Here is a 272,702-nt window from a genome sequence, read left to right as displayed (position 1 = left end):
AAGTACGTAAACAACGTGTACCCAGTAAGTATCAACCCTAATCTCGAAGTGGTAGAGACGAGATGAACGATTTTGACACTCACTATGGGTCAATAATAATAATTGAAATACAATTAGGATATTTAAATCAACATGATTTACAGAATTTAAAATAATTTATTTAATCAGCGAAAATAATCAAATTCCTTCAAATGCAACAATTCTCAATATATTAATTAAATTTCTTCAATTCAAATAATTTCTAATTTATCAATTAAATATCATTTACAGGAATAACAATTAATTCTTTAACAAGCAAGAATAATAATTCATCAAATTCCAAGGATTTTCTAATTTATCAATTAGCTTCGCAAGCTCAAATAAATTATTAAAGTATCGTGTAATTATTATTATTAAGCACGATTTCTGCCGAGGACGTACGACCCGATCCAGAGTGTCGTGTACACTGCCGAAGGACGTGCGGTGCGATCCATAGATGCATCTATCCTGCCGAGGCGTTCGGCCCGCTCCACAAGAGAGGAGATCATTTTTTTATGTACCTCCGGAAGCAGAGTATATTTATTATAATATAAATTCGGGAGAAAGAACAATTTATTTTAACAATTAATTAATTTAAACAAAAAATCAAACATATGAATTTTTCATCCTTTAATATTTTTATCTAACAATTCAAAACATATATATATATATATATCAAATAATATTAATTAAACAAGAAATATAATTTACACAAGTAATTCATGCTTTGAGTCCTAAACTACCCGGACTTTAGCATTTATAGTAGCTATGCACGGACTCTCGTCACCTCGTGCGTACGTAGCCCCCGTAATTATCAACAATTATTCAATTTAATACCTATGGGGTAATTTCCCCCTCACAATATTAGACAAGAGACTTACCTCGTCTCAAAGTCCACTTTCCGATTATCGCGTCGCGTACAATTCTAGATTCGATGCCGAAAAATTCGAAACTATCCAAAAGTTATATAAAATAATTAATATATGTTCAATAATTCGAAATTCATCTATTAAATAAATGCCCTATTCAAAATGGTAAAATTCCCACGTGCTCGGATTCTAGAAATTTTTAGATGAAAACATTACCCATAATTTCAAGAACTTGAATATATAATTTCTACCCAATTCCATAACTATTTTCGTGGTTAAAATCTCACTTTTATAAAAAAAAATCTAGGTTTTTCAGCTAAATCTATGATTTCTAAGATTTACTAGTTATAATCTACTTATAATCTATGTATTTAACTCAAGGGGTGTAGAATTAACTTACCTCCAAGTTGTTAGTTGAAATCTCCTCTCAAAAAGCTCCAAAATCACCCAAGAATGGAAGAAAATGGCCAAAAATGGTGAATACCCGTTCTTTTACGCTTTCTACCAAACAGGTCTTTCGCACATGCGAAGGTTGGAACCCACCTACGGCTCCTCACCTGCGGAAAAATCCTCGCAGGTGCGAGTTCCACTTGCCTGGACATTTCTCACATTTGCGCACACAGCTTCACACCTGCGCGTTCGCAGGTGCGCAAATCATCCGCATCTGCGGTTGATTTCCCCCTTCCCTTTTCCACTTATGCACTCAAAAACTCGCATCTGCGAGGTTCGCTTTTGCGAGCTACTACCGCACTTGCAAGTGTCGAATATGCAGCTTGCCAAGCGCAGGTGCGATTCTGACAGTAGCTGGAAGCTTTAGTTTTGGTTCCCAACTTCCAACTTGGTCCGAGATTTGTCCGGTTGACACTCGGGCCTCCTGAGACCCCGCCCGAACATACCAACAAGTTTGAAATCATAAAACGGACTCGCTCGAAACGTGTACAACAACATCAAATCTATGAATCACACCTCAAACTAAATTGATTCAAACTTAAGAATTTCAAGTTCTTCAATTTACTTCTAATGCGTCGAAATATACTTAAACTACTCGGAATGACATGAAATTTTGCATGCAAGTCTTAAATCACTATTCGGAACTATTCCCAAACTCGGAATTCCAAATGGACTTCAATTACTCAAAATCCTACTCCAAACCAAATTTAAACAATTTTAAACCTTCAAATAGTTGATTTTTACTATTAAGCGTCAAACGCTCCCGGGCTATCCAAAACCCGATTTGGACATACACCCAAGTCCAAAATCATCATACGAACCTATTGGAACCATCAAATCCCGATTCCGGGATCATTTTCTCAAAATATTGACCGAAGTCAAACTTGGCCTTTTAAGGCTAACTTAAGGAACCAAGTGTTCCGATTTCAACCAAACTCCTTCCAAATCCCGAACCAACCATCCCCGCAAGTCATAAATCAATAAAATCATGTTCGGGGAGTTTTATTTTAGGGAACGGGTTTCTAAAAGTTAAAACGACCGGTTGGGTCATTACATTCTCCACCTCTTAAACAAACGTTCGTCCTCAAACAGGTTTAGAATAATACCTGGAGTGCTAAATAAGTGTGGATATTTGCTCTGCATGTTCTTCTCGGCCTCCCAAGTCGCTTCCTTGACTGGTTGGCCCCTCCGCTGGAACTTAACTACAGAAATCCTCTTGGACCTCAACTGGCGAACTTGTTTATCAACAATGGCAAATGGCTCTTCTCCATAAATCAAACTCTTATCTAGCTGAACTGTGCTGAAGTCCAACATATGTGATAGGTCAGCATGATACTTTCAGAGCATAGATATATGGAAAACTGGATGAACCCCCGAGAGACTGGGAGGCAATTCAAGCTCATAGGGAACCTTCCCAACTCGTCTCAAAACCTCAAATTTGCCTATAAACCTTGGGCTCAACTTGCCCTTATTCCCGAATCTCATAATTCCCTTCATTGGCGAAACCTTCAAGAGAACTTTTTCACCAACCATAAATGATAAATCACGTGCTTTCTGATTCGTGTAACTCTTCTGTCTGGACTGTGCTGTACAAAGTCACTCCTGAATCAAATTTACCTTTTCCAAGGCACCCCTTACCAAATTAGTACCATATAACTTAGCCTCACCGGGATCAAACTATCTGATAGGTGAACGGCATCGACGGCCATATAAAGCCTCACATGGAGCCATCTCGATGCTGGATTGATAATGGTTATTATAAGAAAACTCGGCTAAAGGCAAGAAACAATCCCACTAACCTCCAAAGTCAATCACACATGCCTTGAGCATATCCTCCAAAATCTGAACTGTCCACTCTGACTGCCCATCGATCTGCAGATGAAAGGTTGTGCTGAGCTCTACACATGTCCCTAATTCACTCTGTACTGCTCTCTAGAAATGTGAAGTAAACTGAGGGACTCTATCTGATATGATGGAAATTGGCACACCGTGCAACCGAACTATCTCCTGAATATAAACCTGGGCCAACCTCTCTGAAGTATACGTAGTCACAACAGGAATAAAATGTGCCAACTTGGTCAACCTGTCATCAATCACCCAAACTGCATCAAACTTTCTCAAGGTCCACAGCAACCCAACTACAAAGTCCATAGTGATGCATTCCCATTTCCATTCCGGTATAGTCATCTGCTGAATTAGTCCACCTAGCCTCTGGTGCTCATATTTAACTTGCTGGCAATATAGACACCTACCTACATACTCAACTATGTTCTTTTTCATTCGTCGCCACCAATAATGCTGCCTCAAGTCACGATACCTCTTCGTAGCACCTGGATGAATAGAGTACCGTGAAATGTGTGCCTCGTCCATGATCTTTTTCCTCAGTTCATCCATATTAGGAACACACAGACGATCCTGGAGTCGCAAAACACCATCCACACCAATAGTAACTTCCTTGGCACCACCTCGTAGTACCGTTTCCTGAAGAACCATTAAGTGTGGGTCATGATACTGGCGAGCCTTGATCTGCTCAAATAGTGAAGACTGAGCTACGACACATGCAAGAACTCGGCTGGGATCTTAAATATCTACCCGCACAAGTCTGTTGGCCAAGGACTGGATATCCAAAGCTAATGGCCTCTCTTTTGCTGAAATGAAAGCCAAACTACCCATACTTTCCGCCTTTCTACTCAAGCCATCTGCAACTACATTTGCTTTACCTGGATGATATAGGATAGTAATATCATAATCTTTTAGTAATTCCAGCCATCTGCGCTGCCTCAAATTTAGGTCCCTCTACTTGAACAAATGCTGTAAACTGTGATGATCAATATAAACTTCACAAGACACCATAAAGATAATGCCTCCAAATCTTAAGGGCGTGAACAATCGCAGCTAACTCCAAATCATGTACCGAATAATTCTGCTCGTGGGGCTTCAACTGACGTGAAGCATATGCAATAACTCGCCCTTCCTGCATTAATAAACAACCCAAACCAACGTGTGAAGCGTCACAATACACTGTATACATCCCAGAACCGGAAGGTAACACTAACACTGGTGTTGTAGTCAATGCTGTCTTGAGGTTCTGAAAGCTTGACTCACAATCATCGGACCATCGGAACTGAACACCTTTCTGGTTTAATTTGGTCAAAGGTGCTGAAATAGATGAAAACCCTTCCACAAACCGACGATAATAACCTGCTAAACTTAGAAAACTCATGATCTCATCCAGGAAGATACGGGAGAACATGTCTCAAGTCATGGGAGTAGAATTTGTTGGTCTGCCAAGAACATATGACTGCCACCATCTACGGGCTCTGCCCTCTAGTTAAAAAGTAGTGAAGTCAATCCCATGAGATTCCAATATCCTCATGTTGTGTAGTCTATCCCTGCAACGATCAATGAAGTCCTGTGGATCCTCATGTCGCTCACCCCCAAAGACAGGGGGATGTAGTCTAGTCCATCAGTCCAATAATTTCTGAGGATCGGCGACTACAGCTGGCCTGGGCTCAGGTGCAACTGTTGCCACTAGCTGGGCTCCACCCACGGGTAGTGCACCCTGGGTCTGATATACAGTAGCTGCCTGTTCATGAGCCTGCACGGTAGGAGTCTGTGCTCCCCCGCCCGCCTGAGATGTGGCTGGGTCTGCGGGAAATAAACCAGCCTGAATCATATTGTCCATGAACCGCAGCATACAACCCATGACATCCTGAAATCCCAGTGCAGATGTGAAATCCACCGGAGCTGTCTCTGGCACAGGCACCTCATCTTGTTCCTCAACAATAGGGTTCTCTGCTGGACCCACTGGCAGCATAACTGGAACAGTCCTGGGACGTCATCTCCCTCTACCACGGGCTGGATCCCTCTCTCGGCCTCTAGCAACTAGGGGAGTAGCTCTTCCCTGGCCTGGAACATCATTCGAGCGTGTTCTCACCATCTGAGAGAGAATAAGAGAAGGATATTTAGAACTACATCAATTACACGATGGAATATGAAGAAAGGTAATTTCCTAATTGCCTCTCGAAGAGAAGTACAAATGTCTCTGTATCGATCCGCAAGACTTTATTAGACATGCTCAGAACTTGTGAGACCTACGTGAACCTGGCTCTGATACCATGTTGTCATGACCCAATTTCACCTATAGGTCGTGATGGCACCCAACACTACAGCTAGGCAAGCCAAGTTAATAAATTAAGCATATATTGACAAAACTTAAAACCAAGAAAAATAATGAAACCCAAATTCTACCAATATGTGTGCCAAGACCTACTGTCACAAGTGTATGAGCATCTAGCAGATTATACAAACCCTCAAATACTGTCTGAAATAACATAGACAGAATGAAAAATACAAGGAGAGATATTAGTAGCTGCAGAACGGCTCCAAAAAGGCAGCTCACCACTATGCCCCTAGATAACGTGGGTGTAAGACGATAGGTCCCCCACTAGTACTTGTCTCATGTCCTGCACATTTTGTGCAGGAAATGTAGTATGAGTACGTAAACAACGTGTATCCAGTAAGTATCAAGCCTAATCTCGAAGTGGTAGAGACGAGATGACCAACTTTGACACTCACTATGGGTCAATAATAATAATTGAAATACAATTAGGATATTTAAATTATCATGATTTACAGAATTTAAAATAATTTATTTAATCAGCGAAAATAATCAAATTCCTTCAAATGCAATTTAAAGGAGGGACATAGAAGTGTGACGTGGCACATTCCATAGATGAGTATTCCTATTTATCATTTTTCCTGTTTTTTTGCCTTTTTCCAATCGTTTTTCTACAATTTTGTTCTTTATTGTTATTTAATGTCACGACTCGAAATTTTCTCCTTCGGACCGTGATGGCGCCTAACATTTCACTTGCTAGGCAAGCCAACATTAGAATAATATTAACCAATTTTTAAATTATTAATAATCAAGGAAACAAATGCGTAAGCAAAGTTTGAAATATAGTAAAATAATCCATAAAAATAACGGTGTCTAAATACCATCCCAGAATTGGTATCACAAGTGCACGAGCTTCTAGAATAAATACAAATAAAGGTCTGAATAAAATAAAGATGTCTGAAAATAAACACACAGCTAAAGTAAAATAGATGGGGACTTCAGAACTGTGGACGCCATGCAGTTATACCTCAAGTCTCCTGTGGTAGTTGAAATCCGAGCAAGTCTATGCTACGCCGTTGGGACCAACTCCAAAATATTGCTTTGTAAATTCCAATCAATTACTCGACCACAACTTTTCCTTTTAAATTTGTCTCCAAATGCTTCAAATCCAATTCAAAGTCGTGAAAATCCCCCTTGAAATCGCCCAAATTTGAGACTTGAAACTCAAAAAGAGTAAAAATGGCGACTTCCGAATTTATGGGCTCTGCCCTGTCATTTTTGCATCTGCGGATAAAAGTCCCACATTTGCGGACTCACATTTACGAGACAAAGCTCGCATTTGTGATGTCAGGCTGCCAGGTGAAGTTCCGCATCTGCGAACACTCCTGCCGCACCTGCGACATCCGCTTCTGCGCAAAATGGCCGCACATGCGAAGATCCCAAGCCAGCCCAGTCCCTGCATCTGCGTGATTTGGTGCACATCTGCGGACACGCTTCTGCGAGAAGCTGTCCGCTTCTGCGATCGAAGCCTGGACACACCTGGGCACATCTGCGATGGAAGGCCCGCTTATGCGAGCTTGCAGCAGTGGGCAAAAATCCGCAGGTGCGATTACAACAGAAGGAAAAATTTAAATTTTGCTTAAGTCCAATTCTTGATCCGATTTCGATCCGTATCACTCTCAGGGTACTCGGGACCCCGTACGAATATACCAACAAGCCCAATAATATAATACGGACTTACTCGGGGTCTCGTATCACGTCAAACAACGCTAAAATTATAATTCACACCCCAATTCAAACTTTGATTTTTAAACTTTTCAATTTGTACATCTCGTGCCAAAACATATTAAATGAATCCGGAATGACTTCAAATTTGGCACACAAGTCATAAATGACATAACAGAGCTGTTCAAATTTCAAAAATCGGATTCCGGCTCCGATATCAAAAAGTCAACCCGTGGTCAAACTTGAAAATCTTTAGCCTTTAAATTGCTAGTTCCTTTAAATGGTCATAACTTGAGTTAGAACCTCCAAATAAAATTTCGGGCATATACCCAAGTCCCAAATCATGATACGGAGCTACCGGAACTGTCAAAATATTGATCCGGGTCCGTTTACTAAAAATGTTGACCAAAGTCAACTCAGTTGAGTTTTAAAGCTCTATTTCACATTTTAATCCATTTTTCACATAAAAACTTTCCGAAAAATTTTAGGGACTGCGCGCGCAAGTCGATGAATGATAAATGATGCTTTTCGAGGTATTAGAACACAGAATTACTAATTAAAATTAAAGATGACATTTTGGGTCATCACGTTTAAAAACTCAAGAGTTGTGTTCTTCCAATAAAGATAGAATTGTTGTGTTCTTCCAATAAAGATGGAACGGTTACAACAATTACTAAAAATAACGGTAGCAATTTCAAAGGATGTCATAATGAGAAAGTTACATAATGAATATAGTGGTGGCAATCAATACACACCACTCATCCTCATAATAACCAACCTTTCAACCATTTTCTTCTTTATTATAAAACTTAATACAAAGAACATATATACATCGAGCAAAAAAAAAAAAAAGAAGAGAAGAAGAAGAAGCTTTTGAACTCAGAATTGGATTTGCAAGAAAAATATAAATATTATTAGGGAGTTAGAGTTCAAACTTCCAAGAAAAGAAAGGACAAATCACGTTTTGCTGGCAACATATCTGTTGCATCAGTAATTGTGCTATGCATTTACTGATATATTTCATGTTCTAAGTTCTCTTCTCATTCTTCTAATGCTCTGTTTTTGATGATTGCACTTTTTTATTACTGAAGGGTTAAAATATTTTCATCATATGGATACATTCGTCGCGATATTTAGGTAAGTTCAATTCTTAGTTTAATCCATTGCAAGGTTTTTGTTGATGCATTGACCAGCATTTAAGTATTTTATAAGATATTATGAGGCTTTAGTGCGACAAGTATTATGGTGCTTAGAATATATAAGTTGTCTCTGCAATCTTGCTTGATTAATCAATCATAATTGAACTTTTAGAAAGTGATCAGAAATTGTATCTAATGTCATTTTAAGATCTCTTTTAAGTTAGTACATGGAATACATTTTTTACTCAAGTCCAACATTGATTATGCGATAGAACAAAAAAGTACTCTCACTTATTTTTTGAAATACCAAGTTATTGTTCCTACTTTTGATTTATTTTACTGGATAGCACAAGAGGACATGGAGCAATTACGTGAATATCATGATTTCAAGTAATATTTCTATTATGTTACATTATCTATGTTGCTAATGACATTGAAAAATGCAACCCAACCTTAATTATGACAGATTATGAGAGGAACAAATGATACTCTTGTGCTACTTTGTAAAATACTTACTTACTCTTGACTGTTAATGTTTTCAATATTAGTGTTTCCATTGCTCTTACACCTTCTTCCTTTTTGTATTATGTAATATTTTAAAGTGCGAGCCGATATTCCAAATGTTTTCCATGTTCTCATACGAGATTCAGTATTCAAAACTTTGCAATAATAGTAGCTTAATATTTTTGGACTACTTTTTGAGAATTATATTTGAGTTTAATATTTTGACATTTGATAGTTTTATTTAAAAAAATGAATGCGTAGGAAAATAAGAAAGAAAAAGTAAAATAAAACAAAAAAAGAAGAAGAAGAAGAAGAAGAACAAGAGGAAAGTTAAAAGACAAGAAAAATATGTAGTTTCACCTATATGGATTAATAAGAGAAAGGATCAAATATCTCTAGAAATAATAAAGCACCAATAATGACAAACTAGAAAAAATACCTAATGCATACTTCATTTAAAAGTCTTTTTGTTGCATTCATCCTTTAAAACTTTTACATTAAATCTTTACGTACTGGTCAAGATAGAGGTTCTATGAGCAATTCAATTTTGATTTAAATATTTTCATCTTAAGAATTTTGTATGTGTTGTGAAAATAATTATCGTGGATGTCCATTTATTACCCCGTTATAGATAATCTTCCTGAAGAAGATTATCCATTTAGTACTCTGTTGAAGTTTATCTACAAGCAGCTGATGCAGGCAGGTTGCAAGCAGCTGATGCAGGCAGATTGCAAGCAGCTCAATGAAATAATTTGCAGCAGTTTCTTATTAAACAGGCAGGTTGCAAGCAGCTCATGCAGACAGCTTACAAGCAGCTAAAGAAAAGCCTCGCAGCTGCTTCCTTTCTTCTATAAATAGAGGAATTTTCAGTTCATTATGTACAACAGTTTGAAGTTGAATAAAAATATCAATCTCCCTCTATACTTGTCTTCGGTTTCTTTACTTTATAGTCTTTATTTTATATCACGTTATCAGCACGAGACTCTGCCATTTTGAACACTTACTTCGAATTTAATTTCTATATCATGTTCGTCTCCGATGTAAGGCGACACTCTTATGTCCGTGGTTAGATCTTGTTCATAACGAGCATCGTAAGGCAGATTATATCCTTGAGGTGGTGAGTTTTTCTTCTTGGCAGTAGTGATATAGATATCACTTACATCTGGTATGGCCAAATTTGCATAATTTAATTTGAGCCTTTTGCTTATATTTTAATATCATTATCATCGCTTGCTTGGTTATATGTTACGTATATAGTACCTATTTTGATATTTATTTTCATCCTAATTATCTTAATAAAGGATTATAAAGTGGATAACATTGTTAGATCCACTTAAACTCCAGCAGAGTTTGCAAGAAATATACAACCACCAGAAGTGGTTATGTTTCGTATATCTCATTGTAACTAAATTTTGTTAACCACCAGAAGTGGTATATGCCTATGACCACCAGAAGTGATAATTTAGGCTTTCTATGGTTACAATTAAAGATAAGCTTAGAGAAATATTCTCTATATTACATGCACACATCGATTTGCTCCTGAAGTAGTAAATATTTTAAAAGAGGTTGAAGCATCACAATTGATGTGATTAATGCGCGTTCAGATAATTATATTCGATTTCCTGAAGGATGAGAATTTCTAATAAATATTAATCCATTCCCTGAAGTGAATGTGATAATATTAATAAAGTCGTAAATATGAACGTGCTCTTGATGTAAATAGACGCAGGTGCATGCTCGCATATGTGAGACACGAGCCGCAAAAGCGAAATATCGAGGGTAGCCTCGGGACCGCAGATTCGGAAGATTGGGCACACCTGCGTGACCGCAGGTGTGGGAACTGTAGTCGCAGGAGCGGCTAGGGTCACAGAAGCGGCCCCTTCTGGCCGCAGTTGCGGAGTAAGGCCAGATGAGGAAAAACAACACATGCGAGGCAATTTCCGCAGGTGCGAAACCGCAAATGCGTCCAAGTCACCGCAATTACGAAAATTGCTGGGCACTGAGGGTTCATTTATTACGGGACTTAGGCCATTTTTATCACACATTTATTTCACTCTTGGGCGGTTTGAGAGCTTTTAAGGAGGGGATTTCACCTAGTATTTGGAGGTAAGTGATTTCTACCAATCTTGAGTTAAATACATAGATTAAGGGTAGCTAATAACTTGTAAATTAGTGAAAAATCATGGGTTTAAGTGAAAACATAGGTTTTTGATAAAATGAGATTTAACCACGAAAATGGTTATGGAACTTAGTGAAAATCATATATTTATGTTCCTAAGGGTATGGGTAACAACTTTCTTCAAACATTTTCTGACTCCAGACACGTGGGCCAGAGGCTGAATTTTAGGAATCTTACATTTAGAGTAGGGTAATCGCTTTAATAGTTGGGATATGAACTTTTGAGCATAAATTGATTAAATTATATAATATTTGACTAGTTTCGAGTCGTTTGGCACCGAATTTGGAGGTTTGAGCACGACCTTGGATCGGAAAGTAGGCCTTGAGATGAGGTAAGTCTCTTTTCTAACCTTGTAAGAGGGAATTAACTCCATAGGTGAACTTAATCAATATGTACTTCTATTTGTGTGTGTGGGGGGGGGTACGTACGCACGATGTGACAAGAGTCCGTTCGTAGCTACTATCCATGCTTATGTCCGGGTAGATTTAGGCTTACACCATGTTTTGTTAATACTGTTGCTTGTTTATGCTTACTAGTTGTTGGATTAAAGTGGAAGTTGAGGGTTTCAATATTAAAGATCCTAGTTGAATTTCTTATTTTTAAAAAGGAATTGAGAAATACTACGATGAATTGAGAAATTATATGTTCAACCGCTTCACAAATATATTCCGCGAGCGGGGTAAACTTCCACTACTCTCATGGGAGCGGGTCATTCGCCTCGGCAGGATTTATTGACCCTCGGAAATGCACAATACATTATTATGTATATTTTGATTGGGTCGTACGTCCTCGGGCGTAGTGATACCGACATCCCTTTTATTATTTAATAATGTTTCACGGACTTGAAAAGTGAAAGGAATAAATGAGAAATGGTTTGATTCTTACTTGAAAGAAGGATTTTCTTACTTACTTCTTTTTTTGAGCGCTGTTATATTCTATATTTAAATACTTTATTAGAACTTCACATTATTATGTTTTTGTCCCTTAGTAAGGTCGAAGTCGACCCCTTGTCACTACTTCTTTGAGGTTAGACTAGATACTTTCTGGGTACATGTTGTTTGTGTACTCACGCTACACTTCTGCACTTAATGTGCATGATCTGAGGCAGGTGCATCTGGTTACCAGTCTGGCATGCACGCTTGACTTCTAGCTCGAGACTACATGGTGAGCTGCCCTTCCGAGCTGTTCAGCAGCAACCAGAGTCTTTCTTTTGGATTTATATTTCTGTCTATTCCCTTGAGAAATTTGTCTTTTATATATTCTGCTAGTAGCCCACACACTTGTGACACCAGGTCCTGGCATACACTAGTAGACTTATGATTTTTGATTTATTGTCATGACTTCAATTTGCTCTCAGTTGATTTTATTTCATTACGTTAAAGCAGTAAATTTCTAAAACTTTTATATATGAGGAAAGCTATTCACTAGATTTATCAGTGTTGGCTTGCTTAACAGCGGTGTTGGATGCCATCACGGCCTATGATGAAATTGGGTCGTGACAACTAGTATGTGTGCCATGACCTGGTGTCACAAGTGTATTAGCACTAGTAGAATATACAAAACTATAACTACTGTCTAAAATAAAAATAGATAGAAAATGAGTGCAAAAGAGAGACTCTAGGTGCTGTAGAACGGCTCAGGAAGTAGCTCACCACTATGCCTAAGGGAAACGGGGATGCGCGTTGGTATGACCGCCATATACACCTACCTCAGATCATGCACGTTTAGTGCAAAAGTGTAGCCTGAGTACATAAACAACATGTACCTAGAAAGTATCAAGTCTAACCTTAACAAATTAGTGACGAGGCGTCGACATCGACACTTACTATTGTCTAACAATAAAAATACAGAAGTTCTTAATAAGCATGGGTTATGTAAATAATAATGATAACTCAATAATAAGCAGGAAATAAATAATTTTTTCATAGATGGTAAGTCCCAAATTAATTTATGTCTTATATAATTTTAACATCTCAAGTCATAGTTTGATTACTCGAAGATGAGCAATGGTTCGGCAGCCTCTCGAAGATAAGTACAAATGTCTCTGTACCGATCCGCAAGACTCTAGTAAACCTGTTCATGACTCGTAAGACCTATGTAACCTATGCTCTGATACTAACTTATCACAACCTAAAATATCACACGTTTTGATCGCGCCTATCGAAATACTAGGCAAGCTGACAACCATAATAAATTATGCTAATTACCACAAACATTGATATATGACACAACACTATTAGAAATAGGGACCGAGATATAATATGCAAATGATGACTATGACTCAATACAAACTTGCAGTTTAAGTAAATAAATTAACACTAACATGACCTCTATGGGTCTCAAAAATACTGGCATATAGCCTCAAAATGATTTTAACAGGAAATCGCAGTTCAGTCTCTACGGATAATGACAAGATTATTTAACTTCATAACTCCATAGAATCAATTAAATCACAATTCATATGGTGCACGCCCACACGCCTATCACCTAGCATGTGCGTCACCTCCCTACCAATCATATAACATGAAATTCAGGGATTCATACCCTCAAAACCATGTTTAGAAGTGTTACTTATCTCAAACCGTGCAATCCTCTATTCCAATATGCCCTTGCCTCACGAATGGGCCTCTGAACGCCTAGAATCTAGTCACAAATAATTCGATGCAATAAACACGAGGTATAGGAATCAACTCCATATGAATATGCTAAGTTTTAAAATTACAATGCGAAAAGTTAACTCAAAAGTCAACAATGGGGCCCACATCTCGGATTCCAAAAACAATCACAAAATACAAACGCCTATTTAACCACGAGTCTAACCATACCAAATTTACCAAATTCCGACATCAACTCAACCTCTAAATCCTAAATTCTTATTTTCAAATCCCTAGGCCCAAATTCTCAAATTAAACCGCAAAGTTACGTAATCTAGATGGAATACTCAATGATAATTCAATATTATTGACTAAAATTGGTCACAAATGACTTACCTCAAGCATTCGCATAAAATCTCGCTCAAAAATCGCCTCAAACCGTGTTTGAAATGACCAAAAATGAAAAATATCTTGGATCCTTCGAATATATTATGTCCACGGCCTTTCGCACTTACGGAACATTTAAGCGCACCAGCAGTTCCGTAGGTGCGCCAAATATTTCGCTTATTCGAAGCCCTTGAAAGACATTTCCTCTGCTTCCGCAATGAGCCAAGCGCATCTGCACTCTCGCAGGTGCGGAAATGTCATCGCACCTGCGCAATACCCCAAATTGGCCAATTCTGCATTTGCGCCAAACACGCCATATCTTCGACCACGCAGGTATCTGATCACGACCCGATCGGCTAGGCCGTCTCATTCGACACATCAACCACAATTACAATTTTCAGCATAATCACCACCATATGTGCGTCATGGAGTCCGATCACGACCCAATCGGCTAGGCCGTCTCATTCGAGACATCATCCTTTTATACCAATCATCTCTTTTCATACTTCTTTCACATATTTTCAATTCATTGGAACTAGTGGCCACAATTATAAAATCATTCTTGGCACGTCAGCAGTATTTAATATTTCATGCTTACCTCTTTCACTTTCAAATATCATCATCAACAACAACAATAAGGCATTCATGGTTTCAGCTCATTTCGACATCTATTTCGACACATAACAAATTAGGAAATCCTAGCAAATTCCAATCTATTTCGACACATAACAAAATTGAACACAAATTAGGAAGATATTCATGGTTTCAGCTCATTTGAGCATTTTATCAAACACTAGGTGTTCAACTTTGGCTACAAGGTTCTTCTACAAGATTTTTTTCATTCCACAACCCAATCTTTACTTATTTGAGCCCAACAATTTTCCCACAAACCTTATTGGTACATGCATGTATACATAATACTCTCACACCCAAGAATCATACTCCCAATCACCCATCTTTTATCTCAAACTCGAAATTAAAGAATTGGGGAAAGCAATTCTTACCTCTTTCAACCCCTAGCAAGATCCTTGTAAAATCTTCAAGCCTTGAGCAAGAATTGATTAACAAATGGCTAGGTATTATCTCTCTCTCTCTCTAATATACTCTCACCTCTCTCTAAAAATATCAGATGAAACCCTTAAAAATGACCCCCAATGCCTTCTACAAAAATGGGATCGGGTAAAATTTCCAAAACTCAAACTTGCCGAAACCGGGTCTTCGGTCACAGACCGTACCAAATAATGGGTTGCGAAAAGGCCCTCCGAAACTGGGCAACACTGCTTTAGTCTGCGGCCGTTATGCGGTCCGCAGACCTATTTTGTGGTGGCATAATGTACCGCAGACCTGGTCTGCGGTCGCATAATTTACCGCAAACCTTCCTCCACACTTTCCCAGCACTGCTTTACTCAACGGCCATTCTGCGGTCCGTGTATTGATTCTACGGTCGCATAGAGGGACGCAAAAATTCCTTCTTCTGCCAAAAATTTTCCTTCTGCTCGCCGCGAAGAATTTCTACAATCCTCAAACACGTAAGCCTACTTCGGCACCACCAAACCTTAAAATCCTTGGCAAAATTTTATGGGACCTTATAGCTCGCTTCTACGAGCTCGCACCTACGATCAAAAGCTTCGCCGATAGAATCACACTAGAGGAAAAAATTCCAGCACTTGTTTTAAGTCCAAATTTGATCCGTTAACCGTTCGGAATCTACCCGAGGTCCCTAGGACCTCAACCAAATATATCAATAAGTCCTAAAACATCATATTAACTTAATCGAGGCCTCAAATAACATCGAAAAATGCTAAAACCATGAATCCGACCCCAATTCAAGCCTAATGAAAACTAAAAAATTTCAACTTCTACGTTCGATGCCGAAACTACCAATTCAAATTCGATTGACCTCAAAATTTTGCACTGAAGTGATAAATGACATAACGAACCTATTAAAATAATTGGTACCAGATTCCAACCCCGATAGCAATAAAGTCAACTCCTGGTCAAACTTCCAAACCTTCCATTTTCTAACTTTCGCCATTTCAAGCCAAAATCAGCTACGAGCTTCCAAAAAGATATCCGTACATACTCCTAAGTCCAAAATCACCATACAGAGCTATTGGAACTATCAAAATTTTATTTCATAGTCGTTTACACATAAGTCACCATCCAGTCAATTATTTCAACTTAAACTTGTAAATCTTGGGACTAAGTGTCCCAATTTGATTTGAAACATCCCCGACAAATTACATAATCACAATTGAGCATAAAACAAGCAGTAAATGGAGGAACGAGGTTATAATACTCAAAATGATTGGCCGGGTCGTTACAGATATAGAAAGGATGTGTCTTGACCCAAAATTCATTAAAGGTCGTGATGGCGCCGGACACCACTGTTAGGCAAGCCAAGACTAAATAGTTAATTAAATTCTCATTTTGATATTTTTGAAATCGTAAATATACTTTAATTTATCTAGTAAAATATGAATTTACATAATAAATAACAATGTTTTCAAATTTCAATACTGAACATCCCATAATCATCCCAAAACCCGGTGTCACACGTGCATGAGCATTTTCTAGAAATTTAAAATAAAATCAAATAACTTTCCGGAATACAAATTTGGACAGGAAAGAAAATACAATACTCTGAAGGAGACTCTGTTGGCTGCGGGTTGTACATAAGATGCAGCTCACCTAAGTCCATGTAATAACCGCGCATTTGCACCTATATGTCCACTAGTCATATATGTACCTGCACAAAACGTATAGCAAGTGTAGTATGAGTACGTAAATAAACGCGTACCAAGTCAGTATCCCGCCTAACCTCGAAGAAGTAGTGACGACAGGTCGACTCCGACAGAAACTATGGCCATCAATAATATAATTAGTCGTGGATTTATTAAAAACGGCAGTAAACTCAAGAAAATCTTGAATAAGTAAACAATTCCTTTGTTAATAAGAGGTTTTCAAATTCACATTTCATCATTTATCAATTTATCTCAGACAAAGGAGGCAATATCATTATTGATAAATTTCAAGGCAAGCAATACAAGCATGCGCAAATCATGCCGAGGTCGTACGGCCCGATCCAACAGATATTTAAATTGTACACTGCCAGAGGGTCGAATGGCGCGAACCATAGATGAATCTATTTAATCTATCGAGGCGTTCGGCCCGTTCCACAAAGCTAAACACATTCAAAGAGTCAATCGAGAATTCATCAAGGGGGAATTATCCAAGGAAATGGCAATTACTCTTTTAACAGTCAAGAAATGATGTTTAGATTTTTAAAAAAAATTATTTACCAAGTTTGATATGATTTAAGCATTTTAAATTGACAACAAGGTTGCAAATATTACAAGTAGAGCATGCTTTTGGGTCCTAGACTACCGGGACTCAAGCATAATAGTAGCTACGCACGGACTCACATCACCTTGTGCGTACGTAGCCCCCACAAATAGGAGCACATATTGATTTATTTCACATATAGGGTAAATTCCCTCTTACAAGTTTAGAAAGGAGACTTACCTCGCTCCAAAGTTCCATAACCGACTCCCAAGCTATTCAATCAACTCAAATCAATGCCCAACACTCCAAACTAGCCAGACAAAATATGTGGGAGTTACTTACTTCATAATAGATGAAGAAATCCCCTCTTCAAAAGCTCCAAAATCGCTCAACCAAAATGAAAACAATGGGTGAAATGAACCCAAACCCCGCTTAAAAGCATTTTGCACAGCCCGACCTTCGTACCTGCGGTCCAATAACTGCTCTTGCGGTCCTCACTGCCCAGCCAATACCTCGCACATGCAGAAGTTTCTTCGCTTCTGCGAGCATCGCAGGTGCGACGTGGTATGCGCATCTGCGCAATTTGCCCACCAGCGGTAGCTGCCTCGCGCCTGCGCACATGCAGGTGCGCTTCTTTAGTCCGCTTCTGCGGCTCCCCTAGCTCCAGTCCCTTCTCGCTTCTGCGAGCAATTCGCCGGACCCGCGATCTCGCACCTACGGCCAAAGTCACGCAGGTCCGATTACACTAGAAGCATTAACCTTCAGAAATTCTTAAGTCCAAAAATCGATTTGTTAACCTTCCGGAATCAACCCGAGGCCCTCGGGACCTCAACCAAATATACCAACATATCCCAAAACACGTTACGAACTTAGACGAGCCTTCAAATCACATCAAACAACGTCGAATTCATGAATCGCATCCCATTCCAAACGTAATGAACGTTAGAATTTCAACTTCTACATTCGATGCCGAAATTTATCAAATCACGTCCGCTTGACCTAAAATTTTGCACAAAAGTCATAATTGACATTACGGGCCTACTACAACTTCCGGAATCGGAATCCATCCCTGATATCAAAAAGTCCACTCCCGGTCAAACTTCTCAAAATTATCCCAATTTCTAACTTTTGCCAAATGACCCGAAAATTACATATGAACCTCCAAATCCACTTCCGGATGTGCTCCCAATCCCGAAATCAACATACAGAGCTATTCCCAGACGCAGAATCCCAAATGGGCATTGATACTGTTGAAATGCACTTCAACTTAAATTATTGAAATTCTTCCAAAATGCTAACTTCCACAATAGGTACTGAAATGCTCCTGGGTCATCCAAAACCCGATCCGAACATACTCCTAAGTCCAAAATCATCATACGAACCTGCTGGATCTTTCAAATCCCGATTCTGAGATAGTTTACTCTAAAATCCAATCTTAGTCAATTCTTCTAACTTAAAGGTTTTGAAATGCGAATTTGCTTTCCAATCCAACTCTGAACTTCATGAAATTCAATTCCAACCATACGCACAAGTCATAATACCTGAAGTGAAGCTGCTCATGGCCTCAAATCGCCGAACGACGCACTAGAGCTCAAAGCGATAGGTCGGGTCGTTATATTTTCTCCCACTTAAACATATGTTCATCCTCGAACGTGCTAAGAAATGCGCTGCAGTTATCTAAAATTACTATTTAGCACCTCGTGCACCTACCCGTGCTACCACAACTCTGTTAGGTACACTGGCTCGAGTAAATCTGAAGATTCCCCTTTAGTTTAGTCAAACTAGCCTTAGAGCCAAATTCCAACATTCATAATCTTCTGCTAGGTTTGTTTCCAACATACGATCACTATATCAATCACCACACGATGTACCAAAACATGAATGTATACCTTTGATGAATTCACACCATGCACTGCATAATTCACATGACCATATTAACATCCTCTGATAACAATAGCCGAAATTCCACGAACCTGATGTCCACAACACACCTCATGCCACATACATGTCCTGCTCCAACACTTGTAATGTTGCCGCAGTGGAAATGATGCATAGAAATTTACAACCAGTTGTTGAGTCAACCATTACTTGAGTTTCTCCCCTTGATAAGAACCATTACCTCATTCTGGACTGATAACCGATATTTAGTATTTAATTATGCCTCATACCGATGTGATCACACTGACCCCAGGTCCAATAATCCCGTCTCTCCCAGCATAAGTTGCCCAGGCAATAAGCCACCTCAGACTCTGCCAAAAATCTCATATGATTCCAGAATGTGCTGACAAACTACAAACTTGAATGTGATACATAAGGAAAATGAACTCTGGAAAGAACTACTCCCCCCATGTAACTAACTAGACAACCGTAAAGGTGTTACGAACCTTCCTCATAAAATGGAAAACAAAACACACAAAAATAGACATAGGGGATTGCACTCAACATCTCACTATTCTGGCGCGCAACCCGATCCAAACAACATACCGGTGGTGGCGTGCCACCCGATCCACACATAAAATCTATAAAGGAGATACTTACCGAGGTAGAATGGTCATTATTACAAAATACTCGAATATCGGCCACAAGCACGCTAGGTGCATAATACCATCCCTAGGGAGACAGATAGTGCCATACGCTGCGAAAGTCAAGCACAACTAAGGTGTGATATATGATCTGAATCTCGAGAGCCATCCTTCTCACATAACATCATTACCACATTGAACCTCAGCACATGTTAAATTTATCAAGCCGTTTCACAACTCACACGGCACACTATAGCATTACATGAAAAAAGCCGCCGACAAAATGACATCCAACATCCGAATACTCCTCCATAAGGAGCACTATGCTGAAATGAACACATCCAACCTAATCCAAAGCCCATATTCATATTTAAATCTTTTCATGGACCTTAAGCCGATTTTTATCGCACCGTACCAGGCTAATAACCTTTCAAGGGTACATAATAACCATTTTTTCCCATAACACATAATAACAACCATCATAACCGGAACCAGCTTCCACAGTCCACCCCCAGACAAACCGAGCGTCCTCTAGGCACGAATACCTAATTAGCGATATTACCACAATCTTTATACTTGGTTTCCATTCTTCAATCAATCAAGTGACTACACGTCACACTTATACCATCTTCCCGTGGGATATGCTCCCATGACCTTCCGCACCAGGTAACATGTAAGTACATTCATACTACCGGCCATACGAACGTTGTAAAGCAATTAAGGAATTCGCATTCAGTATGCAAAGCCTCTTCACACCGGTGTCATGACCCAATTTCTCCCTCCGTGAACCGTCTTGAAGGCACCTAGTCTCTACGACTAGGTAAGCCTAACACTTTTTCCTAAATGAAACTAAAGAATGAACATTAACTACTAACAGTAAAAAATATCAAGTAAGCAACTGAATACCACTCGACATATACAATTATCACCTCTAAAAAACATACAAAACAATTCCCAAAATTTGGAATACCGTAAGTCACAAGCTACTAAGGAGTCTTAACCGTTCTATACATCATTTCTACATAAATAAGGAAAAATGAACATAGGGGGATAGAGGGGGACTTCGAGGATCTGCGGGCACGAGCAGAAGTACCTTGAAGTCTCCAATCAGCAGCACCGACTGCAACTAGTGATGAGGTCGGTAAGATAAACCTGGATCTGCACACGAAAAACATGTGCAGGAAAGGGTGTGAGTACACCACAACGGTACCTAGTAAATGTCAAGCCTAACCTCGGTCGAGTAGTGATGAGATCATGTCAGGGCCCTACTGGCATAAATATAATGAAATAGGACAGAATGAAATATCGCAGTAAAAATAAATACGAAAATCTAACAGGAATAGATTCAATTAAAGACAACAACTCAGAACACAATGATAACAATAGGATATATCCCGAGATACCGTCTCGTAGTCCCAAACATAAATGTGCAGGGGGATCTCCCGGAATACCGTTCCATAGTCCGAAAATAAATATGCTGGGGAATTTACCATAATACCGTTCTATAGTCCCAAAATAAATATGCTGAGCAGAGGGATCTCCCGGAATACCGTTCCGTAGTCTCAAATTAAATATGCAGTACAGGGGTATCTCTCGGAATACCGTTCTATAGTCCCTAAGTAAATATGCAGTGCAACCAAGAAAAATAACAGTTCCAGCAAGAAATCCCACAGTTTAGACTAAGTTCAAGTCAAGGAAAGCAGGTAATTTCACTAAACATGCTGCATAGAGTTCAAATAGGCAGTTAAACAATTAGGCATGCTATTCTAGTCTGAACAGGATAGTTACATATGCTATTGTGTTTCAAATAAGGAGAAAACAAGTTATGACTTAGTGAAAAATGGAGTATTACAATAAATAGCCCGTGTACATACTAGTCACCTCACGTACACGACGCTCACATATCAAACAGTACCAAATCTTAAGGGTAGTTTCCTCACACAAAGTTAGGCAAATCACTTACCTCGAACCAAGCTCAAATCAATCTGTCAGAATGCTCTTTCCAAGAATATCCAACACCCAATGACTCAAATATAGCCAAAACCAATTACATAACATAAATATAGATACAATAAACTAATCTAGCTAACAAATTCAAAGCTAAGGCAAGAAATTAGAAAAACGCCCCAAAACGACTCCCCGGGCTCACGTCTCGGAATTGGGTAAAAGTCACAAATTATGAACAATCATTCACTCACGAGTCTAACCATACCAAATTCACTCAAATCCGATACCAAAATACCGATCAAAATCCCAAAATTTGGCCTAAGAACTTTTCTCAAATTTTCTCTTATTTCCACCCCAAATACGAAATTAAATGATGAAATCAAGTATAGATTAACGGGATTTAATCATAAAGGAGTTAGGAATCATTACCCAATAACTTCCTCCGAAAATCTCTCAAAATTTTGTCTTATACCGTACTCTCAATCAAATTTTGTGAAATCAACTTAAACCCTCATTTTTGAATTTTATATTCTGCCAAGTGGCTCCTTAATCACGATTGCGGAAAAGGCCTCGCGATCGCCAAGAATAACTTCGCTCCCTTAGAAATTTACTCTACGCGAAAGCATAACAACTCATGCGAACGCGATGCACTAGCTGCTCAAACCTACGCGGTCGTAATTGTCCTCACGCGACCGTGAAGAGTCACACTCAAACTCCACTGCTGCCTCACTTCTTCGCGAAAGCTCACTAGCCCACGCGTTCGGGGTGCACTGCCGGATAACCTTACACGATCACATTTACATCTTTGTGAACGCAAAGAGAAATTTTAGTGGACCTCTCAGATGACGTATGCGATCGCGAGATATCCCTCGCAAACGCGATGAAGAAAAATGTCTGCAATAACACCAGAAAATCTGTCAACTCCCTAAGTCCAAAATTGACTCGTGGAGAATATGAAACATGCACGAGGCCCCCGGGACTTCAACCAAGCATACCAACCAATCCTAAAACACCATGCAAACATAGTCGAGCCTTCAAACCACATCAAATAACGCAAAAATTAAAAATTACCCTCCAATTCAAACTTAAAGAACTTGAAACTTCAAAATTCGACAATCGACGCTGAAACCAACCAAACCACGTCCGATTGATCCCAAAGTTTATACACAAGTCACACTCAGAATTACGAATCTACTCCAACTTTCGGACTCGGATTCCGACCCAGATATCAAAATTTCCACTACCGGTCCAAAACTCCAAAAATTCGACTTTCACCAATTCAAGCCTAAATAAGCTACGGACCTCCAAATCACAATCCGGACACGCCCCTAAGTCCAAAATCAACTAACGGAGCTAACGAAATAGATAGAACTCCATTTCGGAGTCTTCTTCATATAGTTCCGACTACGGTGCCAATCCTAAGGCTTAAACCTCCATTTAGGGACTAAGTGTCCCAAACACTTCCAAAAAACAAAATGAAACCACCCGACAAGTCACAATAGCAAAAACGGATACGGGGGAAGTAGTTAAATAGGGGATCGAGGCTATAACTCTCAAGACAACCGGTTGGATCGTCACAACCAGGCACCGATCTTATGTGACGCCAAAAACAATGCCAGCTAACTCTAACCATCTGAGTCCTTTATCGCTCATCTGAGCTCGTGACATTCTTGTCAACACCGAACTGCAACCTAGATCCTCAACTTCCAAATACCATGCTAATCACTGCACTTAATCATGCCAATGCGCAAGAGCACCAAATATTTCAGTATAACTCCGGAACCACTAATAGGGTAAACACTTAATCATATAGAAACATTTTACTTAACTCATTTCAAGAACCATTGCAACACGCAACCAAATTCCCATGACCGCAGAAAATACAAACCTCGAGTAGTGGTTTAAACCACCATAATCCTTCCGGGATCCGTCTACACATAATATGCCATAATTCTCGAATGCCCCCAAATAAAATCAATTACGGCGGCCGTCAAACCTCGCACGTACCACCACAAATCACATGCATAACTCAACACGCTGAAGGAGCTGATCATTGCCATCCTCATGCCAATTCAACCATTGCTAACCAACCACGACTTATCCTAACTTACTCTGGATCTACCTTAGAAATAACAACAACTCCTTTACCAATATAACAAACTCAATCCGCACTCATCCCGAGTGACCCCATTTCACGAGACCACATTGTCCCCAAAATCCACGAACCATTTCATACCCTCATTGTGCGCATAAGTGCGTCTTCAACTGATGCACACATTCTGATGATTCTTCTATAAATCCAAAGTTACATACTCCCCTTCCTCTCATGATACCCCGTAGACTAAAGAAAACACGAAACACTCTAAGCTCCTTTATCATAATCCACTGCAAAAGCTCGATATTCAACCATACTATGGACTGGAAATCCTTAGACACCACACCTTAACTTTTGAATCTACTAGGACCGTTATTGAGAGTCACCAAATCTAACTTGGTCCCGAATATAATCAACTCCAAGGCTCTGCTAGCACATGACCACCCTCTCAAAGAAGGACCTGGCCGAATCATCTTCCTTGTAACTCACCTCTACACGAAGCATAAATCCTGAGTCTTCCCTAAGCCTGAGCATGAATCAATAAGGCCAACTATAACACACATTCCTCAAATCGCTTGCCCAAATTACCACTAATGTTTGCTTTCCTTAGTCGTAACAACCCATCAAGATGCCGATAACCAGAAATCTTACAAATAGACGACCATGTAATCCAACCGTAGGCGGTGGGACTCTCCCACTTAGATTGAAGCTACTATTGCATAAACCTGGAACCCACCAAGATTCTTCCTTCATCGATATGATCCAGCACAATCAACCCGTTAAATTCCTTGAAATATTTCTATTAACCTTTAATAAACACTCTGAACCACTATCCATATTTACATATTAAATCTCTTACTGGGTAGCCAGTAGAATTCATCGTAGAAGCTTCGTCAACACCATGCAACCGCTAACCTTCTCATAGGAGATAATCCACCTGTGAAAATTACATGCTGCCATATTCCAACATCGCTGCACTAGATATAATTACTATGAAATTAGTAGATTATCTTGAGTCCGAGCTCATTCACCAGCTGTACCAGTCAATCACTCCACATGGGCGTCAACTGAAGGTGCGACAATATATTCCAATCCAAAGTCATGTTGTATTATTCTTCATATCATGCAACTCCTTTATGTTGTATCCAATCTCCCGCCGTATAATAGCCAATATTTCAAATTAAGTCCGTAGACCTAGTCACTATCCACCATGAATCCCAAATCACTTTAAACTTCCTCAAGACATATAGCTATCCTACCCTGTAACCCATGTGCTACCTTGCCACTCTCCCACTTTGGTCAAACCCTCACCTTTAAGCAACTACTCGACTTCTGTTTCTCACACTTGGCCTTCTAGGAACTTAACCACCACAAGACACCTCCCACATGTCCTTCCTCATCCTTCGCTACCCAGTTGTTGCCTTAAATCAAAATCTACCTCTGTAGCACTTGAACCGATAGATCGCTACCAACTTTAAACCCTTCCGGAAACCATCTTTTTTGAGCCATCAATACCGGGAATGCTGATTTGATCCTGAACCACTGCACACTGCGACCTCTGACAACCGCTTTCTCGACACCATTTATAATACTCTTCCCCAAGGAAAATTGAAGGAAACCATAACACCGGCGAACTTAACACATTATAACCAATCAAGGACGATGATGCCACATCACATGCGAAGATTCCACCACGCTCGAAAATATCAAGTTCCGCTACTCCATCAACCCAAGTTTGAATATTCTTAGTTCAATTTCCTTTCCTACGTCGGAAGTAAAATACCGAATCTTTGTATCATGCACTGAGTAAACCTCCTTTCAAGTCATTCACTACCCCGACACATGGGCAAGCATCCTACTATCACATCAATAGTGTGCGATAATAACTCAAGAGCATCATAGCAACCTATGCATAGCCTCAAAGCTCTCAGAAGTCCAGCTACTGAGATGAAATGACATAATATCCTTCCACAAGGCGACGACAATAGCCCGATCAATTACGCAGGGAGAAACATTCTGCACCACATATGTAGTACCATTACAATTCCTCAATTCCCTATTTATAACCAATGCTTCACGTCGCATAAGATTAAATGGGAAAGAAATGAAGGCATAAGCCTCAAAGGAATCAAATAGTACGATAAGGAATCAAGAAGAGAAGTGTTCCTAACAACCCTATAGCCTCTCGAAGATAAGTACAAACGTCTCTGTACCGATCCGTAAGACTCGCTCATGACTCGTGCGACCTAAGTGAACCTAGTGCTCTAATACCATGTTGTTGCGACCCTGAATCCGTTAAAGGTCGTGATGGCGCCGGACACCACTGTCAGGCAAGCTAACACTAAATAGTTAATTAAATTCTCATTTTGATATTTTTGAAATCGTAAATTTACTTCCATTTATCTAGTAAAGGATGAATTTACATAATAAATAACAATGTTTTCAAATTTCAATACTGGACATCCTATAATCATCCTAGAACCCAGTGTGACAAGTGCATGTGCATTTTCTAGGAATTTAAAATAAAATATAATAACTGTCCGAAATACAAATTTGGACAGGAAAAGAAAATACAATACTCTGAAGGAGACTCTGCTGGATGCGAGTTGTACATAAGATGCAACTCACCTAAGTCCCTGTAATAACCGCGTATCTGCACCCATATGGCCACTAGTCATATATGTACCTGCACAAAATGTGAAGCAAGTGTAGTATGAGTACATAAATAAATGTGTACCTAGTAAGTATCCCGCCTAACCTCGAAGAAGTAGTGACGAGAGGTCGACTCCGACAGTTACTATGGCCATCAATAATATAATTAGTCGTGGATTTTTTAAAAACGGCAGTAAACTCAAGAAAATCATGAATCAAGTAAACAATTCCTTTGTTAATAAGAGATTTCTAAATTCACATTTCATCATTTATCTTAGACCAGGGAGGCAATATCATTATTTATAAATTTCAAGGAAAGCAATACAAGTATGCGCAAATCATGCCGAGGTCGTACGGCCTGATCCAACAGATATTTAAATTATGCACTTCCAGAGGGTAGAATGGCGCGAACCATAGATGCATCTATTTAATCTGCCAAGGCGTTCGGCCCGTTCCACAAAGATAAACAAATTCAAAGAGTCAATCGAGAATTCATCAAGGGGGAATTATCCAAAGAAATGGAAATTGCTCTTTTAACAGTCAAGAAATCATGTTTAGCTTTTTTAGAAAATTTATTTACCAAGTTCGATATGATTTAAGCATTTTAAATTGACAACAAGGTTGCAAATATTACAAGTAGAGCATGCTTTTGGGTCCTAGACTACCCGCACTTAAGCATAATAGTAGCTACGCATGGACTCTCGTCATCTCGTGCGTACGTAGCCCCCACAAATAGGAGCATATATTAATTTATTTCACCTATGGGATAAATTTCCTCTTAAAAGGTTAGAAAAGAGACTTACCTCGCTCCGAAGTTCCATAACTGGCTCCCAAGCTATTCAATCAACTTATATCGATGCCCAACACTCCAAACTAGCCAGACAATGTGAAAAACAATGAAAATATACTCTAATACTCATAACAATTCAATTTACAACAATTTCCAACTCCGTTCGAAAAGTCGATAAAAATTACTCTCTGGCCCACGTGCCCCGATTCCGAAAATATTCGAAGATAATCATAACCCATAACCTTATGAACTCAAATATATGATTTATTCCCTATTCCATGCCCAAATTCGTGGTCAAAATCCAAAATACTAAATTCTAGGTTTTCTACCAAAACCTCCACAATTTCTACTAATTTCCATGTTTGAATCCACATAAAAACTATGTATTTGACTCAAAATAGGTGGGAGTTACTTACCTCATAATAGATGATGAAATCCCCTCTTTAAAAGCTCCAAAATCGCCCAATCAAAATAAAAGAATGGGTGAAATGAACCCAAACTCCACTTAGAAGCATTCTGCCCAGCCCGGCCTTTGCACATGCGGTCCAACAGCCGCTCCTGCGGTCCTTACTGCCCAGCCAAGACCTCGCACCTGCGAAAGTTTCTTCGCTTCTGCGAACATCGCAGGTGCGACCTGCTATGCGCATCTGCGCAATTTACGCACCAGTGGTAGCTGCCTCGCGCCTGCGCACACGCAGGTGCGCTTCTCCAATCTGCTTCTGCCGCTCCCCCAGCTCCAGTCCCTTCTCACTTCTGCGAGCAATTCGCCGTACCCGCGATCTCGCACCTTCGGCAAAAGTCACGCAGCTGCGATTAAACCAAAAACATTAAGCTTCAGAAATTCGTAAGTCCAAAAATCGATTTGTTAACCTTCCGGAATCCATCACGTCCAAATATACCAACACGTCCCAAAACACGTTACGAACTTAGTCGAGCCTTCAAATCACATCAAACAACGTCGAATTCGTGAATCGCACCCCATTCCAAGCTTAATGAACTTTAGAATTTTAACTTCTACATTCGATGCCGAAACCTATCAAATCACGTCCGATTAACGTCAAATTTTGCACACAAGTCATAATTGACATTACGAACCTACTCCAACTTCCCGATTTGTAATCCGACCCCGATATCAAAAAGTCCACTCCCGGTCAAACTTCTCAAAATTATCCAAATTTCCAACTTTCACCATATGACCCCAAAATGACCTACGGACCTCCAAAATCACTTACGGACGTGCTCCCAATACCGGAGTCACCATACGGAGCTATTCCCACACTCAGAATCTCAAACAAACATTGATAACATTGAAATGCACTTCAATTCAAATTAATGAAATTCTTCCAAAATGCTAACTTTGCAATAGGTGACGAAACTCTCTCGGGGAATCCAAAACCAGATCCGAACATACGCCTATGTCCGAAATCATCATATGAACCTGCTGGAACCTTCAAATCACTACTAGAAATTCGGCAAAAACCGACCAAGGTCGACCAACCAACTTTGGTCGGTAAAAAAATCGACCAAAAAAACCGACCAATTTTTTTTTTTTTTACGAAACCGACCAACTTTGGTCGGTTTTCTTTGGCGCAAAAATGCGGGAAACTATTTTTGAGTCCCGCAAAATTTATATTTCAAGAAACCGACCAACTTTGGTCGGTTTTTCAATTAATATAAATAAAAATTAATATTAAAAAAACCGACCAAAATTGGTCGGTTAATTCGGCGGGTCATTTAAAAAAACCGACCAACTTTGGTCGGTTATTTTCATGCGAAAATACGATTAAAGAGTATAAATCAAATAAAAGACAGTCTTAAAATAAAATGTACAAATGGTCTAGTGGTAGAATAGTATTCTGCCACAATACAGACCCCGGTTCGATTCCCATATGGTGAATTTTTTTTTACATAATTAAAATACCGACCAACTTTGGTCGGAAAAAACAGACCAACTTTGGTCGATTTGTTTTGCAATATTTTTTTTTTGAATTTAATTTCCGACCAACTTTGGTCGGTATTCCTTTCCGACCACAAAAATACCGTCCACACGTAAATGGTCGCGTTTTGGTCGGTTTTTTGCCATTACTGACCAACGTTGGTCGGTTTTTTTGGTCGGTTTTTACCGAATTTCTAGTATTAATCCCGATTCCGATATCGTTTACTCTAAAATCCGATCTTAGTCAATTTTTCCAACTTAAAGCTTTCGAAATGAGAATTTTCTTTCCAATCCAACTCTGAACTTCCCGAAATTTAATTCCGACCATACGCACAAGTCATAATACCTGAAGTGAAACTGCTCATGGGCTCAAACCACCGAACGTCGCGCTAGAGCTCAAAACGACCGATCGGATCATTACAGGATGAAAGTTTGTACGTTAGATATATATATATACACACACACAAGAAAATCCTAAAAAAAAAAATCGAGATGCTTTCTTTGTTAACTTTCGATTTAAATATTCCTTATAGCATAATTCTGTGCCTTTCTTTTGGTCAACCTTTGACTACGTATTCTTTATGCGTGGGAAAGAGATATAGTTCCTTTGTAACATTATTTAGAATATATATTCCATCGTTACCAGAGAAGTTGGAATAAGTCAATGTGAACTGCATGTCTCGTTTCTACATCCTATCCTAACTTAATTTTTAAAAAAAGTTAGCTTGTTCTTCTGTTTAATATGAGTTCCACATTCAAAAGGTAGCGGACATTTGAAGTTTATGCATCCTTTACTTGTATTGAAATCATAACTCATTTTAGTTAATTACTAGATTTGCATGCAGTTAAATATATATATATATATATATATATATATATATATATATATATATATATAATAAATATATAATAAATAAGCAAAAGCTATTGAATTCATCTTAACTTATACGTAATATTGTAACTCCGCCCTTGGTTGCAGTGTTATTTTACCTAATAATGATCGATTAATCAAGTGAGGAGTATTTATAAGTTGTAATTTGTAAAGTAGAGCAGAGGACTTGTTAATTGGTAGGAAATCAAGAATATCACTTTTCCATAAGCCATCCAATCACTAAAATTACGTCCCTTGAGTCCATCCAATCACTAAAATTACGTCCCTTGAGTGAGTTAGTCTAGTTTATATAAGTGCATGTCATTATATAAAAACAAAATGAAAATTCTTAGTTGCACATAACTATACAGACAAATTCTATTAACTCGGCCTAATTTTAAAGCTAATTAGGGTGTTGGTTTTATATTAATTACTAAAAAATAGGAGTTAGTGCCGGATAAATTCTGTAGCTAAACAGAAAACTTTGTCGCTAATCCTATTTAGCTACAAATCTTCGCGACAGATTATCAAAAAACTTTATTAGCTATGGACGATTTAGCAACAAATTAGCGACGAAGTTAATAACTAATTCTAATTTTTCTTTTTGTAGTATACGTCCTATAGTTTTATTGATTGATTGATTATCCTTAACTTTTAACTCTCTAATTGATAATGAAAACCTTTTACTAGCTTTTTTTAAGAGCCAATATTATGGATAGTCATTCAACTTTTACTTTATTGTATTTATGTCGCGTCATATTATTTTTTGAAATGAAAAAATTACACAATTTTATATGATTTTTTTTTTTTGTGATGAAAAAAATTATTTGACTTTGAGGAAATATCATTAAAATTCACTATGAGGAAGCAAGTGAGACAATTCCTATAATATTCAAGCAAAGTTGAGTTTTGTTTTAGAAAAAAATAGTTTATATTTGGAATATTTAAATAAAATTAAGTGACTTTTATTATAAAAAATAATTTAACGACTTTAATGTAGTAAAATAAAAATTACAAGTCAAATTGCATTTTCCTTGAAATAAGGGGTGTTTATGGTTCAGTTTGGATCGGATTTTCCCTAAAACGAAACCAAATCAAGTAAGTCAGTTCTTCAAATATTTGAACCAAACTAAACTAATTATGCCGGTCTTTTATCGATTCGGTTTTTGTTAGTTTTTGTCGGTTTTTCAGTTTTTTCGATTATTTATTAATTTTTTCTTAAATATGAGACATACACTACCAGACACATATTCTGGCGACTACATTTTCAACGTAATACTATCAAAGTAATTGGTCTTTGAGAAATATATCATTTACCAAGATATATTGATGATAAATGAATCAAATAGTGATTAATAATTACAGTACTCAATTAAAAGTCAATTATTTTTAACATGAAATAAATTCTTGTACTTAGCAAAAGAAAACTACCAATCAAACTAGAATGTAAAGGCAAATAATTAAATTATTATAATAGCAAAGAACTAGACTAAAAATACAAACGACTAATATGTACCATAAAATTTTAGAAATTTTATATGAAAATATACATATATATATATATATATATATAGGTGTAATAATAAATTTAATTATCTACTTTTATAGTCAGTTTAGTTCGCTTTTTAGGTTATTTTTGTAATGACCCGGTCGGTCGTTTCGGGTATTTACGCTCCTTTCTACTATTTGAAGTCTTGAATAGCTTCATACGATGTATTATGACTTGTGTGAATTATCGATTTTGGGTTTCAGGTATTTCAGAGCTAGTTTGAAAGAATGAGTTTAAAGCTTAAGTTGAAGGGTTGATCGGATATTGACTTATGTGTAAACGACTCCGGTATTGAGTTTTGATGATTCCGTTAGGTCCGGACAGTGATTGTGTACTTGGGCGTATGCCCGAAATTTTATTTGGATATTTCTAGAATGTTTCGACACCAATCAGCGAAAGCTGGAAATTTGAAGGTTTGGAAGGATCATAAGTTTGAGCGGGAGTGGACTTTTTTATATCGGGGTCAGATTCTAATTCCGAAATTTGGAACAAGTCCGTAATGTCATTTAGGACTTGTGTGCAAAATTGTGGTCAATCGGACGTGTTTTGATAGGTTTCGACATCGACTGTTGAATTTAGAAGTTCATAATTTCGTAGGCTTGAATCGATGTGTGATTCATGATTTTATCTTTGTTAGGTATGATTTGAAACCTTTAGTAGGTCCGTGTTATGTTACGGGACTTTTTGGTATATTCGGATGGGGTCCCGAGTGGCACGGGTATGTTCCGGGGTGAGTTTTGAACGAGTTTGGGAAGTTCGGCACTCTCATGATGTTCTTGGAACAGTAGGAGTGTGAGGGCTCATTTTGGAGTGTTGAGGTAAGGCTTCATGTGCGGACCTTAAAGGAAAATTTTGGACCACAGAGGAGAATTGCAGACCGCAGAATTCCTCTTGCGGCAGCATAAATCCTCTTGCAGACCGCAGACATCCTTTTGCGGCCGAAAAAATGGGATTCTGCATGTTCGATGGTCCGACTTCGGAAGCTTATATCTTTTAATCTACAAGAAATTTGGAGATGATTCAAAAAAAAAATTGTATCCCTTTGAGTCTAGTTTGCAGAAAGATAAACCAATTATCATTTGGACATTTGTAGGGAAAGTTATGATCAATTTACTAAAGTATGGTAGTGTAGAGGCTGCTGAAGTGCGGCCGCACAATTTGGATTGCGGCCGCAGAACCTGGAATGTGCGGACCGCACAAAAGTTTTGCGGTTAGCACATTGGGAGATTAGATTGGAACCATATAAACGAGGGTTTCATCTCATTTATTCATTTTTGGACTTTGGGAGCTGGGTTTGTGGCGTTTGTTCGTGGGTTTTTCAAGAAATTCATCGCGGTAAGTTATTCTAACTCGGATTTGGTTAATATACATGAATATATCATTGTTTTCATCATTTAATTGGTATTTTGGGATGAAAATTTGGGAAAAATTATAGAAATTTTATAAAATAATTTTTTGGTATTTTAATGTCGATTCAGAGTCATATTTGAGTGAAACTAGTATGGTTGGACTCGTAATTGAATGGGTTGTCGGATTTTGTGAGTTTCATCGGATTTCGAGATGTGGGCCCCACTGTCAAATTTTTAAGCGGAGTTGGGAATTTTTATAAATTGTAAAATTGTAAGCACTGGGGTACATTGTGATTAATTTGCACGTTTTTTGAATAGATACATATCGTTTGGCTTGAATTTAGGAGATATGAAGGCGTTTGGAGGTTGATACGTGCGGAATGAAATTTCCGGAGTATTGTTTATCTTGCTCGGCATTAGAATTGGATTTTTTGTGGTAAGTGTTTTTCCTAACTATGTTGAGGGAATTTTTCCTACTAATTGCCATTCTTTGCTACATGCGGGGGTGATACGTACATGAGGTGACGAGCATATATGCACTCTAGGGTAATGTATACGATTTATTGTGCTTTGTAGAATTAAGTGACACCCTTGTTTCATGTCTTCTTTGACTTCTAGATTTTTATGAATATGACATTAAATGCTAGAAACCCTGATTCGGCTTATTATAATTTGATAAAAAATCTGACGCACTTTTGTGAAAAACTATTGATATGCTAAATCCAGTCGTTATTATACTTAATCACAAATATGACTTTACGACAGTTATTCTTGAGATTTTAAATTCTACACATGAGTTGAAGATCATTTTTGAGACTTGTTGAAATACTGGAATAATAAGGTACTTTAAGTTTATTGAATTGTTATTGGCTTGAAAGTCGTGATTGATTTAAGTTTAAACACTCTCCTTGATGTTATTTATGCTTCCTTCCTTTCTTGTTAACGATATACATGTGCGTGGTAAGGAAGAGTATAAAGTACAAAGGGTGATGCCGTGCCATTTCATATACATTATCATGTTAGGCAGAAAGTAATACACGAATGGTGATGCCGTTCCATTTCGTATATTTTATCATGTGAGGAAAAGTATAAAGCACGAAGGGTGATGCCGTGCCATTCATATAAATTATTATGCACGAAGGATAATACCATGCCATTTAATTTACATTATCATGTGAGGATGAGAGTAAAAGCACGAAGGGTGATGTCGTGCCATTATTTTTATATTATCATATATTCATAGCACGAAGGGTATTTTCGTGCAGGCGAGGACAACAGACATACATTATATTGTGATATCTTTTCGTTGTGTATACACTCACGCCTTTATCTTGAGCTATTATTGTACACCTATATTTTCTACGTGGCTTATAGTCATTGTTCTTTTTGTGTCCTCTACCCCAAGTGTTGTTGTGTATCCATGCCTTCTATCTGTTTAACTTGAAAATATTATGATTTTCTTCTTGTTTGTTATATTTGTATCCGAGCCTTCTACTATGCTAATTAGTGGAATTTATATTTTTCCTTCCTAATTGTTATCATAATTTCTATGCCTCTTTTTCCCATCCTGTTTTTGTGGTCCATATGTACTGCTTTGTTCGTTGTTGCTTCCTGTGTATCTCCCACTTTATTTCTTTATTTTTTATTTGTATTTCTCCCACCTAGTCGGTACTGTTATATGTATGCTCGGTGAGAAAGTAATAAATGCACGAGAGGTGTTGTCGTACCCATTGATTTTATCTATCTATCTATATATATATAAATATATTGTGTGATAATGAGACAAATACACGAAGGTATTACCGTGCCATTTGATGTGATATCTAAAATATATTTCTCACACCAAGAAAATTATGAATTTGCTATTGTGATTTCTCCTTGTAATCTTTTATGCATCGCATAGTTGTTTCATTGTACCCATATCTGTTATGCTCTATAATTGTTTCTATTGTTAGTGTACAGTATGACAACATGATCCTTTAAGTGGTTCAAAAATAATGTCCACATCTCTTGGATTTCATTATCACAAATAGAAAATGCTAGGGGAAATCCACTTCCATTAGCATATACTGCAACAATTTAATTTCATACTTTTCATAGACATGAGTGTTGTCTATGGATATTACCGGCCGACAATGCACAAAACGATCAATGGCTAGTTTAAATGCCCAGAACACATATCTGAATATGTGTTTTGGTATTCTCGGACTCTGCTCAAGCTTCCATTCAACAACAGTCCCAAAGTTAAAGTGTTGCAATGCGGCCATGTACCTGGGTAGAGAGGCAAAGGACTTATCCCAGTTACAATAAATAATTTCAAACGCACGTTTGCGTCCGAGAAATGCCTTTCTTTTTGTAATGGTAAATCCATATACCTGGTGAACAGATGTTATACACTATTTTATCTTGTGACTTAAGGACGCTTCAATGTGTGGAATCAAGAAAGGGAAATCAAGTCAACATTCAAGTTAAAATGATTCCCACTGAATGTGTCTATTTCACAACCAAGGTATTTACCCATAACCCACATATTTGTTTTCAACTTCCTCGCATGCAGCATCTAATTACAACCTTGAAACCATCTAAAACAAATAACCTTGTATACTTCCGGAGATGATTCATGAACCACGATCTCACGACACTCTTTTATGTTGTACATTCACACTGTCCTGCTTAGGCGCGCTTTATAAACAAAAATCATGCCCTTTGACAACACCGTTGCTCTAGATTCATCCCACATTGATGTACGAATTTTGTAAAGATCTATTGTGAGGGCATCCACATCCAGCATACTTGGAAAATAATCAAGGTAAGGAATCTCCCTTGAATGAAATGGCACGTGGGACTCGTACACTCTTGGTATAACGAGAGGTAGAGCATGCTCCCTCATCAAATCAGGCTTAACATTCTCATCCTCATTATCATCACCCTCATCAAAGAGGGTGTGTCATCTCCAGACTCATCAGCATTGTTGACATAATCACTATTCTCTTCCTAATTTTGCGCATCTTCCAGATTCCGATTAAATATGTCATCTTTGGGCAATTGAGTAAGGACAGGACCTTTAAGTTGCTCGTTTTCACTGCACAACCAATAAACTAACGAGTTTCTCAAATTCATCCAAACTTTACATATAAACTTTATCACTTCACTTACAAATCATAATGTGTTGATATCCCATGATACAAATTATCCTGTTGATGATGACTCCCGTATGGACCACCATGATCCAACACACCAAAACTAGGCATATTCCAACTGGTCGTTGGTTCATAACTTGTAAAATTCGTATCCGGTTGGTACCTCCGGTGGAATATATGAGTGTTAATACAAATTCAATACATAAAAATAAACACCATAACACAAAGGACAATTTAAGTTTACTACTCGGCTTGTGCATTATGTAAAATAGAAGAGACATTATTTCCTTGCTCCTCATTCGCCCATGGAGATAAGTTTAGATCAAGCCAAACTCTTTCACCCGGAACCTCTTCAGGTAAAACTGGTCCAAAATAACCACCCGATGATTGAGAGATATCCCTACTTTGCGGAACCTCATTATTGCGAACGTCTTCAACCTTGACGTACATTCCCAACATTTTTATCACAAGAAGTTCCCGGTGTTGATCTGGAGTCCTCCAAAAATCTTTCAGAGTTTCATCGTCTTTGATATTAAACTCAGCATAACAAGCAACCCCTTGCGGATTAACAAAATACAAATATCTTCTGATTATTTTAATATTCATCGAACGTTTGCTCACACTCATTTTTTTACATAACAACGATATCAATCTATCGTACTCCATAGCAAGTGAAAACTTAACATGATACTATAGAGAATAACTATAGTGTACTGAGTTATTCTCCACCACAACCTCACCCCCCACCCCGCCCAATATAATAAAACAATAATTTTTTCCTCTTCGGACATTATGACAAAATGCAAAATAACTAAACGAGCAAATATTTTGAAAAACTTGAAGGATCGTGAATGGATTTTTACAAAATCCTGAAACTCCTTAAATAAGGAAATAACTAGTCCTGGAGGTACAATTATTTGATGTATAGTGCCTTAAATATGCGCGCTATACCCCTATGAATTATTGGTATGTCAGTTTTGAGCAGATGAATTATTGGTGGGCCCAAATTTTATATATAGCGTGGTTATTCACCGTGCTATACCTTAACGAACATACGTACAGTGAAGGTATAGCGCGGTGAATAAATGCGCTATATATAAAATAGTGCTCGATCTTCGTTTTACCTATTATGGTCGCTTGCGTCCAAAATACCCATATTTAGGTTTCAGACTCTTCTTCATAATCCCTTTCCTTAGATTCTTCTACATTAGCAGCCAACCAAAAAAAGAAAAAAAAAAAAGAGGGGTGGGGTGGGGTAGATAGTTTAATAATTGGCTTATAATTACATAAAATTTAAAAGGGATTGTTTGAGCCAAGAATCTTATTTGGAGAGTAAAGAATGGGGAAGACAGTGAAATGCAAAATCTTGAAAAAACCAATTGAAGTCAAAATTGGTTAGTTGTGCAATTTTTCAGCAAAAAGAACACAAAAAGTCAAGAATTTGAAGTCTGAAATCTCATTTTTAGTTCTTTTTTGAGCTTGTTCGGAAAGTGAATGTAACGACCCGACTGGTCATTTTGAGCATTTACACTTCGCTCGGTAGTTTGAGGGTATGAGTAGCTTTGTATGATATATTATGACTTGTGTGAATCATCGGTTTTGGTTTTCAGGTTACTCATAAGTGATTTGGAAGAATGAATTTCATATTTGAAGCTTTAAGTTGGAAGTGTTGACCAAGTTTGACTTTTGTGTATTTGACCTTAGAATGGAGTTTTGATTATTCTGTTAGGTCCAGATGGTGATTTTAGACTCGAGCGTATGCTCGAATTTTCATTTGGGTAATTATAGTAGGTTTCGGCGCTAATTGGCGAAAGTTGGAAATTTGAACGTTTGGAAAGTTCATAAGTTTGACCGAGAGTTGACTTTGAGGATATCGGATTTGGATTGTGGTTCCGGGAATCGAAATAGCTTCGTCATGTCATTTGGAACTTGTGTGAAACATTTGAGTTCATTTCGGGTTGATTTGATATGTTTAGGCGCACGTTTTGAAAATTGAAAGTTCAAAGTTCATTTACGTTTGATTTGAAGTGTGATTTATCGTTTCAATATTATTATGCATGATTTGAGGCCTCGAGTAAGTCCGTGTTAGGTTATGGGACTTGTTAGTATATTCATATGGGGTCCCGAGGGGCTTGGGTGAGTTGTGAACGTGTTTTGGATCATTTTCCTTTATTTTGGCCTTGCTTGTTCATGTTGGTATCTGGTGCACCAAGTCTTCTTCTTGATCGCGAAGTTAGAGGTGCAATTAGGTAGATGAAAAATATGGACTTGAGTATTTCCTTCTTCGTGTCCGCGTTCACGTTTGTTTCTGGAGATTGGGCATCGCGTTCGCATAAGGTTGAGGTGAGAGCTGGAGTTGGGAGCTTTTTCATCGCATTCGCGTATGAGGGAACGCGGTCGCGGAGTGTGGGCGCATGTGTGCTTCGTGTTCGCATGACTAGGTTCACGATCGCGTAGCATATTTGTTGAGGTAGTGTAGGTTATACATCACGATCGTGAAGGTTGTATCTCGATCGCAGTTTATTGATTTGCCCAGTGATTATAAAGTATTCTATTTGGGAGGTTTCAGACATTTTTGCATATTTGAAGCTATGGAGCTCGGATTGAATGTTTGAGGCGATTTTCACCCTATGGATTGGGGTAAGTGTTCTCTACTCAGTTATATTTATATTTCATGAATATTTCTTCATTTTTAGCATCTGATTGATGATTTCAAAAGAGAAAGTTGGGGGGTTTTGACTAAAGTTTCATAGAGCGAATACTTGATTTTTGAACATCGATTCAGATTCGGATTTGGGTGAAACTAGTATGCTTGGACTCGTAATTGAATGTGTTGTGAGATTTTGTGAGTTTTGTGAGTTCCGAGGTACGGGCCCAGGTTTGACTCTTTGGTTGACTTTGGGCATTTGATTAAAGATTCGACTTTTATCATTTGAAATTATTTCCTTGGGATCATTTGATATATTTGAGTTTCTTTTGGCTAGTTTTGAGCCATTCGGAGGTCGATACGCGTGATATGGCATTTTTGGAGCATCGTGTGGCTTGCTCGGTATTGGATTTGGCTTGTTCGAGGTAAGTAACACTTCTAAGTTGGGGCTTGAGAGTCGGGTTGTACGTCGTAAGTTGGGGCTTGAGAGTCGGGTTGTAAGTAAGATGAGTTATGGATATATATGGATCGGGTTGCACTCCGCAACAGACCTTATGGCTATATGTGGATCGGGTTGTACGTCGTAACAGGCCTTATGGCTATATGTGGATTGGGTTACACGTCGCAACAGGCCTTATGGCTATATGTGGATCGGGCTGCACACCGCAATAGGTTATATTATTGCTTGGGCAGGATCCTACCCTTCGGAGTCTGCACCCACAGTGAGCCCAATTACTGTTGATTCATGATGGGATCGGGCTCCGCGCCGCTGCAGGTACTGTACATTACTGAGTGAATGAGTGTTCTGAGTGATTGAGCGTGAGGAGTAAGAGTGTGAAACTGTGATATTGAGTACTCTGACAGTGTGAGTACATGAGTTTATCATTGTGACACATTGCATCTGACATGCATACTTGACGTACAGGCATAGAGGTGCATTTTCTCATGATACACAGTTTTGTGACATTTATGACTTCACATACACATTGACATGTAGGTATAAAGATGTATTTTTCTCATGCTATCTGAGATTGAATCATCTTATCTGTTGTTGAAAGTTTTTGGGAAATATTAAAGATTTCTGACTTACTCATATTTTGGTGATTTCGGTGAAGGATTTGGGTTTTAATTTTGTACTTGGAAAGCAAGCCTATTTTTCCATAACTGTGAACGAGCTAAGCATTCCATCTTTGAGTTGTTTCATGTACTACTTTCTTATATTGTTGTGGTTGATGTTGCTATTGGTGTTGGACTCTGACCGTTTGTCCAAGCTCGTCACTGCTTTCAACCTAAGGTTAGGTTTGTTACTTATTGAGTGCATGGGGTACTCATACTACACTTTTATACCTTGCATGTAGATTTTGGATGCTGATGTCGCTATGTATGGCGGGAGCTAGCATTGAAGACGGACATGCGTTCTGATTTTAGCTACTGATAAGTGGTGATTTTACCGTTTATTCTAGTCTCTTTTCTTTAGTTTTTGTATCCTTTAGTTATAAAATTAGGTGATTTATGGTGTGCATTGCTATATTTTCAGGTAAATGTAGTCTCGAAGAAAATTGAAATTAAATGACATGGAATCGTACAAAAATAGTGAAAGAAGTGCAAAACTTCCAGTGAAATCGCATATGCGTAGATTTATTGGCATCCGTTGTCTCGCATCTGCATGAAATATTCGCATATGCGATTCATAAACCGCTTCTGCGGTCTTGCTTCTGTGCCTGGGAGTCTGCATTTGCGAAGACGCTTCTCCGGCAATATGATGGCTTCTGCGGAAGATGAAATTCTCCACATAACCGCTTTTGCAAACTATTACACGCATATGCAGAACCACACCTGCGAGGATTCTTCTGCAAGTGCGGTCAACTGGTTTTAGAACTGGACACTTATGTCATTTCACATTTTCTTCCTTCCAAAATCACAAATACACGACCTAGCTGATTGGAAACAGATCTTGGGCATCTTTTGTCAGTTTTGGGTGGTAGAGTTCTTGCACACACACTTGGGTCTTGAAGATTTGGAGCTTTTGGTTATGAATTTCTTGCCAATTTATGTTAAATTCTTCATTTCCTTACTTTATATTGAATATCTAAGTGTGTAGTATTTTTTCCATTAATTAAATCTTGCTTATAGGAATATTCATATTTAAAGTGTGTATTAAATTCCTTGTTGTGCTTATGTATTAAAAGATTTTTATTTATTGTGAAGTGAGTTATTATTTCTTTAATTATTCTTGTTATTAAATATTTCCAAAGGGATTATCGAACCCTAGGACTGAAAGATTAATTAACAAGAACTTGAGACATTAACCCTCACTTTATAGATTCTACTTAGGGATAGGATTGAACTACTTGTAGCCATATTTGGGTGTGCTTAATCTTTTTATTGTCTTAGGGATAATTCAATTAGGAAGTCTTGTTAGTCTTAGGCAGAAGCTAATATAAAATTATTACCCGAGTCTAATTAATAATAAACTCGTTCATATTTATAAAATCATGAAATACATTGGATCGTTACTTGAGTGTAATTCCCAATGCATCCATGGTTGAAGCAATTGATCATTTTATTTGATTTATAGGTTAGTTTACATTTTTGCAATTAGTTATAAATATTTTCTCAAAATATTTCTAAGTGCTTGGCTTAGCATAATAAGTGATAATTCTCTTACACGCCTAATCGCCTACATATTGTTCGTTGTAGGATTCGACACTGACTCTTAGTTGGGTAAATTATATTGCATGCGGCCGTGTCCATTTATTTTTTAGTAGTGGATTTGGGCATCATCAAAATTGGCGTCGTTTTTAGGGAACAATTTGGCATATTTAGGTTGTTTGAGAAATAAGCGTAAGTGCTTTGATCCAAACTTGTGAATATTTGTGTAATTTATTTTTTATCTTTGTTTATCTTCTTATTTTCTTGATTATTTTCTTAGTTTTGAAAAATGGCATCATGTAATGAAATTTGGTCGGATGGTAGTTCTACATACTTTGATGATCCTTGTCCTTATTGTGGAGGACCACACTCATGGAAAAATTGTTTAACTTCTCCCGGGAGCAGATTATGCACACAATCGCAAACCCATGAGTGGAATATTTGTAATAAGTGTGCTAGTCAAAATGGTCATTGGGATAATTATGTTTATTTGTCCTTCCCTTCCCCGAATATGATGATTCTACTTTTTTTAATGACAAGTATAGGGATATGGAAGTGGAAGAAGTGGAGCATGGTTAAAATGGAGAGTTCAAGCTCATGGTGGGATGCCTACTTGAAAGAGGAAATAAAGAGCAAAGTGCCTTGGAGGAGCTTTTGGAAAATAGTCTCCAAAATGATTTGGCGCATGAAAGGTTGAACTTACAAATGGGAGAAATTCTTGAATCTTTAGAGGTCCAAAAAGCCTAGGAAGTGAATGAAAGCCAAAAACATTCCTTAGAGGTTGAAGTCGAAAATCCTTCCTTGGCACTTGATCAAAACCAAGAAGAACTCTCAAATGCTCAAAATGAGAGGATGATGCTCATGTTGGAGGCCATTAATGAAAATGAGGAGAAGCACAACTTGACACTCGAGGACTTGAAACAAGTACTAACTCAAAATGATGATAATATCCTCACCTTGGAAAATCAAATGAAAATATTGGTTGAGGCTCACTATACCCACCAACTAGAGAGTGTCGAAAGAGGTCAAGAAGAGTCCAACTTCGAGGAAGAAAGTGAGCTTTATTTTGTGGAATCAAGAATTGAATATCCGCCAACCGACTCCATGCGTGTTAGTGATGCCAAGAAAAATATGGAATTAGAGTCAAATAAAAAAATTGATGATGTGGTTGAAAATGACTCTAGTTTGAGGGACCAAGAGGATGTCAAAATCCGGAAAGAATTGCAATTTGGAGGCTTGATGTCACATTCAAAGCATGTCTCAACAATGTAATTGTGTGGTGGTATGGGAATTGAACTACACGAGTCAATGAGGGACTGGGAAGAGGAAAGGCAAAGGTCCTACATTTTACAATTTGAAAGTACAAGAAGGCAAAATGACATTCTTAGATGTAAGCCAAGAAATTCAAAATGAAGCAATTGGTCACAAACTTGATTTCAAGTTAGGTGCCCATTTCATATCCTCCAAGTGGAGAGAAAAGTGGTAAAGTTTATTCACGTCATGCAACAATGATAAATGCGGCGCTTGGTGGGAGGTAATCCATCGATTTCAAAATATTTAAGTAATTATTTAAATTTTCTATTTTAGAATAGCTTAGTATATTATTTTTGACTAATCTACCACGTTTTAGATTTTTTGGAGTTGAAATGAGGAGTTTGAAGTGTTGGACCGAACAAAATCGGTGGCTACCCAGTTCTGACATTGAGGAATCTGATGAATCCGCATCTGCGGAATGTTTCACGCAGATGCTGCCACGCAGAAGCGCCAAACATATCGTATATGCGCCCCAATCATAGAAGTGACCTTTTCCTCGCATGAGCGCACACGCAGAAGCGTATCTTAAGCCGCATATGTGGTAAAGTCGCAAAAGCGTTTCAAAAACCGCACAAGTGTGGTCGCAGAAGCGGCTAAATTTCCGCAAAAGCGGCCAGTCGGATAAATTTTTAAAGCCCTTCATCAGGTGAGACTCTAATTTTTCCCCAAACCTCAAAACTCTCTCTCATCTCACATTAATCTCCACTGCTCGTACATTCTGTTGCCCTCACGTATCTCACATGTATCATTTTTGGATTCTCTCTTCTACTCCTCTCTTGTACTGTTATTTTCTTCTTCATCATCATCTCTTCTCCATAGTTGTATCCTCGAATTCCCCATTTACTTCCGATTTATGTTAATATTAGTGTTGAGGGAAATTTGTTGAGTGTAGTCATGTGTACTGTTGTTGTTGAAAAACATTTGGGGGAAATCTGAGTACCCAATTTGTTTAAAGAAGCTTAACTTCTCTTTTCTTGTCATGTGTTTGACGAATTAACCAAGAGAAATACTCTATCCATTGACCTTAAAATTAGGATTAATCAAGTCGTGTAATCATCTAGTGCACTAATTTAGAATTCTAGAGTATAAATTAAGTGCCAAAATCATGTTTGGAATAAAAAAAATTAGACAGTTTCTGGGGATTTTGGAAACCCCTGATGAACACCGCAGAACGGACATGTCACCGCAGAAGCGGGCTCGCACCTGCGATGACTTGTCCGTAGGTACGAGTTTTGGCCAGATATCACCTTTCTCAGAAGCAAGTATAATGCAGTAGATGCGACTTCGCACCTGCAATGTATATTCCACAGGTGCGAGATTTGGCCAACAGTCACATTTCGCAGATGCGACAGCATTTTCGCAGATGCGACAGCATTTCCGTAGAAGCGCAACCGTACCTGCGCGGCTTTTTTCGCAGGTGCGGTAATTGGGCATTTTGTGTAAAACTAGTAGCTATGCAACTTTGGCTTGTTGCACCCATTTGGCTTGATTCTTTGGTCTAACTGCATTGTTTTGAATTGCTTAACATGATTATAATTACAGACTAACTTGGTTTTGATTTTTTAGGTACTTTAAACTTCAAAAATCGAATAAAATACAAACAAAAATGCGGGCATTTCATCATGAAATTAAGAAAAAAATTGAGGCTGAACGATACATGTCTGCTAATTGTCATCGGTGATATTATGACAACCTTCTTACAAAGAAGGTCGTACTTGAAAAAGGAATCTCCGAGGATAAATTGGCTGAATTACTTCTAGACTTTTATGTCCGTCTACAGACCACTGGCTCGTCTTGTTTCATTCCTACTATGTGTAAGTCCAATGAGGAGTGGGTTCGTGAGTTTTATGCAAACCTAATGCGTACAAACTTCAACGACCCACAACTTACCATCAGAGGCAAAATAGTGAGGATTGGAACTGAACAAATCAATGATATTCTAGGGTTGCCTGACCATTCACTTGAGTCGGTGCGAGAAAAAGATTATTTCTCAAATGGAGATTGTCTAGTCTCCAAACTTTATCCAGCAGACAAGAGAAGAAAGTGGGCAAACAGAAGAAAGGGTTTGAAGTCTATCGACTTCACAACTTAAGCCAAAATGTGGCTCTACATCATCTGCAACAGAGTATCACCCTGTGGAAATGTTTTGGATGTTTCATAAGGTAGAGCCTTTATTATTGTATGCATACTAAAATACATTCATGTGAATGTCGACCATTATATCCTTCAAGAGCTGAAAGAGTATTTGCTAGACGATAGCCCATGCTTGATGTTCCCTTCACTGATTATAGAGTTGTACCGACATGTAGCTGTTAAGGTGCGTAGCACTGATCTTTGGCTACTAACCGACAAACCCATTCATTCGTTGAGAGCAATAGGCAAGGGTAGTGCAGTAAAGAGTAAGAAGATGAAAGTCACAACTGTTGCAGGACTAGAGTCTTCATAACAGGCAGCCATGCCTGAGGGACCATTTGGGATGTTGATATAAAATATTGTCTCCATCCATCACTTAGTGTCACAACTCCCTAGTTGGCCCTCACACTCCCAGCCTACGCTAGAGTATTTTACAAGGGAAGAAATGAAGACATACCTAGAGAATGAAAAAAAGTAAGCAGAGTCACAAGAGAAGTTGGCAGCTTCTATTAGAAGGCTCGAGGCAGCCTATGTCAACATGGCCAAGGCACATATATATCTTCAGGTAGATTTCCACAAGGAGAAAGAGACAAAAATAAGAAGAAGAGAAAGTCCATGATAAAGATGTGGAAAGTCATCAAGGCCATCATCAAATGGGGGTAGTCGAACAGGAAGATACCGGCCGAGGGTAAAGATGACATTGAAGAGTATTCCTTCATGTCGAGTGTTGCTGATGTTGATGCTGATGCTACCGATGAGGATGATGCCGGGAGCTCCACACGTCAGCGATTAGCTTTTTCTCGCAGTGTGCTAGTGTGATGCAGACCTGAGGGAGACCCTCCAACTACTCTTCTTTTATCTTATTATTGTGCAGAGAGGACACTGCAGTGTTTTTAGTTGGGGGTGGCTTTAGGGAATATACTTTATTTATACATGGATTCTTAACTTGTGCCCTTACCGGGATTATGTTTTTGTATGGATATTATGTGCCCTTGTCGGGGTTGTTCTACTACTATGGTTTATCAATGTGCTTTTGCAGGGCGTAGTTTGTGATTGATGATATAATTGCGGATTAGTCACTTTTGTTATTCTATTTTATTTTTCTTTATTTATTTATTTTCTTTAGTAGTTTTTAATTTAAATAGTTTTTATTTATTTTATCTTTATTCCTTTAGTTTTTATTCTTTTTTCATTAGTTCCTTTAGTTTTTATTCTATTTTCTGTAGTAGTTCTTAGTTATTTTTTATTTTTATCCCTTTAGTTTTTATTTTATTTTCTTTAGTAGTTTTTTTTAGTTTATATTAGTTTTATCTCTTTAGTAATAATATACTTTTCAAAAAAATTCCTTGGGTTTTCTTTATTCTACGGTTCTTTCCCGAGGAATATTTTGGTGTTGAACCGAGTGACTTTTCCCTATGATGGATGATGTGAAAACTTTCTTAAGAAATTTGTCTTGTTTTGTTATGTGGACACTTTTGGACTGTTTGACACTAATAAAATTAGTCTCTTGTATGTGATGTGTGAATTAAGAATACCCCCCCCCCCTCAAAGTTTTGGTTGTAAATTGAAAAACGTAAGTTGCATTGGAATAATCTGTATGATAACTTTTAGAACTTGCTCGGTTGGTCTTCCAATACTAATGTTAATTATATTTGGTTGGAGGGTGTGGCCGCTTTCACGAAGAATGATTTTCCTGGGCAGAATATAAGATTTCAAAAACGAGGGTTTGGCCATTTTTATCAAAACTTGAGTTTGAGAGCTCGGATTTAGGCGAGATTTTGAGGGATATTCAGAGACATCAATTGGGTAATGATTCTTCACTTGATTTTGGTTATATACCAATAATCTATCACTAGTTTCATCATTTAATTTCGTATTTGGGTGGAAAATTTGGGAAAAATGGGAAGAAGTTCTTCAACTAAGATTTTGGGTTTTGTTAATTATGCTGGGTTGATCTTTGTTATATCCGAGAGCCCGAGAGACTAGAGAGGATTTATTCTAGTCTCTTTTATTTAGTTTTTATATCCTTTAATTATAAAATGAGGAGGTTTGTGGTGTGCGTTGCTAGATTTTTACGTAAATGAAGTCTCGAAGAGAATTGAAATTAAATGAGGTGGAATCGTACAAAAAGAGTAAAAGAAGTGCAAAACTTCCAGTGAAATCGCATCTGCACAGATTTATACGCATTTGCGGAAGAAGATATGCGAGGCAAAAATTTTATCTGCAATTCATAAACCGCTTCTGTGGTCGCGCTTGTGGGCTCGGGGATCCGCATTTGCGAAGTCGCTTTTGAGGCGATTTGGTCGCTTCTACGGAAGATGAAATTCTCCAAATAACTGCTTCTGTGAACTGTTACACTCAAATGCAGAACCGTACCTACGAGGATTCTTCTGCATGTGTGGTCAACGGGTTTCAGACCTAGACACATATGTAATTTCATATTTTCTTTATTCCAAACCCGGAAATACACGACCTTTCTGATTGGAAACAGATATTTGGCCTCTTGGGCAGTTTTTGTCAGTTTTGGGAGTTAGGGTTCTTTCACACACACTTGGGTCTTGAAGATTTGGAGCTTTTGGTTGAGAATTTCTTACCCATTTATATTCAATTCTTCACCTCCTTTTTGTATTGAAAATCTAAGTGTGTATGTTTTCCAGCATTTAAATCTTTGTTTATGAGAATATTCATATTTAATGTGTGGATTAAATACCTTGTTATGCTTATGTATTGACCGATTTTTATTTATTATAAAGTGTGATATTGCTTCTTTAATTATTCTTGTTAATTAATGTTTACAAAGGGATTAGCTACCCCTAGTACTCGCCCATTCACTTTGAATTAATTTTGGAAAAATTATTCGGGGTTGGAAAAGATTAATTAACAAGAACTTGAGGCATTAACCCTCACTTTATAGATTCTGCCTAGAGATAATATTGAATTACTTGTAACCATATTCGGGTGTGCTTAATCTCTTAATTGTCTTAGGGATAATTTAATTAGGAAGTCTTGTTAATCGTCGGAAGAAGCTAATATAGAATTATAACCCGAGGCTAATTAGTAATAAATTAGTTCATATTTGTAAAATCATGAAATACATTGAATCGTTACTTGAGTGTAATTCCCAATGCATCCATGCTTGAAACCATTGATCATTTTATTTGTTTTCTAGGTTAGTTTACATTTTTTCAATTAGTTATAAAAAAATCAAAACATTTTAAAGTGTTTGGCTTAGAATAATAAGTGATAATTCTCTTACACGCCTAATTGCCTACATGACCGTGTCCATTTACTTTTTGGTAGTGGATTTGGACGTCATCAGCTACCTCTTGCTCATGGTAGCTTTAGACTTATGAAAATATGTTTATGTACATTTCAAATAGATGATGTATTGTATTTCATACCAGCTTTGTTAATTCTAAATTTTAGAAGCTCATGATTTGTCTAACGACCAGACCGGTCATTTTACTTTCTAGAACCCCGTTCCCCTAAATAAGACTTCCCATACATGCTTTTACTATTTTATGACTTACGGGAATGGTTAATTCGGGATTTGGAAGGGTTCGGGTTGAAATCGGAACACTTGGTTCCTTAAGTTTGGCTCGGAAGGCTATGTTTGACTTTGGTCAATATTTTGAGCAAACGCCCTCGGAATCGGAATTTGACTGTCCCAATAGGTTCGTATGATGATTTAGGACTTGGGTGTTGTTCGGATCAGGTTTTGGATGACCCGGGAGCGTTTCAGCACCTAATAGTGAAAGTTGGTTGTTGGAGGTTTTAAATGTTCTTCAAGTTTGGTTTGGAGAGGGTTTTGGTGATACCATGGTCCAAACGGAATTTCAAGACAGGTAATAGTTTAAGTACATTTCGGTGCATTGGTAGTAAATTAAAGAACTTGATGTTCTTAAGTTTAATTCAATTAGTTTTGGGGTGCGAGTTTTAATGTTGTTTTGGGCGTTACGAGAGTTCGAGCGAGTCCGTTTTATAATTCAAAACTTGTTGGTATGTTCGGACGAGGCTCTGACCAAGACAGCTAATGCACTAGATGTGTCAAAACTGCACCTGCGCTTGGTCAACCGCATGTGCGAGCTCGCAGGTGCGGGCTAAGCCTCGCAGAAGTGGCCAAAGGAAGGCAGCCCAGGTTCTGCTGATGCAGCCCATGCTCCGCAAAAGTGGGTACCCATCCGCAGAAGAGGTCCCAGCCGGCCCAGTGAATTCCGCAGAAGCAGACCCTTATCCGCAGAAGTGAGGGCGCAGGTGCGGCCCTATGGCCGCAGGTGCGAAAACTGCTGGAGGCAATGAGCCTCATTTATTACGTGTTAGGACCACTTTTATCACATTTTTCTTCCACTATTGGGCGATTTGAGAACTTCGAATGAGGGGATTTCAACCTAGCGTTGTGAGTTCCGAGTCGTTTGGCATCAAATTTGGAGGTTTGAGCGCATTCATGAATTGGGAAGTCAGCTTTGAGATGAGGTACGTCTCTTTTCTAATCTTGTAAAATGGAACTTATCCCATAGGTGAACATAATTAATATGTGTGATTATTTGTGGGGGCTAGGTACGCACGAAGTGACGAGAGCCCGTACGTAGCTACTATTATGTTCAGGTAGTTTTAGGCTTACACCATACTCGTGGACACCGTTATTTGATCATATTTGTTAACTGTATCAATTGGAACTGAGTTGAGGATTTTTAAGGATTTAAAAGCTTAAAGCCGAATTGTCTTTATTTTGAAAAGAATCAAGGAAGGGTTATGATTTATTGATAAATTTATATTTGACTGCGTCGCATGTATGATTTTCGAGCGGGGTAATAGATGCATCTATGGTTCGTGCCGTTCGACCCTCAGCAGTGCACATTTTACATTTATATTGGATCGGGCCGAGCGTCCTCGGTGGTATTCGTGTTTGATAATAAAACTGGAAGTTCCTTTCATAATCGGTATAAATTCATTGTTTGTGTGATCATATGTTTTAAAGCAATGAAATGATTCAAGATCTTAAATATTTCTGACATCTTGCACAGTTATTTCTTGTTCTGAGTTTTATTGTTGTATATCATGCTTAATTAGAATTTCATAATATCATGTTATTCGCCCTAGTAAGTGGCAGAATCAACCCCTCATCACTACTTTTTCGAGGTTAGGCTAGATACTTACTGGGTACATATTATTTATATACTCATGCTACACATCTATACTTAATTGTACAGGATCTAAGGCAGGTGCATCTGGTTACCAGTCTGGTGCGCAAATTTGATCCCCATCTCGAGACTTCATGGTGAGCTGTCTTTCGAGCTTCTAGAGCCTTGCCTTCGATCATGGCCCTCGAGTTGGACCTTCGATCATGGCCCTCGAGTTGGACTTTTGATCATGGCCCTCGAGTTAGACCTTCGATCATGGCTTCAATACAGTAGCTCGAGCTTGTACCTCGTCAACCCTGGGCTCGATACCTGGGCTCGATATCCGGCTCGATCACAGCCCAGAATGTCCAACAGAAGAGGAAAAATTGCAGCAGCTTTTTAACTCAAATTGTTGATCCGTTAACCATCTGAAACTCCCCCGAGGCCCTCGGGACCTCAACCAAATATACCAACAAGTCCTAAAACATCATGCGAACTTAATCGAACCTCTAAATCACATTAAACAATGCTAAAACCATGAATCATACCCCAATTCAAGTTTAATAAAACTAAGAGTTTTCAACTTCTACATTCAATGTCGGAACCTATCAAATCAACTCCGATTGACCTCAAATTTTACACACAAGTCATAAATTACATAACGAAGCTATAAAAATTTTCGGAACTGGATTGCGACTCCGGTATTAAAAAGTCAACTCATCGGTCAAACTTCCAAACTTAAATTCTTATTTTTAGCCATTTCAAGCCTAATTTAACTACGGACTTCCAAATAAAATTCCGAACACGCTCCTAAGTCCAAAATCACCATACGGAGATGTTGGAATCATCAAAATTCTATTCCGGGGTCGTTTTCTCAAAATGTTGACCGAAGTCAAACTTAGCACTTTAAGGCCAACTTAAGGAACCAAGTGTTCCGGTTTCACCCCAAACACCAAATCCTGAACCAACCATCCCCGCAAGTCATAAATTATTACAAGCACCTACAGGAAGTTTTATTTTTAGGGAACGGGGTTCTAAAAGTTAAAATGACCGGTTGGGTCATTACATAATCCATCTCTTAAACAAACGTTCGTCCTCGAACAGGTTTAGAATTGTACCTGAAGTGCTGAATAATTCTAGATATCTGCTCCGCATGTTTTCCTCGGCCTCCCAAGTCGCTTCCTCGACTGGTTGGCCCCTCCACTAGACTTTTACTGCAAAAATCTTCTTGGATCTCAACTGGCGAACATGTTTATCAACAATGGTAATTGGCTCCCCTTCATAACCCAAACTATTATTTAGCTGAACTGTGCCAAAGTCTAACACATGTGATAGGTCGGCATGATACTTCCGGAGCATAGATACGTGAAAAAATGGATGAACTCCCGATAGGCTGGGATGCAATGCAAGCTCATAAGCAACCTCCCCAACTCGTTTCAACACCTCAAATGGGCCTATAAACCTTGGGCTCAACTTGCCCTTCTTCCCGAATCTCAAAATTCCCTTCATCGGCGAAACCTTCAAGAGAACTTTTTCACGTACCATAAATGATATATCACGCGCTTTCTGATCCGCGTAACTCTTTTGTCTGGACTTTGTTGTACGAAGTCGCTCCTGAATCAACTTTACCTTTTCCAAGGCATCCTTTACCAAATCAGTACCATATAACTTAGCCTCACCTGGCTCAAACCATCCGATAGGTGAACGGCATCACCGACCATATAAAGCCTCAAATGGAGCCATCTCGATGCTGGATTAATAACTGTTATTATAAGCAAACTCGGCCAAAGGCAGGAAACGATCCCACTGACCTCCAAAGTCAATCACATATGCCCTGAGCATATCCTCCAAAATCTGAATTGTCCTCTCTGACTGTCCATCGGTCTGCGGATGAAAGGTTGTGCTGAGCTCTACATGGGTCCCCAACTCACTCTGTACTACTCTCCAGAAATGTGAAGTAAACTGAGGACCTCTATCTAATATGATGGAAATTGGCACACCGTGCAACCGAACTATCTTCTAAATATAAATCTGATCCAACCTCTCTGAAGTATACATAGTCACAACAGGAATGAAATGTGTCGACTTAGTCAACCTGTCAACAATCACCCAAACTGCATCAAACTTCCTCAAGGTCCGCGGCAACCCAACTACAAAATCCATAGTAATTCGTTCCCATTTCCACTCTGGTATAGTCATCTGCTGAAGTAGGCCACCTGGCCTCTGGTGCTCATATTTAACTTGCTGGCAATTTAGACACCGAGCTACATACTCAACTATGTCCTTTTTCATTCGTCGCCACCAATAATGCTGCCTCAAGTCACGATACATCTTTGTAGCACCTGGATGAATAGAATATCGAGAACTGTGTGCCTCCTCCAAGATCTTTTTCCTCAGTTCATCCACATTAGGAACATACAGACGATCCTGGAGTCGTAGAACACCATCTGCACCAATAGTGACTTCCTTAGCACCACCTCGTAGTACCGTTTCACGAAGAACCACTAAGTGTGGGTCATCATACTGGAGAGACTTGATCTGCTCAAATAGTGAAGATTGGGCCACAACACATACAAGAACTCGGTTACAGACGTCTCCGTACCGATCCGCAAGACTCTATTAGGTCTGCTCATAACTTGTGAGACCTACGTGAACCTAGTGCTCTGATACCATGTTGACACATCCCAATTTCACCTATAGGTCATAATGGCGCCCAACACTACAGCTAGGCAAGCCAACTAATAAGTCAATCGTACATTGGTTAAACTTTTATTCCAAAAATAAAATTACCAACTTCTACCAATGTGTGTGCCAAGACCCAGTGTTACAAGTGCATGAGCATCTAGTAGATTATACAAAACTCCAAATACTGTCTAAAATGAAATAGACAGAATATAAATATAAGAAGAGACACTGGTAGCTGCAGAACGGCTCAGAAAGGCAGCTCACCACTATGCCTCGGGATGAGGTGGGTATGTGATGATAGGTCCTCCACTAGTACATGTCTCAGATCCTGCACAAAAAGTGCAGCAAGTGTAGTATGAGTACGTAAACAACGTGTACCCAGTAAGTATCAAGCCTAATATCGAAGTGGTAGAGACGAGATGGCCGACTTTGACACTCACTATAGGTCAATAATAATTGAAATAAAACTAAGATATTTAAATCAGCATGATTTACAGAATTTACAATAATTTACTTAAATCAGTGGAAATAATCAAATTCCTTCAATTCAAATAAATTCTAATTTATCAATTAAATCTCATTTACAGGAGTAACAATTAATTCCTAAACAAAACAAGAATAATAATTCATTAAATTCTAAGGATTTTTCAATTTATTAATTAGCTTCACAAGCTGAAATAAATTATTAAAGAATCGTGTAATTATTATTATTAAGCACGATTTCTACCGAGGACGTATGGCCCGATCCAGAGTGTCATGTACACTGCCGAGGGACGTGCGGCGCAATCCATAGATGCATCTATCCTGCCGAGGCGTTCTGCCCGCTCCACAAGAAGGGAGGACATTTTCTTATGTGCCTCCGGAAGGACAGTATGTTTATTATAAGTTAAATTTGGGAGGAGAACAATTTCTTTTGACAATTAATTGATTTAAATAGAAAATCAAGCCTCTGATATTTCCATCCTTTAATATCTTTATCAAACAATTCACAATATATTCATATATATCAATTAATATTTATTAATCAAAGAATACAATTTACACAAGTAATACATGCTTTGAGTTCTAAACTACGCGGACTTTAGTATTAATAGTAGCTATGCACGGACTCTTGTCACCTCGTACGTACGTAGCCCCCACAATTAGCAATAATTATTTAATCTTAATCACCTATGAGGTAATTTCCCCCTCACAAGATTAGACAAGAAACTTACCTCGTCTTACTCCAATTTAATCCAAAATTTTGCCTTTTCCACGATTATCCAACTCTGTCTGGCTCGAATTTAGCCAAAATTACTAAAGGAAATTATAGGAAATAAATTTTATAAGGAAATACTACATTTTTAATAAAAATCTCGAAATTAATTAAAAATTAGCTCGCGGGGCCCACATCTCACAATTCGGCGAAAGTTATGAAATCTGACAACCCATTCAACTACGAGTCCAACCATACCAGTTTCACTCAAATCCGACTCCGAATCGATACCGAAATCTCTAATTTTCGTTTCTATGACATTTCTAAACTTTTTCCAAATTTCAATCTCAAAACACTAATATATGGTGAAAACAATGATATACTTGTATATGTAAACCAAATCTGAGTTAGAATCACTTACCCCCAATGTTTTCCCTTGAAAATCTGCCAAAAGTCATCTCTGCTCAAGCTCAAGTTCGTCAAAAATGGCAAATGGGACGAATGCCCTCTTTTTATAAAACTGCCCAGCAGCCTTCGGAACTGGTCCTCGATCGCGGCTTCGATCACAGGCTCGAGCCTGGACCTCGGTCATGGCCTCGATCAGGGCATCGAGGTTGGGCCTTCGATCATAGCCTCAATCATGGCATCGAGCTTGAGCCTTCGATTGTGACCTTCGATCTTGGGTCTAGATCCTGTCCCTCGAGCCTTGCCTTCGATCATGGCCCTCGAGCTGGACCTTCGATCATGGCCCTCGAATTGGACCTTCGATCATGGCCCTCGAGTTGGACCTTCGATCATGGCTTCGATACACTAGCTCGAGCCTGTACCTCGTCAACCCTGGGCTCGATACCTGGGCTCGATATCTGGCTCGATATCTGGGCTCGATTACAGCCCAGAATGTCGAACACAAGAGGAAAAATTGCAGCAGCTTTTTAACTCAAATTGTTGATCCGTTAACCATCTGAAATTCCCCCGAGGCCCTCGGGACCTCAACCAAATATACCAACAAGTCCTAACATCATACGAACTTAGTCGAACCTCTAAATCACATCAAACAACGCTAAAACCATGAATCATACCCCAATTCAAGCTTAATGAAACTAAGAGTTTTCAACTTCTACATTCAATGTCGGAACCTATCAAATCAACTCCGATTGACCTCAAATTTTACACACAAGTCATAATTTACATAACAGAGCTATGAAAGTTTTTGGAACTGGATTCCGACTCCGGTATCAAAAAGTCAACTCATCGGTCAAACTTCCAAACTTAAATTCTTATTTTTAGTCATTTCAAGCCTAATTTAACTACGGACTTCCAAATAAAATTCTGAATATGCTCCTAAGTCCAAAATCACCATACGGAGCTGTTGGAATCATCAAAATTCTATTTCGGGGTCGTTTTCTCAAAATGTTGACCGAAGTCAAACTTAGCACTTTAAGGCCAACTTAAGGAACCAAGTGTTCTGGTTTCACCCCAAACACTTCCAAATCCTGAACCAACCATCCCCGCAAGTCATAAATCATTACAAGCACCTACAAGAAGTTTTATTTTTAGGAAACAGGGTTCTAAAAGTTAAAATGACCGATTGGGTCATTACATTAAAGATGAGGATCAAGTCGTGTTACTGCTTTGTTCTCTACCCCCCATCTTTTAAGCATATAAGAGATACTATGCTTTATGCAAAGGATAATATCTCTTTTTAAAATCAAAAGAACAAATAGATAGTGATATTATTAGGGAAGCTAGTGGAACTCAAGCGGAAGTTGGCTTATTTGTTACATGCAAATCCGACTCCATATCCAGATACACTAATTTAGAGTATCGTTATTGCCATAAGAAAGGTCACATTATCTATGAATGATGTAAGCTGAAAAATAAAGAAAAACATAAGGAAAGGAAAATTGAGCACAAAAATACTGACACTGCCGAAGCAAGTGTAGCTGCTGATGAGACTGGGGAACTGTTTTTTTAGCAACTAATAATAGTTTCTAATTCTAACAATGAGTGCATTTTAGATTCGGGTTGTTCTTGTCATATGTGTCCCAATCGGAATTTATTTACCGCATATGAATCTATTGGAGGTGGAGTTGTCTTGATGGGCAACAATGTTGCCTGCAAAGTTTTTGGAAAAGGTACAGTCCGAATCAAAATGCACGATGGTGTGGTGAGAATTATCACCGATGTTAGACATGTTCCTGACTTGAAAAATAATCTCATCTCTTTGGGCACTCTAGAATCTCTTGGGTGCAAATACGCAAGTAAAGGTGGAGTTCTAAAAGTTTTTCATGGTGCTCTTGTGATCATGAAAGCACACAAATCTGGTTCGTTGTATACACAAATCTCATGTCTTTGTTATTGTCATTATATCGTTGTTTGGCTAAATTTCGCACTACCCGGGTTCCCGATCCTAACAAAAAGTTATCTTATTTCACTTCTCTTGAACCAAAGTCAAATTGTTTTCACTATGTACTCATTCCGACTATTGTGATTGGCTTATCATTGCTGGTTCTGATGCTTCTAAGTATTTATGCCTTAGAAGATGAAGAGGATATGACTCAATCTATCTCCACGGATAAGGTAATGCATCTCCAATTTTGCGGGACGTGCAAGAGCTCACTTTTAATGAGAAAGTCTTCTTCAGTGAAATCATTGTGCCATTTGCCTAGAGAAACTATACCATCAGCTGCAATGACACCAGCTTGTATCCCTACAGTCTCGAATGCAAATTCTAGGGCGAGGAAGATTGCAGAAACCAAAAGTTACCTCCTTTGTAACAAGGTCAGAGTGTACAAATCCATTCCGGACGAGGTCTTCCCCATGGGTACTATTGTGCTTCCTATTGGTGAAGATAAGTAGTTTTCTGTGCAGCTTGGAGTTACCCAATGAGAAGTATAGCTTATCATGTTTTATTGTAGAGGCATGTTACTTACGTTATCTTGTCTTAAACACAGAGGCTAAAACGAATCAAGGATAATTAATTATAGCTACCATGTGTTTAAAGTATTTTTTTTATTTTAGCTTCTCGAACATTAAAGTGTTTGTGGAAGTTAAGTGGTATTATTATGGACGTATCAGGGTATTCTATTTTTCTTTTACTTCCCCTTACACACACTCTCTTTGTCTCTCTCTATGGCATGTGAAGTTTAACGATAACAAGTTACCAATTATGAAAGGTGCCATTTTTTTTTGGAATATAGTAAAGGAAAGAGTATTATATGAAATGGAACAGATGAGTACTATATACTTTGTAGAAAACTTGAATAAAATTTTACTACATCTGGTGTTGGAGACCCATCCCGTACGTATATATATCGCTGTTTTTGGAACATACTAAAGGAAAGAGTGCTATATGAAATGGAACAGAGGAAATATATAGTTTGTAGAAAACTTGAAGACATATATTAAGACTAGGAATAAACTCATATGAACGACATGGATAGTGGGGATTTATATACTTGACACCTTCATTTATATATATATATATATATATATATATATATATAAATGGCACCTCGGTGGAGGAGTAGAAGCAACGGTCCCCTTCGGTCAACTTGCTTGTGCCTATTGTTACCTATGGTAGGACCTCCATCCCCGAAGCGAAGAAAGAGGAGCAGGAACAAAAGGTTGTCCTCTCCCGGTGCAGTAGTTCCGTAACTACTACCGTGATTTTTGGCAACGAGGATTCATCAGATGCCGTAGGTCGTCTTATCTTTGAAAGCTTAGACAGAGAGAATAATTTAACAGATGCCGTAGGTTGTTGGATGTTGCTCAATCGTGCTATAATTTAACAACCAAAAAGCTTTGCGTCGAACTTCAGCCCCTTCGAGTTGGCTACGAGGTAACAACCTATGACACCCCACAACATTGCGACAAGAGAGGGCTTGCCCATTAACCTATTTTGCCCCCATATATATATATGGGGTATTTTTCAACTGTTAATTTTCACGTAGTCACATAAAATAATTTATTTGCTCCAAATTTGTATTTCTTCTTGTTTCATCTAAATATAAAATGCATATTTTATCTTAGCTTTGTATTTTTTTAGATCCAATAGCTATTTGTTTCAACTGTGTATTTCTTCTTTTTCGGGATAAATATGTGAAAAACAAATATGGTTGAACTCTATATTTTAGCCAAATAAATTAAGTTTTACCATATGCGTATTTCCTTTTAATCATCTTTAGATGCTATGACTATTTTTTCCATTTGTATATTTCTTCTTTTCGAGCCAAATCAATATAAAAATCTTTTTTGGCTAGAACTCATTATTTTTAGCTGAAAAACTTTATTTTAGCCAAAAACATGGAGTTGTTATAATAAAAAACAAAAAAGTGAGGAAGCCGAGTATAGAGGGAGATTGATATTTTTATTCAACTTCAAACTGATGTTCATAATGAACTAAAAACTCCTCTATTTATAAAAGAAAGGAAGCATCTGTAAGACTTTTCTTTAGTTGTGTGATGACCCAAAAAGTCATCTTATGTTTTAAAACTCGAATCTGCGCTCTTAAACCTTAAAAATCTCGTATTTACCCTCCTTGATTTGTGTGCGCAGTCCGGATAGGTTTTCGGAAAGCTTTTATATTGAAAACTAATGAAAAAATATTATTTGCCTTAAAAGTTGATTTTAATTGACTTCGGTCAATATTTTTGGTAAACGGGTGCGGATCCGTACTTTAACGGTCCTGGTAGGTCCGTATCGGATTATGAGACCTGGGCATATGCCCAGAATCAAATTTGGAAGTCCCTAGCTTGAGTTATGAATTTTTATGAAAATTAAAAGTTTGGAAATTATTTATTTTTTAAGAATTGATTGATATTTGGCATTGTTAGTATCGGGTCCGTATTTTGGTTCCGGAGCCCGGTACAGGTTCATTATGATATTTAAGACATGTGTGTGAAATTTGGTGAGAAATGGAGTTGATTTGACGTGATTCGGATGTCCAATTGAGAAATTAGAAGTTTTAAAGTGTTCTTGAGAATTTCATTTGACTTGGTGCTAAATTTAGAGTTCTAGGTGTTATTTTGGCCATTTGATCGCGCGAGCAAGTTCGCATGATATTTTTAGACTTGTGTGCATGTTTGGTTTGGAGCCCCGAGGGCTCGGGTGAGTTTCGGATAAGCTACGAGGTGATTTGCACTTAGAAAATCTGAGATTTTGCTGCAGCAGCTGTTCTGATGTGCCCTTCTTTGCGTTCGCGTAGGTAGTGCCATGAACGCGAAAGGTAAAATGGAGTAGGGGAAATTCCTTCTTCGCAAACGTGAAGGACAGGTCGCGAACGCGAAGCGTTGGGGGTGGTACCCTTCACGAACGCGATCTGTCTCACACGAACGCGATAGTTCAACTGACCTGGGGGAGGGGGGTCATGTTCTTCTACGCGAACACATCCACAGGGTCGCGAATGCAAAGGCTTGGGGGGATTTGCCTTATGCGAATGCGTAGAAAGACTCGCGAACGCGAAGGCCTTAGGTCGTTGTGAATAGCGATCGCGACAGGCCTCTCGCGAACGCGATGAAGGATTGTCCAGTGACTTAAAACAGACTCCAAACACGGGTTTGAGCCATTTCTTCAATAATTTTCAAGAAACAAACGGGTAGAGGCGATTTTAAAGAGTCATTTTCTTTCCCAAATTGTTGGTAAGTGATTCTAAACCATTTTCTTTCAATTACCCATTACATTTATTGAATTTTCAACCTAAAATCTAGAGTTTTCATGGTAGAATTAGGGGTTAGTGTAGAAAATAGGAATTTCGGGAATTTAGGAATTTAGACCTCAATTTGAGGTCAGATTCCAAAAATTAATTACATATTCGGGCTAGGGGGTGAATGGGTAAAAAAATATTTTGGTCCGAACCTCGGGTTTTGACCAAGCGGGCCCGGGGTCGAGTTTTCGACCTTTTGGAGGAAAATTTTGGAAAATTTAATTTATGCAATATAATTGATTCCTTTAGAAATATTTGATATTATTGAGTCATTTTTGAATAGATACGAGTAGTTTGGAGTTGAATTCCAAAGGAAAAGTTGTGATTGAGAAATAAGTGGCCTTTAGAGCGAGGTAAGTGTTGTGTCTAACCCTGACTTGAGGGAATTAGGAACCTTAGATTATTTGCTAAGTGAAATTCATGTGAATGGCATATATGTGAGGTGGCGAGTACCTATGCGCCGCCAATTTACCTATTTTTCCATGTTTCTCTGTTTTTCTTATATTGTTTCATTCTTATGCCAAATTGCTATGTGTTATACTAGTGTTGTTCAAATTATCGTTCTTATCATGTTTTACAGAATTTTCTGGTGATAATTGAGTTTTTATTTCAAAGTTGAGATTGATATCATGGAATCAAATATTGAAGTAAGGTTTGTACTTGTTATTCTATCTCCCTGTTGTTATTTATGCATTGCATTATGGTAAGGGAGAGTGTTAATGCATGAAGGGTGATGTCGTGCCATATTGTGAGTGTTAATGCACGAATGGTGATGTCGTACCATTTTTTGAGTATTAATGCACGAAGGGTGATGTCGTGCCATTTTGTAAGTGTTAATGCACGAAGGGTGATGTCGTGCCATATTGTGAGTGTTAATGCACGAAGAGTGATGCCGTGCCATGATATGAGAGTAAAAGCACGAAGAGTGATGCCGCGCCATTTATATTAATTTTATGGTGAGATTGAGAGTAAAAGCACGAAGGGTGATACCGTGCATTTTTCTTTACTGTATTCACTATTCCTGTTGATTCATGGTATATTGGCCGCTCTGGTAATCATTCTATTGTAGTTCATTATCTTGTATTCCTCTCAATATGTCTCCCCTCATGACATTTCCTGTTTAGTTCTTCATTCTTGTTATTTGCGTATACACTGTTAAATTGTACAGGTTGATTGTAGGTGCCTTGCCTTATCCTCGTCACCACTTCGTCGAGGTTAGGCTCGACACTTACCAATACATGGGGTTGGTTGTACTGATACTTCACTCTGCACTTTCTGTGCAGATTTTTATACCGGTTCAGGTTGATCGAGATTTGCTATTGGTCCGCTGTCCGGAGACTCAAGGTAGATCTGTCGACGTTCACAGACCTTGAAGTCCCCATCTATCTTTTATGTCCTACTGTTTTCTTTCATTCAGACAGTTGTATTTCTTTCAGACTATTGCTTGTAGTAAATTTTAGAATGCCCGTGAATTATGACTCTAGATCCGGGAGGTAGTAATTAATATTGTTTTATGATATTTTGCACTTATTATATTTCAATTGAGTTAATTATTGATATTTACTGAATCGAAATAATGAAATGGTTTAATGATTCTCTAACGTTGGCTTGCCTGGAAAGTGAAATATTAGGCGCTATCACGATCCCGTCGGTGGGAAATTTCGGGTCATGACAGTTGGTATCAGAGTCCTAGGTTGCATAGGTCTCACGATTCACGAGCAAGCTTAGTAGAGTTTGGAGGATCGGTATGGAGACGTCTTTGCTTATCTTCCAGAGGCTATGAAGTTTAGGAACAAGTTTCACTTCTATTCTTCTTTGTCATGCGATTTTTCTTTCACAATACTGATTGAATCTTCTACTCTTATTCTCTCGCAGATGGCGAGAACACGTACCGCTTCCTCAGCTGAGCAGCAGCTAGAGCCTCCAGTGATAGCTCCTAAGCGGGGTAGAGGTCGAGGTCGTGCCAGAGGCCGAGGGAGGGGCAGGGCTCAGCCTAGGGCCCGAGCAGCAGCCCCAGCAGTGGAGCCTCATATAGAGATTGACGAGGAGGTTCCAACCCAGACTGTTCCTGTCGGACCAGCTCAGGTTCCGGAGGGGTTCATTGCTACTCCAGTACTTCAAGACGCTTTGGTCCATTTGGTGGGCCTTATGGAGAGTGTGGCCCAGACTGGCGCATTCCCCATGGCACCAACAGTCTCTCAGGCTGGAGGAGGAGCCTAGACTCCTACCACTCCCACTCCGGAGAAGATAGCTCCCCAGTATCAGGCTCCAACAGTTCAGCCAGTCGGATTGGTTCAGCCGATTATTGTGGCACAGGTCGAAAATGGGCCAGCCATGTCTTCTGAAGCTTTATGGAGATTGGACAGGTTTACCAAGATCTTTCCTGTTCACTTCAGTGGTGCTCCTTCAGAGGACCCCCGGGAGTATCTTGATAGTTGTCACGAGGTTCTACGGAACATGGGTATAGTGGAGACCAATGGGGTCGATTTTGCTGCATTTCAGATGACTGGTTCCGCCAAGAAATGGTGGAGAGATTACTTGTTGACCAGAACAGCTGGGTCTCCTGCTCTTACTTGGGACCAGTTCTCTTAGCTCTTCATAGAGAAGTTTCTGCCTATCACATTGGGAGAGGAGCGTCGCCATCAGTTTAAGCGTCTCCAGCAGGGCGGTATGACGATTACTCAGTATGAGACCCGTTTTTTGGATTTGGCCCGTCATGCTATTCTTCTGCTTCCCACCGAGAGAGAGAGGGTGAGGAGGTTTATTGATGGACTTGCTGAGCCTATCAGATTGTAGATGGCTAAGGAGCCTGGGAGTAAGATTTCTTTTTAGGCAGCTGCTAATGTCGCCAGACGAGTCGAGATGGTTCTTACTTAGGGAGGTCAGGGGTCTGACAAGAGACCTCGTCATTCCGGTGAGTTCAATGCTGCCTCACCTAGAGGCAAGAGTACTTTTGGTAGAGGCCATCCTCCCAAGTTGTTTCATTCAGCACTCCAGACATCCCACGATGTCTCAGGTGGTCATAGGCCTCAGATGCATTATTCTGACCAGCTAGCATGCACTGTACCACCAGCTCCTATTAGTGCACCTCCACTCTAGAGTTATCAGGGTGGTTATTCAGGTCGACAGGGTCAGTTTCAGGGTCAACAGTCACAGTAGCCGAGGTTATGTTATACTTGTTGTGATCCGAGTATGGCTGTCCAACGGGACGGGACGTCCCGTCCCGTCTCGGTCCCGTCCTGCGTCCCGTCCCGTCCTGTCCCACTTAATTTTAAACGGTATGGGCCCATGTTAAACGGGACACGGGATGGGACGGGATGGCCATTTCGTCCCATTTCGTCCCGTTTCGTCCCGTCCTGTCCCGTCCCGTCCCGTCCCGTCCCGTCCTGTCTGTCCCGTCCCGCCAATCCCGTCTGTCCCGTCCCGTCCCGTCTGTCCCGTCTCGCCTCTCTCGTCCCGTCCCGTCCCGTCCCGCCTGTCCCGTCCCGTCCTGCGCCCCTTTTTAAAAAATTATAGCCGTTGGGCAACGCTATAATTGCAAAAATAGTCGTTCCCAACGGCAAAAAAACGGTCATATTTGGCCCCCACTCCCACCAAAACACCCCCTACCCCCAAACTTTTAATATAATCCATAAGTTTATTAAATTATACTTTGGTCCTATTTTCTACTATAAATACCCCAATCCTTCTTCATTTCTTCCCACAAAAATAAATTATTCTCTCTCAAATCTCTTTCATTCTATCTATATTATTCTCTCAATTTTCTCGCAATCAAGTGATAAGTTTCAAGTATTTGGACAAATATTTGGAGCAACTTTCAAGCTTCAAATTAATTTATCAAGTATTTGGAGCAATAGTTTGGGCAATTTCTTCAAGTTTCAATATTTAATCACGGTGCACTCGTTCCATCTCCTAATTTTAATATATATTTTTTGCGCATTATTTTAGTGCTTAATTTTTGTGTTTACTTTACGTGTTCTATTTTCGTATTTCATTTGTGTTTTTAATTTTTGTGTTAACTTTTTAAATTTAATTTCGTATTTAAATTATGGCACCTAAAAATGTATTTGGCGTATTTAAAAAAACTAGTAAAAAAAGTAGTAAAGGTGAAAGTAGTAGTAATCCTAATCCTAGTCTTAATCCTAGCCCTTCTCCTATAATTAGAAAACATATAGATGAAATGACTCATGTTGATAAAACTTCATTTTCCCAACCCCCCGCATGTTATAATATTAATTTCGGAGAACAACTAGATCATAAAACTTTACAAAGACAATTTGGCAAGGATATTTTTATTGAGGACGAAGAAAATGAGGATGAAGAAAATGAGGAAGAAGAATTAGATGAAACACCCACTAGTCCCGTAACACAAGCTCCAACTCAGAGTCAATCTCGATCTGGAGCTTTACCCCCTGTACCTCCTGTAAGGGGTAAGCCTAAGGGTGAACGTCCCAAAACATCACTTGTATGGAAATTTTTTAAACATGATAAAGTCAATCAACGTGCTACATGTGAAATATGTAAGCAACGATTTGTGCACACCAAAAGTGGTGGGACGGGGGGCTTATGTAGGAACTTAGGTAGGGACCACAAAGCTTTATGGATGATATAACAGGTTTTGATTCCTCTATTGACGATGAACTTGATTCTTATCTTAATCAAGGATTGGAAAGTATTAAAGACGAAGAAGGCAACGAACAACTTTTGGCATGGTGGAGGGAGCGTGGCAAGGCTTTTCCAACACTTTCCATAATGACCCGAGATATCCTTGCTATTCAAGCATCATCAGTAGCATCGGAGAGTGCTTTTAGCGCGGCAAGATTTCAAATCGGAGATCATAGACATTCATTAGCGGAGGACAGCCTAGAGATTTTCGTATTATTCAGAGATTGGATTAATTGAGAAAGAAGAAATCTTGGTTTTGAAAAATTAACCACTAGGGAAGAAGAAGAATACAATGAGATACTTAGCACTGGGAGCGATGACGGCATGTAACTCATGGAACATCAATCAACATTGCCAATTCCAGAACAATGTCCGAGAGAAATTATAGATAAGTTACAACGAAGTTATATAGGAGCTTACAAATATTAGTATGATAATTTTTTATTGGCTACTAAGAGGCCTAGTTCAAAGTTCAAAGTTCAAACAGAACCCTTCCTAGAAGGTGGCTGCATAGATTAGGTGCTCTTCAAAAGAATTATATTTGTATGTGAGATTTGAAAGTTCTATTAATAAAATAAAAGACTCTAAGCGTTGAATTTGTTTTATGAATTCTCTTACACTCGAAATTATATTAAATAAATTATAACTCTATTATATATTTATAATTGCGAGAATATTTTATTACAAGTCTTTTGTTTTAATATTTTATAATTCTTTACTTACTTTCCTAATTTTCGTTTAATTTTTAAATTTATTGAATAAGTCAAAAAACTAGATGTTGCAAACTTTAAAAACTTAGTCATTGCCAAAAGAATATCCGTTGTCAAACTCAATGCTTAAATAATTTTTTTTTAAAATGGCACTTAAGGCCCGCGAACCCGTCCCGTCCCGTCCCATCTCGTTTGTTAGCGGGATGGGATGGGCCTACCGTCCGTCCCGTCCCGTCCCATCCCGTCCTGTTTGTTAGTGGGACGGGATGGGCCTACCGTTTTATCCCGTTTGTCCCGTCCCATTTCGTCCCGTCCCGCCACCGTCCCGGCTAAATGTCGTCCTGTCCCGTCCCGTCCCGTTAATTTTGTCCCGTCCCGTTGGACAGCCATAGATCCGAGGCACATTGCTAGATTTTGCCCTCGGGAAACGGGTATCTCACAGAATCAGAGTTCTCATGCCATGGTTCCGACACCAGTTGTTGCACCACTTGCTCAGCCAGCTAGAGGTAGGGGCCAGACTGTTAGGGGTGGAGGTCAGGCGGTTAGAGGTAGAGACCATCCAGTTAGAGGTCATCCCAAGGACGTAGTTCAGGGTGGTGGGGCCCAGCCCCGGTGTTATGCTTTTTAGCCAGACCTGAGGCTGAATCATCTGACATTGTTATCACATGCACTGTTTCAGTTTGCAGTAGAGATGCTTCAGTTGTATTTGATCTGAGATCCACTTACTCCTATGTGTCTTCCTATTTTGCTCCTTATTTTGTTGTGCCTCGTGATTCTTTGAGTGCTCATGTGTATGTGTCCACACCAGTGGGAGATGTTATTATTGTAAATCATGTTTATCATTCGTGTGTGATCACCATTGGGAATCTTGAGACACATGTAGATCTTCTAATTCTCGACATGGTTGATTTTGATGTCATACTGGGCATGGATTGGCTGTCACCTTATCATGTTATATTATATTGTCACGCCAAGACGGTGACCTTAGCCTTGCAGGAGTTTCCTCGATTAGAGTGGAGAGGAAATCTTGGCCATTCTGCCAGCAAGGTTATCTCTTATGTGAAGGCTCGGCATATGGTCGAGAAGGGGTGTCTAGATTATTTTGCTTATGTCCGCGATTCTAGTGCGGAGGTTCCTTCCATAGATTAGGTGCCGGTTGTTTGTGAGTTTCTAGAGGTGTTTCCTGCAGACCTGCCAGGGATGTCACCCGACAGGGATATTGATTTCTGCATTGATTTGGCTCCGGGCACTCAGCCTATTTCCATTCTGCCATATCGCATGGCCCCGCCAGAGTTGAAAGAATTGAAGGTGCGGTTGCAAGACTTGCTGGATAAGGGATTCATTAGACCTAGTGTCACACCCTGGGGTGCACCTGTGTTGTTTGTGAAGAATAAAGATGGATCGATGAGGATGTGAATAGATTATTGACAGTTGAACAAAGTCACCACCAAGAACAAATATCCATTGCCAAGGATTGATGATTTATTTGATCAGCTTCAGGGTGCCAAGGTGTTTTCAAATATTGATTTGAGATCTGGCTACCATCAGTTGAGGATTAGGGCATCCGATGTTCCTAAGACAGCTTTTCGGACTCGGTATGGGCATTATGAGTTTCTAGTAATGTCATTTGGGCTGACATATGCCCCAGCAACATTCATGGATTTGATGAACCGGGTGTTAAGACCTTACTTAGATTCCTTTGTGGTTGTATTTATTGATGATATCTTGATCTACTCCCACAGTCGAGAGGATCATGAGCAGCACTTTTGGATCGTTCTTCAGACTCTTAGAGACAACCAGTTATATGCTAAGTTCTCAAAATGCGAGTTTTGGTTGAGTTCAGTTGCTTTATTGGGTCACGTTGTATCAACAGAGGGTATTCTGGTGGATCTTAAGAAGATTGAGTCAGTCCAGAACTGGCCTAAACCCACATCAGCTACAGAGATCCGTAGTTTCCTATGTTTGGCGGGTTATTACCGTTGATTTGTGGAGGGGTTTTTATCCATAGTAGCCCCATTGACCAGATTGACCTAGAAGGGTGCCCCGTTCAGGTGGTCAGACGAGTGTGAAGCGAGCTTTTAGAAGCTTAAGACAGCTTTGACTACGACACCGGTATTGGTGTTACCCACAGGTTCAGGATCTTATACAGTATATTGTGACACATCTTGTATTGGTTTGGGTACCGAATTAATGCAGGGTGGCAAGGTGATTGCATATGTTTCACGGCAGCTGAAGGTTCACGAGAAGAATTACCCTGTTCATGATCTAGAACCGGCAGCCATTGTTCATGCGCTGAAGATTTGGAGGCACTATCTTTACGACATGCCATGTGAGGTATTCACTGATCATCGGAGCTTGTAGTATTTGTTCAAGTAGAAGGAACTCAATTTGAGGCAGAAGAGGTGGCTGGAGCTATTGAAAGACTATGATATCACCATATTGTATCATCCCGGGAAGGACAATGTGGTGGCCGATGATTTGAGTAGAAACTTAGTCAGTATAGGTAGCCTTGCATATATTCCAGTTGGTGAGAGACCGCTTGCATTGGATGTTCAGGCCTTGGCCAACCATTTCATGAGGTTAGATATTTCTGAGCCCAGTCGTGTTCTAGTTTGTACAGTTGCTCGGTTTTCTTTATTTGAGTGCATCAGAGATCGACAGGATGACGATCCTTATTTACTTGTCCTTAGAGACACATTGCAGCACGGTGGTGCCAAGTAGGTTACTGTTGGAGATGACAAAGTTTTGAGGATGCAAGGTCGTATTTGTGTGCCTAATGTGGATGGATTTCGTAAGTTGATCCTTGAGGAGTCCCACAGTTTCGGGTATTCTATTCATCAGGGCGGGCACCGCCAAGATGTATCAGGACTTGAGGCAGCATTATTGGTGGAGGCGAATGAAGAAGGACATAGTTGCCTATGTAGCTCGGTGCCTAAATTGCTAGCAGATAAAGTGTGAGCATTAGAGACCTAGTGGTTTACTTCAGAGATTATATATTCCTGAGTGGAAGTGGGAGTGTATCACTATGGACTTTGTTGTTGGACTCCCACGGACTCAGAGGAAGTTCGATGCAGTTTGGGTCATTGTGGACAGGCTGACTAAGTCATCGCATTTCATTCTTGTAGCACTTACCTATTCCTCGAAGCTGTTGATAGAGATTTATTTTTGTGAGATCGTCCTTCTTTATGGTGTGCACGTGTATATCATTTCTGATCGAGGTACGTAGTTTACCTCGCACTTTTGGAGGGCAGTTCAGCATGAGTTGGGTACGCGGCTTGAGTTAAGCACAGCATTTCAACCTCAGAAGGACGGGCAGTCCGAGCGTACTATTCAGATCTTGGAGGATATGCTTCGCGCCTGTGTTATTGACTTTGGAGGTTCTTGGGATTAGTTTTTGCCGTTAGCGGAGTTTGACTACAATAACAGCTACCAGTCGAACATTCAGATGGCTCCCTATGAGGCATTATATGGTAGACGGTATAGGTCGCTAGTTGGGTGGTTTGAGTCGGGGGAGGCTCGGTTATTGGGTACAGATTTAGTTTAGGAGGCCTTGGATTAGGTCAAGATTATTCAGGATCGACTTCGCACAGCTCAGTCCAGGCAGAAGAGTTATGCCGACCGTAGAGTTCATGATGTTGTATTCATGATCGGAGAGAGAGTGTTACTTCGGGTATCACCCATCAAGGATGTAATGAGGTTCGGAAAGAAGGGCAAGTTCAGCCCTAGGTATATCGAACCTTTTGAGATTCTGGAGAGAGTGAGAGATGTGGCTTACAGGCTTGCGTTGCCACCCAGTTTAGCAGCTGTTCATCTGGTATTCCATATGTCCATGCTTCGAAAGTATCACGGTGATCCGTCTTATGTATTAGATTTTAGCTCTGTCCAATTGGACAAGGAATTGAGTTACGAGGAAGAGCCGGTGGCAATTCTAGCTCGGCAAGTCCGCCAGTTGATATCAAAGAGTTACCCTTCAGTTCAAGTGCAGTGGAGCAGTCAGCCTATTGAGGCAGCTACTTGGGAGTCCGAGTCCGATATGTGGAGTAGATATCCCCACCGTTTCACCAGCCCAGGTATTTTTCTATGTCCGTTAGAGGACGAACGATTGTTTTAGAGGTGGAGAATGTGATGACCCAAAAGGTCATCTTATATTTTAGAACTTGAATATGCGCTCTTAAGCCTTAAAAATATCATTTTTATCCTCCTCGATTTGTGTGCGCAGTCTGGGCAGGTTTCCAGAAAGCTTTTATGTTGAAAATTAATGAAAATAAGAATGTTTGCCTTAAAAGTTGATTTTAGTTGACTTTGATCAATATTTTTGGTAAACATGCTCAGATCAGTGCTTTGATACTCCCGGTAGGTCTGTATCGAATTATGGGACGTGGGCGTATGCCCAGAATCAAATTTAGAGGTCCCTATCTTGAGTTATGAATTTTTGATAAAAAATTAGAAGTTTGAAAATTATTTGTTTTTAAGAATTGATTGATATTTGGTATTGTTAGTATCAGGTTCGTATTTTGGTTCCGAAGCCCGGTACAAGTTCATTATGATATTTAAGACATGTATGTGAAATTTTGTGAGAAATGGAGTTGATTTGACGTGATTCAGACGTCCAGTTGAGAAATTAGAAGTTTTAAAGTGTTCTTCAGAATTTCATTTGACTTGGTGCTAAATTTAGAGTTCTAGGTGTTATTTTGGCGATTTGATCACGCGATTAAGTTCGCATGATATTTTTAGACTTGTGTGCATGTTTGGTTTGGAGCCTCGAGGGCTCGGGTGAGTTTCGTATGGGCTACAGGGTGATTTGCACTTAGAAAATATGAGATTTTGCTGCAACATCTGTTCTGATGTGCGCTTCTTCGCGTTTGTGTAGGTAGTGTCGTGAACGCGAAAGGTAAAATGTGGCAGGGGAAATTCCTTCTTCGCGAACGCGAAGGACAGATCGCGAACGCAAAGTGTTGGGGGTGGTACCCTTCGCGAACGCGATCTGTCTCACGCGAACGCGATAGTTCAACTGACCTGGGGGAGGGGGGTCATGTTCTTCTACGCGAACGCGTCCACAGGGTCGTGAACGCGAAGGCTTGGGGGGAGTTGCCTTACGCGAACGCGTAGAAAGACTCGCGAACGCGAAGGCCTTAGGCAAAGGCCTATCCAGTAACTTAAAATAGACTCCAAACACGGGTTTGCGCCATTTCTTCGACATTTTTCAAGAACCAAACAGGTAGAGGCGATTTCTAAGAGTCATTTGCTTTCCCAAATTGTTGGTAAGTGATTCTAAACTATTTTCTTTCAATTACCCATTACATTTCTTGTATTTTCAACTTAAAATCTAGAGTTTTCATGGTAGAATTAGGGTTAGGGTAGAAAATAGGGATTTCGAAAATTTGGGGATTTAGACCTCAATTTGAGGTCGGATTCCAAAAACTAATTACATATTCGGGCTCGGGGTGAATGGGTAAAAAATGATTTTGGTCCGAACATCGGGTTTTGACCAAGCGGGCCCGGGGTCGATTTTTTGACCTTTTGGAGGAAAAATTTGGAAAATTTAATTTTTGCAATATAATTGATTCCTTTAGCAATATTTGATATTATTGAGTCATTTTTTAATAGATACAAGTGGTTTAGAGGTGAATTCCAAAGAAAAAGTTGTGATTGAGAATTAAGTGGCCTTCGGAGCAAGGTAAGTATTGTGTCTAACCCTGACTTGAGGGATTAGGAACCTTAGATTATTTGATAAGTGAAATTCATGTGAGCAGCGTATATGTGAGGTGACAAGTACCTATGCGCCGCTAATTTACATGTTTTTCCATGTTTCTCTATTTTTCTTATATTGTCTCATTCTTATGGCAAATTGCTACGTGTTATACTAGTGTTGTTCAAATTATCGTTCTTATCATGTTTAAGGAATTTTCTGGTGATAATTGAGTTTTTATTTCAAAGTTGAGACTGATATCATGGAATCAAATGTTGAAGTAAGGTTTGTACTTGTTATTCTATCTCCCTGTTGTTATTTATGCATTGTATTATGGTAAGGGAGAGTGTTAATGCACGAAGGGTGATGTCGTGCCATATTATGAGTGTTAATGCACGAAGGGTGATGTCGTGCCATGATATGAGAGTAAAAGCACGAAAGGTGATGCCGTGCCATTTATATTAATTTTATGGTGATATTGAGAGTAAAAGCATGAAGGGTGATACCGTGCATTTTTCTTTACTGTATTTACTATTCCTGTTGATTCATGGTATATTGACCGCTCCGGTAATCATTCTGTTGTAGTTCATTATCTTGTATTCCCCTCAGTATATCTCCCCTCCCGACATTTCCTGTTTATTTCTTCATTCCTGTTATTTGCGTATACACTGTTAAATTGTACAGGTTGATTGTAGGTGCCTTGCCTTAGCCTCGTCACCACTTCGTCGAGGTTAGGCTCGACACTTACCAATACATGGGGTCGGTTGTACTGATGCTGTACTCTGCACTTTCTGTGCAGATTTTTATAACGGCTCAGGTTGATCGAGATTTGCTATTGGTCCGATGTCCGGAGACTCAAGGTAGATCTGTCGGCGTTCACAGACCTTGAAGTCCCCATCTATCTTTTATGTCCTACTGTTTTCTTTCATTCAGACAGTTGTATTTCTTTCAGACTATTGCTTGTAGTAAATTCTAGAATGCTCGTGAATTGTGACTCTAGATCCGGGTGGTAGTAATTAATACCGTTTTATGATAATAAAACTTATTATATTTCAATTGAGTTAATTATTGATATTTACTGAATCAAAATAATGAAATGGTTTAATGATTCTCTAACGTTGGCTTGCCTGGCAAGTGAAATGTTATGCGCCATCAAGATCCCATCGGCGGAAAATTTCGGGTCGTGACAAGCTGCTTGTAAGCTGTCTGCATGAGCTTCTTGCAACCTTCCTGTTTCATAAGAAGCTGCTGCAAATCATTTCATTGAGTTTCTTGCAACCTTCCTGCATCATCTGCTTGTAAATAAACTTCAACAGACTACTAAATGGATAATCTTCTTTTGAAAGACTATCTATGGACATCCACAATATAATATTTTCATAATAGGAGTTCATGGATGTTCATTAAAAGATAATGTGCCTCGTTAAAACCTTACTAGGAAAAAACCCGTGGAAAAAAATCCTAGTGAAGGAAAAAGAGTACACATATTTAGTAATACACATAACTAGTTGTCTCATTAAAAACCTTATAAGGAAAACCCTGTGGGAAAAACCTTGGTAAGGGAAAAAGAGTACAACGCGTATTTCACTCCCCCTGATGAAAACCTTATTCCAAATATTTGAGTCTCTTCATTCCAATCTTATATACCATCTTCTCAAAAATTGAAGTTGGCAAAGTGAACAAATCTGCTAGATTGTCACTTGAACGGATTTGTTGCACATCGATGTCACCATTTTTCTGAAGTTCGTGTGTGTAGAATAATTTTGGTGAAATGTGCTTCGTTCTATCTCCTTTTATAAATCCTCCCTTCAATTGGGCTATGCATGCAACATTGTCTTCGTATAAAATTGTGGGTCTTTTATCATATTCCAAACCACATTTTCTCGAATAAAATAAATTATTGATCTCAACCATACGTATTCCCTACTTGATTAATGAATAGCTATTATCTCAGCATGATTTGAAGAAGTAGCAACAATAGATTGCTTTGTGGAGCGCCATGATATGACAGTACCTCCATATGTAAACACGTATCTGATTTGAGATCGAGCTTTATGTGGATCAGATAAATAACTTGCATCTGCATAACCAATATGATCTGCACCATCTATGTTAGCATTAACAAGATACATAAGTGCACCGATTGCACTGAGATAGAGTATTTCAGGACCAAGGAGTTCTGCATCCTCTTCTGAAGGTCAAAACGGATCCTTATTCACTTCAAGTGATCGAACACCCATTTGGTATACTTAATGGGTGCGCTTTGTTCATGCAAAAGTGTTTTAAGACCTTTTATGTATAGACATATTGATAGATAAAGATCTCGTCTGCTAAATATTTAATTTGTAGACTAAGACAAAGTTTTTCCCTTTGGAGCTCTTCTGGAGTTCTTATGATATTTATGCCATTAACATAAACAACAAGTATAACAAACTATGATGTTGTTTCCTTTGTAAAAATGCATGGACAAATGACATCATTTACATAACCTTCATTCATCAATTCAGTAAGGCGATTATATCATATGCGCCCAAATTGATTTAAACCGTACAAAGATCTTTGTACTCTGATTGAATGAATTTCACGATGCTTTGAACTATATGCTTCAGGCATTTTAAATCCTTCAGGGATCTTTAAATAGACTTAATCAAATGAGTCATATAGGTTATGACTTGCATTTAGATGGCATGACATCTTCAGGTGTCTGGACTACAAGTCCGATCCTCACAATCTTTTACAATATTTTGAACTATATTGTATCAAATATATCGTCGACGATCGTTTTGTATCAGTTCCTAAGCGACATAACTTGCTAAGATCTCATCACTTTCTTTATATTCATGTACCTGAACTTCTTCTGGAGTTTCATGAAATGTTATGTCGTGGGCTCTTCTAGAGCTCATTTCCTCCTCATTATGATCATTTGCTCCTATCCTTTTCAAGGATTGTTACCTTTGGAACCAATCGGTTTACTACGCTTCATGCGTGCAGTAAACTTTATTCTCCAGAGACTTTAATTTTAATAGGAGCATTTGTAGCTGAAATATGATATTTCATTTTGGATCAGCAAATGCTTATGGCATTTGACTTAAATTATCTTCTAAGTGAGGATCATATTAATGATAATTCGATTCATATAGCATATTTTCCAGCTATTTATTCCATCCCCCAAATGTTAGAAAAACTAACACATAACCCCAATCTTCTTTGGGAAACCTATTTTTGTGTATTGTAGTAGAGAAATTAATCATATACCACACATCAAACGTTATTAGATAGTAAAAATATTTGGTTTCTGGTCCTAAACCAATTGTGAGGGGATGACTTATCATATTTTGTTGGTCTGATGCATACAAGTACTGTTGTATGTAATTTAGAAAATCTTAGACCAACACATGAGGGTTTGTTCTCATAAGCAATAGTTTAGCCATTAATAAGAGGTATTCAATGCTAAACTAGCTTGGATATAAACTAACATCATCAAGATGAACTATCTTGATTTTATTGAAAATTATGCTCTTAATTGAGAAAGGCAATTTAAAATGCCAAACTGCAGGTTGACAATAAACATACATGTAACCATCTTATATATGCATCTATAAGTGATTCACATGATAGGTGAATGAGCCCATATTCACCTTTTATATATTCCAGAATTCAGGGAGTTTAGTCCCAACTTTAGCTGGTATAATCAAGTTATTATGAGAACAAGCAATACAAGAGAATTCTTGAAGAATCTTCTAGTTCTTTAGTATATGCTTATCTGAATTCTCAAATAGCTCATTTAAAAATGGCAAATGAAAACTTCAAGTTTATCATGGCATGTGCTATCTCTAAGTAAACTTCTGGTTTACTATAGCATAAACTTTTGCATCAGTAAACTTCTGATTTACTGTGGCTACTTTTATATTAGTAAATTTTTGGTTTACAGTAGCTACTTTTGTCTCAGTAAAACTTCTAGTTTACTGTGACTGCTTTTGCATTAGTAAACTTCTGATTTACTGTGATACATGATGTAGTACAAATTGAAGAATAAGGTGGGTAACTTCTTACATACATATTATTTTACTCCCTATGATTGTGGAAACATAAAGATTTTCAATCTTCCAATCATTTGTGATCTCAATATGACAGCCATTTGTATCAGTAAACTTCGGGTTTACTACAACATATATTTTGACCATAATCATATAATCTGAATAGCATATTTGTATATAAGCTCTTCGAGAGCCTTCATTTATTATCCACAATCTAATATTTATCGGACACTACTAGTGTTATGTGTCTTCTAGACAAACAGTTAGCTCTTCGGGAGTTGTTGATACATTTGTACTATCAAATATTGCTCGGACACTTCTGGTACCACGAGAGAAAATCATAATCAAATAAAAAATATAAAACAATTGTTTAAGCACAAGAAAATACCTTTTCATAATATTTTTCTATTTCAGGAGGAAATTTCAATTGTGTTACTTCTCCGGGAACAAATTTAAAATACGAAATATTGAGTATATATTCTCTCAATCATATTAACTCTTCTGGAGGTGAATTGTAATATATTTACATCAAGAGCATGTTCATATTTATGACTTTATTAATATTATCACATTCACTTCAGGGAATGGATTAATATTTATCAAAAATTCTCATCCTTCAGGAAATCGAACATAATTATCTGAACGCGCATTAATCACATCAAATTGTGATGCTTCAACCTCTTTTAAAATATTTACTACTCCATGAGCAAATCGAGGCGTACATGTAATATAAAGAATATTTTTCTAGTTTATTTTTAATTGTAACCATAGAAAGCATAAATTATCACTTCTAGTGGTCATAGACATACATCACTTCTGGTGGTTAAGAAAATTTAGTTACAATGAGATATATGAAACATAACCACTTCTCATGGTTGTATATTTCTTGCAAACTCTGCTGGAGTTTAAGTGGATCTAACAATGTTATCCACTTTGTAATCCTTTATTAAGATAATTAGGATGAAAACAAATACCAAAATAGGTATTGTATACGTAACATATAACCAAGCAAGCGATGATAATGATATTAAAATATAAGCAAAAGGCTCAAATTAAATTACGCAAATTTGGCCACACCAGATGTAAGTGATATCTACATCACTACTGCCAAGAAGAAAAACTCACAATCTCAAGGATATAATCTGCCTTATGATGCTCGTAATGAACAAGATCTAACCATGGACATAAGAGTGTCGCCTTACATCGGAGATGAACACTGAAATAGAAATTAAATTCGAAGTAAGTGCTCAAAATGGCAGAGTCTCGTGCTGATAACGTGTTATAAAATAAAAATGGTAAAGTGAAAAAACCGAGTATAGAGGGAGATTGATATTTTTATTCAACTTCAAACTGATGTTCATAATGAACTGAAAACTCCTCTATTTATAGAAGAAAGGAAACATTTGTGAGGCTTTTCAGGAAGCGACTGCGAGGCTTTTCTTTAGCTGCTTGTAAGTTGTCTGCATGAGCTGCTTGCAACCTGCATGTTTAATAAGAAACTGTTGCAAATCATTTCATTGAGTTGCTTGCAACCTGCCTGTATCAACTGCTTGTAAATAAACTTCAACAGACTACTAAATGGACAATCTTTTTCAGAAAGATTATCTATGGACATCCACAATATAATATTTTCATAACAAGAGTTCAATTGTGTATTTTTAATAATTTTTCTCTACATGTAGTGGCTATTTATTAAAATTGTGCATTTTTTGGGGTGTCAAATTTCTAATAAAATAAGTTGTTAGAGGTCGGTATTCTAAGCCAATTAAATTTTTTATCCAAATTATATAGTTTCAACTGTATATGTTCTTTTTATTTAAAACCTGTATTATTTTTAGCCAACTAGTCTTAGGGTACGCGCTTTGTGCGTGTACCCAATGCAAATGAATATATTATTTTTTAAAATATAAAATATTATTAAATAATGTGATTGGCTTGTAAAATAAAAGCTAAAAAAAGTATAAGCTACTAAAAAGATGAATGTTGATCGCGAAGAAATCTTGGCCATAGAAGTCCTCAAATACATAATTGTGATTTATTAGGACTTTGGAAGAATATTTTATGAAAATTATTGATATATTTGTGACCTAAGTAAACAAATAATAAGATTTCTCAAATAAAATAAATTTAAAAATCAAATATTTTGGTCCTTTGGGAATAAAGATGTTGGCTTATAGCTCAAAAAAAAATTGGATAAGTCAAAACATCTAAAAATTACTAATGTGGGCTTAATATTTTACAACAAATAATTAAATATATAGAAATATCGAAAATCGTTATTTGTTGAAATAATTAAAAAGATGATGATAATTCGTTAAGAATAGATTTCGTCTATAAGTTGAATATGTTTTTTTTATTAAAATTAGGACACCAACGATGATATCTCTTCTTTCATTGGTTAACAAAGAAAATTGCATCTTGCTGAGCCTTAAGTTTTATTTTTCTCATAAATGAAAATATTTTGTTTTTCTCATAAATGCAAGTTTTTGACGCATCACCACTTTTTGTTAGACAAATTTGGGAAGCTGATAAGCAAGGCTTAACAACTATGCGCTCATTACCATTGACAGCATGTGGCTTGCGAGCAACCATATCCATTGTAATGATAGATCCATTAGGAATACCACAAACAATATAACTACTACAAGTAATGGCTTAGTTTGTAATAGGGTGTAACTTAGGCACCAATGTCTCTGTACGCATCTGTTTACTTAATAAAATTTATCTTTTGTACCAAAAAAAAAAAAGAAAAAAAAAAGAGTCTTATATGTTAGGACTAATTTCATAGGAGTTCAAAACATGGAAGAATTTAATATGTACTAAAATTTTAGTTAATTTAAATTCCTAAATTTTTTGAAAAAAAGCTTAAATTATACTTTTGTCTAGTGTAAAATTTATTTTTAAACGGCAAAAAAGGCGAACAACATTTCGCTTACGGCATTCGTGCTTTTAATATAGTATATATATATTAAATGATAATTTTTTAAAAACCTGTATTATTTTTTGGGGTGCAAATCTGTTAAAGGAATTGGCCGAAATCCATTTCTTTTAGCTAAATATGAAAAAATCAGCCTAAATAATAGAGTTACAGACGAGATTTTATTTATTTATTTATTTATTTATAAATTTAGCCTGAAAAAGATGATCCAAATAGTACTCATTAGTATCACGAACAAGTTTTCTGAAAATAATTAGGGCATACAGAGATATCAAACAATAATTTTCTCTTCGGCAATTGCAATCAGATGAGGAGAATCTATCTGCTTCGTTACTCTTCCAATTGTATTAATCCCTTTATCTCATTTTCTGCTATTTCACGTTCTGCTTCGGCAATTGCAATCAGATTTTATTCTTCATATCATAGCAATACATTCAGTTTTGAGAACGTCAAGTGTTCAGATGATGCTCTGACTCTCTTCCATCGAATGGTAAGAACGCAGCCTCTTCCTTCTGTTTCTTGCTTCGCGAAATTATTAAAGACTATGGTAAATATGAAGCATTGCTCTACTGTTCTTTCCCTTGTTCGAGAAATGCTGAAATTGAACATCCCAATTAATAATTTCATCTTGAATATAGCGATCAACAGTTATTGCCTAATGCATCGTTCTGACTGCGGATTTTCTATGTTAGCCATTTACTTGAAGAGTGGCACTCCATTTGATGTTGTCACTTTTAACACCTTATTAAGGGGACTCTTTGCTGAAAATAAGATCAAAGACGCAGTTAACTTGTTCAAAAAGTTGGTGAGAGAGAATATTTGTGAGCCTAACGTATTCATGTTTTCGACTGTCATGAATGGGCTTAGCAAAAGGGGCCATACTCAAAAAGCTTTTGGTTTGCTACGAGTAATGGAACAAGGAAGCACTAAGCCCAATGCATACATCTATAACATTGTAATAGATGCCCTATGCAAAGATAGAATGTTGGATGCTGCATTTAGCCTTTTTGAAGAGATGAAACAAATAAGCATTCCTCCGGACATTGTCACATATAATTCATTGATTGATGGTCTCTGTAAGTTTGGTCAGTGGGAAAAGGTAAGGACTTTGTTCTTTGAAATGGTAAATCTTAATATTTATCCAAATGTGCGCACCTTGGCTATAGTAACCGATGGACTATGCAAAGAAGGCAAAGTTAGAGATGCTGAGGAGGTAATGAGACACATGATTGGAAAAGGTGTAGAGCCTAATGTGGTCACCTACAATGTGATAATTGATGGATATTGCTTGCGCGGTCAAATGGATAAAGCAAGGAGACTTTTCGATTCCATGATAGATAAGAGCATTAAGCCTGACATTGTTAGCTATAGCACATTAATAAATGGATATTGTAAGAACAATAAATTGGATGAGGCCATGGATTTGTTTCATGAAATTTCTCGAAATGGATTGAGACCTGACATTTTCACCTACAGTATTATTTTGAAAGGCCTATTTGATGTTGGAAGAACTGACTTTGCGCAAAAATTCTTTGTTGAGATGCAATCTACAGGGCTCAAACCTAATTTATGCACTAATCTCATTTTGCTCTGTGGTTATTTTCATAATGGACTTGTCGAGAAAGCTATGTCACTATTTCATAAGTTGGAAATACAGAGAGAAGATACTGATATTGAATTTTACAATGCTGTAATTCATGGATTGTGCAAAAATGGTCAGCTCGACAAAGCTCATGCTATTTTTGAGAAGCTTTCTTTAATTGGATTGTTTCCCGATGTGATAACATACAATACAATTATAAATGGATTTTGTCTAGAAGGATTGTTAGATGAAGCTAAAAATATGCTAAGAAAAATGGAGGAGACTGGTTGTTCGCCAAACAATGGCACCTACAATGTTATTCTGCGAGGATTTCTCAAGTTTAGCAAAATTTGTGAAATTACAACTTTTTTGAAGGAAATGAATGAAAGGGGCTTCTCATGTGATGCAGCTACAGCAAAGTTACTGATACACCTTATAGCAGAGAATCCTTCTTTGCTAAACATGATACCACAGTTTCACTCGGGAAGTAAGGAGTGAATTTTTATTCACTTGGTTTATTCAGCTAGACTTATTACTGTGATGCAACTTCCTTTCACCTCTGCGAAAGAAATCACATCTAATGGAATTGCGGAAGCTAAAAGAATGGCAGTTAGAACATTGCTTGAGCTGTCCAAGCAAGCTTATTGAGGAGGTACATCTATTTTGATTGTTTTTCAATTCTACACTATCTTAGAAATCATAATTTATTGCAGTCTTAATATGAGAAATGAAAGTTTCCTTATGTGCACATGTTAAGTCTAGGAAAATCATTTTCCGTGGTATTTAGTGATTCAGGTAATAGTTTTATATCTTTTCAATAATCAATAGCAACTTTCTGTAACTTAGTAATAGCTGTAGAAACAATATTTTTGATAGTTTCTTAGGTCTTGGTAACATAACCATAAATGTAACACCAGAGCTTACATGATAACATGGTACCAGCTCCTAATCACCACTGCGCACAGTTGGCCAGCATCAAGTGAGCTTGAATTACCATAGTTGATCCAACAAAAAGGTATGTTTAAAATTGCCATAGCAGCTTTACCCTTATATGCAAGAATTAGGGACAATACTTTCTCCAGGAAATAATCTCTTGGTTTCTTTTGTCTAATGCAAATTCTAGTGCGAGGAAGACTACAGAAACCAAAGGTTACCTCCTTTCTGACAGGGCAGAGTGTACAAATCCATTCCAGATGAGGTCTTCCCCACTGGTACTATTGTGCTTCCTATTTGTGATGATAAGTGGGTTGCTGTGAGCTTGGAATTCCCCAATGAGAAGTGTAGCTAATTATGTATTACAGTAGAAACATGTTACTTACGTTTATCGTCCTCTGAAACACAGAGACTAGACTGAATCAAGGACTATTATAGCTACCATCTATTTAAAGTATTTTTAAAATTTATTTTCTGAAACATTGAAGTGCTTTTTGGAAGTTTAGTGGTATTAATATGAACTTAACAGGGTAAGTTCTTATCATATTTTAGTTGATTAACTGGGACTGCCCGAGTTCTTTTTTAAATTGCGTTTTCATTATGGTATTACCGAACGATAACTACTTAAATAAGTTCATATCTTAATTGCTGCTTGATGGTTAGAGGCCTCAGATGCAGATATTCTGCTTCCTGATCCCATTTCCCTTTTATAGTAACCTTTGCTACTTTATCTGTCAAGTTGAATAAGCACTTAGGACTTGGATTTGGTAATTAGCTCTCCCTTTAGTGAGAACAATAGGGTTTCATATTGATCCAAATAGATGTTAAGGACACTTAGTTCAGGCTAATAGATGTTTTCCCTGAGATTCACTTAATGATGACATGTTAATGCAGTTGGAAGACTATTGAAAAATATACTTTTGTAGAGCAAATTGACATCTTTCCCAATTTCAGGCAAATGTTTCCATACTGTGTCCTCGGATTTGGAAGATGTTCCCCAGCCGAAACTTGCATGGATTCACTGTGAAAGATGTTCCCCAGCCTGAAGAAAGCAAAAGTAATTTTTTGGTTTGTGCCTATATGAAAGTAAATTCCACTAATGCTTTTTTTACTTTACACTGCTAGGACAACTAACTTCTAATAATTTCACGGAAAGACTCGTCAGCCAGGTGACTCAACTAGCTCTGAAAAGCTCTCCTTGTGAAAGCTTGCTTTTCATTACCAAATAGCAAGGGAACTCCATAGTTGGATGTCCAAATTCAGCTTCAGTTCTGAGTTGTGAGGTGGAGGATGAAGAAAGGGAAGGTAAAAGGTGTTCAAAGTTTTCTGCATCATGTACTCATTCAGTCTTCACTCTAAACATACCTCTCCAGTCCATAGGTGCTGAAAAGTTTAATGCATCTTCAATTTTGCGGGGTGTGCGTGGTATCAATGTTCCAGTTGCCTAAAGAAACTCTATCATCAGCTGCAATGGCACCAATCCATTCCTCTACTGTCTAGATTGCAAATTCTAGCGCGAGGAAGACTGTAGAAATCAAAATTACCTCGTTTGTAACAGGGTCAGAGTGTACAAATCCATTCCAGGTTAGTTCTTGCCCAAGGATTCTGTTGTGCTTCCTATTGGTGAAGATAAGTGGGTTACTGTGAGCTTGGAATTCCCCAATGAGAAGTGTAGCGCCTGATTATGTATTACAGTGGAGTCTTGTTACTTACGTTATCGTCCTCCTGAACATAGAGGCTAAACTGAAACAAGGATGGCTATAGTTACAATCTCTTTAAGGAACCTTTCTATAATATTTTCTGAAACATAAAAGTGTTGTTGTGGAAGTTAAGTGGCTATTAATATGATATTAAAGGTTTTAATTCTTTGTTTATGGCCCTAGTTATTCCTTTTGTTCTGGTTATTTGCGGTTGCTATCTTCTTCAGGTTTAGGTGAACAAAGCATGAGTTTGGTAATGGACATTCGTCCTATTCCTACTGTTTGTCTAATTTTACTCATACTCTCTCTCTCTCTCATGTGGAGATACGCATTAGCTGTACCATATAAGACAATTTTCAGGTTATTCTTGCTACATTTGTACTGGAGACAGATTATTTCATATTGTGCTTGCATATAGCTTTGGATTAGCAATCCAATAGACAATGATCATCAGTAGATAATCTGTTATGTAGCTGCTCAACCTTGAGATTGCTTTTATGTTCTTACTAATCTACATCTTGTCTCTCCTCTCCCTCCTTCCCTTCTTTTGGAAAATGCAAGATGATGCTCTAGCTTTTCACTGACCTCACTAGCACTTGTGATTTATTCAAATGATGTTTTTTCGATTCATAACAAGTTGAACGATTACATAATAATCAGGTTGGATGTTGGTCATGGAAGCTGAAATGGAAAGTCAAAGTTCCCTACAAAGTTGCTTGCTTTACATGGTTATTAGCAAAAGAGGCAGTTCAGACACAAGATAATTTAATCAAGAGAGGAGAACACTTATGCTCTAGATGTTACTTATGTAGAGAGGAGTCAGAGACAATAAGTCATCTCTTTTTGACTTGCAAGTTGACCGTACAATTATGGAGGATTTTCATCAACTTAAGAGGAATTTTATGGGCTATGCTAGGAAGAATACTTGAAGTTCTAGCTTGCTGGAATAAAGAAGGTAATATTTCTAGACATAAAGAGAGATGGAGAAATGTCCCAGCCTGCATATAGTGGACAATTTGGGAAGAGAGGAATCAGAGATGCTTTGAACTTGAAGACAAGTTCAGTGACATCCAGAAGATGAAGATGAAATGTCTAGTTCTTTTCTATTTTTGGTGTGAAGGAAAGTTTTTGGAGGATCATGAATCCATTTGTGATGTTCTAGAATCCTTGTGAGAAGACCAAGGATTAGAAGTGTTTGGTTTTTATGCACTCCCCTTTATAATTATGGGTGACTTCACAGTTCTACTGAAGTCTATAGTAATATACAAATATGTTACATTCTCAAAAAAAAAAAAAGGGATACTTTGTTAGTTATTCTATTCACAATCATAGCTGGGAGGAAATGCAAATGTCCCAACTAAATTTGAGTTACAGAAAGACTAGTCTCATTCTTCAGCTTCGTTCGCAGACTTCATCACGTTGGCGATGAAAGAGCAGCCAAACATAGAACCCGAGACTAAGAACTGAAAGAGCAGCAAAAGTCATTTTCATCACTTTCCTTGGCTTCTTCAGGTTTGCAGCCAAACAGCTATCGTATCCGGTTGTTTCATCATCCATCGAATCATCTGTTTATTCATCTTCAGATTTTAGCTTCTGTTTGCTCTCTGGTTTTAGGACTAGTGTTCATTTGTTCTTCTTTTGCTGGCTCTTTAGCAGGGGTATTACCAGCATTATCCTGTTTAGTAAATTTGTCTCGTAAGGGATGTGTTTTGTGTTATTATGAAATTTTCTTGGTACTCTTTCTGGTTGTTTTTTATTTGCCGTTTAAGGTTTTGGTACACTAATTAAAATTTTCATTTAGTAGCACTAACCGTAAGGGACTTTCGATTTAATTACCCTTATCTTTTCTTTAAATTGGGTCAGTAATGACTATTTGCCTTCTTGAAGTAGTAAGGGTGGAAATGGAAAAAATAATTACTGCCTTCTTGTTTTCTAAAGTGACAAATATTTTGAACCAAATTATTATTTTTTCTTTTACAAGGATCTAATCATCTTGGCCCTTGTTTGTGACAGATTTACACCCACACTATTCAGACTTAAATGACATCATCATCCATTCAATTATCGACATGGATGATCACCATCGAGAACTCCAGGTCAGATGAGGAATTTTGTCTGTGTTCCAGGAGTGAAGTATGGTGCTGGCATTGGTCCTGGAGTATACAACATCCATTCGCCAAGGATTCCATCAACAGAAGAAATTGCTGACAGAATCAAAAAAATGCTTGCAGTCCTTCATACCAACATCCTCTGAAGTTAATCCTGCTCTCAGCAACATGGTAGTTGCTGCTAAGCTCCTCCGCACGCAGTTGGCCAGCACCAAGTGAGCTTGAATTAGCATCGAAAAGTCCTGTTTGAAATTGCTATATGCAAGAGTTAAAGAGAATTTTTTTCTTCAAGAAATAATATGTAGATTTCTGAATTCTGGCAATTGTCTGAGATTGCTACTTTGGCTCCTTCAATCAAAGTGCTTCTTGTATATTCTATGAAAATTGTTTATCTACCCTCAGTTTGATCCTAGAACTTAACAGAAATTAAATATGTATTTGTGTTACAGAGAGGGGCCATCCAGTCTCCTATAAATGGAGATCTGGACTGCATACATGGAAAAGGCTCATGGAGATAAAAGAAGATATAGAGAAAAACATTCACTGGAAAATCCGTAAAGGGGAGGTGTCCTTACTGGACAGGGAAGGGAGCTCTACCCAGGCTAGGAGTTCAATGTTCAACCCTTCGAAAGACCAAAGGTCTATCAGTTTTTTTGTGTTAAGACTTTTGGAGGGCAGAATACCTACTGATGATTGTTTGGTATTCTTTGCACTTCAAAATGTACTTGTTGTAATCAGGACGAATGTGAATCCATTGAAATCCTGTGGCATTTCAGTTCAACTAGCTATGAAATGGTGATTTCATGATGTTGGCGATGTAAAGCCCAGTACCAAGAACCAACAGAGCAACAAGAATCATTTTCACCACTTTCCTTGGCTTCGTAAGTTTTGCAGCCAAACAGCTAGCATCTCCGGTCGTTTCATCATCGGTCGAATCATCTGTTGATTCATATTCAGATTCACGGTAAGAACTACTTGAACTATTTTTATCTGCTGGCGATATTTCTGCAAGATTTTTAGCTTATGTTTGCTCACTGGCTTTAGGACTAGTGTGCATTTGTTCTTTTTTTTTTTTGGCTAGCTCTTTATCAAGGGTATTATCAGCATTATCCTGCTGGGTAAATTCTTCTCTTAAAGAGGTCTTCTGTCTTTTAGCAGGGGTATTTCAGCTTCTGTGGCCTTCTTTTCACTGTTGAAGTAATCAGTTTTTGCTGTTTGACATGAAGAGTGCCATTTTCAAAATTTCCACTGATTTTGCTTTTGTCACAATTTTCTGCAACAGGAAAGTCCTGAAACCTTTGCCATTTGTTCTGTGCAGCCGGCCAAAAAGTGTTACTAACCGGTCATCCTCCAAAGCCGTCTGAACAAAAGATGGAGGTTGTGCAAAAAAAGTGATGCCTTCAGAGCTATCCATGTTGCAACCAAGTTTTGCTAGTAGATCTCCAGCCTTTATTTGCTCCCTTACGTATGGAGTATGACGGGATCATCCAACTGCCGGATTAGGAACCTGCAGTCGTGAAGAATATTATTAAATAAGGGGTGTGAGCTCTGTAAGATAGTGATAACTGTCTGAGCATCTATATTCACTTCGAGTGGCTTGTAGCCATGAGTAAAAGCCAATTGCAATCCATGATAGAGTGCAAGCAGCACATTTTCAATACTCCCATTAGTGATAAGGTGGCCAGTAAAACCTTTGAGCCAACTGTCGGATGAGTCGCTTATGACACCACCAATCCCTCCCTGACTTGTATTTAACCTAGCTGAACCGTGTGTATATAGCTTAAATGTGTTAAAGCTAGGAGGGTGCCATTTTATTTGCATTGGAATTCGATTATGTGCGGAAAGCTGTAAAATGGCGACTTAGTAAAATTCCGCCGCCTTGTTTAGGACTTGAGATTTTGAAAGAGGCGTAGCATGGGAACGAAAAACTATAGCATTTCTAGCTAACCAAATATGCCATAGGCGGAAAACTCAAGTTCCCAGCAGCAAAAAACAAGACACTACACCAGATTCCTAAGAAGCCAAAAGCCATCATTTCAACATGCTTGTTTAAATTTAGAACTGGTGTGTGAATTCATTGGCGTCGGCAACAATTAGATGGTTCAAATTAGTAGCTTAGTATTTTTCATTTATCATTATGCTACTGCTACATTGTATTTGGTAGCAATAGCAATTGTTGTTTTGGCATGGTTACTTCACTCTATTTGAGGAGGTGCATTTTTTTCTTGTTGGGAGTTGTACCCCAAAAAAAGTTTCATTGGAAGCATTCTAATTGAGTGATGATTGAGTGAGGAAATTGAATGTATTGCATTACGTTGTTAGGCAAGCTATTGAGAGTGGAGTTAATTAGACTTATGCGACATGCCATACTGAGGAAATTAGTTTACCAACAGGCAAGTTTAGTTTTAAAATTATCAAGAATGAATTGAAAATTGTGTTTGGAAGGTCTGTATGTGAAAATGGGAAAATCTAGGTATTTGCCAAAGAAAGTTCCCTCGTACATGTTGAAAGATGTGAGAACAAAATTCCGATAGAAGAAAATTTTTTGATTTGCTGAAATTGCATGCTGATGTTGTTGATAGTCGGAGTTTTCTTCTTCCTTTTCTATAAATCGTTATTTTGGCTATTTTTTGCAATTCATATTTTCTATGGCAGTATGACGAGTGAATTGTTAAAAGTAAAACTAAAAAAATCGATGTCACTATGCACAAATTCAATTTGGCGTAGATTGTCTTTTTGAGTAAAGTAATAATATTGCAGTTATAGATTAAATTATAAAAATTATCTTAGGTAGTCAGATTAAATTGAAAGTGAATTAAAATACAAATTATTTTGTCTTTGAATCAATTAAGAATTAAAATTTTTGTACTAATCAACTTAACAGATTTAAGGAACACTCTCGTCTAGCAGTTCAACAAAATTTTTATTTTAAAGAGTTCCTATAATTTCTCGTTATGTTGTAATTTAGTTGCACGGGCAGACTCATTGGATGATAGTAGCATATAAAGATTTCTTTTTACTTCCTCTTCTATCTAAGCATCAAGTTTTAGCTCATAGGTGAATTATTTATAAATTACTTTCCATCTTAAAAAAAAAAACAAATATATTGCATCCATCGTGTTGGCAAGAGGAGGAAGGAATCGATTAATCAACAATGACTATAATTATTATACCGTATTTCAAGCAAATTAAAGTCGATTTTATGAGTCCTCGCTATATGTCGCTTTCATAATTATATACAATAATAAAATCTTATTAATGGCATGAATAACTAAAAGAAGAGCACCTGGAAGATTAAGAAGAAGAGTGTCAAAGTGTTCTTGTTGAACCAACTCTCTTTGAATCGAAATCTACGCGGTATGCAAATTGGAAACACCAGTTAATTCCATATATATTTGAAATATTTATTTTACTTTTTATACACACTTTATAAAACTTTATTTACTTTTTAAATTTTTAATATCATTATATGCCTCTTAAACAAATTTCACCTTTTAGGAATTAAATTATCTCTCAGTCCAACTTAAGAATTCTCTTAAAATACTTCATCATCCCACGTTTTAAGGAATGGGACTATACCTTATCACCAAAAAGTCCAAAACCCAATAATTTCTCTTTCGTCTATGTAATCAAAAGAAATACTAAAATAAGGTAAAAATATTCTAATATGGGATACAATATCTAAATTAATATAAAATATTAAAATATACTACTATTCAAACCAATACACCACAATAACCTAATGAAAAATACAATATTCAAATCAAACAAACTATAATATTCTAATTTGAAATACAATATTCAAATCGAACATACCATAATATTCTAATTTGAAATAATATCCAAATCAAACATACCGTAATATTCTATTTTGGAATACAGTATTCAAACCAAATACACCAAATCACAACAGTTTAATGAAGAATATATAAATCAAACCAACATAACAAAATATTCTAACAAAAAATACAATATTTAAACCAAACACGCCAAAATACATATTCAAACCAAACATTACATATTCAAATCAAATATACCATAATATTCTAATTTGGAATATAATATTCAAACCAAAATATATCTTTATTTTTATTTGTTGTGTATATTTTATTTTACTAGTAATATTAACATGCTATATATAATAGTATATAATGAATAGTTTACTGAATAATTGTTTATTGTATAGAAGAAAATAAGGATAAAGGTTCCCATAATAAAAGGCTTTGTTTAATGAAAAATCTTTTTATTCTTTAATTTTGTCCAAAGTTTAAAACGGATGGAGTGAATTTGCTTCACATATATACAACAACAACGAAGGCGATGGCCCAGTAAAATCCTACAAAGTAGGGTATGGGGAGGGTAGTGTGTAGGCATACCTTACTCCTACCCCGATGGAGCAGAAAAGGTGTTTTCGATAAACCTTCGGCTCAGGAAGATGGGAATAAAACAAGAAGAGACAATTCATCAGTAACGCCAGCATAAACCGTAGAAATAGTAACAGAAGCATAAAAATCAAAAATAGATGACATGCAATAACAGTAACCGGTAATTAAGGCCCATGGATAAGAAAAATAGAAAGGATAGTGTGGACTCAATATTAACTACAAGTCGTCTAAGATCAACCATATCCAAGCCCGCCTCACCCCCGGTATGAAGTAGGAAAAGCTCGACTACCCCCTAGCCTACAACCCTAATGTTTGACCTCCAGACCTTCATATCAAGGGCCATGTCCTCGAAAATCCGCAGTTGTGCCTTGTCCTGCCTGATCACCTCTCCCAAATACTTCTTAGGCCGCCATCTACCTCTTCTCGTACCCACCACAGCCAACCACTCACACCTACTCACCGTAGAATCAAAGCTTCTCCTCTGCATGTGCCCGAACCATCTGAACCTCGCTTCCCACATCTTGCCATCCACAGGGGCAACGCCCACCTTCTGCCGAATAACTTCATTCCTAATCTTATCAATTCTAGTGTACCCACATATCAAGGAATTTTATATAATTTCCTTTAAATATGGGGCAAGTTTATATAGTAGTTATTATTCTTTGACTAAATAGATGTGTGGGTAATTAATTGTTGTGTGCTATATATAATTTCATAAGTGAAGTATATTGTGTTAATGGTTCTTAGAAAAGCTTAACTCCATTATTTTTAGCCAAATAAAAAAGAAGTTTTAACCAAAATAATGCAATGCCAACTGTGCATTTACCTTTATTCATCTTTAGATGCTATGGCTACTTTTTTCCATTGTATATTTCTTATTTATCGTGCCAAATCTATAAAAATTAAGTTAGAATTTATTATTTTTAGCCGAATCAAACTTTTCTTAGCCAGAATTATGGAGTTTCAATTGTGTATTTCTTGCTATTTAGATGTAATATTTTTCTTTTTATGGGGTCAAATCTGAAGAATTGTTTTTTGCTAGAGTTATGTTTGTTTACCCTTTAAAATTGGATAACAATTGAACTTATAATATGGTTCTAAGGACACGTGATTTCACCTAATACCAATTGATAAATGTGAGGATGGGTAATGAAAATTAACAATAAAGTAAAGCAAATCGGTGTTAGAATGGAATTCAGCCCTCGAGTTTGGATACCCTCGAACTGGTTAATGCTAGAACAATTAAAGTATAACAAGTTGATGAACAATAGTATAAACGAGAAAGAGAATCATATTGCTTTTTATATTTGTCAATCATGTCGTACAAAATGAATAGAACCCCCTTTATATAGTAGAAGAATTCTACTTATGGTATAATTCTAATTACAAACGAAAATTCCATGATTAGCTAATTAACCGTTTTTGATTTAATCTGTTCCGAGATTTATGCCATGATCCTAGACCAGTTATCGAGATTTATGTCGTGATCCTTGACCAATCACGGATATCTCGCCTTTCTGTTACTATGCTATCTTCGATCTTGCTCGATGTCTGTTTTATTTGTCTTCGATCGCTACTAACCTCGATCTCGACATGTACCTCGGTTCTGAACTCGGTACCTTATCCTCGTGATTTAGTATGTTTAGTTACGAGGTCGTCCTTCTATGTAATCTCCTGGTCTCGATCAAATAGTAAATCAGGTGGTCCTGATTTTAACCGTATATAGATAGTCCCCTCGTTTTTTGGAGTGTAATGACAAGAAACGAATTAAGCCTTCGATTTTTCTACCTCGGCCTGTCATGACGCCATCCTCATGACGTAAGCGACGGAAGTGACCGAAATATCCCGTTTGTACAGTTACCAAGGCATTAAATGTGCGTCAGTCGATGGTCGGCCACCGCCAATTTTGAATCGTCGTTGTGAAATCTATAAATAGCTCCTCTCTTCATCATTTCGAACTTTTACTTTCAAATTTCTAATCACCAAAGCTTTTTACATCTTTTAAGTTCTTCATCTGCAAATCTACGATTTTCACTGCTAACCTCTTCTTAGAACACCAAATCTTTTCATCTCCATCAATTTTTAACTTCAAATCCAAATGGCGAAAACGTCAAAAACTATTCCTCAGAAGGAAAACGCTTCTTCATCGCGGACGGCCGGTGACAAAACACTGGTGGAGCCGCTCCCTGAGGAGTGTGTTCCCGGGGGGTATATCCTCACTTTAGACTTTAAGACCGATATAGCCTCGTCGATTCCCGGTCGATACGAGCCAATGTTGAGGTATATATGCTCGATAATTGAGAGATACTTTAAGCAGGTAAATAAAGACTGCAACTGGGAGGGCAAAGAGGTGGTGATCCCGACCCCCGAAGAGGACATCACCACCCATGTGGAAGGGTTTCTAAGTGTTTACACTTACCCTTTCACGATGGGCCCTCGACCCCGTCGTCGTTGATTTTTGCCATCAATATCAAATAACCTTAGGCCAAATTGATTCTTCCTTTTGGCGAATTGTTATTTTGCTTCGGTTCTTTGTGAGCAAAGTCGAGGGGATGCCTTTCACCCTCGACCACCTCATCAGGTTGTATTTCCCCCGTCTCTATCGAGACGGTTTAATAAAACTCCAATGCCGGGCTACCAATGTGATGTTCTCGAGTATAGACGAGGACAAGGACCGAGGCTGGATGGGAAGGTTTGTTCGAGTAAGGACTTCCGACCTAATCCCGGTCGAGAAGATTCCATTTTCCGAGAAATGGAATATGAAGCGTAAGTACAATCCCATTGTTAGCTCCTATTTATTGTTTTGCTCCTTTGATTTTTCTCATCGACATCATTTTCCGTGATGTAGCGATCTCTTGGATGCCCGGGGCAATTCCTAACCTCAAGAGCTGGGTTTGGGACCTGGCCTCGACTTCTTCGTATGCTGAGCACTCATGGTGCGATTTATCAAAGGATCGATGGGAGGACAAAACTCATGGTAAGCCTTTTTTCCACGTCTTTGATGATTTTGTTAAAGCATTTCTTACTTAATTTCCTTTCATACAGGCCTTGGCAAAGATGTTGTCATGAGGCCCTTATTTGGTGAGGAGGAGACATCGATCACGACACTGAAATCGCGGAAAGACAAAAAGAGGAAAAATACCTCAACCTCCGAGGATTCTGAACCTAAGAAGATGAAGGCTCGTAAGTCGGAGAAGAACATCATCCTTCACACCGAAGACTATGTTCTGCGTCTAAAGGAGGAAGACGAAGAAGAGGAAGAAGACGACTTCGGACTGGTGGCCCAAGTGAAAATGAGCACCGAGGACCCAAAGGCCACTGAATCGGTGAAGGCTGCAGAGACCCCATCTTGAGATGAGGGTGTCTCGGGAAGAGTCTTGGGCGAAGTCCCCGAGTTATCGAGGATTGAAGATGCCTCCTACCATAATAAGCCAACGGTGGGTACGGTTGTATGGGCTGATCTCGAGACCCCCCGAGATGGAAAGACCAGCCCAAGTGATCCATTTGGGGCAATAGAAATTGGAGGCTCCCCGCTGCTCCCCTCGTTTTCCGAGGAGATTATTCAAGAGGCTCGGGCCTTGAAGACCCTCTCCATCAAAGGAACCCACTGAAGGGAGGACCCCTTCCATGATTATTTTACTGGGGTCGAAGATACTACTGGCCTAAGCAAATGGAGGTCTCGAGGAAGGACTCGAGCAGGGCATCGAGCCTTTTCAACAAAGCACAACAAGCTCTAAACCGGGTAAGCCTTAACTCCCCTTGTTGGTATTACCCTTGTGTTCATTTTTCTCTTCATGTCTAACCTTTTTTCTTCTTTCTTCATAGGCCTCAGCGCTTCATCGGGAAGCATTTTCTCGGTCTCAAGCTGAGTTGAATCGATATGAGGCCGACCTCCGAGGGCTCACAGAGGAGAGAAATGCCCTTAGACTTCTCCGTGGGCAAAAAGAAGAGGAGACCAAGGACCTCCGAGCCGAGTTGGCCAAGGCTTACCAAGATCAGACCGAACTGATCGAGCAGGTAATGAAAATATTAAAACCTCATGGGCTTAATTCGGGAACGGTAGATAACATTTCAATCTCACAACTGCAGCAGAAGGTCGAGAAGATTGAGCAATTCCGCGAGGAGGTCAACATGATAAAGGCGGAGTCCTTGGGGTGGAAAGAAGGTATGGACCGCTTTGCTGCAGAAAAAGAGACTACTCGAGCCCAATTTTCATCGGTCGAAAGTCAGCTTCAAGGAATGAAGGAGAAGAGCTCGTCCCAGGCAAAGAAAATAGAGGAGCTTGAGGCTCGGTTGGCTTCCGAACTTGCAAAGGCCAAATCTGAAGCCGAAAATGCAAAATCTGAAGCAGATGCAATCGTGGCCGTCTACTAGGCCGATGCTGAAGCCGCTCAAGTCCAAGTGAGAGAGGCAGTCGAGACCGCTCAAACTCGAGCACATTGGATTGCTGAACTCGCCAAATGCCAATATCGGAGGGAAACCCTCTAGGAGATCTACGCTCGAGGTTTCGATCTTACCGACGAGATAATAAAGGCTAGAGAGCGTGAAGGTGATGCTGGAGCACTGGCCTCCTTCGATGATAATAATGATGCCGAGAGCAAGAGCGGGTCCGAGAGCGGGGGAGGGGGGACTCGATGGAGAAAATGAGGAACCTTAGGATTTTTCACTTTTGATCTTTTGTGTAGGATCCTGATCGGACCTTGTAAATATTCTCATATATATATAAAGATCTCTTTCCTTTCCAACTTGTCTTTATTTCATTTTCTGCCTTATGAAAATTTTGTTTCATTCATGCCTTATGAAAATTTTGTTCATAAGCGCGAGGCTTAGGCAATTTGATTGAGGCCGGCCTAGTGTAGTTTTTATAATCAAGTGAGTACTTGCTCGAACTCGGAGTAGGGTGACCCTTAGGTTTTAATTGAGTGAGGATGATTTCTCGAACTCAAAAATAAAATAACCCTTTAGGCTCTTGAATTAGGCCGATACGGCCATAGTAAAAAGAATGGCTTTCTCCCCCTTTTCGGCTTGAAAATTTTATTGTTTAATCATATAAAGTTTGTTGTGATTTAGAATAAAATAAGGGATTTTCTTGAGAGTTCGAACGGTTCCGTACCCATTAAGGTTTTCAAGGGTCGATACTATCGAGACCTTTTGTTTCGTAATGCCGTAGCATAAAATAAAGAATTTGTTCGAGAGTTCGTACGACTTTGTACCCATTAGGGTTTTCGAGGGTCGATATTATCGAGACCCTTAGTAATTCAGCTGAGGGTAGCCTTTTTAACCGGTTTATGAAAATATTCGAAGGCCTGTTTTATAATGGAAATCAAACGTCTTCGAACCGTGTTAATTTGACCAAAGCCTTTAAATTAGGATTCGCCTTTTGGGCTTGTTCCCCTGTTATACTTCAAACTTGTTCGAAGTATCAGTCCCCGAGTGGGGTGGCCGTGGCTTATAAAATCGAGGGTTTCCTTTTTAAGGTCTTACAATCTCGAGGTTTTAATAATTCGATCATGTCAATTTTTTGGATGGCACTCCCCGAGTGCGGGGTCAATTGTTCGAACTTTAGTTGTGACCGGCCCTTAAGCCAGTTTCCACAATAGATGACAAACACGACATTATAAAGTAAAAATTTCTCTAAGGCATGAAATATCTAGCAAGGAAAAATACTTTTTTCAATAGATTAACATGATTACATGTTTTCCATTAGGGCTCGAGTAATCTACATGTGCATGGTTTGTTCGACCGTTTGACCCTTACAAAATTTACCTATCGAGACCTTATCAGCACGAAGTATTTTCCTTGTAACTATACGAGGGTGATGCCCCCCAGTATTCGAGGTTAATTGTAAAGGAGCCTCGGATGCTGTTGAATTACTCTAAGTTAGCATGAACAATCTCGTTAAAAACCTCGTCGGAAAAACCCATTTGGGACAAAAATCTATCTAAGAGAAAAAGAGTGCAACGCGTGCTTTCAGACCTAAGGACTTTGTGTTTGAAGAATCCTTTGATGTCTTTGATCAAACATCTATAAATGGTTAGTATAAAATATAAACGAAAATGGTGGAGGTCGTACCTTAGCAGTAATATCGTTTGAGGAGTGATATGTTCCAATTGTTTGGTAATTGTCCGCCATTCATCGTGCCAAGTTTGTAGGATCCTTTTCCGACAATATCGAGGACATGTTACGATCCTTCCCAGTTCGGGCCAAGTTTTCCTTCATTTGGGTCTCGAGTATTGAGGGTGACCTTCCTCAGAACCAAGTCCCCGATTTTGAAGTGTCGAAGATTGGCTCTTAGATTATAGTACCTTTCGATCCACTATTTCTGTGCGGCCATTCGAACGAGGGCGGCTTCCCATTTTTCATCTAGCAATTCGAGGTTTGTATTCATAGCCTCGAGATTTGACTATTTCATTGCATATTGAAACCTGACGCTTGGTTCCCCGACTTCAACCGGGATAAGAGCTTCAACGCCATATACTAAAGAGAATGGTGTTACCCCCGTACTGGATTTTGACATTGTTCGATACACCCAAAGGACTTTAGGTAATATTTCTCTCCATTTTCCCTTAGCGCCGTTCAATCTTTTCTTCAGATTTTGAATGATGGTCTTGTTTATCGATTTGACCTGTCCTTTCCCACTAGGATGATATGGCATCGACAAGATCATCTTTATTTTGTGATCTTTGAGAAATTTTGTCACTTTGCTGCCGACGAACTGCTTTTCATTGTCACATACGATCTCAGCAGGCATCCCGAATCGACATATAATGTGGTCACATATGAAGTCTATGACTTCTTTCTCTCTAATTTTTTCGAAAGCCTGCGCTTCAACCCACTTATATAACTAGTCAGTCATAAACAAAATAAATTTAGCTTTACCTGGGGCCGATGGTAGAGGACCGACGATATCCATTCCCCATTTAATGAATGGACATGGGGATAAGACCGAGTAGAGTTGCTCTCTGGGCTGGTGAATCATCGACGCATACCTTTGACATTTGTCGCACTTTTGAAAAAACTCTTTTGTATCCTTTTCCATATCGGCCCAATAGTATCCTACTCTGATGACTTTGTGAATCAATGATTCGGCACCAGAATGATTTCTGCAGGTGCCCTAGTGGATTTCTCGTAGGACGTAGTTGGTATCTCCTAGTCCCAAACATATTGTCAATGGTCCATCGAACATCCTTCTATATAGTGTTTCATCTTCGGCCAGTGTGAATCGTGCGGCCTTCGTACGTAGAGTCCTCGATTCTTTAGGATCCGATGGAAGATTCTCGTTCTTTAGGTACTCGATATATTTGTTCCTCTAATCCCAGGTCAGACTTGTGGAGTTGATTTCGGCGTGGCCTTCTTCTATTACTGACCTTGAAAGTTGTAGGATAGTCCCCGAGCTAATCTCGTCGTCTTCGACTGATGATCCCAAATTTGCAAGGGCATCAGCCTCGCTGTTTTGTTCTCGAGGCATATGCTGTAAGGTCCATTCTTTAAACCGATGTAGAGTCGCCTGTAATTTGTCCAAGTACCTTTGTATTTGATCTTCTCGAACCTCGAAAGTTCTGTTGACTTGGTTACCACAAGTAGGGAGTCACATTTGGCCTCGATGACTTCTGCTCCCAAACCTTTAGCTAGATCGAGACCTATAATATGGCCTCATACTCGGCCTCATTGTTAGTTAACTTGGAATTTTTGATATCTTATCTAATTGTATTACCCGTGGGTGGCTTCAAAACGATGCCTAGCATGCCTAGCCCGGACCCCTTCACATTCAAAGCGCCGTCTGTGAAGAGGGTCCACACCCCCGATGATGTACCCGACTTTAATAATAGTTCCTTTTCGACCTCAGTACGAGGGCTGGCGTAAAGTCGTCCAAGAAATCAGCTAAGATTTGAGACTTGATGGTCGTTCGGGGTCGATACTCAATATCGTATCCACTGATCTCGATGGCCCATTTGGCCAATCGGCCCGAAAGTTCGGGCTTACGCAAAATATTGCGAAGGGGATAAGTAGTCACCACACATATCGGGTGACACTGAAAATATGGTTTTAATTTCTTAGAGGCACTTATTAGGGCAAACACTAATTTTTCTAAGTGTGGATACCGGGTTTCGACCTCACCTAAAGTTCGACTAACATAGTAAGCAGGAACTTGCGTACTTTGTTCTTGTCGAACTAGGACCCCACTTACCGCGATTTCTGAGACTGCTAAGTACAAGTAGAGTCGTTCGTCCGCTTTCAGAGTATGAAGAAGTGGTGGATTCGATAGGTACCACTTTAATTCTTATAATGCTCGTTGGCATTCCGGGGTCCATGCAAAATTGTTCTTCTTTCTGAGCAGTGGGAAGAACCTGTGACTTCTATGTGAGGACCTCGAGATGAATCGGCTTAGGGCGGCTATGCGCCCTGTTAATCTTTGTACGGCCTTAACATTGTCCACGACTATGATATCTTCAATTACCTTGATCTTATTGGGGTTGATTTATATCCCCTGATTCGATACCATAAAGCCGAGAAACTTATCCGAGCCGACCCCGAATGCACATTTCTCCGGGTTGAGCTTCATGTTGTATTTTCTTAGTATAGCGAAGGTCTCCTACAAATGTGTCAAATGGTCCTCTGCTTGCAGGGACTTAACTAGCATATCGTCAATATAAACCTCCATTGATTTACCTATTTGTTCTTCGAACATTCGATTTACTAAGCGTTGATAAGTGGCACCAGTATTTTTTAGTCTAAACGACATTACATTATAACAATAGGTACCATACTTAGTGCTGAACAAAGTCTTTTCCTGATCCTCCGGGTTCATTTATATTTGATTGTACTCGGAATAGGCATCGAGAAAACTAAGAATCTCATGGCCGGCCGTGGCATCGATCATGCGGTCGATATTCGGCAGAGGAAAAGAGTCTTTAGGACATGCTTTGTTTAAATCTTTATAGTCTACACACATTCTAAGTTTATTTCCCTTTTTAGGGACTACGACTACGTTTGCTAACCATTCGGGATATTTTACTTCCCGAATGGATCTTATTTTGAGAAGTTTGGTTACCTCGTCCTTGATGAATGCATGTTTTACCTCGGACTGGGGCCTTCTCTTTTGTTTTACTCGGCGGAACTTCGGGTCCAAGCTCAGTCGATGTGTAGTGACCTCCGGCAGAATCCCTGTCATATCTAGGTGGCACCAAGCAAAACAATCCATGTTATTGATAATAAATTTAATGAGTTTTTCCCTGAGCTCGGGGGTTAATCCCGTACCCAGGTATACCTTTCGATCGGGTGGATGCTCGATAAATATGACTTGCTCCAGCTCTTCGACTATCGATTTGGTGGCGTCGGAATCCTCTGGAATTATGAAGGATCAAGGGATCCAGTAGTCATCGTCCTCATCTGTTCCCTGCTTCTCCAACCGAGTCGAGGCTGGTGGATGTGGTTGCTATTTAGCCTCCTATTTTCCTTTGGACTCCGATCCCTTTGTCGACGAAAGCGCCGATACCGGTGTTACTTCGTCGACCGCAAATATTTCTTTGGCAGCATACTGTTCCCCATATACCGTTTTTACTCCATCCGATGTTGGGAAAAATTCAGCATTTGGTGAAGGGTTGATGGGACCACCCTCATGTTGTGAATCCAGGGTCTTCTGAGCAGTGCGTTGTATCTCATATCACCCCTCGATCACATGGAACTTTGTTTCTTGAATATTTACGACTACATTTACTAGTAGGATGATTTCACCTTTAGTTATTTCACTCGCCATGTTGAAGCCATTGAGAACCCGAGATGCGGGTACGATCTGATCTTGTAGGCTGAGCTGCTCCATGACCCTCGATCGAATAATATTGGCCGAACTTCCTGGATCAATAAAACACGTTTAACCTGGATTTTATTCATAAGGATAGAGATTACCAAAGCATCATTGTGGGGTTGTGAGATCCCTTATGCTTCCTCAACATTGAATGATAAAGTGCCTTTTGGCACATAGTCTCGAGTTCGGTTTTCCCTGGTAATTGATACTTTAGTGTGTTTGAACACGTTCCTTTGTGGAATATCGACCCCGCCAATGATTATGTGAATCACGTGTTGTGGTTCTTCCTGCTTGTTTTTCCTATTTGCATCCCTGTCTCTGAAATGGTTTTTAGCTCGATCGCTCAAGAATTCTCGAAGGTGACCCTCGTTGAATAGACGAGCCACCTCCTCCCTTAGTTGTCTACAGTCTTTGGTTTTATGACCATGTGTACCATGGTATTTGCATATTTGATTAGGGTTCCTTTTGGATGGATCGGTTTGTAGGGGTCTGGGCCATCTAGTATCTTTGATCCTCCCAATGGCTGGCACAATACCTGATGCGTCGATGCTAAAGTTGTATTCTGATAATCGTGGTGCTTCTGTGGAATTGGCGTGTTTATCGAAGCCACTTTTGCTCATGAGCCCTCGAGAGCTATTTCTTCGATCGTTCCTTCGATCATTTCGGATAGGATTGTGTCCTGGGCCGTTGTTTCTACGTTCTTCATTGTATGATTGATACCGATCTCTACTTGACCGGGGTTCTCTGTCGATATCCCTTTGAGTTCTGTCGATGGGCCTGTTCGGATAAGCGGAACCGGAAGGGGTCCCCAATTGATCATCCTCGCCCCTGATCTTTGACTAGTACCAATTATGTACATCGGCCCAGGTTACCGCAGGATATTCAATTAAATTCTGCTTTAGTTGTCGTGATGCCACCGAACTTCGTTCGTTCGAGCCTTGAGTAAAGGCTTGAACAAACCAATCATCTGTGACCAGAGGTAGTTCCATGCGTTCCATCTGGAATCGAGATACGAATTCCCTCAACATTTCGTTGTCTTTTTGTTTCACCTTGAAGAGGTCCGACTTCCTAGGCGCAACCTTTATTGCCCTGACATGTGCCTTTACAAAAGAGTCTGCAAGCATGGCGAATGAGTCGATGGAATTAGGCGGCAAATTATGGTACCATATCATTGCTCATTTTGAAAAGGTTTCTCCAAATTTCTTCAGTAGAACAAATTTAATCTCATCGTCTTCCAAGTCATTCCCTTTTATTGCACATGTATAAGAAATAACATGCTCATTCGGGTCGGTAGTCCCATTGTACTTAGGAATTTCTGGTATTCGAAATTTGTTCGAAATGGGTCTCGGTACCGCACTTGGAGGGAAAGGCTTCTGTACGAATCTATATCCTTTAGAATCGGCGGTGCCCCCTGTATTTGGTCAACCCGGGAGTTGTATGTCTCTAATTTTTTATCATTTGCCTCGATTTTCTTTTCTCCCGATTCAATCCGTTTAGTGAGATCCTCGAGTATTTTCATAATGGCGGGGTCAGTCCCCGATTCGTTGGCGTTCAACCTTTCCGTCACAGGCTCGACCCTGTGGAAGATTTCTGGTTCGATCCTACTAGGTGTTCGGTGCTGATTTTGCAGTTGTACTATAGCGTCTTGTTGAGCCTGTAACATTTCGAATATCAACTGGAGGCTAACTCCACCATCTTCTCCGCCCTGCATATCTCGACCACCTGATCGAACTTCCCTGCATATGCTACCTTCGGGATCAAAGCCCAAATTTGCATTTAGGGCGACATGTGAACTGACATCGACGAGATTTGTAATTGGTGCTCCCTCGAGGTCAGCATGAGGCGCCTCGATCCTAAGAGTGGCTATATTGTCATTTTTCCCGTGAAATCTGAGGCCGTTGTCACCATGTGTAGGCGCTGCTTGTGAGTTTGCGTGTTTATCCCGAAAACAAAAATTCTTACGAGAACAAGTGTAAAGCAGTGTGTGTTATCAGAATCAGTATTAAGTAATTACTATTATCCTTAGCCCCACGGTGGGCGTCAAATTGTTTACCTTTTAAAATTGGATAACAATTAAACTTATAATATGGTTCTAAGGACACGTGATTTCACCTAATACCAATTGATAAATGTGAGGATGTGTAATGAAAATTAACAATAAAGTAAAGCAAACCGATGTTAGAATGGAACTCAGCCCTCGAGTTTGGATACTTTCAAACTGGTTGATGCCAGAACAATTAAAGTATAGCAAGCTGATGAACAATAGTATAAACGAGAAAGATAATTATATTGCTTTTTATATCTGTCAACCATATCCTACAAAATGATTAGAATTCTCCTTTATATAGTAGATGAATTCTACTTATGGAATAATTCTAATTATAGAAGGAAATTTCATGATTAACTAATTAACCATTTTTGATTTAATCCGTTCCGAGATTTACGCCATGATCCTCGATCAATTACCGAGATTTACGCCGTGATCCTCGACCAGTCACAGATATCTCGCCTTTCTGTTACTATGTTATCTTCGATCTTGCTCAATGTCTGTTTTATTTGGCTTCGATCGCTACTAGCCTCGATCTCGACAGGTAGCTCGATTTTGAACTTGGTACCTTGTCCTCGTGATTTAGTCTGTTCTGTTACGAGGTCGTCCTTCGATGCAATCTCCCGATTTCGGTAAAAATAATAAAATAACCGTATACAATGTTATTCTAGCCAATTATCTTTTTATCCAAATAATGGAGTTTCGACTTTATATTTTTGTATTTCTTCTTCGGATGCAATCATAATTTGTTTTAAAACCACATATTGTTTTTGTGCCAAATCTATAAAAAGAATTGGCTGAAGCTCTATTACTTTTAGCTAAATAAAAAGAAATTCAACTTAAATAATGGCCAAGTATTTTCACAAATTCAGCCTGAAAAAAAATTGATTACATACAAATAGTATTAAATTTAAAAATTAATGAAATAAAGGTTTATTTTAAGAACATGTCACGTGAACAAAAATGTATTTCATCCGTAGCACAAACAAATTAGGGGAGTTTTTGACCAATATTATCCCTTATCTTTGATGATATGTCTATTTTGGTCCCTCAAATATAATTTTGAGCATATTTAGTCCCTTAAGTATGCTAAAGTGGAGCACCTTTAGTCTCACTGACACAATATGTTCAAAAATTAATGGTGTTACCCAACTCTGATTCATGAAGCAAATCTTCTTCTCTGAATCAAAATATTTCTCTACTTTTATTGGATAACACAAATTATCACTTTAATTCCTCATTTTTAAATAATGTCTTCTAAAATTTTGACCTTGAAAATATCCCCTTATGTGCCAGTTTTCAATGAGAAAATGACACTGTATAACCGCTGCAAAAATAATAACCGAAAAATATATAAAATTTGTATATATATACATTTAAAAAATTTGGTTGATTTTTCCAAAAAGAAAAGTTAAAATTTGTAAAAAATAGAGTTGCGAGGATCACTTCTAAGGCCATCTCCAACCCTTACCTCCATTTTCTCCTCCAAAATGCAGTAAACTCCAAAATAGAGTAAAGTTACTCCAAACATTACTCCGTTTTTACTCCAAAAAAGAATATTCCATTTTATATTTTTCTCTCTTCAATATTATATTATTATCTTTATTTAAATTTTATTTTCTTATTTCTATTAAAGAAAATCTATCTTTTTTTTTCTTTTTTACATATTCATCACATATAATTTAATATAAAATTATTTTATACCATAATTTTTTAAATAATATAATTTATAAGCAAATATTATAGATTATATATATTAAAGGATAATTCAAATAAAAGTGAAATCATTGAGATACGAGATAATTCAATACATATTATATTATGGTAAAATTCATATTAAATATTACATAAATATTCAACTTCCACCTCTAGTATGCTCCCATTAATGATCTATTAATGCATTACGAAGTGCAAATTGAGCATCTTTGTCCTTAATTTTTTTGTGTCGAGCTAAAAATTGCTCAAATCGATGATTTTCATCTACTACCATTTTTACCGTTGGAGGTGGACATTCCTAATCATCTTGAATTGGTGCATTAAGATCACGTTCATCCTCTATTATCATGTTAGTGTATCTGAAACCGACATACCTCCCTACTAAGTTATTGTGTTATTTACCGTAGTTTCAATTTTTATATATTTTAATTTAGTGTATTTTCAATTTTCATGTATTTCCAATTTTAATGTATTTTTATTTAATATATTTTCACTTTTCAATTTTAGCAGTATCTAATATTTTATATTCACACATTTCAATTTTAGCAACATCTAATATTTTATATTTGCACCATTCATTTTTTGAGATGATTATACATTTTTTGTACAATTATAACTTATAATAAAATTAGCTTACAATTTTACATAAAAATAATAAATGCACGAAAATTAATTTATCAAAATTATACGCCAAAGTTAAGATGAAAAATTAATATTATAAAGATATTACATAAACATTATTAGGTATATATAAAGAGATAAATTAAAAGAGTTAAATAATAAAAATAATCATGAATAGTAATGGAGGAGATGAATAATGTCACCCCATATTTGGAGTAACACTATTCATCCCCCATTTTGGAGGCAAAAATGAGGGAGCATTGGAGCTCCATTATGGCAAAAATTGCCTCCGTTATGGAGAAATGAGGGAGGGTTGGAGATGCTCTAAGCATATTATTGAAGCAAACGAATAACCAGGTTGTATTATCACTTTTAGTCCGTGCTAGAAACTATTTACATCTAGTAGCGGAAAAAATATATAAAATTTGTATAATTTTTGTATATATATATATATATATACAAAAAAAAAATATAAATTTTATATATTTATTTTTACAACGACTATACAATGTCATTTTCTCATTGAAAACTTACACATAATGGGATATTTTTAAGGTCAAAATTTTAGAAGATATTATCTAAAAATGAGTAATTAAAGTGATAATTTGCGTTATCCAATAAAATGAGAGGAAATATTTTGCTTCAGAGCAGAAGATTTGCTCCATGAATAAGAGTTAGTTTTTGAACACATTGTGTCAGTGAGACTAAATGTGCTCCACTTTAGCAAATATAAGGGACTAAATATGCTCAAGTATATACTTGAGGGACCAAAATAGACCTACCTGACAATATTGGCCAAAAACTCAAATTAGGGCAAACCGAATTTCTCTTCAGCAATTGCAATCAGATGACGACAATTTCTCTGCTTCGTTACTCTTCCAATGGTATTATTCCCTTTATCTCCTTCTTTGCTAATTCCCATTCTGCTTCGGCAATTGCAATCGGAGATTTTTCTACACCTCATAGCAATATTGAGAATGTCAAGTGTTTAGATGATGCTGTGTGTCTCTTTCGTCGAATGGTCAGATCTCAGTCTCTTCCTTCTGTTTTTAGCTTCTCGAAATTATTAAAGACTATGGTAAATATGAAGCATTACTCTGCTGTTGTTCCCCCTTTTCGACAAATGCTGAAATCTAATATCCCAATCAGTGATTACATCTTGTGTATCGTGATTAACAGCTATTGCCTAATGCATCGTACTGATTGCGGATTTTCGGTGTTAGCCATTTACTTGAAGAATGATTCCATTTAATGTTGTCACATTTAGTACCTTACTAAGGGGACTCTTTGCGGAAAATAAGATAAAAGATGCAGTTAACTTGTTCAAAAAGTTGGTGAGAGAGAATATTTGTGAGCCGAACGAATTCATGTATTCCACAGTCATGAATGGGCTTAGCAAAAGTGGCCATACTCAAAAAAACTTTCGATTTGGCACGGGTAATGGAACAAGGAAGCACTAGGCCCTATGGAAAGATAGAATGTTAGATGCCGCAGTTAGCCTTTTTTGAAGAGATTTGTAACAAAAAGGCATTCCTCTGGACATATAATTCGTTGATTGATGGTCTCTGTAAGTTTGGTAAGTGGGAAAAGGTTTGGCCTTTGTTCTTTGAAATGGTAAATCTTAATATTTATCCAAATGTGCACACTTTGGCCATTGTAACAGATGGATTATGCAAAGAAGGGAAAGTTGAAGATGCCGAGGAGGTAATGAGACACATGATTGAAAAAGGCGTAGAGCCTAATGTGGTCACCTACAATGTGATAATTGATGGATATTGCTTGCCCGGTCAAATGGATAGAGCAAGGAGACTTTTCGATTCCATGATAGATAAGATCATCGAGCCTACGATTATTAGCTATAACATATTAATTAATGGATACTGTAAGAAAAAGAAATTGGATGAAGCCATGCATTTGTTTTGTGTAATTTGTCGAAATGGACCGAAACCTAACATTGTTACATACAGTACTATCTTGCAAGGTCTATTTGAAGTTGGAAGAACTGACTTTGTTGAAAACTTCTTTGCTGAGATGCTATCTACAGGGCTCAAACCTAATATATGCACTAATGTCATTTTGCTTGGTGGTTATTTTCCGAATGGGCTTGTTGAGAAAGCTTTATTGTTTTTTCATGAGTTGGAAAGAAAGAAAGAATATACTGATATTGAACTTTACGGTATTGTAATTGACGGATTATGTAGAAATGGTAAGGTCGACGAAGCTCGTGCTATTTTTGAGAAGCTTTCTTTAATTGGATTGTCTCCCAATGTGATAACTTACAATATGATAATAAATGGGTTTTGTCTAGAAGGGTTGTTAGATGAAGCTAAAGATATGCTTAAAAAAATGGAAGATAATGGTTGTTCTCCAGATAAATGCCACGTACAATATTATTGTTCGAGGATTTCTCAAGTTTCGCAGAACTAGTGAAATGGCAACTCTTTTGAAGGAAATGACTGGAAGGGGCTTCTCATTTGATGCAGCTACAGCAAAGTTACTTATACACCTTATCGCCGAGGATCCTTCTTTGCTTAACATGATACCACAGTTTCACTCACTCAACAACAACAAACCCAGTGAATTCCCACAAGTGAGGATGATACCACAGTTTCACTCGGGAAGTAAAAAGTGAATATTTATTTCACTTGGTTTATTCAGCTATATTTATCATTATGATGTAATTTCCTTTTACCTCTGCAAAGGAAATCGCATCTAATGGAAATGCAGAAGGTGAAAGAATGTCAGTTAGAACATCCAAGTAAGCTTATTGAGGAGGTACATCAGTTCTAATATTTGATTGTTATTCCACTCTACTTTATCTTGGATATCATATTTTATTTCACTCTTAATATGACAAATGATGTGAGTTTTCTTATCTATACACATCATAAGTCTAAGAATAGTTTTTTCAGTGGTGTTTAGTAGTCGTCAGGTGTTATCATTTTCTATCATTTTGAGAATCAATAACAGCTTCCTGTCAGATGAGAAGCTTCTTTCTCCATGACGGAGTGAAGCATGGTGCTGGTATATTCTTCTCCAGGAAACAATACTCTTCTCTGACTTTAGAGCTAAGAAAACTTCGACTAGAATACAATGTGACTTTAGAGATTAGAAAACTTTCGACTAGAATACAATGCGACTTTAGAGATAAGAAAATTTCGACTAGAATACAAGGCTAACAAGTTCGCTATATACTAGTGCAGTTATTCCTTTTACAGAGGAAATCAGCAAAGTAGTAAAACTCCCGGAGAAGCTTTTACAGCGGAAGAATGGGTTTAATGTTATGGATGCGGTGTTAAGCCTCGAATTATGGATATCAGTCGCACAAAACAAATGACTCTGTTCTGGTCTTCACTGCACATAGCATGAGCAAGCGCTCAATGAAGGGAATGCTTACAGGCCGTGTTACCATTTTAAACTGAGATGACCAACTGAGGTTTGTATTCTTAAGCTTCAACGCTTTTCTTTCCCCCATTCGGCATCACACACATCTATGTTGACTGATGTTTTATTGCTTTTCAGATTTTAGACTTGTTATCAAATTGTTTTGGCTATTAACGATGAGGTTGAAGATCTTGAGAAGGCTGCATTAATGTCAAGAGAGGGTTTGCCGCTTAGAAAATCCTGGGAAGCTTTCTACTTGAACTCGGATTTACATTCATTCAGGATACATTGTAAGTCTAGGAATAGCATTCCAGTGCTCTTTACTAGTCTTAAGGTATTATGCTGCCGAGGTTGCTTACATGGCTTTAACAAAATATTCGTATTCTCTTCCGCCTTATTTACACAAGCCAAGTCGATGTTAAGGAGGCTTTGTTCAAGCTAATAGATGTTTGTCTTGAGATTAACAAACAATGACATTTTAATGCTGTTGGAAGACTATTGAAAATTTCACTTTTGTACAGTAAATTGACATCTTTTCCTATTTCAGGCAAATCCTTCCTTACCGATGATCCTTCAGCTGTTTTCTCGGAATTGGAAGGTGAACTTGTCAAAACTGATCCTTGCATGGATTCACTCTGTCCATTTCTGGTTGTCAAGAAAAATTCAGAGGTCCGTCTCATATTTTCATCATGTACCCGTTCCAACTACTGTGATTGGCTTATTATTACCGGTTCTGATGCAACTAAGTATTCATGCCTTTGGCAGATGAAGAGGAGATGGCTCACTCTAAATATACATCTCCACAGTCCATAGGTGCTGAAAAGGTTAATGCATGTTCAATGTAAATGAGAAGTCATGTTCTTCGATGGAATCGTTGTGCCATTTGCCTAGAGAAGCTATATCATCAGCTGCAATGACACCATCTGATTCATCCATCATTCCGAATGCAAATTCTACCGTGACGAAGATTGCGGAGGCATGTTACTTACGTTTAGTGTCCTCTTGAACACAGAGGCTGGCAAGGATGATTATAGCTACCATCTATTTTAAGTATTTTTATAATTTATTTTCTGAAACATTGAAGTGTTTTGGAAGTTAAGTTGTATTAATATGAACTTAGCCGGGTAAGTTCTTGTCATATTTTAGTTGACTAACTGGAACTGCCCGAGTTCTTCTTGTCATATCTTAACTGCTGCTAGATGGTTAGAGACCTCAGATGCAGATACTCTGCTTCCTGATCCCATTTCCCTTTTACAGTCATGTTTTCTGCTTTATCTTCGAGTTAAATGAACGCTTAGGACATGGATTTGGTCATTTGCCCTCCACTTTAGAAAGCACACATGAGATGCAGACCATTTCACCTCATTAACACTTATGATTTATTCAAACAAATTGATTGATTACAGTTTAGAAATTGAATAGTTATTCTATTCACAGTCAGCTGGGAGGAAATGCAAATATCCCAACCAATTTGGGGCTACAGAAAAACTAGATCCATTTCTTCAGCTTCGTTCGCAGACTTCATCATGTTGGCGACATAGACCCCAATACCAAGAATCAACAGAGCAACAAGAGTCATTTTCATCATTTTCCTTGGCTTCTTCAGGTTTGCAGCCAAACAGCTAGCTTTTCTGGTTGTTTCATCATCTGTCGAATCATCAGACGATTCATCACTTTCAGATTCACTGTAAGAACTACTTGAACTACTTTTATCTGCTAGTGATTTTTCTCCAAGATTTCTAGCCTCTGTTTGCTCACTGGTTTTAGGACTAGTGCTGTCTTGTTCTTCTTTTGCTGGCTCTTTAGCTGGGTTATTAATATCAGCATTATCCTGCTTAGTAAATTCCTCTCTTAAAGAGGTCTTCTGTCTTTTAGCAGTGGTATTCTCAGCTTCTGAGGCTCGCAATTCCTTGTCCTTTTTCAGTGTTGAAGTTATCAGTTTTGGCTGTTTAACATGAAGAATGCCGTTTTCAAATTTTGCACTGATTTTACTTTTGTCACAATTTTCTGCAACAGGAAAGTCCTTCTGAAACCTCTGCCATTTATTTTGCCCAATCGGCCTTTGTCCGCTGATCTTCAGAATTCCCGTTTTGGTCAGTTGAACCCTCACCTGTTCCTTCTTGAAACCTGATGATTTCAATCTTCATCAGTGTGTTATCATATATGAAATCAATATGTTCCAGAAGATAGAATTTCAATCTTTAAGGTTAACTATTGCCGTGGAAATAGCCTCTTGCAGAAATACAGGGTAAGAGTGCGCACGATAGACCCTTGTGGTCCGGCCCTTCCCCGGACCCCGCGCATAGCGGGAGCTTAGTGCACTGGGCTGCCCTTTAAGGTTAACTATGAAAATTATTAGGAAAATAACAACGGTCACGCCTGATGTGGGTACATGACTTCTCAGATATCTTAGTTGACATGAGGCATGGAATAAGTTACTGTGAGATGCAGCGTCTTCATCCAATTATGAACTTTTCATTTTCTGGAGAATTGTTAACATTATTCTGAGCATAGCGGAAAAAATCTCATTTAGCAGTATAGCAAAATTTTCATTTTATAGAATCCCTGTAATTTCTCATCATGTTGTAAGGTTAATATCACCAGTGGTGAATTCAACATATACTAGTAACTAGTTGCGGTGTGCACCAGCTGGAGTCATCTGTATATATGTTCTGTAGAAATTTTAAAGAATTTTTTATTTAAAGTATCAATATATATTGAGAGGTCACCCACTGCTTTTAAATACTGGATCAGTCTATAAATCATTCTGTCGCAAGTGTATTGCATGCACCGTTTTGGCGGGAGAGGGAGGTGAATCCAAAATTTAACTCAGTTTGTTTTACTCTTTATATATGTGCCAACTTGTTTCTCACACGGGCGAGCACTTACATATATATAGTGCGAGTTAGATGCAATATAATTTACTGAATCCACAACAGCAACATATCTAGTGTGTTCCCACGAGTGGGATCCGGGGGTGGGATGTACGCAAACCTCACCCCTACCTCGTGTGAGGTAGAGGCTGTTTCCGATAGATGTACTGAATCCACATCTAGTATAAATCCGTCAGTGGTGGGAGGAGGAAACAGATGATTAATGACAGGAATGAGTAAAGAATAGCACCTGGAATATTAAGGTGAAGAGTGTCAGAGAGTTCTTCTTGAACCAGTTTTGATGTTGGTACAAAATCTTCATATATTTGAGTTGGTGTAGCAACTGCAGCTCCCTTTGAACCCATTTCCTGTGTTTCTTTTCTTTCTCTTTTGCTAATATGTAGTATTTCCTTTTATCCTTTGTTCTTTGTTCTTGTTGATGGAAAGGATGAAGTTTGTAGTGTGTATATATATACACACAGAAAATTCCTCAAAGAGAACTTTCTTGAATTGCTTTATCTGTTTTCTTCCAAATTACATATTCCTTAACTTATTTCCATTCCTGTTTTTTTAAACCTTTTCTTTACTCTACATAGTTTTCTTGTACAATAAATAAACATGAGAAAAACTCCCACAATAGGAAACCTGAAGTTCAAAATTTGCAGTTTCCTATTGAACAATTTTTCCCGCAGAAGTTTCTTTGGGTAACTTTGTGGTATTCTTCCTGCATGCTGAAGAGAGTTTCTTTTATTGTTGGAAGTGTATCTTTTGGCACAAGAGAAGTTGGTACATTCTTGGAGAAATGTATATTTTAGACGCTCCCAAAAATAATAGCTGACAATTTTTTTTTTGGTTGTATATGCGTATTGTATTCAAAATATGTATATATTTTATACATTTTTTGGCTAGTGAATGCAATTAATTTCAGCAGATCGACCACTTTTGTATTTTCTCCCTATATTCTTCAATGTGGGGTTCTTCATTTCTCCAACCTTCGCCTAAATTGTTTACTCTTTCTTTGCATAAAAGTCCTACTTTATTCATTTTTCGTTACCATAATGTGCTTTATTGTGGAAGCCAAAATTAGCACGTGCGTTACGAGCCTAACTGGCTAACCGCGGAACAATTCTCATATTATGAAACCCAACGCTGTTATTTAGGAATTACTCAATGTGTTATAAATTTTAGTTTTTTAGTTCAATTTTTTTGGGTCACAAATATCTTGAAATTAAGATTTTCAGTTTAAAATTTAAGGACAAAATAAATAGCACCCCTAGATTGGTTGTTTGTGTACTTTCCCCGACCTATCCCTTATTGTACCAGTCGCTTTCGAGTGCCTCAATGACTATTTGTGTAAATATTAATTCCCATATTACCATTAGAGAAATCAAAACAAAAAGGGGCTTTCGAGTGCCTCAATGACTATTTGTGTAAATATTAATTCCCATATTACCATTAGAGAAATCAAAACAAAAAGGGGCTGAAAAAGATAGCACACTAATAAATATATCTTGTAATTATTATAGGTAAAATATTAAACTTGGAAAATTCATTATATCTTACATAACTGACCACTGAAAATACATTCATAGAAGGAGACTGACATACATAACTCCAACACGACATTATTTATTTCACACGGTGGCTAAAATTAGCCAATCTTGCCAAATATTCATCACATACGAGCGCGCGCGCATACACATATATATAAAGAGATCTTTTATTTCTTGAGAAGGTGGGCATCTATATCTTTGGTCAAATCAAGGACTACACCCAAGAAATCGAGAGGCTCAGGGGTGTCTTCAGTTTTCTTCTCGTACACTAATGTCCATGTAGTCCACTGATCTTCACTAGATGTGATAATAGTGAAGTAATTATACAACTCTAACAAATCTCCTCCAATCACTTTCCAAGTGATTGATTTCTTCTGATGATCGAAGGCTTCAATCACTTCCTTAACAATCTTTTCTTTTCCATCTATAATCATTAAAATTCAAAAATACAAGAGATGTTACTCCTAGTTCAATAGTGCAATTCCTCATAAAAGATATAAACATTCATGAAAAAATTATAGATTTGATTATAATGTGTTTGGTATGACTGAAGCAATTTTTCATGAAAAAGGTTTTGTTCTGCAAAATATTTGGAAAATATTTTCTAATATTTGATTGGTGAGTGAAAGATATATTACGGAAAGCATACATTAAAGATAATAATAGTAATAATATTAAAAATTTATAGGTCATTTAATTTGATAAAATTTTGAGTGCTAAAATCTAATAGTAAGGTCTAAAGATTAATTGGAGCAAGTAGAAGAAAGTTAAAAGTTAAAATAGTTGTAATATTTTTCTCTAAGGGAAATGACTTCCGCCTAAAGAAGCTATTTTTCTTCTTTTTTTTTAATGCAAAATGTCTTACTCAGAATATATTTATGGTAATCAAACATAATCAAAATCAAATACACCTAAATATAAGAAAATGATGCATATAAAGAGAGCGGGGAAATGTGTGTTACCCTCGTTGTATTTCCAGATAACGATCGAACCAACTTTTATAATTTGACCTTCATGAATCTCAAAATGGTTGATCTTACTAGGGCTTATGGTGGGTATATGATGAGTATTAACGTGAAAAATATCCTGAACAGAGTGTCCTCCACTCTTCACCTCTAATGAAGCAATCAACTTGCCCTTCACACCCATATTTTCTTCTCTTCGGAATAGCAATTGTTGTGAAAAGAAAGTGGTGAGAAAGTATTCAGAACTTGTAGGTTTTAGTTAGCTGTAAAATTTTAAGTCGTGGACCCCCTTTGAATTTCAGTGGCGTGTCCAGGTTGAATTGATTACTAATTATATATTTTTGACCTTGTATATATAGTATAATTTCTCGGCGAAATAGTCCATGCATCCTCTAGCTCTGCCCCTAGTTAAGGAGGCTATTTTGTTGGCAAACGAAGAGCCAAAGTTGATCCTTATTGATAGCGAGATGAAGAAATCAAGGATATTAATTATTTTACTTTCTTGGCTAATTTAAAAGCAAGGTTTTTAATTATTTGACTTTCTTGACCAATTTCGAGTGTCATATCTATTTGTTTAATTAATATCCTTTCCCTTAAAATATCTATAAGGCCATATGCCTATTGTGTGAGAGAGGATTGTAAATGAATTATATTTCAGCCCCAAAATAATGTCCTTTAAGGATTTGCAAAATATAATCAGAAATGGCTTTGTTAACTTTTCATCAGTTTTTCTAAGTTTATTTTTTTGCACTTTAAATTAAGAAACTTCTTTCTCTATAAGTTGATAAGTTTGGGCATAGGGCAACCAAAAGAAAATGTGAATGTCACGTCTCAAATTCACGTATCCTATTCACATCGAACAAACCAACTCAAATAATTCATCCTGGTCATATACGCAATACACGACGCTTGCCCACCTATTAGGGTCTTAGTCTAATGAGATTATAGTTTCCCCGCCCTAGGTATATAGGGTCGACTTGACATCAGCACGAGTCTTAATTTCGTCTTTTAAAATATTATTTGTAATTATATTTGTAACGACCCGACTTGTCGTTTTAAGAATTTATGCCCCGTTCAGTGACTTAAGGTTTCGAGCATCCTCGCAATATGTATTATGAGCCGCGTGTGTGGTCGAGCTTGAATTACGTCCGATTGGGGTGCTGTTGCTGAAGTTTGGTTTCCTTCTTCGCGAACGCGAAGGGTGTCTCGCGTTCGCGAAGAGGAATTTGAGGAGCTGATGAATTTTCCTTCGCGAACGCGAAGCTATGAACGCAAACGCGAAGAAGGAGCAAGGCAATCCTTCGCGAACGCGGCCCAGGCAACGCGAACGCAAAGAAGAAAGGAAGATTTGGGGCCTGGGATCGTTTGGCCTTCGCGAACGCGAATGAGTTGGTCTGCTGATCATCACGAACGCGGCGAGGGGTTCGCGAACGCGAAGAGAAAATGATGGGGCAAAAATAATTGGCCTTCGCGAACGCGACAAGGAGGTCGCGAACGCGAAGCAATGGTTGCGAATGCGAAGAAGGCCTATCTGGCAGAATTAAAAGCTAAAAAAATGGGGGTTTGGCTTCATAACTCAAAACCAAATTTGGAGCTCGGTAGAGGGCAATTTTTGGAGAGATTCTTGCGTGGGTGTTTGGGGTAAGTGATTCTTATTCAGTTTTGATTAATTTCCATAATTATGTCTTTGAATCCATCATTTAATTCGGATTTAGTGGAGAAAAAAATCAAGATTTTTGTAAAATCTTCCAAAAACGAAAATTTAAGATTTGGAAGTCGAGTTGTTATTAGAATTCGATAAAATTGGTATGGTTGAACTCGTATCGGAATGGGTGTTCAGATTTCATGAAAATCATGTCGGGTTCCGAGGGGCGGGTCCTGCGTTGACTTTTGTTGACCTTTTGGAATAAATTTTTAAGTCGACGTATTATTATCGAGAATTATTTTCGATGAATTTTAATGAAGTTATATAATTAATTTGGATAGATTTGAACGGCCCGGAGGTCAATTCAAGTAAGAAGGCGATTTTGGAATATCGGCATAACTTGGAAGAGGTAAGTGTCTTGCTTAACCTCGAGTGGGGGAATTACCCCTCAGGCATTGAGTATTACGTGCAAATTGTGTAATTGAAAATCATGTACGCGAGGTGACGAGTCCGTACTTGGTTTATATGTGCAAATTTCATTGATTAAAATAATTATACGCCCTTATGTATCAAATTAGAAATTATTGGCAATTATTAAATCCTCTATTTGTCATGCCTAGATCCTTGTTTGTTGAAATTATTTTTACATGATGATTTGGCATGATTGCCACCTTGATTTTTATGTGAAATATTATTTTGTCGATTTGTTCACTTCCGGATATTTTGTTAAGATTTTTGTGCACATTATGGTCGAGCCGTTGACTCATTATTGTAGAAAATAATGTATTGTTGATTTCTGTGGCAAGTTGTAATATTTGGGAACTCAATGTACAATTTGTGATATGTTGTAAGATTTGAGCACCTGATGTACAATCTGTGATATGTTGTAAGATTTGAGCACTTGATGTGTAATTTCTGAAATGCTGTAATATTTGGGCACTTGAGGTGCGATTTGTGAAATATTGTGATATTGATACGCATGCAGTGAGATAAGGGTGCTTGAAACACGTGGCTAGTAGGGGAACTACTAGAAGTCATTGCGGTGATATAAGTTCAGGGTGATGAAACACATGCGGTGAGATAATGGTGGCTTGAAACGCGTGGCTAGTAGGGGAACTACTAGAAGTCATGCGGTGTGATAAGGGTGGCTAAAACGCGGGATGCTATTTCGGGAAAATAATTTCTTTAAAATTAAATGTGAAGGCTCCCGAGGTGATATAAGTAAATGAGATATTGTGAATTTATTTATGATTTGGGACTACGAGGCAGTACCTCAAGAGTGCCCTGTTGATATTTCTTTATTCATGTTCTTGCCTTGGGTGATTTTATTTAATTTAATATGTAAATTCTTGTCTTCTTCCGTGATGTACTAGTTGACTTTATTATTATTATTATTATTATGTATTTTATGCTCCTAATTGTATTGTGTTAACTTTGGCTTTTAGTACGAAACTCTGAAGAAGTATATTTCTGGTTTTTTTTACTGATTTTCGATGATTGAGTTGATTTAAATAAAATGAATTATTATTATATTTTTAAATTAAATAGTTTTACAACCAAATCAGTAGTTTATCTGATGCTTTGATATAAGTGCAAAGTTATTTTCTTCACCCAAATGATTTATAAAAATAAATTTAATTCTTTGTTGATTTCTTAATTGATTTAAAAACTTTTAAACTCACTTTAGTGAAAATAAATTGATCATGTGGATCTTATATACATTGAAGATATTAGCATGTGAATTGTGGTTGTGATATGAAATGTGGGCACGAGGTGCTGTGATTAAATGATAATGATATTTGGCACATGAGTTGTCCGTGCAGTTGAGATATGAAATGAGGGCAAGATGTACCGAAAAAATATAATGATTTAATTATGGGCATGAAGTGCCGTGGAGATATGAAAAATGGGCTGAGACCCGTATTTATGAAAAATATAAAAATGGGCCGAGACCTGTATTTTTATGATTATGAAATGAGGTGTCACATGGTGACTTTTAATTGAAGAATTTTATTCAAAATATTTATTTGGAAGGATTTTTATTTAGAAAGTATTATATGAAAGAATTGTATTTGAAAGATAATTATTTGAGAAAAATTATATTTGAAAGAGAGTTAATTGGTAGAATTATATGTGAAGGATATTTAATTGAAGAACTTGATTTAACTGGGTGTAATTTTATTAATTAATTGTTGAGCGATATTAAATGGTGATCTTATTGTCTTACTGTGTATATCATTGGTTGTTGTATGTTGCCTTGTTGTGATATCACTGGTTGAGTTGTTGTTATCATTGCTAGTTATTTTTCAGTACTATTGTATACTGCTATATTGCACAGGGTATTAGACTAGTGAGTGTCTTGACTGTATCTTGTCTCTACTCCATTAAGATTAGTCTTGACACTTACTGGGCACCGCTGTGGTGTGCTCACTCTACACTTTTGTACATTTTTGTGCAGAGCCAGGTATTGAAGATAACGGACTTGAGCAGAGTTAAAGCGGGATCGTAAGGATTCAAGGTAGAGCTGCTTGGTCGTCGCAGTTCTTTGGAGTCCTTTCATTTCATTGTACTATTAACTTGTAATCAAACAGTATTGTATATTCGGTCCTCGTGATCATTCTATGTATTCAGTTAGAGTTCGTGACTCAGTACTACCAGTCTTGGGAGATTGTATATTGTAATTATTTTCGCTGTTAGTTTTGGTTAGTTATTTAATTCAAAAAAAAAAAAATGACTTCAAAAATGCAATGGAAATCGGCTTACCTAGTCTTAGAGACTAGGTATCATCACGACTCGTGTAGTGTGATTTTGGGCCGTGACAATATTAAACCCTAATGTCTTACTACACAAATAGCTAGATCCAAACTTCACATTTTTGTACAAGAAGGTCAAATAATTAAATCTTTGCTTTTAAATTTTGCCAAGAAAGTCAAATAATTTAAAGCCCTGCTTTCTTGATCTCTCTATCAATAAGTATCCTCTTCCGCTCTTCGTTTAAAATGTCGACTTTAAAATTTATTACTTCTTTCGTCTCATTTTGTGTAACTAGTCTTATATGCGCGTGTATCCCACATTAAAAATACAATATATTTGAATTAGAAAATTAAAACTTCAGAAAAATTTATGATGAATATTAATCTTATCTTGCTAACTCATAATGAATGATTGTAAAAAAGCTCACATCAGAATATGGCTCGAAAATCATGAAATTTAATGAATTTTTAAATATACTTTATAACTATCTAAAAAAGATTACTTATTCTAAATAGGTAGCCTAGCTCGATTGAAAGCTTGATTAATTTTTATTTTTCTCTTCCGTAATGATTTGTTTAAGCAAGAAATATTAGAGAGTGCCAGATGATCGAGAGTCATAATTCCACACATTAAAGATCACATATTTACTGGGTAACTGGTAAAGTTCTTACCATGTGACCAGGAGGTCACGAGTTCAAGCCGTGAAAATAACCTCTTGCTGAAAGGCAGGGTAAGACTGCATACTATAGACCCTTGTTGTCTGGGCCTTCCCGGGACCCCGCGCATAGCGGGAACTTAGTGCACCAGACTGCCTTTTATATATATATATATATATATATATATATATATATATATATATATATATATATATTATTTACTGCGTGACATAAATCCAACAAACCAATTATTATTTATCTTTATTTACTTATAAATTATGTGTTTGTGTGTGTAAGAACGAAGAGCAAGACACTTTGTAAATAAATTAAAAAATAGGCTCATAATCGCTAAAACACATCGAGAGGAACATAAGAAGATAATCATTTACCTAAATATACTCTGTACTATTAGCTTTGAAGGATCCGAAATTAAGCTTCTAAAACCTAAACCCCGCAACCTAAAATTGGAAGAGATGAAGGAAAAGAAAGCATAAGGGTTAGATAATATCGAGTTAAGAACATAAAAAGAGATGAAAAAACAAAAGCAAAAGTAGGAAGCAATAAAGGAGTTAGAATTAAAGGATAAGACTTCACTAATTGCACCAAAAATATCTAACTATTAAGGGAATTTTCATACACACAATATCTACAAAAGTTAATTATATATATTACAACCAAATTAGATATTACATAATGTGCAACTAAATAAGTTACACTTCAAATTACTTCTATAATGAAAAGCTGAAAAGTACTGAGAATCCCTATGTATTTGGGCATAACCAAAATTAACGTATATGGATAAACTTGTAACATTTTTATTCTCTCTCTTAATTAAACTCTACCTCATTCGGAGAGTAATTTGCGTCTAGATATAACTCTCTTGCTCTTTGACATAATACTTCTTATTTTTTGAAAGTTAAAAAAAGATAACTTAATGTTACTTATAGAATATACCATTGAACTTTACTTAAACTTATAGTATATTGAATTATACAACTCATTGTTCTGTATATTTAGTGAAGAAATAATGAAATATGTGTGATATATATATATAAAGATAATATTATATAAGTGTAAAAGTAATATTTTATATAGTTGGGACATTATATACCATATATATATATATATATAAAACATATTATTATATATAATAATTATATAACATACAATTTATATAAGAAGATATGCAGTATACAATATATCATTAATATATCATACATATAATATATATTAAGTATACTATTTTAATATATCATATACTAGATGATTATATTTATATACTATTCGTATATAGCCATCTTCAATTAATACCAAACTCTTCAAGTAACAATTTCCCCCCTGTTTTGTCAAAGACAATAACATAAGGGTTGTCAAGATCTTAGAAGTGTACGAATATTATCTAAAAAGGAGAATAATTTAGAAATTCTACAATTTTATAGAGGTACAAATTTCCAAGATGTTTATGATACTATCAATAAGCAATATTCAAATCATATTGTCTAATAGCAAAGAATCATGGAATAAGAACATGACAATGTCTGTGAAGGCAAAACTTCAACACTTTGCCGTTTCATATCCATTGCCACACATAAAAAACCCTAGAAGAGAGAAAATGAAAATTTTAAAAAATTAAAAGGAGCATACATTTTATGTAAGGATATGTAGCCGGGTGATAAAATCTCAAGAGAGATATAAGGATAAGTTTTAGGTAAGAGAATCTCAATAGAGATATATTGGAAATATTAAAAGTTGTAGATTTTAAATAAATTATATTTTATGTAATTTCCTAAAAGCAGTTGTAACTTATTTAAATAAGTCTTAAATAAGTTGTATTCTGTGTAAATTCCTCAACTATTAATATTGTCAAACTAAAAATACCAGAAAAGGGAGTCCAGAATAAGAGTTTCTAAGTCTTAAAGCATTATGAAATCTTTAAACATAATAATGTCCAAGTCAAAGACAAATTCGAGTTCCAGTAAAAAAATGCTTGTGCCACTGGGAAGATAAAAACATAGGAGACACAACATTTATTCTGAAAGATTTCAAAAGCCTAATTATTAAGAGTAATTAATGGAGTTCTTATAAATTAATTGATGCTCTTCCATAATTAAAATCTTTCCTTACTGTTAACTCCAAATCTTTACAAAAATTTTCTTACGTGTTTAAACCATTCAGGCTAATTAATGGAGTTATTATAAATTAGTTGTAGCTCTTTCATACTTAAAATATTATTTTATTTTTAACTCTAAATCTTATCAAAATCTTTATGTACGTATTTAAATCATTCACCCTTACTCTTATTTTTAGGATTTCCATATTTCAGTATCTAATTATTTATTAAAAATTTAATAAAATTTCAACTTTATTCAATATGTATTGTATTTATGGAGGATAAAAAAGGTGAACTTTGCTAAAGCCCTCCGTACTTTTTCATATATAGTATCGTATAAAAATATATTTTGACCGAATACAAAATATTTATGAAAATAGGGATCCAACTACTATCCATTTTACTTTTTGTTTTTAAGGGATTTTATACAAATAGCAGATAGAATTCACAATTTATATTTTTTAGCCAGTATATACAGATTATGCATGTATTGACGCACACACATCTATCAACTATTTTTAGTTTAAGCGTTTACGTGGAAAGTTATTTAGGTTAATTCTTTATTTTTTTAAAATATATGCTCTGGTATGAACAATCAAGAAAACTAGAGCCTCGGCTTTCATTCTAGGTTTCTTATTTTACACATCTCATACTAGAAAGTTATTGGTCAAACTCAATAACTTTAATCTAAATTCTATATTTGTATTAAGAAATCAACTAAATACATTAAATTCAGAACTCAATTATTAATATTTGATATTACTATTCTAAAAGTCAGAATTTATAAAGTTAAATCTAGGCGTTGCATGCCTTTGCTTTTATGTATGGATTTGACTATTTATCAAGTTTAGACTCTTTTTCGAGTTTCACTACTATAAATTCGGCAAAAATCGTTCGTGGCCAACCGATCGAAAACTGACTGAAGTCGGTCAATTTTTGAAAATATTTCTTTTTGATTTTTTTTACTGAACCAACCGAATTTGGCTGTTTTTATGGGCGCTAAGTGCGGTAAATTAGTTTTGCGTGTGTGTGTCTTACATATAAAAAAGTAACGACTTGATCGGTCGTTTTGTGCAATTGCGCTCCGTTATCCCTTTTTATGCTTCACACATGCGTGTTTATGATTTTATGACTTGCGGGATAGGTTGATTTCGTTTCGAGAAGGTTTTGAGTTGATTTGGACACTTGATTCTTGACTTAGAAGTTTAAATTAGAAATGTTGATCAAACTTTGACTTTTTTGAAAATGACCCCGTAACTATATTTTTATGGCTATGATAGCTTCGTATAGTGATTCTGGACTTGGGCGTATACCCAAATTTGATTTTGAAAGTCCGTAGGTTGATTTATGTTGATTTGCCAAAAATTGGCAATTTGAAGTTGAATGGTTTGACCGTAGGTTGACATTTAGCTATCGAGTACGAAATTTGATTTCGAGGCTTGGAATAGGTCCGTTATGGTATTTGTAACTTACGTGCAAATTTTGTTGTCATTTGGATTTGGTTTGATAAGATTTAGACGTTTAGTTGTAATTCTAGAAATTTTGAACTTTACTTTGAAATTCATGCATTTTGGAGTTCAATTCATAGTTTTATATATTGTTTTTATGTTTTGATCGCGCGAACGAGTTCCTATGATATTTTTCGACTTGTGTGGATATTTAATTTGGAGCTTCGAGAGCTCAAATGAGTTCCAGACATGTGTCAGAATGGTTTTGAACTTAACATGAACTGCTGGTGTGCTGGTGCTCATTTATCGCAATTGTGAGCACCAACCTCGCAATTACGAATGTGACAGTAGGGGGTCAGATGTCGCAAATGTGACTTTCTCTTCGCATTTGCGATGACACTAGGATTTTAGCTTGGTTCGCATTTGCGAACAAGTGTTCGCTTTTGCGATGATGGCCAGTTCGCAATTGGGAAGCCTTTTCTCACAATTACAATGGTTCGCATTGCGAACCTTGTGTCGCAAATACGACATCTGCAAGTGGTTAAAGGGTTGGGGACGGGATTTTTTAAAATATTCTCTTATTTATTAACCCAAGACTCGGTAGGAGGCGATTTGGAGGGGATTTTCACCTACAAACTTTGGGTAAGTGATTCTAATTGTTACACCCCATATTTTCATACGTAAAAGTACGCCATAAGTAATTGATATAAGCTCGAAAATGAGATGTTACATCCGTACGTTAAAATTTTATCGTAAGTTAAGCGACATAAGTTCGGGAATGAGATTATTTTGGGATTGTAAGTATTACGTTATTTCAAACAAGTGATAAGTAAATTCGTGAAGGTGAGAGGATAATCAAATCGAAGAAGATGAGTTTCGTCGAAGTTTGACAATTTAAGATAAAATACGGTCCAAGCTATAATACCCGATATTTATGGACTAGTGCCATACAAGGTACCACATGACCGTGATTATAAGGTGTCTAAAGTGTGTTAAAAATATGTGGTATTTTAAGTAATTTGAGATAATTCCTAATTATATGGGTAATTGGTTAGTTATTGATTAATGAAAGATTAATTAGTTAAATAATGAATTAGTGAGTAACTAAGATTTTGGATAAGACTTAATAAAGCCTCCTAAACATGGGAGCCCAAGATTATTGATTTAAGTGACTATTTGTTCATATTACTAGACGGCATTTTAAGAATATTGGGTGGCTAAGGTAAGCATTATTAAGTGGAGCCCACACCACTATAAAAAGGGACCTTTCTAAAGCGAGTCATTCATTTTAGGAGGTTTTATACGGATGTGCTATGTAATGCTTCAACAGAGACCATACTTTTCACTAGTAACGTGAATCACTTCAACAAGAATTCATCCGAGACTATTTAGCATAATTGCAACGAGATTTTGCGAATATAAGGGAGTAGAGTGCAATCTTTCTCAAGAATATCATACGGATATTTCCCAACTTCGATCCGCCATTACGCGTTGTCGCAATCAACGGTGTTAAAGGGATTGTCAAGATAATCGATTCAGGTATGTTAAGGCTATCCATTCTTTCTTTTTGGTATGATCTATACGACACGAACGAAACGAGCAAATGCACAACTTCCATAAATGACTCTATTCATAGAAATACTAGGGGTGTCTATATTCTTGATTCTCCATGTGAATTATTATTATATCTTCTGTTCATGGGTCTCAGAAAAATATGTAATTGATAAAGTTTATCCGACATGCATATTATTTTTATGACATTCCGAAAAATCTTATTAACGTATTTCTTATGCATTTCATACATTTATACATGAACATTGACCCATGACCAGATGTGTGTGTGTGTGTATATATATATATATATATAGAATATGGAAAAAGGTTACGTCGTTATATACACACACCACCTGATCTGCTGGTATACGTTGATAATTTGCCCACAGTGGCCGAAATGATATGATGGGATGCCCTAAGAGGCTTGATAATGTTATGAACACATATACCTATGCATGGTATGCCATTTATACGCATATGCATGACATTATAAAAAATGAAATAATTCACAGAGCTATGCAGACATACATATCGAGTCTTTTACTCCATGTTTCTCTCATGTCTATTATTTACTGATTTTCATTCCTTACGTACTCGGTACATTATTTGTACTGATGTCTCTTTTGCCCGGGGACACTGCGTTTCATGCCCGCAGGTCTCGATAGACAGGTCGAGAGTCCTCCAAGTATGCGATAAGCTCAGCGAAAAATGTGGGTGCACTCCATTTGCTCCAGAGTTTCTTGTTTGGTCAGTATGATTTAGATGTGTATTGTTTGGTATGATGGGGCTCTGTCCTGACCTTTATGACAATTATGTATTCTTAGAGGCTTGTAGACAGATGTCATGTACCTAAAAAATTATATGGCCTTGTCGGCCTATGTTCAGTGTACGAGTGGTTATTTTGGTCTTAGAGGCCCATATGCCTTATGTATATGTTGGTATTACATATTGTATTCTACCTATCTCACGGCAGCCTCTCCGGCTCAGTTATCTATGATGGTATGATACGAAAAGATACGTTATATTGGTACTCGATTTGAGTAAGGTACCGGGTGCCCGTCGCGGCTCATCGATTTGGGTCGTGACAAAAGTGGTATCAGAGCAGTTCTGTCATAGGGAGTCTACAAGCCGTGTCTAGTAGAGTCTTGTTTATGGGTGTGTCATGCACCACACTTATAAGCAGGAGGCTACATGGAATTTAGGACTGCCACTCTTTCTTCTTACTCTAGATCGTGTGGTAGAGCTCAGTTGTAAGAACTCAACTTCCTAAATTCTATCTTATTCATAATACGACAATGCCTACATCCAGAAAGACGACTGGTTAGAGGTATAGCTGTGGAAGAATTGTGTCAGAGGAGCTTGATTTTTGCATCATGCTTATGATGGATAAATATGAGATATTCAGCAGATCATGTGTGTACTAAGATGTGTAAGCTTCTGGAAAAGGAGCCCTAAGGCATGAATATCTATCCACCCATATAGTAAAAAGCAATGAGAGATTCAGAAGATAGATACAAGCTTCAACATATAAAAGAAGCAAGATGAAAAAGGGTACGAGGTACCCAGCTCATGAAGATTATCATTATTTACCATTCAAGAAAGGAGATATAAGCATTTTGAGTTACCTTCAATTGTAATAGAGGTATGTACAATTGGCCACACCCATCTCATTTATGCCCTATGGAAGCTAACAGAAGTAGTATAAGAGAAGGACGGATATCAGAATCCGGATGGGGTTAGAGTAACCCAAAATGGTGAATGGATTATTTGTGTCAGTTGACATTTCTGAAGGATATTGCAAATGTGGTAATAGATCTTCTTGTAAGACACCCAGATGGTGCACTCTAAAATAGTACAACTAGATATGATTACTACAAAGATAGGCATTGGAATCCTGAAGGGATAAATATTATCTTAGGGTGGCTCCCGTCCCTAGTAAATAAAGAATGTTAGGCAATCCGAAGAGCCAACATATGAAGCAAGGGGAGCTAAAAGCAAAAGAATGTCTTGTTAAAGTTTCCAGAATAAAGTGATAGACATAAATATTAGCAGGTAAATAAGAAGAGAGATAATGAAGCATTATGAGTAAGATGTGATGCATAGAAAAAAAAATGACAGTATTACAAAGTCTATAGTCAAGTGAAAGAAAAGATGAGAGGTGACATGCCTTGAGACAGAAAAATAGTATAGGCCATAAAAGTCATACCCTCATTTCGAGAAATAAGTTCGTGACTCCAACGCGACTACCAGAAGGAAAAGTTAGACCCCAGAATAATAATCGGTATGGGCCGGTGAACAAGATAAACTAAACATGAATTAGGGACTGGGTGATTTGATAATGGTCGGCATCATGGGAATTTCAGGTTGCATTCTGGGGATAATGGAATGGACAACAGAAGAAGATTCATGAGAAATTCAGAGAATGGTCATTCAGAAAGATGCTTCCCTAAAGAAAGCAATGTGAGCAAAGTTAAGCTTAATGGACTGTATGTGTCAGTTATACTAAGTGTCACCCTCGCGAATAAGGAATTTTATTATTCTTGATACAGAAGGATTGCCGCAAGACGAGTAAGGGTCACCGATGATTTGAAAAGACGCCAAAGATGAAGAGGTAAAATATCTATAGGTAGATTCTCGTGGATCCAACTCCTAGTACTCCTCTAAAGGGGGGAATATGAAGTAATGTGGCATTATGTCAGAACTAAGTGGTTCTAGTAACTATGAATTAATAAAGGAAGAATGTGATAAGAATGAGAAAGGGATAAGATTGCACTTATTCAAATCCTACAGATATGCTACCATTTAAGAACATTATGCAAACACGACGTCAAGGAGAAGAGGTAAGGGTTATTGATAGATAAGGAGCCAGTGCATGACGAAAGTAAGATAAAGGAAATGTCCCATGAAAGATTACGCAGAATATTGATATGAGAATGAGACAATGATTAGTTAGTAGTTGATTCAGGATGAGCCTAGTTATGGCTAGACAAGAGGATACAAGCGAAGTAGCGGATTGTGCAAGATAAACATAGTAAACTCCAACATAGTGAATTCTGTCTCGCAATTATGACAAGGTAATCCTTGAGAACTATTCAAATAGGAGTTGGGGTAGTTAAAGGTATCGTATGAGTGTTATGGAAATAAAAGAGAGTTCCATTGGGAAGACAGTCAAAACTTCAGTTCACAAGCAACCGTACGAGCATATGAGTGTGGAGGTACGTAACTAAGGATAATTACAAGTGAGCACGAACATAAAAAATTCTATAGGGAATACGATGTAATAAGCTCGCAGCTTTACAAGAGTCAGAGGGTCCTCCTTAAGTACTAAAATGAAAGACTAGCTGAGAAAATAAGAAAGAAGTCTTCAATCTAAGCACAATGACCTAAAGAGGAAATGGTCTTATAATAACAGTTCCACAACAACATTGTATGCACTACATAAGAAAGTGGCACCTATCGTGGCTAAGGAATGGAAAGAAAAATCAAAAGTAATATTCGAGATCATATGAGTTGCATGAAAATTTTGACATACGTGGGAACTAAGATGAGTTAAGTATGCATGCAGCAAGTGGAAAAAAACGACCAGGAAAAGTAATTGCTTGCATTTATAGAAAGTTGAGAAGGAACGAAAGGAATTATTCGATCAATGATCCAGAGTTAGTTACGTTATGAACGCACCTAAGAGTTCGGAGTTTTATATATGCAGCATATATGTTGACAATCATACAGACATAGAAGACTCCGGTATAAATTAAAAGAAAGAATTGATCCCAGGGCATAGACAAAGGATTGAATTATTAGAAGATTGAATCATGGATATTCCATAGCGCCAATGAAAGGCTAAAGTAATAACTAATACCAGGAGCCGCAGATCAAAAGATAGATTAAGCCTACATGAAGGTTGATTATAAGGAAGAGGAAACTAAAGAGTTATATCAACTAAGTAAATCAGGAGTCTGATTATTGGACCCAGAAAATTATAGACTTCGTGATTGAGAACATTGCAGGATCATTCTTAATATCAGAGGTACAAGAGAGATGGTACAATAGCCATATTTTATAATGGCCTACGATAAAGTCAGTTAGAAGAGTACCATCCTCATAAGAAGTCAATATAAAGCTCCCACCGGAGTGTGTATGCACCAGAGGTGCAAGTATTATAATAGAGCTTCAAGTCACAGATGTGAATTATACCTATATGGAAGGGAGGTCATGAAAGAGATAGAAGATGTGATGCGATATTTTAAGGTAAGTAAGGTAAAGGTGAACAACGTACAAGATACTCAAATACAGAAGATCGTGAATAGTTCATACTTCGGATAGAGGGCTAGAAGCACTGGGATTCAGTATCTAAGAATAGTAGCGGTGTTGTCAGTGGCGTATCTTCCAGCCTATGGGTTCTAGGTATTGAGAGGCATAGTCAAGATAGTAAAGAAGAGTTAGAGACGATGCGATGTATCGCTTGATGTTCCAAAATAACATAAGGAAATCTGTGGTGCAAATAATTTGAAGGAAGGTTACGAGTAGTATAAATGAATATGTGTAGGTCGCAAGCTAAAGTATGGTAAAGCGACAAGGTTTTAGGAAGACAGGAGTAAGGATAAGAAAGGGTGAGTGAGAGGGTGCCGAGAATGGATAAGTCCTCAGGATTAAGCCCATGAAAACAAGAAGAGCTGATGGTTTCTCTAAGTTATACCAAGCTCAGTATAGCCTGAATGAACTCAAAGGAGTCTAAGACTAGTAGCATTTAGAAGAGATGGAATGCTGCCCTGGTAATTGAATGAGGGTGTAATTGTGATAAATAAAGGGATTTAAAGAATTGTATAGGATTAAAATACCCACGTAAGTGAATCACATTGGGATGCTATAAAATACGGTTATTGAAGTACATTATCGCCGCTAAGTGGATCGGGAAAATCACTTCAAATATTCCTCGATGCAACGTAAGCCCTAGTGGAAAGGTATTACGTAAGGAGTTTCAAGTTATCAGTGGTATATTGTAAATCAATATTGAGGTGAATCAACAATGGATGGACAAAAGTCACAAAGTATGAGCTGAGATTAGGCCGTCATCCTTGAGATGAAAAGTAGTGAAGAAGCATTAAAAGACTTAGATTTATGCATATGGGATAAGCAAAAAAAGTAACTTGGAGTTTGATAGCAGACCAGTAACGATAACTCGAGGTAAGAGTTATGGTATAATATGACCTACCTAGATGCAGTAAAGTCATACTGATGAATAACCAGGTCTATGAAATAAGATATAACAATATTCGTAAGTTCGACAAAGTACCGAGCGAAGAACTTTAGTATACCTATAGATGCCCAGAGGGACATCTTATTAAGCTCTGTATGTGTTTACCAAGTGAGGCCTAGAAATTGGCTAAAAGCTTGAGGAAAGAGGATAGAAGCATCGCATACAAAGTTAGAGTCGTACAGGCTGCATGAAAGAAGGTAGCAACAATTACGAGATTGGAAGAATTCCGACCACAGACCATGGTATGAGAAAGAGGCCTAAAAGGGGGAATGCCCTGGCCTTTGGATTTATTCAAAGAACAGTTGCCTAAATGGCAAGAAGGGTAAAAAGTATTCGCAAGATCTATGGGTTATGAAAATGATAAGTGCATCAGTCAACATTCGAGGATGAATTTTCCAAAGGGGGGAATATTGTTTCACCCCATATTTTCATACGTAAAAGTACGCCATAAGTAAATTGATATAAACTCGGAAATGAGATGTTACATCAGTAAGTTAAAATTTTGTCGTAAGTTAAGCGACATAAGTTCGGGAATAAAGTTATTTTGGGATTGTAAGTATTACATTATTTTAAACAAGTGATAAGTAAATTCGTGAAGGTGAGAGGGTAAGCAAATCAAATAAGATGAGTTTCATCGAAGTTTGGTAATTTGAGATAAAATACGGTCCAAGCTATAATAACCGGTATTTATGGACTAGTGCCATACAAGGTACCACATGATCGTGATTATAAGGTGTATAAAGTGTGTTAAAAGTATGTGGTATTTAAGTAATTTGAGATAATTCCTAATTATATGCTTAATTGGTTGATTATTGGTTAATGGGAGATTAATTAGTTAAATAATGAATTAGTGAGTAACTAAGATTTTGGATAAGACTTAATAAAGCCTCCTAAACGTGGCATCCCAAGATTATTGATTTAAGTGACTATTTGTTCATATTACTAGACGACATTTTAAGAATATTGGGTGGCTAAGGTAAGCATTATTAAGTGGAGCCCACACCACTATAAAAAGGGACCTTTCTAAAGCGAATCATTCATTTTAGGAGGTTTTATACGGATGTGCTATGTAATGCTTCAACAGAGACCATACTTTTCACTAGTAACGTGAATCACCTCAACAAGAATTCATCCGAGACTATTTAGCATAATTGCAACGAGATTTTGCGAATATAAGGGTACTGTGCAATCTTTCTCAAGAATATCATACGGATATTTCCCAACTTTTTCAACTTAAGTTTTCCAATTGTGAGACTAAGTGTCTCAATTTATTCCAAAAATCCTTCCGGACTCAAACCAATTACCCCGACAAGTCATACAACAACAGTAAAGCATAAATTGAGCAATAAATGGGGGAACGGGGCTGTAATACTCAAAATGACCGTCCGAGTCGTTACAGAGGTGAGTGCCCAGGTGGCGTTAAATGTGACTCGTTAATTCGGGTAAATAATTATGAGGTCTTCATGCCTCCCGATTTGTTGTCAGTATTATGAAAATTTAAAATGAGGGTTTGATTAATATGAGGTTAACTGAGGATGCTGGAATTAATTATGAACAACTATTATAACAGAGATATAGTTATGGACATACGTATAATGTGTACCTAGGCACGGAATTTCTATAACCGGTTGAGACTAACACTGTGTGTTGATATGAAGCGGACCTTTTGAAATTAATAGGAGTGTAACAAAATTGGCTTTAAAGTTTATAAATGCAGATAAAAAAAATAATCTCAACTGAAATGGTGTTGTTGGACCCATGCTAAATTTGTGGTGATATAGAATCACCCGCGAGTATGTATGTAAGAATACACTAAGTAATTTAATGTCCTCAGAATAATTCTTGGCACGTTCGAGGACGAACGTATGTTTAAGAGGGGGAGAATGTAATGACCCAATTTGTCATTTTGAGAATAAATATTCCGTTCAGCGACTTAAGGTCCCGATCAATTTCGTAATATGTATTATGACTTGCGTGTGAGGTCGAGTTTGGTTTTGGATGGTTCAAAATTAAATTGTAAAACCAATCATTATTTAAGAAGTATAAAAGAAAAGTGTTGACCGAGAGTTGACCTTGATGTATCAGGCTTGGACTTCGATTCCGGAAATTTGAATAGCTTTGTTATGTCATTTACGACTTATGTGCAAAATTTGAGGTCATTCCGGATCGATTTGTTATGTTTCGGCACAAGACCTAACTTAGGACGAAAGTATCTATATATATAGAGAGAGAGTTATGTGATGGACAACCAATCAAATGAAAGATCTTCGAGTCTAATTTCTAACGCTTCAAACCGTTCGCCAGTTTGACATTTCTACAAGAAGTTATGATAAAATTACCAAAGGCTGGCAGATGAGTGAACTGTGGATGCGAAGCATCCGGGGCCCACATCCGAAACAAGGGCTGGCAGTGAAGTGCTGCCATAGAATCCGGGGAAGCATCCGAAACCCAAAAATCTGGGCCTATAGATACAATTTCGGGGTTCATTTTCCCCACTTCTCTTGGCCGAATTTTGGGGGTTTCCTCCACCCTCTCAAGACCTCCAACTCCCCCCATTTCCAAGGTGAGAAATCCCTACTAATTTGGTTTTTCATTCTATCATTTCCACTCTAGAACTAACTCAATCCACCATGAAATCCTTAGATCTTCAAGAAATTTCTTCAAGAACTCAAAAGAGGGTTTTGGCAAGATTTCTTCCAAAATGTGATCCTTAAACCTTAGACTTACATGTATGGATTTATTATGAGTATGTGAACGAGAAATAAGTATTAACACTTATTGGATGGTTCTTGGAATCCATAAATACTTAAACTAGATTATTGAGTGTTGTAGATATTTTGTAATGAATTAATTAGCAACAATTGGATGGATGTGAGTTCGTTGATGATTTTAATGGTGCTAAAGAAGGTTTTTGTAGACAAATGATGGTTTAGTATCTCTTGTTGGTGGGAAGGAGGGATTGTTGGATGAAAAAATACCATTACTAGAGGTAGTAAAATTCTATGTACTCTAGGTGTTTGATAAAATGCCTAAATGACCAAAAATCTAGAAATTTGTTTACTAATATTGGTGAAATTGTGCTGCATTGTTGTAGACTGAAATTTCTTGAGTGTGGTGGACCATCGTAGTATTATTAAGGGGCGGATTTCAGATTTGAGTCGTCTGGAGGTAGCTTCACTCGCGAAGATCATTTAAAGCACTGACTTAGTTTCGTCGAGGTAAGTATCTTGCCTAACCTTGAGTGGAGAAATTACCCCTTAGGCATTGAGTCTTATGTGAAAATTATGTAATTGAAAATCATGTACGCGAGGTGACGAGTACGTACTTGGTTTATATGTGCAAATTATATCGGTTGAAATTCACAGACGCCATTATGTATTAAATTGGAAAATTATTGGAATTTAGTAAATCCTTGATTTGTCATGCCTCATTCCTTATTTGTCGAGTTTGTATTTTATATGATAATTTAGTGTGATTGACACTTGGATTTTTATGTGAATTCCGTGTATTTGTTGATTTGATATTTCTTGGAAATAATCACACTATGGATTATTCATCTGCAAATAATAAATTAAATAAGTTTAAATTGAGGCGTTTATATATTTATCTAAAATTTGGATTAAAGAAGTCGTTGTCCTATGATAAATTATTTTCCCATCCTTGTGGTTGTTTTTGAGATTTTGTTTTATACATCGTGTTGAGCCGTGGACTATCTGTAGTGAAGTTAATTGACCTTATTGTACCTTTGGAATGGTTGTGGCCTACGGGCAATTTATAAATACGAGTTGATGATGTTGTGTTGTTGTGATAATATTCTATATGAATTGTTGTGTGATTTGGGTTAGTGTAATGCGACGTATAAGGGTGACATTTCACTGTTGTTATGTATGTTGGGATATTGTCTGGGCAGAGCGATAAGTGAGGCTATTATAGGAGTAATAAGGGTGACTATAGGAGCGATAAAGGTTAGCTATAAGAGCGATAAGGGTGGCTATTGAAATTGTCAGGGCGGAGGGATAAGGGAGGCTATTATAGGAGTGATAAGGGTGGCTATAGTATAGATAATGGTGGCTATTGTCAGAGATGATATGTGATAATGTGGGGTTATTGTGTTCGTAATTTTTATATGATGATGTGGGGTTATTGCGTTGGTAATCTTCATGTGATGTGATTTTCCTTGTGTTTATTTTTATATCTTGTGCAACTTGTCTTGTTGTTTCGGTAAACTTGATAATAGTCTGATCTATGCAGAAAATGTGAGCTTGTGGCTAGTGCCGAAAGGATTATGTTATATGGGATTGGGTTGCACGCTGCAACAAGTATGATTCATGTTATATGGGATCGGGTTGCACGCCGCAACAGATATGAAATGTGGGCACAAGGTGCCGGAGAAAATATGATGATTTTTATTATTGGCACGTGAGTTGTCCGCGCGGCTTTGATAGAAATATGGGCACGAGGTGTCGCGGAAACATGAAAGTGGGCTAAGACCCGTGTTACAAAAATATAAAAGTGGGCTGGGACCCGTGTTTTATGATTATGAAATGAAGTGTCACAGGGTGACTTTTATTTGAAAGAATTTATATTCGAAAGATATTTATTTGAAAGAAGTATATTCAAAAGATATTTATTTGAAAGAATTTTATATTCGAAAGATATTTATTTGAAAGAAGTATATTCGGAAGGTATTTATTTGAAAGAATTATATGTGAAAGATTTATATTTGAAGGACTTGATTAATTGGTTGTACTTGTGTTCCTTATTCGTTTGAGCAATAATTATGGTGTTATTGTTGCCTTGTTGTTTATATCACTGGTTGATTTTTGTTGCTATCACTGCTAGTTATTTTTTTAGTACTATTGTATACTGCTATATTGCACAAGTTATTTGACTAGTGAGTGTCTTGACTGCACCTCGTCACTACTCCACGGAGGTTAGTCTTGATACGTACTGGGTACTGACTGTGGTGTACTCATACTACACTTCTGTATATTTTTTGCAGAGCCAGGTATTGGAGATATCGGACTCGGGCAGAGTTAGTGTGTTGATCGCAAGGATTCAAGGTAGAGCTGCTTAGTTGTTGCAGTCCCTTAGAGTCTTTCTATTTTATTGTACTGTCAACTCTTATTCGAACAGTATTGTATATTCGATCCTTGAGATCATTACATGTATTCAGTTAGAGTTCGTGAATCGGTATTACCAGTCTTAGGAAGTTGTTATATTTGTTTCTGCTTTTGGTTTCGGCAATTGTATTAAATTATCTATTTAAAAAAATAGCTTCGAAATGTAATTGTAATCGGCTTACCTAGTCTTAGAGACTGACTAAGTTCCATCACGACGCCTATGGTGGGATTTTGGATCGTGACATTTCGGGGTTCATTTTCCCCATTTCATTTGGAAGAATTGTGGAGCTCTTGTCCACTCTCTCAAGACCACCAACTCCCCTATTCTTCAAGGTAAGCAATCCCCATTATCTAGGTGTGAAATTCCATCATTTCTACACATAAAATACTTAGATCTTCAAGAAAATTCTTCAAGAACTCAAAGGTGAGTTTTGCAAGAATTCTTCCAAAAGGTAATCCTACACCCTTAGACTTACATGTATGGATATATTATGGGGATATGAATATGAATTAAGTATTGAAACTTATGGTATGGTGATTGGAAGTCATAAATTCCCAAAATTAAATGCATAACCATTGTAGAGATTGAAAGGTGATTATTTGATGGAATTTTGTTAGTTGGGTGTGGATGGATGGTCATGTAAGTGATGTTGGAAGTTTATGCATTGTTTAAGAATGATGGTGGGATAAATTATTGGTAAATAGTAGTAGTTGGATGAACTAAATCTATGGTTAAGAGATGTAGAGATTCATGCCTACTAGGTGTTTGATAAAATTCCTAAATGGCCTAAACTATGGAATTTGTTACTAATATTGTTCCCATTGGATATTGTTCTTGTAGATTGAAGTTTCTTAGTGTAGTGGATCATTGTAGTATTATTAAGGGGCGAAAATGAGATACGAGGCTTTCAGAGGTCAATTCGCGAGCCAAAGGCATAGCGGAGTAAAGAATTTCACGGTTTGAAGTACGTATCTTGCCTAACCTTGAGTGGGGAAAATACCCCTTAGCCATTCAGTCTTATGTGAAAATTGTGTAATTGAAAATCATGTACGCGAGGTGACGAGTACATACTTGGTTTATATGTGCAAATTATGTCGGTTGAAATTCGTAGACGCTTGGAACATAGTAAATCCTTGAATTGTTATGCCTCATTCCTTGTCTTTCGAGTTTGTATTTTATATGATAATTTGGTGTGATTGTCACTTGGATCTTTATGTGAATTTCGTATGTTTGTTGATTTGATATTTTCTTGGAATTAAATTCATTATGGATTCCTTATCTGCAAATAATTATTAAATAAGTTTAAAATGGGGCATTAATATATATATTTATTAAAAATTATGATTAAAGAAGGCATTGTCCTATGCTGATTTACTTTTTCCATCTCTGTTGTTGTTTTGAGGTTTTATATACGTTATGTGGAGCCTTGGGCTATTTGTTGAAAAATTTATTGATTTTGTTATATCTTTGGAATTGGCTGTAGCCTATGGGCAAATTGTGATCTGAAATATTGTATTGTGTTGTCGTGATCACATTCAGTATTAAAATGTGAAATATATTTCTATTGAGTTGTTCATTCTCGGATAATTTTGTTAAGAGTTTGTGCACATTATGGTCGAGACATGGGCTCCTTAGTATGAAAAATAATGTATTGTTGATTTATGTGGTAAGTTGTAATATTTGATCACTTGATGTGCAATTTGTGATATGGTGTAATATTTGAACACTTGAGGTACAATTTGTGATATGGTATAATATTTGAGCACTTGAGGTGCAATTTATGAGATGTTGTGATATTGGCACGTGATATTGTTGGGAGGTTTGTTCGGGTGTTTGCACGAGGTTTCTGTCGTGCTATTGTTACTATTGATATATGCACATGCAGCGTGACAAGGCGGGCATTTAATTTATTATTGCGCACGTGGCGAGACAAGATGGGCTATGTTGGGGATTGATTTTTGATGACTTGTGATGGCCTGGGGACATTGTTGTTGTTAATATTTATGATCTGGGACTACGAGGCGGTACCTCAGGAGTGCCTTTTTGTTGATATTTCTCTATGGTTGCACTTGCCTTTAGTTATTTTATTTCTCCGCAATATGTAAATTCATGTGTTCTCCGTGATGCATTATTTGACTTAATATAAAGTGTTATGTATTTCTTGTTATATTGTGTTGGATTTTTCGTACGAGACTCTGAGAATTTGTATTTATGGTTTGTACTTGTTCTTAATGATTGAGTTGTTTTAAATAAAAGAAATTACTATTATGTTTTAATTTAATAAGTTTTACATCCAAATCAGTAGCTTATCTGATGCTTTATTTGATTTGAAATATCCTTTTCTTCACTCAAACTATTTCTGAAATAAACTCACTTCTTTGTTAAATTCTTAGTTTAAAAATTGTAACCTTGTTTTATTGAAAATAAATTGATCGTAAAGATTTTTATATATTGATATATTTGGCACTAGAGTTGTCCGTGCAATTGTGATAGATAAATGGGCACGACGTGCCGGTGCCGTGCGAATATGAAAGGGGGGCTGAACCCGTATTTCTGATTATGATATAAGATATTTAATTGAAAGGATTTTCTTCCAAAGATTTTTATTCGAAAAACTAGTAGATAAAAGGTGTATATTTTGAAGGCATTGATTAATTGGTTGTGATTGTGTTCGTTATTCGCTTGGGCGATATTCATGGTGTTCTTGCTGCCTTGCTATTTACATCACTAGTTGATTATTGTTGCTATCACTGCTATTGTTTTCTATAATTTTTGTATACTATATTGCACAGATTATTAGACTACTGAGTGTCTTGACTGTACCTCGTCACTACTCCACCGAGGTTAGTCTTGATACTTACTGGGTACCGACTGTGGTATACTCATACTATACTTCTGCACATTTTTGTGTAGAGCCAGGTAAATTTGGAGTCAGTTGACCGCTAGCTAGCTGTACGAATCTTGTTGTGGAGACTCAAGGTAAACCTGTTGCTGCGTTCTCAGGCTTCAGAGTCACCTTCTGATTTTGTACATCTCTATTTCAAAACAGTTGTATTTGTAGGCTTTTTAGTAACTCAGTAGAGCTTATGACTTGTACTAGCGGTTTTGGGATTGTAAGCATTGTATAGAGATTTATGCTTCGCATTTGTCAGTTGTTAATTAATATTGTTATTATTTTAGTAAATGTTAGGCTTACCCCTAAGACTAGGTGCCATCACGGCATCCTATGAAGGGAGATTTGGGTGGTGACAATGATTGTGCTCCCACTAATCTTTTTGTACACACAAGGCTCTTCTTCACATCTAACAAAATTGAACTTTTCAATTGTCTTATTAAAGAGAATATTCCAACTTCAAGAAGCTTGCTTTAGTCAATAAATGGATATATGTAGCTTGCTTTTATTATGATCAGGTGGAGATGTGAAACCTTCATGTTGTGTCATGTACACATCCTCTTCTAGCTCACCATTAAGAAAAGTTGTTTTCACATCCATTTGCCATATTTCATAGTCGTAGTATGATGCTATAGCAAGCAAAATCCGAATTGATTTGAGCGTTGCCACAGGTAATAAAGTCTCATCATAGTCGACTCCTTCTTTCTGACGATATCCCTTGGCAACAAGACGGGCTTTGTAGGTCTCCACCTTTCTGTCTACTCCAATCTTTTTCTTAAAAACTCATTTACAACCTATAGGTTTTATATCCTTTGAAGGTTCAACTAAAGTCCATATTTTATTTTCCTTCATGGATTTCATTTCAGATTCCATGGCCTTTTGCCATCTCTCATAGTTAGAACTTTGTATAGGGTCATCATCATTATAATCAACATCATTTGATACATAATCTTGTACCATTATATTTAATCTAGTTGGTACATGACATTCTCGTGTAGACCTTCTAAGAGGTGTTTGTGCAACTTGCTCACCTTGTGTTGGATTTGGTTGTTCTTCAATTTGGTTTGGAATTGGTTCATTAACCTGTTCTTGAACTACATTTAGTTCTTGAACTTCAACCGTTGAAGATGGCAACTTCCTTGTCAACTTCAAAACGTCCAATAAAGGTTCTTCAACTTGTGTCTCATGATCTTGAAATTGTGTTGATTCACTGGTAGCTTGAACTTCATCAAGTTCTATTTCTCTACTATAAATTCCTTCTAAGAGAAATTCCCTTTCCAAAAGATTGCTCCTCTATCCACAAACATATAACGACCCGACCGGTCGTTTTGAGAGTTGTAGACCCATTCCCCCATTTACTGCTCAATTTATACTTTACATTTTGTTATGTAAGTTTCTGGGGTGATTAGTTTGGGTCTGGTGAGGTTTTAGGAATTAATTGGAATACTTAGTTCCAAGATTTAAAGTTTAAGTTGAAATAGTGATCGGATGTCGATTTATGTGTAAACGGACCCGGAATAGAGTTTTGATGATTCCAATAGCTTTGTATGGTAATTTTGGACTTAGGAGCGTGTCCGAAAATTTTTTTGGAAGTCCGTAGTGGAATTTGGCTTGAAATGGCGAAAGTTGAATTTTTGGGAAGTTTGACCGGGGAGTTGACTTTTTGATATCAAGGTTGAAATCCAATTATAAAAATTTTCATAGCTCCGTTATGTCATTTATGACTTGTGTGCAAAATTTAAGGTCAATTGGACTTGATTTGATAGGTTTCGGCATCGAATGTAGAAGTTGAAAATTCCTAAGTTCCTTAAGCTTGAATTGAGGTATGATTCATGGTTTTAGCGTTATTTTATGTGATTTGAGGTTTCAACTAAGTTCATATGATATTTTAGGATGGTTAACGGATCAAATTTAGTTTTGGAAGAATAGCTGAAGCTGCTGCACTTGGTGTAATCGCACCTGCGCAACATTAACCGCAGGTGCGAGCCAATGGACGCAGGTGCGGTTTGGAAGGAAGAGGCCAGAGGTCGCAGGTGCGGAGGTATAACTGCATCTGCGCATCTGCAGATACGGAAGATGGAGCGCAAAAGCGAAAGGGGCTAGGGCGTGAGGGATCGCAGAAGTGGATGAATTCCGCAGGAGCGTGCGTGCAGGTACGGTTTAGGGTTTAAGGTTTAGGGTTTAGGGTTTAATAAGAAGTATTTTACATTTTAAATTTGGTATTAAGGTAACGTGCTAAAAATTGTGAAATATTATTTTTGCTGAGTTATTCATTTCTGAATATTTTGTGAGATTTTTATATCCATTGTGATTGAGTCGTGAGCTCCTTATTGTGGAAAATATTGTTGTTGTTGATTTATTTTGGCAAGTTGCAATATTTGGGCACTTGAGGTGCAAATTGTGATATTGATACGCATGCGGTGGTATAAGGTCTGGGTGTTGGAACGCATGCGGTGAGATAAGGGTGGATTGATTCACGTGGTTAGTAGGGAAACTACTAGAAGTCATGCGGTGTGATAAGGGTGGCTAAAACGCGGGATACTATTTCGGGAAAAATATTTTCTTTAAAATTAAATGTGAAGGCTCCCGCGGTGATATAAGAAAAATGAGATATTGTGAATTTATTTATGATTTGGGACTACGAGGCGGTACCTCGGGAGTGCCCTTATTGATATTTCTTTATGGCTGCATTGTCTTTGGTTATTTTTGGTATTTTCCTTAAAGTTGTAAATTTTTGTTTTCCTTCCGCGAGGTGTTAATTGCCTTTATTCTGTATTGTTAAATTGTGACATACTACTTACTTGATTTATCCCCATTGTCATTATTGTTATTATATTGTTAAACATTTCTCCCTGTCTTTTATTATTCCAGTAGGGTCTGACCTGACCTCGTCACTACTCTACCGAGGTTAGGATTGGCACTTATTGGGTATCGCTATGGTGTACTCATACTACGCTTCTGCACATCTTTTTGTGCAGATCCAGGTACATCTTATCAGACCAGGCATCAATGAATTAGCCGTATGAGGAGACTTCGAGGTATATCTGCCACCGTCCGCAGACTCCGGAGTCCCCTTCTATCCTTATTATGTTGCTTCCTTATTTTCTTTAGACTCTGATATATAGAGATATTGAGGATAAATCCTTAGAAGCTTGTGACTTATTTCTACCGGGTTTTGGGAGTTATAATTATGTGAATTTGCAGATTTATTTATTTCAGATTTCTATTGTTATTCCGCATTGATAGGCTTACCTATTCTTAGAGACTAGGTGCCATCAAGACCTCCTACGGAGGAAATTTGGGGTCGTGACAAGTTGGTATCAGAGCTCTAGGTTCATAGGTGTTATGAGTCACAAGAAGGTTTAGTAGTGTATCACGGATTGGTACGGAGACGTCTGTACTTATCTTCGGGAGGCTATGTAACTATTAGGAAAATGATCACTTCTTTGATTCCTTATCGTGTGCATTTGTTGACTTCAAAGTTCTAAACTATTGTATTTCTATTCTCTCAAAAATGGTGAGGACATGCACAACTATATCCGATGATCAGACACCCGCGCCTTCTGTTGGAGCCGCAAGAGGCCGAGGCCGGGCCAGAGGCCGAGGAAGACCACATAGTGCAACCAGAGCACCCGCACGAGCTGTTGCAGAGGAACCACCAGTAGCTCCAGTTGGAGAACATGCACTTGAGACGCCTATTACTACTCTTGCACTTCAGGAGACTCTTGCCCAGTTTTTGAGCATGTTTGGCACTCTAGCTCAGGTAGGGTTAATTCCACTTGCTCCTACCACATCTCAGGCCGAGGAAGGAGCATAGACTCCCGTCGCCCGTACCCAAAGACACGGGCCCAGGTTGACCATGCCCCAGAGGTTATACCAGTGCAACCAATTGTCCCAGTTCGACCCAAGGTTAAAGCAGCAATTTCAGAGGGGGAGCAGCTCAAGCTCGAGAGGTACAAAAAGTACCACCCTCCCACATTCAACAGTTTAGCTTCAGAGGATGCTCAGGGTCTTCTTGAGGAATATCACTGTATCCTCTGTACTATGGGTATTATGGATTCCAATGGGGTTTCTTTCACGGCATTCCAGCTTAGAGGAGCGACCTACTAGTGGTGGCGGGCATATGAGTTGGATAGTCCGGCTGAGGCAGCTTCACTCACTTGGACTCAATTTTCAGATATGTTCTTGAGGGAGTATGTTCCTCAGAGTCTTAGAGATGCATGGTGCGCAGAGTTTGAGCAGCTGCGTCAGGGTGCTATGACTGTGTCAGAGTATGCGATCTGATTCAGTGATTTGGCTAGGGATGCACCAGCCTTGGTTGCTAATGTTCGAGAGCGGGTTTGTCGATTTATCGAGGGGCTCCACCCTTGTATCAGATTCAGTATGGCCCAAAAACTAGAGATGGACATCACATACCAACAGGCGGTGTCAATTGCTAGGAGATAGGAGGGTATGCGGACTCGGGAGAGAGAAGAGAGGGAAGCTAAGAGACCTCGGGATTCTGGCATATATAACAGTTCTCGTGCCCCAGTTTCAGCCTGTCATGGTAGAGGCTATGTGTGCCATCCTATTCATTCAGCACTTCCAGCTTCCAGCGGTAATCTGGCTACTCCCAAACCTTAGGTTCCATATTATGCATTGCCAGTGTCTACTATACCTCCTGTACGGGGTGCTTTCAGCGGGCAGTCCAGTCAATCAGGCCCAAGCCAGTCCCAGTAGCCATGTCCTATGAGGGCTTGTAATTAGTGTGGTGACACTCGTCATATAATGAGGGATTGCCCCAAATTTAGGAGAGGTGCACCTCCACAGATTTCTCAGGCCCCACCTATTCCACAGGGCCCTCGGGCTTCTCAAGCCATGATCACTGTATCAGTTGCCACTCCACCTACACAGCCAGCTAGAGGTGGAGGTCGGACAGGTAGAGGTCGTCCTATAGGGGGAGGCCAGGCCAGATACTATGCCCTTCCTGCTAGGACAGAGGCCGTTACATCTGATTCTGTTTTCACAGGTGTTATTCCGGTTTGACATAGAGATGTATCGGTCTTATTTGATCCAGGCTCTACTTATTCTTATGTGCCTTCTTATTTTGCCCCGTATTTGGGCATATCCCGTGATTCTTTGAGTTCTTCTGTTTGTGTATCTACACCCGTAGGTGAATCTATTATTGGGGACCGCGTGTATCAGTCGCGTTTAATTGTTATCAGTGGTTTTGAGACCAAAGCTGATTTATTATTGCTCAGTATGGTGGATTTCGATATTATTTTGGGCATGGAGTGGTTGTCGCCCTATCACGCTATCCTTGATTGTTATGCCAAGACAGTGATGTTGGCTTTGCCAGGTCTACCACGGTTAGAGTGGAGAGGTACCTTGGATTATGTTCCTAGCAGAGTTGTTTCATTTCTTAAGGCTCAACGAATGGTTCAGAATGGGTGTGATGCGTATCTGGCCTATGTGAGAGATGTTAGTGTTGATACTTCTACCGTGGAGTCAGTTCCTTTAGTAAGGGATTTTCCTGATGTATTTCCCGCGGAACTTTCGGGTATGCCACCCGACACGGATATTGACTTTGGTATTGATCTGTTATTAGGCACTCAACCCATTTCTATTCCACCATATCGTATGGCCCCAGTAGAATTGAAAGAATTATAAGAGCAGTTACATGAGTTACTTGATAAGGGCTTCATTAGGCTTAGTGTATCACCTTGGGGGTGCTCCTGTCTTATTTGTGAAGAAGAAGGATGGTTCTATGCGGATGTGTATTGATTACCGCCAGCTGAACAAGGTTACAGTGAATAACATGTATCCATTGCCATGTATTGATGACCTATTTGATCAGCTTCAAGGTGCTAGAGTGTTCTATAAGATCAACTTGCATTCAGTCTATCATCAGTTGAAGATTCGGGAACCAGATATCTCGAAGACTACTTTCAGGACTCGATATGGTCATTACGAATTCATGCTGGTGTCTTTTGATCTAACCAACGCCCCAGTAGGATTTATGCACTTAATAAATAGTGTATTTCAGAACTATCTTGATTCTTTTGTCATTGTGTTTATTGAGAACTGTGCTTCAAACTTTGAGAGAAAAGAAGTTGTTTGATAAATTTTCAAAGTGTGAATTCTGGCATGGTTCCGTTGGATTTTTGGGTCATGTGGTAACGAACAAGGGGATCCAAGTAGATCCGAAGAAAATTAAAGCAGTGCAGAGTTGGCCTAGACCGTCATCAGCTACTGAAATCCGGAGTTTTCTTGACTTGGCATGGTACTATCACCAATTTGTAGAGGGTTTCTCTTCTATTTCTACACCTATGACCAGATTGACCCAGAATGGTGCTCCATTTAGGTGGACCGAGGAATGTGAGGAGAGCTTTCAAAAGATCAAGACAACTTTTACTACAACCCTAGTATTGGTATTGCCTACAAGTTTAGGGTCTTATACTGTGTATTGTGATGCGTCATGCATTGGTCTCGGCGCAGTGTTGATGCAAGACGATAGGGTGATTGTCTATGCGTCCAGACAGTTAAAGGTACATGAGAAGAATTATCCGGTCCACGACCTTGAGTTAGCAGCTATTGTTCATACCTTGAAGATTTGGCGGCATTATTTGTATGGTGTCCATTGTGAGGTTTATACCGATCACCAGAGTTTACAATATCTGTTTAAATAGAAGGATCTTAACTTATGGCAGCGGAGGTGGTTGGAGTTGCATAAGGATTATGAAATCACCATTCTCTATCACCCCGGGAAGGCCAATGTAGTAGCCGATGCCTTGAGTCGTAAGGCAGAGAGTTAGGGCAGCTTAGCATATTTACCGGTCACTAGCCTTGGATGTTCAGGCCTTTGTCAACCAATTTGATAGATTGGATATTTTCGAGTTGAGCCGAGTTTTGGCTTGTGTGGTTTCTCAATCTTCTCTTTATGATCGTATTAAATAACGTCAGTGTGATGACCCCCATCTGTTTGTCCTTAAGGACACAGTTCAGTACGGTGATGCCAAGGAAGTCACTATTGGAGATGACAGTGTATTATGAATGTAGGGCAGACTATGTGTGCCTAATGTAGATGGTTTGCGTGAGTTGATTCTCCAGGAGGCTCATAGTTAGCGGTACTCCATTCATCCAGGTGTCGTGAAGATGTATCAGGACTTCAGACAACACTATTGGTGGAGGTGGATGAAGAAAGACATAGTGGAATATGTAGCTCGGTGCCTAAATTGTCAGCAGGTGAAATATGAGCATCAACGACTGGGTGGATTACTTCAGAAGTTAGAGATTATAGAGTGGAAATGGGAGAAAGTCACTATGGATTTCGTTGTTGGGCTTCCACGGACTCAGAGGAAGTTCGATGCAGTTTGGGTGATTATGGATAGATTGACCAAGTCAGCTCATTTCATTCCTGTGGTTACTACTTACTCTTTGGAGCAGCTAGCTCAAGTTTAAATTCGCGAGACTGTTAGGTTTCATGGCATACCGGTATCTATCATCTCTTACCGGGGTACACAATTTACATCACGATTCTGGAGAGCTGTACAGCGAGAGTTGGGTACTCGGGTAGAGTTAAGTATAGCATTTCACCCTCAGACGGACGGACAGTCCGAGCACACTATTCAGATATTAGAAGATATGCTTCGTTCGTGTGTGATGGATTTTGGGTGTCCTTGGGATCAGTTCTTGCCGCTTGCGGAGTTTTCCTACAACAACAGTTATCAGTCGAGCATTCAGATAGCTCCGTATGAGGCCTTGTATGGTAGGCGGTGCCAGTCTATAGTGGGTTGGTTCGAACCTGGCGAGACTAGACTATTAGGTACAGACCTGGTTCAAGATGCTTTGGAAAAGGTTAAGTTGATTCAGGATCGACTCCGTACTGCCCAATCTAGACAAAAAAGTTAGGCAGATCGGAAGGTTCGACATGTTGCATTCATGCTTTGTAGGTCTCCACCTTTCTGTCTTCTCCAATCTTATTCTTAAGAACTCATTTACAACCTATAGGTTTTATATCCTTTGAAGGTTCAACTAAAGTCCATACTTTATTTTCCTTCATGGATTCCATTTCGGATTCCATGGCCTTTTGCCATCTCTTATAGTCAGAATTGTGTATAGCCTCTTCATAGGTCTTAGGGTCATCATCATTATGATCAACCTCATTTGATACATAATCTTGTACCATTAGATTTAATCTAGTTGGTACATGACATTCTCGTGTAAACCTTCTAAGAGGTGCATCTGCAACTTGCTCACCTTGTGTTGAGTTTGGTTGTTATTCATTTTGGTTTGGAATTGGTTCATTAACTTGTTCTTGAAGTACATTTAGTTCTTGAACTTCAATCGTTGAAGATGTCAACTTCCTTGTCAACTTCAAAATGTCCAATAAAGGTTCTTCAACTTGTGTCTCATGATCTTGATATTGTATTGATTCAGTGGTTTCTTTAACTTCATCAAGTTCTATTTCTCTACTATAATTTCCTTCTAAAAGAAATTCCCTTTCCAAAAGGTTGCTCCTCTAGCCACAAACATATAACGACCCGACCAGTTGTTTTAAGAGTTGTAGCCCCATTCCCCCATTTACTGCTCAATTTATGCTTTACATTTTGTTATGTGACTTGCCGGGGTGATTAGTTTGGGTCCGGTGAGGTTTTAGGAATGAATTGGAACACTTAGTTCCAAGGTTTAAAGTTTAAGTTAAAATAGTGACCGAATATCGACTTATGTGTAAACGACCCCGGAATAGAGTTTTGATGATTCCAATAGCTCCGTATGGTGATTTTAGACTTAGGAGTGTGTCCGGAAAATTTTTTGGAAGTCCGTAGTGGAATTTGGCTTGAAATGGCGAAAGTTGAATTTTTGGAAAGTTTGACCAGGGAGTTGACTTTTTGATATTGGAATCGAAATCTAGTTCTGAAAATTTTCATTGCTCCGTTATGTCATTTATGACTTGTGTACAAAATTTGAGGTCAATTGTACTTGATTTGATAGGTTTCGTCATCGAATGTAGAAGTTGGAAATTCTTAAGTTCCATAAGCTTGAATTGGGGTATGATTCGTGGTTTAACGTTGTTTTATGTGATTTGAGGTTTCAACTAATGTCACAACCCAAACTCCCTCCATATAACGTCGTGACGGAACATAGTCTCTACGACTAGGTAAGCCTAACAAATTGCGAAAAATAACAAACAAAAGTAAAACTTGGCAACTAAGAGCAGTGGATAACTGAATAACTAGTAACAATACCGCTCAGCATGTACGATAACCAATACTCTATAAATACACAGTCTTTCCAAAACCCGGAACATCATAAGTCACAAGCTACAGAAGGAAACTAGTATCTCTATACACCAAAGTCTAACAAAAGAAGTACAGAAGGTAAATGACATAAGAGAGAATAGAGGGGGACTCCGAGGTCAGTGGATGCGGCAGATGTACCTTGAAGTCTTCGTACAACAGCAAACACTCTCAGCTAATAGTGGGGCTGATAAGAAGTACCTGGATCTGCACACAAAACATGTGCAGCAGAGTAGCATGAATACACCACAACGGTACCCAGTAAGTGCCAAGCCTAACCTCGGTAGAGTATTGACGAGGTCAGGTCCGGGACCTACTGGGATATAATAACAAGACAGATGATATAATAAAATGAAGTAAAACGGAGAATTTAATAGCAAGAATTCAAAGAGAAACCACAACACAAGAACAATGCGATAACAATAGGGGCGCTCCCGAGATACCGTCTCGTAGTCCCAAAATTAAATGTGCAGGGAGAAATCCCAGGAACCGCCTCGTAGTCTCAAAAGTAAATATGCAGGGAGAACTCCCGAGGAACCGTCTCGTAGTCTCAAAAGTAAATATGCGGGGAGAACTCCCGAGGAACCGCCTCGTAGTCTCAAAAGTAAATACACAGCTCAAACCGGTAATACAACAGTTAACAACAAGATTTCTACAGTTATGCTAATAAAGAACAAGGAAAAGCAGGAAAAGCAACTAGACAGAGTTCAAATAAGCAATTAAAGCACGTAGACATGCGATATTAGACTAAACAAGATAGCTACGCATATTGGAATAGCTCAATTAAGAATGAAAAACATGCTAATACTCATTTAAACGGTATAACTTAATTTAAAGGAAAAACAGATTACTACTTAGTAAAATAAATCGGGTTTTACAACAAATAGCCTGTGTACGTACTCGTCACCTCACATACACGGCGCTCACATATCACAACAGTACCAAATCCTAAGAGGATTTCTCCCACACAAGGTTAGGCAAGCCACTTACCTCGAATCAAGCTCAATCAATCCGTAAGAATGCTCTTTCCTCGATTATCCAACTCCGAATGACCCAAATCTTGCCCAACACAATTGCATATCATAAATACAACTATAATAGGCTCTTCCAATTAATGAAATCAATACATTAACAAAAATTTCGAAATTCACCCTAAAAAGTCGACCCAGGCCCACATCTCGAAATCAGGTAAAAGTCACAAAATATGAACACTCATTCATTCAAGAGTCTAACCATATCAAATTTACTAAAATCCGACATCAAATGGTCCTTCAAATCCTCAAATCAAACTCTCTAAATCCCTAGTCTCAACTCCCAAACTCCACCTTAAATACACACTAACTAGGTAGAAAAATAAATGGGGAAGAAATATTATTGATCAAAAATAGGACAAGGGACTTACCTTAAGAAATCCCTAAAAAATGCTCTCAAGAAATTGCCAAACCCGAGCTCAAAATGTTAAAAATGAGCAAAAATCGCGGCTGCAGAAATCACTTAAAGGTACTGGGTCCGCATCTGCGAGCAATGGGCCGTACCTGCACGCACGCTCCTGCGGAATTCATCCACTTCTCCGATCCCTCATGCCCTAGCCCCTTCCGTTTCTGCGCTCCATCTACCTGTGACCTCTGGCCTCTTCCTTCCAAACCGCACCTGCGTCCATTGGCTCGCACCTGCGGTCAATGATGCGCAGGTGCGATTACACCAAGTGCAGCAACTTCAGCTATTCTTCCAAAACCAAATTTGATCCGTTAACCATCCTAAATCAACCTGAGGCCCCCGGGACCTCAACCAAACATACCCACTAGTCCTAAATCACCATACGGACTTAGTCGACCCCTCAAATCACATCAAACAATGCTAAAAAAAATGAATCACCCTCTAATTCAAACTTAATGAACTTGAAACTTCAAATTTCTACAACCGATGCCGAAACCTATCAAACCACGTCCGATTGACCCCAAATTTTGCACACAAGTCATATTCAACATTACGGACCTACTATAACTTCCGGAATCGTATTCTAACCCCGATATCAAAAAGTTCACTACTGGTCAAAATCTCTAAAATATTCAACTTTCGTCATTTCAAGCCTAAACGAACTACATACCTCCAAAACACAATCCAAACACGCCCCTAAGTCCAAAATCACCCAACGGAGCTAACGGAACCGACAGAACTCTATTCCGGAGTCGTCTTCACACAATTCCGACTACAGTCAAAATCCTAAGACTTAGGCTTTCGTTTTAAGGACTAAGTGTCCCAAGACACTCCGAAACCAAAAACAAGACCTCCCGGCAAGTCACATAAGCAGAAAAAGGTACGGGGAAAACATTAAACAGAGGATCGAGGCTATTACTCTCAAAACGACCGGCCGGGTCATTACATCCTTCTGCTCTTAAAATAATCGTTCGTCCTCGAACGAGCATAAAGACATACCTTAAGTGGTGAAAAGATGAGGATTACGGCTTCGCATATCCCGCTCGGTCTCCCAAGTCGCCTCCTCGACCGACGGACCCCTCCACTGAACCTTCACGGAAGCAAAGTTCTTTGACCTTAGCTTTCGAACCTGCCTGCCCAAAATAGCCATTGGCTCCTCAACATAAGATAGATCCTTGTCCAACTCGACTGAGATGAAATCCAACACATGAGCCGGGTCACCGTGATACTTTCGGAGCATAGAAACATGGATTACCGGATGAACTCCTGCTAGACTGGGAGGTAAGGCAACTTCATAAGCAACCTCCCCAATTCGCCGCAACACCTCAAATGGACCAATGAACCTTGGGCTCCTCTTGCCCTTATTTCCAAACCTCATAACGCCCTTTATAGGCAAAACCCGGAGCAAGACTCACTCGCCAACCATGAATGCAACATCGCGAACCTTCCGATCTGCATAACTCTTCTGTATGGACTGGGTTGTGCGAAGTCAATCTGAATCACCTTCACTTTATCCAAGGCATCCTGAACCAAGTGTGTACCCAATAATCTAGCCTCACCCAGATCGAACCAACCCACTGGAGACCGACACCACTTACTATACAAAGCCTCATACGGTGCCATCTGAATGCTCGACTGATAACTGTTGTTGTAGTCAAACTCTGCAAGTGGCAAAATCTGATCCCAAGCACCCCCAAAATCTATCACACAAGCGTGGAGCATATCCTCTAGTATCTGAATAGTGCGCTCGGACTGCCCGTCCATCTGAGGGTGAAACGTTGTGCTCAACTTAACCTGAGTACCCAACTCATGTTGTACAGCCCTCCAGAACCGTACGCCATGAAGTCTGGAAATCTCACAGATATAAATTCAAGCCAACTGCTCGGAAGAATAGGTAGTCATCACAGGAATGAAATGAGCTGACTTGGTCAGCCTATCCACAATCATGAAGACTGCATCAAACCTCCGCTGAGTCCGTGGGAGTCCAACAACAAAATCTATAGTGATCCGCTCCCATTTCCACTCCGGAATCTCTATCTTCTGAAGCAATCCACCTGGATGCTGATGCTCATACTTTACCTGCTAGCAATTCAGACTCCGATCTACATATTCCACTATGTCTTTCTTTATTCTCCTCCATCAGTAATGTTGTCTCAAGTCCTGATACATCTTTGCGGCATCCTGATACATCTCCTTCACCGTTGCGTGCCATGCATCCTCAATCCACCATCATCTCCAATAGTGACCTCTTTAGAATCACCATGTTAGAATCGTGTCCTTAAGGACAAGAAGATGGGGGTCGTCATACTGACGCTCCCTGATACGATCATAAAGAGAATACCGAGAGACCACATAAGGCAATACTCGACTCGGCTCAGAAATATCCAATCTAACAAACTGGCTGGCTAAGGCCTGAACATCCAACGCCAATGGCCTCTCTGCTGCTGGTAGATATGCTAAGCTCCCCAAACTCTCTGCCCGGCGACTCAAAGCATCGACCACCACATTGGCCTTCCGAGATGGTTTAAAATAGTGATATCATAATCCTTAATCAACTCCAAACATCCCCGCTGACGCAAATTAAGATCCTTCTGCTTGAAAAGATGCTGCAAACTCCGATGGTCGGTGTAAATCTCACAAGGAACACCGTACAAATATTGCTGCCAAATCTTCAAGGCATGAACAATAGCTGCTAATTCAAGGTCGTGGACAGGATAGTTTTTCTCATGCACCCTCAGCTGTCTGGATGCGTAGGCAATCACCCTACCGTCCTGCATTAACACCGCGCCGAGACCAATCTGCGACACATCATAATATACAGTATAAGACCCCGAACCTGTAGGCAATACCAATACTGGGGCTGTAGTCAAAGTCGTCTTGAGCTTCTGAAAGCTCTCATCACACTCCTCTGTCCACCTGAACGGGGCACCCTTTTGGGTCAGCCTGGTCATAGGTGCTGCAATAGATAAGAAACCCTCTACAAATCGACAGTAATACCACGCCAAACCAAGAAAACTCCGGATCTCCGTAGTTGATGACGGTCTAGGCCAACTTTGTAGTGCTTCCACTATCTTCGGATCCACTTGGATCCCATCACTCTATACTACATGACCCAAGAATGCCATTGAGTCTAGCTAAAACTCACACTTTGAAATTTTCGCATATAAATTCCTTTCTCTCAAGGTCTGAAGCACAGCCATCAGGTGTTACTCATGATCCTCCCGAGTCTGAGAGAACACCAGAATGTCGTCAATAAAAACAATGATAAATGAGTCAAGATAAGGTCGGAACACACTGTGCATCAAGTGCATAAAAGTTGTTGGGGCATTGGTCAGCCCAAATGACATCACAAGGAACTCGTAGTGACCATATCGAGTCCTGAAAGCAGACTTCGAGATATCTAGCTCCCGAATCTTCAACTGATGATAAACGGAACGTAAATCAATCTTGGAAAACACCCTGGCACCATGTAACTGATCAAATAAGTCATCAATACGAGGCAATGGATACTTGTTTTTCACTGTGACTTTGTTCAACTAGCGGTAATCAATACACATCCGCATAGAACTATCCTTCTTCTTCACAAATAAAACAAGAGCACCCCAAGGTGACACACTGGGCCGAATGAAGCCCTTATCAAGCAACTCCTGTAACTGCTCCTTCAACTCCTTCAATTCAGTAGGAGCCATACGATATGGAGGAATAGAGATGGACTAAGTAACCGGCAATAAATCAATGCCAAAATCAATATCTCTCACGGGCGACATGCCCAGAAGATAAGCTGGAAACACATCTGGAAAGTCCCTCACTACTGGAACTGACTCAATTATAGGGGTATCAATACTGACATCTCTCACATAAGCTAGATACACATCACACCCCTTCTCAACCATTCGTTGAGCTTTAAGAAATCAAATAACTATGTTGGGAGTATACTCTAAGGTACCTCTCCACTCTAATCACGGTAAACCTGGCATAGCCAGCGTCACGGTCTTAGCGTGACAATCAAGAATATCATAATGGGGCGACAACTAGTCCATGCCTAAGATAACATCAAAGTCTACAATGTTGAGTAATAATAAATTGGCTCTGGTCTCAAAACCATAAGAGCAATCAAACACGACCGATACACGTGGTCCACAATAAGAGAATCTCCCACAGGAGTAGACACATAAATAGGGGAACTCAAAGAATCCAGAGATACGCCCAAATACGGGGCAAAATAAGAGGACATATAGGAATATGTAAAGCCTGGGTCAAATAATGCTGACGCATCTCTATGACAAACCGAAATAATACATGTAATGATAGAGTCGGAAGCAACTGCCTCTATACGAGCCGGAAGAGCATAATATCTGGCATGGCCTCCCCCTCTAGGGAGACCTCGACCTCCCCGACCTCCACCTCAAGCTGGCTGAGAAGGTGGGGCGGTAACTGGTGCTGGAATCATAGCCTGAGGACCCGGTGGAGCACGTGGTGGATGAGAAGTGTATGCAGGTGCACCCCTCCTAAATCTGGGGCAATCCCTCACCATATGGCATGTGTCACCACACTCAAAACAAGCTCTCGGAGAGCATGACTGTTATGACTGGCTCGGGCCAGGTCTACTGGACTGGTTGCTAAAATCACCTCGAGCAGGAGGCACACTAGATACTGGTGGTGCATAATAAGGCTCCTGGGGCCTATAAGGGATCGGAATACCACTGGCGGCTGGAAGAGCTGAATGAACGGGGTGACTCACAAAACCCCTACCATGACGAACTACAACTAGGGCACGAGTACCGCTATAAGTGACAGACTCTCGAGACCTCTTGGCCTCCCTCTCATCTCTATCCCAGGTAAGCATGCCCTATAATATCCTAGCAATACTCACAACCTGCTAATAAGAAATATCCATCTCCAACTCCCTATCCATACTAATCAGGATACTGGGGTGGAGTCCCTTAATAAATCGTCAAACCCTCTCTCGAACTGTGGCAACCAAGGTCGGTGCATGTCGCGCCAAATCACTGAAGTGGACTGCATACTCTGACACAGTCATAGCACCCTAGTGCAGCTGCTCAAACTCCGCGTGTCATGAGTCCCTGAGGCGCTGAGTGACATACTCTCTCAAAAATATGTTCGAGAACAGAGTCCACGTAAGTGAAGCTGCCTCATCCGGACTACTCATCTCATAAGCATGCCACCACTGATAGGCTGCTCCTCTAAGCTGGAAGGTGGTGCAAGAAATCCCACTCATCTCCACTACGCCAGTCCGCTGAAGGTAGGTGGGTGGTACTTCTTATACCTCTCAATTCTGAGTTGCTCCGCTTCAAAAGCGGTTGTCCTAGTCTCGTGCTGAACTGGAGCTACCGGTTGCATCGGTATAATCTTTGGAGTATCAGCGACGGGAGTCTGTGCTCCTCCCCAGGCCTGAGATGTGGCAGGAGCAAGTGGAATCAATCTATCCTGAGCTAAGGTGCTGAACATGCTCAGAAACTGGGCTAGAGTCTCCTGGAGAGCTGGTGCAGCAACAGGTTTCTCAGGTGTCTGCCCTCCAGCTGGAGCTACTGGGGGCTTCTCTGTCGCCACGCGCGCGGGTGCTCTGGCTGCACTGCGTGGTCATCCTCGGTCTCTACCCCGGCCTCGGCCTCTCATGGATCTAGCAGGGGGCGCGGATGCCTGGTCATCAGATACACATGTACATGTCCTCACCATCTGTGAGAGAATAGAATACAGAAGTTTAGAATTTCGAAGTCAAAAATTTTGCACGACAAGAAATCAAAGAAGTATATTTTTTCCTAACAGTTCCATAGCCTCCCGAAGATAAGTACAGACGTCTCCATACTGAACCGCGAGACTCTAATAAACCGGCTTGTGACTCATGACACCTATGAACCTAGAGCTCTAATACCAACTTGTCACGACCAAAACTCCCTCCGTATAACGTCATAACGGCACCTAGTCAGTACGACTAGGAAAGCCTAACAAATTGCGGAAAATAACAAACGAAAGTAAAACATGGCAACTAACAGTAGTGGATAACTGAATAACTAGTAACAATGCCGCTCGGCATGTACGATAACCAATACTCTATAAATACATAGTCTTCCCAAAACCCGAAACATCATAAGTCACAAGCTACAGAAGGAAACTAGTGTCTCTATACACCAGAGTCTAACAAAAGAAGTACCGAAGGTAAATGACATAGGAGAGAATAGAGGGGGACTCCGAGGTCTGCGGACGTGGCAGATATAGCTTGAAGTCTCCGTACAGCAGCAAGCACTCTCAGCTAATAGCATGGCTGATAAGAAGTACCTGGATCTGCACACAAAACATGTGCAGAAGAGTATCATGAATACACTACAACGGTACACAATAAGTGCCAAGCCTAACCTCGGTAGAGTAGTGACGAGGTCTGGTCCGGGCCCTACTAGGATATAATAACAAGACAGATGATATAATAAAATGAAGTAAAATGGAGAATTTAATAGCAAGAATTCACAGAGAAACAATAACACAAGAACAATGTAATAACAACAGGGGCGCTCCCGAGATATCGTCTTGTAGTCCCAAAAGTAAATGTGCAGGGAGAACTCCCGAGGAATCGCCTCGTAGTCTCAAAAGTAAATATGCAGGGAGAACTCTCGAGGAACCGCCTCATAGTCTCAAAAGTAAATATGCAGGGAGAACTCCCGAGGAACCGTCTCCTAGTCTCAAAAGTAAATATGCGGGGAGAACTCCCGAGGAACCATCTCGTAGTCTCAAAAGTAAATACACAGCTCAAACCGGTAATACAACAGTTAACAACAAGATTTCTACAGTTATACTAATAAAGAACAAGGAAAAGCAGGAAAAGCAACTAGACAGAGTTCAAATAAGCAATTAAAGTACGTAGACATGCGATATTATACTAAACAAGATAGCTACGCATATTGGAATAGCTCAATTAAGAATGAAAAATATGTTAATACTCATTTAAACGGTATAACTTAATTTAAAGGAAAAACAGATTACTACTCAGTAAAATAAATCGGGTTTTACAACAAATAGCCCGTGTACGTACTCGTCACCTCACGTACACGACGCTCACATATCACAACAGTACCAAATCCTAAGAGGATTTCCCCCACACAAGGTTAGGGAAGCCACTTACCTCGAACCAAGCTCAATCAATCCGTAAGAATGCTCTTTCCTCGATTATCCGACTCAGAATGACCCAAATCTTGCCGAACACAATTTCATATCATAAATACAACTATAATAGGCTCTTCCAATTAATGAAATCAATACATTAACAAAAATTTCGAAATTCACCCTAAAACGTCGACCCAGGCCCACATCTCGAAATCGGGTAAAAGTCAGAAAATATGAACACTCATTCATTCATGAGTCTAACCATGTGAAATTTACTAAAATCCGACATCAAATGGTCCTTCAAATCCTCAAATCAAACTCTCTAAATCCCTAGTCTCAACTCCCAAACTCCACCTTAAATACACACTAACTAGGTGGAAAAATAAATGGGGAAGCAAAATTATTGATCAAATATAAGCACAAGGGACTTACCTCAAGAAATCCCTCAAAAATGCTCTCAATAAATCGCCAAACCCGAGCTCAAAATGTTAAAAATGAGCAAAAATCGGAAAACCTTGCATTTAAGTGTTCTGTCTAGAAATCTCTCACCTGCGGCCTATAGTCTCACCTGAGATGCTGCACCTGCGGAATTTCCATCGCAGGTGAAGAAATCACTTAAAGGTACCGGGTCCGCATCTGCGAGCAATGGGCCGCACCTGCGCGCCCGCTCCTGCGGAATTCTTCCATTTCTGCGATCCCTCACGCCCTGACCCCTTCCGCTTTTGCGCTCCATCTTCCACATCTGCGGATGCGCAGATGCGGTTATACCTCTGCACATGTGACATCTGGCCTCTACCTTCCAAACCGCACTTGCATCCATTGGCTCGCTTCTGCGGGCTCACACCTGCGGTCAAGGTTTCGCAGGTGCGATTACACCAGGTGCAGCAGCTTCAGCTATTCTTCCAAAACCAAATTTGATCTGTTAACCATCTGAAATCAACCCGAGGCCCCCAGGACCTCAACCAAACATACACATTAGTCCTAAATCACCATGCAGACTTAGTCGATCCCTCAAATCAAATCAAACAACGCTAAAAATATATCACCCTCCAATTCAAACTTAATGAACTTGAATCTTCAAATTTCTACAACCGATGCCGAAACCTATCAAACCACGTCTGATTGACCCCATATTTTGCACAGAAGTTATATTCAATATTACGGACCTACTCCAACTTCCGGAATCGGATTCTGACCCTGATATCAAAAATTCCACTACTTGTCAAAATCTCCAAAACATTCGACTTTCGCCATTTCAAGCCTAAATGTGCTACAGACCTCCAGGACACGCCCTAAGTCCAAAATACCTAACAGAGCTAACGGAACTCCATTCTGGAGTCGTCTTCACACAGTTCTGACTACGGTCAAAATCCTAAGACTTAAGCTTTCGTTTTAGGGACTAAGTGTCCCAAGACACTCCGAAACCAAAAACAAGGCCTCCCGGCAAGTCACATAAGCAGAAAAAGGTACGGGAAAAATAGTAAATAGGGAATCGAGGCTATTACTCTCAAAACGATCGGTCGGGTCATTACAACTAAGTTCATATGATGTTTTAGGACTTGTTGGTGTATTTGGTTGAGGTCCCGAGGGCCTCGGGTGCGTTTCGGATGGTTAACGGATCACAAATTGAAGTTGGGAGACTATTGAAGTTGAGTTTGCTGGTTTTTGGCTGATCTGGTTTCCTTCATCTGTCTAAAATAGAGGACAAAATTGAGGTCAAAATCGAGGTAAAAAATCGAGGTCAAAATCGAGTCAAAATCGAGGTCAAAATTGAGGTCAGGAAATCGAGGTCGAGAAATCAAGGTTAGGAAATCGAGGTCAGGAAATTGAGGGTAGGAAATCGAGGTCAGGAAATGAAGGTTAGAAAATCGAGGGTAGCGTCTAGACAGAGACTTTTAGTTATAAAATGGGGGTTTCGTCCCATTTTCTATTTTTGACAAATTGGAGCTTTGGGATAGGAGATTTTGAGAGGTTTTCAAGGAAAAACATTGGGGTAAGTGATTCTAACTCGAATTTGGTCAATATACACGAATATATTATTGTTTTCATCATTTAATTAGTGTTTTGAGATGGAAATTAGGGGAAACGTTTTGAGATTTCGGAGTCGGATTTGAGTGAAACTAGAATGGTTGGAATGGTAATTGGATGGGTTGTTGGATTTTGTGAGTTTCGTCGGATTCCGAAATGTGGGCCCCACATGCGATTTTGGGGTTAAATTTCGGATTTTGTTAGAAAATTTGTATTTTCATATGGAATTTATTCCTATAATTTGTATTGATTGAATCAAATTAATTATGACTAGATTCGAGCTGATCGGCATACTACTTGACTAATTGAGCATGGTTTGAAGTAAATGACTTGTCTAACCTTGTGTGGGGGGAAATTCCCCTTAGGATTGATATTGATATGAAAATGTTGATGTGTTGAAAGTCGTATACATGAGGTGACGAGTGTATACACGGCCTAATGTGAAAGATTATTTCTTTAAATTGTGTAGAGCACTGTTGCATATTAATTAAATTATTTTATTCGGTTATATTCATCATCATTGATCTACTTTTTATATTTTAAATTTTTCTAACATTTTTCTTGCTAATTTGTTTACCTGTTTAATTGAAACTATGTTTCTTTTATTTTGTGCTCAATATTTGAAAGTTGAATTTCTTTATGGAATTATTATTAATATGAAGTATTTGACATTTTAAATTTGGTGTTGAGGCAACGTGCTAAAAATTGTGAAATATTATTTTTGCTGATTTATTCATTCTCGAATATTTTTTTGAGATTTTTATACCTATTGTGATTGAGTCGTGAGCTCCTTATTGTGGAAAATATTATTATTGTTGATTTATTTTGGCAAGTTGAAATATTTGGGCACTTGAGGTACAAATTATGATATATTGTGATATTGATACGCATGTGGTGGTATAAGGTCTGGGTGTTGAAACGCATGTGGTGAGATAAGAGTGGATTGATACGCGTGTCTAGTAGGGGAACTACTAGAAGTCATGCGGTGTGATAACGATGGCTAAAATGCGGGATGCTATTTCGGAAAAAATATTTTCTTTAAAATTAAATGTGAAGGCTCCCGCGGTGATATAAAAAAATAAGATATTGTGAATTTATTTATGATTTGGGACTACGAGGCGGTATCTCGGGAGTGCCTTTGATGATATTTCTTTATGGTTGCATTGTCTTTGGTTATTTTTGGTGTTTTCCTTAAAGTTGTAAATTTCTATTTTCCTTCTGCGAGGTGTTAATTACCCATATTCTGTGTAGTTAAATTGTGACATACTACTTACTTGATTTATCCCCATTTTCATTATTGTTATTATATTGTTAAATGTTTCTTCTTGTCTTTTATTATTCCAGTAGGGCCTGACCTGACCTCGTCACTACTCTACCGAGGTTAGGCTTGGCACTTACTGGGTACCACTGTGGTGTACTCACACTATACTTCTGCACATCTTTTTGTGCAGATCCAGGTACATCTTATCAGACCAGGCATCAGTGAATTAGTCGTACGAGGAGACTTCGAGGTTTATTTGCCAGCATCCGCAGACTCCTGTCACGATCAAAAAATCCAACAAGTCGTGATGGCACATAACCTTACCCGCTAGGTAAGCCAATAAGGAAATTAATTAAAAGAAAAAATATAAAACTAATACATTTTCCCAAGAACTGGTAATACAAATCATGAGCTTCTAAGAATAGAGTATACAAAGCTGGTATGAAGTAATACATCATCTGTTTGAAAAGTACATAAACAGAGTATTATGAATCTAAGGCTACTATGAACAAGAGGCAGCAACAACCGGAACGCAGGTACATTTTCAGATCCAGCTCCTAGCGAACACAGCAACATCAGGAACCAATATCTGCACACACGGTGCAGAAGTGTAGTATGAGTACAACCGACCCCATGTACTCAATAAGTAATAAACCTAACCTTAGGTTGAAAGTAGTGACGAGCTTGTACCAAGGTCAGGTCCAACTTCAATAACCAACAATAGTTCATAACAACATAAAACAAGTAATACCAGAAGTAACTCAATGATCAAATGCTCAACAAAAATATGATTTCTGAAAATAGTTCTGCCTTTCAAGTACATCAATGAAATCCAAATCGTTTATCGAAGATGCCAAAAATATGAATAAGTTTGAAAACAATAATTTTCCCAAAATCCTCTCAATAATAAATAAGATGTTTCATTTTCTTTCCAGATAACTAGTGTAACACAAATACATCACTATGCCCATCTGTCAACATGTGTGAGAAATCATGATGATGTGATACCGTACAGCATGAGGAAAATACATCTTTATGCATGTATGTCATGTGTGCATGTCAATGCAATGTATCTCAGAGATAAACTCATGTACTCACACTCTCAGAGTACTCAATCTCACTTTCTCACACATTCCACTTATCATGCTCAATCACTCGGTACTGTATATGGCCAATCCAGGCCAGGGAAGATCCATCCCAGAATATACACATCAACTGATCATCAGTCACTCAGTACCGAGTAGGGTCAATCCAGCCCGTGGAGAAGATCCATCTCCGGGTATATAATGCTTCGGAAAAGATCCATGTCCAGGGAAGATCCATCCCTCAATAATATCAATCGCACTCACTGGGGGTGTGTGCAGACTCCGAAGGGGCTCCTTCAGCCCAAGCGCTATCATAAATCAGTATCAAAATCAGAATCAATCAGGCCCTCGGCCTCACTCAGTCACCAATCTCTCTAGTCTCGCTCTCATAGGCTCACAATGTCATGAAAATAGCCCGAAAATGATGATATGTTGTATCAATAAATAACAACAGAGACTGAGATATAATATGCATATGAATACGTATGACTGAGTATGTAATGCAATGAAAGCAGATAACTTAACCTTAATGGGTCCCAACTGGATAAACACGTAGTCTAAACATAGTTTATAGCATGAATCACATTTTGATAACTCTAGTACATAGAGAATTCATGATTTCAAACAAGTTCAGATTACTATACAGTACCACAGAAATAATTGTCACAGTTAACATGGTGCACGCCCACACACCTGTCACCTAGCATGTGCGTCACCTTAACACCAAATACATAACACGTATAATCAGGGTTTATACCCTCAGCTCCAAGATTAGAAGACTTACTTACCTCGAACAAGACGAATCCAAAGTCGATCAAGCTAAACAATGCTCCAAAAATCCCATTCTGCACGTATCAACTTCTGAACGGCTCGACTTCAGCCACAATAAATTTGCTTCAGTTCACACAATTATAAGAATTTATTCCATAACAATATACTAATATTTCCCCACGTCTTGGAATTCGATGAAACTCACAAAATCCGATAACCCATCCAATTACAAGTTCAACCATACTAATTTCACTCAATTCCGACTCCAAATCGATGTTCAAATTCAACAACTAATTGCTAAAAATGACGATAGATTCACGGAATATAATCACAAGGGAGTCAAGAACATTTACCCCAAGTTGTGTGGAAATATTCCTCTCCAAAATCGCCCAAACAGAGCTCCAAAATCCGAAAATGGCTAAAAATAGCAAAACCCCGAACTTAAAGGTTCTGCCCAGTGACTTCCGCACCTGCGATGACCAAGGTCACACCTGCGACCCTCATTTTTGCAGGAAAATGGTGCATTTGCGAGCCAGGCTGCTCTTGCGATTAGCCAAGCGCAGATGTGACTCCGCATCTGCGGATAAAATTTGTGCACCTACGAGCACTGCCCAATTCCACTCTTGGCTGCTTCTGCGACTGATTGCGTGCACATGCGGCTTCGCACCTGCGATCAGAAGCTCCGCAGGTGTGATAACACCAGTAGGCAGCAGTTCCAGCAACGTCATTTGTAACGAAATTGATATGAACCTCGTCTGAAACTCACACGAGGCACCCGGGACCTTAATAAATTATACCAACAAGTCCCGTAACATAATACGGACCTACTCGAGGCCTCAAATCACACCTAACAACATCAAAATGACGAATCGCACCTCAAATCAAAATCTATGAACTTTGAACTTCCAAATTCTATATCTTGTGCCGGAACACATCAAACCAATCCGGAATGACTTCAGATTTTTCATACAAGTCATAAATGGCATAACGAAACTAATCCAATTTCTAGAATCAGATTCCGACCCTGATATCAAAAAGTCAACCCCCCGATCAAACTTCCCAAAATTCAACTTTTGCCATTTCAAGCCTAATTTCACTACGGACCTCCAAATAATTTTTCAGACACGCTCCTAAGTCCAAAATCACCTTACAGAGCTATTGGAATTATCAAAATTCAAATCCGAGGTCGTTTACACATAGATCAACATTCAGTCGACTTTTCCAACTTAAGTTTTCCATTTAAAAGACTAAGTGTCTCAATTCATTCCGAAATCTCTCCTGACCCGAACTAACTAATCAGATAGGTCATAATACATCTATAAATAAAAAATAGAGCAGTAAATGGGGGAACGGGACTGTACTACTCAAAACGACCGGTCGGATCGTTACAACTCCGTAGTCCCCTTCTATCCTTATTATGTGGCTTCCTTATTTTCTTTAGACTATGATATATAGAGATATTAAGGATAAATCCTTAGAATCTTGTGACTTATTTCTACCGGGTTTTGGGACTGTAATTATGTGAATTTGCAGATTTATTTATTTCAGATTTCTATTGTAATTCCGCATTGATAGGCTTACCTAGTCTTAGAGACTAGGTGCCAACACGACATCCTACGGAGGGAATTTGGGGTCGTGACAAAATACTTTATGGTCAGAAAGGTGATAGAAATAATATCCCATTATTTCTTTGGGATGCCCAATGAACCTACACTTATCAGATCTTGAGTCAAGTTTATCATATTGCAATCTCTTAACATAAGCTGGACAACCCCAAACTTTAATATGCTTAAGGTTAGGCTTACGTCCTTTCCATATCTCATATGGTGTTGTAGAGACTGACTTAGTGGAAACTTTATTAAGTAAGTATGTTGTTGCTTCCAAAGCATATCCCCATAAATATATTGGAAAATTAGTGAACCCCCATCATAGATCTCATCATATCTAATAAGGTTCAATTTCTCCTTTCAGACACACTATTATGTTGTGGTGTTCCTGGAGGTTTTCACTGTGAGAGAATCCCATTCTCTTTGGAATACCTCGTAAAATCTACACTAAGATATTCTCCACCTCTATCAGACCTTAGTACCTTGATACTTTTACCCGTCTGTTTCTCAACTTCACTACAGAACCTTTTAAACATTTCAAAAGATTCATATTTGTGTTTCATAAGATACATAAATCCATATCTTTACATATCATTAGTGAAGGTGATGAAGTAAGAATATCCACCTCTAGCTTGAATTTTCATGGGCCTACAAACATCTGTATGAATTAGCCCCAATAATTCAGTATCTCTTTCTCCACTTCCAGTAAATGAAGATTTGGTCATTTTTCCTTTGATACAAGATTCACAATTTGGATATGATTCAAAATCATACTTGTCAAGGTACCCTTCCTTGTACAACTTGTTAATTATTTTCTTTCCAATATGAACAAGCCTACAATGCCAAAGGTATGTATGATTTACTTGATCGTATCTTTTCCTCTTAAGAGTTGAAACATGTATAATCTAATTAGCATTCACATTAAGTAAGACATAAATATCAGGTTGGAGATATCCATTCACATATAAATTATCACCATAATAAATAGAGCAAATACCATTGTTTATAATTATTCAAAAGTCACATTTGTCTAACATAGAAGCTGAAATTATGTTCAAAACAAATTTAGGAATGTAATAGCAATCATCCAACATAATTATTTTGCTCGTAGGCATAATTAAGAAAATTGATCCTATAGCTACGACCGCAACTTTTGCACCATTTCCAACTTGTATAACATGTAATTACGGGATCATGCCAAAATGAAGAAAGGTTTTGCCTTAACATACCTTTGCAATCTTCTCTCCAATCGTCAACCAAGCTCAATATGATCTTCTTACGTCTACAATGAGTAACCCGACTTCGTCGTCATCATATAAGCATTGTAACTCATATTTCAAAACCAATATTATACAAAAAACGAATAGCACCTCCCCTATTTTTACTACATCCCATAAGTTACTAAAAGTCACCAAACAACCCAAACAACAACAATATAACTCACAATAAACTCTCCGATTACTTCAACAACTATTTTGAGCGGCAAGTTCGATTTACAATTAACAAAATATAATTTAATCCAATTTCTTTCCATGAATCTTCCTAAAACTTGTATAACATCATACTTATGCTTACCATATCATTTTCATCCCAAAACATCATAAGAATAATCTTCAAAAATAGTCCACACGCCTAGCACCTTAACCTTTATCGTCAACCTCTTGTTTTTCATGTTATCTTCTTCAATCCACTGAATTAGCATATAGATAAGATTAACAACAGCAGCCAAAATATAATCAAACTATTTATAATAATTTCCAGCCACAACCAACCATATATATAGCCTCAACACATCCCACAAAAAAAAATGATTCCTTATGCCATGCCAATTACTATCTTGAAGATTTTTACTCAAACAACACATGATTAACCTTAAGCACAATCAAGAACATTATTTACATATCTTAGGAAGTAGATACAACTTGAAATTTCAGCCATAACAACATATATATATAGCCTTAAAACAACCCAACAAAAGATAACAACAACTCTTCCCCTTTCAAGTGTTATCTTGTAATCTTCATCCAATAACTTAACCAACACATAGATAAGATTAATCCTAAGAAATAGGGTGTTATTCATACCTTAAATAATCTGGAAAAACTCCAACCAAATCTTCCCTTATCTTACAACTATCCTTATTCACATCACGACATCATAGATACTCTCTTCTTCACTTAGGCTAACTTTTGATGTTTGATTATGATATATTCCTTTGGAATTTGTTTGGAGAATTTGGGGAGCTGTTTGGGAGGGTTTGGAGAGTGTGAGTCTAGATGGATAATGAAAAATGAGCAAATCACATCCCAAAAACGAGATAAGAATAAGTGAAGATCGGGCCCCGACCAAGTGGGTCCCATAGGGGCCTCCTGCGCAGTCTCGCAAAAATGCAAATATCTCTCTACACTGATGTCGTATTGATGAACGGTTTGCAGAGTTATAAATTAGACACATGGGGCTTTAATTACATATAAAGATATACCTGTAAATCTCAATATATTGGGAGAAAACAACCTCGCAACCTGGCCTATAAACCTACTAGTTTCTCCGAAGTGCAGCGAAGTGACTTGGCGACCCTACTTTAAAAATCCATATTTCTTTACTTCGATATCATATGAATAAATGGCTTGGACAATTGGAAACTAGATTCATATACCTTTATTTTGGTATGATATATGTCCCAAAATGCCATTATAAAGCTTACGAATTAATTTCTCAAAACGGCTCGTTACAAGGCAAATCTTAACTCGATGTTTCCGCAACTTAAATCCGATTTTTTTCAAACTTTATATTCCATATCCAAACATCATATATAGTCATATCATGACTTTAAAATCATTTAAATCATAATTTGAAAGTCTCATATTCATCTTAACTTACTTAAAACTTTGGTGAACCTTTCTTATCCTTGTAGAAAGATTTCGTCCTTTTTGAGCTTACTTTATATAATCCTATAATAACAGTGACGTCTGAAGTACGGGGTGTAACAATATGTCCACTTAGAAATATTTGTCCCCAAATGATAACTCTTAAAGGCTTGCAAAAATGGGATGTAACATCATTAAATCACTTTATATACTTTCAAAGAGGATCTCATTTTCAAGCTTACATCAATTGACTTACGATGTACTTTCACGTACAAAAATATGAGATGTAACAGAATGTGTTAAGTTTGCCGGTTTTTATGGTCTTCATCAATATGCCTTCGGGCAGAGTGGTGTGAAACAGTGTTGGGGAAGCGGCTGTCAGAGATCGCAATGTACGGTGGTTCAGGACTTAATCGGTGGTCCGGGTGTTGAGGGCTCAAGGAAGATGATCTTCGGAATGGTTTAAAGTTGGTAGTGATCGATTGGTTCAAGTGCTACAGAGTTAGATTTTGATTTAAGGCAACAACTGGGCAGCAAAGGATGAGGAAGAACATGTGGGAGGTATCTTGCGGTGGTTAAATTTCTAGAAGGCAAAGTGTGAGAAACAGAGTCGAGTAGTTGCTTAAAGGAGATGGTTTGACCAAAGTGGGAGAGTGGAAGAGTAGCAGATGGGTTCTGTGGTAGGATAGCTACAAGCATTGGGGAAAGTTTAGAGTGATTTGGAACCCATGGTGGACAGTGACTAAGTCTACGATTCTAATTTGGAATATTGGATGCTATACGGAGAAGGGTTGGATACGACGGAAAAGAGTTGCATGATATAAAGAAGGATACAACATGACTTTGGATTGGAATATATCGTCGCACGTTTAGTTGATGTCAATGGGAAGTGAACGGGCTTATACGTCTGGTGAATGAGCACGGGCTCAGGATGGTTTAAGGATTTCATAGTAATTGTACTCGGTACAGCGTTGTTGGAAGACGTCGGCATGGAATTTTCACATGTGGGTTATTTCTGATGAGCAGGTTAACTGTTGTGTGGTGTTGATGAAACTTCTACGAAGAATTTTACTGTCTATCCGGTAAGAGGCCGAATATGTAAATATGGCTAGTGATTCAAGGAGTTCATGAAATGGTTAACAGGAAGATTTTGAGATATTTGGCGGGTCGATTACGCAAGGTCATGCTAGTAAGGAAGAAGGAATCTTGGTTGGTGTTTCTTTGATAGGGTGTTCATATGCTAGCAGGGCCTTGGGGTTTGATTATATTCGGGACCAAGTCAGAATGGGTGACTCTCAACAACGGTCCTAGTGGATTCAAAAGTTAAAGTGCGGTGCCTAAGCATTTTGAGTCTGTGGTTTGGTTAAGTATCGAGTTTTGGCAGCGGATTTTGGAAAAAGGGGACTTGGAATATTCTATGTTATCGTCGGCCTGCGGTGTGGCATTTGAGGAATGGGAGAAAATAACTTTGGGTTCATAGAGGGGTTCTCAAAATGGATGTACCAGTTGAAGATACGAATATGCGCATAAGGAGGGTATGAGATGGTTCGTGGGTTTTGGAGACAACTTGGTCTCGTGAAATAGGGTCACTCAGGATGAGTACGGATTTGAGTTCATGATGTTTTGAATGGGGCTATTATTATTCCTAAGGCAAGTCCAGAGTAAATTAGAAGAAGTCAGATTCGGTTAGCTATGGTTGAATTGGCACGATGGTGGCAATGATCAGTTCCTTCAGCGTGTTGAGTTATACAAGTGATTTATGGCAGTGCGTGCGAGGTTTAACAACCGTCGTAATTGATTTTATTTGGAGTCATTTGAGTATTATGGCATGTTATGTGTATATGGATCTCGGAAGAATTATGGTGGTTTAGACCACCACTCGAGGTTTGTATATTATGCGGTTATGGGAATTTAATCACGTGTGGCAATGGTTCTCTTGAAATGAGTTAAATGAAAGGTTTCTATATGATGAAGTGTGTACCCTATTGGTGGTTCGGGAGTTATGATTAAATTCTTGTACTCTTACGTATTGGTATGTTAGGTGCAGTGAGCGGCATGGGAATTGAAAGTTGAGGATCACGGTTGGAGTTGATATCAACAAGAATGTCACGAGCTCGGATAAGCAGGGAAGAATTCAGATGTTTAGAGTAAGATTTTATTGTCCTTAGCGTCACCTAAGATCGGTGTCCGGTGTAAGAGGCTTTGTGTACTGACTTGCAGCTTCTTGATTTGCTTTACAACATTAGTGTGACCAGTGGTATGGATGTGCAGACTTGTTACCTGGTGCGGAGGGTCGTGGGAGTGTATCCCGCGGAAAGATTTTATAAGTGTGACATATAGTCACTTGATTGGTCAAATATTTAAAACCAAGTGTGGAGATTTTTGGTACTATCGCTAATGTGAGAATTTATGCCTGAATGACGCTCGATTCATTTGGTTATGGATGGTGGAAGTGTGTACTAGATTTGACGTATGTTCTTATGTGTCAGGGGTTATTGCGGATCCTTGAAAGGTTATTAGCCCAGTGCGGTATGATCAAAATCGACTTGAGGTCTGTGGATGGATCTAAATGTGAATGTGGGCTCTATATCAGGCCGGATGTGTTCATTTCAGCATAGCGCTATTTTGGATGGGTCTTCAGGACTTGGATATTATTTCTGTTATTGGCCTTCCATTTAGTCTCTATTGTGCCATGTGGATTGTGAGGTAGTTTGATTATTCGCACTCGTATTGAGATCCCGTATAAATGTGGTGTTATATGAGTAGGATGGCTCTCAAAATGTAGGTCATTTATCGCACCTTAGTAGTGCTTGAGTTTTGTAGCTTATTGCGCTATCCGTCTCCCCAGGATTTATATTATGCACTCGGCGTGCTTATGGTTGATATTCGGGCATTTCGTAAGGTATAAACATTTCTAGCTTGATGGGTATTTCCCCATTTATTACTATGTGCGGATCGGGTTACACTCCGCAATGGTGTCACGTATGGATCGGGTTGCACGCCGCAACAGTGTGTTATTGAGTACAGTTTCCCATATCTATTATTGCGTGTTTTGCTTCTCATTTCCTGAGGAAGGTTCATATCATCCTTTCGGTTGTTTAATTACCTACGTGGGTTGAGTAACTCTTTCCAGAGTTTGTTTTTCCTTATGTACCACATTCGAGTTTGTGGATTGTTAGAACATTGTGGTATCCTATGAGACTTTTGGCAGTGTGTGAGGTGGCTTATTGCCTGAGCAGCTTGTACTGGGTAAGACGAGATTATTGGACCTAGGATCAGTGCGATCAGATTTATGTGAAGCATATTAAAGAGCAAATATCATTATTTGGTTCAAAATGAGGTAATGGTTCTCGTCAAGAGGAGAAACTTGATGATTTATTGACTAAGTTGTTGGTTATGAATTTCTACACATCTCTTCCATTGTGGCAGTATTGCAAGAGTTGGAACATGATTTATATGAGTCATGAGGTGTATTGTGAGCATCAAATTTGTGGGTTTTCGGCTGTTGTTATCAGGGGATGTTATTATGGTCATAAATATTATGTGGTGCATGGTAGGAATTTAGTAAGGGTATACAATCATGTGTTGGTACATCATGTAGTGATGGATACGGTGTTCGTATGTTGGAACATACCTGGTGGAGAATTTCAGATGTTGGAATTTGGCTCTAAGGCATATTTGACTAGCTAAAAGGGAGGATTTTCAGGTTTTCTCAAGAAAATGTGCTCAACTGGGTTGTGGTAGCACGGGTAGGTGCACGAGGTGTAAAACAGTAATTTTGGGACAACTCAGGAATAGTTCTTAGCACGTTCGAGGACGAACGTATGTTTAAGTGGGAGAGAATGTAACGACTCGGCCGGTCATTTTGAGCTCTAGCGCGTCATTCAGTGGTTTGAGGCCCTGAGTAGCTTCACTTCAGGTATTATGACTTGTACGCGTGGTCGGAATTTAATTTCAAGAAGTTCGGATTCGATTTGGAAAAACAATTCTAATTTTGGAAGCCTTAAGTTGGAGGAATTGACTAAAGTATGATTTTTGAGTAAACGACCACGGAATCGGGATTTGAAGGTTCCAACATGTTCGTATGATGATTTTTAACTTGGGCGTGTGTCCGGAGCGGGTTTTGAATGACCCGGGAGAGTTTCGGCCTATTATGGGAGTTAGCATTTTGGAAGAATTTCATAAATTTGGGTTGAAGTGTATTTCAATATTATTAATGTATGTTTGGGATTCCGAGCCTGGGAATAGCTCCATATGGTGATTCTGGTATTGAGAGCGAGTCCAGATGTGGACTTGGAGGTCCGTAGGTCATTTGGGCGAAAGTTGGAAATTTGGATAATTTTGAGAAGTTTGACTGGAGGTGGACTTTTGATATTGGGGTCGGATTCTGATTTCGGAAGTTGGAATAGGTCCATAACGTTGAATGTGACTTGTGTGCAAAATTTGAGGTCGGTGATTCGTAGTTTCGATGTTGTTTGATGTGATTTGAAGGCTCGCATGAGTTCGTAATGTGTATTGGGGCATGTTGGTATAATTGGTTGAGGTCCCGAGGGCCTCGGGTGGAATCCGGATGGTAAACCGATCGAGTTGGGACTTGGAAGAAGGGTTAAGGGTTGTTGTCTTCTGGTGTAACCGCACCTGCGAGGTTAGGGTCACAGGTGCGGAGCCACAAAAGCGTCCATGAGGGTCAGAAAAACAGCTTAGGCTGGGGAAGGCTAGGACCGCAGATGCGGTCGAGTTCTGTAGAAGCGGGACCGCACCTGCGCACGTGGAGCTGCAGGAGCTAAGGAGCAGAAGCGGGTGGGGGCCGCAGATGCGGAGTTGAGGGGTGCGAAGGAGGACTGCAGAAGCGGTAATGTGGCCGCACCTGGCTGGGCAGATTGTTTTAAAGAGCGAGATTTGGCTCTTCTTCTCTCATTTTCCACTTGGTTGAGGCGATTTTGGAGAGCTTCAAGGAGAATTTTTCATCAAGCAACACAAGGTAAGTGATTCCCACCTATTTCAAGTTAAATACATGATTTGTATAAGGATTTAAGCATGGAAATTGGTAGAAATTGTGGAGTTTTTGGTAGAAAACCTAAAAAAATTATTTTTGGATTTTGACCACGAAATTGGACGTGGAACTTGGAATAAATTATATATTTGAGTTTGTGGTGATATGGGTAAGGTTATCTTCGAAAATTTCCGGAATCTGGGCACGTGGGCCCGAGGGTAATTTTATCGACTTTTCAAGCGGAGTTAGGAATTGTTATAAAATGGGATTATAATAAGTATTAGAGTGTATATTTATGGATTTGCACATTTATTGACTAGTTTTGGAGCATTGGGCATCGGTTCGAGTTATTGGAAGGGCTTGGGAGCCGGTGATGGAACTTCGGAGCGAGGTAAGTATCTTTTCTAACCTTGTAAGAGGGAATTTACCCCATAGGTGAACTTAATTAATATGTGTTGTTATTTGTGGGGGCTACGTACGCACGAAGTGATGAGAGTCCGTATGTAGCTACTACTCTTGTTTATGTCCGGGTAGTTTTAGATTTACACTATGCTTTGTGGACACAGTTATTTGATTATATTTGTTAATTGTATCAAATGGAACTAAGTCGAGGATTTTAAGGATATAAAAGCTTCAAGTTGAATTGTCATTATTTTGAAAAGAATCAAGAAAGAGTTATGATTTATTGATAATTTATATTTGACCGCGTCGCAAGTATGATCCGTGAGCGGGGTAATTCTTTCTACTACTCTCATGGGAGCACATTGTTCGCCTCGGCAGGTTAATAGATGCATCTATGGTTCGCGTCGTTCGACCCTCGGCAGTGCACAGTTTACATTTATGTTGGATAGGGCCGAACGTCCTCAGTGGTATTCGTGTGTGATAATAGAATGGGAAGTTCCTTTTGTAATTGGTATAAATTCATTATTAGAAAGATTATTTGTTTTAAATGAAGGAAGTGATTTGGGTTCTTAAATATGGTGATGAATTGTTCAGTTATTTCTTGTTCTGAGTTTTATTGTTATATATATCATGCTTAATTAGAATTTTATATTATCATATTATTACTCAGACGGATAAGAAACACAATAACAGCCAATTAAGCAAGTCTTTCACATATAATCTCTTCAAATAAATACCCTCCAAATATATTTCTTCAAATAAGTATCCTTCGAATATAAAACTCTTCCAAATAAATATCTCATATCACAATCATAAAATACGGTTCTTGACCTCCTTTCATATACTCACGGCACCTCGTGCCCATATCTCTAATCACAACCGCACGAACAACTCTCGTGCCAAATATTTCAATACATAAGATCCGCATGATTAATTTATTTTCAATAAAGTAAGGTTATAATTTTTAAACCAAGTAAGAATTGAACAACGAAATGAGTTTATTTTAGAAATAGTTTGAGTAAAGAAAAATGACATTTCAATTTAAATATAAAATCGGATAATCTATTGCTTCGCATGTAAAACATGTTAACTTAAAACATAACAGTAACTTTTTTTATTTAAAACAACTCAGTCATCAAAAATCTATAAAACCCAGGAATATAAATCTTCAGAGTCTCGTACTAAAAAGCCCAAACCAACACAATACATCAAGGAATACAAACACATATTAAAATCAAATAATACATCACGGAAGATCAAAAGGATTTACATATCACGAAAATACAAAATAACCAAAGACAAGTGCAGCCATATAGAAATGTCAACAAAAGGACACTCCCAAGATATCGTCTCGTAGTCCCAAAAGTAAATGCTCAATAGGGGATCTCCTGAGGTACCGCCTCATAGTCCCAATAGTAAATATGCAAGATAGGGGGATCTCTCGAGGTACCGCCTCGTAGTCCCAAAGTAAATATGCAAGACAGGGGGATCTCCCGATATATCGCCTCCTAGTCCCAAAGTAAATATGCAAGACGGGGGGGATCTCCCGAGGTACCGCCTCGTAATCCCAAAGTAAATATGCAACAAACAACAATGCCACCAGGCTATCACAAATCATCACAATTCAATTCCCGACATAGACCACCTTGTCTCGCCACGTGCGCAATAATAATGTAAATGCCCGTCTTGTCTCGCCGCACGCGCATAATAATATTCCCACCTTGTCTCACCACATGTGCAACACACACACACACACACACACATATATATATATATATATATATATATATATATATATATATATATATATATATATATATATATATATATATATATATATACTGCCTTGTTACGCCGCATGTGCATAAATCAATAGTAATAATAGCACAGCCGAAACCTCGTACGAACGCCCGAACAAAACTTCCCAACAATATAACGTGCCAATATCACATCTCATAAATTGCACCTCAAGTGCTCAAATATTACAACATATCACAGATTAGCACATCAAGTTCTCAAATATTACAATTTATCACAGAGTTGCAAATCAAGTGCTCAAATATTACAACTCGCCACAAAATTCGACAATACATTATTTTCCACAATAAGGAGTCCATGGCTCAACCATAACGTACACAAAATCTTAACAAATATATCCGGGAGTGAACAACTCAACAAAATAATATTTCACATAAAACTCAATGTGGAAATCACACCAAAGCATCCTATAAAAACAAATCCAACAAAATAAGGATTTAGGCAAGGCAATTAAAGGATTTAATAAGTGACAATAATTTCCAATTTAATACATAAGGGCGTCTAAGGATTTTAACCAATGTAATTTGAACATATAAACTCAGTACGTACTCGTCACCTCGCGTACATAATTTTCACATAAACCAAATTGCACATAAGACTCAATGTCTAAGGGGTAATTTCCCCTACTCAAGGATAGGCAAGATACTTACCTTTTTGAAGTTCTGACCATATTCCAAAATCGCCTTCTTGTTTACGTTGACGTCCGTACCGCTCAAATCTATCCACATTAATTGTATAACTTCATTAAGATTTATTGGAAATAATTCCGAATAATAAAACGTTGACTTAAAAATTTATTTCAAATAGTCAACGCGGGGCCTGCCTCTCGGAACCCAACAAAATTTTCATGAAATACGAACACCCATTCCGATACGAGTTCAACCATACAGATTTTATCAAATTCCGATAACAACTCGACATCCAAATCATAAATTATCATTTTTGGAAACTTTTTCCAAAATCTTGATTTCTTCCATTCAAATCTGAATTATTGATGAATATAATCATAGATTCGTGAAATATAAACACTTTAGGATATAGAACACTTACCCCAACCAAGCTTGTGAAAAATCCCTCCAGAATCGCCCAAATCCGAGCTCCAAAAATTCCAATCGAAATGAAGAAATGACTGATTCTCGATCCCTTTTGTTTCTGTCCATTTTCACTTCTGCTGACACATTTGTCGCACCTGTGAGCTTGCTTTTGCGAGAAAATTCTCGCTTCTGCGACGTCCACTGGCCACTGCCCTCTCGCACCTATGGAAGAGCTTCCGCTTCTGCGGTCACGCAGGTGCGAAAAATCCATCGCACCTGCAACTTGTGCCCATTCCAGTCCAGGCCGCATCTGCGACCATTTTGTCGCTTTTGCGGTCGCGCACCTGCGACCATTTCCATCGCAGGTGCGATTGCACCAAAACTGGAAAATTTCCATAATTCCCTCAAGCACAATTTTGATCCGTTTAACCATCCGAAACTCGCCAGAGGCCCCCCGGAAAATCTATCAAATACACCAACATATCTCAAAATACAATACGAACTTAGTCGAGGCTTCAAACCACGTCAAACAATGCCGAAATTACGAATCGTGCATCGAATCGAATTATGAGTTTACAAATCTTCCAACTTCTATATTTTGCGCCGAAACGTACCAAATCAATCTAAAATGACTTCAAAGTTTTCACACAAGTCATAAATGACGTAATGGAGCTATTCCAATTTTCGGAATCGAAATCCGGCCTCTTTATGAAAATTTCAACCTTCGGTCGGACTTTTCAAAAACCTTTTATTTCCAACTTTCGCCAAAATGTGTCGAATTGTCCTACGGACTTCCAAATCCAAATTCGAACATACCCCTAAGTCCGAAATCATCATACGAAGGTATTGCCATCATCGAAATTCCATTCTGGTGTTGTTTTCTCAAAAGTCAACTTTTTCCATTTAAGCTTCTAAATAAGAATTGTTCTTTTAATTTAATTCTGAATCTTCCGAAATCAAACTCGACCACACCCGCGGGTCATAATACATATTACGAAGCTGCTCGAGACCTTAAGTCACTGAATGGGGCGTAAATTCTTAAAACGACAAGTCGGGTCGTTACACATATGGTCCAACTGGAGAGTTTCCAGTCAATTTGGATCCAAATAAAGCCTTAGATAGCTAGTATCTAGTTGTTCTGCTTTGTGTACCAAACATCTTCTTAAGATGTTCAATGATTGCAGTTGGATCCATATCCTGATATTTCCTCTGGAGCTCAAAACTCATATAAGCGAGAATGATGCATTTGGTAGTAAGACATTCTTCCAAGTATTTCTGATAAATTTTGGTGGCATCATCATCATCCTCATCTGGGACTTCCTTGGCAGGCTTATCGATCACATCAATAAGCTTTTCACCCATGAGAACAATTCACAAATTTCTGTACCAATCATCAAAGTTTGGTCCTACCAACTTGTTGGTCTCAAGTATTCCATGCAGTGATATAATAGACATTTTGAGAAATCTAAAATTAGAAAAGAAAAAACAATATTATAAGAACATATTTACACATATCATAAAGGCATGGACTTTTATCTAAATGATATTTCCACTAATTATTTTAAACTATTTACCCTTATTATAGTTTAAGAAATCTTAATTTATGTTAATGGAGTAAAGGAATCCTTCAACAATATGTATAATCCCCTTGGAAGTCAAGTCGTTTCTCACATATATTTTAATGATAGGTACTTTTACCAATTGCATCCCTATACAATTTCCTTAAATAGCTCTAAATTCTCGTCATCTTCAATGGCGAAAGCAATTCTCCATTGAAATGTGCCCTAAATTTAGGATTCTTAAATTTTACAGTGAAAGCTAGTGAAAATTTTGACCGGTTTCAGTATTAATATTTTAGTATTTTCAACGAGGAAATAAAACTTGGTTAAAAATATTTGTAACTAAAATATAAAAAAATTCTAACACATTGCAGTGGAGTTTGATATGTCAACACGTGAAAAGTCACTATCCTTGAAAGATCATTACATTTATGTTATTTAGGGGAATATAAAAATATAAGTTTCTCCCTGAAAAAATTAGAAAGATATTTTTAAGACACTAATTAAATTAAGTCACCATTTCAAAAAACAATTAAACCTTAGTCTTTTTAAATAGAAACTAGTCTTAAGGTTTGCACATGTTCCTCATGTCAATAAATTCTTTTAGAAAAAATGTAAGTAGTATTAAATAATATGTTTGAGCTATAAAATAAAAAATAGAGTATCTAAAAATAATTTTGTAGATTCCATTTAGGAGTTTTTTGCCAATATTGTCCCTTATCTTTGAGGGTAGGTCTATTTTAGTCCCTCAAATATAACCGTGAGCATATTTAGTCCATTCTGTATGCTAAAGTGGAGCACATTTAGTCTCACTGACACAATGTGTTCAAAAACTAACGTTGCTATCCAACTCTGATTCATGAAGCAAATCTTCTACTCTGAAACGAAATGTTTCCTCTCCTTTTATTGGATAACGCAAATTATCACTTTAATTTCTCATTTTTAGATAATGTCTTCTAAAATTTTAACCTTAAAAATATCCCCTTCTGTGCCAGTTTTCAATGAGAAAATGACATTGTATAGTCGCTGCAAAAATAATAGCAGAAAAATGTATAAAATTTATATATATATATATATATATATATATATATATATATATATATTTAAAAATTTCGGTTAATTTTTTCAAAAAGAAAAGTTAAAATATGAAAAATAAATTAGAGCTGTCAGGATCACTTCTAGGCATATTATTGAAGCAAAGGAATAACCAGGTTGTATTATCACTTTTAGCTCGTGCCAGACACTATTTATATCTGGTAGCGGAAAAAAGTATATAAAATTTGTATAATTTTTGTATATTAACATACAAAATGTCTATGTATATACAAAAAATACAAATTTTATATATTATTTTTGCAGTGGCTATACAGTGTCATTTTTTCATTGAAAACTAGCACATAATGGGATATTTTCAATGTCAATATTTTAGAAGATATTATCTAAAAATGAGGAATTAAAGTGATAATTTGTGTTATCCAATAAAAGGAGAGGAAACGTTTTACTTTAGAGCAGAAGATTTGCTTCATGAATCAGACTTTGGTAACACCGTTAGTTTTTAAACATATTGTGTCAGTGACACTAAAGGTGCTCCACTTTAGCATACTTAAGGGACTAAATATGTTCATGGTTATATTTGAGGGACCAAAGTAGACTTACCCTCAAAGATAAGGGACAATATTGGTCAAAATCTCTTCCATTTAGCTTGCTCAATAAGTGACTCAATATAATTCTATCATGAAAAAAATTGTGAATTGTTTTATCATTAGTGTTGTAATATCGAAAAAAACAAATAACAAAAAAAATATTTTTATGACGATGGTTTATCATATAATAAAAAATAAAAATTGAATATTTTGGTCTTTTGAAAGTATAAAATAAAAAGGTTGCTTATAGTTCCTGCAAAAGAAAATGAATAAGTGACTAGATAAGCGAAGGCTAGCAACTGGGTCGGGTCGGGATCGGGATTAGCCCGGAATCGCGGGCTAAACGGGCTGGGACCGTTTGGTTTGCGATAGGTGGGCTCGTGCCGGCCTCGCGGACCGGTTTTTAGCTTTGGAACCGTTAGGACTAGGCCAAACGGGCCCAACGAATATTTATTTTTTTTAAAAGTAGTCGTTGGGTGTTTAAAAAATAGTCGTTGGGTATTTAAAAATAGTCATTTAACCTCCCGACTAATTTTTAACCCCAAACTTTTTGTTATTATATTTTTTTTTCTATTTTTTACTATAAATACCTCCTAATTCTTTCATTTTTCTTACAAAATCAATATCAATCTCTCAAAATCTCTCTCTAATTTTTCTCTATACTTGCTACACTTGTTTACTTTATAAAAACAAATAGTGAAAATTTTGTGAGGTTGCTACTATTGCTTACTTTATTCCAAAAAATAGTCAAAAAATATTGAGGTTGTTACAATTTTTGAAAAAATTGTGAAGTTGGTGAATTGGAGTCTTCAGATCTTCAATGATAATAAATTTTCAACAAGTTGTTACTCAATTCGATAAACTCGTTCCAACTCTTAAGTCTTAATATTATAGTTTGTTTGTTTGTTTTATTTAGTTGCTATTACTTGATTAATTAATATGTCTTCCTTAAGAAATATTTTTGGTAAAAGTAAGAATAAGGGAAAATCTAAGACTGGTGAATCTAGTGGTACTGTTGTTCCTCCTCTCCTCCCCTCGGCTCCCTGAACCAAACCCTGTAGTTGTCCTACACATGCTATTCTTGGTACCGATAATAGTTTATTACAATTTAACGGCACTGAATTTTGCCATAATATTGCATCCAGTGAATTTTTAAACCATGAATTAATGAATGCTCTCTATACTAATAATTATAATACTATTAATGAAAATGATGATGAGAAAAATTGATCTTGATGAATCTCAACCGGACGTTGATACACCCACTAGTCCTACTCCTAATGTTGACCCAACTAGTGATAACGCTGCTAATCCAAATAATGACATATCTGATACTCTCGTTACTACCCCTACTTTTTCTAGAGAACCTACCAAACGGCATGAAGCATCTATTGTCTGGCCATTTGTTACTCAACTAGTATTAAAATATAAGGCTAAGCGTAAAACTGGTGGTCTAGATTTAGCTTTTAAATATGTGGGAATGCGATCGGGGACGAGATCTTTGGCTAGACATATAAAAAAAATACCCTACTAATAACGTCAAATATCTTCGTATGAAAACTCTGGCCGAGGGAAAAAGTGCACCTAGTCCTAATCACACTGATCCTAGTATCGGTTCAAATCAATTTCAATCGGGAATTAACTTTGCTATCGGTGATATTTTATATTATGGTCCAAGAAAATATCGGGAAGAATTAACAAAATTGGTAATTGTTATGTGTTTACCCTATAGTTTTTCTTCTGACCCTGCATTTGTGCATTACATAAGAAAAAATTATAATCCTACTTATAAAGGTTTTTCTCGCACAACCGTAAAACGCGATATTTATAAATATAAGTATAAATAAGAACAATATTTGTGCTATTTATTTACTCATATAAGTTGATGTGTTGCTATTACAGCTGATATTGGTAGAAGCAACAATGACTGTGATTACCTTATTGTTACATGTAATTGGATTAATAAGGATCGGATAATTCAAAAGCGCATATTTGCTTATAGAATAATTACTTCAAAGCACACAAGACAGTTTATTGCTAGCACAGTTATGGATATTTGTATATATTTTTGCATTAGTGATAAAATAATATCATTTTTAATGGATAATGCTACTAATAGCACAAATGCTATAGACTTGCTTACCACTACGCTAAATCCTGCATTTAGTAATATTTTTCATGTTAGATGTATTTGTCATATTTACCATTTAATTGTGGGTGATGGTATGAGAATTTTAAATATTCAAATTGAAAAGTTTAAAATGGCTCTTAATTGGCTTTTTCATTCAAACCGTAGAAGTAGACTTAGAGAATATTTTAAAAGATGCGATGATTGTGGTCTAAGATAAAGAAAGGCTCATAAACCTTGTCCAACTAGATGGAACTATATGTATGAAAGTTTGGCTGTTGTATATGAATATAGAAACCTCATAAACTCAACGTTTAATGCACTTGTAAGTGATGATGATGATTACCTTACGAATGGGAATTGGGCTAATGTTAAAATGCTTGTTGATTTTTTAAAAAATCATATTGCTACAAAAGAATTTTCGGGACAATATTATCCTACTATTTCTAACTGTTTAGTATATATTGCAGAACTTGCAAATTTATTTGCTCATTTTTCACAGAGTGGGGAAATTTATCAACTTGCTATTGATTCTATGAGAACAAAGTTTAAAATTATTTTTCCCTATTTCCCCTATTTATGGTGTTGCTACTTTGTTAAATCCTTGTATGAAATAAGGAGGTCTTCAATTTTGGTATGAAACTGTTTATAATGGTTTAGTAATTGAAGATGATGAGTTGCCTAAACTTCCGGAAACAATAGCCTTAATTAGAACAAATGCTAAAACTATTTATAATGCTTATAGTTGCATTAAATCATGCTAGACCAAATGCTCCAACTCCTTTTTCTTCTTCTTCTGATTCTCAATCTTCTAAAAGAATTGCGGGAGTAAGAAGACTCAGCGTTTGGGCGGTTTTTAGGGGTTCTTTTAGTTATAGTAGTAATGATTTTTCACAACTAAATGAGCTTGAAGTTTATTTGTCGCAGCAACTTGAGGAAGTGAATCCCGACAGTACCTTTGATATTTTTTGCAATGGTGTAAGGACAAAGAAAAATACTTTTCGGTTCTTTCAAGGATGGCCTGAGATATTTTAACTATTCAAGCTTCAACAGTGGCATGGGAGAGTGCTTTCGGTCAAGCAATACTTCAAATCGGTGATCATAGACAGTCTATGAGGGATAGCTTGGAAAATCAGTACTTTTCAGGGATTGGATCCATTCAGAAAGAATAAATTTTGGACTTGCTGAATCACAACTAGAGGTAGACGAAGCTTATGAAGAAATGCTAACTGAACTTGCTGAGGATGCTCGGCCACCACAACGAAACTTCCTCCAAACCTTGAAGGATTTATGAAGTTTGTAAGAGATAGCATGTAACTTGTATGAACAAAAAATAGTATGTAACTTGTATTTTGGGACTTTTTGATTAGTTCATTCTTCTTCTCAATGGTGGTATTAGCACCTTGTTGTGCTCATTACATGGGGGGAGAAGACTAAGAAAGATATTGCCATATTTTTATTGCTATAAATAAAATTATAAGGCATTGCTTTGAATATACTTTTACAATATTTTTGTCTTTAAATTTGAATTAAAAAATTAGGTCACAATTCTATAATAATATATATTACAAGGCATTGCCTTAGATGTTTTTAACATCTTTTTGTCTCTAAGTTTTATTTAATTAAAAAAAATTACTGCTTAGCCATTGGGGCCATTTAGCCCATTTGGACCGCAGCCTCGGGTCTTTTTAGCCTGGGACCATGAGTTAGTAGGCCCAGTCCCGAGCCGGTTCCTACAAAAGCACGTTTAGTCCGGGACCGTTTAGCCCGTTTATTTAAGGACTGGGACCGGCCCGCGAGACCGGCCTTTTTAGCTCGTTTGGGTCTCGAACTGGCCCACTTGCCACCCTTAAGCGAAAAATATCTAACGTTGAGTTAAATATTTTTTAAAAATAGCCTTTAAAGTTTTCATATGCATTTTAGTTGATCAAAAGGAGTTAAAACTTATAGGTCGCCAAAATATGAATTACATTGTAATGACGGTATTTACCCGTAAAATGATACAATTGAATTTATACGTGTTTTATAGACAATTATATTAATTTGATCCAAAAATAATAGATGAATTAAATGGAAATATAAAACTTAGCCTTAAAATAGAAATAGACGGCATATATCTTGGTTCTGGGAGCAGAGCTATCAGGAGCAATAAGAACAACGCAAATAAGCAAGAAAGTAAAATGTTATTGAGCTTTTGATAAAATATAGTGTATGCTTATCAGAAAATTTGTGTCCTTTACTATGATAGTAGAGCTCACTAATATATATTTGCACCTAGGGAACAAGGTCCTAGGATTAAGCTCCTTTTTAATGACAATTATGAGGGCCATTGAAGGGTGTGTAACAGCATGGAGTGAATGTCATATTCACTGTAACAGATCATGCACTTAATGCTGTAGAATATTCTTCATTGAATGCTACCGGATGTGGGCATTAATTTTGTCATTATGAGTATCATTCTCTCCGGTGACAAGCGAGATCGTTGCCTTCGGGTTTAGCTATCTTCTGCCTTCGGTTCCACATGTCACTTTCTTATGCGATCATTAAATATGAACATATTTTATCCCATACAGATAGTCCTCTAGCATAACCTTGTGACTTCTATATATTGCTATTGATTCCCGTTTCTTTACGAGTTTAGCTGGCTATTAAACTTAAGAATGGGAAAGACCATAGAGAACTTTTCTTGCTACATTTTCACAAACGTTAGTTAGCTAATGTCTGCATTTTATTTTTACATAAGCATTTGAAATACAATGACGGGATGCAATGCAGTAATTCTCTATAATATTTTAATCTTCCTAGGACTGATTTTGTTGTTCATTTAATTTGAGTTATCCTTCCCACCAAAAAAAGCTTTAATTACATTGTAATTTTCTGAATATGATCTGTTGTGTCAAAGTAACTACGACAAGTCACGCCAAAATAGCATTGAATATATTGAGGGAAAATCGAGATAGATTTGACATGGTAATCAATGATGTCCACATGCCTGATATGTATGGCTTTAAACTTCTGGAACTTGTCGGTATTGAGATGGATCTTCCCGTCATAAGTAAGTGGAATCCAATATCCCTATAACAACTTTGTTTGTCCTAACGTTTTCTTGGCTTTTATAGTGAAAGATTGCACACCTATAATAACATTTGGCGTTTAAATATTATTTGATTGTTATAAAGATCTAAAATATAACATAAAAATTAGTTATGAGAAAAATGGCTTTTATAATGTGAGAAATATATAGGAAAAACCTTTTTTGGCGGGAAATTCTCGGATCCCCTCTAAAACGTTTCTGACAGTTGATTAGACGCACGTCTCTCCGCATTTATTGCCCCGAACACGCATGATCCCACGATTTATCATCACTTTTGTCGGTTATCGAGGTAATTATGGACACAATTTTAGCCGCCTATACCTTTACTTATACGCATCAAACCTCTTCATTTACACTTCATAATTCTCTACGCTTTCTCAAACTCTCTTTACTCAACTCGTGTTATGTCTTTAACCTTCCTTTAACCTTCTTCTTGATAGAAAACCTTCACTCATTTATGATTTTAAAAAAAAATGGCATCTTCTTCCAGAAATCCCAGTTCTTCAAAGAACAAAGGTAAAGCTGATGATGATGCTCCTCCTATGGTGAGCTCCATCATCCCAAAGAGTCTTGTCACCACCAAAGACTTTGAAGAGAAGAATCCTTCCGCTCACTCTTGTACGTGGGTCGTTAGCGTATATCCTTATTCCATCCATCCTTCTAGTATTCCTGTTATGAAGGAAGACTACCATTGTCAAGATTTAGACATTATCGCTCCCGAACTAGCGGAGCGAATAACCTTACCCATGATGGATTTTATGTATTTTTACACATATCTCTTCACCTTGGGACTGTTTTCTTTGAGTGGAGAGCTTGACTCCATCATCGTGGAGTTCTGTATCCGTTACCAGGTGTACTTGGCACAAGTAAGTCCTTCTGTGCGGAGGATAGTCGCTTGTCTTCGGCGCATCTGCTAGGAGACGTGAGAAGAGTTAATTCTAGCTTGATTGATGAACCTCTATTCCTCCAAGATCTTCCGCGGGGAAATGATAAATTTCAGCAAGCCCATCCACCATTCTCTGCTATCCAGCATAGATGATGATAATGACCGTGGGTGGATGGAACAGTTCGTTTCAGTCACCACCGATGAAATCATTCTGGCTATAGCTTCATCCTTTCCGTAATTATGGAACCGTACTCGTAAGTTCACCATTTATGTTTTCTTCCGTTAAAGATCATTCCATATTGTTATTGACCCTTCTTCTTTTAGTGACTCGGTAGGTTCCACCCATGGTTGAAGGCTTGGACCAGTGGGTCTAGAAAAATTTGGACGTTACTATGCCCGAGACCCGCACGTGGAAAGAACTACCCCTTAAATATGGGTGGAAGGCCAAAAATCATGGTAAGTCAAACTCACCTTGTTCTTACATTTTCGCATAAGGAAGTTGTTTAACCTTTCTCTCCTGTTGGATTCCGGTCTACCCTAAGGCTCAATTGTCGTCCCCGAGGAGGACGTTTCGGCTAATCCTGTTGATGCAGCAAGGCTGCTGCAGGAGGCTTTTACGCAAATAAGTATCTCCGGGCCTGCTTCTGGTATGAGTGCTTCTTCTCGGAGTCCCTTCCTAGATAACAAGCAACCAAAAAAAAGACGTTCCTTCATGACATGGGAAAAAATAAAAAGGCGAAGAGTGCCACTCCTGAGTCGTCTTCTCAAAGTTTCTGACCCGTATACAAGAGAAAAATGAGTCTCCCCCGTGCTTGATTTGGTTGTTGTTCGATATGCCTATAGTACACCTGGAAGCTCTTCAGACCATTTTCCTTTAGCTGTTTCTGATCTCTTTTTGAGATTTTGTATGATCACTTTGGTCGTTGATTCTACTTGGCCGTTTGTGCTCGGATGATAAGGCGATGATGTGAACCTCTTGATTTTCAAATCTCCGAGGAATTTTGTGATTTTTGCGCCTATAAATTGTGGCACATTGTCGCATGCTATTTCTTTTGGTATCCCAAATCTGTAAATTATGTTCTCCCATAAGAAATCTACCACTTCACGTTCGCCGATCTTCTAATAAGGACCTGCTTCAGCCCACCTAGAAAAATAGTTAGTTAAAATCAAAAGAAATTTTACCTTACTGGGGGCCAGTGGCAGTGGTCCGATGATATCCATTCCCCACTTCATGAATAGCCATGGTGACATAACTGAGTGCAGTGGATCTGTCGGTTGATTTACCAACGGTGCATATCGTTGACATTTATCGCAATTTTGAACATATGTTATGGCTTCTTGTTCCATCTGGGGACAATAGTATCCTACCCTTATTAATTTTAGTACTAAGGAATCTGCGCCTGAGTGATTCCCGCAGATCCCTTCGTTGACTTCTCGCATAACATAGTTAGCTTCGGAGGCTCCCAAATATCGGGCGAACGGGTCTTGGAAAGATTTTCTGTATAATTGCCTCATTTGAAACTATATCGTGCGGCCTTAGTTCATAGTGCCCAAGATGCCTTAGGATCCTCAGGCAGTTTCCCGTGTTTGAGATATATAATTTCATTTCTCCAGACCAAATTAGACGCGTTTACCTCGTAAAAGCTATTTGTGTCCAGTACTGAGTGCATAAGTTGTACGACCGTATCAGTGTCCGATACTTTTATTTCTGTGGACGAGCCAAATTTAGCTAATCCATATGCTTCTGCATTTTCTTCCCTCGGGATATGCATGATTGACCACTCCCGGAACCGAGCAAGCAAAGCTTGAACCTTCATTACGTATTGTTGCACGCGTTCCTCCTTGGCTTCGAAGATCCCGTAGACCTAATTTACTTCCAACTGGGAGTCACATATGATTTCTATGACCTCAGAGTCTAGTCCCCCGGCCTTTTTGAGCCCTGCAATCAAAGATTCATACTTCGCCTCATTGTTAGTCAGCGTGACCGTTCTAATGGCCTGCCTTAGCCTTTACCCTGAAGGCGTGGTTAGTACTATGCCAAGCCCAAATCATTTTACGTTGGAAGTTCCATCCGTGAATAGGGTCCAAACTCCTTATGTCGATTCTGACACCATCACTACTTCTTTTATTGCCAAAGGTAACAGTCCTGGACTGAAATCGGCCATAAAGTCGGCCAAAACTTGTGATTTAATTGTAGTCCTAGGTTTATATTCTATGTCAAATTCACTCATTTCGACGATCCACTTGGCCAGCCTCCCCAAAAGTTCGCTTTATGAAGGATATTCCGCAGGGGAAAGGTGGTCACCACAACTATCAAATGACATTAAAAATAAGGCCTTAGTTTTAGATCGGCGACTACGAGAGCTAAAGACAATTTTCTAGATGTGGGTAGTGAGTTTCTACTCTTGTTAAAATTTTACTAACAAAATAGATATGAGATTGCATACCTTCATCCTCACAGACTAAAACAGCACTTACCGCTACCTCCGAGACTACTAAGTAGACCAATAATATTTCGCCTTCTTTCGATTTCAATAGTAACAGAGGACTTGACAAATACCTTTTCAAATCCCTCAAAGCATGTTGACATTACAGGGTCCATTCGAAGTTGTTCTTCTTTTTTAGTAGCGAGAATAAATGATGGCATTTCTTTGAAGACCGGGAAATGAATCTGCTCAAAGTGGTCAATCTTATCGTTAGCCTCTGAACCTCTTTTACCCTTGATAACTGGTCTGGTATGTCTCCAATGACCATGATTTTATCGGGGTTAACCTCTATACCCCTTTGTGACACCAGGAATCTCAGGTACTTACCGGAGCTGACCCCGAATACACACTTCTCGGGGTTAAGCTTTATGTTATGCTTACTTAAGATGTCGAAAGTTTATTGCAAGTGTTTGAGATGATCACATGCGTTCAAAGACCTAACAAGCATATCATCTATGTAAACTTCCATGGTTTTCCTTATTTTCTTTTCAAACATCTTGTTCACGAGTCGTTGATAAGTGGCTCTGGCATTCTTTAGCCCGAAGGGCATTACGTTGTAACAATATATGCCGACATTCGTGATGAACGAAGTTTTTTCCTGATCCTCCGGGGCCATTTTAATTTGATTGTACCTGGAGTAAGCATTGAGGAAACTTATTAGCTCGTGCCCGGCTGTTGCATCAATCATTTGATCAATGTTTGGCAATGGGAACGAGTCTTTCAGGCACGCTTTATTTAAGTCATTATAGTCTACGCACATGCAAACTTTATCTTCTTCTTTGAGACTACTACTACATTAGCTAGACAGTCAGGATACTTTACCTTTCGGATTAAACCGATATCAAGAAAACGAGTTACCTCTTATTTGACGAATTTATTTTTGGCCTCGACAATAGGACGTTTTTTATGTCTTACCGAAGGAATGCTGGGATCCAAGCTTATCTTGTGTACGACTCACATTCGGCGAGATACCTATCATATACACATGAGACCACGCAAAACAATCGACATTAAATTTAAGAAATTCAATAAATCCATACCTGAGTTCGGGGTGCAGCCCTGTTCCCAAGTGGAATTTCTTATCCAAGATTTTTTCGAATAAAGCTACTTGCTCAAGTTCTTCCATTGTGCACTTTGTTGCGCCCGTATCTTCTGGTACCTGAAAATACCTTGGCACTTGATAGGATTCTGATGCCCCTTCCCCCTGGTTGACTTCGCTTGGCTTAGGAATATGCACATGCTCATGTAATTGCTATGTCGCATGCTCTTTCCCTTTGCTATTAGAGGCTGAGATTGCATTCTTCTTCCTTGGTGCCGGTTGGTCACCTTTTATTTGTTTAACTCCCTCGGGAGTTTGAAATTTCAGCAACTAATGATATGTTGATGGCACAACCTTCATTTCGTGCAACCAGAGTCTCCCCAGGAAGATATTGTAACTCATATTGCCGTCCACTACCTCAAAGAGGGCCGTCTGCATGACACCCTCAACATTCATGGACAGCAAGATCTCTCCCCGAGTTGTCACACTTGCTAAATTGAAAACAGCGAGGAGTTTTGTGGCCGGAATGATACTTCTAGTGAGTTTGGCTTGCTCCAACACTCTCCATTGGATAATATTGGCCGAACTTCCTGGATCCACCAAAACACGTTTAATTTTAAAATCTAAGATATTTAGAGAGATTACCAGGGCGTCATTACGCGGTAGTAGCAGTCCATCCGCATCTTCCTCCATAAAAGTAATGTCGCCTTTAGCAACTTCCCTGAGTCTTTTGTTGTGGGTCACTGATACCTTCATCTTTTTCACCGCCAAAAATATAACCCCGTTAATCTCGTTCCCTCCGAAAGTCATGTTGATCATTAGGCGTGGGAGATATTCTCCTACTTTTGAAGGTTATGCATTATCACGATTGCGATCGTAGTTGTTTTTATCCCGGTCGCTTAAATATTCCCTGAGATGGCCATTTTTCAACAATGTCGCCACCTCTTCATGCAGATGTCGGTAGTCCCCAGTTCGGTGACCGTTTGTCCCGTGGTATTCGCACCACAAATTAGGATCCCTCTGTCCGGGACAGATCTCATTAGCTTCGGGAAACGTGCTTCTTTATTATTCCTCATAGCTAATACCATCTCCACTACGATGACGTTGAAGTTCTATTCAAAAAGTCTGGGGTAAGAAGAATCTGACATTTCCTTATTCTGCAACAACCTATTGTTTCGGTCGCAATCAGTTCTCTTATCAGTAGTGAATCTGTTCACTGACCGGAAACCTTTGCCACGTCCTTCGACCCATTCATAGGGCAAAAATGAATCCTCAAAGACCGTAGATCTGTATCGAAATCTTCTTTCAATTTTTATTTATTCTTCTCCCGGTCCCGACCCTTAACCAATGCCGGGAAACCGAGCTGATCATTTTCAATCCTTATTTTCGACTCGTACCGATTGTGAACATTTGCCCAAGTTATTTCCTGGAACTCGAGCAAACTTTCTTTCAACTTTCGTGAAGCATCAAAACAGCTTGGATTCAGACATTTACTGAATGCTTTAGCCGTCCATTCGTCCAGAATGGCTAGTAGAAACATTCTTTCCTTTTGGAACCAGGTTACGAACTCCTGCAACAACTTAGACTCTCCTTACGCAATCCTGAATATATCATCCTTTCGGGCCTATACTTTTTGGTCCATGGTATGGGCCTTGATGAAAGAATCTGCGAGCATCTCAAAGAAATCTATGAAATGGTCAGACAAAAGCTAATACCACGTCAGGGCTCCCTTCGTAAGAGTCTCCCCGAATTTCTTTAGCAAAACAGACTCAATATTGTGGAGAGCTAAATCGTTTCCCCTCACCACCGTTGTATAGGTGGTGATATGCTCCTAAGGATCTAAAGCCCCATCATACTTCGGCATGTCTAGCATTTTAAACCGCTTCATGATCAACTTTGATGTCGCGCTTGGTTTGTACGGTAATTATTTGTACTTCTTTGAGTCTGGTTCTTTCAGCACTGGTGGTACGCCCAGAATTTGATTTGCATGCGCAGTAAGTGTCCTTTTTTCGGAAGGTTTTTATGAGAAAATTGATGAAAATATGAAATTGTACCTTAAAACTCATTTGAGTTGACTACGGTCAACGTTTTGTGTAAACAGACGCGGATCAGTATTTTGACGGTCCGGGTGGATCCATATAGTGATTTGGGACTCGGGTGTATGCTCAGAATCGAATTTGGAAGTCCCTAACTTAATTTATCATAATTTATTAAAAATAAGAAGTTTAAAGGTTTAAAGAATTTTTAAGTTTGACTTTATTGATACCGGGTTCGGATTTCAGTTCCAGAACTTTGTATAAGATCATTACAGTTTTTATGACTTGTCCGCAAAATTTGGTGCAAAACATGTTGATATGACATGATTCGGAGGTTCGGTTGAAAAATTGAAAGTTCTTAAGTTTCTTTAAAAATTTCATTTTTTCTGATGTCTGAATCATAGTTCTAAGTGTTATTTTAGTATTTTGATCGTGTGAGCGAGTTTGTATGATGTTATTACACTTGTGTACATGTTTGGTTTGGAGCCCGAGGATGATACGCTACAGAGTGATTTCGGGCTTAGTAGAATAGCTCATGCCTCTTCTGTTACTGGTGCTCTGTTGTAGGTTTCACATTTGCGAGCCTCGCTTTTGCGAACAAGGCTTTGTATTTGCGAGCATGAGCTGACTGGGGAAATATTGCATTTACGAGGCGAATGTTCGCATTTGCAAACTTGCTTCTGTCGCTTTTGGGAAGGTAGAGTCGCATTTGCGACTAAGCGTATTCCTAGGCAAACTTCGCATATGCGAAGGGACGGTCTGCATTTGTGAGGGTATGGGTTCGCATTTGCGACCAAAACATCGCATTTGCGATGACTGCTTCCTGAGAAGGGTTCGCATTTGTGACTTCTTTCTCGTATTTCCGATGTTCGCAGTTGCAAACAAGCTATCGCAATTGCGACATCCGCACCTGGTAAAAGAGGAGAAAAACTGAATTTAGCTCATTTATTTCAAACTCTCAACCCTAAACACCCTACAAGCAATTTCCCCAAGAGATATTCTTTCTAAATTCGTTTGTAACTGACTTTAATCCATTTCTTTTCAATTACTCATTACATTTCATAAGTTTTCAACATTAAATCTAGGATTTTCATGGTAGAAATTAGGGATTTGGGTAAAATTAGGGATTTTTATAAATTTGGGATTTAGACCTCAAATTGAGGTCGGATTTTGAAACTAATTACATAATTGGGCTCGAGGGTGAAAGGGTAAATGAGTTTTGGTCTGAATCTCGGGTTTTGATCAAGCGACCACGGGGTTGACTTTTGTTGACTTTTTGGGAAAAGTGTAAAACTCTTAACTTTATGTATTGTAATTGATTTCCCTAGCCTTATTTGATATTATTGCATCGATTTTGGTTAGATTCAATTGATTTGGAGGCGGATTTTAGAGGAAAGGCCCCGGTAGAGCTTTGATTTGCTTGTGGAACGAGGTGAGTGTTGGGTCTAACCTTGATTTGAGCGAATTAGGAACCCTTGAACTATGTGCTACATGAAATTCATGTGTAGCGGTATATATGCGAGGTGGCAAATGTATATACGCCATCAAAATACTTGTTTCCACGTTTTTCGCATTTCATTAATTACTTTATTCTATGTCTTAACTGTTACATGCTTTAATTGCTTCCTATGCCTTAATTTGCTACTTGGTTGTTATTATTCTCCTATAAAAGTGTTAGTTTCTCCCATTTTTTCCTTATTTAATTGTTACTTGCCTTAATTGACCTACATGTACCCTTTAGTTGTCATTTATTTTACTTGTCTTGCTGCTCAGCATTAATTATAGCAAATTCTTGATTTGGTACGAGATTTTCTTTATGGTTCTACTTTCATATTCGTTAATCGTAGAGATTCTTGTGGTTCGAGTTGTTGAATTGATTTTATTTATTGACTTGTGTTTATGGATCAAGTTACACGTTGCAACAGGTGTAATAAGGGAGAATTGATATTGATATGGTGAGATCGGATTACACGCTGCAACATGTGGAATAAGGGATAATTGATATGGTGAAATAAGGGACCCTGATTATATGGTGAGATCGGGTTGCACATCGCAACATATTTTTACTTGTTATTATTGATATTGACATGGTGGAATAAGGAAAAAAACATGTTTGTATGGTGGGATCGAGTTGCGCGCCGTAGCGATTTACGTGTTTGGTATTCTTTGTTGTATTGTGTTGGCTTCGGTATTTTCATATGAGATTATGAGGATTTGGTATTTCTGATTTTACTGGCTTTCGAGGATTGAGTTTACGGTCATGAGTTAACTACTTTATTTTCCTGTATTTCCTTTCCAGTCATTATATTATACTGCGTACAGGTTATTATAAGTGACCCGTCTTAGCCTCGTCACTATTTCGCCGAGGTTAGGCTTGACACTTACAGAGTACATGGGTCGGTTGTACTCATACTATACTTTGCACTTCTTGTGCAGACTTTGGAGTCGGTCCCAGTGGTGGTCAGTAGATAGCTCCGATCGGACATTTGACGGAGACTTGAGGTATAACTGCTCGGCGTTCACAATTTTCAGACAATTTACTTTCTTTCAGACCATTATGTGTATTATTCTAGCTACTCAATTGTGACACCAGTTCTGGGTTGTATTTAGATATTTTCGTTGTTATGACTTTTCGCACTTTATTTTAGTTCCATTGTAATTATTTCAGTTTAATTGACATCAGTTAATTTAATTTGTTGAAAATAATTTAAAACTATTCTAACGTTGGCTTGCCTAGCAAGGGAAATGTTAGGCGTCATCACAATCCTGAGGGTGAAAATTACGGGTCGTGACATGAGGGCCATTGAAGGGTGTGGAACGGCGGACAGTGAATGCATATTCTCTAAAACAGATCATGCACTTAATGTTGTAGAATATTCTTCATTAAATGCTACTGGATAGGGGTATTAATTTTGTCGTTATGAGTATCATTCTCTCCGGTGACAAGCGAGATCGTTGCCTTCAGGTTTAGTTATCTTTTGCTTTCGGTTCCACGTACCGCCTTTTTATGCGATAATTAAATATGAACATATTTTGCCCATACAGACGGGAGTATATGTTTCAAGAAAATTGATGTATACATATTAAATATTTGATTTGGAAAAAAATGTACATTAAACGGAATTTTGAATTACTTTATCAAATTCAGATATATACGTGCCCAATCGGTATGCATGCTTACACACAATGAAAAAGAAAAATCTTATAAACGAATTGTTTGATTTATATATACTAAATTTCTAATGAATTTTAAAGTCCTGTATTATTAGTATTTCTTAACTAGTTCAATAAGGAATGATGTAATGGCCAAAATTTTATTTGATTTAAAGTTCTAAATATTAGAAAATTAACTTAAATAATATTTTTTTTCCAATATGAAATCTATTTTTAAAGATAAAAAAGCGAATGATATTTTTGGTAAGGGATTTCGTGTTTTTAATATAGTAGATAGATATAGATAAAATTTGGACCCAAAAAAATAGAAATGAATTTTGGATACGAATATCTCTATCTAAAATACGGGAATATTCCATAGAAAGATATATTTGTCTTATTCAAAATCTTAATTTTAATTTTTAAGTAAACAAAATATTTTATTTTTAAAAAATAATAAGTTCAAAAATTAACATTTATTTAATGGTCTTACGTAACCCGTGCTCAGATCCAATTTATCTAGTATGTCATTAATTTTTTACTCAAAGTAACTTGGAGAATTTTTAATAGCAAAGCCTTCAAAAGGCCATTGGATCGGAGAATTCGGGACAAGTGCGGGATAGCCATTTTCAGATATGTCAGTACTTATTTTGTCATAATATTTTATTCTGAAAATTTTGTCCTGAAAAAAGTTAAAATTTAAAATACACTGACTAATTCCTAAATAGCAGCTCTTTAAAGTCTGGTGTCATTTCTACATAGAATTCACACACTCACATTACAAAGTACTAAACATTTTAACATTTTATAACATAATATGTTAACCATTTTCAAGAACCACCCAAGGTTGTGGTTGGGGTTAAGTATCCCTTTATCTTAACGAGAAGTCTCAGATTCGAGTTTTGGGAATATATTCGCCTTTGGTAGGGAGTGTTTTATCCTTTAAAATGGGATTTTCTTGCGCGGATCCACATTAGTTAGGTCCCATTGCAAGTATTGGACACTAAATTTAAATTTAAAAAAATCATGACCAATTAATTTGAAAGAATAGAAAAGGGAAATAATAAAGAGAGTTTAGTTAAACATTGCTCTTGAATTATGCAAATGATTGAAGATTATTTTCTCTTTTGTAGGCATAATTTTTTGTTTGTTATATCCAAACGAGAGAATGCGCTTCAGATAGTTTTTGTGATTATTTGGTTATTTGGTTTTTAACTTCCAAATACACTGTTTGTATATACAATATTACGATGACTAAAGTTATTAAGAAGTAACCAAATATACCTACAATCAGAAATAGTGTGGAAAAAACTTATAATTTTTGAAATCTGTATGAATTTAAACTAAGAAACCGAATAAATGAAGGTAAAGGATCCATATGATTACATATTTAGCTGAGATTAAGTTTAGTTAAGCTTCTTATACTTGCATTAGCTCTCGTATTTAACGAGAATCTCTTTTGTTAGGTTATAGAGATTTGTATCTACAGCAAGAACCTCAAATTTTAGAAAACCCTAATTACCCTTTTAACTATTGGAACGAAACGAATAAAAATAGAACCGAACAAATAAAAAAGATTCATACAACCAGCCTCGACAAGTTTGAAACTGAAATGCAATTGATTGATTAATAGACACCTACATGCCGGTATGAAGGGCAAAATCAAATACATGTTATATACAACAACAAAAATCAATGTAACCTCACAAGTAGAGTATGAATAGGGTAATGTGTACGCAGACTTTACCCTTACTTTGTAAAGATAGTAACTAAGTGTGGTGAATAACCTCTCATGCATATTACCTAATTTTTTCAAATTTGTATGAAGTAAAAATGTGAGACCTGCTCTAATACCAATTGAAAGTATAAGATTTGGAGGGGGGTGAATTGTAAACTTTTTAATTTTTTAGTCGACTACTCTTGAGACCCAGTTGACTAATACGGATATAGCCTACACAATATTATTTGTACTTAGATTCGAACAAATATTAGTCTCAACAAACAGTAAATCACGTTCCAAAACATAGATCGTAGTATAGCCATATAGATATCCTCCTTCCATAACTTAGTAGATCTTTTTTCATGAGTTTCTTTTGAGAGTAAGTCACGTTCTTGAGTGAAGAATATTTTCTAGCCTTTGAATAGTCTTATAGATGATGGACTAGTTTCCTTCTTTGTTTCTTCCATCTATGTAGCCACTCCTTTCCTTATCGAAGAAAGCTCCTTTGTATAGTTTTATTGAATTCAAATACTTCCCAATTATGATTGTAGGAAAATATTCTTCCTTCCATATTAGCTAAGGGATCAAATCTTGAATGATTGTATTCTTCCGTCTATTGATATTTATGATACCTTCAGATTTGTTTCCTTTCTTGCTTTCTAGAATTCTTGTTCTATAAAAGCTCCATTTCCATTTCGTCAATCTTGTATGATGTAATTTATGGACTTTTGTTCACCTCTTTCCTTATGAGTACAACACCAATTTCCCTTGTAGAGTAGATTACAACTTTGAGGCTTTCCTTTCTCCACTCCTGTGACTTTGTCTTGAGAGATCTTCTATATCATCGAGTGTTCTTAATTTTGGACAAATTCTTACTGCCGTTCACGTCTTCACACGTCTTCGATTTATCACGCCATCCTTGATTGTTCCATCTACTTTGAAGTCATCATGGATTTTTTCCTTCTTGTTGATAAATTAGCGCATTCAATTGATATTTCTCCTATCTTCTTTTCTCCCTTTCCACTATTGAATGAACAACAACAACAATAACAACCCAGTATAATCCCACTAGTGGGGTCTGGGGGAGGGTAGTGTGTACGCAGACCTTACCCCTACCATGAGGTAGAGAGGCTGTTTCCAATAGAACCCCGACATCCTTCCCTCCAAGAACTCCCCACCTTGCTCTTGGGGTGACTCGAACTCACAATCTCTTGGTTGGAAGTGGAGATTGCTTACTATCAGAACAACCCATATTGAATGAACCTCTTCCAAAATGAATTTATGTTGCGTATGCTTTAAAGATGGTAACTTTAGCTTAGGAAGCAGTACGTAGCCATTGGGGGAAGTTATTACTTTGTTTACCTTAGTTACATTTGAGTCCCAGTTATTCATAAATAGGAAGTTTGGTTTATTTCAATTAAGTCCCATAGATATTTCCTAGTTAGCAGATTTCGTCCTAGGCACAGTTAGTTAGTTGTCATAGACAACTGTAGTACTTGGTACGAAATGATAAATTGGATAGCCATGAGCTCTTCCTTATATTGTTGTAATTATCAATCAGAAATCTATCTTTGAAATAAATCCTCTTAGTCTTAGCTAGTTTTTAATTTTTCTTTTTCTCTGTTTTGCTCATCTGCTCAATACCTTATCATTTGGTATCAGAGCAGTGATCCTCGCAATGTGAAAATGGCATCTGACCTCAAGGGGGTTACTGATGCTCTTGCAAGAATCTTGATAGATTTGGCCGACCTTACAATGAGGCAAGACCAACTGGAGGAGATGCGAGACAAAGCTTTAATGGAGTTACGAGAATCGATTGAGTACAATAAACGGCAGATTGATAGAAATAAAGGGGTGGCTCTCCCAGATGGTGCTGAAATTATTCACCCACCCCTAGCCCCTTTGGAAATACTGGTAATCAACATGAAAGCTTAGGTCATAGGGGCAATATGGCAGGTGGAACTCCACCAGGAAACACCCCAGAACCACCTGGAGCTAGAGGCAGTGTTAATGCTCAAGGATGTGGGGCTTCTTCTAAAAATTTGTTATCAAATCTTGCTATACAAGGTCATACAATTCTTCTTTGTTGACCTCATACCTTCTTCCCAGCGTATTAAGGTAGCTTCTATTCATTTCGATGGGTTTGCTATTGAATGACACATGGCTTATCTTAAAAGCATATTGAACTTGCCTTACCCTAGTTGGGATGAATATCTATATGCTATTATTGATAGATTCGGGATTGAATGTGATAATCCAATCTTGAGTGATTGTATTCTTCCGTCCAATGATATTTATGATACCTTCAAATTTGTTTCCTTTTTTGCTTCTAGGATTCTTGTTCTAGTACCCCCCCTCCATTTCGCCAATCTTGTACGTTGCAATCTATGGACTGTTGTTCACCTCTTTTCTTATGAGTACAACACCAATTTCCCTTGTATAGTAGATTACATCTTTTAGTTTTTTCTTTCTCCACTCTTGTGTCTTTATCTTGAGAGATCTTATATATCATCGAGTGTTCTTAATTTTGGACAAATTCTTACCGCCTTTCACGTCTTCGATTTATCATGTCATCCTTGATTGTTCCATCTACTTTGAGATCATCATGGATACTTTCCTTCTTGTTGATAAACTAGCATACACAATTGATATTTGTCCTATCTTCTTTTCTTCCTTTCCACTATTGAATGAACCTGTTCCAAAATGAACTTATCACCAGTAAATGGTCTTTTACTAATATTTATGTTGATTTGTTATCATCAAAATTAATATTTGAAACTTTCGGGTTAACACCAGTTAAACTGTAGTTCTTGATGTTTCAAACATGACTTTTCGACGTACAACAACAACAATCCAGTATAATCCCACTAGTGGGGTCTGTTGGACTTTTAAGCTTGGTTTAGCTTAATTTTATGCTTGGTGTAGCTTAAAAGGGGTAAATGAAAAATGGAGGAAAATGAAATATTTGAGTTTTTCCTCCTTGACAAAGGGACATTGTTCCATATTGAAAGAAGAAAAGGCTTTTGATGGGTATATATACAATTGCTCTTCTTCTAGCTCTTAAAGAGTTAAGAAGAAGGCAAGCCTCGCGCCGTCGCCGTCGTCGCTTGCTCGACTTCGGATTGGGATTCGGCTTCGGATTTAGTCAACGATCGATTGATTAATCTTTTTGGATAAAATTCCTTTCAATTATTTAATTAATTAATTAAATTAATTAACGAAAATTCAATCCGGAATAACCCATGACCCACGACCCGGTCCGGTCCGGCCCGTTTTCTTTTCTGGATTATTTTAAATTCGTTTTCTATTTTTCCCACAATATTTCAACAGAAATATTCCCACTCGTTCCAACAGTTATGGTTGTTTCTGAAAGGTTGCAAGCCTTTTCAAAAACAATGCCAAATGGTCCATTAAATATGCCTTGAATCTCAGAATCTTTACTTACAAAATTTTCGGATCATCATCTTCTTCTTCTTCTTCTTCTTCTTCTTCTTCTTCTTCTTCTTCTTCTGCACAACATTTTCCACTGTATTTTGCGACTATTAAGTGGTTCGAAGTTCACCGGAGTTTTTGGTACCAATAGACTGGTGAGTTAAATCGTTCTATCTTGGGAGGATAATATTCCAACACCTCGGGTACTTGAGGAGAATAATTTCCTGAAGGACACACTGTGCATTCAGTGGGCTCGATTTATTCCAATATTATTTTTTCAGAATTTATTTCGTGAAACTGGTTCCACTAACTTTCTGCTTCTGTTTCTATCTCAGAAAGTTTAATGGTTTTTATTGTTTATTACAGTATACAGAGTAGATAACAATCTTAAGGAAATTATTTTATTGTATTCTGTATTCTGTTTGTGGAGATTAAAACCTGTGTGGTTTTCTACTCCTTCTGAATTTTACTATTCTGACTTGAAGATATAAAAACTTCATCGGAATATTGAAATTCAGAAATTATTTGAAGAACATAAAAAATTCATCGTTTTATGTGAAACAAATATAAAAACTTTGGGTTTTTATTTATTAAACATATTGTTTATTGTAAATTACAGTATTGTTTACCATTCTATTTTCTGTCATTAATTAAACTATTATGTTATTGATAATGAGAAATGGCAATTGATAACGGAAATTATTCTGCGAATGTTGCTGCAATGACAATAGCCTCGTCAAGCCGAACTGTTGTTCCACCTGTAAAAATGGTAAAATTTTATGGAGCCAACTTCAATGGATGGCAACAAAGGGTGTTCTTTTGGATTACCATACTTGGTATGCAGAAATTCACTACTGAAGAACCTCCAGTGCCTGCTGCGGACATGACGGACAACGAGAAATTCATGATTATTGAGGCGTGGAAACAAGCAGATTTTCTTTGCAAAGGCTATATCTTAAGCGCTTTAGAGGATGACTTGTACAATGTGTACAGTGCGATGAATACTTCGAAAGAATTATGGGATACACTTGAGAAGAAGTACAAGACTGAAGATACATGCTTGAGGAAGTTCGTGGTTGCCAAGTTTCTAGACTATAAATGATAGACATCAAAACTGTTGGAACCCAAGTTCAGGAGCTCCGACTTATTTTTCACGACCTTATTGTTGAAGGTATGGTCGTGAATGAAGCATTTCAAGTGGCTGCAATGATTGAAAAATTGCCTCATTCGTGGAGAGATTTCAAGAACTATCTTAAGCACAAGCGCAAAGAAATAAAGTTGGAAGATCTTGTGATTCATCTCAAGATTGAGGAAGACAACTAAATAGTCGAGAAGAAGTCTCGTGGAAATTCAACGATCATGGGAGCTAATATCGTTGAGCAGACTGCTCCAAAAAGTAAGAAGAGAAAGAGGTCTTCTGGACAGATTAAGGAGCAGAACAAAAAGAAATTCAAGGGCAGCTGCTACAATTGTGGAAAAATTGGTCACAAAGCCCCTGATTGTCATCTCCCGAAAAAAGATAAGAGGAAGGGACAAGCCAACATAGTGGAGAAGAATGATGACATTGATGATCTGTGTGCAATGCTTTCGGAATACAACCTAGTTGGAAAACCGAAGGAGTGGTGGATTGACTCTGGATCCACTCAACATGTTTGTGTTGTCAAAGAAGCATTTGCAACTTACTCTACTGCTGGTCCCGAAGAAGAGCTTTCCATGGGAAATACTGCAACAGCCAAAATTGAAGGTTATGGAAAGATATTCCTAAAGATGACTTCCGGCAAGGTGTTAACGCTCAACAACGTTCTTCATGTTCCTACTATTAGGAAGAATTTAGTTTCTACTTCTTTACATGTTAAGAATGGATTCGAATGTGTATTTATTTCTGATAAAGTTATTGTGAGCAAGAATGAAATGTATGTTGGAAAGGGCTACCTCACAGAGGGCATTTTCAAACTAAATGTAATGGTTGTTGACAATATGAATAAAATTTCAACTTCTTCTTATTTATTGGAGTCAAATGATTTATGGCATATTCGTTTAGGACATGTCAATTACAAAACCTTGCGAAAGTTAATTTTGAAGTATTGCCTAAATTCGAGTGTAATAAATCAAAGTCAAATATGTGCTGAATCTAAGTTTGTAAAACATCCTTATAAGTATACTGAAAGGAATTCAAATCATTTAGACTTAATTCATACTGACATTTGTGATATAAAGTCGACACCATCTCGAGGTGGGAAAAAGTATTTTATTACTTTTATTGATGATTGCACTCGATATTGTTATGTTTATTTGCTTAATAGTAAGGATGAAGCAATAGAAGCATTTAAGCAATACAAGAATGAAGTGGAGAATCAATTGAATAAAAAGATCAAAATAATTAGAAGTGATAAGGGTGGAGAATATGAATCTCCATTTGCAGAAATATGTTCGGAATATGGAATTATCCATCAAACTACTGCACTTTACACACCTCAATCCAATGGAATTGCGGAAAGAAAAAATCGGACTTTAAAGGAAATGATGAATTCTTTATTAATAAGTTCCGGATTACCGCAGAGTTTGTGGGGGGGGAGCTATCCTTACAGCTAACCGAATACTCAACAGAGTACACCACAACAAAACACAATCTATTCCATATGAAAAATGGAAAGGAAGAAAACCCAACTTGAAATATTTCAAAGTGTGGGGGTGTCTAGCAAAGGTATAAGTTCATTTGACTAAAAGGGTTAAAATCGGACCAAAACCTGTAGATTGCATTTTCATTGGATATGCTACAAACAGTAAAGCATGTCGGTTTTTGGTTCATAAATTTGATAATTCCGAAATTCATGTTAATACGGTAATAAAATCAGATAATGCTGAATTCTTTGAAAGTATCTATCTGTGTAAAACTGAATGCGAGTCGTTAAGTGAAAGATCCAAGGCATAGAAAACGTCAAAGAACATCTACCTCATTTAGACTAGATTTTGTGACATTCTTGCTTGAAAATATGCCTCAAACTTTTAAAGCAGCTATGTAATCTTCTGATTCAGCGTTTTGGAAAGAGGTAGTCAATAGTGAGATTCAATCAATTTTGGATAATCATACATGGGAATTGGTTGATCTTCCTCCGAAAAATAAGCCTTTAGGTTCGAAATGGATCTTTAAACGGAAAATGAAAGCTGATGGCACTATTGACAAATATAAGGCAAGATTTGTTGTCAAAGGTTATAGACAAAAGATAGGTCTTGATTACTTTAACACTTACTCGCCAGTAATGAGGATAACATCTATTAGGGTGTTAGTGGAACTAGCGGCCGTGTATGGTCTTTCTTAAATGGATAATTAGAGGAAGAGAGTTTGGTCATGATCTGGAATGTCTAAGTGAGATTCAGACGAGTTCGGCGAAGCATGAAGGTTTGAAAGCTAAGAGAGTTTAAGAAATTAAATTTGATCTTTAATTATTGGTTTCGATGTTATAATTCATGTTCAGGACGAGTTTACATAGTATATAAACTTGTTAGAATGATTCGATGGGGTTCCTCGGATCTCGAGTGAGTTTTGGGGTGATTTCGGACCACTTTTGGGCCATTTTAAATATTGATAATTGATGCCAGGGGTGTGAATTGTGATCGCGAAGGTCTGGGCTGCAATAGTGAAGAGCAAAGTGCATTGTAAGTCTTGTGAATCGTGATCGCGGAAGGTATGACCGCGATCGCGTAGAAGGAATTTCTGTTGTCAGTAGTGTGACATAAGGAATTTGGGGATGATCCAAAAATAAAGTTATATTCCTTTGAATCTAGTTTTCAGAAAATCAAATCGTTTGTCATTTGGAATTTTGTATAAAATGTTATGGCCATTATATAAAGGGTGTCTGTGAAGAGGAAAACACAAGTTATACATCGCGATCGCGGGGCTTCTTGGTCGTGATCGCGGTGAAGAAAATAATGCTGTAATATTTGTTAACTGCGATGGCGAAGAAGGTGGTCTAGCAGGTATATTAAACATCTAATATCAGAATTTTGAGTTTATTTCTTCACTGTTAAGTTCTTGGAGCACGTGTAAGGTGATTCTTGAAGACCATTTTCGTCATATATCATAAGGTAAGTTATTCCTACTTGTTGTGAGTTAAATAATGGATTATATATGGATTTAAATATAGAAGTTAGTGAAATTATGAGATTTTGGAAGAAAACCTAAAAATGTTATTTTTGAGCCTGACCACGAAATTAGACATGAAATTGGAAATAAATTATATATTTGAGTTTGTGGTGCTATGAGTAATATTTATCTTCGAAAATTTTCGGATTCCGGAGGTTGACCTTGTTGACTTTTCGTGTGGGGTTGGTAATTATTTCTAATTGTTAAATTACGAGTCGTTGAGTATATTTTTGATTAGTTTGCACGCTCTTTGACTAGTTTCAGATGATTTGGCATTGGTTGGAGGTGTTAGTGAGGCACTAGAGCCGATTATTGAATTTCGAAACTATGTAAGTCTCTTGTCTAACCTTATAAGAGAGAATTTACCCCGTAGGTGCTATATTTGTTATGTGCTACGTGTTATAGGAGCTACGCACGTACGAGGTGACGAGTGTCCGTGCCTATGCTAGATTCTTGATCATATTCGGGTAGACTTAGACTCACACTATGTTTTAATTGTATTACTTGAGTTATTATTGCCTAATTGAATGCTTTTAGTTATATTTTAGCGTGAGAGTAAACTTGCATAGAATATCGAACTTGCTATTTTAGATACTTGAGCGCTATCTGATTAGTCGCGAAAATTATACCTCCTTTTACGGATTTCTCCCACGTTGTACGTATTTGTCTGAATGTTTCTTAAATTTCATAACTCATACTTATATTCGTGAGTGAGGCCAGTGACCCATCAAAATTTTACTATTCCTATGAGATCGGGTTGAACACCTTAGCAGTACCATTATGGGATCAGGATGTTCGCCTCAACAATATTACGAGATGCATTTATGGATCGGGTCGTACGACATTGACAGTGTATACTATTATTATGGATCGGGTCGTACTCCATGGCAGGATATTGTGCCATCAGTCTTATAAGATTGGGTTGTTTTCCTCAGCAAGATCGTGCGTAACATTTGATACAGAGACATCATACCTATGAATCTTCCTGACTTGAGATGCGACATTTTATCTGGTGTTGACCATTATGTATTCCATTCGAGGTAGTGTATGATAATTGAGGAGGTAGTGTATTACCTGCTATGCCTCATACATGTCTACTTTTATTATACTTTAATTATTGGGCCACTAGTAAGTATCGACGTTGACACCTCGTCACTACTTTTTCGAGGTTAGGTTAAATACTTACTAGGTATGCGTTAATTAACGTACTCATACTGCACTTCTGTACTAATTGTGCAAGTACCGAGACAAGTATATTTGGTGATCATCTGGCTGCGTAGGCGCAGTTGTTGAGGAGATTTTGCGGTGAGCTGCTCTCTATGTTACGATCCGCAACACATGAAGTTTTCCGTCCTATCCATTTACTGTACTATGTCTATTTTTTTTATTCTAGACAGTTGTTATAATATTATCGTGTATTCTAGTAGATGCTCATGTACTTGTAACACTGAGTTTTTGGGATCTAGATTCTCGTTCTAGGTTGGGATGGGATGACTCCTACGAGCCCCCAGTCCCCCTTTGGGGGGAGGGGAGAACTAGATGTATGAGCTCCCGTTGGGTTTACCCCATCCCCGTGGCAACATGCTCCAATGATCTCTTTCCTACCGAGACACGCCAACTCCCACCATATTTCATATCACATTACGTGAATCAAAGGGGGAGCCTACTCATTATGTAGAAATTATATAAAAATTAGTAAAATAATCTCTCTATATATATATATATATAAAAGAGGGACTTGGAGAAGTGATGTGGCACCTCTTAAAAAGAAGGGATTCAATTTATCTTTTTTTTTTGTTTTATTTATTTCCCCCCTTTTTATAAACTAATAGTCACTATTAAAAACACCAAGGGTTGCCTTAGTAGAAGACGGGACGTTTATAAAACCAAACCAACAACGGTTACTTACTTTATTAAAGAAACTGAAAAGGTTTTACCAAATAAAACTGAAGTTATATTTAAAGTCTCTAATCAATGTATGTAATGGTTAAGACACTAAACGGTATTTTTAGAAGTTTCTTTGTTCTCTAAGGGGGAGAAAGTGAAAGTTAACCACTCAATCATGAATTTCTTTCACCAACACATACACAGACCAAATTATTTTACTCCTATTGTGAGCTCTTCTTTCTTTTCTTTCTTTTGGTCTTTGTGGATAAATTTTTTAATTCTTTTGAGGAGATATTCTCATAGATAACACTCTGTAGTATCAAGTAAATTGATTTGGTTTAGCCAGGGGTGGCCCAACCGCCTAAAACAAAATCTTAATAATAAGCTATATATATATAATTTAATGAACATCGTTTTTAAAAAAAATAGACAAGTAAGGATGTAAAATTAAAAAAAATAAGAACTTAGTTTTATAAAATACAGAAAATTAAATAAATTTAACGTTGATTGCATCACAACTGAAATGGGAGAACCCAGAAAACATAAGTGATTCCTTTTTTTTTTAATAAGTCCCTTTCTATATTTGGTAACAATTCAACTTTAGATTTTTTTTTACCATTAATGAGATGAGATGATTTCTAGCCCAAAAACTTCTATCATTTATTTAAGATTACAAGTTTCAAAAGCCTTTCTTTATTTCATAAAATCCATGTCCAGGCAAACACTTTCATATAAATTGGGACGGAGAGAGTATAATTTATGTAAGGAAAATAAATAATAAGTTAGATTATTAGATATAGTTACGTGACCAACTAATGAATAGAGAAATATAATTAAGTAAAAAAGTAAAATAAGATTGATAGAAAACTATTTTAGTTATATTAATTAGAGGAAGAAATCGAGTTATTAAAAATTAATATGACAATAAAAAAATAAATTTATCAATAATAAAAGATAATTATATAAATAATATACTACTATATATAGAGAAATACTAGTAATTTTGGGGCCTTAAATATTTGGGGCCTAAAGCAAGTGTTGGGCCGCCTCTGGGTTTAGCAATAGGATGGTTGAGGTGGAATTCAGCCTTTTCTTTTGCATTTAGTAAATAGTATTGTATAATATATCTACAGCCTTTATATGGTTTTGTTTTCCAACCTTTTTTTCCCTTTTAAAGTTTGTTTTAGAATAGTAAACTTTTAAGGATTTCTAATTACCATATTTTTCGTATATTGAATATGGTTGGATTATTTGTCCTTTTACTGCAGACTAGAGGTTCCATTAATTTTCCTTGAATCACCCTCCCAGAAGACACTTTTTCTAATTATTAATGTCAAGACCCTTTTAATCAGTTGCATCTTTGAACATAACAATAGTAAATGTCAAGCAATTCATGCTAAGAAACAAAATACTAAGGAAAAAGTCCTAGATTATAAAATTACCATTTTCTCACTGTTTGATTATTTCCATATTATGTTATTTTAATTCAGGCACACAAATATTGAGTTAACTGGGTTGTTTCATATTTAACCTCAACTATCTCTATGTAAAACATTTATATACAGAATCTGAAAAGAATCATGTTTTTTTATTAGTAATGCTTGATTTTAATAAAAAATATAATGTTAACATTCAATCATATTTTAATCGTTTTCAAGACCGCGCGAAGCACGGGCAAATACACTAGTTATTATATAGAAGAGGGAATTAAAAATGACAAGAACAAAATAAATATTATGTAGGATAAAGGGATAGGATAAAGGGGTAGTATGATAATTATTCATAGTTGATGACTTGACGGAGAGATTTGATTTTCATTTGGGTAGAAGAGTTTTTGGCTAAAATTATCCCTCAACTATGGCTAAAAACTAGAGTACATCCTTGTGTAATAATAGTGAACAAAAAATATCCCTTAGCTATCCAAAAAAAGGCAAGAATTATCCTTCCGTTAATTCGCGTTAAGAAACTAACAACTGTTATTCCCGCCAATGTTGTTGTATTTGTAAATAATAATTCTGCAAAATATAAGTTATCGTAATGAAACAGTAATTAATTCGAGCCCATTGAATTCACAGTGTTTTCTTAAGGAATTTAATCCCCTCCTAGTACCCAAGGTAATGTATTATTTCCTCCCAGGATAGAACGAATCACACACTGGTGTAGCGGTACTTCAAACCCCAGTGTTTCAGCGAACACAAAGTTCGGTAGCAAATCACACTTACAGTTGCACTGTTTGAAGTTAAAAACAATGCAGAACGAAGGAGTAGAAACTCAGAAAATCGAATGAAAATTCTGAGAGGAAGAAGTGCAATGTATAGCCAAATCTGTTGAGCGATTTCAGGATTTCAGTTTGTGTGTTGTGTGTGTCTTTCTTCAACAGCTGTTGCACATATATATAACAACCAGTGTTGAAGAAGACCAAACGTCCACCCTCCATGGTGGAGCAAGCACATTCATGGTGGGAAGAGCATTAGACGGCTGCCAAATGGTCAATACACGGATTGGAAAATATTCGTTACAAATGCGGATAATCTTACGTTAATATTTACTATTAACAAATAAATTTGGTCCAAAAAATTAATCAATCAATCGATCATTTGACCAAATCCAAATCCAAATCCGAAGCCGAGCCGAGCGAGCGACGACGACGACGATGCGAGGCTTGCTTTCTTCTTAACTCTTTAAGAGCTACAAGAAGAGCAATTATATATATACCAACCAAAATTCTTTTCCTCTTCCAATATGGGACAATGTCTCATTGTCAAGAGGGGGAAATTTAAAATTTTACTCAAAATTTTATTTTCCCTCCATTCCCCATTCACCCTCATTTTAAGACTATTTCATCTTAAAAATAAAACCTCAACAATCCCCCACATGAATGGGGAATGGCTATATCACGGAAGTATGCATGAAAAAACTGTGTGATTTACAAGCAATGATTAATCGCATCTGGATAAGTATGTTTCCCTTTGAACTTTCCGTAGTAAACTTATGTCGGAAATACTCGGTCAATCGGTAGATTTGATATCTTTGAACCATCGATATTTGGTGTATACCTAGACAACCATAAGTCACACAATCAACCCTTAACCGTCTTTGGTTCTCATTGTTGTGTTCGTTTCAGCTATGAGCACCGCCTGGTTTCATAAGTGCGTAGAGAACTGGCCTTACAAAGTTCTCCTTGAAGCGGCTAACACTTTACACTTACATAGGTGATTCCTAAACGTGTCATCCTGTAGATACACTATTTGATATACCCCGTACCAAATTTAGAAATCATTAAAAAGCCTTAATGCTTTATCCTTGGTACTGAACATTATCTCATCACGAGAACGAACTAAAATTTTATTTGACAATGTTGAACTGTCGTTAATGACTTTGTTTGATCTGCTTGAACCTAGATCTTGGGATCTCCAGTCTTCTAGGTAGAGTTACCATCACAATGACTTGTTCTCGGCCATAGCCCCATTCCCCTTGATGATTTCTCAACTACCTCTCTAGTTAGGCCTTTTGTAAGTGGATCCGACACATTATCACTTGATTTTACATAGTCAATCGTGATAATTCCTCTAGAGAGTAATTGCCTAACGGTTTTATGTCTTCACCGTATATGACGAGATTTACCGTTATACATAACGCTCCCAGCCCTTCCAATTGCCGCTTGACTATCACAATGTATGCATATTGGTGCCAACGGTTTGGGCCAAAATGGAATGTCTTCCAAAAAATTCCGGAGCCATTCAGCTTCTTCACCGGCTTTATCTAAAGCTATGAATTCAGCCTCCATTGTAGAGCGGGCAATACATGTTTGTTTGGATGACTTCCAAGATACCGCTCCTCCACCAATAGTGAATACATATCCACTCGTGGACTTAGAATCAGTTGAACCGGTGATCCAATTTGTATCACAGTATCCCTCAATTACCGCAGGGAATTTACTGTAGTGCAATTCAAAGTTCTGGGTATGTTCTAAATATCCCAAAACTCGTTTCATTGCCATCCAATGAGATTGGCCTGGATTGCTCGTATATCGACTCAGTTTACTTATAGCACAAGCTATATCTGGTCGTGTACAATTCATGATATACATTAAGCATCCCAACACACGAGCATAATCCAATTGTGATATGCTTTGGCCTTTATTCTTTGCTAATGCAAGATTCACGTCAATTGGAGTCTTTGCAACTTTAAAGCCCAAGTGCTTGAATTTTTCAAGTACTGTCTTAATATAATGAGATTGTGACAATGCCAGACCTTGAGGAGTCTTATGGATCTTAATTCCCAGAATTAAATCAGCAACTCCCAAGTCTTTCATATCAAACTTGCTATTGAGCATACGCTTAGTAGCATTTATGTTGGCAATGTCATTACTCATTATCAGCATATCATCCACATATAGGCAAACAATGACTATGTGATTTGGAACATTTTTAATGTACACACATTTATCACATTCATTTATCTTAAAACCATTTGACAACATTGTTTGGTCAAATTTCGCATGCCATTATTTGGGTGCTTGTTTAAGTCCGTAAAGAGACTTAACAAGTCTACATACCTTCTTTTCTTTACCTGGAACCACAAACCCTTCAGGTTGTTCCATGTAAATTTTTTCCTCCAAATCTCCATTTAAGAAGATCGTCTTAACATCCATTTGATAAATTTCAAGACCATACACTGCAGCTAATGCTACTAACATCCGTATGGACGTAATTCTTATAACTGGAGAGTATATATCAAAGTAGTCTAGACCTTCTCGTTGTCTATACCCTTTGACTACGAGCCTTGCCTTGAATTTATCAATAGTGCCATCATCTTTGATTTTTCTCTTAAAAATCCATTTAGAACCCAAAGGTTTATTTCCAAGAGGAAGATCAACCAATTCCTATGTATGGTTGTTCAATATGGATTCTATTTCACTATTGACTGCCTCTTTCCAAAACAATGATTCTGAAGAAGTCATAACTTCTTTAAATGTTTGAGGCTCATTCTCCAATAAGAAAGTCACAAAATCTGGTCCAAATGAAGTAGACGTTCTTTGACGTTTACTACGTCTTGGATCCTCCTAATTACATGCACTTTCTTTTATTTCTTCCCGAGGTCATTTAGATCCTTCACCAAACGACTCACATTCCTTTTTATACGGATATATATTTTCAAAGAACTCAGCATTATTTGATTCTATAACCGTGTTATTATGAATGTCGGAATTTTCTGATTTATGAACCAGAAATCGATATGCTTTACTATTTGTCGCATATCCTATGAAAACACAATCAACGGTTTTCGGTCCTATCTTTACCCTTTTGGGTTTAGGAACTTGCACTTTTGCCAAACACCCCCACACTTTAAAATAATTCAAGTTGGGCTTCCTTCCTTTCCATTTTTCATATGGAATGGATTGTGTTTTGCTATGGGGCACTCGATTTAATATTCGATTAGCCGTAAGAATGGCTTCCCCCACAAGTTCTGTGGCAAACCAGAACTTATCAACAACGCATTCATCATCTCCTTTAATGTGCGATTCTTTCTTTTCGCAATCCCATTAGATTGGGGTGTGTAAGGGGCTGTTGTTTGATGAATAATTCCATATTCTAAACATATTTCTTCAAAAGGAGATTCATATTCACCACCCCTATCACTTCTTATCATTTTTACTTTCTTGTTAAGTTGCGTTTGAACTTCATTTTTGTATTGCCTGGATGCGTCTATTGCTTCATCTTTACTATTCAGTAAGTAAACATAGCAATATCGAGTACCATCGTCAATAAAAGTTATGAAATACTTCTTTCCACCGCGAGATGGTATTGACTTCATGTCACAAATATCTGTGTGAATTAAGTCTAAAGGATTTGAATTCCTTTCAACTGACTTATAAGGATGTTTAACATACTTAGATTCCACACATGTTTGACATTTTGATTTTTCGCATTCAAACTTGGGCAGTACTTCCAAGTTAATCATTTTCCGCAAGGTTTTATAATTGACATGACCCAAACGTACATGCCATAAATCATTTGACTCAAGTAAGTAAGAAGAAGCTGAAATATTATTATTGTTTTCCATAACCATTACATTCAGATTGAAAAGGCCCTCGGTGAGGTAACATTTTCCTACAAATATTTCATTCTTACTAATGACAACCTTGTTAGACACAAAAACGCACTTAAAATCGTGCTTAACAAGAAGTCTAGTAGAGACTAAATTCTTTCTCATTTCGGGAACATGAAGGACATTGTTCAAAGTCATGACCTTGCCAGAAGTCATTTTCAGAAATATCTTCCCATATCCTTCAACTTTTGCTGTTGAAGCATTTCCCATATAAACTGTCTCTCCGGGTCCAACAGGAGCATAAGTAGCAAAAGCTTCTCTAACTGCACAAACATGGCGAGTGGCTCCTGAATCAAACCACCACAGTTTAGGATTTCCCACCAAGTTACATTCAGAAAGCATGACACACAAGTTATCAACATCATCATGGTTTACTACCATGTTTGCTTGACCCCTTTTCTTATCTTTATTTGGAGCACGACACTCCGTAGATTTGTGTCCGGTTTTCCCACAGTTGTAGCAGTTTTCACTGAACCGCTTCTTGCTTGGGTTGTATTTCGGACCAGAATCCTTCTTCCTCTTTTTGTTAGCTTCAACAATTTTTGCTCCCATTATTGTTGAATTTCCACGGCCTCTCATTTCAGCAACTTTATTGTCCTCTTCGATTCTCAACCGAACAATGAGATCTTCAAGGGGCATTTACTTTCGTTTGTGTTTCAAATAATTTTTGAAGTCCTTCCACAACGGAGGCAACTTCTCAATCATTGCTGATACTTGGAATGCTTCGTTGATGACAAGACCTTCAGCAAGTAGATCATGAATAATCACTTGCAATTCCTGGACTTGAGTAATAACAGACTTGCTATCTACCATTTTGTAGTCCAAAAATTTTGCGGCAATGAATTTCTTCATCCCGGCATCTTCAGTTTTATATTTCTTTTCAAGCGCATTCCACAATTCTTTTGACGTCTCCACGCTACTGTATATATTATACAGATTATCATCCAGTCCGCTAAGAATATAATTCTTGCAAAAAAAATCAGAATGCTTCCACGCTTGAATTACGAGAAAACGTTCATTCTCTGGAGTTTTATCTGGCAGATCAGGAATATCTTCCTTGATGAACTTCTGTAGACATAACGTAGTTAAGTAGAAGAACATCTTCTGCTGCCAGCGCTTGAAGTCAATCCCAAAAAAATTTCCGGGTTTTTCTGCCGGTGCCAACGCCGGTGTTCGGCTTGTCGATGCGTTGGAAGTCACCATCGGAACAGCTTGGTTTTCGCTTTCAGTCGTCATTTTTCTGTTAAAAAAAATGACACAAACAAACGTTTAATACACGTTTTCAAACAGGAGTAAAAATCACATAGATTTTAATCTCCAACAAAACGCCACGAATGCTTTACTCTCCAAAACGGGAGTACACAAAATCACAAAGGTTTTAGTTTGCAGAATAATAAGAATAACACAAATACAGAAATAAGGATTAAATTCCTTAAGATTGTTATTCCCGCCAATGTTGTTGTATTTGTAAAAACTAATTCTGCAAAATATAAGTTATCGTAACGAAACAGTAATTAATTCGAGCCCACTGAATTCACAGTGTTTCCTTAAGGAATTTAATCTCCTCCTAGTACCCAAGGTAATGGATTATTTCCTCCCAGGATAGAACGAATCACACACTGGTGTAGCGATATTTCAAACCCCAGTATTTCAGCGAACACAAAGTTCGGTAGCAAATCACACTTACAGTTGCACTGTTTGAAGTTAAAAATAATGCAGAACGAAGGAGTAGAAACTCAGAAAATCGAATGGAAATTCTGAGAGGAAGAAGTGCAATGTATAGCCAAATCTGTTGAGCGATTTCAGGATTTCAGTTTGTGTGTTGTGTGTGTCTTTCTTCAACAGCTGCTGCACATATATATAACAGCTAGTGTTGAAGAAGACCAAACGTCCACCCTCCATGGTGGAGCAAGCATTAGCTTGTTTGTGGAGCAAGCACATTCATGGTGGGAAGAGCATTAGACGGCTGCCAAATGGTCAATACACGGATTGGAAAATATTCGTTACAAATGCGGATAATCTTACGTTAATATTTACTATTAACAAATAAATTTGGTCCAAAAAATTAATCAATCAATTTACTCAAAATTTTATTTTCCCTCAATTTCCCATTCACCCTCATTTTAAGACTATTTCATCTTAAAAACAAAGCCTCAACAACAACTGCAACCAAAACATGTGTCAAGCACGTTACTTCCCCCTCCCCCAATCTCACTATTTTGTCCTTTCCGATCATCTCGTATTCATCATTCGCCTAAGTTTAGGCTTCTAAAACTTGATTTTTCTATGAATATAATAAATATTAAAATAATAAACCTTTATATTAAATAAAAAACTTACTAGAACTTTGTAAATTCAGTAATATCAGTATAAGTTAATGTGAAGGCTATTGTATATGATATTATCGAATGCTTAAAGATATGTAATATCAATAATACCATAGTTGGTGTGGATGATTGGCCGTTTAAACTTCGAGCCAGCGTTCCCTATTTTTTCTTATGCTTCAACACACAAGATGTGGTGCTTTTAAGAATAAGTAAGATGCTTAGTTTGAGAAATAGCAAAAATACTACTCCATAGAATGGGAAAAGCCAAAACTTTTTCAATGGCTATTGTTGCTTTTATCTTGTTTGTGAGGAGTAAGAAGATAAGTAATGGAGAATGGTCCTAGCTTCAGTTCTTGTTCAAGAAAATAACTTATCTCGTTGCTCTGCTAGTTATTTTCTGAAGTTAAACGTAGAACGTATAATTTTTGAAGTCTTGATTTCACTCAATATGGAAGAGCGAGATAGCTTCGGGAGGGATAGAAAATTAACAGAAGTATGATTCTTGCCATTTTTTGAATAGTTAAGGATGTACCCTAGTTTTTGAGCCATACTTGAAGGAATCATTTTTGCCAAAAACTGAGATATTTTTTTAGTAGAACTTTAATTGGAACAACAACAACAATCCAGTATAATGTCACTAATAAAGTTTGGGGAGGGTAGTATGTACCTACTTGGAATAGAGATACTGTTTTCAAATAACACTGTCATTCTTACATCCAAGAAATCCCGAGAAGAGGGTGCTTGCCGCAACCCACTTGTCACAAAAAAATTTAATTGGAAAAGTGAAGAAAAGGAAGAAAAATTTCACACCGTTATTTTGTACTTACAGGACTCCCTCTACTCATAAACTGTAGGGCACACCGAGATAGAGCAGAGCGCCATCCGCCAAATTGAAGATGACGAGAATTCCTCTGCTGCGTTACTCTTGCAATGATATTTCCTTTGCTATTTCCCGTTCCGGTTCGGCATTTACAACCAGAGATTCTTCTTCTTCTCATAGCAATATTGAGAATGTCAAGTGCTTAGATGATGCTCTGAGTCTCTTTCGTCGAATGGTCAGTACGCAGCCTCTTCCTTCTGTTTTTAGCTTCTCCAAATTATTGAAGAATATGGTAAATATGAAGCATTACTCTGCTGTTGTTTCCCTTTTTCGAGAAATGCGGAAATTAGGCATCCCAGTTAATGATTTCATCTTGAATATAGTGATTAACAATTATTGCCTAATGCATTGTTCTGACTGCGGATTTTCAGTGTTAGCCATTTACTTGAAGAGTGGCTTTCCGTTTGATGTGGTCACCTTTAGCACCTTACTAAGGGGACTCTGTGCGGAAAATAAGATCAAAGATGCAGTTAACTTGTTCAAAAAGTTGGTGAGAGAGAATATTTGCCAGCCCAACGAAGTCATGTATTCGATTGTCATGAATGGGCTTAGCAAAAAGGGTCATACTCAAAAAACTTTTGATTTGCTTAGGGTAATGGAACAGGGAAGCACTAAGCCCGATGCATACATCTTTAGCATTGTTATAGATGCCTTATGCAAAGATAGAATGGTAGATGCTGCAATTAGCCTTTTGAACGAAATGAAACAAAAAGGCATTCCTCCGGACGTTGTCACTTATAATTCATTGATTGATGGTCTTAGTAATTTGGTAAGTGGGAAGAGGTTAGGAATTTGTTCTTAGAAATGGTAAATCTGAATATTTATCCAGATGTCTGCACCTTCAACATAGTGATAGATGGACTATGTAAAGAGGGGAAAGTTGAAGATGCTGAGGAGGTAGTGAGACACATGATTGGAAAAGGTGTAGAGCCAGATGTGGTCACCTACAATGTGATAATTGATGGATATTGCTTGCGCAGCCAAATGGATAGAGCAAGGAGAATTTTTGATTCCATGATAGATAAGAGCATTAAGCCTGACATTTTTAGCTATAGCATACTAATAAATGGATACTGTAAGAAGAAGAAATTGGATGAGGCCATGCATTTGTTTCATGAAATTTCTCGAAATGGACCCAAACCTAACATTGTTATCTACAGTACTATCTTGCAAGGTCTATTTGAAGTTGGAAAAACTGACTTTGCGCAGAAGTTCTTTGCTGAGATGCTATCTGCTGGGCTCAAACCAAATTTATGCACTAATCGCATTTTGCTCGGTGGTTATTTTCAGAATGGACTTGTTGAGAAAGCTATGTCGCTATTTCAGAAGCTGGAAATAAAGAGAGAAGATACCGATATTGAACTTTACAATGTTGTACTTGACGGATTGTGCAAAAATGGTCAACTCGACAAAGCTCATGCTATTTTTGAGAAGCTTTCTTTAATTGGATTGTTTCCTAATGTGATTACATACACTATAATAATAAATGGATTTTGTCTAGAAGGGTTGTTAGATGATGCTAAAGATATGCTAAGAAAAATGGAGGAGAATAGTTGTTTGCCGGACAATGCAACTTACAATGTTATTGTCCGAGGATTTCTAAAGTTTAGCAAAATTAGTGAAATGAAAGTTTTTTGGAATGAAATGAATGAAATGGGCTTCTCGTTTGATGCAAGTACACTAGAGTTACTAATAGATGTTATAGCGAAGGATCCTTCTTTGCTTAACATGATACCACAGTTTCCCTCGGGAAGTAAGAAGTGAATATTTATTTCACTTGATTTATTCAGCTATACTTATCACCGTGATACAATTTCCTTTTACCTCTGCGAAAGTAATCACTTTTAATGGAACTGCGGATGCTGAAAGAATGGAAATTAGAACATTGCTTGAGCTTTCCAAGCAAACTTATTGAGGAGGTACATCAGTTCTAGTATTTTGATTGTTATTCCACTCTACTTTATCTTGGAAATCATATTTTATTGCCTTAATGTGAGAAACGATAGAATTTCCTTATGGGTACTCATTTTAAGTCTAGGAATAGCATTTTCAATGTATTTAGTAGTCTTTACGTATTATCATTTTCTGGCATTTTGAGAATCATATCATAACTTCCTGTCATATGAGAAGCTTCTTTCTGTGTTCCATGTGGGAGTGTAGTACGGTGCTGGCATTGGCCGTGGACAACATCCATTCACCAAGGATTCCATCAACATAAGAAATTGCTGACATAATCAACAAAATGCTTGCAGTCCTTGATACCATCATCCTCTGGGCCAACCCCGACTATGGCCTTAAGACGTGCAAGATGGAGCAGATCACAACCCATAATGAAGCTGCTAAGTTTGCTTTCCTTCATTTTACTTATGGTGTACGAAGTATATCTCTAAATAAAGTTATGTTTTTAGGTGTTTGTTTGACTAGTATTGATGCCCATTTTTTGATCTATTTGATCATTTTCCACATAAAAGCTCTGGTTTTAGCCTTCCCCTTGAATTTTACTCTTTAATTTGCGAACTCAAATAGTCAAGTCTGGTTTGATGTTTTTCCTCCAAGTTTGTCATAGTGATATAATCATTAGAGTATGTTAGAGAACCCCTAGTGTTAAATAATCCTTAAATACGGAGTATTGAAATATTATGGAATATGGACCTAAAGAGAGCAAAAATGATACTGAGGATTCATATAACTGCCCCAACTAGCTTGGACTGAGGCATAGTTGTTGTTGTATTAATTTTGTTATAGAAAAATCATTTTTTCTCTTCTTTCTTTTCATTCTTTTTCACTCTTGAAGTTTGTTTAACTCTGTCTATATGATAAAGGGATAGGATAAAGGGGGAGTATGATAATTATTCATAGTTGACGGAGAGATTTGATTTTTATTTGCAGGGTAGAAAGACACTTTTTTTAGTAGAACTTTAATTGGAAAAGTGAAGAAAAGGAAGAAAAAGTTCACACCGTTATTTTGTACTTACAGACTCCCTCTACTCATAAACTGTAGTTACGCAAAATTAGGGCACACCGAGATAGAGCAGAGCACCATCCGCCAAATTGAAGATGACGAGAATCCCCCTGCTGCGTTACTCTTGCAATGGTATTTCCTTTGCTATTTCCCGTTCTGGTTCGGCATTTACTATCAGAGATTATTCTTCTTCTCATAGCAATATTGAGAATGTCAAGTGTTTAGATGATGCTCTGAGCCTCTTTCGTCGGATGGTCAGAACACAGCCTCTTCCTTCTGTTTTTAGCTTCTCGAAATTATTAAAGACTATGGTAAATATGAAGCATTACTCTGCTGCTGTTTCCCTTTTTCGAGACATGCGGAGATTGGGCGTCCCAGTTAATGATTTCATCTTGAGTATCGCGATTAATAATTATTGCCTAATGCATCGTTCTGACTGTGGATTTTCAGTATTAGCCATTTACTTGAAGAATGGCATTCCATTTGATATTATCACATTTAACACCTTACTAAGGGGACTCTTTGCTGAAAATAAAATCAAAGATACAGTTAACTTGTTCAAAAAGTTGGTGAGAAAGAAGATATGTGAGCCTGATGAAGTCACGTATTTGATAGTCATGAATGGGCTTAGCAAAAAGGGCCATACTAAAAAACTTTCGATTTGCTAAGGGTAATGGAACAAGGAAGCATCAAGCCAGACACAAGAATCTATAACGTTGTTATAGATGCTCTTTGCAAGGATAGAATGATGGATGCTGCAATTAGCCTTTTCGAAGAGATGAAACAAAAAGGCATTCCTCCGGATGTTATCACATATAATTCATTGATTGATGGTCTTTGTAAATTTGGTCAGTTGGAGAAGGTTAGGACTTTGTTCCTCGAAATGGTAAATCTTAATATTTATCCAGATGTGCAAACCTTGACCATAGTGACCGATGGACTATGCAAAGATGAGAAGCTTCTTTCTGTGCTGGTATAATTTTACTCCAGGAAATAATGCTCTTCTCTAGCATTAGAGCTAAGAAAAGTTCGGCTAGAATACAAGGCTTACAAGTTAGCTATCTACTAGGGCAGTTATTGTTTTTTCTCTGACTATTGAAGGATCTTGGGGGAAGGATATGTCAAGTATATTACAAAGGAAATCAGCAAAGTAGTCAAACTCCAGGAAGAGCTAGACTTTGTTATGCTTATGCCTAAGAAGCTTTTACAACCAATGGATGGGTTCAATCTTATGGATCCCGCTGTGTTAAGCCTCCAATTATCTATGGTGATGTCAGTCAGAAAAACCAATGACTGCTTCCTGGTATTCACTGGCACAAAGTATGAGCAAGCACTGAGGTTTGAATTTTTAAGCTTTAACGCTTTTCTTTTTCTCATTCAGCGTCTCACACATCTAAGTTGACTGGTGTTTTGTTGCTGTTTGGATTTGAGACTTGCTATCAAATTGCATTGGCTATTAAGGATGAGGTTGAAGATCTTGAGAAGGCTGGCATTAATGTCATTCAAGTTGATGGAGCTGCTTTAAGGGAGGCGTTGCCTCTTAGAAAGCCCAAGGAAGCTTTCTACTTGAACTGGCCTGTGGATTCATTCAGGATAACCAACTTCAGTGTTCAAGACACTACCCAGGTCGATATTCAGTCTTGTCCTCATTCTGCAAGTCAAATGATTATTATTATCTCTGTCAAAGTCTGTTGTGCTTAGCTACTTCTTCAGAAGTTTCCTACTTCAGAATTTCTATTTTAGGTAGTCTATGTATTTTGCTACTAAACTAGCTTCTGAATTCATGCACCTTTCGCTCAAAGAACAGGATGAAGGATAAGAATATTAATTAGACGAGCTTAAGGAACATAGTGTTTTCCCCACATTTCTGAAGGATTAACATGATGTCAAGCAGTATTGCAAGAAGGAGACTAAAAGATTCATAAGCAAATTCATGTGTGAAATTGGTTCTTTCTTTCCAATAGTTGTCCGGTAAAGCTAAGATCTGTATAGAACCAGGAGGTGTTTTATGTTATTGGGGAAGTTTTTCTTTTAAGGTAGTATTTTTCTTCTTTGTCCCAGGGTATTGGTTCGGTTGTAAAGTACAACGCGTGATGTTAGTCGTACTTCATGAGTTCGAATCTTGCTGCTGACAAAAGTTTGGTATTTAAGTGAAGATGGGTAGAGGGGCAGGTCATTATCCACCGAGTTTCAACTGTGTGCTAGCTGGCCCTCGGGTATTTTCTCGATTATAAAAAACTACTACTTTTTTCTTCTTTTACGTGGTTCTACTCATACTGCCATTTTTTGTGACAGATTCACACCCACATTTGCTATTCAAACTTCAATGACATCGTCCATTCCATTAATAATATGGATGCTGATACCATCGAGAACTCCAGGTCAAGTCAGAAGTGTTGCTTATTATGTATGAAAGTAGAGGCATGTTACTTACGTTAGTCATCCTCTTAAACGTTGAGGCTAAACTGAATCAAGGATGATTGTAGCTACCATCTACTTAGAACATTTTTATATTATATTTTATTTTCTGAAACATTAAAGTGTTGTTTTGGAAGTTAAGTGGCTGTTAATATGATCTTCTAGGTAGTTCTTTGTTTATTCCCCTCAGCTATCCCTTTTATTCTGTTTAGTTGTGATTGCTGTGAAAAAATGACTTCCACTTTGTCTACTCTAAGTTGACTCTCTCTCTCTCTCTTTCATGTGGAGAAACACTTTAGCTGTTCCATATCCAATCTTACATGCTACGATTGAACCCTTAGCTGTTCCTTCTTGAAACCTGATAAATTTCTGTCTTTTCAGTGCGTTATCATATATGAACTCAACATTCGGCTGTGATGTCGATACATGATTTCTCAGATATCTCAGGTGACATAAAACATGAAAATAAGTTACTGTGATATGTGACGTTTTCATCCGATTATGAACATTTTGTTTGGACAATGTTAACATTATACTGAATATAGTGCAAAAAATCTCATCCAGCAGTTTAGCAAAATTTTCGTTTTAAAGAGTCCCTGTAATTTCTTTTTGTGTTGTAATTTAGTTGCAGGTGCACTAGACAGACTCATACTTTATACTATATTTTTATTTTTATAAATAAATGGTAAAAAGCATGTGTACATATTAAGAGGTGCATCCACTGCTTTTAAATTCTGATCATATCATTTATAATTTACTCCCCCTCTAGAAAAAAGACAAATGTATTGCACACACCATGTTGGTGGGAGGAGGTAACAGATAATCAACAACTATGTCTCAGTTTCAAGCAAGTTGGAATCGGCTATACGAGTTCTCATTCTGTGTCGCTTAGGAGTGATAAAGAACAACACCTGGAAAATTAAGGTGAAGAGGGTCAGTGTGTTCTTGAAGCAGCTCAGCTTTGATGTAGGCACAAAATGCTCATATAATTGAGTTGTAGTAGAAGCTGTAGCTTCCTTTGAATCCATTTTCTGTCTTTTATTTCCTTTCCTTTTTGCTAATATGTTATTTTCCTTTTATCCTTTGTTCTTTCTTGTTGATGGAAAGAAAACATGATGCATTGTCTCCTGTTTTGGATGCAGACAACTCCAGCACCTCGATACAATTTGAAATCTCATGCTCGCCACATAAAGAATGAGATTTTGAAAGGTAAACCTTTATTAACCTACATGAACTTGTAAACGTCCCTAACTTCTCCCGCATAAAGATGAAATTTATAGGTTATATGGGTGTGTTTGGTACGAAGGACTGAAAATTTTTTCGTGTAAAATGAATGTTTTATCACTTATTTTTCCTTATTTGGTTGGTGAGTGGATTTTTTTTTTCCGGAAAATATTTTTTAATGTTTGGTTAGAAATTAGAAAATACTTTAGTAAAATAATTTTTTATACTCTTTGCACCCCCTTCCCCAAAATCTCCATGTTTTATGTGCTCTCCCTCCACCCTTTCATCCCAAATATCCAATTTTTTCGGGACTCTATTTTCTTTAAGAATTTAATTATTCTTTTAAAAATTCACAATGCGCTGCTTTATTTTGTCATGCAAAAATGACGTTGAAATTTGTGCTCCATAACTAAAAGAAAGTACTCTTGATAATATTTATATATATGGTGGGGGTAGGGGTAGGGGTAGGGTGGGGGTGGGGCAGGGTTGAGTGGGTGGGTGTGGTGTAGTGGGGGTAGGGTTGGATAGGGTGGGGTGGTTGGGGATGGAGAATAGGATAGGGAAGGGTGAAAAAAAGTTTTGGAAAATATTTTTCTTCAATTGGAGGAAATTAGTTCACGAGGAAAATGTTTTCCAAAACATTTAACCAACCAAGTATGGAAAAATTGAAAAATATTTTACTTCGTGCCAAATACACCCATATACAAACAAAAAATCCACAAGAGAACTTTCTTTAGATGCTTTCTCTGTTTCTTTCAAAATACATATTCCTTAACTAATTTCCATTACTTTGTTTATAAACCATTTCTACTCTACAGGGTTCTCTAATACAGTAAAAAAAATTGAGAAGAACTCCTAAATAAAAATCATGAAGTGTAGGAGTAAAGTTTGGGATTCAAACTTTCAAGAGTTTCTAATTGGGGATAATGAAAGTTTATTATTTGTTATGAGTGAACATACACTCGGATAACATTGTTTTAACCTTTTTTGTGAGGAATGTTTTTTCTCAACCTCCACACCTTCATGTCCACGATCATGACCTCAGTCAACTGGAGCAACGCCATATCTTGCCTAATCACCTCCTCGCAATACTACTTCGACCTGCCTCTACCTCTTTGTCGGCCCTCCAATGCCAGCCTCTCACACCTCCTCACCGAAGCATCAATGCCTCTCCTCTTAACATGTCCAAACCATCTAAGTCTCGTCTCCCGCATCTTATCCTTCACAAGGGCCACACCCACCTTGTCCCGAATAATTTCATTTCTAATTCTATCTCAACATATACAATGATCTATTTGTTCCAAGTTTATATTTCTTCTAAATATATAATACATATTTTATCTTAACTTTGTTTTTTTTTTAATTTCTTCTTTATATGCAATGACTCTTTGTTTCAACGGTGTATTTCTCCTTTGAAGGCCAAGTGGTAGAAAAATTGACTGAAACTATTATTTTTAGCAAATAATTTTTTTTAGCCAAAATAATATATTACTACATATGTATTTCCTTTTATTCGTCTTTAGATGGTATGGCTATTTTTTCCAACGGTCTATTTCTCCTTTTTCGGGCCAAATCAATAAAAGTTTGGCTAGAACTAATTATTCTTAGTCGGATAAAAATTTTACTTAGCCAAAATTATGGGGTTTCAATTATACATTTCATTTTTTTTTCTTTAGATATAATGACTATTTATTTTATTTGTGTATTATTTTAGGATCAATTCTACCCAAAAAAAAAAAATATTAGTTGCAAGAGTTGACCCTTAAAAAAATACACAAATAAATCATCAATAGCAAATACGATGCATTCATAGAATCAAGGTACCAAATACACTTCAGAGAGCAGTGGTTCCTTTCCGTATTTTTGCTTCTAGTACATGTTATTGTATATTGGCATTATATGGGTTATGTGCATTACACATAGGGTCTATAAAATGTGATACGTACATGTATTCATAATTTTTCATATGCAAACGCTATTTTTTAATCGAAAAATTGTTCCCAACTTTTTGGGACAGGTCCATTTTACTTATTTGATTATGACTTACCAATTATTGCACTGTGCATATACATAAGACAGGAAAAAAATCCTTAGTTATTCCATGTACGAAGAACCGCTTAGCAAACTCCAACGCTCCAACTGATTATACTAACGATTGCTCTAACGAAAATGGAATATTCAGTGGCTAAATTAGCTCGTGATAACGCACAACCACCTGTTCCCTTGTCCATAGGACCTCGTGGCATACAACCGAAGCGACTCCCGCTAGATAGTCGCTCCTTTCTCTCTTTTTACGGCCTCATGGACGGACGAAAGAAGAGAAGTCATAAAACAGGGCAATAAAGGCTTGCGAAGTAGACAACAAGAAGCAAGAAAGAGCTTCTCAGCCCCCTAACCTTTCCGGATTGTTGTTTATTGAGAAGAGACGTCCATTTTATCCGTGGAGGGCCTGGAGGCCAATGTTAATTATTTAGTTTATTTTTCCCCTTAATTTGTAACAGATATTATTAGATGCTCTATATTGTGCTTTAAGATGTGGTATACGCTAATATTATCTACTATTCCGCTGATATAAATACTTATGTTTATTTATTATACGTGTACTCCGTTTGAGTTACGTTTATTAAAGAGAGTACTGTACTGATTTACTTAATAATAGGTAAAAGTCTGCTAAGTGCCCCGACCATGATCTCTCAAGTCCTTACATGCTAACTATTTCTAGAAACTAATGGACGACATAAAAAAGAATGATAAAGATAACATTTGTTTAGTGGAACTTCACTTGGAAAAGTGAACAAAAGAAAAAAGTGTAATAAAATAACGTACTCATAAATTGCACCTCTTATATTTGCCCCCTTTGCATGTCCCCTCCCGGTTTGTACCTTATCATTATCTATAATTATTGCTCCTTTATATATACTTGTACATGTTTATTTATGTTGGTGTCCTATTATAACCTCTTCACTATCTCATCGAGGTTAGACTCCATACTTATGGAGTACATTGAGTCGGTTGTACTCATACTATATTTCTGCACTTCTTGTGCAGATTCTGGTATTGGTCCCAGCGGTGCATGAGGTGCGTCAGCTCGGATCATTGCATACAGAGACTTGAGGTAAATCTGTTGGCGTTCATAGACCTTGAAGCACTACAAAAAACGGGTTAATTACGGCGGTTTACAATAACACCACAAAATGGAACATAAAATGGGGTTTGTTAAGTCGCCATTATTTAGTATTATTATAACAACGGTTTAGCCTATATTACGGCGGTTTAAACCGCCGCTAATTCTTCAAAGTATTTTTTTTTCCCAAATACATTTTAGTATTTCCCACTCATTATATTTAGGTCTCCCTCCAAATTTTTGTAACTCCCGCATTTGGGTCTCTCACATCCTCCAAAATCCCAAATCCCTCTTTCCCCCCTCTCTCTCTCTCTTTCATAAATCTCTATTTCTGTTTCTACGACTAATTGAAAGAAAAGAAATTCAAATCAGAACAAGTAAGTTTCCAACTCTCTCTATAGTCAGAATTTGTTTAGCACGAGCAGCTTCAGTAACCTCTTTGTTAGGGCGCAGATTTGGTACCGAAAGCTTTTTGTTAGGGTTTTGTGTGTTTCTCCAATATTTATCTTTCTCTTTCTCTTTATTTGGGTTCATGCATGATACTTGTATTAGAATACTTGAAACATTAATATTTTGATGATGTAATGTTGGAATACTTGTGTTTTATATTATAAAAATATTGCTTTTAATCTTCTACATTGCTTTAAAATTATTATGTAGGATTGTAAATTCTATGTATCATAATTGTGAAAATTATGATTTGAAAAGCTACAATTTTAGCATATTGGTTCGACTGGGACAATTACGGCGGTTATAACCGCAATAATGAATTTTTTTTTGGGTACTTTTATACGTAATTACGACGGTTTTTAACCGCCATATTAAGAAAAATAAAGGCCGCAAATAACAATGAATGTTGTGGCGGTTTTTGTAAGTCATTACGGCGGTTTAACGAATACCGCCATAAAATACTTCTGGCAAACGGGATTATGGCGTTTTCTTAAGCCGGCGTTATTGCATTTTCTGGCGGTTATAAACCGCTGCTATATGCAAAAACAAACAGCCACTATTAACCCCTTTTTTTGTAGTAAGTTCCCTTCTTCTTCCCACTTTTACAGTTCATTTATTATAATGAGTATTTACATATTTGTCCAAAAAGATGACTTACAATAGTATTTAATATAAGGTTTATAGTGTCAGATAGCTTTATAAGAATATTTTAGTATTTCATCTTTTCACTTGAGGTATTCTCGTTTATAATATAGTACTAGTTCTGGACACGTGCGTTGCATTTGGAACCCAAGTTAATTGATTTAAAATTTTAAGAAAATGATATGCATCTATAAAGAGAAAAAAAGTTTTTTTAAAAAATAAAAAAAATTAACGCATTACATATATAGCCAGAAACACAGGAATGAGTACATTTGTCATATAATTAGTACTGAAATTTTTTACATTGAAATTGAAATATACTTCCAATAAGATTGTAAAATCATAAAGCAATTGCAAAAACTGGTTTCGCTAAAAGATTTTCCAAGTTTTCATTTTATAACTGAGTAAATGAAAATTTCTAAGATCAAACAAATATCATTTATAACCACCATAAGATAGTATAAAAATCCCATTTTCTTTTGCACTGCTACTTGTTAGGGGAAATGCCCTGAAAGTTATAATATATTTACATGGCGAGTCAAGTAGGTAATTGGTGCATAACTTATATAAGTACAACAATTGATTTTTGTAACGACCCGACTTGTCGTTTTAAGAATTAACGCACCGTTCAACGACTAAAGGTCTCGAGCAGTTTCGTAATATGTATTATGACCTGCGGGCGTGGTCGAGTTTGATTTTTCGGAAGATTCGAAATTTAATTAAAAGAACAATTCTTATTTAGAAGCTTAAATGGAAATAGTTGACGGGGAGTTGACTTTTGAGCAAATAACCCAGGAATGGAATTTCGATGATGGAAATAGCTTCGTATGATAATTTAGTACTTGGACGTATGTTCGGATTTCGATTTGGAAGTCCGTAGGCCAATTCGACGCATTTTGGCGAAAGTTGGAAAATAGAAGATTTTTGGAAAAATCCGACCGAATGTTAAAATTTTGATAACGAGGTCGGAATTCGATTCTGAAAATTGAAATAGTTTCGTTATATCATTTATGTCTTGCGTGCAAAATTTGAAGCCATTCCGGATTGATTTGATACATTTCGGCGCAAAATATAGAAGTTGGAAGATTTGAAAATTCATAATTCGATTCGATGCACGATTCGTAATTTCGGCATTGTTTGACGTGGTTTGAAGCCTCGACTAAGTTTGTATTATATTTTGGGACATGTTGGTATATCTGGTTAAGGTCCCGAGAGCCTCGGGTGAATTCCATATGGTTAACAGAAGGATTTTAGACTTGAAGGGACTGCTGGAAATCTGTCACTCGTGTCATCGGATCTGCGATGAAATTGATCACAGATGTGCCATCACAAAAGTGAGGTCGAGGTCGTAGAAGCAAAAGGGACAAGCCTGAGCAGTGGTCGTAGGTGAGAAAAATATCCCGCACTTGCGAGAGCGCAGAAGCGGGCAGAGAAGGCGCAGAAGCGGACAAGTATCGCAGAAGCGATTCAAGCAGAAGCGGAGATGTTTCCGCAGATGCGAGGGCCGACTGGGCAGTGCACTTCACTGGTGTGCATTTACTGTCGTAAAAGCGAGTCCGCAGGTGCGGCGACTCGTCCGCATGTGCGAAACTGGGCAGAATGTTAAGGACAAAAAATGATCATTTCGTCATTTTCGTTTTGGATTTTTGGAGCTCGGTTTTGGGCGATTCTGGAGGGATGTTTCACAAACTTGGTTGAGGTAAGTATTTTATATCTGAAAGTGATCATATATCATAAATCTATGGTTATATTCATCGTTTAATTTGAGTTTAATGGAGGAAATTTGGATTTTTGTAAAAAAATTTCAAAAACGGAAATTTAATATTTGGAGGTCGAGTTGTTATCGGTGGATAAAATTGGTATGGTTGAACTCATATTGGAATGGGTGCTCGGATTTCGTAAAAATTATGTCGGGTTCCGAGAGGCGATCCCCGCGTTAACTTTGGTTGACTTTTTAGAATAAAATTTTAAGTCGATGTTTTATTATCCGGAATTATTTTCGATGAATTTTAATGAAGTTGTACAATTATTTTGGATAGATTTGAGCTGTCCAGAGGTTAATTCAAGCAAGAAGGCAATTTTGGAATATCGACATAACTTCAAAAAGGTAAGTATCTTGCCTAACCTTGAGTGGGGGAATTACCCCTTAGGCATTGAGTCTTATGTGCAATTTGTGTAATTGAAAACCATGTATGCGAGATGACGAGTACATACTTGGGTTATATGTGCAAATTACATTGGTTAAGATCCTTAGATGCCCTTATGTATTAAATTAATTTTTTTTGGCACTTATTAAATTCTTTAATTGTCTTGCCTAAATCTTTATTTTATTGGATTTGTTGTTATATGATGATTTGGTGTGATTGCCACCTTAATTTTTATGTGAAATATTATTTTGTTGAGTTGTTCACTCCCGAATATATTTGTTAAGATTTTGTGCACATTATGGTCGAGCTATGTGCTCCTTATTGTGAAAAATAACGTATTGTTGAATTTTGTGGCGAGTTCTAATATTTGAGTTCTTGATGTGCAATCTGTGATAAATTGTAATAGTTGAGCACTTGATGTGTAATATATAAATTATAATATTTGAGCACTTGATGTGCAAATCTGTGATATGTTATAATATTTGAGCACTTGAAGTGCAATTTATGAGATGTGATATTGGCACGTTATATTATTGGGAAGTTTTGTTCGGGTGTTTCCCCGAGGTTTCTGCCGTGCTATTATTACTATTGATTTATGCACAAGAGGCCTGACAAAGCGGGCTATATATATATATATATATATATATATATGTGTGTGTGTGTGTGCGCGCGCGCGCATTTGCGCACGTGGCAAGATAAGGTGGGAATATTATTATGTGCGTGCGGCGAGACAAAGTGAGCATTTACTTTGTTATTGCACACGTGGCCAGACAAGGTGGACTATGTCGGGAATTGAATTGTGATGATTTGTGATAGCCTGGGGGCATTGTTGTTTGTTGTATATTTACTTTAGGACTACGAGGCGATATCTCGGGAGATACCCTGTCTTGCATATTTACTTTTGGGACTACGAGACAGTATCTCGGGAGATCCCCTATTGAGCATTTACTTTGGGACTACGAGGCGGTACCTCGGGAGATCCCCCTGTTTTGCATATTTACTTTTGGGACTACGAGACAGTATCTCGAGAGATCCTCTGTTGAGTATTTACTTTGGGACTACGAGACGGTAGCTCGGGAGATCCCCATGTCTTGCATATTTACTTTTGAAACTACGAGACGGTATCTCCGGAGATCCCCTGTTGAGCATTTATTTTTGGAACTACAAGACTGTATCTCGGGTGTGCCCTTTGTTGACATCTCTCTATGGTTACACTTGTCTTTGGTTATTTTGTATTTCTGTGATAGGTTAATCCTTGTGATCTGCCGTGATGTATTATTTAATTTTTACTATGTGTTTGTATTCCTTGTTGTTTTGTGTTGGCTTGGGCTTTTTAGTACGAGACTTTGAAGATTTATATTCCTGATATTTACCAATTTTCGATGACTGAGTTGTTTTAAATAAAAGAAGTTACTATTATATTTTGAATTAATAAATTTTACATCCGAAGCAATAGATTATCTGATATTTTATTTAAATTGAAATGTCATTTTTCTTTACTCAAACTATTTCTAAAATAAACTCATTTCTTTGTTGAATTCTTACTTGGTTTAAAAATTATAACCTTACTTTATTGAAAATAAATTAATCGTGCGGATTTTATGTATTGAAATATTTGACACGAGAGTTGTTCGTGCGGTTGTGATTAGAGATATGGGCACGAGGTACCGTAAAAATATAGTGAGAATATAAAAGGGGATCGAGAACCATATTTTATGAGTATACTATATGAGATATTTATTTGGAAGAGTTTTATATGCGAAGGATACTTAACTAAAGAAATATATTTGGAGGGTATTTATTTGAAGAGATTATATGTGAAAGACTTGTTTAATTGGTTGTTCTTGTGTTTCTTATTCGTCTGAGTAATAATTATGGTATTTTTGTTGCCTTACTGTTTATAGCACTAGTGGATTATTGTTGTTATCACTGCTATTTGTTTTCGACTAGTGAGTATCTTGACTGTACCTCGTCACTACTCCACTGAGGCTAGTCTTGATACTTACTGGGTACCGACTGTGGTGTACTCATACTATACTTCTGCATATTTTTGTGCAGAGTCCGGTAATGGGGAGTCAGTTGACCGATCGCTAGCAGTACGGGTCTTGCTGTTGTAACGACCCTCTGTTTTAAAAGGCGTTTCTGGGGCGAGGCGTACCAAAAACGCCCCGGGGCGATGGTGTGGGGCGAAAGTCTCAAGAGGCGTACACCCCCCAATTTGGGGCGTACGCCAGGTGTTCAGGGAGTATTTTTTTTAGTAAGGAGTAAGCCCTAGAGACTTTTTCAAATTAAAACAATTTTTTTTGAATTAGTCCTTCTTATTATACCCAAATTCTCAAAAGTCAGTTTGGTAATTACTCAAAAGGTTTAAAAAGGAACTCAAAAGTATTAAATTTAAAAGTAAAGACTTTTTTTTATTGATTTAAGCCATAATTCATGGTTTTTCTATTTTTTTATCTTGTCCGCTAGTCTGCTAATATCTTCCAAAAGCAACGAATATTTAATTTTAAAAAAAAAATAGAAAGAGAACTACATTTTTCTTCATAGTAGCAAATTTAAAGTTCAAATTGCAGGTTAATCATCATTTTTGTTCCTGCATATAGAAAACTTTATTCTTTTAGACTCAAATTACTTGTACTTGTAAGTAACGTATAATAGATTGTTTTGATTAGTTTTTTTGTGGGGATGAAGCACACATATATATAGTTTTCTTCAATTTTTATGCAATTTTACCTGTTTATAAATATTAAATGTCATTATATTATTTTATAAAATATTAAAAATTAAATACCTATGAGGCTTACGCACCGCGCCTCGGGGCTTACGCCCCGCTGAGGCATTTATAAAATATCTCGCCTTACGCCCACGCCTTTTAAAACACTGTAACGACCCGGCCGGTCGTTACAATATTATAACCCCGTTTACCTATTTACTGCTCAAATTGGGCTTTACAATTGTTGTGTGACTTGTCGGGGTAATTGGTTCTGGTCCGGTGAGGTTTTGTAATGAATTGGAACACTTAGTTCCAAGGTTTAAAGCTTAAGTTGAAATAGTTGACCAGATATTGACTTATGTGTAAACGACCTCGGAATTTAATTTTGATGATTCCAATAGATCCGTATGGTGATTTTGGAGTTAGGAGCGTGTCCGGAAAATTATTTGGAGGTCCGTAGTGGAATTAGGCTTGAAATGCCGAAAATTAAATTTTTGGGAAGTTTGACCCGGGGGGGTTGACTTTTTGATAACGGGGTTGGAATCCGATTCTGAAAATTTGAATACCTCCGTTATGTCATTTATGACTTGTGTGCAAAATTTGAGGTCAATCGGACGTGAATTTATAGGTTTCGGAGTCGTTTGTAGAAACTAGAAATTTCAAAGTTCATTAAGCTTGAATTGGGGTGTAATTCATGGTTTTAGCATTGTTTGAGATAATTTGAGGGTTCGACTAAGTCCGTATGATATTTTAGAACTTGTCGGTATATTTGGCTGAGGTCCCGAGAGGCTCGGGTGAGTTCCGGGGGGTTAACGGATCATTTTTGGCCTTGATGAGATTGTTGATATCTGTTGGTACATTTTTCTGATTTTCTCTTTCGCGTACGCGAGTGGGCCCTCACGTTCGCGAAGAGTGTTTTCTGAGTGTGAGGTTTTGTTCTTTGCGTTCGTGAAGGGGAGGACACGAATGCGAAGGTATGGTCTGTGTGTGCATCGCGAACGCGTGAGAGGTGTCGCGTTCGCAAAGAGGAGTGAGGTGATTGGGGACCCCGTGTTCTTGTTCTACGCGTTCGCGAAGGTCTGAGGTGGTAAAGCTTCGTGTTCGCGAAGCCGTGGTCGTGTTCGCGAAGCTGTGGTCGTGTTCGTGAAGGGTAAGATTTGCAAGGCTTCGCGTTCGCGAAGCCACAGTCGCGTTTGCGGATAGTTAAATTTGTGGGCAGTCGAGTTGTGTTTCGCGAACGTGAGGGACTTGTCGCGTTCGCGAAGAAGAGAGGCATGGACAGGAAGTTTAAGTTCAGAACATTTTTAACGATTTGGAGCTCGAATTGAGGCAATTATTTGGCAATTTTCAGGGGAAACAACGGGATAAGTGTTCTTAACTCAATATTGGTTAAATTACCCTAATCTATGGTTATTTTTATCATTTAATTGGTGAATTAAGTTGGAAAAGTTTGAAAACCCTCTTAATTTAAATTGAGGATTTGAAGGCTGAGTTTTGGTCGGATTTGAGTAATTTTGGTATGGTTGGACTCGTGGTTGAATGGGGGTTCGGATTTTGAGATTTTTACCGGATTCCGAGACCTGGGCCCCATGGGTGAATTTTGGGGCGCAATTTCAGATTTTTGGAAAATATTAGTATTTTGATATGGAATTAATTCCTATAATTTTTGTGGGATAAATCAAATTGTTTTGACAAGATTCGAGCCATTTGAAAGTTGATACGCGCATAATGGGATTTCTGGAGCATTGTTTAGCTTGCTCGGAATTGAATTTGGCTTGTTCGAGGTAAGTAACTCTTCTAATCTTGGAGTTGAGGGTATGAACCCTAAACATATGTATTTTGTGAATTGTTGGGAGGTGACGCACATACTAGGTGACGAGCGTGTGGGCGTGCACTATAGAAATTGTGACATAATTATTTATGTGAAATTTTGTAGTTAAATGATCTTGGCATTTTTCATGCGATTTTATGAGTTAAAGAAATTGAGCTGAAAAGTATATTAAAAATCATGTTGAGGCTATGTGCCAGTATTATTGGGACCCACAGAAGTCATATTGTTGTGAAATTTTTATTTTAAAATAAAAATTTATACTCAGTCATATTCATTTCATTTCATATCATATCTCAGTCTCTGTTGTTATTTATTGATACACCATATCATCATTTTTGTGCTATTCTCATGACATTGTGAGACCATGAAAGAGAGACTGGAGAGATTGATGACTAAGAGAGGTCGAAGGCCTGATTGTGAGGATATTTTGGGATGGGGCTGCACGCCGCATCAGGTCATATTGGCTTTATATATATTATACTATTGCACGTGCGGATTTATATATTATACTATTGCACGTGAGTTGGCCACGCGGATCTATATGTTATATTATTGCACGTGAGTTGGCCGTGCGAATCCAGATATTATTATAGCACGTGAGTTGGCCGTGCGGATCCAGATATTATTATAGCATGTGAGTTCGCCGTGCGGATCCAGATATGATATTATAGCACATGGGTTGTCCGTGCATCACGTGAGTTGTCCGTGCTTATAGCGCTTGGACTGTAGGAGCCCCTCATGAGTCTGTACATCCCCAGTGAGCACAGTCGATTATAAACAGGGATCGAGCTGCACGTCACATCAGGTATTGTATAGCGCTGAGTGATTGAGTGTGCTGGGCACAGTAAGAGAGAATGCGAGATAATGAGATTGAGTACTCTGAGAGTGCGAGTACATGAGTGCAATCTCTGAGATACATTGCATTGACATGCACACATAACATATATGCATAGAGATGTGTTTTCCTCATGCTGTACGGTATCACATTATTCATGATTTCTCTCACATGTTGACAGATGGGCATAGTGATGCAATTATTTTACACTTGTTATCTGGGAAAGAAAATGAGATATTTTATTTATCATTGAAAGAATTTTTGAAAAATTACTGTTTTCAAACTTATTCATATTTTTGGTAATCTTCGGTATACGATTCGGGTTTTCATTGATGTACTTGAAAGGCAGAACTATTTTCAGATGTCATGATTTAGCTGAGCCTTTATTCTTGAGTTACTTCTGGTATTACTTGTTTAATATTGTTATGGACTATTGTTGGTTAAGAAAGTTGGACTCTGACCTTGGTAGAAGCTCGTCACTACTTTCAACCTACGGCTATGTTTGTTACTTACTTAGTACATGGGGTCGGTTGTACTGATACTATACTTCTGCATATTGCGTGCATATATTGGTTGTCGTTGTTGCTGTGCTCGATGGTTGTGGGATCTGAAGATGTACCTGCGTTCCTGTTGTAGCTGCCTCTTGTTAGGGTAGCTTTAGATTTATAAAAGCTCTGTTTATGTATTATTCAAATAGACAATGTATTATTTCATTTTCGCTTTTTATACTCTATTCTTAGAAACTCATGATTTGTACTACCAGTTCTTGGGGAGATGTATTGGTTTTAGATATTTTTAAAATTAATTTCATTGGAATTGGATAGATGAAAATTGACTTACCTAACGGGTTAGGTTAGGTGTCATCACGACTAGTGGGATTTTGGGTCGTGACAGCTGTGGAGACTCAAGGTAAACTTGTTACTGCGTTCACAGGTTTCAGAGTCGCCTTATGATATTGTACTTGCACTGTTTTTTCTCTATTTCAAAACAGTTGTATTTATTAGCCTTTCTAGTCGCTTAGTAGAGCTTATGACTTGTACAACTAGTTTTAAAAATTATAAATTTTATAGAGATTTTCATTTCAAAAATTGTTAGATGTTATTTAATTATTGTTGTTATTCAGTAAATGTTAGGCTTACCTAGTCCCTAAGACTAGGTGCCATCACGATACCCAACGGAGGAAAAATTGGGTCATGACAGTTTTGAGGAGCAAATTTGGCTCATTCCCTTGCCAGGTAATTGAAAGAGATTGTAGAGAGAATTTCTTTTAAATGCTATCAGCCTACCATCAACAAAATAGATTTTCATGTTACAACACTCATTTTTATATTAAATCCATACATAAGATACCTTGCAGATACATGGTTGTTGTTGGTCTTGATAGCCGGAGGGAGAGTAAGGATTTCAAGCATATGGTATGGAATTCTAATTTTTTAAGTTATAAGGTCAAATATAAAGTTTAAAAGCTATTGGGTTTGGTCAAACCTGTTTCCGGCACTCTAGCTCTGCCCCGGTTGATAACACTTTTTTGACATACTTCTTGCTCTTTGAAAGAACCACAATGCAGAAACAATATATGTCAACTGTTAAAAAGAAAGAGAATACTCGACAATATTTTGTGACAGTTTGGTATTGAGCCTTATTTGTTGTTGTCGAACATGTGTCGATGAAGCATGATATTATAAACTATAGATACATTAAGTAGAATATCAATAATATAGTCATTGAACTTTTAAGAAATACTAAAATGTTCCATCAAAAGAAAACGAAAGATATATCAATATGGTCTTTATATAAATTTGAATGCACAACTGACTAATAAGTACAATATTCAAATTCAAAAGCTAAGACACTACTCCATATGCTAACATAATGAAACACGCATAAACTTCACAACAGTGATATTAAGAGTTTGATGCCTTAAATTAGTGATGTGCTGGACTTCTAAAGCTCTTTATATAAGAAATTAAGAAGAATAATTTGAAGAATTGAGAAAGATTTGCTATAAATAGTCCTTGACGTCGTCAGAGCCAATAGAGTTGATGGAGATAGAACATTTTCTTGCCTTTATATATATTCTCCTTTTCAGTTGGATGGTGTTGCTTGAACTTTCCCAAGCGTTTTTTTTATTGAATTAGTCTACAATAAATAATTCAATGTGCCTCTTCAAATATTCCAACTTTTTCGACAAAAACGAAGCGGTTGGCTAATGCAAGTGTGGTTAATTAATGTGTTGACATATGAAAGGAATAATGTTTATTCATTTATTGAATTATGGGTACTTGTAACGGAAGGAATATTTATTTTCTTTTATACAAAAATATTGAAAGTGTTCTAACGAAGGACGAAATGTGGAATTGGAATCGGAAGAAATATGTTTTTTTGTAATACAAAAATATTGAAACTGTTCTATTGAAGGACAAAATGTGGGTATTTTTGTAATACTCCATCCGTTTCAATTTAGATGAGGTACATTGACTCGACACGAAGTTTAAGAAAAAAGAATAAGACTTTTAAAATTTATGGTCTTAAAAACTTAAGGGGTAAAAACTTTGTGGGATCATGACATTTGTTTGGTTATAAAAGCTTCTCATTAAGGGTAAAATGAAGTTTAAAGTTAAATTATTTCCAAATTTAAAAATATGTCATTTATTTTGGAAAAGAAAATACCTCATCTAATTTGAAACGGGGAGTACATGTTATTGTATATTGGCGTTATATAGGTTATGTGCATTACACGTAGGGTCTATTACATGTATTCGTATTTTTCATATGCAAACACTATTTCCGCTGATATAAATACTTATGTTTATTTATTACACATGTACTCGTTTGAGCTACGTTGATTAAAGTAATAAAGTAAGTACTGGTTTACTTAGTAGGTAAAAGTTTGCTAAGTGCCGAGCATGATCTCTCAAGTCTTCACATGTTCTCACGTGAATTAAGTGTCTAATTTGCTAATTATTTCTAGAAACTAATGGACGACATAAAAAAGAATGATAAAGATACCACTTGTTTAGTGAAACTTCAATTGGAAAAGTGAAAAGAAGAAAAAAGTGTTTAAATAACCTACTCATAAATTGTACTTGTTAGGCATATTTTAACAAGTAACTCCCAAAATGGCAAAATCCGAATACAAATACCTATAATTAGGGGCGTTCATGCTTCGGTTTAGATTGGTTTTTTTTCCTAAAAAGAAACCAAACAAATTAAGTCGGTTTTTTATCGATTTGGTTTTTGTCAGTTTTTTTTTATTTTTTCGGTTATTTATCAGTTTTTTCTTAAATATGAGACTTACACTACCAAACACATATTTCAATGACTACATTTTCAACGTAACACTATCAAACTAATTGCTCATTAACAAATATATCATTTACCAAGATATATTGATGATAATTGAATCAAATAGTGATGAATTGTAACGACCCGACCAGTCGTTTTGAGTATTACAACCCCGTTCCCCCATTTACTGCTCAATTTATGCTTTACAGTTGTTATGTGACTTGCCGAGGTAATTGGTTCGGGTCCGGTGAGGTTTTGGAATGAATTGGAATATTTAGTTCCAAGATTTAAAGCTTAAGTTAAAATAGTGACTGGATATCGACTTATGTGTAAACCGGAATAAAGTTTTGATGATTCCAATAGTTTTGTATGGTGATTTTGGTCTTAGGAGCGTTCCCGAAAAATTATTTGGAAGCCCGTAGCTAAATCATGCTTGAAATGGCTAAAATAACAATTTAAGTTTGAAAACTTGACCGGGAGTTGACCTTTTGATATCGGAGTCGGAATCCAGTTCAGAAATTTTTTATAGCTTTGTTATTTCATTTATGACTTGTATGCAAAATTTGAGGTTAATCGGACTTGATTTGATAGGTTTCGGGGTTGAATGTAGAAGTTGGAAATTTTTAGTTTTATTTAACTAGAATTTAGGTATGATTCGTGGTTTTAGCGACAACTCTAACTAGCGAAGGGAGATGATTAGCTCAATTGAAAGAGAGGGCGCGGGGGGCATAAAATTCTTCGATCTTGCCTGTTGCACTGCGTGGTAAAAATTTTATTGATTGATCGGATTTTGATCAGAAAGGAAGGGAATTTTCTTGTCCCACCTAGCGGTTAAAATAAAAAGAAAGAATTCGTTGCTTCAACCTCTTTTCTCGTGGTAGGTAGGAGAGACAGTAGAAGGGGGATGCCCTTTAATTAAGCAAAGAACACACCAAAACTAGACAAATTGAAAAAGTCCCTTTATTATTAAAAAGACTAATCTCTGTAAATATCTATCTATCTATATTCTCCGGAATAAGGAACTTCTTCCCGATCCTATAAAAACATCCAGCAGGAATCGAACCTACGAATTTGTCCCTTTACTAGGAAAGGTGCTTTAACCATTTAGCCATAGATGCAAAAAGACTCAGCGAGTGAAATAGGTTTTGATATTCCTTCTCAAGCTTCTATTTCTTCCGTTAAAGGAGATTCGAGAAATGATGGAATAGGAAAACGTGTTTCCAGAACGAACAAGATAGGGAGATAATAACATAATCAGTACGAGTCTGTGGCAAATACCCGAGACATACTCTCGCTTAGTCGGGTGACCCATTAAACACATGGGGCCCAAGACATATACCACATGAATCTAATGTAAAGTCCATTGGACTCCCATAATTATTTAAAAGGATCATTATTGAAAGGCCCCAGATCTCGGTAGTATAAAACAGAAAAAAAAAAACTTTTATGAATTAGAAAAATAAGGGGATAAAAAATTGGGCCCTCTTCCTATTTAGGGGGTTGAACGTGGCGCTGTTCTTATTTTACCGGAGAGGTTTGAATTAGCTACTCCCGATCGTATCTCTCACAAGAACTAAATTCTTGCTAGTGATTATTTATGATAAAAAAAATAAAATTATGAAAACCCCTTTGTCTTATTTAGACCCTTCTGAAAAATCTATATTGCATACTCTTTTTCTACGAGATGCTGGGAATCCCGTTGAGTTCTTATGCTTTTATGTTGACAGCTCAATTCATTCGATTGCTACAGAGATGAACCCAATCCGGAATATGAACCATAAACGAAAATACCTATTAAACCGATTACGGGGACAACGGGTAGGAGAAATGAAGGTTTGGGTTCTAGAAGGGGTTGGGGTTGCTCATATTTTACAAGAGATGTTTACTTATAAATTGGATCATATTAGAGCTTGCCAGGAAGTACTTGGTACTACGATCATTGGGGCAACAATACCTAATCCCGATGATGCTCCAGAATCTTTTCGATTGCTTGTTCGAGAACTATGATCTTTAACTCTAGAACTGAATCATTTCCTTATATCTGAGAAGAACTTCCAGATTAATAGGAAGGAAGCTTAATGAGAATGAATAATAATTTTTCTTCTATGATAGATCGATATAAACATCAACAACTCCGAATTGGATCAGTTTCTCCTCAACAAATAAGTGCTTGGGCCACTAAAATCCTGCCTAATGGAGAGATAGTTAGAGAGGAAACAAAACCCTATACTTTTCATTACAAAACTAACAAACCGGAAAAAGGTGGATTATTTTGTGAAAGAATTTTTGGTCCTATAAAAAGCGGAATTGGTACTTGTGAAAATATCGAGTAATCGGAGATGAAAAAGAAGACCCGAAATTTTGCGAACAATGCAGGGTCGAATTTGTTGATTCTCGGATACGAAGGTATCAAATGGGCTATATCAAACTCGCATGCTCAGTAACCCATGTGTGGTATTTAAAACATCTTCCTAGTTATATTGCGAATCTTTTAGATAAACCTCTTAAAGAATTAGAAGCCTAGTATACTGTGATGTGTGATTTGATCAAAATTCTGAAATTACATACTCAGAAGGAGAAACTGTCATCCCAGTCAATCCAATTGGGATGCCCTGGACCTGACATATCACTTGGAAAGAGTAACATGAAGCTCAGAATTGGGGTGTAGTCAATACTCCCAGATAAAAAGGGAATTGATCTATGGTCGATTTCGTAACAAATCAAATAAAGAGGAATTTCTATTTGTACCTCATAAAAAGAAACTTTTTATTTTGTGGAATGAACCATTTCCTTTCTTTTCGTTTTCTCATTGTTCCCAAGGATTTTTTGGGGAATCTGCTCCCATCCTGCAGACAGTCAAATCTGAACTGAACCATGTCGCTCTTCTTTCTTTCCTCGCGAGCAGGAAATAAAGCCTAATTCCACTATCCTTTGAAGATTGGAAGATAGTGAAGGCTGACTTCCTTTTTAAAGATTACTCAATGATGTGAAAAATCCCCTTTTTTAAGTCTATAAATTGGAAGAAGGAAAGACTCTTCTTGAAAGCGAGTTCAATGACTCTCTGGTGAGGGGCACGAATGGCATAACATAGTTGCCACGAAGACACTTTTTGTTTCTCTTTCTGTTTTTGAGGTCTGATCCGAAGGTAAACTCTAGACACATCGCACATGCGATTGACGGCTTTTAAATCGAAGGAGAATCTAGGTTTTTTTTATGTGACTTGAGGCTTCGACTAAGTTCGTATGATGTTTTAGGACTTGTTAGTGTATTTAATTAAGGCCCCGAGGGTTTCAGGTGAGTTTCGGATGGTTAACGGATCAAATTCGTACTTAGAAGAAATATGGAAATTTCTGTCTTCTAATGTAATCGCACGTGCGAGAGTCTAGGCCGCAGGTGCGATGCCGCATGTGCGGCATGTGGAACGCAAGTGAGGAGTTTGGAGGAAAGGAGGAAAGGTCGCAGGTGCGAGGTTGGGTCCATACCTGCGAGGTCGCAGATGCGGCGTTGGGGGCGCAGAAGCGACGAGACTGCAAGTGCAATGGTGAGGTCCGCACCTGCGATTGCGCAAATACGATCCAAGGTTCGCAGAAGCAGAGGCAGTAGGGGTAAGTGTACAGAAGCGGAGATTTAGCCACAGAAGCGAGAAATTGAGCCGCAGGTGCGAAAGCACTGGGCAGTGTACAAAACAGAGGAGTTCCGATATTTTTGTCATTTTTGACATTTCAAGCACGGTTTTGGGCGATTTTTCAGAGAGAATTCACGGAAAATCATGAGGTAAGTCATTTGTGATCATTGTTAGTCAACAATATTGATTTGTCATTGCGTATTTCGACTAGATTACATATTTTTGAAGTGAAATTAGAGGATTTGGGCCTAGGAATTTCAAATTAAGATTTGAATATTTGAGGGTCGAATTGATGTCGGAATTTGATAAAATTGGTATGGTTAGACTCGTGGTTGAGTGAAATTTTGGATTTTATTATTTTTGTCGGGTTCCGAGACGTGGGCCCCATAGGCGATTTTTGGGTGAAATTTTGGATTTTGATGGAAAATTTATATTTTCATATGGAATTAATTCCTATAATTTGTTTTGACTGAATTGAATTATTTATGACTAGATTCGAGACGTTTGGAGGCCGATTCGCGAGGGAAAGGCATTGCAGAGTAAAGAATTGCACGGCTTGAGGTAAGTAACACTTCTAAACTTGGTTCTGAGGGTATGAATCCCCGAATTTGGTGTTATATCAATTGTTTGAAGGTGACACACATGCTAGGTGACGAGCGTGTGGGCGTGCACCATAGAAATTGTGACTTAATAAATTCTGTGGAGTTGTAAAATTAAAGAATCATGTTATTATCCGAACATTTTCCACGTGTTAGGAAAAATTGAGTTGAGACTCGTATTAAAGATCATGATTGGGCTATGTGACGATATTTTAGGACCCACAGGGTCGTGTTGCTGTTGAATTGAATTGTTTTTAAAATGTATATTTCATACTCAGTCTTGTTCATCCATTATGAGTATAATTATGGGATCGGGGTTGCCCGCCTGCAGCAGGCCATATTGGCTTTATATATATTATTATTATACGAAACGGGGTTGCCCGCCTGCAGCAAGCCTTATAGGCTTTATTATTATACGGATCGGGACTGCCTGCCTGCAGTAGGCCATATCGTCTTTATATCACGCTTGGGCTAAAGGACCCCCTCTGGAGTCTGTTGACGAGCGCAAAACACACACTTAAATTGTGCTCGCTAGTCAAAAATAGTATAGTATAATTATCGTGTCCACAGGGATTGGATTTAAACAGTATTATCATAGTTTGTAGCTATATTGCTATCCAGGAGGATCAACATTTGAGATATATATGAATTCTAACTACAAATAACTAAGAATCTAAAGCAATTGACTAATGACAATCGCAATAAAGGTAAGCAAGGAAGTTATCAATGAGAGAAAATATGGGTTGATAAGATAGGTGCAAGATACTTATTCGGGATCTAACTCTAGATAATTCACTTCTAATGTTCAACTGAATTTCTCGAATTCACTTAATTATCAGTACAAATATTTAGTATAAACTCCTCTCTCGATTAAGTCTCAACCTAACAATATGAACCAATTTAAGCTCGGTGAAGATATGCAAGAATTCGTAATGGATTGGTCTTTAGGAGAACCTCTTTCGATTATCCTCCTAATTAGGTTTAATCAAGGATTCAACTAGTCTCTTTCGAATTCTTAGAAGAATCTATGAACTCAACTAATAATATAGTGTAAATATATCACAAGTTATGCCTCTTTCAATTACAAGAACAAGTGAATATAGATACAATAATTAAATCTTCTAAAAATGATTCAAATACATAAAAATAGAGTTATAATCCACAAACAACCATCAATACACCAAATCCATCACAACCCAAAAGGTTCTACTCCATAGACATGGAGAAATTCTTCACAGATAAAATAAAAGTAGAGAAAAACATAAATACAATCTAAACCCGGATTTGAGTGAGGAAGGAAGGATGAAATCCTTGTGCTCTTTCTTCTCCAAAGCTTCCCTAGGTCTAAGGTATGTCAAAAATATGTCAAAATGGTGTTTTGAGGTATTTAATCTACTCCCAAAGCAAATCCCGTACGAAACTACCATTTCTTAGTGAAATAGGGCTTTTTCCGGACAGGACATGTGCGACTGCACACGTGGTCGCGCACTTTGCACACCATTCTGCCCCAAATGCACGCCCAGTGCGCGACTGCGCACCTGGGTTTGTATAAGTTGGGAATTTGGGAAAGTGTAAAACATGGAAGTTGTATCTCTTTTAAATAGATTTCCAACGATATATTGTGGAGCCTAAACGGAGTTCAGAGCGAAAAGTTATGTGCATTTTACTAGACACTACACAATATACCTACTCGATTCTTCGTTTCGTTCCACTATCATCCGTTGATCCCCGCACTCGATCCCGACTTAATCTTTGGGATTTTACTCAGACTTCAAAACTCCAAAATAGCATGAATTCATGCCACAACATCTACATAGCTCGAAATCACTCATGTCGGGTATAAAACACACAATAAGTGCAAAACACGCCTAATTAAAGCTCAACATAAGTAAAGTGCAGTGAATTAGAGTGCAATAAGCGACTAAAACACTGGATTATAGCCTACCATCCTCTGTACACACCCCCAGTAAGCGTAGATGATTATATATTTGGGACGGACTTCCCAGGATATGGACTTGCCATACTTATTTATAATGTGATAAATTTTTCCTGGACATGGATCTTGTCCGTATCATTTACATTTGGGGATAAATTATCCCAGGGCTGGATTGGCCTTATATGGTATTGAGTGACTGATTGTTAGTCGATGTGTATATATATGGGGGATGGAATATCCCTGGGCTGGATTGGCCATAAACAGTACCGGATGACCAAATGATTAGTGACCAGTAGTACATGAGGTCTTTCCACTGAGATGTCATATTTCTCATATCATGAAGAATTGATCTATTTTGCTTGTACTGAGTTTAACTATTGAACTTGAAAGCATGCCTACATTTCTGTACTGGACTGTACCTGTGGAGCTCGTCACTACTTTCATCCCATAGGTTAGTCTTGTTACTTATTGAGTTGGTTGTAATCATACTACACTCTGCACCTCGTGTGCAGTTTCAGGTGCTTTCAGACACGACGATTGTTAGATTTCAGAGTGCTATCCGTTGGAGAATATTGACCTAACAATCGCCATGTCTGAAAGCAAACCAAATTGATCGGTTTTTAAAATTCAGAACCAAAACCAAACCAAACATAAAATATATTAATTTTTTGGTCGGTTTGGTTCTATTTTCGGTTTGATTCGGTTTTTGAGTTTTTATGAACACCCCTACCTACCATGAACACCCCTACCTACAATAACTAAAATAAAGAGGGCCTAACTGTCAACTACCGAACTTAACAATTAACTGGACAGTCGCATTTCAGCTTTTTCTTCAATTAGGGCACACAGAGATCGCAAACTGAATTTCTCTTCGGCAATTGCAATCAGATAACGGGAATTTCTTTGCTGCGTTACTCTTGCAACGGTATTATTCCCTTTATCTCTTTTTCTGCTATTTCACCTTCTGCTTCGGCGACTAGATATTATTCTTCATTTCATTGCCATATTGAGAATGTCAAGTATTTAGACGATGCTACGAGTCTCTTCCATCGAATGGTCAGTGCGCAGCCTCTTCCTTCGGTTTTTAGCTTCTCTAAATTATTAAAGACTATGGTAAATATGAAGCATTACTCTGCTGTTTTTCCCTTTTTCGAGAAATGCTGAAATTGGGCATCCCAATTAATGATTTCATCTTGAGTACAGCAGAGTAATGCACCTAAAAATTAAAAAATTTATGATCAAGCACTGATTTCGAATTTTTTTTTTTTTTTTTTTTTTTTATGTCCAAACGGGCTCTAGATCTCCAAAACAGCCCATTGGTGCTGAAAAGGTTACTGCATCTTTTGAGGAGTCCTAGCAGTTCTTAATTACAAGAAATGTCACAGATGTCTTGGATTTGACAAAATCTTGTCATATTTTAGTTGACTAAATGACATGCCCGTATTCTTCTTCTTTCTTAATTGCTGTATTGACGGTTACAGGCCTGAGATGCAGAGATATTCTGCTTCTTGGTCCCATTTCCCCTTATATCATAACTTGTTCTGCTTTATCTGTCGTGTTGAATGAGCATCAGGAACAATTTGTGATAAATGTTCAGTTTGATAAATTTTCTGCTTTAGCTAAGGATATTTTTGTTAAAAAATTATTTTCGCAATAAAGTGACTAAATTTGAATAGTTTTGAAATATTGGCTAAAACTTATTAAAACAAGTCATTTACCAATTTCTTCATATAATACCATTTTTCTTGTTGTGTATTGCTTTTACATGATTTTTCGGTGTTGTCCCGTCTTCTTTTCTTTTTTTTTCTCAAATCTGTCTTTAGGTGACGGGGGGTTTGGCATGGACCCTACCTTGAAAATTAAAATCCAGAAGTAAACACATTAAGGAGGGTGACATAAAACCTAACCTCCACAAAAATAAAAGAAAATAAAGGCATATTCCTGGACTCATGAAGAAGGATATACAACGAAGATACTATCATTTGGAAAGGACCATTTTCCTTATTCACAACTGCAGTGATTAACCAAAGCACAAAAAGTAACATCACTGTTATCAGGTGGATCATATACAAAATAGCTTTTTGGAGTATCTTATTCTAAAATTAGGGAGTTGATCATTGTCCATGTATATAAGTGTCCCCTGGCCTGAGATGGAAGTTCTTGAGTAGAGTAAAACCATTTAACACCATTTATCTCAGCTCCTTCATTAGTTAATGCATCCGCCACTTTGTTTCCTTTCCTGAAGCAGTGCATGACTTATATTTCATTAAAGAAATTAGTCTTCCTCTTAGCTTCTTCAATAGTAGTCAGCAAACTCCAAGGAGGATTAAACTTTTCAAGCATCCAGTTAATAACTAAGAGTGAATCCAATTCCATAATAATATTTTTGAGTCCCTGATCTATGCACCATTGCAGCCCCATATTTAGAGCCATAGATTCAGCTGCATTATTACTCTGGGTACCAAAAGATGCTGCAAATGCTCCTACCATTTCTCCAGTGTGCCTTCTAATGACCCCTCCTCCACCACTAATACCGGGATTACCTCTAGAACATCCTTCACTTTTTAATTTAATGGTCCTTTCTAGAGGAAATTTCCATAAGACTTTGATAATAGTCAACTGTGATCTAGATTTCACAATCATCTGAGTCAATTGTGCCCATGGAATTGCTAAGTCAACCTGCCTGAACTGCTTATGGATAATCAGTGTAACATCATGACAAATTTGGTGTACAATTTTAGGAACAAAGAACCTTTGTTGATCATATTTACTCTTATTTTTCTCTTTCCAGATATTCCAACTGATGACCAAAGGGGCTGCTTGAAGGAGTTTATGGATTGGGTTCTGATATTCTGAGAACCACCAAACCATCATCTGGTGCCTAATATCACCATCATAGTCCAAATTGGTCTCTGAAGCATTTCCAGACTGCTTTGCTGATGTTGCTATCAATGAAAATATGATGCTTATCTTCATTCATTGGTTTCATGCAACAAGCACATTTTGATGGAAAATGAATTTCCATCTTTCTGATATTATCATTTGTGGGTAGTTTGTCTCTCAAAAGTTTTCAATCGAAAATAGAGATTTTGAAAGGAATAGCGTTATGCCATAAGAACTTATTCACAAAAGAAATCCCTTGTCTTTGTCTCAGGCTATTCCAGGCTGAGAAGCATATGAGCTGACCATTAGTTGAGCCAGTCCATATTGCTTGGTCTTGTACATTTGAGTTACCTATTTTGATACCTCTAATATGTTCAACCAAGTAGCCTAGAATAGCTTGAGACAATTTAGGAATATTCCTGGAATTATTAACAATAAAGTTACATACCTTATCCTAATTATAAATGGAACAACTGCAAAAGTTGGATAAAGGATCCAAACCTGTCCAGTTGTCCCAGTAGAAAGAAGAATTTCCTCCTTGGATCCTCCATGTTATATGTGGTTCTACTTCTGTTAAATGAAGAATTTATCCTCCATGTTAAATGGGCTGGATTGCTTTGAGTTTCTTTTCCTGGGAACAGGATGAGTTCTGCTGCAATACTTAGTCAATAAGAATGGTGGAAATTTATTAGTTCTGAAAAGCCACCAGATTTTGGCTGTGAAGGCCTTGGTGGTGTCACTCAAATTTTTAAAACCCACTCCTCCTCCTTCAGTAGGATAACATAACTTTCTCCAAGAGGCCCAGTGATATTTCTTGCTTCCATCCTTTTGACCCCAGAAGAAATTAGCGAAGAATCTTTCCAACATCTTAAGCACAGTTTTAGGAGGATGACAAATGGATAACAAGTATATAGGAATGGCAGACAGTACATGCTTGATAAGAATAACTTTGCCTCTTAGAGATAAAAGTTGACCCTGCCAACTAGTAATTCTATGAACAATCCTCAATGTCATTCCAGATAAGTATTGCACCTTCTTTCTACCTGTATATATCAAACATCCTAGATATTCAATAGGGGAAAATTCCCTTCTGAATTTTAAATGCCTTTCAATAATTCTGATGCTATTTTGATGACAAGTATGGTTTACTAGGTAGCAACTCTTTTGGTTATTCGCCTGTTGACCTGAAACTTTCTTATACTCTGCTAGCATCTGCTTGACGAGTCTAAGAGATTTTGTATTACATGAGGTGAAAATAATCAATTCATCTGCATAGGTGAGAGGTCCCTTCTTATTCATGGTAAATCCTAAAAAATCAGGATTTTCATGTAGATTGTTTAATGCTCTAGAAATAGGGATGGCAATGGGGCAGGGCGGGTTATGTTTTAACTCACAAAATTTCAACTCGCCCCGCATAGCATGTTCACCCGCATCTACCCGCCACATACCTACACCCGCATCCACCCACCTTGCCCCGCATAGCATGTTCACCCGCATCCACCAGCCCCACCCCACTCCACTAAAGATTTTTTTTTTTAATTTAAACTTTGAATTTTCTGCTTCTGTTTAAGTTAGTTAATTATATTTACTTTCATTAAACTAATTCATTTTCCTTTTTCTTTGGAATATATCAAATAGAATGTTTCTTTTGGGATTTCAAATATGGCTTCATTTAAGGCGAGGCATTTCAGTTGCTTCAATCGTGTCTTTAAGAGTATGCTTTTGAGCTATTAAGACTTGAACCAAAAATGAAAAAAAGAAGCAGAAAATAATTGATGTAGATGAATTACAAATATAAAACAAATCAAAAGAACTTTTTTTAGAAGAAAATTGTTGGTGTTTCCTTGTTCCATTGCCAAAGCATACTTGCCATTTAATCTTTTGCTTTTTGTTTCTTCTAGGGGGTGGGGGTGAGGTGTGTTCGAGGGGAGGGGTTGAATTTTAAAATAGCCAGCAATAGGATTTTTCACCAATACAATAATAGAATTTGTGTAGAATAGATTCATGTCTTTCTTAGTTTGTGTCACTATTTGAACCCGCACCCGCAAATATTTTATAAAAAAGAAATTCAACCCGCCTCGCACAAGTCCAAACCCGCCCCGCCCCATATAGGTTCAAACCCGCCCCGCACCTACACCGCCTCATTGCCATCCCTATTTAGAAAGAGCCTCAATTACTATAATAAATAGAGAAGGGGATAAAAAGTCTCCTTGCTTTAAACCCCTAGCTGATTTGAAGAAACATTCTCTTTTACCATTAATAAGGATATAGTACCATACATTGGATATAAGGTTTCACAGTGTGTATCTATTGTTCTGCAAATCCCATTTTTCTCATAACCCCACAGAGAAACGTCCATGATATTCTATCATAAGCCTTGTTCATATCTAGTTTGATGACTGCATTATTCCCTGTATTCTTTTGATTAATACCATTAATAATCTCTTATCCCGTCTTGTTTCTTGTTATTATTGTGGTACCGATGCTTGCCTCAGTCGAGGGTCTATTGGAAATAGTCTCTCTACCTCCACAAAGATAGGGGTAAGGTCTGCGTACACACTATCCTCCCCAGAGCCCACTATGTGAGATTATACTGGGTATGTTGTTGTTGTTATTTTTCAAGAAATTAGTGAATATAAAAAATGAATGGATGGAAATTATTTACAGTTTTACACCTCCAAACTTTGTTAAAAATCAAATTGCCCCTATACTTTAAATAATTGTCATTCTCTCCCTTATTTCTCAATTAACTTTTTAAAATGCATATTTCAACCTCTATAGTATTAACATTTATCTCTTTTGTGTTTTTAATTTTTTATGTTCTTAGTATATCACGATATTTTTCTCTTTTTCAATATCTATGCTATAAACTTATCAATATAATAACTAAATTTTATTTTCAAAATGAAAAAAATAAAAATGGTAATTAAGCATATAATTTAACGATGTTTAATAATGAAAAGGATGAGCAGAATAAATATAATATAAATAATTTACTTTTATCAATAATTTTATTATTAGCAATTAAATTTCAAAAATCTATTTAAACAATCTAAAATAAAAATAGTGAGAACCTTATAAACATTCAATGTAGATAATATAAAATATTATAAATACTAAAAGCAAAGACAAATTTTATATAGTTGTTGGTTCTCAGCCTGGATCCCTAACATCTCTCCACTTAGCTCTCTTATCCACGTACTTCTAAACCAACTAGATTCTTCCCTCAAAGTCAAAGATCTTTGGGATAATAATCGTTGGGACCTCTCCAAAATCTCCTACGATTTACCCCTCCATGTCATCCAAAAAATTCGCTTTATTAGTATTTTCACCTTACAAGGTTCCAAAGACATACCAATTTGGGTTGTTACTCCTAATGGCTCATTCTCTACCAAAATAACCTATAAACACATCTCCCCGCGTGCCCACATCAATTATAGGTTCCACTGGATATGGAAATTAAATACTCTTAATAGAGTTAAGTTTTTCCTATGGCAATGCTTGATAGAAAATTGTATTTGTAAAATAATTCTGGAGAAGATAAAATAATATATAAAGAGAAATGTAAAAGAAACAAGATTTAATCCGATCTCACTGAATTCACAGTGTTTCCTTAAGGATTTTAATCCCCTCCTAGTACCCAAGGTTGTGAATTATTTCCTCTCAGGATAGAACGAATTACACACTGGTGTAGCGGCAGTTCAAACTCCAGTGTTTCAGCGAACACAAAGATCGATAGCAAATCACACTTACTGTTGCTTTCTTTGTAGTTAAAATAATGCAAAAGAAATGAGGAGAACTCAGAAATTCGTATGAAAAATCTGAGAGAATGGACTGGTATTTATATCCAATGCTGAGCTCAAACTGAAAAGGTGCAACTCTTCAAAACTGAAGAGGTGCAACTCTTCAGAAGGGTTGTTTTTGTAAAAAGGCCATAACGTAAATGGCTTTTACAAAAAGCGAAGGGCATATAACGCAAATGGCTTTTACAAAAAGCGAAGGCATATATTGTTCCGTTGGATTTAATATTAATTTTTCGTTTACAAAAAAATAAATATTTAACAATATTTCTGTCAATATTTACTATTAACAAATAAATTTGGTCCAAAAAATTAATCAATCAATCATTTGATCAAATCCGAAACCGAAGCCGAGCGAGCGAGCGACGATGACGACGACGACGTGAGGCTTGACTTCTTCTTAACTCTTTAAGAGTTAGAAGAAGAGCAATTGTATATATACCCATCAAATACCTTTTCCTCTTCCAATATGGGACCATGTCCCTTTGTCAAGGAGGGAAACTCAAATATTTTCAATTTCCCTCTATTTCCCATTCACCCTCTTTCAAGCTACATTTAAGCTTAAAAACCCAACAAATCCCCATATGAATGGGGAATGACTATATCACAGAAATATGCATGAAAAACTGTGTGATTCGCAAGCAAGGATTAATTGCATCTGGATAAGTTGGTTTCCCTTTGAACTTTCCGTAATGAACTTATGTCGGATATACTCGGTCAATCGGCAGATTTGATATATTTGAACTGTCAAACTTTGGTGTATACCTAGATAACCATAAGTCACACAACCAACCCTTAACCGTCTTTGGCTCTTATTGTTGTGTTCGTTTCAGCCATGAACATTGCTGGTTTCATAAGTGCGTAGAGAAATGGCCTTACAAAATTCTCCTTGAAGCGGCTAATACTTCACACTTACATAGGTGATTCCTAAATATGTCATCCTGTAGATACACTATTTGATATACCCCGTATCAAATTAGAAATCATTAAAAAGCCTACTTGGTACTGAACATTGTCTCACCACGAGAATGGACCAAAATATTAGTTCACAATGTTGAACCGGCATTAATGACTTTGTTTGATATCCTTGAACCTAGATCTTGGGATCTCCAGTCTTCTAGGTAGAGTTACCGCCGCAATGACTTGTTCTCGGCCATAGTCCTATTTCCCTCGATGATTTCTCAACTACCTCTCTAGTTAGGCCTTTTGTAAGTAGATCCGACACATTATCGCTTGATTTTACATAGTCAATCGTGATAATTCCTCTAGAGAGTAATTGCCTAACAGTTTTATGTCTTCGTCGTATATGACGAGATTTACCGTTATACATCACATTCCCATCCCTTTCAATTGCCGCTAGTCCATCGCAATGTATGTATATTGGTGACAACGGTTTGGGCCAAAATGGAATGTCTTCTAAGAAATTCCGGAGCCATTTAACTTCTTCACCGGGTTTATCTAAGGCTACGAATTCAGCCTCCATTGTAGAGCGGGCAATACAAATTTGCTTGGACGACTTCCAAGATACCGCCCTCCATCAATAGTGAATACATATCCACTTGTGGACTTAGAATCAGTTGAACCGATGATCCAATTTGCATCACAGTATCCCTCAATCACCGCAGGATATTTACTGTAGTGCAAAGCAAAGTCCTGGGTATGTTCTAAATATGCCAAAACTCGTTTCATTGCCATCCAATGAGATTGACCTGGATTGCTCGTGTATCGACTCAATTTACTTATAGCACAAGCTATATCTGGTCGTGTACATTTCATGATATACACTAAGCATCCCAACACATGAGCATAATCCAATTGTGATATGCTTTGGCCTTTGTTCTTTGCTAATGCAAGATTCACGTCAATTGGAGTCTTTGCAACTTTAAACCCTAAGTGCTTGAATTTTCCAAGTATTGTCTTGATATAATGAGATTGTGACAATGCCAAACCTTGAGGAGTCTTATGGATCTTAATTCCTAGAATTAAATCAGCAACTCCCAAGTTCTTCATATCAAACTTGCTAGTTAGCATACACTTAGTCACATTTATGTTGGTAATGTCATTACTCATTATCATCATATCATCCACATATAAGCAAACAATGACTATGTGATTTGGAACATTTTTTTATGTACACACATTTATCACATTCATTTATCTTAAAACCATTTGACAATATAGTTTGGTTAAATTTTGCATGCCATTGTTTGGGTGCTTGTTTTAGTTCGTAAAAGGACTTAACAAGTCTACAAACCTTCTTTTCTTTACCAGGAACCACAAACCCTTCAGGTTGTTCCATGTAGATTTTTCCTCCAAATCTCCATTTAAGAAGGTCGTCTTAATGTCCATTTGATGAATTTCAAGACCATAAACTGCAGCTAATGCTATTAACATTCGTATGGACGTAATTCTTGTAACTGGAGAGTATGTATCAAAATAGTCAAGACCTTCTCGTTGTCTATACTCTTTGACTACAAGTTTTGCCTTATATTTATCAATAGTGCCATAATCTTTCATTTTCCTCTTAAAATCCATTTTGAACCCAAAGGTTTATTTCCAGGAGGAAGATCAATCAATTCCCATGTATGGTTGTTCAATATGAATTTTATTTCACTATTGACTGCCTCTTTCCAAAATAATGATTCCGAAGAAGTCATAGCTTCTTTAAATGTTCGAGGCTCATTTTCCAATAAGAAAGTCACAAAATTTGGTCCAAACGAAGTAGACGTTCTTTGACGTTTACTACGTCTTGGATCCTCCTGATTAAAAGTACTTTCTTTTGTTTCTTCCCGAGGTCGTTTAGATCCTTCAACAATCGACACATTTTTTTTTATACGGATATATATTTTCAAAGAACTCAGCATTATCTGATTCTATAACTGTATTATTATGAATGTCGGGATTTTCTGATTTATGAACCAAAAATCGATATGCTTTACTATTGGTCGCATATCCTATGAAAATACAATCAACGATTTTCGGTCCTATTTTTACTCTTTTGGGTTTAGTAAACTTGCACTTTTGCCAAACACCCCCACACTTTAAAATAATTCAAGTTGGGCTTCCTTCCTTTCCATTTTTCATATGGAATGAATTGTGTTTTTCTATGGGGTACTCGATTTAGTATCCGGTTAGACGTAAGAACGACTTCCCCTCACAAGTTCTGTGGCAAACCAGAACTTATGAACAATGCGTTCATCATCTTCTTTAATGAACAACTCTTTCTTTCTGCAATCCCATTAGATTGGGCGTGTAAGAGGATGTTGTTTGATGCATAATTGCATATTCTAAACATATTTCTTCAAAAGGAGATTAATATTCACCACCCCTATCACTTCTTCTCATTTTGATTTTCTTGTTAAGTTGTGTTTCAACTTCATTTTTGTATTGCCGGAATGTGTCTATTACTTCATCTTTGCTATTAAGTAAGTAAACATAGTAATATCGAGTACTATCGTCAATAAAAGTTATGAAATACTTCTTTCCACCACGAGATGGTATTGACTTCATGTCGCAAATATCCGTGTGAATTAAGTCTAAAAGATTTGAATTCCTTTCAACTGACTTATAAGGATGGTTAACATACTTAGATTCCACACATATTTGACATTTTGATTTGTCGCATTCAAACATAGGCAATACTTCCAAATTAATTATTTTCTGCAAGGTTTTATAATTGACATGACCCAAACGTATATGCCATAATTCATTTGATTCAAGTAAGTAATAAAAAGCTGAAATTTTATTATTATTCTCAACAACCATTACATTCAGCTTGAAAAAACCCTCAGTGAGGTAACCTTTTCCTATAAACATCTCATTCTTACTTATTACAACCTTATCGGATACAAAAACACACTTAAACCCGTTCTTAACAAGAAGTCCAACAAAGACAAAGTTCTTTCTAATCTCGGGAACATGAAGGACGTTGTTCAAAGTCACCACCTTACCAGAAGTCATTTTTATAAATATCTTCCCATATCCTTCAATTTTGGCTGTTGCAGAATTTCCCATAGAAAGCGTCTTTTCGGGTCCAATAAGAGCATATGTAGCAAACACTTTTCTAACAGCAAAAACATGGCGAGTGGCTCCAGAATCAATCCACCACTCCTTAGGATTTCCACCAAGTTGCATTCAGAAAGCATAGCACATAAGTCATCAACATCTTAGTGCTTTTCGACTATGTTCGCTTGACCCTTCTTCTTGTCTTTCTTTGGAGCACGACAATCTGCAGATCTATGTCCAGCTTTTCCATAGTTGTAGCAATTTTCGTTGAACCACTTCTTGCTTGGGTTGCTTTTCAGTCCAGAAGCCTTCTTCCTCTTTCTATCCTCAACAATGTTTGCTCCCATTATTGTTGAGTTTTCACAGCCTTTCTTTTCAGCAGCTTTGTTGTCCTCTTCGATTCTCAACCGAACAATGAGATCTTCAAGGGACATCTCCTTGCATTTGTGTTTCAAGTAGTTTTTGAAGTCCTTCCACAAAGAAGGCAACTTCTCAATCATCTCTGCAACTTAGAATGCTTCATTGATGATAAGACCTTCAATGAAAATTCTGTTAGTAAAAATAATATAATTAATACTTTCAACATTAGTATTAATTTGATTTATACCTTCAGCAAGGAGATCGTGAATAATCACTTGCAATTCCTGGACTTGGGTAATAACAGACTTGCTATCTACCATTGTGTAGTCCAAACATTTAGCGGCAACGAATTTCTTTAACCCGGCATCTTCCGTTTTGTATTTCCTTTCAAGCTCTATCCACAATTGTTTTGACGTTTCCACATTACTATAGACGTTATACAGATCGTCCTCCAGTCCGCTAAGAATGTAATTCTTGCATAGAAAATCAGAATGCTTCCACGACTCAGCCACGAGAAAGCGTTCATTTTCTGGAGTTTCGTCGGGCAGAATAGGAACATCTTCCTTAATGAACTTCTGCAGATTTAAAGTCGTCAAATTGAAGAACATCTTTTGCTTCCACCGCTTGAAATTAATCCCAAGAATGTTTTCGAGTTTTTCTGCCGGTGCCAATGCTGGTGTTGTTCGGCTTGTCGATGCATTGGCAGTCACCATAGGAACAGTCTGGTTCCCATTGTCATTCGTCATTTCTGTAAAAGAATGACACAAAAAAACGTTAAAATCACGTAGATTTTAATCTCAAATGGAGTATAAAACCACAAAGGTTTTAGTCTTCAGAGCAGTGAGTATAACACAAATACAGAAAATATTAAATTCCTTAAGCTTGATAGAAAATTATATTTGTAAAATAATTCTGGAGAAGATAAAATAACATATAAAGAGAAATGTAAAAGAAACAAGATTTAATCTGAGCCCACTGAATTCACAGTGTTTTCTTAAGGAATCTATTCCCCTCCTAGTACCCAAGGTTGTGGATTATTTCCTCCTAGGATAGAGCGAATTACACACTGGTGTAGCGATAGTTCAAACTCTAGTGTTTCAGCGAACACAAAGATCGGTAGCAAATCACACTTACTGTTGCTTTCTTTGTAGTTAAAACAATGCAGAAGAAATGAGGAGAACTCAAAAATTCGTATGAAAAATCTGAAAGAATGGACTGGTATTTATAGCCAATGTTGAGCTCAAACTGAAAAGGTGCAACTCTTCAAAACTGAAGAGGTGCAACTCTTTAGAAGGGTTGTTTGTGTAAAAAAAGGCAATAACGTAAATGGCTTTTACAAAAAGCGAAGGGCATATAACGCAAATGGCTTTTACAAAAAGCGAAGGGCATATATTGTTCCGTTGGATTTAATATTAATTTTTCGTTTACAAAAAAACGGATATTTAACAACATTTCTGTTAATATTTACTATTAACAAATAAATTTGGTCCAAAAAATTAATCAGTCAATCGACCAAATCCGAAGTCGAAGCCGAGCGAGCGACGACGACGACGGTGCGAGGCTTGCCTTCTTCTTAACTCTTTAAGAGCTAGAAGAAGAGAAATTGTATATATACTTATCAAAATCCTTTTCCTCTTCCAATATGGGACTATGTCCCTTTGTCAAGGAGGGAAACTCAAATATTTTCAATTTTCCTCTATTTCTCATTCACCCTCTTTTAAGCTATATTTAAGCTTAAAAACCCAATAATGCTCTCATAACCGCCTACCTACTAAATCATATCTTCATCATATAGGCTTAGATATTGATACGGTTTGTTCAATATGTAAGGGAACCAATGAATCCATAATCCATATACTCTTCAAATGTCCAATAGCCGAAGCCGAGCGAGCGACGACGCGAGACTTGCCTTCTTCTTAACTCTTTAAGAGCTAGAAGAAGAGCAGTTATATATATACCCATCAAAAACTTTTTCCTCTTCCAATATGGGACCATGTCCCTTTGTCAAGGGGGAAAACTCAAGTATTTTCAATTTCTCATCATTTTCCATTCACCCTCTTTTAAGCTACATTTAAGTTTAAAAACTCAACAATGCTCTCATAACCGCCTACATACTAAATCATATCTTCATTATATAGGCTTAGATATTGGTACGGTTTGTTCAATATGTAAGGGAACTAATGAATCCATAATCCATATACTCTTCAAATGTCCAATAGCCCAATCCTTTTGGAAAGAAATAATCTCACAAAACCAAACTCTAGACCTCAACTCTGACCACTGACTCATTAATCTCAAAGACTTGCCTATTAATATTGACCACTTAAATCTCACCTGGAATGAATTCTTCTCTTTCGCCGTTTGGCACCTATAGCTCAATAGGAATAACAACCACTACAATAGCTTCTGTAACCTACTCACCCTTAATTTTTGTCGCCATGCATTGCATGAAATACAAATACTCCACTAACTCACCAAACCAAAACAACAATGTCACCCAAATAGCTGTAAAGTGCCCCCCCCCCCCCCCCCCATAAAACTCAACATTGATGAGGTGTTCAAAGGTAGTTATAAAAAGGTAGGATTGGTAACATTTTTCGGAATAACTCTGGGGACTGGGTTCTAGGCTATCATATGTCCTCTTATGGCTACACCTCAACCTACATGGAACCTTTTGCACTAAAGAATGGCCTTCATATTGCACAAACAAATAATTTTCATAGCTTGGAAATTGAAACTGATGTTACAGATACTTCAATTGCTTTGCTATAACAACTATTCCTTCTACACTAACATTGTTAATGAATGCAGGTTACTACCGAAGAAAATGGGGAATCCAATGATCTGGCATAACTTTCGAGAAGGAAATAAAGTTGCACATGTTTTGGCTACAGAAGAATCCAAGCAGTCAAGCACCACTCCCCTATCAATAATAATCTACCCGCCTAATACATTTTAGAAACTACACCATGAAGACAGAACTGGAGCACTAAGTATTAGACTAGTATCTACTAATGTACTAAATAACTTGGCTGAACTTGACAACCTTAATTGTATTTCGGATGCTCCCAATGAGACATCACTCCCATGTAATGTCACTAGTTAAGTATTAATAATATTTTGTCGTTCAGCAAAAACAATCCTAAAAGATTATTTACCACTTATAAAATGTAACTTAAATATATACTTAATACACATTATATTATAATAAAAATAATAAACTTTGTGATTAATTTTTAAAAGGACCATTCTATTTATAATTTTAATAAACTTAAGTTATAATTTATAATAAGGTATATAATAATTTAATTATAGGTTCATGAAAGTACCATATAAATGTTTCTAAAATTTTAGAAATTTTAATTAAGATGACACCATTAACTATTTACAATATACAAGGAGAATTAATTTATTTAAGGGAGAAGGAAATAATAAAAGAGTTAGGGGGCATCATCGAACCAATTAACATAGGAATTATAATAATTTTTGGAGTGGAGTTAAAGAGTCCGTTAAAATGGGAACTTTTGAGTTTTGAGTACTCAATTATAAAATATTTATTCTTATACACACTTAAAAGAGTTTATAGAAATATCAAGCCTTAGTATGATAAATAAATTAACATGATAAAAAGTTCAGCATATCAAATGAGCCTCTTAGTTTGTGACACAAACTTCTAAGAATTAAAATTGACTTCTAATAAAAAGAGTGCAAATCGTAGGGCATAATTATTATATAGAGGAATTAATCAAGCATGCAACCTTGTAGTTGGGGCTTGGGACTTTTATGTAATTACAATGCTGCTTCAATTGAATTGAAAAAATAGATATCTTACTTAAATGTGTGTCCAAGAGTAATTCGAGTTTAGTTTTCAATGGAGAACAAATATATGAAAAAGAACCCGTTTAAACTAGGCATGCATTAATTATCATAATGAAATAAATACGAGATAAATTTACTCGTATCAATTTGATTCATCTTTTCTTAAATAATGGTAAAACATTTAGTTTTAATAAAAAATAATATATTAATCGAGATCAATTATATATTAGTATCATCAGAGAAAGGGTAAGGTACAGAAGAAAAATAAGGACGAATAGGATAGAAAAGAGTTATAATCGAATAATTGTAAGTGTATGAATGGTAGCGCATATAGATAAACTGCAAGCAGTGGCGAAGCCAGAAAATTCAATAAGGTATTCAGACTATTGTTAGTGGGTTATGTAAGGGTGTTCAGACTTTATTTTTAATCAATAATAAGTAATATTTTACCTTATACGTAGTATAATTTTCGGCTAAGGGTGGTCAGTTGACCACCCTTGGGCCAATATAGCTTTGTCCCTGACTGGTAAAAATTACACGGGGCGCCCTATTTGGTCACCCTCATTTAACCTATACTTACTTTTTAAAAAAGTTTTAACATGTACCCACCTTTTAAATAACTTGAGGCCTCTTTCTCCTCCTTCATTTTCTCCTCCTCTTTCTCCTTCTTCATCTGCTTCTTCTTCTCCTCCTCCTCTTTCTCCCCCTCCTTCGTTTTCTCCTCCTCCTCCTCCTGCTTCTCCTGCTTCTCCTCCTTCTTCTTCTTCTTCTTCTTGTGACAATGATTTTATATGGTAGTTGTAAACATATTTTAATATAGTTTATGATGTTTTACAATGGTGAGCTGTTATGACACTTTATTGTTTATACTATTGCTTAAGGTTTCTTCTTCTTCTTCTTTTTCTTAATTGCAAAATGGGTTAATTAGATTTATTGTTATTTTGACAAATTGATGATTGAGGTTTGTTCCTGATGATATTTGGAGGTTATGTTTCAAATTTGAGCTCAATTGGAGTAGATTTAGGTATTAAATCATATATTGGATTGTTATAATTCGACGAACAAATTTCTGTTTCTGGGCAATTTGCACTTCGTGTCTGTTTGGCCTTAAGTGCATAAAAACGTTGGTTGCACTTCAGACCTTTTGGCCTTAAGTGCATCTAAAATGTAATTTTCACTTCAGACTTATTGGCCTTAAGTGTAGCAAAATATTTGTTGCACTTCAGACCTTTTGGCCTTAAGTGTATCTGAAGTGCAATTTTTCACTTCAGACTTATTGACCTTAAGTGTAGCAAAACGTTTGTTGCACTTTAGACCTTTTGGACTTAAGTGCATCTGAAGTGCAATTTTTCACTTCAGACTTATTGGCATTAAGTGCATGAAACCATTGGTTACCCTTCATACCTATTTGGCCTTAAGTGCATCTGAAGTACAAATTTTCATTTCAGACTTATTGGCATTAAGTGAATGAAAACGTTTGTTGCACTTCAAACTTTTTGGCCTTAAGTGCATTTGAAGTGCAATTTTTTACTTCAGACTTATTGGCCTTAAGTGCATATGAAGTGCAATTTTTCACTTCAGACTTATTAGCATTTAAATGCATGAAACCATCGGTTGCACTTCAAACCTATTTGGCCTTAAGTGCATTTGAAGTGCAATATCACTTTAGACTAATTTTTTTTTAACTTCAGACCCGATAAGTCTGAAGTTGATCGTAAAGTGGGTACGTTTGCAAACTTTTTTGCAAAGTGGGTATAGATTCAATTGTGACCCAAAAATCGGGTATAGATGCAAAAGCCAGTAACTGCTTTTTCTCATTCTTACAGTAAAAAGCAACAATAAGAAATATGTTTTTATAGTTCAATTTGTAAATTATTCTCATATATCCACAAAAGTCTTTCTTGCCCGCTTTGTTCATATAAATAATTTAAAATTTAAAATGTTATAATGATAATCAAACATACATAGATTACGCAAAATTAGGGCATACCGAGATAGAGCAGAGCACCATCCGCCAAATTGAAGATGACAAGAATTCCTCTGCTGCGTTACTCTTGCAATGGTGTTTCCTTTAGCTCATCTTTTGCTATTTCCCGTTCTGGTTCGGAATTTATAATCAGAGATTGTTCTTCTTTTCATAGCAATATTGAGAATGTCAAGTGTTTAGATGATGCTCCGAGTCTCTTTCGTCAAATGGTCAGAACGCAGCCTCTTCCTTCTGTTTTCGACTTCTCCAAATTATTAAAGACTATGGTAAATACGAAGCATTACTCTGCCGTTGTTTCCCTTTTTCGAGAAATGCGGAAATTAGGCATCCCAATTAATGATTTCATCTTAAATACAGTGATTAACAGTTATTGCCTAATGCATTGTTCTGACTGCGGATTTTCAGTACTAGCCATTTACTTGAAGAATGACATTCCATTTGATGTTATCACATTTAACACCTTACTAAGGGGACTCTTTACTGAAAATAAAATCAAAGATGCGGTTAACTTGTTCAAAAAGTTGGTGAGAGAGAATATTTGTGAGCCTGATGAAGTCACGTATTTGACAGTCATGAATGGGCTTAGCAAAAGGGGCCATACTAAAAAAACTTTCGATTTGCTAAGAGTAATGGAACAATGAAGCATCAAGCCAGACACTAGAATCTATAACGTTGTTATAGATGCTCTTTGCAAGGATAGAATGATGGATGCTGCTATTAGCCTTTTGAGCGAAATGAAACAAAAAGGCATTCCTCCAGATGTTGTCACATATAGTTCATTGATTGATGGTTTCTGTAAGTTTGGTCAGTGGGAAAAGGTTAGGACTTTGTTCTCTGAAATGGTAAATATTAATATTTATCCTAATGTGCAAACCTTGACCATAGTGACCGATGGACTATGCAAAGAAGGGAAAGTTGAAGATGCCGAGGAGGTAATGAGACACATAATCGAAAAAGGTGTAGAGCCAGATGTGGTCACCTACAGTGTGATAGTTGATGGATATTGCTTACGCGGTCAAATGGATAGAGCAAGGAGAATTTTTGATTCCATGATTGACAAGAGCATTGAGCCTAACATTTTTAGCTATAACATATTAATAAATGGATACCGTAAGAAAAAGAAATTGGATGAGGCCTTGCATTTGTTTCATGAAATTTCTCAAAATGGATTGAGACCTGACATTTTCACCTACAATACTATCTTGCAAGGTCTATTTGATGTTGGAAGAACTGACTTTGCGCAAAAATTCTTTGTTGAGATGCAATCTACAGGGCTCAAACCTAATTTATGCACTAATCGCATTTTGCTCCGTGGTTATTTTCTGAATGGACTTGTTGAGAAAGCTATGTTGCTATTTCATGAGTTGGAAAAAAAGAGAGAAGATATTGATATTGAACTTTACACTGTTATTATTGACGGATTGTGCAAAAATGATCAGCTCGAAAAAGCTCATGCTATTTTTGAGAAGCTTTCTTTGATTGGATTGTTTCCCAATGTGATTACATACACTACAATAATAAATGGACTATGTCTAGAAGGGTTGTTAGATGAAGCTAAAGATATGCTAAGAAAAATGGAGCACAATGGTTGTTCGCCAATCAACTGCACTTACAATGTTATTGTGCAAGGATTTCTCAAGTGTGGCAAAATTAGTGAAATGAACACTTTTTTGAAGGAAATGAGTGGAAGGGACTTCTCGTTTGATGCAAGTACTGTAGAGTTACTAATAGACGTTTCAGCAAAGGATCCTTCTTTGCTTAATATGATACCACAATTTCACTCGGGAAGTTAGAAGTGAGTATTTATTTCACTTGTTATCAATATGATGTAATTTCCTTTTACCTTGGCCAAAGAAATCGCATCCAATGGAATGGCAGAAGGTGAAAGCACCACAATTAGAACATTGCTTAAGCTTTCCAAGCTAGCTTATTTAAGAGGTACACCTGTTCTGATTTTTAATTCTTTTGCCGCTCTGCTTTTTGTTCTGAATCATATTTTATTGCACTCTTAATATGAGAAGTAACACGAGTTTCCTTATGTGTGCACATTATAAGTCTAGGATTATCATTTTCAGTGGTATTTAGTCATCTTCAGGTGTTATCATTTTCTAAGTTTTTGAATATCAATAACAACTTCATGCCATATGAGAAGCTTCTTTCTGTGTTCCATGAGGGAGTGCAATGTGGTGCTGGCATGGTCCCTGGAGTCGATAATGTCATACACGTGCCACTCTTACTATACTGCTAATAATTGAATTTTTACCGTTGAGTCACCAAAAAATAATGTAACTAATCGTCCATAAAAGGTGATACTAATTACTTGAAAAATAAAATAGGTTTAGCTTACAACACTTATTGGAAAATACAACAAACAAAGTAAAGGATCCATACAGGTTATAATAGTTAGTTGAGATTAAGGTATGGATATTCTTCTTAAACTTACATTAGGTCTCATATTTAGCGGAAATATCTTTACTTTGGTTGGAGATTTATATGTCAATGAAAATCGAGGCAAGTGCACAGATAGTCATTCTCAAGGATGTTATTTATATCCGAAATTTTAAACTAAAAATCTTAACTTATGGATTTGATTCATTGATCGATTGATTGATAGATATCTATATACCCGTTTGAAGGGAAAAATCAAGTACATACGTGTGTTAAGTTTTAGGATCATATAAAGGAGAGAAAATATGTTATGAAGAACATACAAAGCGCATATATTAAAGAAGCCGATATAGCAAATATCAATTTGCCAGAACTAAGCCTACATATTATTTCTTGGAGAATAGTGTTCTCCCTGATTCTTGCACATAAAAGTAAAACTGCTCTTGTAATTTCAAAGAGGACTTATCTTTGGATCGACTATCTCACTTGGTGCTGGCCAACTGTGCGCGGAGAAGCTTAGCAGCGGCTACCATGTTGCTGAGAGCGGGATTAACTTCAGTATACTTGCGCGTCTTGAGGCCACAATCAGGGTTAACCCAGAGGATGTTGGTATCAAGAACTGCAAGCATTTTGCTGATTCTATCAGCAATTTCTTCTGCCGATGGAATCCTTGGCGAATGGATGTCGTATACTCCAGGGCCAATGCCAGCACCATACTTCACTCCTTCACGGAAAACAGAAAGAAGCTTCTCATCTGACCTGGAGTTCTCGATCGTGATCACGTCAGCGTCCATGTCGATAATTGAATGGATGATGTCATTGAAGTTTGAATAGCACATGTGGGTGTGAATCTGTCACAACAAATGGCAACAATGATCAGAATCATATAAAAGAAGATAAAATTCTACACACCTTTTTTTACTAATAAACCAGCAAGGCTAGCTGGCGTATGGTCTGAAACTCGGTGGCTAATAACCTACCCCTCTACCCTTCTCTACTTAAAAATCATTGAACTCGTGACATGCGCCTAACCCACACATCATGTGCTACGCTTTAACTACTGCAACAAAGCTTTGAGGTAAAGAAGAAAATTACTACCTTAAAGAAAAAAACTTCCCTAATAACACAAAACACCTCCCGGCTCTACCGAGCTCTTAGCTTTATCAGACAATTATTGGGAAAAAAGCACCAATTTCACACATATGGATTTGCTTATGAGTCTTTCCATCCCCTTGTTTCAATACCGTTGGACATGGGAAACATTATGTTCCTTAAACTTTTCTAATATTCTTATCCTTTTTCTTCCTGCTCTGTGAGGAGAGGCGAAGCAAGGATTTGAGGAAGTGTTACTTTGTACATATTCAATGAATTTCTTAAGACAAATACAAGATTTGGACCAAAGCTACTTGGGTTCGGCCGAACCCGTATCCCACATGCTAGCTCCGCCCCTGTCTGTGAGTGAAGGGGTGCATGAATTTCGGGAGCTAGTTTAGTAGGATAATACATAGACTATCCAGGATAGATATTTTGATGTAGGAAGAGAACTTTTGAAGAAGAAGCTAACATAAGATACTTTTGCACATACTTATAATTATATTTATAATGAAAACTTAGAGTGAATATGGACCTGTGTAGTGTCTTGAACACCACAGTTGGTTATCCTGAATGAATGTACAGCCCAGTTCAAGTAGAAAGCTTCCTCGGATTTTCTAAGAGGCAAACCCTCTCTCAAAGCAGCTTCATCAATCTGAATGACATTAATACCAGCCTTTTCAAGATCTTCAACCTCATCCTTAATAGCCAAAGCAATTTGATAGCAAGTCTCAAACCTAAAAAAACAACAACGAATCAGTTAAACTAAAAGTGCGGCGGGAAAGAAAGATAGACTATTGTGTTCAAGCTTAAGAGTTCGAACCTCGGCTGGTCATCTCTAACAAAAGACCAGTTTAAAATAGTAACAGGACCGGTAAGCATTCCCTTCATCGGGCGCTTACTCATGCTCTGTGCCAGTGAAGACCAAAAGACGGTCATTGGTTTCGGGCGACTAACATCACCGTAGATAATTGGTGGCTTAACACAGCGGGATCCATATGATTGAACCCATCCATTGGCTGTAAAAGCAAAGCCAGATAATTGCTCCCCAAAATACTCAACCATATCGTTTCTCTGCATTTTGATGATGAAATTTAAATGTTCTCAGCTTCTTTGACATAAGCATATAGACAATTACTTGACTTCTATATCTCACCTCCGGCTCTCCATGCACAAGAACATCAATGTCTAGCTCTTCCTGGAGTTTGACTACTTTGCTGATTTCCTCTGTTATATACTTGACATATCCTTCCCCCGAGATCCTTCAATAGTCAGAGGAAAATTTTTTTAGGGGTTTTTTATTTTTGGCCCGTCGGCAGAAATTAATTGTGGGCGCTAGCCCAAATATACAAAACATATACACTGATTATGTATATTATATGTATATTTATGTATATTATACTTAATATACAAAACACATACATTTGCCCGCTATTATCTTTTACGGCAGCCCAAAAATTTAACATGCAGACATAAACCATAACAATATTAAAAAGAGTAACTGCACAAGTAAATAGCTAACTTGTTAGCCTTGTATTCTCGGCGAACTTTTCTTAGCTCTAACGTCTGAGGGAAAGAACCAATAGTAGTGGTTGGAAGAACGGGAAGATTCAGCTTCTTCTGTTGAGCTTCCAACCTTACACTGACATTTGTGGCTCGGCGATGATCAGAGCCCTTCAAAGAAGCAGCCTGAACATGAGATGCGAATTATGAGTCGATAATTCCAAACAGCTTAAACTATAATAAAATCGATATAAATTATAGAACACCTAAATATACTTACAGCCTTCTGAACAGCCTCGTTTGTCACTCTAGGAGAGGATTTTCTGGAAGTGCGAGCTGCAGCATTAGCAGAGAAGAACGCCTGCAGACAGAAACTTCATTGTAAAATATGACCAATATTACGATTTAAAGATTCATTACTATTTAAATCCGATTATGTTCTAGATTTATCTTTGCCTAATCCAGAATGATGATAAATCTTCCATGTAGATAATTAACATAAATATGTAAAATACCTCGTCTCTTTGGCCAGCTAATGCCTTTGCCAATGCATTGACTTCCACCAATTTTTGTGCAGCAAATGCAAGCCATGACTTAATTTCTTCATCCAACTTAGTCTCATTCACTAAATCAACTGCAGTGTGGAGAAGCGAGCAGGACGTGGAGACCACAAGCTTGTCTGAGGAAAAGAAATGCCCAAAAACATCACTCATATGCTTCCAATAATGCATGGACTAAGATCATTTTCACTTATAGAAATAGTTATATATAGTTGCAAAGATTTCACTAATTTCATTTATTTCCTTATTTCGAGATAAAGCAAAGAGCAAACCAAGGATTCACTTTACTGGTACACGTCTAAAAATCAACATGCAGACCAAAAGTGTAGAAAGTCTTCCAAATTTTGGAAGACTAACGTTGTATAGATAAATGTGGTGATAACAAAGGATAATGGAATAACCAAACAGCCGAAATTGCTCGACTGCAATACTTCAAATTTTGAAACAGATCTTTTGGTGCCTATTCTATGCCGTTAAATTCCCTAATGAAAAGCTAGAGAACAAAAAGGAAATCACGTGGACTCAGATTTCACGATTCAACCTATAAAAGTGCAGTTATAACGAATTACCTTTTCCAACTATGTTCTCAAGAGCTTGCAAGGTGCTGAGAGAAGAAGCAAGATCGTTAGCCCATATATTCCTCCCATCAACTACTCCGGCGAAAAGATACTTTTCCGAAGGAAAACTGCTCTTGATCAAATCAAGAGTCTTCGATCCACGAACTAGATCAAACCCCAATGCAGTCACACCTTTTAAAGCGGTCACTGTTTTGAAAGCTTCAGCAGGAACATCGGCAAAGTACGTCTCGATGAGGACGTTTAAACCAGAAAGTGATGACTCTAATTCTGAGTAGGCATGAGAAAATTCCCGTAATTGATGAGAATCAAGATCTTTAACAAGAGTAGGCTCATCAAACTGAATCCAACTCGCACCAGCTGCCTTCAGTTCAGTAATGACTTCCCTAAATGAGCAGCACGATATAAGGCAGTTGTGGTGAACATTTTGAGATAGATATACAGGAATAAATAATAAATAAGGGGAATTTGTTTGATCTTACTTGTAAACAGGAAGAATCTTGTCAATCAGTGAGAGAAGAGGAAACGACTTTTCAACACCTTTTGCTGCTTTTGATAACAGGAGGAAGGAAACTGGACCGACAAGGACAGGGACGGTGTCAACACCTAGCTGCGGAAAAAAAAGGTTGAAACCAATATCGGCACATCAAATAATTCCTAAAGATTCAGTTAATTGGAAGAACAAACTAAAACAACTGACATGTAGCTATCAGTTATACTAGGAAAATACGAGTCAATACCATATCAAGATGGTTTTCAATCAAGACAACAAAATAGGGGTTACTAAGTGCAATTCTACTCTGATACCGATGATACAAAGTGCTCATCGGACCTCTCAGCAGAGTTGCCCTTTTCGGTATATCCTCGAATTATGCATCACAGTCTTTTTGGTTTTCCTATCTTAATATGTAAATAATCCTGAAAATTGTGGTCTCAGGCTCAAATCCCAGCGGAGACAGAAAAACACTAGATGATTTCTTCTCATCTGCCAAACCTTGGTGAACAAAATTACCTGGTACTTGTTGTTGGTGGGAGATAGTAGGTATCCCGTGGAATTAGTCGAGGTGCGTGTAAGCTGGCCCGGATACCACGATTATATAAAATAAAAAATAAAAAGAACCACCCATAAAGTGATCTCATTGCAATGGCATATTTGATGCTTGTGAGGCTGAGAACCCCTTATATAACATCTTGTACCATTTATATAGATATACCTTTGCAACCTATGTTGTGCAAACTCTCCAAAATGTTGCTGCACCCGTGTCAGATCCTCCAAAAATGCACTACTTTTTGAGGATCCGACACACTCTCAGTGACATTTTCATAGAGTCCGAGCAACATAGTTTGCAACAAGAAAGAAAGTCAAAACGTTTAGTATGAGGCATAAACTTACGGATTTAGCCTCCTTGTATTCATTAACTGCCTTGTGAGATGCATAGCAGAACTTAACATCTGGTCCCAATTCAGGAACAATGTAGTGGCTGCATCCGAGAACAAGAATCTCATATTAACCTTCAACTACACAGTGATATGCAACAGATTTCAGAGTTCACTAAGTTGTAAAAAACACTTGAATGAAACGGTTGTCACTTACTAGTTGGTGTCAAACCACTTTGTCATTTCCATGGCAGGTACAGAGGCGTTTCCCCTAGCCATCGGGAAGTATACATCAAAACCAATCTCACTACCATTCCAACTATATCTTGGTGGAACTGCACCTAACATAGCAGTCGTGTCCAAGACCTGGTCATAATATGAGAACGTGTTGCTCGGAATATATTTAACACCAGCTTCAGCCATCTGCTTCCAAATGGATGACCTAAGATCAGCTGCCACCTTTTCCAAATCCTCGGAACTGTTCTTCCCATCCCAAAAAGATTCCAACGCAAACTTAAGCTCTCTTTTGGGCCCCATACGAGGATATCCAACAACGTGAGATGCCATTGTTCTGTTTTTTTATCCATTACAAGTAAAAGTAAATTAAATTTGGACCCTTCAACAGCCTCTAAAGTTTATACATCCATCTGCATTTTCACGCAAAGGATCGCATAACAGTCATTCTACGTCTAAAAAAATGCCTAACATCATGAAACGGATGGTTTAAAACTGCACCAAATGATAAAACAAGTTAAATTGTGCAAACCATCTCATCTAAACCTCTAAATTGCTCGAGCAGAGTTACTTCTCATTATTTATTTAAGTTTGCAACACTCCACTTCACGTGTTAGGTGATTCAATGAGTTATTTGTATTAGATATACATCGGACAGTGCTGCTCGGATTCGAACCCATGCTTACACTGGTACCATGTTAAATTACATAAACTGCTTCATCCAAAAATTTAAACCACTAAACAGGAGTAGACTTTTTATTCATTTGCTTACCTCTGCAACAAAATACACAGAAAAAGTGCCAAAACAAACACATGAATTAGTTGATAATATGCAAAAAAAGGTAGCCCAGTGCACTACGCTCCCGCTATACGCGGTATCCGGGAAGAGCTGGACCACATGGGTCATTTGTAGTCTTACCTATATTTCTGCAAAAGGCTATTTCAACAGCTTGAACCTGTGATCTCGTGATCACATGACAACAACTTTACCAGTTATGTCAAGGCTCAAGCTTCTTCGCAAAAAAATAAATAAATACCACAACCAAAAATCAACACTCTGAACAAAACAAGTTAAAGAAATGGGAAATACACATGATAAACTGATAATCAGCAAAACTGAAAAACTTGAACGAAAAAAAACACATGATAAATTAATTATGAGCTAAAAGCTTGAATACCCACAACCAAAAATGAAAACTTTGAACAAAATACACATAAAAGGTGCCGAAATAAACACATGATAAATTGATAATATGCAAAAATCTTAAACTGAAATAAAAATGAAAATTTGGAACAAAGAATATATAAAAGAAATGAGCAGAACACAAACCTGAACTGAAAGTTCAAATTCAAGAATTGAGTGCCACCTGGATTGGTGGAGGGGATAGTGAATATAGAAATTGAGGAACCAAATGATAAAAAAGGTGATGAAGAAATGAAGGAAGAAGAAGGTTTAGAAAACACCAGTGAAATTTGTTTCATATATACTGAACTTAATTTCTTAGCAGTAGTTAACATGTCCACATTCAAGATTCTATATACTACTATTTGTTAGACCTACTACTACTGCTGCTGTTTTTTGTTTTATCTTTTTTTCTTTTCTTTTGACCCCTCTTGTTTTATGTTTTCACAATATAGCACCAAATGTTTTTTTTTTGGTAATCTTTTGAGTAATTTTCATAAAACACTATAGTTTAGAGTAGGGCTGGCAAGTGGGCCGGTCCCGGGCCTAAACGGGCCAAATGGGCCGGTCCAAACGGTCCCGGCCTCGGGACGGTCTCAAATTAAATGGGTCAAACGGGCTTTTTGTAGGGAACGGCCCGGGACCGGGATCGGAACCGTTTGGTCCCGGGCTAAACGGTCCCGGCCTACGGGCTAAACGGGCTAAGTGGGCCCAATATATATATTTTTTTATAAAAATTTAAATAGATATTAGAGACAAAAGGATGTTAAAAAAAAATATCTAAGACAATACTTTGTAAATTTTATTATAGAATTGTGACCTAAATTTTAATATTCAATATTTAATATTGTTGTGATACTAATATTTTTTTCTTTTTGTCATTTTGTCATTTTGTCTTTTTATTTTTTTTGAGCCGAGGGTCTTTCGAAAAACAGCCTCTCTACTCCTTTGGTGTAGGGGTAAGGTCTGCGAACACACTATCCTCCACAGACCCCATTAGTGGGATTTTACTGGGTTGTTGTTGTTGTTGTTGTTGTTGTTGTAATATTTAATATCGAATATATATAGTATATAAGATGTATATATAGTATATCGATATGAGATATATATATATATATATATATATATATATATATATATATATATATATATATATAATATTCAATATTTAATATCGAATATATATAGTATATAAGATGTATATATAGTATATAGATATAAGATGTATATATAGTATAGTATAGTATATATATTAAATGTATAATATATATATATATATATATATATATATATATATATATATATCGATATAAGTAATAAGCTATATTCGATAAGCTATATATACATCTTATATACTATATATAAGATGTATATATTCAAATTTATATATAATATATAAGATGTATATATAGTATAGTATAGTATATATATTAAATGTATAAAAAGTTTGAGGTTAAAACAAGATTGGGGAGGGGTTAAATGACTTTTTTATAAATAGCCAACGGCTATATTTAAAAAAATAAATATATATAGCCGTTGAGATCGTTTGGCCTGCTAAGGGACCGGTCCGGTCCTGGTCCCTGGCGGGCCCAAATCATAGGACCGCCCCACGAGACCGGCCCAGGCCCACTAAAATCAGGCCAAACAACCGGCCCACTTGCCACCCTTGGTTTAGAGTCTATTACCATATGTAACTATAATTTGCCTAATTATAGGGGTTTATATAGAAGATACAACATGTGCACTATAGTTTAGAGTCTAATTAGCATACGTAACTATAATTTGCCGTATTCCTTTGAGCAAGGCAAAATACAAAAAAACAGAAAAATAAAATGCTCTTATTGAGAGTCGAACTCAAGACATCCACTTACTAAGCGAGTGATGTAACCAACTAAGCTACAAGGGCTTGTTGCTCTCATATTTCAGTTCAAAATAACTGATCTCTTGTTTCAATACTTTCAGGTGGATTTGCTATAAAATTCAAATATAGCTACGAATGGTAATTTTTTAAAAGTATGGCTATAAATGATAAATACAGTATATATATTTATTGTGTCGAGTAATTTTTCCTAACTTTTTTTTGTTTCCAACCGATGTCTGGTATCTAGGTCCCAATTAATTCGTATTCCAACCATGTAAAGCCCATTAAAGAATAAGTGTTTCCTATCAATATTTTTTATTCTCAACGTTCAAATTAGAAATCTCTAGCTAATAGTGTAAAAATTCTACCCTTACCCATAATTTAGCGCGCAAATATTATTTCACAATATAGTATCAGGGGACCAAATGGTCAAAAGATAGAATATTATTTTTAGAAATTTGTGCTTTTAGTCCGGAAAAATTTCGATTTTGACTCAGTGATATTTGATTGAGTAGATTTAACCTTTAATTTAATAAAATTACCATTTTAATTCCTCTACTCGTGAATCTTCACAAATTTAATAGATTATCAACCATTATATCATTTAAGTATCAATGTGTGATGTTAATTTTGTATTGTTATGCCATATATAAAGGTAATATACATTCTTCTACATTTTAGATGAGTAAAGAGAGAAACTCTCACATCTCACTACACATAGAATAGAGAATACAATCAAACCACCCAACATACCCCCGGAACCACCGGACATTAACCTCATGAAGGAAGACGCTAACTCAGCGCATTCCTATAGGGAAATGCTTCTAGAAGAGAAGGACACAACCCAAGTTGAATACTATACAAATTAGCTTGGCACAACATAAAGAGATGAAAAAGGCAAGGAAAATCTAAGCCCAATCATTCTCTCCCAAGATGATACAACTCGATTATATGAACCATGATGTTTCTCAATTATTATCAAAATCTTTGGTAGAAGAATGTCACATCATCTCCTTCGATCCAAACCAATTGACCTATGGAACGCCTCCGAACAGTTAATCTTGATTGACTTAGGATGGGATTTCTTTATAGTCAAATTTAAAAAAGAGGAGAATCTGATAAAGGCACTATACCAAGGACCATGGTTCCTATTGGGATACTTTCTCTCAATCAAAAGGTGAGAACCAAAATTTGTCTAACAAGAGGCAACACTATCATTTACTGTTATATGGGTGCGGTTGCCATAACTGCCAACTAAATTTTACGACAAAGAGATACTTGAGAAGGTTGGGAGAAAGCTAGGAAAACTACTCAAAATTGATACGTGCACATCAACTACATTAAGGGGCAGATACGCGCGAATTTGTAAACAAGTACCACTGGAAACACCAGTAGAAACATCCATCACTATTGGGGACCACAAACAAGCAGTGGTATACGAAGGGAAAAGTATCCTATGCACATGTTATGGAAGGATGGGACACACCCTAAATTGTGTACCCACAAACAAGGTCCCCTCCTCCAACCCAGGACCAACCTGAATGCTCATCTTCAAGAGCCAATGCTTATGAAGGAGAGGAATGAAAAACAATTATCTTCCCCAGAAGAAGGGACTAGGGACACCCTCCACCATAAGGCCAGACCTCAAAGCCACATGAAAAAATAGGAAAAATTCCACCCCAACTAGGGGGATTCAAGTCAAAATATTCTATGCAAGTTCCGGTAAGCTTCTTGAAACTAAGACATATCGATACAAATCTAAGACTAACTCCATACATGCCAATTTTGAACGCCCTACTAACACAAATCACAACCCAAAGATGAATACCCCCCTCTCAATGAGCCAGCCCACCCGAGAACAGCCCATGCGGGAACAACACAACACAAGCACAAAGAGAAAACCAGGCCCCAGCAGGTGAAGACCCAACTCTCATCAAAGAAAAGGGACCTACAAACTCAAAAGATCTAGTTCAAATGCCCCCCTCCCCCCCCAGAGAAAATAGAGCAGCAGGCCCAAAGGAAACAAGTGGGGGCCTGTCAAGTCAACAAAGCACGACCCACCAAAATCCAATTACCCCTTCCCTCACAAGGGTCCATACCTACTTGGATAACCCCATTACCAATGATGCCCCTACAGAGCTACACCACCCCTACCAAACAATTCTGCAAAAAAACCCTCTATGGATACTCAAGTGCCGTGTATGAGAAACCACCAAAGCTCAGGTGATTTGACATTTTTCGTCAACTCAACCGGATACACATTTAATTCAATATCTCAGGTATTAGACACAGTTTCCAAAACCCAAAGCACGGGTGATGATTAAACTCTGATACTAGTGATGACCCTTAATTACCCTCAAACCCCTCTAATTAATACTAGTCCAAAAAAGGGAAAAGAAAAAAAATTCAAAAATGGACCAACCCACCAAACCCCCGATCATCTTGACTTCTACCCCGCCGCCACCAGACCACTCACAGACGTCTTGACTAGAAGTGGCACTCGGGGACAGTGCTACAATTTTCAGTTGGAAAATCATCCAATCACCCTCATCATCCAAAACCCGAATCATCTAGAAAGGGTAACAATGGAGGCTCTAAACAGGGGTTTGGTTAAATTTGGAACCCAACTTTGGCAATCGATGATTATGTAGAGCAGCTTCAATCCACTGCAGCCAACCAGTGATGCTCCATGAGTGCACAACCAAATGCAATAAATCTTCAACTTGATCCCCTTCTTCCCAGACCCACCAGCACCAGACCGAGCGGCGACGCCATATTTCTCAGTGATAGAACCATGGCCTCAGCAGGAACCTTCGTCTTCAGCACCGGAGGAACAACAATCACCACTACTGGGGAATATCTCGGGGGAAGATCACAAAGGCACTAGAGATACTCAAAGGAGAGGAATCCAACAAAGAGGTGGCAAACCAGAGCTCCTATTGTCCACTAAGGACAGACTCCATATGGCTGGAGGCAGTGAGGGCATTGGATTGAGCCTGGGTTCTCATCAGAGCCATGGAGTGCTGAAACCATTGCTGACGTTGACTCAAATGATGAGATCATAGATACCAACAACAACGAGAAAGGAAATGATGCCTACCCAGGGGAAGGAAAAGGCATCGGTAATGGCTCCACAAACAAACTACAACCCCCTAATGAACTTTATCATATAGAATGTTAGAGGGACAATCAATGTGGAGTTCAAGAGACACTGCTTATAGATTATCAAAATGCACAAGCCAGCTATGTTAGTGTTACTGAAGACAAAGATGGCAGACCACAAGAAGCTAACAGATGAAATACAATATGACACGCATATCCAGTTTCCAGCAGTGGGTCACTTTGGAGGCATCGTCATCATGTGGAAAGAAAATATCCTCCAGGTGGATGAAGTATCAGTCACACCCCAAGGTATCCATGCAATGGTCAAGGTACTACCCTCTAACATCCGTTGGTTATTCTCCAATATTTATGCAAGTAATAATCTAAAGGATAGGAAAACTCTTTGGGGGAAACCTGATAGATATTTCAAATAGCATAAATGATAGTTGGTTTGTAGGTGGGGATTTTAATGAAGTTTTAAAAGCAAGAGACAAGTTTGGTAGAAATTGCATTAACACAAGAAGAAGCAACTTATTCTGGAACTGCATTAACCAGTGTAGATTAGTTGACCTAGGTTAGAAAGGTAGTAAATACACCTGGACAAACAAGATATAGGAATAGGACAAACCTAATCCTTGAAAGAATTGATAGGTGTTTTGCTAATAACTATTAGATTTCTGAATTTCCTAAAGCCTCAGTAACCCACCTACCTAGGAACCACTCTGATCACTTCCCCTTCTAGTTAAGCTAAAAAAATGGCCCCCAAAATGTTAACACAAGGCCTTTTTAATTTGAGTCAATGTGGTGCAGTCACCCTACTTTCCCTAGCCTCATTCAGGACTCCTTCCCACTTAACTCCACTTTACTTCCCTCATCTCAAAGGTTCAGAACTAATGTCACTATTTGGAACAAACACATCTTCGGTAACATATACCATAAGAAGAAGAGGTTGTTGACTAGGATTGCCAGTATCCAAAAATCTCCAAACTACCAGTTTAGTCAATTCCTCCTGAACTTAGAAAATACCTTAATCGAGGAACTAGAATCAATCCTAAAAAATAAAGAGGATTTCTGGAAGTTGAAATCCAGAATCAATTGGCTCTCTGATAGTGATGCGAATACCAGATTTTTTCACATTTCTACTTTAAACAGAAGGAAGAGAAATAGGATTCTCTCACTCAAAGATGAGGCTGATAACTGGCAGCATGTGCCCCATGAAATCAAAGAATCCATTATCAAATTCTTCAGTGCTCTCCACACCTATTCACACACCCAATCTCCCATCCCTACCTCTAGTCCAAACTCACAGAGTCATACATTGTCTATAATTCAAAAGGCCAGTCTGGCACTTCCTCTCAGAGACAGTGAGATCAAAAGAGCAAGCTTCTCCTTCAAGCCCTTTAAAGCTCCAAGTCCTAATGGATTGCACCCCTTCTTTTACCAAAAGTACTGGGACATTGTGAGTAAGGATGTTATCCAGTTCTACAAAGATTGCTTCTCATCCAAAATACTTCAAGCCCTTTAAAGCTCCAGGTCCTAATGGATTGCACCCCTTCTTTTACCAAAAGTACTGGGACATTGTGAGTAAGGATGTTATCCAGTTCTACAAAGATTGCTTCTCATCCAAAATAATTCACCCCAAAATGAATGAGACCGTCTTATGACTCATATCAAAATTCCCCCAGGCCTCCATGCTAACAAATTTCCGGACAATAGGTCTCTGCAACACTGTCTACAAAACTGTGACCAAAATCCTAGTGAACAGAATCAAGTTGTACCTGACTCATATAATTGGTCCTAGTCATGCAGCTTCATATCCAACAGGAGAACTTCTTAGAATGCTATTATTGTCCAGGAATATATCACCCACTTTGGGAAATGAGAGGCAAGAACCTCACATGATCCTAAAGATTGACCTTGAAAAGACTTTTGACATGATTGAGTGGTCCTTTATCAGGGACACTCTCCATGATTTCAACTTCCACACTGATATTATCAACTTCATCTTATCCTGCGTAAGCTCTTCCCCCATCTCAATTATGGTTAATAGAGACCAAACCCCTTCTTTCAAACCATCAAGAAGCATAAGACAAGGAGACCCTCTATCTCCTTATCTGTTCATCATGTGTATGGAAAGACTTTTTAGGCTAATTGATGAAGCTGTTCACACTAAGGAGTAGTGCCCAATCAGCATCATCAGGTCTAGCCCAAATTTCTCTCATTTGTTCTATGCCGATGACTTAACTTTGTTTGCCAGGGCTGACCCAAAAATTATTCCACAATAATCAATACTTTAAATTCTTTTAATCATGCTTCAAGCCAAAAAATTAACCTCACAAAGTCAAGAGTTTTCTTCTATGCCAACTGCCAACCCCACCAGATGGAGGCTAACTCTACCAGCTTATCCATCCAAGCCTTATCTACCTTTGGCAAATATCTGGGCTTCCCCATATTCCATAAAAGGCAAGTTAATAATTGTGATGAACTAAAATGTCATCTTTAAATTTAATAAATATTTATGTGTTCTAAGATCTTAAAAACTACTATTCATTATTTCTCGACTTGCGTGCGCAGTACGTAAATTTTTCCGAAAAGTTTTTATGTGAAAAATGGATTAAAATATGAAATAGAGTTTTAAAACTCAATTAAGTTGACTTTGGTCAACATTTTTAGCAGACAAACTCGGATCACTATTTTGACAATTTTGGTAGGTCCGTATCGTGATTTGGGACTTGGACCTATGCCCGAAATTATATTTGGAGGTCCCTAACTCAAGTTATGGCTATTTGACGGAAACTAGAAATTTAAAGGCTAAAGATTTTTAAAGTTTGACCACGGATTTGACTTTTTGATATCGGGGTCGGAATCTAATTCTGGAAATTTGAATAGGCCTGTTATGTCATTTGTAACTTGTGTGCCAAATCTGAAGTCATTCCGGATTTATTTAACATGTTTCAGCACAAGTTTTGTAAATTGAAAAGTTTGAAACTCAAAAATTCGAATCGGGGTGTGAATTATAATTTTGATGTTGTTTGATATGATTTGAGGTCTCGACTAAGTTCGTATGATGTTTTAGGACCTGTTGGTGTATTTGGTTGAGGTACCGGGGGCCTCGGGTGGATTCCGGATGATTAACGAGTCAAAATTTGGACTTAAGGAAATCTGAAATTTTTGGCCTTCTGGTGCAATTGCACATGCGGATTTTTGACCGCAGGTGCGAGCTCGCAGAAGTGAGCCATGACTCGCAGAAGTAGACGGGCTATCGCAAAAGCACGGCCGCAGAAGCAGCCCACGCGTCGCTGAAACGGGAAATGGGGAAGGGGCAGCCTTGCGCAGAAGCGGACACCACTTCGCAGAAGCGGACTCTTATCCGCAGAAGCGTGCCAGCCCGTAGATGCGGCCCTATTTCCGTAGAAGCGGAATCTGCATATGCGGTCAAGTGTCCGCAGATGCGGAAAGGCCTGGACAGAACCCATAAAATCGGAAGTTAGCCATTTTTACTCATTTTTGAGTTTTGATTCTCAGATTTAGGCGATTCCAAGGGAATTTTTCACGACTTTGAATTGGGTAAGTGTTCTATAACCAAAAGTAATTATATTTCATAAATCCATATCTATATTCATCATCTATTTCGGATTTAGATGGAAGAAATTAAAATTTTTGTAAAACTTTTTAAAAACGAAAATTTAAGATTTGAAGGTCCATTTGACATCGGAATTTGATAATTTTTGTATGGTTGGATTCATCTCGGAATGGGTGTTCGGATTTCGTATATTTTTTCCGAGATTCGAGACGTGATTCCCACTGATGATTTTTTGAGATAAATTTTGGATTTAATCTGGAAAATTAGTAAATTCATATGGAATTAATTCATACGATCTGTATTGAGTATATTGAATTATTTATGACTAGATTTGAGGATTTCGAACACGAATTCACAGGCAAAGGTTTGTTGGATTCTTGAATTTGGTTACAAGCGAGGTAAGTATTGTGGTTAACCTTGACTTGAGGGAATAAAACCCTTGAATTGTTTATTATGTCAAATTCATGTGAACGACGTATAGGTGAGGTGATGACTGTCCATACGTCATCAAATTAATCGTTTGCATAATTATTTAAACATCATAAATTATTTTAAGACACAAATTAATTGTTATAATAATCATTTCTCTCATATTTCTTGTCAAATATTAATTCTTTATTTCATGCAATAATTGTTACATGCTTATTTGATTTATGAGTCTTAATTGCTACTTGAAATTTAGCATATTAAATATGTAGAATGCCTAATTCATCCTTAATTTTCACTATTAATTGCTACTTGTCATTACTTGTTTCCTAAATAAATCATAATAATTGTATGCTTTGTTGCCTAATAATTTCTTATTAAATGTGATATTTATTGGAGTATTTTTACATTGAAGAGTTGTTTAACTATATTGTTGGAGCGGGTTGAATGCCGCAATGAATTTATTTTTAATTTTATATTGTTGGAACGGGTTGCACGCCGCAATGGAATTTAATTGAAATAATAATTGATGATGACTGCCGAGTTGGTTTCAAATGTTGAAATGAGATAATTGTTGTATTTCTATTATTGTTGTTATTACTATGATTGCGTACAAGTTAATGCAAGCGACTTGCCTTAGCCTCGTCACTACTTCGTCGAGGTTAGGCTCGGCACTTACCAGTACATAGGGTCGGTTGTACTGATACTATATTCTGCACTTCTTGTGCTGATTTCGGAGTTGATCTCATTGGCGTATTATAGACTTGCTCGGATTTCAGCTACCCAGAGGAGACTTGAGGTATAACTACACAGCGTCTGTAGTTCTGAAGTTCCCGTCTACTTTATTTTAGCTGTGTGTTTTCTTTGAGACAACTTTATTTTATTCAGACCCTTATTTGTATTATTTTAGAAGCTCGTGCACTTGTGACTCCAGTTCTGGGATGGTATTTAGACATCGCGATTATTATGGATTATTCACCTTATTTCATACTTTATTTTCGCATTTGTTTCTTTGTTATCAATAAATTTTAAAATTTTGTTAAAATGGCTAATTATGTTCTAACGTTGGCTTGCCTAGCAAGGGAAATGATAGGCGCTATCACGGTCCCGAAGGTGAGAATTTTAGGTCGTGACAAGTTGGTATCAGAGCACTAGGTTACTTAGGTCTCACGAGTCACGAGCAAAATTAGTACAGTCTGAAGGATCGGTACAGAGACGTTTGTACATA

General features: G+C 37.4%; 5 protein-coding genes, 1 long non-coding RNA gene and 3 pseudogenes across 35 annotated transcripts; 5 read left to right on the top strand and 4 right to left on the bottom strand.

Annotated features, from left to right (window-relative positions):
• The first annotated feature begins 56,577 nt into the window (after positions 1 to 56,577).
• LOC104116002 (putative pentatricopeptide repeat-containing protein At1g12700, mitochondrial) lies at positions 56,578 to 218,177 on the top strand. Of its 29 annotated transcripts, none has more exons than XM_018777619.3 (7): positions 77,823 to 79,844; positions 81,080 to 81,182; positions 81,282 to 81,709; positions 82,486 to 83,337; positions 83,839 to 84,148; positions 84,383 to 84,897; positions 85,216 to 85,994. In XM_018777619.3, exon 1 carries the CDS (start codon positions 77,918 to 77,920, stop codon positions 79,688 to 79,690), a length of 1,773 nt encoding a protein of 590 aa, XP_018633135.1. In that variant the 5' UTR covers positions 77,823 to 77,917; the 3' UTR covers positions 79,691 to 79,844; positions 81,080 to 81,182; positions 81,282 to 81,709; positions 82,486 to 83,337; positions 83,839 to 84,148; positions 84,383 to 84,897; positions 85,216 to 85,994. The 29 variants fall into 29 exon arrangements, 28 of the variants coding, with proteins under 28 accessions (XP_018633135.1, XP_018633134.1, XP_009625066.1 ...); XM_018777618.3 differs by having other exon boundaries at positions 81,251 to 81,709; XM_009626771.4 differs by adding an exon at positions 80,135 to 80,207 and having other exon boundaries at positions 81,080 to 81,709.
• LOC104116001 (putative pentatricopeptide repeat-containing protein At1g12700, mitochondrial) lies at positions 103,310 to 107,165 on the top strand (annotated as a pseudogene). The gene is made up of 4 exons (XR_690743.4): positions 103,310 to 105,943; positions 106,030 to 106,181; positions 106,439 to 106,560; positions 106,657 to 107,165. The product of XR_690743.4 is annotated as a putative pentatricopeptide repeat-containing protein At1g12700, mitochondrial (transcript).
• Positions 107,247 to 109,205, bottom strand: LOC104116000 (inactive protein RESTRICTED TEV MOVEMENT 2-like). The gene is made up of 2 exons (XM_009626752.4): positions 109,015 to 109,205; positions 107,247 to 108,018 (listed from the first exon to the last, which is right to left on the bottom strand). Exons 1-2 carry the CDS (start codon positions 109,127 to 109,129, stop codon positions 107,369 to 107,371), a joined length of 765 nt encoding a protein of 254 aa, XP_009625047.1. The 5' UTR covers positions 109,130 to 109,205; the 3' UTR covers positions 107,247 to 107,368.
• On the bottom strand, positions 110,262 to 111,519 carry LOC138894434 (kirola-like). Its single transcript, XM_070179148.1, has 2 exons — positions 111,280 to 111,519; positions 110,262 to 110,741 (listed from the first exon to the last, which is right to left on the bottom strand). The coding sequence occupies exons 1-2, from the start codon at positions 111,464 to 111,466 to the stop codon at positions 110,485 to 110,487; spliced, it is 444 nt and encodes a 147-aa protein (XP_070035249.1). The 5' UTR covers positions 111,467 to 111,519; the 3' UTR covers positions 110,262 to 110,484.
• LOC104088569 (putative pentatricopeptide repeat-containing protein At1g12700, mitochondrial) lies at positions 208,846 to 210,772 on the top strand (annotated as a pseudogene).
• A 19,355-nt stretch (positions 218,178 to 237,532) lies between the features above and the next one.
• On the top strand, positions 237,533 to 240,245 carry LOC138904137 (uncharacterized). The gene is made up of 2 exons (XR_011413366.1): positions 237,533 to 237,661; positions 239,528 to 240,245. It is a non-coding gene; the product is annotated as an uncharacterized lncRNA (long non-coding RNA).
• A 7,675-nt stretch (positions 240,246 to 247,920) lies between these two features.
• On the bottom strand, positions 247,921 to 253,485 carry LOC117274730 (uncharacterized). The gene is made up of 4 exons (XM_070175317.1): positions 253,297 to 253,485; positions 252,213 to 252,375; positions 248,060 to 248,532; positions 247,921 to 247,959 (listed from the first exon to the last, which is right to left on the bottom strand). Exons 1-4 carry the CDS (start codon positions 253,483 to 253,485, stop codon positions 247,921 to 247,923), a joined length of 864 nt encoding a protein of 287 aa, XP_070031418.1.
• A 105-nt stretch (positions 253,486 to 253,590) lies between these two features.
• LOC104088567 (putative pentatricopeptide repeat-containing protein At1g12700, mitochondrial) lies at positions 253,591 to 255,628 on the top strand (annotated as a pseudogene).
• Positions 255,629 to 256,246: 618 nt separating this feature from the next.
• On the bottom strand, positions 256,247 to 262,857 carry LOC104088570 (5-methyltetrahydropteroyltriglutamate--homocysteine methyltransferase-like). Its single transcript, XM_009593269.4, has 12 exons — positions 262,650 to 262,857; positions 261,303 to 261,656; positions 261,102 to 261,189; positions 260,191 to 260,318; positions 259,703 to 260,094; positions 259,089 to 259,252; positions 258,854 to 258,934; positions 258,593 to 258,759; positions 258,227 to 258,332; positions 257,894 to 258,144; positions 257,606 to 257,807; positions 256,247 to 256,829 (listed from the first exon to the last, which is right to left on the bottom strand). Exons 1-12 carry the CDS (start codon positions 262,835 to 262,837, stop codon positions 256,461 to 256,463), a joined length of 2,490 nt encoding a protein of 829 aa, XP_009591564.1. The 5' UTR covers positions 262,838 to 262,857; the 3' UTR covers positions 256,247 to 256,460.
• Positions 262,858 to 272,702: the final 9,845 nt, after the last annotated feature.

The sequence above is a fragment of the Nicotiana tomentosiformis genome, chromosome 1 (genome assembly GCF_000390325.3).
Source record: "Nicotiana tomentosiformis chromosome 1, ASM39032v3, whole genome shotgun sequence".
NCBI lineage: Eukaryota > Viridiplantae > Streptophyta > Magnoliopsida > Solanales > Solanaceae > Nicotiana > Nicotiana tomentosiformis.
Note: the sequence above shows the minus strand (reverse complement) of the source record. Positions and strands in the feature narration are given on the sequence as shown.

Excerpts from the sequence above, each read along its gene's own strand:
- LOC104088570 (XM_009593269.4), bottom strand. The coding sequence starts at position 262,837 with ATGTTAACTACTGCTAAGAAATTAAGTTCAGTATATATGAAACAAATT. Across the intron at positions 260,095-260,190 it reads AAGATTCTTCCTGTTTACAA|GGAAGTCATTACTGAACTGA; the intron begins GTAAGATCAAAC and ends CTGCTCATTTAG. Across the intron at positions 258,145-258,226 it reads TTGTGCATGGAGAGCCGGAG|AGAAACGATATGGTTGAGTA; the intron begins GTGAGATATAGA and ends ATCAAAATGCAG.
- LOC104116002 (XM_070192607.1), top strand. The coding sequence starts at position 77,918 with ATGAGGAGAATCTATCTGCTTCGTTACTCTTCCAATTGTATTAATCCC.
- LOC117274730 (XM_070175317.1), bottom strand. The coding sequence starts at position 253,485 with ATGAGAATAATTTACAAATTGAACTATAAAAACATATTTCTTATTGTT. Across the intron at positions 252,376-253,296 it reads ATCAACTTCAGACTTATCGG|AAGAAGAAGAAGAAGAAGGA; the intron begins GTCTGAAGTTAA and ends CATTGTCACAAG. Across the intron at positions 248,533-252,212 it reads GGCCTCAAGTTATTTAAAAG|AAATGACGAATGACAATGGG; the intron begins GTGGGTACATGT and ends ATTCTTTTACAG.
- LOC138894434 (XM_070179148.1), bottom strand. The coding sequence starts at position 111,466 with ATGGGTGTGAAGGGCAAGTTGATTGCTTCATTAGAGGTGAAGAGTGGA. Across the intron at positions 110,742-111,279 it reads TATCTGGAAATACAACGAGG|ATGGAAAAGAAAAGATTGTT; the intron begins GTAACACACATT and ends TAATGATTATAG.
- LOC104116000 (XM_009626752.4), bottom strand. The coding sequence starts at position 109,129 with ATGGGTTCAAAGGGAGCTGCAGTTGCTACACCAACTCAAATATATGAA. Across the intron at positions 108,019-109,014 it reads TCTTCACCTTAATATTCCAG|GTTTCAAGAAGGAACAGGTG; the intron begins GTGCTATTCTTT and ends TGAAATCATCAG.